This window comes from Trachinotus anak, unplaced genomic scaffold (assembly GCF_046630095.1).
Source record: "Trachinotus anak isolate AG129_WGS33_773 ecotype Australia unplaced genomic scaffold, CSIRO_AGI_Tana_v1 ptg000014l, whole genome shotgun sequence".
Lineage (NCBI taxonomy): Eukaryota > Metazoa > Chordata > Actinopteri > Carangiformes > Carangidae > Trachinotus > Trachinotus anak.
The window spans coordinates 10,064,075-10,293,852 of NW_027273865.1; the positions used below are offsets into that span (position 1 = coordinate 10,064,075).

At 40.7% G+C, this 229,778-nt stretch overlaps 25 protein-coding genes and 3 long non-coding RNA genes across 34 annotated transcripts; 20 read left to right on the plus strand and 8 right to left on the minus strand.

Annotated features, from left to right (window-relative positions):
• The first annotated feature begins 717 nt into the window (after positions 1–717).
• Positions 718–2,508, plus strand: LOC139632330 (uncharacterized). Its single transcript, XR_011693544.1, has 3 exons — positions 718–974; positions 1,059–1,116; positions 2,056–2,508. It is a non-coding gene; the product is annotated as an uncharacterized lncRNA (long non-coding RNA).
• Positions 2,509–3,704: 1,196 nt separating this feature from the next.
• On the plus strand, positions 3,705–5,762 carry LOC139632051 (odorant receptor 131-2-like). Its single transcript, XM_071496786.1, has one exon. The coding sequence runs from the start codon at positions 4,365–4,367 to the stop codon at positions 5,289–5,291; it is 927 nt and encodes a 308-aa protein (XP_071352887.1). The 5' UTR covers positions 3,705–4,364; the 3' UTR covers positions 5,292–5,762.
• Positions 5,763–19,570: 13,808 nt separating this feature from the next.
• LOC139632102 (odorant receptor 131-2-like) lies at positions 19,571–21,700 on the plus strand. Its single transcript, XM_071496860.1, has one exon. The coding sequence runs from the start codon at positions 20,764–20,766 to the stop codon at positions 21,688–21,690; it is 927 nt and encodes a 308-aa protein (XP_071352961.1). The 5' UTR covers positions 19,571–20,763; the 3' UTR covers positions 21,691–21,700.
• Positions 21,701–25,837: 4,137 nt separating this feature from the next.
• Positions 25,838–27,641, plus strand: LOC139632137 (odorant receptor 131-2-like). The gene has a single exon (XM_071496914.1). The coding sequence runs from the start codon at positions 26,098–26,100 to the stop codon at positions 27,022–27,024; it is 927 nt and encodes a 308-aa protein (XP_071353015.1). The 5' UTR covers positions 25,838–26,097; the 3' UTR covers positions 27,025–27,641.
• Positions 27,642–36,968: 9,327 nt separating this feature from the next.
• On the plus strand, positions 36,969–39,497 carry LOC139632019 (odorant receptor 131-2-like). The gene has a single exon (XM_071496735.1). It carries the CDS (start codon positions 38,100–38,102, stop codon positions 39,024–39,026), a length of 927 nt encoding a protein of 308 aa, XP_071352836.1. The 5' UTR covers positions 36,969–38,099; the 3' UTR covers positions 39,027–39,497.
• A 3,815-nt stretch (positions 39,498–43,312) lies between these two features.
• LOC139632417 (uncharacterized) lies at positions 43,313–53,972 on the minus strand. The gene is made up of 7 exons (XM_071497335.1): positions 53,773–53,972; positions 51,027–51,254; positions 50,869–50,945; positions 50,759–50,787; positions 50,249–50,312; positions 49,513–49,716; positions 43,313–43,560 (listed from the first exon to the last, which is right to left on the minus strand). The coding sequence occupies exons 1-7, from the start codon at positions 53,970–53,972 to the stop codon at positions 43,442–43,444; spliced, it is 921 nt and encodes a 306-aa protein (XP_071353436.1). The 3' UTR covers positions 43,313–43,441.
• On the plus strand, positions 51,249–55,535 carry LOC139632193 (odorant receptor 131-2-like). Of its 2 annotated transcripts, none has more exons than XM_071497008.1 (2): positions 51,249–51,722; positions 52,262–55,535. In XM_071497008.1, the coding sequence occupies exon 2, from the start codon at positions 54,570–54,572 to the stop codon at positions 55,494–55,496; it is 927 nt and encodes a 308-aa protein (XP_071353109.1). In that variant the 5' UTR covers positions 51,249–51,722; positions 52,262–54,569; the 3' UTR covers positions 55,497–55,535. The 2 variants fall into 2 exon arrangements, with proteins under 2 accessions (XP_071353109.1, XP_071353110.1); XM_071497009.1 differs by having other exon boundaries at positions 51,249–51,471.
• Positions 55,536–59,903: 4,368 nt separating this feature from the next.
• On the plus strand, positions 59,904–61,447 carry LOC139632134 (odorant receptor 131-2-like). Its single transcript, XM_071496911.1, has one exon. It carries the CDS (start codon positions 59,904–59,906, stop codon positions 60,828–60,830), a length of 927 nt encoding a protein of 308 aa, XP_071353012.1. The 3' UTR covers positions 60,831–61,447.
• Positions 61,448–68,265: 6,818 nt separating this feature from the next.
• On the plus strand, positions 68,266–69,967 carry LOC139632120 (uncharacterized). Its single transcript, XR_011693503.1, has 3 exons — positions 68,266–68,526; positions 68,611–68,668; positions 69,608–69,967. It is a non-coding gene; the product is annotated as an uncharacterized lncRNA (long non-coding RNA).
• Positions 69,968–71,771: 1,804 nt separating this feature from the next.
• LOC139632362 (odorant receptor 131-2-like) lies at positions 71,772–75,848 on the plus strand. Its single transcript, XM_071497272.1, has one exon. The coding sequence runs from the start codon at positions 71,908–71,910 to the stop codon at positions 72,832–72,834; it is 927 nt and encodes a 308-aa protein (XP_071353373.1). The 5' UTR covers positions 71,772–71,907; the 3' UTR covers positions 72,835–75,848.
• On the plus strand, positions 75,844–80,040 carry LOC139632363 (odorant receptor 131-2-like). Its single transcript, XM_071497273.1, has 2 exons — positions 75,844–76,156; positions 76,603–80,040. The coding sequence occupies exon 2, from the start codon at positions 78,165–78,167 to the stop codon at positions 79,071–79,073; it is 909 nt and encodes a 302-aa protein (XP_071353374.1). The 5' UTR covers positions 75,844–76,156; positions 76,603–78,164; the 3' UTR covers positions 79,074–80,040.
• A 1,301-nt stretch (positions 80,041–81,341) lies between these two features.
• On the plus strand, positions 81,342–83,610 carry LOC139632044 (odorant receptor 131-2-like). Its single transcript, XM_071496778.1, has one exon. It carries the CDS (start codon positions 82,272–82,274, stop codon positions 83,178–83,180), a length of 909 nt encoding a protein of 302 aa, XP_071352879.1. The 5' UTR covers positions 81,342–82,271; the 3' UTR covers positions 83,181–83,610.
• A 303-nt stretch (positions 83,611–83,913) lies between these two features.
• Positions 83,914–87,458, plus strand: LOC139632124 (odorant receptor 131-2-like). Its single transcript, XM_071496893.1, has one exon. The coding sequence runs from the start codon at positions 86,379–86,381 to the stop codon at positions 87,309–87,311; it is 933 nt and encodes a 310-aa protein (XP_071352994.1). The 5' UTR covers positions 83,914–86,378; the 3' UTR covers positions 87,312–87,458.
• A 243-nt stretch (positions 87,459–87,701) lies between these two features.
• On the minus strand, positions 87,702–90,425 carry LOC139632125 (diablo IAP-binding mitochondrial protein-like). 2 transcript variants are annotated; one of them, XM_071496895.1, is made up of 6 exons: positions 90,111–90,425; positions 89,685–89,814; positions 89,373–89,498; positions 88,843–88,953; positions 88,590–88,686; positions 87,702–88,369 (listed from the first exon to the last, which is right to left on the minus strand). In XM_071496895.1, the coding sequence occupies exons 1-6, from the start codon at positions 90,242–90,244 to the stop codon at positions 88,164–88,166; spliced, it is 804 nt and encodes a 267-aa protein (XP_071352996.1). In that variant the 5' UTR covers positions 90,245–90,425; the 3' UTR covers positions 87,702–88,163. The 2 variants fall into 2 exon arrangements, with proteins under 2 accessions (XP_071352996.1, XP_071352995.1); XM_071496894.1 differs by having other exon boundaries at positions 89,685–89,817.
• Positions 90,426–97,156: 6,731 nt separating this feature from the next.
• Positions 97,157–99,987, plus strand: or95a1 (odorant receptor, family 95, subfamily A, member 1). Its single transcript, XM_071496892.1, has one exon. The coding sequence runs from the start codon at positions 98,829–98,831 to the stop codon at positions 99,852–99,854; it is 1,026 nt and encodes a 341-aa protein (XP_071352993.1). The 5' UTR covers positions 97,157–98,828; the 3' UTR covers positions 99,855–99,987.
• Positions 99,988–101,859: 1,872 nt separating this feature from the next.
• On the plus strand, positions 101,860–115,174 carry p4ha3 (prolyl 4-hydroxylase, alpha polypeptide III). The gene is made up of 13 exons (XM_071497170.1): positions 101,860–102,183; positions 103,564–103,718; positions 103,837–104,060; positions 107,467–107,616; positions 107,701–107,752; positions 107,902–108,059; positions 109,170–109,346; positions 111,905–111,969; positions 112,146–112,305; positions 112,390–112,452; positions 112,935–113,003; positions 113,956–114,052; positions 114,969–115,174. The coding sequence occupies exons 1-13, from the start codon at positions 101,996–101,998 to the stop codon at positions 115,037–115,039; spliced, it is 1,629 nt and encodes a 542-aa protein (XP_071353271.1). The 5' UTR covers positions 101,860–101,995; the 3' UTR covers positions 115,040–115,174.
• A 2,392-nt stretch (positions 115,175–117,566) lies between these two features.
• c2cd3 (C2 domain containing 3 centriole elongation regulator) lies at positions 117,567–137,025 on the plus strand. 2 transcript variants are annotated; one of them, XM_071496396.1, is made up of 33 exons: positions 117,567–117,832; positions 119,142–119,411; positions 119,496–119,653; positions 120,554–120,732; positions 120,865–121,025; positions 121,114–121,246; positions 121,865–122,017; positions 122,104–122,251; positions 122,382–122,491; positions 122,779–122,982; positions 123,080–123,195; positions 123,318–123,436; positions 123,872–124,003; positions 124,087–124,524; positions 124,644–124,795; positions 125,752–125,995; positions 126,134–126,317; positions 126,412–126,595; positions 127,195–127,367; positions 127,460–127,592; positions 127,864–128,132; positions 128,734–128,814; positions 128,906–129,520; positions 129,610–129,951; positions 130,033–130,171; positions 130,267–130,331; positions 130,419–130,624; positions 130,727–130,857; positions 130,943–131,092; positions 131,183–131,373; positions 132,326–133,088; positions 133,469–133,577; positions 136,763–137,025. In XM_071496396.1, exons 1-33 carry the CDS (start codon positions 117,781–117,783, stop codon positions 136,898–136,900), a joined length of 6,642 nt encoding a protein of 2,213 aa, XP_071352497.1. In that variant the 5' UTR covers positions 117,567–117,780; the 3' UTR covers positions 136,901–137,025. The 2 variants fall into 2 exon arrangements, with proteins under 2 accessions (XP_071352497.1, XP_071352498.1); XM_071496397.1 differs by having other exon boundaries at positions 128,737–128,814.
• A 918-nt stretch (positions 137,026–137,943) lies between these two features.
• LOC139631815 (dicarboxylate carrier UCP2-like) lies at positions 137,944–142,904 on the plus strand. Its single transcript, XM_071496398.1, has 6 exons — positions 137,944–138,535; positions 139,067–139,274; positions 140,637–140,840; positions 141,323–141,424; positions 141,588–141,768; positions 141,880–142,904. The coding sequence occupies exons 1-6, from the start codon at positions 138,410–138,412 to the stop codon at positions 141,992–141,994; spliced, it is 936 nt and encodes a 311-aa protein (XP_071352499.1). The 5' UTR covers positions 137,944–138,409; the 3' UTR covers positions 141,995–142,904.
• Positions 142,905–144,140: 1,236 nt separating this feature from the next.
• LOC139631816 (vacuolar protein sorting-associated protein 37D-like) lies at positions 144,141–146,921 on the minus strand. The gene is made up of 4 exons (XM_071496399.1): positions 146,791–146,921; positions 145,732–145,903; positions 145,542–145,615; positions 144,141–145,290 (listed from the first exon to the last, which is right to left on the minus strand). The coding sequence occupies exons 1-4, from the start codon at positions 146,899–146,901 to the stop codon at positions 144,832–144,834; spliced, it is 816 nt and encodes a 271-aa protein (XP_071352500.1). The 5' UTR covers positions 146,902–146,921; the 3' UTR covers positions 144,141–144,831.
• Positions 146,922–148,159: 1,238 nt separating this feature from the next.
• Positions 148,160–156,679, plus strand: camkk1b (calcium/calmodulin-dependent protein kinase kinase 1, alpha b). Of its 2 annotated transcripts, XM_071497234.1 has the most exons (17): positions 148,160–148,284; positions 149,832–150,152; positions 150,241–150,288; positions 150,418–150,471; positions 150,558–150,609; positions 150,757–150,893; positions 151,471–151,507; positions 151,618–151,639; positions 151,782–151,870; positions 152,365–152,564; positions 152,737–152,790; positions 152,888–152,961; positions 153,183–153,270; positions 153,389–153,517; positions 154,102–154,205; positions 156,149–156,199; positions 156,555–156,679. In XM_071497234.1, exons 2-17 carry the CDS (start codon positions 149,898–149,900, stop codon positions 156,634–156,636), a joined length of 1,476 nt encoding a protein of 491 aa, XP_071353335.1. In that variant the 5' UTR covers positions 148,160–148,284; positions 149,832–149,897; the 3' UTR covers positions 156,637–156,679. The 2 variants fall into 2 exon arrangements, with proteins under 2 accessions (XP_071353335.1, XP_071353336.1); XM_071497235.1 differs by lacking the exon at positions 156,149–156,199.
• Positions 156,680–169,307: 12,628 nt separating this feature from the next.
• On the minus strand, positions 169,308–175,006 carry ywhag2 (3-monooxygenase/tryptophan 5-monooxygenase activation protein, gamma polypeptide 2). Its single transcript, XM_071496555.1, has 2 exons — positions 174,769–175,006; positions 169,308–171,416 (listed from the first exon to the last, which is right to left on the minus strand). The coding sequence occupies exons 1-2, from the start codon at positions 174,853–174,855 to the stop codon at positions 170,760–170,762; spliced, it is 744 nt and encodes a 247-aa protein (XP_071352656.1). The 5' UTR covers positions 174,856–175,006; the 3' UTR covers positions 169,308–170,759.
• A 4,299-nt stretch (positions 175,007–179,305) lies between these two features.
• On the plus strand, positions 179,306–182,605 carry LOC139631901 (RIMS-binding protein 2). The gene is made up of 5 exons (XM_071496557.1): positions 179,306–179,637; positions 180,022–180,178; positions 181,417–181,538; positions 181,621–181,692; positions 181,785–182,605. Exons 1-5 carry the CDS (start codon positions 179,416–179,418, stop codon positions 181,848–181,850), a joined length of 639 nt encoding a protein of 212 aa, XP_071352658.1. The 5' UTR covers positions 179,306–179,415; the 3' UTR covers positions 181,851–182,605.
• A 2,290-nt stretch (positions 182,606–184,895) lies between these two features.
• On the minus strand, positions 184,896–186,946 carry LOC139632218 (uncharacterized). The gene is made up of 3 exons (XR_011693523.1): positions 186,854–186,946; positions 185,828–185,968; positions 184,896–185,336 (listed from the first exon to the last, which is right to left on the minus strand). It is a non-coding gene; the product is annotated as an uncharacterized lncRNA (long non-coding RNA).
• A 20-nt stretch (positions 186,947–186,966) lies between these two features.
• On the plus strand, positions 186,967–192,373 carry LOC139632216 (dehydrogenase/reductase SDR family member 11-like). 2 transcript variants are annotated; one of them, XM_071497037.1, is made up of 7 exons: positions 186,967–187,259; positions 187,802–188,011; positions 188,623–188,717; positions 190,480–190,609; positions 191,488–191,580; positions 191,687–191,752; positions 191,898–192,373. In XM_071497037.1, exons 1-7 carry the CDS (start codon positions 187,128–187,130, stop codon positions 191,937–191,939), a joined length of 768 nt encoding a protein of 255 aa, XP_071353138.1. In that variant the 5' UTR covers positions 186,967–187,127; the 3' UTR covers positions 191,940–192,373. The 2 variants fall into 2 exon arrangements, with proteins under 2 accessions (XP_071353138.1, XP_071353137.1); XM_071497036.1 differs by lacking the exon at positions 186,967–187,259 and adding an exon at positions 187,279–187,410.
• A 5,785-nt stretch (positions 192,374–198,158) lies between these two features.
• On the minus strand, positions 198,159–202,342 carry proca1 (protein interacting with cyclin A1). Its single transcript, XM_071497029.1, has 4 exons — positions 201,519–202,342; positions 201,287–201,419; positions 200,249–200,383; positions 198,159–200,131 (listed from the first exon to the last, which is right to left on the minus strand). The coding sequence occupies exons 1-4, from the start codon at positions 202,045–202,047 to the stop codon at positions 198,406–198,408; spliced, it is 2,523 nt and encodes an 840-aa protein (XP_071353130.1). The 5' UTR covers positions 202,048–202,342; the 3' UTR covers positions 198,159–198,405.
• Positions 202,343–207,561: 5,219 nt separating this feature from the next.
• LOC139632217 (adenine phosphoribosyltransferase) lies at positions 207,562–212,451 on the plus strand. The gene is made up of 5 exons (XM_071497038.1): positions 207,562–207,754; positions 207,931–208,024; positions 208,299–208,445; positions 210,051–210,146; positions 210,248–212,451. The coding sequence occupies exons 1-5, from the start codon at positions 207,632–207,634 to the stop codon at positions 210,388–210,390; spliced, it is 603 nt and encodes a 200-aa protein (XP_071353139.1). The 5' UTR covers positions 207,562–207,631; the 3' UTR covers positions 210,391–212,451.
• rab34a (RAB34, member RAS oncogene family a) lies at positions 210,600–217,358 on the minus strand. 2 transcript variants are annotated; one of them, XM_071497034.1, is made up of 11 exons: positions 217,156–217,358; positions 215,349–215,463; positions 215,180–215,271; positions 215,023–215,088; positions 214,273–214,374; positions 214,121–214,185; positions 213,868–213,919; positions 213,709–213,790; positions 212,053–212,143; positions 211,579–211,686; positions 210,600–211,505 (listed from the first exon to the last, which is right to left on the minus strand). In XM_071497034.1, exons 2-11 carry the CDS (start codon positions 215,421–215,423, stop codon positions 211,438–211,440), a joined length of 801 nt encoding a protein of 266 aa, XP_071353135.1. In that variant the 5' UTR covers positions 215,424–215,463; positions 217,156–217,358; the 3' UTR covers positions 210,600–211,437. The 2 variants fall into 2 exon arrangements, with proteins under 2 accessions (XP_071353135.1, XP_071353134.1); XM_071497033.1 differs by having other exon boundaries at positions 215,023–215,091; positions 217,156–217,356.
• Positions 217,359–219,263: 1,905 nt separating this feature from the next.
• Positions 219,264–226,804, minus strand: tlcd1 (TLC domain containing 1). The gene is made up of 4 exons (XM_071497035.1): positions 226,117–226,804; positions 224,982–225,064; positions 222,650–222,732; positions 219,264–221,509 (listed from the first exon to the last, which is right to left on the minus strand). The coding sequence occupies exons 1-4, from the start codon at positions 226,320–226,322 to the stop codon at positions 221,105–221,107; spliced, it is 777 nt and encodes a 258-aa protein (XP_071353136.1). The 5' UTR covers positions 226,323–226,804; the 3' UTR covers positions 219,264–221,104.
• Between the last annotated feature and the right edge of the window lie 2,974 nt (positions 226,805–229,778).

Genomic DNA, 229,778 nt, shown 5'->3' on the forward strand with positions numbered 1-229,778 from the left:
TTGATTTGCTACTATCTATATTAACTGAAAAGGTATGTTTTAGTCTGGTCTATATTTTCGTGGTCAGTGTAGTACACAGCTGAATTGTTAATTGATCAAACAGCATAATAAATATTTCCTGAAACTAACGGTAAATACATGTGGATTACACAGCAGTCCTGTGATTATAATCAAAATAATGAAAAAAAAAAAGGTGTATGTCTGTAATATCTGTTACCCTGTGTGAAGGATGCTGACAATATGGTCACATGAAAGTTATTGTTTCATAGTGCTATTTCAGGTTATTTGACGTTGTGTTGTGTGAGCTCGTCATGCATAGTCAGTGTGTTAGCTGCAGTAGATTCAGATCAGCATGCTGCCAGGAGCAACAGCAGAGAAGCTGAGTGATGTGCTGGTGTGGAAGGGGTGTGAGAAGTTTGAAACAGAATATCTTTACACAAGTAGAGCAGCTGCTTTCAGGAACAGCTCAGTGTGTATGCTGTGTACATAGCAGGTGAGAGAGAGGGTGAGATGAGGCTGGCAACTGGAGCAGAGAGTTTGCTAGTTAGTTTCCATCTGCGCAAGCATATACGCTGCAATATCATAGCTGATCTCACAACAGTAGAAGCTGAGTCAAGGAAGGCTTAGAAAGCATGCTTTTGCTATAGCTAGTCATTGATTGATTATCATCAATGCACATGTGTAAACCTGTAAGAAAAGCTGCTGTCCTCTCTGCTTGACAAGCCCACAGCCTTTGTCAATGGGACACGATCATGCCCACATAAATAAATATACACATACATACATAGAAGAATAAAGATTTGTTGTAGCAGATTTTGGCTTAAGAGGATCTTTCTGTTAGACCACTTGGTAATCATTCACCAATCACCATAAGGGGACACACTATAAAAAGTGGGTCACTCTCGTGTGCTCTTCCGTTCCTGCTGAGAGCACGCGCCTCGTTTCCGGCGCACCTTGCTTCCGCTTTGCCGCAGGTAGGAGAGAATCTCCATTATTGTTTGCAATTTGGCATGTCCTTGTTGCGAGGCTGCTTATATTGGTTGCTTAAGACTTTATAGATCTCCTGGCTGTTGCTTCCCGTGTGCTGAGCAGTGACCTTTCTGCTGATCGCCGCTGGTAGGTTCCTCCCCAGTTTCATTGTGCCGCAAACTTCCTGCCGGTGGCATTTTACAAACAGTTTGGCTTCAGGTAATGACTGGGGTATCAGACTAGCGCCTGCAGATTCCCTTGTCTTCCTGCGGGTGAGAGCTCACGCTGCCCGATTGGTATGTAGCCTACTCTGACATCAGTTTTCTATTTTATTTATCATTTCGGTTTAATTTGATTTGTATGCATTGTAGGAACTGGCCTGCTGTTGGCGTTCGCAGCCTAATTGGAGCGACAGCTGCTGTCGTGGCGCACACAGCAAGGACGCTGCTGCTTTGCGTCTGGCTGTTTTCCTCTTAGTAGTTTGGCCTGTGATCGTTTAATGTTTTTTTGTGTTTATTTTAACCTGGACCCGTTTTAAGTGTGAATGGTAAGAAATGTGATCGTGAGCAGGATTCTATTTGCGATGTTCTGATTTATTTGTAATTTTGTATCTATGTTTCAGCCTGGTTGTTTATTTTTCTTTCTGTTTGTATTATTTGTGATTTATTATTTGTTCCAGTAATACAGCTGCCATCCAAGCAGCCTTATTCAGGTATGGTTTATGTTGTGTGAGTGCAGTCACACAGCTGTTTATTAACAAATAGTTTTGTGTAGTTGATTTTGTTATACATATGATTTGTAAGGTGGGATTACCCTTTCATTTCACTTTAATTTGTATATCGTTATATATGGTTTAAGTGCTGATTTATTAATTGAGTTGACTATTTACCATTAATTAGTTTCTTGTTTTCTTAAGTTTATTTTCTTTAGTTTACTTTCATTTTTTTTCCCTTGGTTACACCACTGGCAGGAGGCCATTTTGAGAGCTGCTGATAACCAGTGTCCAGGTTTCAGCATTCGGCCACTGAATGGTTTATATTTTAGGTTGGAAGTTGTAATCCCCTAATTATGTTTTGTTTGTTTTAGGAGCTGGGCACCTGTGGTGGTGGGGCCCTCTTTTTGCAGTCTCCCGGTATTGACTTCACTTGTGTGGGTGTGTATGCACGTGTGCTTTCGGGTGACTTCTCCTGGGATCCTTCTTCCGTGGACCTACCCTGCCACTAATAAGCCCCTAAGCTCCAGTTGCTTTCAGTTACCCTGCAACTGAGTGAATTGTGTTTTAATGATCATCCTTATGTTACTAAATTGTTAATAAATATTATTGATGGATGGAACCATGTCTCTGGCCTCCTGAGTATAACGAACCTGTATGCCTTTTTGAAATATCTGGTATCAGTTGAGGGTTCGCAATTCCTTGGGTGAAATTCCCAGGGTGACGTTGTCGGATTACAGTATTTGTTGTAATGTATAAAACCTAGAGGTGTGTGTCCTCCTCCCCCTAGCACTCGCGTCACCACACATACATACATACACAAAAATAAAGTCCCATTGTTACGAAATGGAGATTCTGGTAGTTTACTCCAAATTTGCCTTGTGTCTATTTGGAGCTGACCATTTGACCTATGGTCTGATTGTACATCTCTTCGTTGTGCTAAAAACGGTCTGTTTGTGAAAGAAGTATCCTTTGTCACTGTTTCCTATCAATTTGACAGCTTGATGGTGGGGAGAGTAAGAAAGGTGACATTCTTGGGTCCGTAACTCTACTTGTCCTCTCTATGAACCTCTTTAATGGCTTGTAACTAATGCCAGGCCTGGTATGTCCGTTACATTTCATATTATAGCAATATGAAATACGTTTTTATATCCTTTTTGGAACACTTTGAAACTTTCCCAGGTGTTCAACTCAGCTGATCCTGTTTGTGAGGTATAATTTGACCTGCACAAACTTGTGGTCTCAAGATCAACATGGTGCTTTTTGTGGTAAGGGCAATTTGTTTTTGTTGTGCCATCAGCATTAACCACACAACCATAGGATTAACAATTTATAATTAGGGCCAATGGCACGCATGATGTACGCGTTTCCCAGCAAAAATAGACGAGGAAAAGAACTGTTGATAGTCCTACTGACGCAATACTAGCAACATTCCATAAATTTGACACCTGTCACTATATTTCTACCAAAAAATAAATCAGAAATGAATTTACAATGACAAGAAATCCAACATTCAAGTAGCCTGCTAACTCTATGTAGTAAGCTAGAGCTGACAGTAGCAGTGAGGCAGCAGACACACAGCCGGTGCAGGCAGGACGTCAGTTGGGTTGGCCGACTCAGGGAACAGGCCTGAAATCAGGGCAACTCAGGAATAGGCTCAGGAACAGACGAGACATTGGCTGGGACTTCTAACACGGAACAGACAAGAAGTCAGCAGGGACCCTCAACAAAGGAATAGGGCATTGGTTATGGCACAAGGCAGGCTCTGGGTAGCTTGGCGGCCGAGACTCTGGGTCGCTTGGCATTGTAGGCTCTGTGGCCTTGGGCAGATGAGTCTCAATGGAGCTGGACAGCTGAGTCTCTGTGGGAAAACCCACGCTTCCTACCAGGGGCCCTGACCCCTACATATCTCCAGGCAAATGGTGAGACCCAAACAAAGGGGACTGCTCAAGGTTTTCAGGTTCAGGATCAGATGGGGGCCAGCCGACTCAGGGACAGGAGTAGACAGGAAGCTGGGGTGCAGATTGGAGACAAGCAGGTAGGAGGCGAGCCGACCTGGGCTGAAGGTTTCCCAACAGGGATGCATGCTGGATGCTAGCAGTCCAAGGGCCAGCTGACCGGAGTGCAAGCTGTAGGTTAGCTGACTCAAATCTGAACATTCAGAATTTTAGCAGACTGTGGAATAGACTGTTAGCTAACCAACTGGCTGGAGGCAGATTTTAACCAGTTTAGAGATTGTTTCCCCACATGCCAACCTTGGGGCAGCATCATTGTACATGTACTCCCTAGTACAGGCTGTTTTTCAGGGCCTATACCAGCATACAAGGGATTAAAATAAATCATGACTTCTTGAGGTAACTTCACAGTCTCTGCAGAACTAACAATACATGGCTAATGAGGGGGGCTAACAGTAAGTGACGATGACGACAGTGTAGTGAACAGGGAGTTTCATTTGGTGTTATTTTTTGATGTACTAGTCTTTAAAGTCATCAGACACAGCACTCTCTCAGAAGGCTGCACAGAGCTCAGCAGAAGACACTCATCTTTGGAATAACACGGAGGGTGTGGTGAAGCTCTGTATTCAGAGAAGCTTGACATTCTTCTTTATCGGTTGGTAATAAAAATCTAAATTTCTATTGACAGGTGTATTAGAGACTGATGTGTGTGTTTGCTTAGAAACTAGATGGCAGATAACTACTCACTGGTTGATGGTGAGTCACTGCTTGAAAAGATAAAAAAAGAGGTCATTATTGTGCAGATCCTGGTGATGATTTTTCTCTGCATTGACTTGTTGCTCATCATAACCTTTTTTAAAAAAGAGTGCTTTTACACAACAACACGTTACATCTTATTTGCTGTTACATTGCTGTCAGATAGTGTGTTGTTATTCTTCACTGATATCCTGCTACTCTTCACCTATTTTCGCTTTACCATGCAAGTTTGGTTGTGTATTATTATCTGTGTTTTTATGTTTTTGTGCACTTTACTCACACCAGTTACTCTGACAGCAATGAGCCTGGAGCGCTATGTGGCCATTTGCATGCCCCTGCGCCATGGAGAGTTGTGCTCCACACACAGCACTGTGCACTGTATTCTCATCATCCATGGCATCAGCTTTGTGCCCTGCATTGTTATTTTCACCATGTTCTGTGCAACAGCATTTCTTAGTTTCTATAAACAATATCAGGTTTGTTCATTCGAATTGTTTAGTTTACATGTATGGCAGGATCATGTTAGGTCAGCTGTATATCAGTTCTACTTCTTGGTCATGTTTATGATCATTGTTGTCTCCTACATTAAAATAATGAAAGTGGCCAAAGCTGCATCAGGAGAGGATAAAAAGTCAACATGGAAAGGGCTCAGAACAGTGGTTCTTCATGGTTTCCAGCTGCTGCTGCTTCTCATCCAGCTGTGGTGCCCATTCATAGAGACTTGGCTACTTCAGATTAATTTAAGGTTGTTTTCTCCAATCCGGTACATTAATTACGTAATCTTCTTTCTTGCACCAAGATGTCTGAGTCCTCTTATTTATGGACTTAGAGATGAACTTTTTTCTCAGGCACTGAAAAAATATGCCTTCAGTGGCTTGTGTAAAAGAAATGTTATTTGACTAGACTAAGACTAATTATTTTCTGACAGAAATTCACATTGCAATCATTTATTTAAACTGTAATTTCATTAAAACATATTGGAAATAATTGTGTGTTTGTAAATCACATTCTAAATACTTAAATGGTAATTACTGTATTATTTTGGAACCAAGGCCTTCTTTTCCCATGTTTTTGGGTGTGAATGATTGAAAGGGAAAAATAAAATTGAAATGTTTTGCATATAACTCTGAATAATTGAAGAGTAGCTGTGGGAAGATGCTGGCAAAGGGAAGAGATGGAGGATCAATGGGACAAGCGTTTGTGACTCATTATTCCACAGAATGTGCAAAACGGCCCTTTCTGCAGGCAACTCAGCAATGTTTATTGGGTTACAAAGTGCATTTCCAAGATCTGGGTCTTCATATTGTATAGAGAATTCACCTTTAAGAGCAAGGTTTTTTTTATAGTTCATCTTGCTATTGTTCTAGAGATTCCAGGGTCTTCCGGATGAGTTTTGGGTTTATGCTTACTCACAATAAAAGAACCTGTCAAAACAAACATTAATTGCATGTTTCTACTCTCACAAAATAAATGTGAAAATGTTAATCACAAATTAAAATTTCATGCATGGCCCTGCAGTCCACTGCATTGCCCAGCAGAAACTATCATGACCTTTACATATTGGGTCTCATACAGATTAACATCTTTGGTGCTTCTGTTTCAGTGCTTCCTCCACATGTAACTGGGCCACTTTTATGTTTGTCCTCACTGTGATGGTTGCACGTCCAGACTCCTGGGAACACACAGATACAAAAATGCATTTTGTCAAATTGCTGAAATTGCTAATTTCCAAAAAAAAAAAAAAAATCACCAGAACCGGAACCTGGGGATTCAGATGCACTTCACTAAACATTAGCTGCTCAGGGAGCCACGGTCAAACCACACGAGACAGTTTTCTTGGATGTCATGGAAAACCTGAAGGCCCTCAGTGCCACTGTCACTGTCACAATTCCGACTGAGAGCAAACACTTGGCGACAGTGGCAAGGAAAAACTTCCTTTAAGAGGCACAAACCTCAGGCAGAACAGGGCTCCTGGTGGGTTTGGCTCATTGTGGCTCATTGTTTATTTCTAGTGTAGCTGATAGTATCCAGCTGCCCAATCCCCATTTCCATTTACCATAGCAACGAAATTCGAACCCAGACCCTCAAAGATAGGATAAGACACAGTCTCTGGCAGCGGCGCACCACCAGAGCAAGCAAGGCAAGCAGTGCTTGCCTAGTTAAAGCTAAGAATAGACAGAAATGAGAACAATACTGAAGTTGAAGCAACATTCCTCCTTCTCATATCAGCTTTGTCATATAAAGGATCTGATGCATGCTTGCATTCATCATGTAATTTGCTGCCCACTTGTTGTGGTAGCAGGGTATTGTCCCTGCAACCTAGCTTGCCTTCCACCCGTTGTATCTATTGTTTCTGTCATTTTCGTGGGTGTGACCGTGTCCGGTTGACAAAGGAGCTGGAGCTGGTGCAGGAAGGAGAAAGGTGAAAATGTCCAGGCAGAGAGCAGCAAGATGGAGGAGAAGAATCATGAGATTGGACAGGCCCTGAATTCATGAGAGATTTGATTTGCTACTATCTATATTAACTGAAAAGGTATGTTTTAGTCTGGTCTATATTTTCGTGGTCAGTGTAGTACACAGCTGAATTGTTAATTGATCAAATAGCATAATAAATATTTCCTGAAGCTAATGGTAAATACATGTGGATTACACAGCAGTCCTGTGATTATAATCAAAAATAATGAAAAAAAAATGGTGAATGTCTGTTATATCTGTTACCCTGTGTGAAGGATGCTGACAATATGGTCACATTAAAGTTATTGTTTCATAGTGCTATTTTGGGTTATTTGACGTTGTGTTGTGTGAGCTCGTCATGCATAGTCAGTGTGTTAGCTGCAGTAGATTCAGATCAGCATGCTGCCAGGAGCCGCCAGGAGCAACAGCAGAGAAGCTGAGTGATGTGCTGGTGTGGAAGGGGTCTGCAGAAAAAACATGTTTTACACAATTTTAAAAGACGTCTACCGAAACAATCCAGTATCCATTTCAAATGTACGCTTTCTTTAGAATCTTTTTAGCACTTTATCTCCCTGTCAAAACAAAGTGAAGTTGAACTCTTTCTGACTCACTCAGCTGACCTGTAGCTATGGTGTAATACAATGCATGCCATAGTTGCGCTTGTGCTTAGATATATGGTAGTTCAGTGGTTGAGAAAAATACACTTTACATTTCACAGCAATACTGCTAACTTCTTACTAAAATTGTGCATTAAGCGGCAGCAGCAGCAAATAAATGAGCAAATCCCACTGATTTATCATCTCTGTCCAAGATCCACAGTAAGTTTGAGAAGTTTGAAACAGAATATCTTTACACAAGTAGAGCAGCTGCTTTCAGGAACAGCTCAGTGTGTATGCTGTGTACATAGCGGGTGAGAGAGAGGGTGAGATGAGGCTGGCAACTGGAGCAGAGAGTTTGCTAGTTAGTTTTCATTATACATCTGCGCAAGCATATATGCTGCAATATCATAGCTGATCTCACAACAGTAGAAGCTGAGTCAAGGAAGGCTTGGCAAACATGCTTTTGCTATAGCTAGTCACCCATCAAATATCCCAGGATTATCATCAATGTACATGTGTAAACCTGTAAGAAAAGCTGCTGTCCTCTCTGCTTGACAAGCCCACAGCCTTTGTGAACGGGACACGATCATGCCCACATAAATAAATATACACATACATACATAGAAGAATAAAGATTTGTTGTAGCAGATTTTGGCTTAAGAGGATCTTTCTGTTAGACCACTTGGTAATCATTCACCAATCACCATAAGGGGACACACTATAAAAAGTGGGTCACTCTCGTGTGCTCTTCCGTTCCTGCTGAGAGCACGCGCCTCGTTTCCGGCGCACCTTGCTTCCGCTTTGCCGCAGGTAGGAGAGAATCTCCATTATTGTTTGCAATTTGGCATGTCCTTGTTGCGAGGCTGCTTATATTGGTTGCTTATGACTTTATAGATCTCCTGGCTGTTGCTTCCCGTGTGCTGAGCAGTGACCTTTCTGCTGATCGCCGCTGGTAGGTTCCTCCCCAGTTTCATTGTGCTGCAAACTTCCTGCCGGTGGCATTTTACAAACATTTTCGCTTCAGGTAATGACTGGGGTATCAGACTAGCGCCTGCAGATTCCCTTGTCTTCCTGCGGGTGAGAGCTCACGCTGCCCGATTGGTATGTAGCCTACTCTGACATCAGTTCTCTATTTTATTTATCATTTCGGTTTAATTTGATTTGTATGCATTGTAGGAACTGGCCTGCTGTTGGCGTTCGCAGCCTAATTGGAGCGACAGCTGCTGTCGTGGCGCACACAGCAAGGACGCTGCTGCTTTGCCTCTGGCTGTTTTCCTCTTAGTAGTTTGGCCTGTAATCGTTTAATGTTTTTTTGTGTTTATTTTAACCTGGGCCCATTTTAAGTGTGAATGGTAAGAAATGTGATCGTGAGCAGGATTCTATTTGTGGTGTTCTGATTTATTTGTAATTTTGTATCTACGTTTCAGCCTGGTTGTTTATTTTTCTTTCTGTTTGTATTATTTGTGATTTATTATTTGTTCCAGTAATACAGCTGCCATCCAAGCAGCCTTATTCAGGTATGGTTTATGTTGTGTGAGTGCAGTCACACAGCTGTTTATTAACAAATAGTTTTGTGTAGTTGATTTTGTTATACATATGATTTGTAAGGTGGGATTACCCTTTCATTTCACTTTAATTTGTATATCGTTATATATGGTTTAAGTGCTGATTTATTAATTGAGTTGACTATTTAGCATTAATTAGTTTCTTGTTTTCTTAAGTTTATTTTCTTTAGTTTACTTTCATTTTTTTTTCCTTGGTTACACCACTGGCAGGAGGCCATTTTGAGAGCTGCTGATAACCAGTGTCAAGGTTTCAGCATTCGGCCACTGAATGGTTTATATTTTAGGTTGGAAGTTGTAATCCCCTAATTATGTTTTGTTTGTTTTAGGAGCTGGGCACCTGTGGTGGTGGGGCCCTCTTTTTGCAGTCTCCCGGTATTGACTTCACTTGTGTGGGTGTGTATGTGTGGCGAGTGGAGGGGTGGGAAAGGGTGTACCGACAACGCCACCTGGGGAGTTTCGCCCCAGGAGATAGTTTATGAGATGGATAGATGTTAGATGGTTAAATTTACTATACACATGTGCGTATACCACGGGCAGAGACGTATTTAGAAAAGTAGAAAAATAGTTTATTTTACAACCAATTAAAATATCACTTGAACAATACTGGCTCGTAATTACGTACTGGGGCCACAGAGCAGAATGAACAGGGCTGTGGAGGCTACGGTGGCCCAAAATCAAATCAAGGGGGAGGAATAACTAACCAAAAACACCCGTGACACTGCAAACACACACACCCGCAAGGGGTTCGTGAAGAAAATACCACCACCAGGAATTGGGTCGCCGCCTGGCCCTCCGCACCTGTCCACAAAGACAAGAAAGCAAGTTATAAAACTGGCCTCCCAGTTAATCTGGCCCTTAATTGCTATCTAACACTCTTACACACACACACACACACACTACTTTAAGTAATTAAAAACAACGAAACAAACCATCAAACAAAGGTAAATAATGTTCCTTAAACAACAAACAATCAATAATGTTCAACAAATTAAACAAATGAATACAAAATAAATCTTTTCAAGGTTGATTAATGAACTAAACAGAATCCTTAAAATAGCAATAGGCCCTGACACAAGCTCTGCAAAGAGCCTTAGTACATCGCTTCCCCACAGCTCAGAAGAGCTGAGGAGTCAAAACGGCTTCAGGGAGCCAAAACAGTCAGGGTGGACCAACGCAGCCAAAACAGCAGTGGGTCCAGGAAATGGTGGCTTTAATAGTTTCTGGGCCTCACCAGCAGGGCATTACAGAGCGCCGAGAGGTCTAGGACAACAGAGCAGGACAAAACAATCAGTCGGGAGCAGCATAACAGGCTGAAACGAGAGGCGGACAATGCCGACTTACCACGTGGAGACCGCGCCACAACGCCGACCGGCCCCCAGCAGGGCAGTTCAGCCCCGTGACTCCAGCAGTCCGCCACACTGTAGCAGAAACAGCCATATCACCAAACAGTCAACACGTGAGTGGGAGAGAAAGCAGCAGTGTGCGCCAATCCCCCTTACCCGTGCGCCGAAGGAGAGCGTGCGTCGTTCTGGCGCACGCCAAAGACGCACTGATGCTGGGCACGCTGCACTGCGCTGAAGGGCAGAGAGTGCGTTATTATGGCAAAACGCTGAAGACGCTCTGGTGCCAGCACGCCACACGGCTTCACCACGCCACTCCAGGCTACAGCCACCACCACGGACGAGCGGAACAGGAAGAGAGAGAGTGCGCCAGGTGTACCCAGGCCCCTATATATAAAGGTGCGCTCCCCGCCCACAAATCAGTGCCACAGGGTGACACAGCGCCCCACTGTGAGGAGGAGTAAGCCGTGCTCCGGCCACATCTACCCCCACCTTTTGAATCGTCGACCCGACGATGGACAAAATTTTAGTCAACACCACGGTCTAAACACAGCTGTTTGAGAATTAGACACGGGGTCTCTAGGTCGGTCAGCAGCATGGCCATGAAAGCCAGCCGACCGAGGAAGATGGTGGACATTTGGATGACTGCCAGCCGTAGGACGAGTGGTTCGACGCAAAGAGTGTTGGCTGGTACTGGGCTGGTCAGTTGGAGGTGGGGGAGGAGCTGGCAGTGATGAATCCACATGACCCACAGGTGTTACTGAGCTGGACGCAGCCTGGGGCGGTGTCACAGCCGGGCCAGAAAGAGCATCAGGGTTCACCACAAGCGGTGGCACAGTGGTTGATGGTACGGAGGGTTCAGACACTAGAACCCAAAGGTCACTGCTGGAGGAGTCATCAGCAGAGGCTACCAAAGGAGGCAAGATTGGTGAAGATGGCACCGGAGGCGGAACCACTACAGCCTCAGGATGGACCACCGCCTTCAGCATGTCTCGGTGCACAGTGCGTGTCCTATCCAGGTCATCCACAGGGGCCACGGTGTAGACTGCTCCCTCCCCAGCAGGAGCTCTCACCACTTGGTGGACCACGGAGCTCCAGAGGTCTTGGATCTTATGACGGCCTCTCACACCATGGTCCCTCAAGTACACCAAAGATGACACCCGGACATGTTGGTCGTGTCTCTCTCTGCGTCTGCCAGCTGCAGCCAACAGCCGCCCACGAGCACCCTCAAACGCAACTCGAAGTCTGGCTCGATGTTCAGCAACCCAGTCCTGTACCTCACCAGGCACTGGATCCTGAACACGGCCAAGGAGGAAGTCCACCGGAAGGCGAGGCTCCTGCCCAAACATCAAATAAAACGGTGACTCACCGGTGCTCTGATGTGGCGTAGTGTTATAGCAAAAGAGCACCTGTGGCAAACAAGAAGCCCAGTCCTGTTTCCGGGAAGCTGGCAAGGTACGCAAAAGATTGTGTAGGGTTTGATTAAATCTTTCGCATTGACCATTTCCCGCTGGATGGTAGGGAGTAGTACGGGACTTGGCAACACCGTACAGAGCGCGGAGCTGATAGATCAAAGAGCTCTCAAAACTCCTGCCTTGGTCCGAATGCAGGCGACTTGGGACACCAAACCTGTAGAACCATTCAGAAACCAAGACCTGGGCCACCATTGAGGCCCGTTGGTCCCGGGTGGGAACAGCCACTGTAAATTTACTGAACACATCGGTCAGAACTAAGACATTCTCCAGTCCATTGCGAGAGGGCTTGAGCAACGTAAAGTCGAGGGCCAAGATCTCGTTCGGCCGGGATGCAAGCAAGTGGCCCATATGACTATGTGGGACCTGCCCTGAGTCTTTGGAAACTTGGCAGCGCTCGCACCGCTGGACCCAGTTTTTGACATCCGAAGACATCCCTGGCCAGTAACAACGTTGCCGGACCAACTCAGTGGTCCTCTCTATGCCCTGGTGACCATGCTCCTGATGGAGCTGCTGCAGCGTTTCCTGCTTGAGCACAGCAGGCAAGACCAGTTGAAGAAACTCCTCGCCACCGTCAGGACGAAAGACCCAACGGAAGAGCACGCCATCTTCCTTGACCAGCCGGTCCCATTGGCGCAAAAGTACAATTGCTGGCTGGGAAAGCTGCCGCCTCTCAACTGAGGTGGGAGGGGACCCACGATTCCAAAAAAACAACACTTCCCTCAGCAAAGGATCATCCTCCTGCATACGGTGGAGATCAGATGCAGAGTGGGATGGAAGATTGGAGATCAAAGACTGAATGGCAGACACGACAGGACCTGACTGTGCACTTTGCTGAATGCTGCTGGGGACCACGGTCCCAGGCAAAAATGGAGGAGCAACATGGGGAACAGGCACATACTGTCGTGACAGTGCGTCTGCGTTCCGGTTGCTGCGCCCAGAACGATATTTGATTTCAAGATCGAAGACAGCAAGCTCAGCAGCCCACCTATGCTCTGCAGCTCCCAGTTTGGCGGACTGAAGGTGGCTCAATGGGTTGTTGTCTGTGTACACGACACATTTGTGCCCCAACAAGTACTCCCGGAACTTCTCCGTCACGGCCCACTTGAGCGCAAGAAACTCTAGCTTCATTGAGCTGTAGTTGGACATGTTGCGCTCAGTGGGCCGGAGACCCCGGCTGGCGTAAGCCACCGGCCTCACACCACTGTCCGTCTCCTGCGAAAGGACCGCACCTAGCCCACTGTGGCTGGCATCAGTCTCCAGGATAAAGGGACATGCAAAGTCTGCATAGGCCAGTACTGGGGCGGAGACCAGTTTGGTCTTCAGAGCACTGAAGCTCTCCTCACACTGAGATGTCCACGCAGCCCCCAGTGCCTGGGCTGACCCCTTTCGTGACTTGGTACCAGCAAGATTGGCTACCAGCTGATGCAAGGGCTTGGCCAGCTTGGCAAAGCCATCAACAAAGCGCCGATAGTAGCTAGCGAAACCCAAGAAGGAACGCAACTCTGAGATGTGCTGAGGGCGCTGCCAACTAGCCACAGCCTCAATTTTCTCAGGGTCTGTAGCCACTCCTTGGCTTGAGATGACATGGCCCAAGTATGACACTTGTTGTTGGAAAAACGCGCACTTCTCTGCTTTGGCTTTGAGGCCCTCTCTCTGAAGCCGCCCGAGCACCATTTCCAGCCGTTGCAGATGTTGCTCAACAGAAGATGAAAAGATGATAATGTCGTCGAGGTAAAGCAGCAGGGACTGACCCTGCTGATTGCCGAACATCCGCTGCATCAGCCGCTGGAATGTGCTCGGGGCGTTACTGAGGCCAAAGGGCATCCGGTTGAACTCAAAGAGACCAAAGGGAGTGCAAAAGGCGGTCTTGGAGCGGTCCTGCTCAGCCACTGGCACCTGATTGTACCCGCTGGCCAGATCAAGGGTAGAAAACCAGCGGGCTCCGGAAAGTGCATCCAAGCTTTCCTCGATACGAGGGAGGGATGCGGCGATACCTCTGCCGGACAGGGACATCATCGAGCAGAGGTATATCATGTGAGATGAGATTGGTGCACCCCAAATCTCTCTCACTAGCCGCAAAGACTGAGTCATACCTGTCCAGCAGAGACCTCACGCTAGCCTGTTCCTGCTCAGTTAGGGCCGATAGATCCAATGACCCGATCCGATCGAGAACTGAGGGGGTGGCTGTCTGGGAAGACACCGTAGCCACGGTTGACCCCACCTCAGTAACCCCTGCAGGCAAGCTGACGACCTGAGCAGCATTCAAGACACCAAGATTAGTCCTGGGGTAAAGAAGGACCTCCGCTTCTCCAACGTTCACAACTGGAACACACACAGTACCACGAACAACCTTTACCATGCATGGGGATGCCAACAGCCCAGCTGGCAACCCAGACTCAGGAGGCTCAAAAAGGACACTCTGAGTGGCAAACTGTTCTGAGCAGGTACCAGTGACCAGCTTCATCGTACCCCCGGGTATACGCACCACCCGCTTGCCTCGGACCTTTACGGCACCAGCGAGGCTCGAGATAACCTGGTCTGAAGATTGATGACACTGCTGGAGAGCAGCCACGACCGAGCCGGGCGCCCCTGACACAGAGGGTGACTCAAACAAGGAAGATCCGAACATACCAAAGAGCTCTTGATAACATCTGCGGATTACGTTCATACCCAGGATTCCAGGGACAGAAGATGAAGCTCCAGGGGGGTCTTTCACCACAAGAATCCCACAGCCGGGCACCACCTTGCCACACAGTTCCACATCAAGCTCCAAGTAACCAATGTACGGAATGGCTAGGCCATTAGCTGCACGCAGCTGTAGCCACTGACAGGAGCGAAGGCGGTCATGGCCCCAAGGTTCAAACTGGGCCAAAAAGAGACTTTCAGTAATGGTGGATACCATGGAACCAGTATCCACCAAGCACTCTACACTAATCTCCCCAATAGACACATTAACGTTTGGGCAAGGAGCAATCAGCTCGGTTGCCGCACCTGGCTGTGAGCCTGTGGACTCCCCAACTGAGCTGTGGCTCGGCAGCTCAGCGGGCTTCAGTTTCCCGACTGCTGGACAGAACGAGAAGACGTGACAGTATGTGGGTGAAAAGTAGTGCCAGAGTTAACACGCCTGCGGGGAGGAACCCGCTCACCATCACACTCACGGGCAAAATGGCCAGGTTGTTGACATCTCCTGCAGATGACAGGACCAGAACGGGACACGGGACCCGACGAAGGAGGGGCCTGCAGAGAAGCTACTGTTTTGACAAGCTGGGTCAGCTGCTCCTGCTGACGCTTCAAGAGATCCATCACTGCTCCCAATCCTGGCTCTTGGGGAGTGACCGGAGGGGCTTGATGAAGACGGCTCTGCACTCCATATTGGAGGCCATAAGCTGTTGGCAGCGAAGAGCTGCGACCCCTAGTGCCACCTGGAAGACCTTCCCTCTCCCATCTAATTGCCTCAGTCCGCAGGGCCAACAGGGTGATGGTGGGCTGGCGACGGACTAACTGCTTAAGCTCCCGACGGAGGGAGCAGTCAAGGACATGCTCAATGAACTGATCTCTAAGAAGAACATCAGCATTGGGCACTCCCTCAGGTGCCTGTCGCTCAACCTGTGCCATTAAAGCCATAAGAGCTAATGAGAATTCCTGCAGTGTTTCGCCTTCCTGTTGATGCCGAGAAAAGAAGTCCTGCTGTAGGGTGACATAAGACTGGCTACAACCATAGAACTCCTTTAAGATGGCAAGAATACGAGCTGGATCTCTCTGTTCCTCAGAAGAGCGAAACTTGATCTCTTCCTTCGCCTCTCCCTCTAAATGATCAAAGATGAACAATGCCTGTTCTGCCACAGGAAGGTGCCGAGCACGCACACATGCCTGAACCTCCTCTGTCCACTCAACAATACCTATGCCTGACCTACCATTAAACATAGGACACTTACGGTCTCTCGGAATCACCACCAACCGTTCTGCGACAGCAGCTGTGACACCAGCAGCAGGGGCACGACCACTTGGGCCAGAGGAGGCCGAAGCGGCCCCACCGGAGCCCCCCGGGGAAGCAGCACGCTCCTGACGGAGTCGCTCGTTGTCCGCCTTAAGCTGCGACACCAACTCCCTGAGCTGCTGCATCTCCTCCTCCATGTTGCCTGAAAGAAGCTACTCAAGATAGCATTAAACTCGAACACTGGACTGAACACTGCTGTTTTGGCTCTAATGCTGTGCAAATACTGGCTCTCAGTGAAAACAAAAAAAAGAAAAGAAAATAAATCCAAATGACAAAAAAAATTATACGTCTCTGCCCCTTTAACTGTGGTATCCTGCCGACAACGCCAAGATTGTGGCGAGTGGAGGGGTGGGAAAGGGTGTACCGACAACGCCACCTGGGGAGTTTCGCCCCAGGAGATAGTTTATGAGATGGATAGATGTTAGATGGTTAAATTTACTATACACAGGTCTACACAGGTGCGTATACCACGGGCAGAGACGTATTTAGAAAAGTAGAAAAATAGTTTATTTTACAACCAATTAAAATATCACTTGAACAATACTGGCTCGTAATTATGTACTGGGGCCACAGAGCAGAATGAACAGGGCTGTGGAGGCTACGGTGGCCCAAAATCAAATCAAGGGGGAGGAATAACTAACCAAAAACACCCGTGACACTGCAAACACACACACCTGCAAGGGGTTCGTGAAGAAAATACCACCACCAGGAATTGGGTCGCCGCCTGGCCCTCCGCACCTGTCCACAAAGACAAGAAAGCAAGTTATAAAACTGGCCTCCCAGTTAATCTGGCCCTTAACTGCTATCTAACACTCTTACACACACACACACACACACACACACACACACACACACTAAGTAATTAAAAACAACGAAACAAATCATCAAACAAAGGTAAATAATGTTCCTTAAACAACAAACAATCAATAATGTTCAACAAATTAAACAAATGAATACAAAATAAATCTTTTCAAGGTTGATTAATGAACTAAACAGAATCCTTAAAATAGCAATAGGCCCTGACACAAGCTCTGCAAAGAGCCTTAGTACATCGCTTCCCCACAGCTCAGAAGAGCTGAGGAGTCAAAACGGCTTCAGGGAGCCAAAACAGTCAGGGTGGACCAACGCAGCCAAAACAGCAGTGGGTCCAGGAAATAGTGGCTTTAATAGTTTCTGGGCCTCACCAGCAGGGCAATACAGAGCGCCGAGAGGTCTAGGACAACAGAGCAGGACAAAACAATCAGTCGGGAGCAGCATAACAGGCTGAAACGAGAGGCGGACAACGCCGACTTACCACGTGGAGACCGCGCCACAACGCCGACCGGCCCCCAGCAGGGCAGTTCAGCCCCGTGACTCCAGCAGTCCGCCACACTGTAGCAGAAACAGCCATATCACCAAACAGTCAACACGTGAGTGGGAGAGAAAGCAGCAGTGTGCGCCAATGCCCCTTACCCGTGCGCCGAAGGAGAGCGTGCGTCGTTCTGGCGCACGCCAAAGACGCACTGATGCTGGGCACGCTGCACTGTGCTGAAGGGCAGAGCATGCATTACTATGGCAAAACGCTGAAGACGCTCTGGTGCCAGCACGCCACACAGCTTCACCACGCCACTCCAGGCTACAGCCACCACCACGGACGAGCGGAACAGGAAGAGAGAGAGTGCGCCAGGTGTACCCAGGCCCCTATATATAAAGGTGCGCTCCCCGCCCACAAATCAGTGCCACAGGGTGACACAGCACCCCACTGTGAGGAGGAGTAAGCCGTGCTCCGGCCACATATGCACGTGTGCTTTCGGGTGACTTCTCCTGGGATCCTTCTTCCGTGTACCTACCCTGCCACTAATAAGCTCCTAAGCTCCAGTTGCTTTCAGTTACCCTGCAACTGAGTGAATTGTGTTTGGTATGTAGCCTACTCTGACATCAGTTTTCTATTTTATTTATCATTTCGGTTTAATTTGATTTGTATGCATTGTAGGAACTGGCCTGCTGTTGGCGTTCGCAGCCTAATTGGAGCGACAGCTGCTGTCGTGGCGCACACAGCAAGGACGCTGCTGCTTTGCGTCTGGCTGTTTTCCTCTTAGTAGTTTGGCCTGTAATCGTTTAATGTTTTTTTGTGTTTATTTTAACCTGGGCCCGTTTTAAGTGTGAATGGTAAGAAATGTGATCGTGAGCAGGATTCTATTTGCGATGTTCTGATTTATTTGTAATTTTGTATCTACGTTTCAGCCTGGTTGTTTATTTTTCTTTCTGTTTGTATTATTTGTGATTTATTATTTGTTCCAGTAATACAGCTGCCATCCAAGCAGCCTTATTCAGGTATGGTTTATGTTGTGTGAGTGCAGTCACACAGCTGTTTATTAACAAATAGTTTTGTGTAGTTGATTTTGTTATACATATGATTTGTAAGGTGGGATTACCCTTTCATTTCACTTTAATTTGTATATCGTTATATATGGTTTAAGTGCTGATTTATTAATTGAGTTGACTATTTAGCATTAATTAGTTTCTTGTTTTCTTAAGTTTATTTTCTTTAGTTTACTTTCATTTTTTTTTCCTTGGTTACACCACTGGCAGGAGGCCATTTTGAGAGCTGCTGATAACCAGTGTCAAGGTTTCAGCATTCGGCCACTGAATGGTTTATATTTTAGGTTGGAAGTTGTAATCCCCTAATTATGTTTTGTTTGTTTTAGGAGCTGGGCACCTGTGGTGGTGGGGCCCTCTTTTTGCAGTCTCCCGGTATTGACTTCACTTGTGTGGGTGTGTATGCACGTGTGCTTTCGGGTGACTTCTCCTGGGATCCTTCTTCCGTGGACCTACCCTGCCACTAATAAGCCCCTAAGCTCCAGTTGCTTTCAGTTACCCTGCAGCTGAGTGAATTGTGTTTTAATGATCATCCTTATGTTACTAAATTGTTAATAAATATTATTGATGGATGGAACCATGTCTCTGGCCTCCTGAGTATAATTCCCCTTGGGTGAAATTCCCAGGGTGACGTTGTCGGATTACAGTATTTGTTGTAATGTATAAAACCTAGAGGTGTGTGTCCTCCTCCCCCTAGCACTCGCGTCGCCACACATACATACATACACAAAAATAAAGTCCCATTGTTACGAAATGGAGATTCTGGTAGTTTACTCCAATTTTGCCTTGTGTCTATTTGGAGCTGACCATTTGACCCATGGTCTGATTGTACATCTCTTCGTTGTGCTAAAAACGGTCTGTTTGTGAAAGAAGTATCCTTTGTCACTGTTTCCTATCAATTTGACAGCTTGATGGTGGGGAGAGTAAGAAAGGTGACATTCTTGGGTCCGTAACTCTACTTGTCCTCTCTATGAACCTCTTTAATGGCTTGTAACTAATGCCAGGCCTGGTATGTCCGTTACATTTCATATTATAGCAATATGAAATACGTTTTTATATCCTTTTTGGAACACTTTGAAACTTTCCCAGGTGTTCAACTCAGCTGATCCTGTTTGTGAGGTATAATTTGACCTGCACAAACTTGTGGTCTCAAGATCAACATGGTGCTTTTTGTGGTAAGGGCAATTTGTTTTTGTTGTGCCATCAGCATTAACCACACAACCATAGGATTAACAATTTTATTATTAGGGCCAATGGCACGCATGATGTACGCGTTTCCCAGCAAAAATAGATGAGGAAAAGAACTGTTGATAGTCCTACTGACGCAATACTAGCAACATTCCATAAATTTGACACCTTTCACTATATTTCTACCAAAAAATAAATCAGAAATGAATTTACAATGACAAGAAATCCAACATTCAAGTAGCCTGCTAACTCTATGTAGTAAGCTAGAGCTGACAGTAGCAGTGAGGCAGCAGACACACAGCCGGTGCAGGCAGGACGTCAGTTGGGTTGGCCGACTCAGGGAACAGGCCTGAAATCAGGGCAACTCAGGAATAGGCTCAGGAACAGACGAGACATTGGCCGGGACTTCTAACACGGAACAGACAAGAAGTCAGCAGGGACCCTCAACAAAGGAATAGGGCATTGGTTATGGCACAAGGCAGGCTCTGGGTAGCTTGGCGGCCAAGACTCTGGGTCGCTTGGCATTGTAGGTTCTGTGGCCTTGGGCAGATGAGTCTCAATGGAGCTGGACAGCTGAGACTCTGTGGGAAAACCCACGCTTCCCACCAGGGGCCCTGACCCCTACATATCTCCAGGCAAATGGTGAGACCCAAAGAAAGGGGACTGCTCAAGGTTTTCAGGTTCAGGATCATATGGGGGCTAGCCGGCTCAGGGACAGGAGTAGACAGGAAGCTGGGGTGCAGATTGGAGACAAGCAGGTAGGAGGTGAGCCGACCTGGGCTGAAGGTTTCCCAACAGGGATGCATGCTGGATGCTAGCAGTCCAAGGGCCAGCTGACCGGAGTGCAAGCTGTAGGTTAGCTGACTCAAATCTGAACATTCAGAATTTTAGCAGACTGTGGAATAGACTGTTAGCTAACCAACTGGCTGGAGGCAGATTTTAACCAGTTTAGAGATTGTTTCCCCACATGCCAACCTTGGGGCAGCATCATTGTACATGTACTCCCTAGTACAGGCTGTTTTTCAGGGCCTATACCAGCATACAAGGGATTAAAATAAATCATGACTTCTTGAGGTAACTTCACAGTCTCTGCAGAACGATACATGGCTAATGAGGGGGGCTAACAGTAAGTGACGATGACGACAGTGTAGTGAACAGGGAGTTTCATTTGGTGTTATTTTTTGATGTACTAGTCTTTAAAGTCATCAGACACAGCACTCTCTCAGAAGGCTGCACAGAGCTCAGCAGAAGACACTCATCTTTGGAATAACACGGAGGGTGTGGTGAAGTTCTGTATTCAGAGAAGCTTGACATTCTTCTTAATCGGTTGGTAATAAAAATCTAAATTTCTATTGACAGGTGTATTAGAGATGTGTGTGTTTGCTTAGAAACTAGATGGCAGATAACTACTCACTGGTTGATGGTGAGTCACAGCTTCAAAGGATAAAAAATGAGGTCATTATTGTGCAGATCCTGGTGATGATTTTTCTCTGCATTGACTTGTTGCTCATCATAACCTTTTTTAAAAAAGAGTGCTTTTACACAACAACACGTTACATCTTATTTGCTGTTACATTGCTGTCAGATAGTGTGTTGTTATTCTTCTCTGATATCCTGCTAGTCTTCACCTATTTTCGATTTACCATGCAAGTTTGGTTGTGTATTATTATCTGTGTTTTTATGTTTTTGTTCACTTTACTCACACCAGTTACTCTGACAGCAATGAGCCTGGAGCGCTATGTGGCCATTTGCATGCCCCTGCGCCATGGAGAGTTGTGCTCCACACGCAGCACTGTGCACTGTATTCTCATCATCCATGGCATCAGCTTTGTGCCCTGCATTGTTATTTTCACCATGTTCTGTGCAACAGCATTTCTTAGTTTCTATAAACAATATCAGGTTTGTTCATTCGAATTGTTTAGTTTACATGTATGGCAGGATCATGTTAGGTCAGCTGTATATCAGTTCTACTTCTTGGTCATGTTTATGATCATTGTTGTCTCCTACATTAAAATAATGAAAGTGGCCAAAGCTGCATCAGGAGAGGATAAAAAGTCAACATGGAAAGGGCTCAGAACAGTGGTTCTTCATGGTTTCCAGCTGCTGCTGCTTCTCATCCAGCTGTGGTGCCCATTCATAGAGACTTGGCTACTTCAGATTAATTTAAGGTTGTTTTCTCCAATCCGGTACATTAATTACGTAATCTTCTTTCTTGCACCAAGATGTCTGAGTCCTCTTATTTATGGACTTAGAGATGAACTTTTTTCTCAGGCACTGAAAAAATATGCCTTCAGTGGCTTGTGTAAAAGAAATGTTATTTGACTAGACTAAGACTAATTATTTTCTGAAAGAAATTCACATTGCAATCATTTATTTAAACTGTAATTTCATTAAAACATATTGGAAATAATTGTGTGTTTGTAAATCACATTCTAAATACTTAAATGGTAATTACTGTATTATTTTGGAACCAAGGCCTTATTTTCCCATGTTTTTGGGTGTGAATGATTGAAAGGGAAAAATAAAATTGAAATGTTTTGCATATAACTCTGAATAATTGAAGAGTAGCTGTGGGAAGATGCTGGCAAAGGGAAGAGATGGAGGATCAATGGGACAAGCGTTTGTGACTCATTATTCCACAGAATGTGCAAAACGGCCCTTTCTGCAGGCAACTCAGCAATGTTTATTGGGTTACAAAGTGCATTTCCAAGATCTGGGTCTTCATATTGTATAGAGAATTCACCTTTAAGAGCAAGGTTTTTTTTATAGTTCATCTTGCTATTGTTCTAGAGATTCCAGGGTCTTCCGGATGAGTTTTGGGTTTATGTTTACTCACAATAAAAGAACCTGTCAAAACAAACATTAATTGCATGTTTCTACTCTCACAAAATAAATGTGAAAATGTTAATCACAAATTAAAATTCAAGCATGGCCCTGCAGTCCACTGCATTGCCCAGCAGAAACTATCATGACCTTTACATATTGGGTCTCATACAGATTAACATCTTTGGTGCTTCTGTTTCAGTGCTTCCTCCACATGTAACTGGGCCACGTTTATGTTTGTCCTCACTGTGATGGTTGCACGTCCAGACTCCTGGGAACACACAGATACAAAAATGCATTTTGTCAAATTCCTGAAATTGCTAATTTCCAAAAAAAAAAAAAATCACCAGAACCGGAACCTGGGGATTCAGATGCACTTCACTAAACATTAGCTGCTCAGGGAGCCACGGTCAAACCACACGAGACAGTTTTCTTGGATGTCATGGAAAACCTGAAGGCCCTCAGTGAAGAATATTTTTAGCATTTTGCAATAGCATTGCGTGTGTGCGAGGATTGCAAGGTTATGATGCTTGCTTTTGATAACTATAGGTTGGGGAGTTGCTGAAGTCTCAAAAGGGAGCAGGGTGTTACAGATAGTGAAGCCAAGGATGTGTGGAGGGGTTGTTCTTCAGATGCGGGGTGGACATGCCATGAATAGACTGCATAGGTAGAAGATGAGGATAGAAGTGTGCAAGGACACAGTTAACTGATAGAGGGGAGACAGCCCTGAGGGGAGGGGAGTGTTGTGTCTGTCTCTGTCTTCTCTTCTCTGTTCCACACACAGAAAAATCAGCTGTTGCCAGGCAGGAGTGATGGAGGTCAAATGGAGTCAGATAACCACGAAGGAGGCGCCTGGGCGAAGGCCGGTCGGGCAACAGCCAATGAAGAAGAGTTCAACCTACATTCCTTGCTTTCTTTGTGTAACAATAATAAAAAGACCGGGTTAGGGGAGGTTAGTGTGTCAAACTTTGTGAACTGGCACAGCTGCATGTTGTTGTCAGGGTGAGATAGTTTGGACCCGGAGCTCTGTAACGATCCTCTTTTAATTTTGTGAAAGCTTGTTTAATAAATTAGTGAAAAGAATTCGGAATTTGTCTCCTGCATTAACTTCATCAAACGAATGCGCGAGTTTACTTGAAATGAGAAAAGGCAGTAAACTCAACATCAGTGCCACTGTCACTGTCACAATTCCGACTGAGAGCAAACACTTGGCGACAGTGGCAAGGAAAAACTTCCTTTAAGAGGCACAAACCTCAGGCAGAACAGGGCTCCTGGTGGGTTTGGCTCATTGTGGCTCATTGTTTATTTCTAGTGTAGCTGATAGTATCCAGCTGCCCAATCCCCATTTCCATTTACCATAGCAACGAAATTCGAACCCAGACCCTCAAAGATAGGATAAGACACAGTCTCTGGCAGCGGCGCACCGTCAGAGCAAGCAAGGCAAGCAGTGCTTGCCTAGTTAAAGCTAAGAATAGACAGAAATTAGAACAATACTGAAGTTGAAGCAACATTCCTCCTTCTCATATCAGCTTTGTCATATAAAGGATCTGATGCATGCTTGCATTCATCATGTAATTTGCTGCCCACTTGTTGTGGTAGCAGGGTATTGTCCCTGCAACCTAGCTTGCCTTCCACCCGTTGTATCTATTGTTTCTGTCATTTTCGTGGGTGTGACCGTGTCCGGTTGACAAAGGAGCTGGAGCTGGTGCAGGAAGGAGAAAGGTGAAAATGTCCAGGCAGAGAGCAGCAAGATGGAGGAGAAGAATCATGAGATTGGACAGGCCCTGAATTCATGAGAGATTTGATTTGCTACTATCTATATTAACTGAAAAGGTATGTTTTAGTCTGGTCTATATTTTCGTGGTCAGTGTAGTACACAGCTGAATTGTTAATTGATCAAATAGCATAATAAATATTTCCTGAAGCTAATGGTAAATACATGTGGATTACACAGCAGTCCTGTGATTATAATCAAAAATAATGAAAAAAAAATGGTGAATGTCTGTTATATCTGTTACCCTGTGTGAAGGATGCTGACAATATGGTCACATTAAAGTTATTGTTTCATAGTGCTATTTTGGGTTATTTGACGTTGTGTTGTGTGAGCTCGTCATGCATAGTCAGTGTGTTAGCTGCAGTAGATTCAGATCAGCATGCTGCCAGGAGCCGCCAGGAGCAACAGCAGAGAAGCTGAGTGACGTGCTGGTGTGGAAGGGGTCTGCAGAAAAAACATGTTTTACACAATTTTAAAAGACGTCTACCGAAACAATCCAGTATCCATTTCAAATGTACGCTTCCTTTAGAATCTTTTTAGCACTTTATCTCCCTGTCAAAACAAAGTGAAGTTGAACTCTTTCTGACTCACTCAGCTGACCTGTAGCTATGGTGTAATACAATGCATGCCATAGTTGCGCTTGTGCTTAGATATATGGTAGTTCAGTGGTTGAGAAAAATACACTTTACATTTCACAGCAATACTGCTAACTTCTTACTAAAATTGTGCATTAAGCGTTAAGAGGCAGCAGCAGCAAATAAATGAGCAAATCCCACTGATTTATCATCTCTGTCCAAGATCCACAGTAAGTTTGAGAAGTTTGAAACAGAATATCTTTACACAAGTAGAGCAGCTGCTTTCAGGAACAGCTCAGTGTGTATGCTGTGTACATAGCGGGTGAGAGAGAGGGTGAGATGAGGCTGGCAACTGGAGCAGAGAGTTTGCTAGTTAGTTTTCATTATACATCTGCGCAAGCATATATGCTGCAATATCATAGCTGATCTCACAACAGTAGAAGCTGAGTCAAGGAAGGCTTGGCAAACATGCTTTTGCTATAGCTAGTCACCCATCAAATATCCCAGGATTATCATCAATGTACATGTGTAAACCTGTAAGAAAAGCTGCTGTCCTCTCTGCTTGACAAGCCCACAGCCTTTGTGAACGGGACACGATCATGCCCACATAAATAAATATACGATTATGGCACAAGGCAGGCTCTGGGTAGCTTGGCGGCCGAGACTCTGGGTCGCTTGGCATTGTAGGCTCTGTGGCCTTGGGCAGATGAGTCTCAATGGAGCTGGACAGCTGAGTCTCTGTGGGAAAACCCACGCTTCCTACCAGGGGCCCTGACCCCTACATATCTCCAGGCAAATGGTGAGACCCAAACAAAGGGGACTGCTCAAGGTTTTCAGGTTCAGGATCAGATGGGGGCCAGCCGGCTCAGGGACAGGAGTAGACAGGAGGCTGGGGTGCAGATTGGAGACAAGCAGGTAGGAGGCGAGCCGACCTGGGCTGAAGGTTTCCCAACAGGGATGCATGCTGGATGCTAGCAGTCCAAGGGCCAGCTGACCGGAGTGCAAGCTGTAGGTTAGCTGACTCAAATCTGAACATTCAGAATTTTAGCAGACCGTGGAATAGACTGTTAGCTAACCAACTGGCTGGAGGCAGATTTTAACCAGTTTAGAGATTGTTTCCCCACATGCCAACCTTGGGGCAGCATCATTGTACATGTACTCCCTAGTACAGGCTGTTTTTCAGGGCCTATACCAGCATACAAGGGATTAAAATAAATCATGACTCCTTGAGGTAACTTCACAGTCTCTGCAGAACTAACAATACATGGCTAATGAGGGGGGCTAACAGTAAGTGACGATGACGACAGTGTAGTGAACAGGGAGTTTCATTTGGTGTTATTTTTTGATGTACTAGTCTTTAAGTCATCAGACACAGCACTCTCTCAGAAGGCTGCACAGAGCTCAGCAGAAGACACTCATCTTTGGAATAACATGGAGAGTGTGGTGAACTGCTGTAAGCTTGACATTCTACTTAACCTTTATCGGTTTGCAATGAAAATCAAAATTCCTATTGACAGGTGTATTAGAGACTGCTGTGTGTGTTTGCTTAGGAACTAGATGGCAGATAACTACTCACTGGTTGATGGTGAGTCACAGCTTCGAAAGATCAATGACCAGGTCATTATTGTGCAGATCCTGGTGATGATTTTTCTCTGCATTGACTTGTTGCTCATCATAACCTTTTTTAAAAAAGAGTGCTTTTACACAACAACACGTTACATCTTATTTGCTGTTACATTGCTGTCAGATAGTCTGTTGTTATTCTTCTCTGATATCCTGCTCCTTTTGAGCTATTTTCACTTTACCATGCAAGTTTGGTTGTGTATTATTATCTGTGTTTTTATGTTTTTGTTCACTTTACTCACACCAGTTACTCTGACAGCAATGAGCTTGGAGCGCTATGTGGCCATTTGCATGCCCCTGCGCCATGGAGAGTTGTGCTCCACACGCAGCACTGTGCACTGTATTCTCATCATCCATGGCATCAGCTTTGTGCCCTGCATTGTTATTTTCACCATGTTCTGTGCAACAGCATTTCTTAGTTTCTATAAACAATATCAGGTTTGTTCATTCGAATTGTTTAGTTTACATGTATGGCAGGATCATGTTAGGTCAGCTGTATATCAGTTCTACTTCTTGGTCATGTTTATGATCATTGTTGTCTCCTACATTAAAATAATGAAAGTGGCCAAAGCTGCATCAGGAGAGGATAAAAAGTCAACATGGAAAGGGCTCAGAACAGTGGTTCTTCATGGTTTCCAGCTGCTGCTGCTTCTCATCCAGCTGTGGTGCCCATTCATAGAGACTTGGCTACTTCAGATTAATTTAAGGTTGTTTGTTCTAGTCAGGTATATTAATTACATTATGTTTTATCTTGCACCAAGATGTCTGAGTCCTCTCATTTATGGCCTTAGAGATGAACTTTTTTCTCAGGCACTGAAAAAATATGCCTTCAGTGGCTTGTGTAAAAGAAATGTTATTTGACAAGACTTAGACTAATTATTTTCTGACAGAAATTCACATTGCAATCATTTATTTCAATTGTCATTTAATTAAAACATATTGCAAATAACTGTGTGTGTTCGTAAATCACTTTCTAAATACTTAAATGGTAATTATTGTATTATTTTGGAACCAAGGCCTTCTTTTCTCATACATTTGGGTGTGAATGATTGAAAGGGAAAAAAAAACTGAAATGTTTGCCATTATGTTTGTCCTCACTGTGATAGTTGCATGTGCAGCTCCTGGGAACACACAGATACAAAAATGCATTTTGTCAAATTGCTGAAATTGCTAATTTCCAAAAAGAACAACCAGATCGTCATAAAAGACTTCACTAAACATTAGCCACTCAGGGAACCACGGTCGGAACAACACAAGAGAGTTCTCTTGGATATCATGGAAAACCTGAAGGCCCTCAGTGCCACTGTCACTCAGCTCAACATACAGATAGACCACGTGTTGTGTAATTTTCACTAAAAAGTATCAAGTATTGTAAAAAGTGGTCAAAGCATCATTAAAAATACATCCTGCAATGTATTATGTGATCTAACATGATTAAGATGTATTCTGCACTGCAAAGTATGTGGGAGCAGTCACAACAGAAGTTATCTCAAGGCACTTTCCAATTGGAGGAGATCAAGACCTTCTCTATAAAGTATAGGAAAGAAAGAGAACCAACAATTCCCACCGAGAGCAAGCACTTGGTGACAGTGGCAAGGAAAAACTTCCTTTAAGAGGCGGAAACCTCAGGCAGAACAGGGCTCCTTGTGGGCGGCCATCTGCCTCGATGGAGCTGATGACAGTTTCATTGATGTCACCCTTGCCTCTCAAAGTGGTATTCCCATTCAAGAACTCACCTCTCCTAAGACTATCAATGCCTTCGATTGGAAGACTGCTCTCTAACGTAACTCAGGTAATCACTGTGAAGTAATCCAGCTATTCCTGATTCCCTCTCCTCACACTCCGCTGGTTCTGGGTCAGTCAGGTTTGTTTACTACATAATGTTTTTTCTTGTTTTTTCTTTCATACACTGAAAAGCTATAAAAGAAATATTATTTGACATTTAAATTAAAACCACAGTTGTTACTGCATGCAATTGTTCATCTGTGACAAGCGTGGATGTTAATGTACACTGCAGTCAAACATCTTTAAAAAGGAATTTAATTGAGCTGGAGGAATTGAGGGTTGTTGATACTGACAAGCCCTCCATCTTTTTCCTTATTTGTCCTTTATTATTAGGTCTTTAGGTCTCTGTGGGGGATGAGACCATGTTTCTCCACATGTCACACACACAATAGGTCCCTATTGTAAGGAATGGCTCATTCTTAGTCTGTCTCACCCAAACTGGAAGACACAAAAACCAGTCCTACTAGTTACTGTATATCGTCCACCTGCCCCTTACTCTGTGTTCTTATCTGAGTTCTCAGACTTTTTATCTGAGTTAGTTCTCAGCACAGATAAAGTTATCACGGTGGGTGATTTTAACATTCACGTAGATGTTGAAAGTGACAGCCTGAGTATTGCATTTAATTCATTATTAGACTCAATTGGCTTCTCTCAGCATGTTAATGAACCCACTCACTCTTTTAACCATACCTTTGATCTGGTTCTGACTTATGGGATTGACATCGAATATCTAACAGTTTCTCCCAGAAACCCTCTTTTATCTGACCATTCTCTGTTAACATTTGAGTTTTCAGTCATGGACTACAGAGCATCTGGGGAAAAAAATCTATTACAGCAGGTGTCTCTCTGACAATACCATTAGCAAATTTAAAGAAAGAATCCCATCAGTACTTAGCCCACTGCCATGTATCAATGCAGTAGGGAACAGCTCTCTTAACTTCACATCCACACAGGTTGATGATCTTGTTGACAGTACTGTAGCCTCACTGCGTGCAACTCTAGACACTGTGGCCCCTCTGAGGAAGAAGGTAGTGAGTCAGAGAAGGCTAGCTCCATGGTACAACTCAGAAACACGAGCTTTAAAGCAAAATTCAAGGAAACTAGAAAGAAGGTGGCGTTCTACTAACCTGGATGAATCTCTAAAGGCTTGGAAAGACAGCCTATTGGCGTATAAAAAAAGCCTCCGTAAAGCCAGAACATCCTATTATTCATCATTGATAGAAGAAAACAAGAACAATCCCAGGTTTCTGTTCAGCACTGTAGCCAGGCTGACAGACAGCCACAGCTCTGTTGACCCATCTATACCTTTAGCCCTCAGCTGTAATGACTTTATGAGCTTCTTTACAAATAAAATTGTCTCTGTTAGAGAAAAAATTCACAATCTCCTCCCCACAGCTGGCTCAGATGTACTGTCCAGTTCAGCAGCCTCAGAGTCGACTGTAACTGGCTTATATTTTGACTGTTTCTCTCCTGTACATCTCCCTGAGCTCACTTCAACAGTTTCATCATCTAAACCATCGTCTTGTCTTCTTGACCCCGTTCCAACAAGGTTGTTCAAAGAAGTTTTTCCTTTAATTGACACCTCTATATTAAGTCTGATTAACTTATCTTTATCAACTGGTTATGTACCGCAGGCTTTTAAAGTTGCAGTAATTAAACCTCTACTTAAAAAGCCTACTCTTGATCCTGATGTTTTAGCCAATTATAGACCTACAGTTGTATGAAAAAGTTTGGGCACCCCTTAGGAAAATCATTTTATCAGTTTGTCACTTGCTGAGCTTTTGAAGCAGCAACTTTATTTTAACATATGTTATACCTTATGGAAACAGAAACATCTCAGTAGTGAAATCATTCTCATTGGTCCAACAGAAACATTTTTATGTGTATTTAAACAAAAATAGGCATGTGCATAAATTTGGGTACCCCAAAGAAATAATTCCATTAATATTTAGTAGAGCCTCCTTTTGCTGCAAGAACAGCCTGTAGACGCCTCCTATAGCTACAGACAAGTCCCTGAAGTCTGGCAGGTGGTAGTTTGGCCCATTCCTCCATACAAAACGCCTCCAGTTCAGTCAGGTTTCTTGGTTTCCGTGCGTAAACAGCCTGCTTCAAATCAATCCATACATTTTCAATGATGTTAAGGTCTGGGGACTGGGATGGCCATTCCAGAAGATTGTACTTGTGCTTCTGCATGAATTCCTTGGTGGATTTTGAACAGTGCTTAGGATCATTGTCCTGCTGAAAGATCCAACCCCGGCGTAGCTTCAACTTTGTGACAGATTCTTGAACATTCTTGTCAAGAATCTGCTGATACTGAGAGGAATTCATGTGGCCCTCAACTTTAACAAGGTTTCCAGTCCCTGTGCTAGCCACACAGCCCCATAACATGATGGACCCTCCACCAAATTTCACAGTAGGCAATAAGTTCTTCCCATGGAATTCAGTGTGTTTTTTTCGCCATGCATACCTCATCTTGTTCTGACCAAATAACTCTATCTTAGTCTCATCTGACCACAGTATTTTTTTCCAAAATGCTTCTGGCTTGTCCAGATGTGCTTTTGCATACCTCATGCGACTCTTCTTGTGACAAACACTCAGGAAAGGCTTTTTGCGCATCAGCCTTCCAAAGAGCTTTTCCTGGTGCAAAGTACGCTGGATTGTGGAACGATGAACAACTACACCATCAGTAGCCAGATGTTCTTGTAGTTCTCTGGAGGTGGTCTGTGGCTTGTCTGTGACCATTCTAACCATCCCTTGCCTGTGCCTTTCCACTATTTTTTTTGGCCTACCACATCTTTCCTTCACAAGGACTGTTCTTGTGGCCTTCCATTTCTGCACCACATTTCTGACTGTGGAGACAGACAGTCCAAACCTTCTTGATAATTTCTTGTACCCTTCTCCTAATTCATGATAATGAATTATCTTAGTTTTTTGGTCAGTGGAGAGTTGTTTCGATGCCCCCATGTTGCCACACTCTAAAAAAGAACCTAGGACAAGTGCAACCAGCAATTGCCTCTGTTAAATAGCCTTTTTCATGATTGGTTCCACCTGTCTTTGTAATTGAAGGTCTCACAAGCAAGTCAAAGCAATTCTGTGCTGTAACCTGTCAGCTATAAATCCCTACAGGTCTTGAAATCAATGTGATTAGAAGGGTGCCCAAACTTTTGCACATACCATTTTTTACATTTTAATTTATCATAATAAAACTATGTAATGCTACTCTGACAATTTTGGTCTGGAAAACACTTAAATGTCTACATCTCTGTAGGAAATCAAATCTTGTTGCTGTGATCTTCTTTTATAAAGTTAGAGCAAATTATCATGAAATCTTAGAGGGGTGCCCAAACTTTTTCATACAACTGTATATCCAACCTCCCCTTTATTTCCAAAATCCTTGAGAAGGTTGTTGCAAACCAGTTATGTGATTATTTGCACAGGAATGGCTTGTTTGAAGATTTTCAGTCAGGTTTTAGAGTCCATCATAGCACAGAAACAGCTCTGGTTAAGGTTACCAATGATCTCCTCATAGCTTCAGACAATGGACTTGTCTCTGTACTTGTCCTACTAGATCTTAGTGCCGCATTTGACACCATTGATCATAAGATTTTATTACAGAGACTAGAACATATGGTCGGCATCAAAGGAACCACACTAAGCTGGTTTAAGTCATATCTGTCAGATAGACTCCAGTTTGTTCATGTTAATAATGACTCCTCTATCATCACAGAAGTTAGTCATGGAGTTCCACAAGGTTCTGTGCTAGGACCAATGCTCTTCAGTCTATATATGCTCCCTCTGGGAAACATTATTAGGAGGCGCCAGATGAATTTCCATTGTTACGCAGATGACACCCAGCTGTACTTATCCATGAAGCCAGGTGAGACTAACCAGGTAGCCAAGCTTCAGGTGTGTCTTAAGGACATAATTTCTTACTCTTAAATTCAGACAAAACTGAAGTTATTGTAATTGGCCCAAAACACCTCAGAGATACACTATGTGATAATATACTGACTTTGGATGACATCACCTTGGCCTCCAGTGCTACAGTCAGAAACCTTGGTGTCATTTTTGACCAGGACTTGTCCTTTACTTCACATATAAAGCAAGTCTCTAGGACAGCCTTCTTCCACCTGCGCAATATTGCTAAAATATAGCAGACCCATTCTATGTCTAAAGGATGCTGAAAAACTAGTTCATGCATTTGTTACCTCAAGACTGGACTACTGTAACTCTTTATTGTCAGGATGTCCCAAAAATTCAGTAAAAAGCCTCCAACTGATCCAGAATGCGGCAGCACGAGTACTGACAGGAACTAGGAAACGAGATCACATCTCTCCTGTGTTAGCCTCTCTGCATTGGCTCCCTGTAAACTCTAGAATCGAATTTAAAATCCTCCTCCTCACCTACAAAGCCATTCATGGTCAGGCACCATCGTACCTTGGAGAGCTCATAGTTCCCTATTTTCCCAATAGGACACTTCGCTCTCTAAATGCAGGTCAACTTGTGGTTCCCAGAGTTTGTAAGAGTAGAATGGGGGGCAGAGCCTTCAGCTATCAGGCTCCTCTCCTGTGGAACCAGCTCCCAGTGTGGGTTCAGGAGGCAGACACCCTCTCTACCTTTAAGATCAGGCTTAAAACGGTCTTGTTTAGTAAAGCTTATAGTTAGGGCTGGCTCGGGTATGTCCTGACCCATCCCTTAGTTATGCTGCTATAGAGCTAGACTGCTGGGGGATTCCCATGATTCACTGCGTGCTCTCTCTCTATTTCTGTCTCTCTCCCCCTTTCTCTCTCGATAACTTCATGCCATTAACTTTGTATTTTTTCTCTCCCGTAGTTTGTGCTTCTCCTCTCTCTCCCTCTCTCTGTCCTCATTCTGCAGGTCTCTCTGCCCTGGGAGCGGCAGGACCCAGATCCACCACTACTCATCTTTACTATTAACCACTGTTACCTGTCATTATTATTGATAACACCATTACCGACACAGCTGTTCCTGGTCTCTCTCTCTCTCTCTTCTCTCCCCTCTCCTCCCCCTCCCCCTCTTTCTATCTTCTCCTAAACCCAACCGGTCGAGGCAGACGGCCGCCCACCCCGAGCCCGGTTCTGTTGGAGGTTTCTTCCTGTTAAAAGGGAGTTTTTCCTCCCCCCTGTCGCCAAGCGCTTGCTCTTTGTGGGAACTGTTGGGTTTATTCTGTAACAAAGTAAGGTCTTGACCTTACCCTGTAAAGTGCCTTGAGATAATGTATATTATGATTTGGCACTATACAAATAAAATTGAATTGAATTGAATTGTTTATTTCTAGCATAGCTGATAGTATCCAGCTGCCCAATCCCATTTGGATTTACCATAGCAACAAAATTCGAACCCAGACCCTCAAAGATAGGATAAGACACAGTCTCTGGCAGCAGCGCACCACCAGAGCAAGCAAGGCAAGCAGTACTTGCCTAGTTAAAGCTAAGAATAGACAGAAATTAGAACGATACTGAAGTTGAAACGACATTCCTCCTTCTCATATCAGCTTTGTCATATAAAGGATCTGATGCATGCTTGCATTCATCATGTAATTTACTACCCATTTGTTGTGGCAGCAGGGTATTGTCCCTGCAACCTAGCTTGCCTTCCACCCGTTGTATCTATTGTTTCTTTCATTTTCGTGGGTGTGACCGTGTCCGGTTGACAAAGGAGCTGGAGCAGGAAGGAGAAAGGTGAAAATGTCCAGGCAGAGAGCAGCAAGATGGAGGAGAAGAATCATGAGATTGGACAGGCCCTGAATTCATGAGAGATTTGATTTGCTACTATCTATATTAACTGAAAAGGTATGTTTTAGTCTGGTCTATATTTTCGTGGTCAGTGTAGTACACAGCTGAATTGTTAATTGATCAAACAGCATAATAAATATTTCCTGAAACTAACGGTAAATACATGTGGATTACACAGCAGTCCTGTGATTATAATCAAAATAATGAAAAAAAAAAAGGTGTATGTCTGTAATATCTGTTACCCTGTGTGAAGGATGCTGACAATATGGTCACATGAAAGTTATTGTTTCATAGTGCTATTTCAGGTTATTTGACGTTGTGTTGTGTGAGCTCGTCATGCATAGTCAGTGTGTTAGCTGCAGTAGATTCAGATCAGCATGCTGCCAGGAGCCGCCAGGAGCAACAGCAGAGAAGCTGAGTGATGTGCTGGTGTGGAAGGGGTGTGAGAAGTTTGAAACAGAATATCTTTACACAAGTAGAGCAGCTGCTTTCAGGAACAGCTCAGTGTGTATGCTGTGTACATAGCAGGTGAGAGAGAGGGTGAGATGAGGCTGGCAACTGGAGCAGAGAGTTTGCTAGTTAGTTTCCATCTGCGCAAGCATATACGCTGCAATATCATAGCTGATCTCACAACAGTAGAAGCTGAGTCAAGGAAGGCTTAGAAAGCATGCTTTTGCTATAGCTAGTCATTGATTGATTATCATCAATGCACATGTGTAAACCTGTAAGAAAAGCTGCTGTCCTCTCTGCTTGACAAGCCCACAGCCTTTGTCAATGGGACACGATCATGCCCACATAAATAAATATACACATACATACATAGAAGAATAAAGATTTGTTGTAGCAGATTTTGGCTTAAGAGGATCTTTCTGTTAGACCACTTGGTAATCATTCACCAATCACCATAAGGGGACACACTATAAAAAGTGGGTCACTCTCGTGTGCTCTTCCGTTCCTGCTGAGAGCATGCGCCTCGTTTCCGGCGCACCTTGCTTCCGCTTTGCCGCAGGTAGGAGAGAATCTCCATTATTGTTTGCAATTTGGCATGTCCTTGTTGCGAGGCTGCTTATATTGGTTGCTTAAGACTTTATAGATCTCCTGGCTGTTGCTTCCCGTGTGCTGAGCAGTGACCTTTCTGCTGATCGCCGCTGGTAGGTTCCTCCCCAGTTTCATTGTGCCGCAAACTTCCTGCCGGTGGCATTTTACAAACAGTTTGGCTTCAGGTAATGACTGGGGTATCAGACTAGCGCCTGCAGATTCCCTTGTCTTCCTGCGGGTGAGAGCTCACGCTGCCCGATTGGTATGTAGCCTACTCTGACATCAGTTTTCTATTTTATTTATCATTTCGGTTTAATTTGATTTGTATGCATTGTAGGAACTGGCCTGCTGTTGGCGTTCGCAGCCTAATTGGAGCGACAGCTGCTGTCGTGGCGCACACAGCAAGGACGCTGCTGCTTTGCGTCTGGCTGTTTTCCTCTTAGTAGTTTGGCCTGTGATCGTTTAATGTTTTTTTGTGTTTATTTTAACCTGGACCCGTTTTAAGTGTGAATGGTAAGAAATGTGATCGTGAGCAGGATTCTATTTGCGATGTTCTGATTTATTTGTAATTTTGTATCTATGTTTCAGCCTGGTTGTTTATTTTTCTTTCTGTTTGTATTATTTGTGATTTATTATTTGTTCCAGTAATACAGCTGCCATCCAAGCAGCCTTATTCAGGTATGGTTTATGTTGTGTGAGTGCAGTCACACAGCTGTTTATTAACAAATAGTTTTGTGTAGTTGATTTTGTTATACATATGATTTGTAAGGTGGAATTACCCTTTCATTTCACTTTAATTTGTATATCGTTATATATGGTTTAAGTGCTGATTTATTAATTGAGTTGACTATTTAGCATTAATTAGTTTCTTGTTTTCTTAAGTTTATTTTCTTTAGTTTACTTTCATTTTTTTTCCCTTGGTTACACCACTGGCAGGAGGCCATTTTGAGAGCTGCTGATAACCAGTGTCAAGGTTTCAGCACCACTGAATGGTTTATATTTTAGGTTGGAAGTTGTAATCCCCTAATTATGTTTTGTTTGTTTTAGGAGCTGGTCACCTGTGGTGGTGGGGCCCTCTTTTTGCAGTCTCCCGGTATTGACTTCACTTGTGTGGGTGTGTATGCACGTGTGCTTTCGGGTGACTTCTCCTGGGATCCTTCTTCCGTGGACCTACCCTGCCACTAATAAGCCCCTAAGCTCCAGTTGCTTTCAGTTACCCTGCAACTGAGTGAATTGTGTTTTAATGATCATCCTTATGTTACTAAATTGTTAATAAATATTATTGATGGATGGAACCATGTCTCTGGCCTCCTGAGTATAACGAACCTGTATGCCTTTTTGAAATATCTGGTATCAGTTGAGGGTTCGCAATTCCTTGGGTGAAATTCCCAGGGTGACGTTGTCGGATTACAGTATTTGTTGTAATGTATAAAACCTAGAGGTGTGTGTCCTCCTCCCCCTAGCACTCGCGTCACCACACATACATACATACACAAAAATAAAGTCCCATTGTTACGAAATGGAGATTCTGGTAGTTTACTCCAATTTTGCCTTGTGTCTATTTGGAGCTGACCATTTGACCTATGGTCTGATTGTACATCTCTTCGTTGTGCTAAAAACGGTCTGTTTGTGAAAGAAGTATCCTTTGTCACTGTTTCCTATCAATTTGACAGCTTGATGGTGGGGAGAGTAAGAAAGGTGACATTCTTGGGTCCGTAACTCTACTTGTCCTCTCTATGAACCTCTTTAATGGCTTGTAACTAATGCCAGGCCTGGTATGTCCGTTACATTTCATATTATAGCAATATGAAATACGTTTTTATATCCTTTTTGGAACACTTTGAAACTTTCCCAGGTGTTCAACTCAGCTGATCCTGTTTGTGAGGTATAATTTGACCTGCACAAACTTGTGGTCTCAAGATCAACATGGTGCTTTTTGTGGTAAGGGCAATTTGTTTTTGTTGTGCCATCAGCATTAACCACACAACCATAGGATTAACAATTTTATTATTAGGGCCAATGGCACGCATGATGTACGCGTTTCCCAGCAAAAATAGATGAGGAAAAGAACTGTTGATAGTCCTACTGACGCAATACTAGCAACATTCCATAAATTTGACACCTGTCACTATATTTCTACCAAAAAATAAATCAGAAATGAATTTACAATGACAAGAAATCCAACATTCAAGTAGCCTGCTAACGCTATGTAGTAAGCTAGAGCTGACAGTAGCAGTGAGGCAGCAGACACACAGCCGGTGCAGGCAGGACGTCAGTTGGGTTGGCCGACTCAGGGAACAGGCCTGAAATCAGGGCAACTCAGGAATAGGCTCAGGAACAGACGAGACATTGGCTGGGACTTCTAACACGGAACAGACAAGAAGTCAGCAGGGACCCTCAACAAAGGAATAGGGCATTGGTTATGGCACAAGGCAGGCTCTGGGTAGCTTGGCGGCCGAGACTCTGGGTCGCTTGGCATTGTAGGCTCTGTGGCCTTGGGCAGATGAGTCTCAATGGAGCTGGACAGCTGAGTCTCTGTGGGAAAACCCACGCTTCCTACCAGGGGCCCTGACCCCTACATATCTCCAGGCAAATGGTGAGACCCAAACAAAGGGGACTGCTCAAGGTTTTCAGGTTCAGGATCATATGGGGGCTAGCTGGCTCAGGGACAGGAGTAGACAGGAAGCTGGGGTGCAGATTGGAGACAAGCAGGTAGGAGGCGAGCCGACCTGGGCTGAAGGTTTCCCAACAGGGATGCATGCTGGATGCTAGCAGTCCAAGGGCCAGCTGACCGGAGTGCAAGCTGTAGGTTAGCTGACTCAAATCTGAACATTCAGAATTTTAGCAGACTGTGGAATAGACTGTTAGCTAACCAACTGGCTGGAGGCAGATTTTAACCAGTTTAGAGATTGTTTCCCCACATGCCAACCTTGGGGCAGCATCATTGTACATGTACTCCCTAGTACAGGCTGTTTTTCAGGGCCTATACCAGCATACAAGGGATTAAAATAAATCATGACTTCTTGAGGTAACTTCACAGTCTCTGCAGAACTAACAATACATGGCTAATGAGGGGGGCTAACAGTAAGTGACGATGACGACAGTGTAGTGAACAGGGAGTTTCATTTGGTGTTATTTTTTGATGTACTAGTCTTTAAAGTCATCAGACACAGCACTCTCTCAGAAGGCTGCACAGAGCTCAGCAGAAGACACTCATCTTTGGAATAACACGGAGGGTGTGGTGAAGTTCTGTATTCAGAGAAGCTTGACATTCTTCTTTATCGGTTGGTAATAAAAATCTAAATTTCTATTGACAGGTGTATTAGAGACTGATGTGTGTGTTTGCTTAGAAACTAGATGGCAGATAACTACTCACTGGTTGATGGTGAGTCACTGCTTGAAAAGATAAAAAAAGAGGTCATTATTGTGCAGATCCTGGTGATGATTTTTCTCTGCATTGACTTGTTGCTCATCATAACCTTTTTTAAAAAAGAGTGCTTTTACACAACAACACGTTACATCTTATTTGCTGTTACATTGCTGTCAGATAGTGTGTTGTTATTCTTCACTGATATCCTGCTACTCTTCACCTATTTTCGCTTTACCATGCAAGTTTGGTTGTGTATTATTATCTGTGTTTTTATGTTTTTGTGCACTTTACTCACACCAGTTACTCTGACAGCAATGAGCCTGGAGCGCTATGTGGCCATTTGCATGCCCCTGCGCCATGGAGAGTTGTGCTCCACACGCAGCACTGTGCACTGTATTCTCATCATCCATGGCATCAGCTTTGTGCCCTGCATTGTTATTTTCACCATGTTCTGTGCAACAGCATTTCTTAGTTTCTATAAACAATATCAGGTTTGTTCATTCGAATTGTTTAGTTTACATGTATGGCAGGATCATGTTAGGTCAGCTGTATATCAGTTCTACTTCTTGGTCATGTTTATGATCATTGTTGTCTCCTACATTAAAATAATGAAAGTGGCCAAAGCTGCATCAGGAGAGGATAAAAAGTCAACATGGAAAGGGCTCAGAACAGTGGTTCTTCATGGTTTCCAGCTGCTGCTGCTTCTCATCCAGCTGTGGTGCCCATTCATAGAGACTTGGCTACTTCAGATTAATTTAAGGTTGTTTTCTCCAATCCGGTACATTAATTACGTAATCTTCTTTCTTGCACCAAGATGTCTGAGTCCTCTTATTTATGGACTTAGAGATGAACTTTTTTCTCAGGCACTGAAAAAATATGCCTTCAGTGGCTTGTGTAAAAGAAATGTTATTTGACTAGACTAAGACTAATTATTTTCTGACAGAAATTCACATTGCAATCATTTATTTAAACTGTAATTTCATTAAAACATATTGGAAATAATTGTGTGTTTGTAAATCACATTCTAAATACTTAAATGGTAATTACTGTATTATTTTGGAACCAAGGCCTTCTTTTCCCATGTTTTTGGGTGTGAATGATTGAAAGGGAAAAATAAAATTGAAATGTTTTGCATATAACTCTGAATAATTGAAGAGTAGCTGTGGGAAGATGCTGGCAAAGGGAAGAGATGGAGGATCAATGGGACAAGCGTTTGTGACTCATTATTCCACAGAATGTGCAAAACGGCCCTTTCTGCAGGCAACTCAGCAATGTTTATTGGGTTACAAAGTGCATTTCCAAGATCTGGGTCTTCATATTGTATAGAGAATTCACCTTTAAGAGCAAGGTTTTTTTTATAGTTCATCTTGCTATTGTTCTAGAGATTCCAGGGTCTTCCGGATGAGTTTTGGGTTTATGCTTACTCACAATAAAAGAACCTGTCAAAACAAACATTAATTGCATGTTTCTACTCTCACAAAATAAATGTGAAAATGTTAATCACAAATTAAAATTTCATGCATGGCCCTGCAGTCCACTGCATTGCCCAGCAGAAACTATCATGACCTTTACATATTGGGTCTCATACAGATTAACATCTTTGGTGCTTCTGTTTCAGTGCTTCCTCCACATGTAACTGGGCCACTTTTATGTTTGTCCTCACTGTGATGGTTGCACGTCCAGACTCCTGGGAACACACAGATACAAAAATGCATTTTGTCAAATTGCTGAAATTGCTAATTTCCAAAAAAAAAAAAAAAATCACCAGAACCGGAACCTGGGGATTCAGATGCACTTCACTAAACATTAGCTGCTCAGGGAGCCACGGTCAAACCACACGAGACAGTTTTCTTGGATGTCATGGAAAACCTGAAGGCCCTCAGTGCCACTGTCACTGTCACAATTCCGACTGAGAGCAAACACTTGGCGACAGTGGCAAGGAAAAACTTCCTTTAAGAGGCACAAACCTCAGGCAGAACAGGGCTCCTGGTGGGTTTGGCTCATTGTGGCTCATTGTTTATTTCTAGTGTAGCTGATAGTATCCAGCTGCCCAATCCCCATTTCCATTTACCATAGCAACGAAATTCGAACCCAGACCCTCAAAGATAGGATAAGACACAGTCTCTGGCAGCGGCGCACCACCAGAGCAAGCAAGGCAAGCAGTGCTTGCCTAGTTAAAGCTAAGAATAGACAGAAATGAGAACAATACTGAAGTTGAAGCAACATTCCTCCTTCTCATATCAGCTTTGTCATATAAAGGATCTGATGCATGCTTGCATTCATCATGTAATTTGCTGCCCACTTGTTGTGGTAGCAGGGTATTGTCCCTGCAACCTAGCTTGCCTTCCACCCGTTGTATCTATTGTTTCTGTCATTTTCGTGGGTGTGACCGTGTCCGGTTGACAAAGGAGCTGGAGCTGGTGCAGGAAGGAGAAAGGTGAAAATGTCCAGGCAGAGAGCAGCAAGATGGAGGAGAAGAATCATGAGATTGGACAGGCCCTGAATTCATGAGAGATTTGATTTGCTACTATCTATATTAACTGAAAAGGTATGTTTTAGTCTGGTCTATATTTTCGTGGTCAGTGTAGTACACAGCTGAATTGTTAATTGATCAAATAGCATAATAAATATTTCCTGAAGCTAATGGTAAATACATGTGGATTACACAGCAGTCCTGTGATTATAATCAAAAATAATGAAAAAAAAATGGTGAATGTCTGTTATATCTGTTACCCTGTGTGAAGGATGCTGACAATATGGTCACATTAAAGTTATTGTTTCATAGTGCTATTTTGGGTTATTTGACGTTGTGTTGTGTGAGCTCGTCATGCATAGTCAGTGTGTTAGCTGCAGTAGATTCAGATCAGCATGCTGCCAGGAGCCGCCAGGAGCAACAGCAGAGAAGCTGAGTGATGTGCTGGTGTGGAAGGGGTCTGCAGAAAAAACATGTTTTACACAATTTTAAAAGACGTCTACCGAAACAATCCAGTATCCATTTCAAATGTACGCTTTCTTTAGAATCTTTTTAGCACTTTATCTCCCTGTCAAAACAAAGTGAAGTTGAACTCTTTCTGACTCACTCAGCTGACCTGTAGCTATGGTGTAATACAATGCATGCCATAGTTGCGCTTGTGCTTAGATATATGGTAGTTCAGTGGTTGAGAAAAATACACTTTACATTTCACAGCAATACTGCTAACTTCTTACTAAAATTGTGCATTAAGCGTTAAGAGGCAGCAGCAGCAAATAAATGAGCAAATCCCACTGATTTATCATCTCTGTCCAAGATCCACAGTAAGTTTGAGAAGTTTGAAACAGAATATCTTTACACAAGTAGAGCAGCTGCTTTCAGGAACAGCTCAGTGTGTATGCTGTGTACATAGCGGGTGAGAGAGAGGGTGAGATGAGGCTGGCAACTGGAGCAGAGAGTTTGCTAGTTAGTTTTCATTATACATCTGCGCAAGCATATATGCTGCAATATCATAGCTGATCTCACAACAGTAGAAGCTGAGTCAAGGAAGGCTTGGCAAACATGCTTTTGCTATAGCTAGTCACCCATCAAATATCCCAGGATTATCATCAATGTACATGTGTAAACCTGTAAGAAAAGCTGCTGTCCTCTCTGCTTGACAAGCCCACAGCCTTTGTGAACGGGACACGATCATGCCCACATAAATAAATATACACATACATACATAGAAGAATAAAGATTTGTTGTAGCAGATTTTGGCTTAAGAGGATCTTTCTGTTAGACCACTTGGTAATCATTCACCAATCACCATAAGGGGACACACTATAAAAAGTGGGTCACTCTCGTGTGCTCTTCCGTTCCTGCTGAGAGCATGCGCCTCGTTTCCGGCGCACCTTGCTTCCGCTTTGCCGCAGGTAGGAGAGAATCTCCATTATTGTTTGCAATTTGGCATGTCCTTGTTGCGAGGCTGCTTATATTGGTTGCTTATGACTTTATAGATCTCCTGGCTGTTGCTTCCCGTGTGCTGAGCAGTGACCTTTCTGCTGATCGCCGCTGGTAGGTTCCTCCCCAGTTTCATTGTGCTGCAAACTTCCTGCCGGTGGCATTTTACAAACATTTTCGCTTCAGGTAATGACTGGGGTATCAGACTAGCGCCTGCAGATTCCCTTGTCTTCCTGCGGGTGAGAGCTCACGCTGCCCGATTGGTATGTAGCCTACTCTGACATCAGTTCTCTATTTTATTTATCATTTCGGTTTAATTTGATTTGTATGCATTGTAGGAACTGGCCTGCTGTTGGCGTTCGCAGCCTAATTGGAGCGACAGCTGCTGTCGTGGCTCACACAGCAAGGACGCTGCTGCTTTGCCTCTGGCTGTTTTCCTCTTAGTAGTTTGGCCTGTAATCGTTTAATGTTTTTTTGTGTTTATTTTAACCTGGGCCCATTTTAAGTGTGAATGGTAAGAAATGTGATCGTGAGCAGGATTCTATTTGTGGTGTTCTGATTTATTTGTAATTTTGTATCTACGTTTCAGCCTGGTTGTTTATTTTTCTTTCTGTTTGTATTATTTGTGATTTATTATTTGTTCCAGTAATACAGCTGCCATCCAAGCAGCCTTATTCAGGTATGGTTTATGTTGTGTGAGTGCAGTCACACAGCTGTTTATTAACAAATAGTTTTGTGTAGTTGATTTTGTTATACATATGATTTGTAAGGTGGGATTACCCTTTCATTTCACTTTAATTTGTATATCGTTATATATGGTTTAAGTGCTGATTTATTAATTGAGTTGACTATTTAGCATTAATTAGTTTCTTGTTTTCTTAAGTTTATTTTCTTTAGTTTACTTTCATTTTTTTTTCCTTGGTTACACCACTGGCAGGAGGCCATTTTGAGAGCTGCTGATAACCAGTGTCAAGGTTTCAGCATTCGGCCACTGAATGGTTTATATTTTAGGTTGGAAGTTGTAATCCCCTAATTATGTTTTGTTTGTTTTAGGAGCTGGGCACCTGTGGTGGTGGGGCCCTCTTTTTGCAGTCTCCCGGTATTGACTTCACTTGTGTGGGTGTGTATGTGTGGCGAGTGGAGGGGTGGGAAAGGGTGTACCGACAACGCCACCTGGGGAGTTTCGCCCCAGGAGATAGTTTATGAGATGGATAGATGTTAGATGGTTAAATTTACTATACACAGGTCTACACAGGTGCGTATACCACGGGCAGAGACGTATTTAGAAAAGTAGAAAAATAGTTTATTTTACAACCAATTAAAATATCACTTGAACAATACTGGCTCGTAATTACGTACTGGGGCCACAGAGCAGAATGAACAGGGCTGTGGAGGCTACGGTGGCCCAAAATCAAATCAAGGGGGAGGAATAACTAACCAAAAACACCCGTGACACTGCAAACACACACACCCGCAAGGGGTTCGTGAAGAAAATACCACCACCAGGAATTGGGTCGCCGCCTGGCCCTCCGCACCTGTCCACAAAGACAAGAAAGCAAGTTATAAAACTGGCCTCCCAGTTAATCTGGCCCTTAATTGCTATCTAACACTCTTACACACACACACACACACACTACTTTAAGTAATTAAAAACAACGAAACAAACCATCAAACAAAGGTAAATAATGTTCCTTAAACAACAAACAATCAATAATGTTCAACAAATTAAACAAATGAATACAAAATAAATCTTTTCAAGGTTGATTAATGAACTAAACAGAATCCTTAAAATAGCAATAGGCCCTGACACAAGCTCTGCAAAGAGCCTTAGTACGTCGCTTCCCCACAGCTCAGAAGAGCTGAGGAGTCAAAACGGCTTCAGGGAGCCAAAACAGTCAGGGTGGACCAACGCAGCCAAAACAGCAGTGGGTCCAGGAAATGGTGGCTTTAATAGTTTCTGGGCCTCACCAGCAGGGCATTACAGAGCGCCGAGAGGTCTAGGACAACAGAGCAGGACAAAACAATCAGTCGGGAGCAGCATAACAGGCTGAAACGAGAGGCGGACAATGCCGACTTACCACGTGGAGACCGCGCCACAACGCCGACCGGCCCCCAGCAGGGCAGTTCAGCCCCGTGACTCCAGCAGTCCGCCACACTGTAGCAGAAACAGCCATATCACCAAACAGTCAACACGTGAGTGGGAGAGAAAGCAGCAGTGTGCGCCAATCCCCCTTACCCGTGCGCCGAAGGAGAGCGTGCGTCGTTCTGGCGCACGCCAAAGACGCACTGATGCTGGGCACGCTGCACTGCGCTGAAGGGCAGAGAGTGCGTTATTATGGCAAAACGCTGAAGACGCTCTGGTGCCAGCACGCCACACGGCTTCACCACGCCACTCCAGGCTACAGCCACCACCACGGACGAGCGGAACAGGAAGAGAGAGAGTGCGCCAGGTGTACCCAGGCCCCTATATATAAAGGTGCGCTCCCCGCCCACAAATCAGTGCCACAGGGTGACACAGCGCCCCACTGTGAGGAGGAGTAAGCCGTGCTCCGGCCACATCTACCCCCACCTTTTGAATCGTCGACCCGACGATGGACAAAATTTTAGTCAACACCACGGTCTAAACACAGCTGTTTGAGAATTAGACACGGGGTCTCTAGGTCGGTCAGCAGCATGGCCATGAAAGCCAGCCGACCGAGGAAGATGGTGGACATTTGGATGACTGCCAGCCGTAGGACGAGTGGTTCGACGCAAAGAGTGTTGGCTGGTACTGGGCTGGTCAGTTGGAGGTGGGGGAGGAGCTGGCAGTGATGAATCCACATGACCCACAGGTGTTACTGAGCTGGACGCAGCCTGGGGCGGTGTCACAGCCGGGCCAGAAAGAGCATCAGGGTTCACCACAAGCGGTGGCACAGTGGTTGATGGTACGGAGGGTTCAGACACTAGAACCCAAAGGTCACTGCTGGAGGAGTCATCAGCAGAGGCTACCAAAGGAGGCAAGATTGGTGAAGATGGCACCGGAGGCGGAACCACTACAGCCTCAGGATGGACCACCGCCTTCAGCATGTCTCGGTGCACAGTGCGTGTCCTATCCAGGTCATCCACAGGGGCCACGGTGTAGACTGCTCCCTCCCCAGCAGGAGCTCTCACCACTTGGTGGACCACGGAGCTCCAGAGGTCTTGGATCTTATGACGGCCTCTCACACCATGGTCCCTCAAGTACACCAAAGATGACACCCGGACATGTTGGTCGTGTCTCTCTCTGCGTCTGCCAGCTGCAGCCAACAGCCGCCCACGAGCACCCTCAAACGCAACTCGAAGTCTGGCTCGATGTTCAGCAACCCAGTCCTGTACCTCACCAGGCACTGGATCCTGAACACGGCCAAGGAGGAAGTCCACCGGAAGGCGAGGCTCCTGCCCAAACATCAAATAAAACGGTGACTCACCGGTGCTCTGATGTGGCGTAGTGTTATAGCAAAAGAGCACCTGTGGCAAACAAGAAGCCCAGTCCTGTTTCCGGGAAGCTGGCAAGGTACGCAAAAGATTGTGTAGGGTTTGATTAAATCTTTCGCATTGACCATTTCCCGCTGGATGGTAGGGAGTAGTACGGGACTTGGCAACACCGTACAGAGCGCGGAGCTGATAGATCAAAGAGCTCTCAAAACTCCTGCCTTGGTCCGAATGCAGGCGACTTGGGACACCAAACCTGTAGAACCATTCAGAAACCAAGACCTGGGCCACCATTGAGGCCCGTTGGTCCCGGGTGGGAACAGCCACTGTAAATTTACTGAACACATCGGTCAGAACTAAGACATTCTCCAGTCCATTGCGAGAGGGCTTGAGCAACGTAAAGTCGAGGGCCAAGATCTCGTTCGGCCGGGATGCAAGCAAGTGGCCCATATGACTATGTGGGACCTGCCCTGAGTCTTTGGAAACTTGGCAGCGCTCGCACCGCTGGACCCAGTTTTTGACATCCGAAGACATCCCTGGCCAGTAACAACGTTGCCGGACCAACTCAGTGGTCCTCTCTATGCCCTGGTGACCATGCTCCTGATGGAGCTGCTGCAGCGTTTCCTGCTTGAGCACAGCAGGCAAGACCAGTTGAAGAAACTCCTCGCCACCGTCAGGACGAAAGACCCAACGGAAGAGCACGCCATCTTCCTTGACCAGCCGGTCCCATTGGCGCAAAAGTACAATTGCTGGCTGGGAAAGCTGCCGCCTCTCAACTGAGGTGGGAGGGGACCCACGATTCCAAAAAAACAACACTTCCCTCAGCAAAGGATCATCCTCCTGCATACGGTGGAGATCAGATGCAGAGTGGGATGGAAGATTGGAGATCAAAGACTGAATGGCAGACACGACAGGACCTGACTGTGCACTTTGCTGAATGCTGCTGGGGACCACGGTCCCAGGCAAAAATGGAGGAGCAACATGGGGAACAGGCACATACTGTCGTGACAGTGCGTCTGCGTTCCGGTTGCTGCGCCCAGAACGATATTTGATTTCAAGATCGAAGACAGCAAGCTCAGCAGCCCACCTATGCTCTGCAGCTCCCAGTTTGGCGGACTGAAGGTGGCTCAATGGGTTGTTGTCTGTGTACACGACACATTTGTGCCCCAACAAGTACTCCCGGAACTTCTCCGTCACGGCCCACTTGAGCGCAAGAAACTCTAGCTTCATTGAGCTGTAGTTGGACATGTTGCGCTCAGTGGGCCGGAGACCCCGGCTGGCGTAAGCCACCGGCCTCACACCACTGTCCGTCTCCTGCGAAAGGACCGCACCTAGCCCACTGTGGCTGGCATCAGTCTCCAGGATAAAGGGACATGCAAAGTCTGCATAGGCCAGTACTGGGGCGGAGACCAGTTTGGTCTTCAGAGCACTGAAGCTCTCCTCACACTGAGATGTCCACGCAGCCCCCAGTGCCTGGGCTGACCCCTTTCGTGACTTGGTACCAGCAAGATTGGCTACCAGCTGATGCAAGGGCTTGGCCAGCTTGGCAAAGCCATCAACAAAGCGCCGATAGTAGCTAGCGAAACCCAAGAAGGAACGCAACTCTGAGATGTGCTGAGGGCGCTGCCAACTAGCCACAGCCTCAATTTTCTCAGGGTCTGTAGCCACTCCTTGGCTTGAGATGACATGGCCCAAGTATGACACTTGTTGTTGGAAAAACGCGCACTTCTCTGCTTTGGCTTTGAGGCCCTCTCTCTGAAGCCGCCCGAGCACCATTTCCAGCCGTTGCAGATGTTGCTCAACAGAAGATGAAAAGATGATAATGTCGTCGAGGTAAAGCAGCAGGGACTGACCCTGCTGATTGCCGAACATCCGCTGCATCAGCCGCTGGAATGTGCTCGGGGCGTTACTGAGGCCAAAGGGCATCCGGTTGAACTCAAAGAGACCAAAGGGAGTGCAAAAGGCGGTCTTGGAGCGGTCCTGCTCAGCCACTGGCACCTGATTGTACCCGCTGGCCAGATCAAGGGTAGAAAACCAGCGGGCTCCGGAAAGTGCATCCAAGCGTTCCTCGATACGAGGGAGGGATGCGGCGATACCTCTGCCGGACAGGGACATCATCGAGCAGAGGTATATCATGTGAGATGAGATTGGTGCACCCCAAATCTCTCTCACTAGCCGCAAAGACTGAGTCATACCTGTCCAGCAGAGACCTCACGCTAGCCTGTTCCTGCTCAGTTAGGGCCGATAGATCCAATGACCCGATCCGATCGAGAACTGAGGGGGTGGCTGTCTGGGAAGACACCGTAGCCACGGTTGACCCCACCTCAGTAACCCCTGCAGGCAAGCTGACGACCTGAGCAGCATTCAAGACACCAAGATTAGTCCTGGGGTAAAGAAGGACCTCCGCTTCTCCAACGTTCACAACTGGAACACACACAGTACCACGAACAACCTTTACCATGCATGGGGATGCCAACAGCCCAGCTGGCAACCCAGACTCAGGAGGCTCAAAAAGGACACTCTGAGTGGCAAACTGTTCTGAGCAGGTACCAGTGACCAGCTTCATCGTACCCCCGGGTATACGCACCACCCGCTTGCCTCGGACCTTTACGGCACCAGCGAGGCTCGAGATAACCTGGTCTGAAGATTGATGACACTGCTGGAGAGCAGCCACGACCGAGCCGGGCGCCCCTGACACAGAGGGTGACTCAAACAAGGAAGATCCGAACATACCAAAGAGCTCTTGATAACATCTGCGGATTACGTTCATACCCAGGATTCCAGGGACAGAAGATGAAGCTCCAGGGGGGTCTTTCACCACAAGAATCCCACAGCCGGGCACCACCTTGCCACACAGTTCCACATCAAGCTCCAAGTAACCAATGTACGGAATGGCTAGGCCATTAGCTGCACGCAGCTGTAGCCACTGACAGGAGCGAAGGCGGTCATGGCCCCAAGGTTCAAACTGGGCCAAAAAGAGACTTTCAGTAATGGTGGATACCATGGAACCAGTATCCACCAAGCACTCTACACTAATCTCCCCAATAGACACATTAACGTTTGGGCAAGGAGCAATCAGCTCGGTTGCCGCACCTGGCTGTGAGCCTGTGGACTCCCCAACTGAGCTGTGGCTCGGCAGCTCAGCGGGCTTCAGTTTCCCGACTGCTGGACAGAACGAGAAGACGTGACAGTATGTGGGTGAAAAGTAGTGCCAGAGTTAACACGCCTGCGGGGAGGAACCCGCTCACCATCACACTCACGGGCAAAATGGCCAGGTTGTTGACATCTCCTGCAGATGACAGGACCAGAACGGGACACGGGACCCGACGAAGGAGGGGCCTGCAGAGAAGCTACTGTTTTGACAAGCTGGGTCAGCTGCTCCTGCTGACGCTTCAAGAGATCCATCACTGCTCCCAATCCTGGCTCTTGGGGAGTGACCGGAGGGGCTTGATGAAGACGGCTCTGCACTCCATATTGGAGGCCATAAGCTGTTGGCAGCGAAGAGCTGCGACCCCTAGTGCCACCTGGAAGACCTTCCCTCTCCCATCTAATTGCCTCAGTCCGCAGGGCCAACAGGGTGATGGTGGGCTGGCGACGGACTAACTGCTTAAGCTCCCGACGGAGGGAGCAGTCAAGGACATGCTCAATGAACTGATCTCTAAGAAGAACATCAGCATTGGGCACTCCCTCAGGTGCCTGTCGCTCAACCTGTGCCATTAAAGCCATAAGAGCTAATGAGAATTCCTGCAGTGTTTCGCCTTCCTGTTGATGCCGAGAAAAGAAGTCCTGCTGTAGGGTGACATAAGACTGGCTACAACCATAGAACTCCTTTAAGATGGCAAGAATACGAGCTGGATCTCTCTGTTCCTCAGAAGAGCGAAACTTGATCTCTTCCTTCGCCTCTCCCTCTAAATGATCAAAGATGAACAATGCCTGTTCTGCCACAGGAAGGTGCCGAGCACGCACACATGCCTGAACCTCCTCTGTCCACTCAACAATACCTATGCCTGACCTACCATTAAACATAGGACACTTACGGTCTCTCGGAATCACCACCAACCGTTCTGCGACAGCAGCTGTGACACCAGCAGCAGGGGCACGACCACTTGGGCCAGAGGAGGCCGAAGCGGCCCCACCGGAGCCCCCCGGGGAAGCAGCACGCTCCTGACGGAGTCGCTCGTTGTCCGCCTTAAGCTGCGACACCAACTCCCTGAGCTGCTGCATCTCCTCCTCCATGTTGCCTGAAAGAAGCTACTCAAGATAGCATTAAACTCGAACACTGGACTGAACACTGCTGTTTTGGCTCTAATGCTGTGCAAATACTGGCTCTCAGTGAAAACAAAAAAAAGAAAAGAAAATAAATCCAAATGACAAAAAAAATTATACGTCTCTGCCCCTTTAACTGTGGTATCCTGCCGACAACGCCAAGATTGTGGCGAGTGGAGGGGTGGGAAAGGGTGTACCGACAACGCCACCTGGGGAGTTTCGCCCCAGGAGATAGTTTATGAGATGGATAGATGTTAGATGGTTAAATTTACTATACACAGGTCTACACAGGTGCGTATACCACGGGCAGAGACGTATTTAGAAAAGTAGAAAAATAGTTTATTTTACAACCAATTAAAATATCACTTGAACAATACTGGCTCGTAATTACGTACTGGGGCCACAGAGCAGAATGAACAGGGCTGTGGAGGCTACGGTGGCCCAAAATCAAATCAAGGGGGAGGAATAACTAACCAAAAACACCCGTGACACTGCAAACACACACACCTGCAAGGGGTTCGTGAAGAAAATACCACCACCAGGAATTGGGTCGCCGCCTGGCCCTCCGCACCTGTCCACAAAGACAAGAAAGCAAGTTATAAAACTGGCCTCCCAGTTAATCTGGCCCTTAACTGCTATCTAACACTCTTACACACACACACACACACACACACACACACACACACACTAAGTAATTAAAAACAATGAAACAAACCATCAAACAAAGGTAAATAATGTTCCTTAAACAACAAACAATCAATAATGTTCAACAAACTAAACAAATGAATACAAAATAAATCTTTTCAAGGTTGATTAATGAACTAAACAGAATCCTTAAAATAGCAATAGGCCCTGACACAAGCTCTGCAAAGAGCCTTAGTACATCGCTTCCCCACAGCTCAGAAGAGCTGAGGAGTCAAAACGGCTTCAGGGAGCCAAAACAGTCAGGGTGGACCAACGCAGCCAAAACAGCAGTGGGTCCAGGAAATAGTGGCTTTAATAGTTTCTGGGCCTCACCAGCAGGGCAATACAGAGCGCCGAGAGGTCTAGGACAACAGAGCAGGACAAAACAATCAGTCGGGAGCAGCATAACAGGCTGAAACGAGAGGCGGACAACGCCGACTTACCACGTGGAGACCGCGCCACAACGCCGACCGGCCCCCAGCAGGGCAGTTCAGCCCCGTGACTCCAGCAGTCCGCCACACTGTAGCAGAAACAGCCATATCACCAAACAGTCAACACGTGAGTGGGAGAGAAAGCAGCAGTGTGCGCCAATGCCCCTTACCCGTGCGCCGAAGGAGAGCGTGCGTCGTTCTGGCGCACGCCAAAGACGCACTGATGCTGGGCACGCTGCACTGCGCTGAAGGGCAGAGCATGCGTTACTATGGCAAAACGCTGAAGACGCTCTGGTGCCAGCACGCCACACAGCTTCACCACGCCACTCCAGGCTACAGCCACCACCACGGACGAGCGGAACAGGAAGAGAGAGAGTGCGCCAGGTGTACCCAGGCCCCTATATATAAAGGTGCGCTCCCCGCCCACAAATCAGTGCCACAGGGTGACACAGCACCCCACTGTGAGGAGGAGTAAGCCGTGCTCCGGCCACATATGCACGTGTGCTTTCGGGTGACTTCTCCTGGGATCCTTCTTCCGTGTACCTACCCTGCCACTAATAAGCTCCTAAGCTCCAGTTGCTTTCAGTTACCCTGCAACTGAGTGAATTGTGTTTGGTATGTAGCCTACTCTGACATCAGTTTTCTATTTTATTTATCATTTCGGTTTAATTTGATTTGTATGCATTGTAGGAACTGGCCTGCTGTTGGCGTTCGCAGCCTAATTGGAGCGACAGCTGCTGTCGTGGCGCACACAGCAAGGACGCTGCTGCTTTGCGTCTGGCTGTTTTCCTCTTAGTAGTTTGGCCTGTAATCGTTTAATGTTTTTTTGTGTTTATTTTAACCTGGGCCCGTTTTAAGTGTGAATGGTAAGAAATGTGATCGTGAGCAGGATTCTATTTGCGATGTTCTGATTTATTTGTAATTTTGTATCTACGTTTCAGCCTGGTTGTTTATTTTTCTTTCTGTTTGTATTATTTGTGATTTATTATTTGTTCCAGTAATACAGCTGCCATCCAAGCAGCCTTATTCAGGTATGGTTTATGTTGTGTGAGTGCAGTCACACAGCTGTTTATTAACAAATAGTTTTGTGTAGTTGATTTTGTTATACATATGATTTGTAAGGTGGGATTACCCTTTCATTTCACTTTAATTTGTATATCGTTATATATGGTTTAAGTGCTGATTTATTAATTGAGTTGACTATTTAGCATTAATTAGTTTCTTGTTTTCTTAAGTTTATTTTCTTTAGTTTACTTTCATTTTTTTTCCCTTGCTTACACCACTGGCAGGAGGCCATTTTGAGAGCTGCTGATAACCAGTGTCAAGGTTTCAGCATTCGGCCACTGAATGGTTTATATTTTAGGTTGGAAGTTGTAATCCCCTAATTATGTTTTGTTTGTTTTAGGAGCTGGGCACCTGTGGTGGTGGGGCCCTCTTTTTGCAGTCTCCCGGTATTGACTTCACTTGTGTGGGTGTGTATGCACGTGTGCTTTCGGGTGACTTCTCCTGGGATCCTTCTTCCGTGGACCTACCCTGCCACTAATAAGCCCCTAAGCTCCAGTTGCTTTCAGTTACCCTGCAACTGAGTGAATTGTGTTTTAATGATCATCCTTATGTTACTAAATTGTTAATAAATATTATTGATGGATGGAACCATGTCTCTGGCCTCCTGAGTATAACGAACCTGTATGCCTTTTTGAAATATCTGGTATCAGTTGAGGGTTCGCAATTCCTTGGGTGAAATTCCCAGGGTGACGTTGTCGGATTACAGTATTTGTTGTAATGTATAAAACCTAGAGGTGTGTGTCCTCCTCCCCCTAGCACTCGCGTCACCACACATACATACATACACAAAAATAAAGTCCCATTGTTACGAAATGGAGATTCTGGTAGTTTACTCCAATTTTGCCTGTGTCTATTTGGAGCTGACCATTTGACCCATGGTCTGATTGTACATCTCTTTGTTGTGCTAAAAACCGTCTGTTTGTGAAAGAAGTATCCTTTGTCACTGTTTCCTATCAATTTGACAGCTTGATGGTGGGGAGAGTAAGAAAGGTGACATTCTTGGGTCCGTAACTCTACTTGTCCTCTCTATGAACCTCTTTAATGGCTTGTAACTAATGCCAGGCCTGGTATGTCCGTTACATTTCATATTATAGCAATATGAAATACGTTTTTATATCCTTTTTGGAACACTTTGAAACTTTCCCAGGTGTTCAACTCAGCTGATCCTGTTTGTGAGGTATAATTTGACCTGCACAAACTTGTGGTCTCAAGATCAACATGGTGCTTTTTGTGGTAAGGGCAATTTGTTTTTGTTGTGCCATCAGCATTAACCACACAACCATAGGATTAACAATTTATAATTAGGGCCAATGGCACGCATGATGTACGCGTTTCCCAGCAAAAATAGACGAGGAAAAGAACTGTTGATAGTCCTACTGACGCAATACTAGCAACATTCCATAAATTTGACACCTGTCACTATATTTCTACCAAAAAATAAATCAGAAATGAATTTACAATGACAAGAAATCCAACATTCAAGTAGCCTGCTAACTCTATGTAGTAAGCTAGAGCTGACAGTAGCAGTGAGGCAGCAGACACACAGCCGGTGCAGGCAGGACGTCAGTTGGGTTGGCCGACTCAGGGAACAGGCCTGAAATCAGGGCAACTCAGGAATAGGCTCAGGAACAGACGAGACATTGGCTGGGACTTCTAACACGGAACAGACAAGAAGTCAGCAGGGACCCTCAACAAAGGAATAGGGCATTGGTTATGGCACAAGGCAGGCTCTGGGTAGCTTGGCGGCCGAGACTCTGGGTCGCTTGGCATTGTAGGCTCTGTGGCCTTGGGCAGATGAGTCTCAATGGAGCTGGACAGCTGAGTCTCTGTGGGAAAACCCACGCTTCCTACCAGGGGCCCTGACCCCTACATATCTCCAGGCAAATGGTGAGACCCAAAGAAAGGGGACTGCTCAAGGTTTTCAGGTTCAGGATCATATGGGGGCTAGCCGGCTCAGGGACAGGAGTAGACAGGAAGCTGGGGTGCAGATTGGAGACAAGCAGGTAGGAGGCGAGCCGACCTGGGCTGAAGGTTTCCCAACAGGGATGCATGCTGGATGCTAGCAGTCCAAGGGCCAGCTGACCGGAGTGCAAGCTGTAGGTTAGCTGACTCAAATCTGAACATTCAGAATTTTAGCAGACTGTGGAATAGACTGTTAGCTAACCAACTGGCTGGAGGCAGATTTTAACCAGTTTAGAGATTGTTTCCCCACATGCCAACCTTGGGGCAGCATCATTGTACATGTACTCCCTAGTACAGGCTGTTTTTCAGGGCCTATACCAGCATACAAGGGATTAAAATAAATCATGACTTCTTGAGGTAACTTCACAGTCTCTGCAGAACTAACAATACATGGCTAATGAGGGGGGCTAACAGTAAGTGACGATGACGACAGTGTAGTGAACAGGGAGTTTCATTTGGTGTTATTTTTTGATGTACTAGTCTTTAAAGTCATCAGACACAGCACTCTCTCAGAAGGCTGCACAGAGCTCAGCAGAAGACACTCATCTTTGGAATAACACGGAGGGTGTGGTGAAGTTCTGTATTCAGAGAAGCTTGACATTCTTCTTTATCGGTTGGTAATAAAAATCTAAATTTCTATTGACAGGTGTATTAGAGACTGATGTGTGTGTTTGCTTAGAAACTAGATGGCAGATAACTACTCACTGGTTGATGGTGAGTCACTGCTTCAAAGGATAAAAAATGAGGTCATTATTGTGCAGATCCTGGTGATGATTTTTCTCTGCATTGACTTGTTGCTCATCATAACCTTTTTTAAAAAAGAGTGCTTTTACACAACAACACGTTACATCTTATTTGCTGTTACATTGCTGTCAGATAGTGTGTTGTTATTCTTCTCTGATATCCTGCTCCTTTTGAGCTATTTTCACTTTACCATGCAAGTTTGGTTGTGTATTATTATCTGTGTTTTTATGTTTTTGTGCACTTTACTCACACCAGTTACTCTGACAGCAATGAGCCTGGAGCGCTATGTGGCCATTTGCATGCCCCTGCGCCATGGAGAGTTGTGCTCCACACGCAGCACTGTGCACTGTATTCTCATCATCCATGGCATCAGCTTTGTGCCCTGCATTGTTATTTTCACCATGTTCTGTGCAACAGCATTTCTTAGTTTCTATAAACAATATCAGGTTTGTTCATTCGAATTGTTTAGTTTACATGTATGGCAGGATCATGTTAGGTCAGCTGTATATCAGTTCTACTTCTTGGTCATGTTTATGATCATTGTTGTCTCCTACATTAAAATAATGAAAGTGGCCAAAGTTGCATCAGGAGAGGATAAAAAGTCAACATGGAAAGGGCTCAGAACAGTGGTTCTTCATGGTTTCCAGCTGCTGCTGCTTCTCATCCAGCTGTGGTGCCCATTCATAGAGACTTGGCTACTTCAGATTAATTTAAGGTTGTTTTCTCCAATCCGGTACATTAATTACGTAATCTTCTTTCTTGCACCAAGATGTCTGAGTCCTCTTATTTATGGACTTAGAGATGAACTTTTTTCTCAGGCACTGAAAAAATATGCCTTCAGTGGCTTGTGTAAAAGAAATGTTATTTGACTAGACTAAGACTAATTATTTTCTGACAGAAATTCACATTGCAATAATTTATTTAAACTGTAATTTCATTAAAACATATTGGAAATAATTGTGTGTTTGTAAATCACATTCTAAATACTTAAATGGTAATTACTGTATTATTTTGGAACCAAGGCCTTCTTTTCCCATGTTTTTGGGTCTGAATGATTGAAAGGGAAAAATAAAATTGAAATGTTTTGCATATAACTCTGAATAATTGAAGAGTAGCTGTGGGAAGATGCTGGCAAAGGGAAGAGATGGAGGATCTATGGGACAAGCGTTTGTGACTCATTATTCCACAGAATGTGCAAAACGGCCCTTTCTGCAGGCAACTCAGCAATGTTTATTGGGTTACAAAGTGCATTTCCAAGATCTGGGTCTTCATATTGTATAGAGAATTCACCTTTAAGAGCAAGTTTTTTTTATAGTTCATCTTGCAATTGTTCTATAGATTCCAAGGTCTTCCGGATGAGTTTTGGGTTTATGCTTACTCACAATAAAAGAACCTGTCAAAACAAACATTAATTGCATGTTTCTACTCTCACAAAATAAATGTGAAAATGTTAATCACAAATTAAAATTCAAGCATGGCCCTGCAGTCCACTGCATTGCCCAGCAGAAACTATCATGACCTTTACATATTGGGTCTCATACAGATTAACATCTTTGGTGCTTCTGTTTCAGTGCTTCCTCCACATGTAACTGGGCCACTTTTATGTTTGTCCTCACTGTGATGGTTGCACGTCCAGACTCCTGGGAACACACAGATACAAAAATGCATTTTGTCAAATTGCTGAAATTGCTAATTTCCAAAAAAAAAAAAAAATCACCAGAACCGGAACCTGGGGATTCAGATGCACTTCACTAAACATTAGCTGCTCAGGGAGCCACGGTCAAACCACACGAGACAGTTTTCTTGGATGTCATGGAAAACCTGAAGGCCCTCAGTGAAGAATATTTTTAGCATTTTGCAATAGCATTGCGTGTGTGCAAGGATTGCAAGGTTATGATGCTTGCTTTTGATAACTATAGGTTGGGGAGTTGCTGAAGTCTCAAAAGGGAGCAGGGTGTTACAGATAGTGAAGCCAAGGATGTGTGGAGGGGTTGTTCTTCAGATGCGGGGTGGACATGCCATGAATAGACTGCATAGGTAGAAGATGAGGATAGAAGTGTGCAAGGACACAGTTAACTGATAGAGGGGAGACAGCCCTGAGGGGAGGGGAGTGTTGTGTCTGTCTCTGTCTTCTCTTCTCTGTTCCACACACAGAAAAATCAGCTGTTGCCAGGCAGGAGTGATGGAGGTCAAATGGAGTCAGATAACCACGAAGGAGGCGCCTGGGCGAAGGCCGGTCGGGCAACAGCCAATGAAGAAGAGTTCAACCTACATTCCTTGCTTTCTTTGTGTAACAATAATAAAAAGACCGGGTTAGGGGAGGTTAGTGTGTCAAACTTTGTGAACTGGCACAGCTGCATGTTGTTGTCAGGGTGAGATAGTTTGGACCCGGAGCTCTGTAACGATCCTCTTTTAATTTTGTGAAAGCTTGTTTAATAAATTAGTGAAAAGAATTCGGAATTTGTCTCCTGCATTAACTTCATCAAACGAATGCGCGAGTTTACTTGAAATGAGAAAAGGCAGTAAACTCAACATCAGTGCCACTGTCACTGTCACAATTCCGACTGAGAGCAAACACTTGGCGACAGTGGCAAGGAAAAACTTCCTTTAAGAGGCACAAACCTCAGGCAGAACAGGGCTCCTGGTGGGTTTGGCTCATTGTGGCTCATTGTTTATTTCTAGTGTAGCTGATAGTATCCAGCTGCCCAATCTCCATTTCCATTTACCATAGCAACGAAATTCGAACCCAGACCCTCAAAGATAGGATAAGACACAGTCTCTGGCAGCGGCGCACCGTCAGAGCAAGCAAGGCAAGCAGTGCTTGCCTAGTTAAAGCTAAGAATAGACAGAAATGAGAACAATACTGAAGTTGAAGCAACATTCCTCCTTCTCATATCAGCTTTGTCATATAAAGGATCTGATGCATGCTTGCATTCATCATGTAATTTGCTGCCCACTTGTTGTGGTAGCAGGGTATTGTCCCTGCAACCTAGCTTGCCTTCCACCCGTTGTATCTATTGTTTCTGTCATTTTCGTGGGTGTGACCGTGTCCGGTTGACAAAGGAGCTGGAGCTGGAGCAGGAAGGAGAAAGGTGAAAATGTCCAGGCAGAGAGCAGCAAGATGGAGGAGAAGAATCATGAGATTGGACAGGCCCTGAATTCATGAGAGATTTGATTTGCTACTATCTATATTAACTGAAAAGGTATGTTTTAGTCTGGTCTATATTTTCGTGGTCAGTGTAGTACACAGCTGAATTGTTAATTGATCAAATAGCATAATAAATATTTCCTGAAGCTAATGGTAAATACATGTGGATTACACAGCAGTCCTGTGATTATAATCAAAAATAATGAAAAAAAAATGGTGAATGTCTGTTATATCTGTTACCCTGTGTGAAGGATGCTGACAATATGGTCACATTAAAGTTATTGTTTCATAGTGCTATTTTGGGTTATTTGACGTTGTGTTGTGTGAGCTCGTCATGCATAGTCAGTGTGTTAGCTGCAGTAGATTCAGATCAGCATGCTGCCAGGAGCCACCAGGAGCAACAGAAGAGAAGCTGAGTGACGTGCTGGTGTGGAAGGGATCTGCAGAAAAAACATGTTTTACACAATTTTAAAAGACGTCTACCGAAACAATCCAGTATCCATTTCAAATGTACGCTTCCTTTAGAATCTTTTTAGCACTTTATCTCCCTGTCAAAACAAAGTGAAGTTGAACTCTTTCTGACTCACTCAGCTGACCTGTAGCTATGGTGTAATACAATGCATGCCATAGTTGCGCTTGTGCTTAGATATATGGTAGTTCAGTGGTTGAGAAAAATACACTTTACATTTCACAGCAATACTGCTAACTTCTTACTAAAATTGTGCATTAAGCGTTAAGAGGCAGCAGCAGCAAATAAATGAGCAAATCCCACTGATTTATCATCTCTGTCCAAGATCCACAGTAAGTTTGAGAAGTTTGAAACAGAATATCTTTACACAAGTAGAGCAGCTGCTTTCAGGAACAGCTCAGTGTGTATGCTGTGTACATAGCGGGTGAGAGAGAGGGTGAGATGAGGCTGGCAACTGGAGCAGAGAGTTTGCTAGTTAGTTTTCATTATACATCTGCGCAAGCATATATGCTGCAATATCATAGCTGATCTCACAACAGTAGAAGCTGAGTCAAGGAAGGCTTGGCAAACATGCTTTTGCTATAGCTAGTCACCCATCAAATATCCCAGGATTATCATCAATGTACATGTGTAAACCTGTAAGAAAAGCTGCTGTCCTCTCTGCTTGACAAGCCCACAGCCTTTGTGAACGGGACACGATCATGCCCACATAAATAAATATACGATTATGGCACAAGGCAGGCTCTGGGTAGCTTGGCGGCCGAGACTCTGGGTCGCTTGGCATTGTAGGCTCTGTGGCCTTGGGCAGATGAGTCTCAATGGAGCTGGACAGCTGAGTCTCTGTGGGAAAACCCACGCTTCCTACCAGGGGCCCTGACCCCTACATATCTCCAGACAAATGGTGAGACCCAAACAAAGGGGACTGCTCAAGGTTTTCAGGTTCAGGATCAGATGGGGGCCAGCCGGCTCAGGGACAGGAGTAGACAGGAGGCTGGGGTGCAGATTGGAGACAAGCAGGTAGGAGGCGAGCCGACCTGGGCTGAAGGTTTCCCAACAGGGATGCATGCTGGATGCTAGCAGTCCAAGGGCCAGCTGACCGGAGTGCAAGCTGTAGGTTAGCTGACTCAAATCTGAACATTCAGAATTTTAGCAGACCGTGGAATAGACTGTTAGCTAACCAACTGGCTGGAGGCAGATTTTAACCAGTTTAGAGATTGTTTCCCCACATGCCAACCTTGGGGCAGCATCATTGTACATGTACTCCCTAGTACAGGCTGTTTTTCAGGGCCTATACCAGCATACAAGGGATTAAAATAAATCATGACTCCTTGAGGTAACTTCACAGTCTCTGCAGAACTAACAATACATGGCTAATGAGGGGGGCTAACAGTAAGTGACGATGACGACAGTGTAGTGAACAGGGAGTTTCATTTGGTGTTATTTTTTGATGTACTAGTCTTTAAGTCATCAGACACAGCACTCTCTCAGAAGGCTGCACAGAGCTCAGCAGAAGACACTCATCTTTGGAATAACATGGAGAGTGTGGTGAACTGCTGTAAGCTTGACATTCTACTTAACCTTTATCGGTTTGCAATGAAAATCAAAATTCCTATTGACAGGTGTATTAGAGACTGATGTGTGTGTTTGCTTAGAAACTAGATGGCAGATAACTACTCACTGGTTGATGGTGAGTCACAGCTTCGAAAGATCAATGACCAGGTCATTATTGTGCAGATCCTGGTGATGATTTTTCTCTGCATTGACTTGTTGCTCATCATAACCTTTTTTAAAAAAGAGTGCTTTTACACAACAACACGTTACATCTTATTTGCTGTTACATTGCTGTCAGATAGTCTGTTGTTATTCTTCTCTGATATCCTGCTCCTTTTGAGCTATTTTCACTTTACCATGCAAGTTTGGTTGTGTATTATTATCTGTGTTTTTATGTTTTTGTTCACTTTACTCACACCAGTTACTCTGACAGCAATGAGCTTGGAGCGCTATGTGGCCATTTGCATGCCCCTGCGCCATGGAGAGTTGTGCTCCACACGCAGCACTGTGCACTGTATTCTCATCATCCATGGCATCAGCTTTGTGCCCTGCATTGTTATTTTCACCATGTTCTGTGCAACAGCATTTCTTAGTTTCTATAAACAATATCAGGTTTGTTCATTCGAATTGTTTAGTTTACATGTATGGCAGGATCATGTTAGGTCAGCTGTATATCAGTTCTACTTCTTGGTCATGTTTATGATCATTGTTGTCTCCTACATTAAAATAATGAAAGTGGCCAAAGCTGCATCAGGAGAGGATAAAAAGTCAACATGGAAAGGGCTCAGAACAGTGGTTCTTCATGGTTTCCAGCTGCTGCTGCTTCTCATCCAGCTGTGGTGCCCATTCATAGAGACTTGGCTACTTCAGATTAATTTAAGGTTGTTTGTTCTAGTCAGGTATATTAATTACATTATGTTTTATCTTGCACCAAGATGTCTGAGTCCTCTCATTTATGGCCTTAGAGATGAACTTTTTTCTCAGGCACTGAAAAAATATGCCTTCAGTGGCTTGTGTAAAAGAAATGTTATTTGACAAGACTTAGACTAATTATTTTCTGACAGAAATTCACATTGCAATCATTTATTTCAATTGTCATTTAATTAAAACATATTGCAAATAACTGTGTGTGTTCGTAAATCACTTTCTAAATACTTAAATGGTAATTATTGTATTATTTTGGAACCAAGGCCTTCTTTTCTCATACATTTGGGTGTGAATGATTGAAAGGGAAAAAAAAACTGAAATGTTTGCCATTATGTTTGTCCTCACTGTGATAGTTGCATGTGCAGCTCCTGGGAACACACAGATACAAAAATGCATTTTGTCAAATTGCTGAAATTGCTAATTTCCAAAAAGAACAACCAGATCGTCATAAAAGACTTCACTAAACATTAGCCACTCAGGGAACCACGGTCGGAACAACACAAGAGAGTTCTCTTGGATATCATGGAAAACCTGAAGGCCCTCAGTGCCACTGTCACTCAGCTCAACATACAGATAGACCACGTGTTGTGTAATTTTCACTAAAAAGTATCAAGTATTGTAAAAAGTGGTCAAAGCATCATTAAAAATACATCCTGCAATGTATTATGTGATCTAACATGATTAAGATGTATTCTGCACTGCAAAGTATGTGGGAGCAGTCACAACAGAAGTTATCTCAAGGCACTTTCCAATTGGAGGAGATCAAGACCTTCTCTATAAAGTATAGGAAAGAAAGAGAACCAACAATTCCCACCGAGAGCAAGCACTTGGTGACAGTGGCAAGGAAAAACTTCCTTTAAGAGGCGGAAACCTCAGGCAGAACAGGGCTCCTGGTGGGCGGCCATCTGCCTCGATGGAGCTGATGACAGTTTCATTGATGTCACCCTTGCCTCTCAAAGTGGTATTCCCATTCAAGAACTCACCTCTCCTAAGACTATCAATGCCTTCGATTGGAAGACTGCTCTCTAACGTAACTCAGGTAATCACTGTGAAGTAATCCAGCTATTCCTGATTCCCTCTCCTCACACTCCGCTGGTTCTGGGTCAGTCAGGTTTGTTTACTACATAATGTTTTTTCTTGTTTTTTCTTTCATACACTGAAAAGCTATAAAAGAAATACTATTTGACATTTAAATTAAAACCACAGTTGTTACTGCATGCAATTGTTCATCTGTGACAAGTGTGGATGTTAATGTACACTGCAGTCAAACATCTTTAAGAAGGAATTTAATTGAGCTGGAGGAATTGAGGGTTGTTGATACTGACAAGCCCTCCATCTTTTTCCTTATTTGTCCTTTATTATTAGGTCTTTAGGTCTCTGTGGGGGATGAGACCATGTTTCTCCACATGTCACACACAGGTCCCTATTGTAAGGAATGGCTCATTCTTAGTCTGTCTCACCCAAACTGGAAGACACAAAAACCAGTCCTACTAGTTACTGTATATCGTCCACCTGCCCCTTACTCTGTGTTCTTATCTGAGTTCTCAGACTTTTTATCTGAGTTAGTTCTCAGCACAGATAAAGTTATCATGGTGGGTGATTTTAACATTCACATAGATGTTGAAAGTGACAGCCTGAGTATTGCATTTAATTCATTATTAGACTCAATTGGCTTCTCTCAGCATGTTAATGAACCCACTCACTCTTTTAACCATACCTTTGATCTGGTTCTGACTTATGGGATTGACATCGAATATCTAACAGTTTCTCCCAGAAACCCTCTTTTATCTGACCATTCTCTGTTAACATTTGAGTTTTCAGTCATGGACTACAGAGCATCTGGGGAAAAAATCTATTACAGCAGGTGTCTCTCTGACAATACCATTAGCAAATTTAAAGAAAGAATCCCATCAGTACTTAGCCCACTGCCATGTATCAATGCAGTAGGGAACAGCTCTCTTAACTTCACATCCACACAGGTTGATGATCTTGTTGACAGTACTGTAGCCTCACTGCGTGCAACTCTAGACACTGTGGCCCCTCTGAGGAAGAAGGTAGTGAGTCAGAGAAGGCTAGCTCCATGGTACAACTCAGAAACACGAGCTTTAAAGCAAAATTCAAGGAAACTAGAAAGAAGGTGGCGTTCTACTAACCTGGATGAATCTCTAAAGGCTTGGAAAGACAGCCTATTGGCATATAAAAAAAGCCTCCGTAAAGCCAGAACATCCTATTATTCATCATTGATAGAAGAAAACAAGAACAATCCCAGGTTTCTGTTCAGCACTGTAGCCAGGCTGACAGACAGCCACAGCTCTGTTGACCCATCTATACCTTTAGCCCTCAGCTGTAATGACTTTATGAGCTTCTTTACAAATAAAATTGTCTCTGTTAGAGAAAAAATTCACAATCTCCTCCCCACAGCTGGCTCAGATGTACTGTCCAGTTCAGCAGCCTCAGAGTCGACTGTAACTGGCTTATATTTTGACTGTTTCTCTCCTGTACATCTCCCTGAGCTCACTTCAACAGTTTCATCATCTAAACCATCGTCTTGTCTTCTTGACCCCGTTCCAACAAGGTTGTTCAAAGAAGTTTTTCCTTTAATTGACACCTCTATATTAAGTCTGATTAACTTATCTTTATCAACTGGTTATGTACCGCAGGCTTTTAAAGTTGCAGTAATTAAACCTCTACTTAAAAAGCCTACTCTTGATCCTGATGTTTTAGCCAATTATAGACCTACAGTTGTATGAAAAAGTTTGGGCACCCCTTAGGAAAATCATTTTATCAGTTTGTCACTTGCTGAGCTTTTGAAGCAGCAACTTTATTTTAACATATGTTATACCTTATGGAAACAGAAACATCTCAGTAGTGAAATCATTCTCATTGGTCCAACAGAAACATTTTTATGTGTATTTAAACAAAAATAGGCATGTGCATAAATTTGGGTACCCCAAAGAAATAATTCCATTAATATTTAGTAGAGCCTCCTTTTGCTGCAAGAACAGCCTGTAGACGCCTCCTATAGCTACAGACAAGTCCCTGAAGTCTGGCAGGTGGTAGTTTGGCCCATTCCTCCATACAAAACGCCTCCAGTTCAGTCAGGTTTCTTGGTTTCCGTGCGTAAACAGCCTGCTTCAAATCAATCCATACATTTTCAATGATGTTAAGGTCTGGGGACTGGGATGGCCATTCCAGAAGATTGTACTTGTGCTTCTGCATGAATTCCTTGGTGGATTTTGAACAGTGCTTAGGATCATTGTCCTGCTGAAAGATCCAACCCCGGCGTAGCTTCAACTTTGTGACAGATTCTTGAACATTCTTGTCAAGAATCTGCTGATACTGAGAGGAATTCATGTGGCCCTCAACTTTAACAAGGTTTCCAGTCCCTGTGCTAGCCACACAGCCCCATAACATGATGGACCCTCCACCAAATTTCACAGTAGGCAATAAGTTCTTCCCATGGAATTCAGTGTGTTTTTTTCGCCATGCATACCTCATCTTGTTCTGACCAAATAACTCTATCTTAGTCTCATCTGACCACAGTATTTTTTTCCAAAATGCTTCTGGCTTGTCCAGATGTGCTTTTGCATATCTCATGCGACTCTTCTTGTGACGAACACTCAGGAAAGGCTTTTTGCGCATCAGCCTTCCAAAGAGCTTTTCCTGGTGCAAAGTACGCTGGATTGTGGAACGATGAACAACTACACCATCAGTAGCCAGATGTTCTTGTAGTTCTCTGGAGGTGGTCTGTGGCTTGTCTGTGACCATTCTAACCATCCCTCGCCTGTGCCTTTCCAGTATTTTTTTTGGCCTACCACATCTTTCCTTCACAAGGACTGTTCTTGTGGCCTTCCATTTCTGCACCACATTTCTGACTGTGGAGACAGACAGTCCAAACCTTCTTGATAATTTCTTGTACCCTTCTCCTAATTCATGATAATGAATTATCTTAGTTTTTTGGTCAGTGGAGAGTTGTTTCGATGCCCCCATGTTGCCACACTCTAAAAAAGAACCTAGGACAAGTGCAACCAGCAATTGCCTCTGTTAAATAGCCTTTTTCATGATTGGTTCCACCTGTCTTTGTAATTGAAGGTCTCACAAGCTAGTCAAAGCAATTCTGTGCTGTAACCTGTCAGCTATAAATCCCTACAGGTCTTGAAATCAATGTTAGATTAGAAGGGCATTAGAAGGGTGCCCAAACTTTTGCACATACCATTTTTTACATTTTAATTTATCATAATAAAACTATGTAATGCTATTCTGACAATTTTGGTCTGGAAAACACTTAAATGTCTACATCTCTGTAGGAAATCAAATCTTGTTGCTGTGATCTTCTTTTATAAAGTTAGAGCAAATTATCATGAAATCTTAGAGGGGTGCCCAAACTTTTTCATACAACTGTATATCCAACCTCCCCTTTATTTCCAAAATCCTTGAGAAGGTTGTTGCAAACCAGTTATGTGATTATTTGCACAGGAATGGCTTGTTTGAGGATTTTCAGTCAGGTTTTAGAGTCCATCATAGCACAGAAACAGCTCTGGTTAAGGTTACCAATGATCTCCTCATAGCTTCAGACAATGGACTTGTCTCTGTACTTGTCCTACTAGATCTTAGTGCCGCATTTGACACCATTGATCATAAGATTTTATTACAGAGACTAGAACATATGGTCGGCATCAAAGGAACCACACTAAGCTGGTTTAAGTCATATCTGTCAGATAGACTCCAGTTTGTTCATGTTAATAATGACTCCTCTATCATCACAGAAGTTAGTCATGGAGTTCCACAAGGTTCTGTGCTAGGACCAATGCTCTTCAGTCTATATATGCTCCCTCTGGGAAACATTATTAGGAGGCACCAGATGAATTACCATTGTTACGCAGATGACACCCAGCTGTACTTATCCATGAAGCCAGGTGAGACTAACCAGGTAGCCAAGCTTCAGGTGTGTCTTAAGGACATAATTTCTTACTCTTAAATTCAGACAAAACTGAAGTTATTGTAATTGGCCCAAAACACCTCAGAGATACACTATGTGATAATATACTGACTTTGGATGACATCACCTTGGCCTCCAGTGCTACAGTCAGAAACCTTGGTGTCATTTTTGACCAGGACTTGTCCTTTACCTCACATATAAAGCAAGTCTCTAGGACAGCCTTCTTCCACCTGCGCAATATTGCTAAAATATAGCAGACCCATTCTATGTCTAAAGGATGCTGAAAAACTAGTTCATGCATTTGTTACCTCAAGACTGGACTACTGTAACTCTTTATTGTCAGGATGTCCCAAAAATTCAGTAAAAAGCCTCCAACTGATCCAGAATGCGGCAGCACGAGTACTGACAGGAACTAGGAAACGAGATCACATCTCTCCTGTGTTAGCCTCTCTGCATTGGCTCCCTGTAAACTCTAGAATCGAATTTAAAATCCTCCTCCTCACCTACAAAGCCATTCATGGTCAGGCACCATCGTACCTTGGAGAGCTCATAGTTCCCTATTTTCCCAATAGGACACTTCGCTCTCTAAATGCAGGTCAACTTGTGGTTCCCAGAGTTTGTAAGAGTAGAATGGGGGGCAGAGCCTTCAGCTATCAGGCTCCTCTCCTGTGGAACCAGCTCCCAGTGTGGGTTCAGGAGGCAGACACCCTCTCTACCTTTAAGATCAGGCTTAAAACGGTCTTGTTTAGTAAAGCTTATAGTTAGGGCTGGCTCGGGTATGTCCTGACCCATCCCTTAGTTATGCTGCTATAGAGCTAGACTGCTGGGGGATTCCCATGATTCACTGGGTGCTCTCTCTCTATTTCTGTCTCTCTCCCCCTTTCTCTCTCGATAACTTCATGCCATTAACTTTGTATTTTTTCTCTCCCGTAGTTTGTGCTTCTCCTCTCTCTCCCTCTCTCTGTCCTCATTCTGCAGGTCTCTCTGCCCTGGGAGCGGCAGGACCCAGATCCACCACTACTCATCTTTACTATTAACCACTGTTACCTGTCATTATTATTGATAACACCATTACCGACACAGCTGTTCCTGGTCTCTCTCTCTCTCTCTTCTCTCCCCTCTCCTCCCCCTCCCCCTCTTTCTATCTTCTCCTAAACCCAACCAGTCGAGGCAGACGGCCGCCCACCCCGAGCCCGGTTCTGTTGGAGGTTTCTTCCTGTTAAAAGGGAGTTTTTCCTCCCCCCTGTCGCCAAGCGCTTGCTCTTTGTGGGAACTGTTGGGTTTATTCTGTAACAAAGTAAGGTCTTGACCTTACCCTGTAAAGTGCCTTGAGATAATGTATATTATGATTTGGCGCTATACAAATAAAATTGAATTGAATTCAATTGTTTATTTCTAGCATAGCTGATAGTATCCAGCTGCCCAATCCCATTTGGATTTACCATAGCAACAAAATTCGAACCCAGACCCTCAAAGATAGGATAAGACACAGTCTCTGGCAGCGGCGCACCACCAGAGCAAGCAAGGCAAGCAGTACTTGCCTAGTTAAAGCTAAGAATAGACAGAAATTAGAACGATACTGAAGTTGAAACGACATTCCTCCTTCTCATATCAGCTTTGTCATATAAAGGATCTGATGCATGCTTGCATTCATCATGTAATTTACTACCCATTTGTTGTGGCAGCAGGGTATTGTCCCTGCAACCTAGCTTGCCTTCCACCCGTTGTATCTATTGTTTCTTTCATTTTCGTGGGTGTGACCGTGTCCGGTTGACAAAGGAGCTGGAGCAGGAAGGAGAAAGGTGAAAATGTCCAGGCAGAGAGCAGCAAGATGGAGGAGAAGAATCATGAGATTGGACAGGCCCTGAATTCATGAGAGATTTGATTTGCTACTATCTATATTAACTGAAAAGGTATGTTTTAGTCTGGTCTATATTTTCGTGGTCAGTGTAGTACACAGCTGAATTGTTAATTGATCAAACAGCATAATAAATATTTCCTGAAACTAACGGTAAATACATGTGGATTACACAGCAGTCCTGTGATTATAATCAAAATAATGAAAAAAAAAAAGGTGTATGTCTGTAATATCTGTTACCCTGTGTGAAGGATGCTGACAATATGGTCACATGAAAGTTATTGTTTCATAGTGCTATTTCAGGTTATTTGACGTTGTGTTGTGTGAGCTCGTCATGCATAGTCAGTGTGTTAGCTGCAGTAGATTCAGATCAGCATGCTGCCAGGAGCCGCCAGGAGCAACAGCAGAGAAGCTGAGTGATGTGCTGGTGTGGAAGGGGTGTGAGAAGTTTGAAACAGAATATCTTTACACAAGTAGAGCAGCTGCTTTCAGGAACAGCTCAGTGTGTATGCTGTGTACATAGCAGGTGAGAGAGAGGGTGAGATGAGGCTGGCAACTGGAGCAGAGAGTTTGCTAGTTAGTTTCCATCTGCGCAAGCATATACGCTGCAATATCATAGCTGATCTCACAACAGTAGAAGCTGAGTCAAGGAAGGCTTAGAAAGCATGCTTTTGCTATAGCTAGTCATTGATTGATTATCATCAATGCACATGTGTAAACCTGTAAGAAAAGCTGCTGTCCTCTCTGCTTGACAAGCCCACAGCCTTTGTCAATGGGACACGATCATGCCCACATAAATAAATATACACATACATACATAGAAGAATAAAGATTTGTTGTAGCAGATTTTGGCTTAAGAGGATCTTTCTGTTAGACCACTTGGTAATCATTCACCAATCACCATAAGGGGACACACTATAAAAAGTGGGTCACTCTCGTGTGCTCTTCCGTTCCTGCTGAGAGCACGCGCCTCGTTTCCGGCGCACCTTGCTTCCGCTTTGCCGCAGGTAGGAGAGAATCTCCATTATTGTTTGCAATTTGGCATGTCCTTGTTGCGAGGCTGCTTATATTGGTTGCTTAAGACTTTATAGATCTCCTGGCTGTTGCTTCCCGTGTGCTGAGCAGTGACCTTTCTGCTGATCGCCGCTGGTAGGTTCCTCCCCAGTTTCATTGTGCCGCAAACTTCCTGCCGGTGGCATTTTACAAACAGTTTGGCTTCAGGTAATGACTGGGGTATCAGACTAGCGCCTGCAGATTCCCTTGTCTTCCTGCGGGTGAGAGCTCACGCTGCCCGATTGGTATGTAGCCTACTCTGACATCAGTTTTCTATTTTATTTATCATTTCGGTTTAATTTGATTTGTATGCATTGTAGGAACTGGCCTGCTGTTGGCGTTCGCAGCCTAATTGGAGCGACAGCTGCTGTCGTGGCGCACACAGCAAGGACGCTGCTGCTTTGCCTCTGGCTGTTTTCCTCTTAGTAGTTTGGCCTGTAATCGTTTAATGTTTTTTTGTGTTTATTTTAACCTGGGCCCATTTTAAGTGTGAATGGTAAGAAATGTGATCGTGAGCAGGATTCTATTTGTGGTGTTCTGATTTATTTGTAATTTTGTATCTACGTTTCAGCCTGGTTGTTTATTTTTCTTTCTGTTTGTATTATTTGTGATTTATTATTTGTTCCAGTAATACAGCTGCCATCCAAGCAGCCTTATTCAGGTATGGTTTATGTTGTGTGAGTGCAGTCACACAGCTGTTTATTAACAAATAGTTTTGTGTAGTTGATTTTGTTATACATATGATTTGTAAGGTGGGATTACCCTTTCATTTCACTTTAATTTGTATATCGTTATATATGGTTTAAGTGCTGATTTATTAATTGAGTTGACTATTTAGCATTAATTAGTTTCTTGTTTTCTTAAGTTTATTTTCTTTAGTTTACTTTCATTTTTTTTCCCTTGCTTACACCACTGGCAGGAGGCCATTTTGAGAGCTGCTGATAACCAGTGTCAAGGTTTCAGCATTCGGCCACTGAATGGTTTATATTTTAGGTTGGAAGTTGTAATCCCCTAATTATGTTTTGTTTGTTTTAGGAGCTGGGCACCTGTGGTGGTGGGGCCCTCTTTTTGCAGTCTCCCGGTATTGACTTCACTTGTGTGGGTGTGTATGCACGTGTGCTTTCGGGTGACTTCTCCTGGGATCCTTCTTCCGTGGACCTACCCTGCCACTAATAAGCCCCTAAGCTCCAGTTGCTTTCAGTTACCCTGCAACTGAGTGAATTGTGTTTTAATGATCATCCTTATGTTACTAAATTGTTAATAAATATTATTGATGGATGGAACCATGTCTCTGGCCTCCTGAGTATAACGAACCTGTATGCCTTTTTGAAATATCTGGTATCAGTTGAGGGTTCGCAATTCCTTGGGTGAAATTCCCAGGGTGACGTTGTCGGATTACAGTATTTGTTGTAATGTATAAAACCTAGAAGTGTGTGTCCTCCTCCCCCTAGCACTCGCGTCACCACACATACATACATACACAAAAATAAAGTCCCATTGTTACGAAATGGAGATTCTGGTAGTTTACTCCAATTTTGCCTGTGTCTATTTGGAGCTGACCATTTGACCCATGGTCTGATTGTACATCTCTTTGTTGTGCTAAAAACCGTCTGTTTGTGAAAGAAGTATCCTTTGTCACTGTTTCCTATCAATTTGACAGCTTGATGGTGGGGAGAGTAAGAAAGGTGACATTCTTGGGTCCGTAACTCTACTTGTCCTCTCTATGAACCTCTTTAATGGCTTGTAACTAATGCCAGGCCTGGTATGTCCGTTACATTTCATATTATAGCAATATGAAATACGTTTTTATATCCTTTTTGGAACACTTTGAAACTTTCCCAGGTGTTCAACTCAGCTGATCCTGTTTGTGAGGTATAATTTGACCTGCACAAACTTGTGGTCTCAAGATCAACATGGTGCTTTTTGTGGTAAGGGCAATTTGTTTTTGTTGTGCCATCAGCATTAACCACACAACCATAGGATTAACAATTTATAATTAGGGCCAATGGCACGCATGATGTACGCGTTTCCCAGCAAAAATAGACGAGGAAAAGAACTGTTGATAGTCCTACTGACGCAATACTAGCAACATTCCATAAATTTGACACCTTTCACTATATTTCTACCAAAAAATAAATCAGAAATGAATTTACAATGACAAGAAATCCAACATTCAAGTAGCCTGCTAACTCTATGTAGTAAGCTAGAGCTGACAGTAGCAGTGAGGCAGCAGACACACAGCCGGTGCAGGCAGGACGTCAGTTGGGTTGGCCGACTCAGGGAACAGGCCTGAAATCAGGGCAACTCAGGAATAGGCTCAGGAACAGACGAGACATTGGCTGGGACTTCTAACACGGAACAGACAAGAAGTCAGCAGGGACCCTCAACAAAGGAATAGGGCATTGGTTATGGCACAAGGCAGGCTCTGGGTAGCTTGGCGGCCGAGACTCTGGGTCGCTTGGCATTGTAGGCTCTGTGGCCTTGGGCAGATGAGTCTCAATGGAGCTGGACAGCTGAGTCTCTGTGGGAAAACCCACGCTTCCTACCAGGGGCCCTGACCCCTACATATCTCCAGGCAAATGGTGAGACCCAAACAAAGGGGACTGCTCAAGGTTTTCAGGTTCAGGATCATATGGGGGCTAGCTGGCTCAGGGACAGGAGTAGACAGGAAGCTGGGGTGCAGATTGGAGACAAGCAGGTAGGAGGCGAGCCGACCTGGGCTGAAGGTTTCCCAACAGGGATGCATGCTGGATGCTAGCAGTCCAAGGGCCAGCTGACCGGAGTGCAAGCTGTAGGTTAGCTGACTCAAATCTGAACATTCAGAATTTTAGCAGACTGTGGAATAGACTGTTAGCTAACCAACTGGCTGGAGGCAGATTTTAACCAGTTTAGAGATTGTTTCCCCACATGCCAACCTTGGGGCAGCATCATTGTACATGTACTCCCTAGTACAGGCTGTTTTTCAGGGCCTATACCAGCATACAAGGGATTAAAATAAATCATGACTTCTTGAGGTAACTTCACAGTCTCTGCAGAACGATACATGGCTAATGAGGGGGGCTAACGGTAAGTGACGATGACGACAGTGTAGTGAACAGGGAGTTTCATTTGGTGTTATTTTTTGATGTACTAGTCTTTAAAGTCATCAGACACAGCACTCTCTCAGAAGGCGGCACAGAGCTCAGCAGAAGACACTCATCTTTGGAATAACACGGAGGGTGTGGTGAAGTTCTGTATTCAGAGAAGCTTGACATTCTTCTTAATCGGTTGGTAATAAAAATCTAAATTTCTATTGACAGGTGTATTAGAGATGTGTGTGTTTGCTTAGAAACTAGATGGCAGAGAACTACTCACTGGTTGATGGTGAGTCACTGCTTGAAAGGATAAAAAATGAGGTCATTATTGTGCAGATCCTGGTGATGATTTTTCTCTGCATCAACTTGTTGCTCATCATAACCTTTTTTAAAAAAGAGTGCTTTTACACAACAACACGTTACATCTTATTTGCTGTTACATTGCTGTCAGATAGTCTGTTGTTATTCTTCTCTGATATCCTGCTACTCTTCACCTATTTTCGCTTTACCATGCAAGTTTGGTTGTGTATTATTATCTGTGTTTTTGTGTTTTTGTGCACTTTACTCACACCAGTTACTCTGACAGCAATGAGCCTGGAGCGCTATGTGGCCATTTGCATGCCCCTGCGCCATGGAGAGCTGTGCTCCACACGCAGCACTGTGCACTGTATTCTCATCATCCATGGCATCAGCTTTGTGCCCTGCATTGTTATTTTCACCATGTTCTGTGCAACAGCATTTCTTAGTTTCTATAAACAATATCAGGTTTGTTCATTCGAATTGTTTAGTTTACATGTATGGCAGGATCATGTTAGGTCAGCTGTATATCAGTTCTACTTCTTGGTCATGTTTATGATCATTGTTGTCTCCTACGTTAAAATAATGAAAGTGGCCAAAGCTGCATCAGGAGAGGATAAAAAGTCAACATGGAAAGGGCTCAGAACAGTGGTTCTTCATGGTTTCCAGCTGCTGCTCTGTCTCATCCAGCTGTGGTGTCCATTCATAGAGACTTGGCTACTTCAGATTAATTTAAGGTTGTTTGCTATAGTCAGGTACATTAATTACATATTCTTCTTTCTTGCACCAAGATGTCTGAGTCCTCTTATTTATGGCCTTAGAGATGAACTTTTTTCTCAGGCACTGAAAAAATATGCCTTCAGTGGCTCGTGTAAAAGAAATGTTATTTGACTAGACTAAGACTAATTATTTTCTGACAGAAATTCACATTTCAATAATTTATTTAAACTGTAATTTCATTAAAACATATTGGAAATAATTGTGTGTGTTTGTAAATCCCTTTCTAAATACTTAAATGGTAATTATTGTATTATTTTGGAACCAAGGCCTTCTTTTCCCATGTTTTTGGGTGTGAATGATGGAAAGGGAAAAAAACTGAAATGTTTTGCATATAACTCTGAATGATTGAAGAGTAGCTGTGGGAAAACGCTGACAAACAGATGATGGCTGTGATAAAGGAAGAGATGGAGGACGCATGGGACAAGCGTTTGTGACTCATTATTCCACAGAATGTGCAAAACGGCCCTTTCTGCAGGCAAATCAACAATGTTTAAAGTGCATTTCCAAGATCTGGGTCTTAGTTCATCTTGCTATTGTTCTATAGATTCCAGGGTCTTCCGGATCAGTTTTGGGTTTATGTTTACTCGCAATAAAAGAACCTGTCAAAACAAACATTAATTGTATGTTTCTACTCTCACAACATGAATGTGACAATGTTAATCACAAATTAAAATTCAAGCATGGCCCTGCAGTCCACTGCATTGCCCAGCAGAAACTATCATGACCTTTACATATTGGTCTCATACAAATTAACATCTTTGGTGTTTCTGTTTCAGTGCTTCCTCCACATGTAACTGGGCCACTTTTATGTTTGTCCTCACTGTGATGGTTATACACGCAGCTCCTGGGAACACACAGATACAAAAATGCATTTTTTCAAATTGCTGAAATTGCTAATTTCCAAAAAAAACAATACACCAAATTGTAACAGAACAATCTGAGATTCAGATGCACCTCACTAAACATTAGCCGCTCAGGGAACTACGGTTGGACAACACGAGAGAGTTCTCTTGGATGTCATGGAAAACCTGAAGGCCCTCAGTGCCACTGTCACTCAGCTCAGCGTAAAATGGACCATGTGTTGTTGTGTAATTTTCACTAAAAAGTACCATGTATTGTAAAAAGTGGTCAAAGCATCTTTAAAAATACATCCTGCAATGTATTATGTGATCTAACATGATTAAGATGTATTCTACACTGCAAAGTATATGAAATGTAGAATTATGCACTTATAATACATCAACTATGTTCAAGTTTGAGGAATAGAATTATATGATTAGAAGTTTGTAATAAGATGTAACTTATTTTGAATAAAGTTCATTAAGTCGGAGGACCACTGGAAATATAGGTGTCAGAGGCAGGGAAAGTTTGATACACACCAGCTAAATGGTGAATAAACTCTTGTCTCTCCACCAAGGTTTGAAATCAGTCACCAAATACTCTAGAGTTTAGAATCCTGCATTTTTACTCATGGCTTCTCAGAAAATATGAAAGATGAGTTGGCTTTGATAGATGAAGTCTCTTGAGGCTTTACTTCCCCTTGCCACCAGATTAGACAAACGAATGAGAGAAAGACGTTGAGAGAAAATTAATTGTCTGCAAGCCCTGCATCCAGCTCCCCAGGTCCAATCACCCTTCAAACGGGCTTCACCTGCATCACACTTTCACACTCTCCCCTCAAAAACTCACCCACCAACTCTGGAGAGGAGCCCATGCACTTTGACACGACTCACTCCCGCGGAGAGTCAGGGAAGGTCGCTGCATCTACTGTGGTCAAGGTGGACACGTCGTCTCATCCTGCCCCCAAATGCCAAAAGCTTAGGCTCAACAGAAACTGGAGGAGTTCTGGTGAGCCAACTCAATTCCTCCCCTGCTCGAAGCAGTGCTCATGTGGGAGCAGTCTTCCATCCCTCTCCAATCATTAAATCAAATCACAACAGAAGTTATCTCAAGACACTTTCCAATTGGAGGAGGTCAAGACCTTTTCTATAAAGTATAGGAAAAAAAAGAAATTCACTCTTCCATGTGTCCCTGCTCAAACCAGTCTCATTCAGTCAACCAGTGCTGCTGCATGCTATTGCTGAAGCTTTTACGCCATTACCTGCTCATTACTCACCTGCAGTTAAAAAATGATCAACTCCTAAAACCTCCCGTACAACTGTGTAATTAATCTTGTCCCTGGAGCCTCTCTCCCTACCAGCCACCTTTATGACCTCCCTTGCCCTGAAAGGGAGGCCATGGAGAAATACATTCATGAATCCCTGGCGGCTGGACTCATCCGACCTTCATTATCTCCAGTAGGGGCAGGGTTTTTCTTTGTGAGTAAAAAGGATGGATCCCTGCGGCCCTGCAGAGACTACACCGGCTTAAATAACATTGAAGTAAAGTACCCTCTTCCCCTCATTGATTTCGCTTTTGGTACACTCCATCAAGCCGCCATCTTCTCAAAATTAGACCTTAGAAATGCCTACCATTTAGTGCGAATCAGAGAGGGGGATGAGTGGAAAACAGCTTTCAACACTCTCATCAGTCACTTTGAGTACTGTGTCATGCCATTCGGTCTTACCAATGCCCCAGCAGTTTTTCAGGCCCTGATTAATGATGTTCTGCGAGACATGTTAAACAGGTTCGTTTTTGTGTACCTGGATGACATCCTAATCTTCTCCCGTAACCTGAAAGAACATCAGCAGCAAGTACAGTTAGTTCTCCAGAGACTTCAAAAAACAAATAGTTTGTAAAGGCTGAGATGTTTCACTGGGATTCTGAGAGTTTTATAGGTTACATTGTGGAGAAGCTCTAAACCAGAAACCTGCAAGGAGCTCCGGCGTTTCCTGGGATTTGTCAACTTCTACTGTCGCTTCATCAAGGATTATAGTAAGGTGGCTGCACCCTTAACAAGACTCACATCCATGTCGCTCCCATTCTCCTGGTCCTCTGAAGCTGAGGAGGCTTTTGGAGATTTAAAGACTTTGTTAACCAGTGCTCCTATCCTCATGCACCCTGATCCAACCCTGCAGTGTGAGGTGGAGGTAGATGCCTCAGACACTGGGGTTGGAGCGGTATTGTCTCAAAGGTCACCCCAAGATCAAAAGTTGCATCCATGTGCCTTTTTCTCCCGTCGTCAGTCCCCTGCAGAAAGGAATTATGATGTCTGGAACCAGGAGCTTCTGGTGGTGGTCCTGGCCCTGGAGGAATGGAGGCACTGGCTGGAGGGGCTGAACATCCATTCCTGGTCTTGACAGATTCAATTTTACCCTGACCTACCGGCCGGGCTCTCGGAACAGCAAACCTGACGCCCTGTCCCGTCAAACAGAACGAGAGAAGTTTGGTCCTCCACCCAAACCCATACTGCCAGCCTCCTGTGTCATTGCTGCCACCACCTGGGAAATCGAAATGCTGCTGAAAGAGGCTCAAATCACTCACCGAGATCCAGGTAATGGTCCTCCTAACTGTTTGTTTGTTCCTGTCCCTGTACGTTCCCAGGTACTCCAGTGGGGGCACTCATCAAAGTTAACCTGCCACCCAAGCGTCTTCCAAACCCTCTCCTTCATCAGACAGCGGTTCTGGTGGCCCACCATCTCACGAGATATGAGAGAATTCGTAGCTGCCTGCTCTGTTTGTGCCCAAAGTAAGGTTTCCAATCAGCTACCACTGCTATCACTGGTCTGCCTGCCTCTGGAGGTAACACCTTGAATTTTCCAAGGCTGTGCACTTTGTCTCCCTCTTCAGAAACAGCCACTGGTTCAACATGTGTTCCGCATCCATGGAATTCCCAGCGACATAGTGTTTGACCAGGGGCCTCAATTCACCTCCCTGGTATAACGTTTTATTTCATTTCCTCTGATTACTACTGCTCACCCGTGTTTCTCCCTTCTCCAGGGTTTCTCCTGCTCTAGTGCTGCTGCTTGCCCCTGTTCGGATTGCCTGCACCCTGCCACACAACTCACCTGCCATAGCCATGCTGCACCTCCAACCCAGCCATGCCTGCCTTCTTCATGCTGCAGGACCATTGCGGTCCACATCACTCTCCAGTGGATACCTACTACCATTCCCTTGAGACCACAGATTCCAGCTTCCCTCTTTTCCTGGAGAATATTCTACTTATCCATAATCACAATAAATCTTTATTACACCACAGCAGTTTGTTTGAGTCTGATTCTGCACAGGGGTCCAAACTGAGAACCCACACACCACAGCCCTTCCACAGTCCATATTACAAGTTCCTGAGACCAATATGTCTACAGTCAGTGTTTGTTTGCTACTAGAAATCTTTCAGTTTTCTTGATGACTACAAACTGTCATGTCCAGAGGGTATTTTTAAGGCCCCAGCACCATTTCATTTTGTAAATCTGTTGACTCTTATTTGATGTTATCTGCAAAAGCCCACAGAGACAGAAATTAATTACAGGCTGCAGGACCTGATGTGTTGGTTGTTTGACAGACACACTCTTTCTCTGTCTATTGTTTGTGTGTGTGTGTGTGTGTGTGTGTGTGTGTGTGTGTGTGTGTGTGTGTGTGTATGTATGCGCGCACACGCATGAGAAAGTGTATCAGCTTCATTCTATGGCATTAAAATGGCTGCAGCCTTTTTGTGGCATACAAGGTAACATGTTACACCCCAAGTTACACTATAAGCACAGAATGCCACACTAAACTTACTGTTAAGTTGAATGTCAGAAAGGGAGTATTTTAGGGAGTGAATTTCCCCACTGTGGGACTAATAAAGGCGATCTTATAACATTAACTATGAACTGCCAAATGGGTGTTTAAATTAGGTAAATTTTATTTTGATTTTACTTCATTCTGAATGCAAGGATTCCAATATTATTGGATATTTTGGCTTTTCACCTGTTGTTTGTGAGTATAAACTATGGAGAAACAAGAATGAGAAAATTGAGCATCTGCAATACTTTTTCTGAGCTAAATACTTAATAAATAAAGTAATACAACAATGATCAACATATCATTAATTGTGTCATCTATAGAACATTTACATTTTAAAAAGCAGTACACTCTGTACTTTTTACAATAATACAATGCAACATTAAGTCTACTAAAAAATATTATTATGATTCTTTGAGGTCACTTCACAGTCTCGGAGGCACTATAAATAAACAGCTAATGAGGGGGACGAGCAGTAAATGGTGATGACAACAGTGTCGTCAGCAGTGAGTTTCATTTGGTGTTATTTTTGGATGTTCAGGTCCTTAAAGTCATCAGACACAACCCTCTCTCAGAAGGCTGCACAGCAGAAGACATTCATCTTTGGAATAACCTGGTGGGCTTGGTGAATTGCTGTATTCAGAGAAGCTTAGCATTGGACTTAACTTTTTTCACCTTTTTAACAAAAATCTAATTTTCTATTGACAGGTGCATTAGAGAATGACACTTGATTTGACTTTTGGCAGTGCCTCAAAAACTTGTGTTTGCTTAGAAACTACATGGCAGATAACTACTCAGTTGTTGATGGTGAGTCTCTGCATCGACAGATCAATGACCAGGTCATTATTGTGCAGATCCTGGTGATGATCTTTCTCTCCATCAACATGTTGCTCATCGTAACCTTTTTTAAAAAAGAGTGCTTCTACACAACAACACGTTACATCTTATTTGCTGTTGCATTACTCTCTGACAGCATGATACTATTAGTAACTGATATTTTGCTCATTTTGAGCTATTTTCGCTTCACAATGCAAGTTGGGCTGTGTATCATTCTCTGTTTCATGTTATATCTGTATTATACAGTCACACCATTTACATTGACAGCAATGACCCTGGAGCGCTATGTGGCCATTTGCATGCCCCTGCGTCATGGAGAGCTGTGCTCCCCATGCAATACTATTCACTGCATCCTCATCATTCATGGCCTGAGCTTTATAACCATTTCTATTGTTCTCTCCACTTTTATTGCGTCAGTCTCCCTTAGCTTCTACACACAATTCAAAATATGCTCTATGGAGATATTTTTTGTTCACAGATGGCAGGATCACATTAGGTCAGCTATAAGTCAGTTTTACTTCTTGGTCATGTGCGTCATAATTGTGTTTACCTATGTTAAAATAATGAAAGTGGCCAAAGCTGCATCAGGAGATGATAAAAAGTCAACATGGAAAGGGCTCAGAACAGTGGTTCTTCATGGTTTCCAGCTGCTGCTCTGTCTCATCCAGCTGTGGTGTCCATTTATAGAAAGAGCTGTCCTTCAGATTGATTTCATGTTGTTTGTTCAAGTCAGGTATTTTAATTACATAATGTTTAGTCTAGCTCCAAGATGTCTGAGTCCTCTTGTTTATGGTCTCAGGGATGAAAAGTTTTTTCTTGAACTGAAAAGCTACATCTTTTTCTGCCCCTGACAGTGGCCTTACTTTTCTGTTTTGCTATAGTCATGATTTAGAGGCATGTTTTAACTGTGTTCTGTTTCTGCTAATATTACATTTCTATTTTTATATATCTCCAATCATGAGCATGACTTTGATTACATTGCTATGATGAATACATAATAACAAACTAACCCCACATACAATATAATGTCTGTTGGCAAATTATAAAACTACAGTTTAACCTGGACACTTAAAAAAATTCTTACTCTTGTCTGTTATATACTGTATTTAACAAGTCTTTGCCCTCTAAATACTATTGATCTGTGCAGCTAATAACCAACTTACAAATGTTAATGTCAGGTATGCGTTGAAAGGAGAGTTGTCGTAACAATAAAAGCTTATGGTTATTTGTCACCCTATAATATGAAAGTTGCATCTTGCTTTTTGAATACCCTCAAACTGTGGCCACCTTTTTCCGAAATGTGTGCAAAACAAGCACAAATGCCTGTAAAATATACCTGCTTTGTAATAATTGTGTGCTCTGTTCTTATCAGTCATGTTTCTCACCAACTGAAATTAAATAGCCCTATGTTGTATTTTTATACATCCATCCATTGTCAGCTATACTGGTCAGGATTGTAGGGGGTTAGAGCCTACAGGCCTTTTTCACAACATTTTGACTTGTCACAGTAGAAAAAGCACAGGTTTTACAAATTAATATGAATAAATGCTGCATACATATTTACTGTACATGTCCCATTTCTCTTAGAACCGAGGCATTATTGTTTTTAATTTCATCTGTGCTTTTCCATATACAACATGCAAAAGGCTGGATCCAAATTCACTCTCTATGAACTATATTGTGCACTATATTAACTGGCTGCCATTTTACTGAGCCTGACCTCCTGGGAAATCAAACTCATCAGTCAATAGTGCAAGCAGCTTATTATGACTCATAGTTACGTTCTGCAGTAATTATGACAAGAGTAAAGGGGGAAGACAGGTGAGTACATAGAGCAGTAAAGTCTGCATTAGGAGAAGGTTGGAGTGGATGGAGGATAAATGGACTGTACTGACATTGCACTTTACACCACAAACCCCATTCACACACACATATTCATTCAGCTCACTCACACACAGATGATAAATCAGGGGCAATTAAGGTTTCTACATCTTTCCCATCAACACTTCAACATGGATACTGGAGAATTGGGAATCGAACCACCAACCCTCCAATTAGTCAAAAACCTGCTCAACCTCCAGAGCCACAACATCTATGTTGTGTGGTCCCTCCACAAAACACGGGACTCTTGTTTGAAACAGTGACCAGTCCACAAACTTAACGACATAATTATTTTTGTAACTATGATGACAAAGGTCCAGTACACCTGCCACCAAAGGGACGTTATTTGAGAAGACATGGGTTGTATCAGAGGGTAGGGACAGACAACACATGTGGTTTTTTGAAGAACTCATTTAACATCAGTGTCTGAATTTTGATTGTGAAATTTCCACACTAAATTATAAATGAAAACATAGTGTGTAAGTTGTGCAACTCTAAACCTGTGGATGATGATGCAAAATGATGATCATAACAATAAACTATTCAGACAAAACCAAGAAACTGAGCATCTGTAATGTTGCAAACAGTAGAACTGGATAAGGGTAATATCTAAAATGACTCAATGATGATCAACAGCCTAATTACACAGCAAAATCAAAAGTGTTAGATTTTCAGTGTTAAAGTTGAGAGCTTAATTCAACTACAAGGGAGGTATTGCTAAAAAATAGATGATTGTGATACAGGGAGTCAAATGTCATTGTGAGAACAACTCTACATTGTTGATTTAACAAGATAGCAATGTTACTCCCAAAAGTCTAAGATGTCTGTGTTTGTTTGACAGAGGTGGGAGACTAGCACAGTAGACACAGAGAGAGGTGCCTCTTGCAGTAGTGTACTTTGACTCTCCTTTATGGAAAATACTGAAGGTTTGTCCCAAGAGTTATAATAGATCTGAAAGGTTGCTAACTCTAGTGTCAAAGTAGCTAAGTTGACAACAGTAGAAGCACAAAGATCCTATGTAGCTGTCAAAGCAGTAGGAGCAGATCCATCCAATCGCTTTAACCAATCTGGCTTTAGCCTGAGGTAGCTAATTAACTAACGGACACTGAAATACATAATTAAATGTATAAATAAATAAATGAATTAATATTTAAATGAATAGATAAATAAATAAATATAGACATACAAAAATGAATAAATGTAAAAAAAAAAAGAATTCATTTTTGGTCCCTGTAAAACCCGATAATGTAATAAATCCCCGATAATGTAATAACCCCAATAATGTACTAAAAAATTTCACTTGAGTGGATTGAAAATGTGAAAGTGAAAAAGTGAAATTTTTTATTACATTATTGGGGTTATTACATTATCGGGGATTTATTACATTATCGGGTTCTACAGTCATTCATAGGTTAATGCTGGAAGTATGACAAGTATCTTATTTTACAAACTGCACTTGCTGCACTTCCGTCAGCTTTACTTTCTCTTTGTGTCAGAGCTTTTTGCTGAAAATGTGAAATTAAGCTAACTAAAACCCTGGAAAGTCACAACCTGATCTTTGAGACCAAACATAATATTTTATCAGTTAAGTAATTTAAATATCACAAAAGCATTGGTAAAACAACACCAGAGACAGCTAGCTTATCTAGATTATTTAAATTTTCAGAGGTATGAGTTTGGTCCGGTGAAGCAGGAAATGATTCATAGCATGAAGGGTGGTGAGACTTCAAGCGCAATGTTTAATGTGACTCCATACTCTGATGTGTCAACTACTGAGTGGGTGAGTCTCTATTATTATGACTCTTTGAGGTAATTTCACACTTCTGAGGCACTAACAATAGATATCTAATGAGGGGGACGAGCAGTAAATGGTGATGACAACAGTGTCGTCAGCAGTGAGTTTCATTTGGTGTTATTTTTGGATGTTCAGGTCCTTAAAGTCATCAGACACAACCCTCTCTCAGAAGGCTGCACAGCAGAAGACATTCATCTTTGGAATAACCTGGTGGGCTTGGTGAATTGCTGTATTCAGAGAAGCTTAGCATTGGACTTAACTTTTTTCACCTTTTTAACAAAAATCTAATTTTCTATTGACAGGTGCATTAGAGAATGACACTTGATTTGACTTTTGGCAGTGCCTCAAAAACTTGTGTTTGCTTAGAAACTATATGGCAGATAACTACTCAGTTGTTGGTGGTGAGTCTCTGCATCGACAGATCAATGACCAGGTCATTATTGTGCAGATCCTGGTGATGATCTTTCTCTCCATCAACATGTTGCTCATCGTAACCTTTTTTAAAAAAGAGTGCTTCTACACAACAACACGTTACATCTTATTTGCTGTTGCATTACTCTCTGACAGCATGATACTATTAGTAACTGATATTTTGCTCATTTTGAGCTATTTTCGCTTCACAATGCAAGTTGGGCTGTGTATCATTCTCTGTTTCATGTTATATCTGTATTATACAGTCACACCATTTACATTGACAGCAATGACCCTGGAGCGCTATGTGGCCATTTGCATGCCCCTGCGTCATGGAGAGCTGTGCTCCCCATGCAATACTATTCACTGCATCCTCATCATTCATGGCCTGAGCTTTATAACCATTTCTATTGTTCTCTCCACTTTTATTGCGTCAGTCTCCCTTAGCTTCTACACACAATTCAAAATATGCTCTCTGGAGATATTTTTTGTTCACAGATGGCAGGATCACATTAGGTCAGCTATAAGTCAGTTTTACTTCTTGGTCATGTGCGTCATAATTGTGTTTACCTATGTTAAAATAATGAAAGTGGCCAAAGCTGCATCAGGAGATGATAAAAAGTCAACATGGAAAGGGCTCAGAACAGTGGTTCTTCATGGTTTCCAGCTGCTGCTCTGTCTCATCCAGCTGTGGTGTCCATTTATAGAAAGAGCTGTCCTTCAGATTGATTTCATGTTGTTTGTTCAAGTCAGGTATTTTAATTACATAATGTTTAGTCTAGCTCCAAGATGTCTGAGTCCTCTTGTTTATGGTCTCAGGGATGAAAAGTTTTTTCTTGAACTGAAAAGCTACATCTTTTTCTGCCCCTGACAGTGGCCTTACTTTTCTGTTTTGCTATAGTCATGATTTAGAGGCATGTTTTAACTGTGTTCTGTTTCTGCTAATATTACATTTCTATTTTTATATATCTCCAATCATGAGCATGACTTTGATTACATTGCTATGATGAATACATAATAACAAACTAACCCCACATACAATATAATGTCTGTTGGCAAATTATAAAACTACAGTTTAACCTGGACACTTAAAAAAATTCTTACTCTTGTCTGTTATATACTGTATTTAACAAGTCTTTGCCCTCTAAATACTATTGATCTGTGCAGCTAATAACCAACTTACAAATGTTAATGTCAGGTATGCGTTGAAAGGAGAGTTGTCGTAACAATAAAAGCTTATGGTTATTTGTCACCCTATAATATGAAAGTTGCATCTTGCTTTTTGAATACCCTCAAACTGTGGCCACCTTTTTCCGAAATGTGTGCAAAACAAGCACAAATGCCTGTAAAATATACCTGCTTTGTAATAATTGTGTGCTCTGTTCTTATCAGTCATGTTTCTCACCAACTGAAATTAAATAGCCCTATGTTGTATTTTTATACATCCATCTATTGTCAGCTATACTGGTCAGGATTGTAGGGGGTTAGAGCCTACAGGCCTTTTTCACAACATTTTGACTTGTCACAGTAGAAAAAGCACAGGTTTTACAAATTAATATGAATAAATGCTGCATACATATTTACTGTACATGTCCCATTTCTCTTAGAACCGAGGCATTATTGTTTTTAATTTCATCTGTGCTTTTCCATATACAACATGCAAAAGGCTGGATCCAAATTCACTCTCTATGAACTATATTGTGCACTATATTAACTGGCTGCCATTTTACTGAGCCTGACCTCCTGGGAAATCAAACTCATCAGTCAATAGTGCAAGCAGCTTATTATGACTCATAGTTACGTTCTGCAGTAATTATGACAAGAGTAAAGGGGGAAGACAGGTGAGTACATAGAGCAGTAAAGTCTGCATTAGGAGAAGGTTGGAGTGGATGGAGGATAAATGGACTGTACTGACATTGCACTTTACACCACAAACCCCATTCACACACACATATTCATTCAGCTCACTCACACACAGATGATACATCAGGGGCAATTAAGGTTTCTACATCTTTCCCATCAACACTTCAACATGGATACTGGAGAATTGGGAATCGAACCACCAACCCTCCAATTAGTCAAAAACCTGCTCAACCTCCAGAGCCACAACATCTATGTTGTGTGGTCCCTCCACAAAACACGGGACTCTTGTTTGAAACAGTGACCAGTCCACAAACTTAACGACATAATTATTTTTGTAACTATGATGACAAAGGTCCAGTACACCTGCCACCAAAGGGACGTTATTTGAGAAGACATGGGTTGTATCAGAGGGTAGGGACAGACAACACATGTGGTTTTTTGAAGAACTCATTTAACATCAGTGTCTGAATTTTGATTGTGAAATTTCCACACTAAATTATAAATGAAAACATAGTGTGTAAGTTGTGCAACTCTAAACCTGTGGATGATGATGCAAAATGATGATCATAACAATAAACTATTCAGACAAAACCAAGAAACTGAGCATCTGTAATGTTGCAAACAGTAGAACTGGATAAGGGTAATATCTAAAATGACTCAATGATGATCAACAGCCTAATTACACAGCAAAATCAAAAGTGTTAGATTTTCAGTGTTAAAGTTGAGAGCTTAATTCAACTACAAGGGAGGTATTGCTAAAAAATAGATGATTGTGATACAGGGAGTCAAATGTCATTGTGAGAACAACTCTACATTGTTGATTTAACAAGATAGCAATGTTACTCCCAAAAGTCTAAGATGTCTGTGTTTGTTTGACAGAGGTGGGAGACTAGCACAGTAGACACAGAGAGAGGTGCCTCTTGCAGTAGTGTACTTTGACTCTCCTTTATGGAAAATACTGAAGGTTTGTCCCAAGAGTTATAATAGATCTGAAAGGTTGCTAACTCTAGTGTCAAAGTAGCTAAGTTGACAACAGTAGAAGCACAAAGATCCTATGTAGCTGTCAAAGCAGTAGGAGCAGATCCATCCAATCGCTTTAACCAATCTGGCTTTAGCCTGAGGTAGCTAATTAACTAACGGACACTGAAATACATAATTAAATGTATAAATAAATAAATGAATTAATATTTAAATGAATAGATAAATAAATAAATATAGACATACAAAAATGAATAAATGTAAAAAAAAAAAGAATTCATTTTTGGTCCCTGTAAAACCCGATAATGTAATAAATCCCCGATAATGTAATAACCCCAATAATGTACTAAAAAATTTCACTTGAGTGGATTGAAAATGTGAAAGTGAAAAAGTGAAATTTTTTATTACATTATTGGGGTTATTACATTATCGGGGATTTATTACATTATCGGGTTCTACAGTCATTCATAGGTTAATGCTGGAAGTATGACAAGTATCTTATTTTACAAACTGCACTTGCTGCACTTCCGTCAGCTTTACTTTCTCTTTGTGTCAGAGCTTTTTGCTGAAAATGTGAAATTAAGCTAACTAAAACCCTGGAAAGTCACAACCTGATCTTTGAGACCAAACATAATATTTTATCAGTTAAGTAATTTAAATATCACAAAAGCATTGGTAAAACAACACCAGAGACAGCTAGCTTATCTAGATTATTTAAATTTTCAGAGGTATGAGTTTGGTCCGGTGAAGCAGGAAATGATTCATAGCATGAAGGGTGGTGAGACTTCAAGCGCAATGTTTAATGTGACTCCATACTCTGATGTGTCAACTACTGAGTGGGTGAGTCTCTATTATTATGACTCTTTGAGGTAATTTCACACTTCTGAGGCACTAACAATAGATATCTAATGAGGGGGACGAGCAGTAAATGGTGATGACAACAGTGTCGTCAGCAGTGAGTTTCATTTGGTGTTATTTTTGGATGTTCAGGTCCTTAAAGTCATCAGACACAACCCTCTCTCAGAAGGCTGCACAGCAGAAGACATTCATCTTTGGAATAACCTGGTGGGCTTGGTGAATTGCTGTATTCAGAGAAGCTTAGCATTGGACTTAACTTTTTTCACCTTTTTAACAAAAATCTAATTTTCTATTGACAGGTGCATTAGAGAATGACACTTGATTTGACTTTTGGCAGTGCCTCAAAAACTTGTGTTTGCTTAGAAACTACATGGCAGATAACTACTCAGTTGTTGATGGTGAGTCTCTGCGTCGACAGATCAATGACCAGGTCATTATTGTGCAGATCCTGGTGATGATTTTTCTCTGCATCAACTTGTTGCTCATCGTAACCTTTTTTAAAAAAGAGTGCTTTTACACAACAACACGTTACATCTTATTTGCTGTTACATTGCTGTCGGATAGTGTAATATTATCAATTTCTGATATCCTACTCATCTTGAGCTATTTTCGATTTACCATGCAAGTTTGGCTGTGTATTATTATCTCTGTTGTGACACTTCTGTATCTTACAGTCACACCAGTTACTTTGACAGCAATGACCCTGGAGCGCTATGTGGCCATTTGCATGCCCCTGCGCCATGGAGAGCTGTGCTCCACACGCAGCACTGTGCACTGTATTCTCATCGTCCATGGCATCAGCTCTGTACCCTGCATTGTTATTCTGTCCACCTTCTTTGTATCGGCATCTCTCAGCTTCTACAAACAATATCAGATTTGTTCAGTAGAAATGTTTATTTTTTATGTATGGCAAGATTATATTAGGTCAGCTGTGCAACAATTCTATTTTTTGGTCATGTGCATCATCATTGTTGTCTCCTACGTTAAAATAATGAAAGTGGCCAGAGCTGCATCAGGAGATGATAAAAAGTCGACAAGGAAAGGGCTCAGAACAGTGGTTCTTCATGGTTTTCAGCTGCTGCTCTGTCTCATCCAGCTGTGGTGCCCATTCATAGAGACCTCAATACTCCAGATTAATTTCAGGTTATTTGTAAATGTCAGATACTTTAATTACATTATGTTTTATCTTGCACCAAGATGTTTGAGTCCCCTCATTTATGGTCTCAGAGATGAAATTTTTTTTCAAGCACTCAAACATTATGCCTCCACTGGCTTGTGTAAAAAATGTTTTTTAGCTAGATAGATTAATCATTTTCTCAAAATTCACATTATATTTGATTCATAGAAATTCTGATTTCATTTAAACATACTGGAAATAACGGTGTATGTTCACAATTCACTTTCTGAATAGTAAAAGGGTAACAGAGTTAATTTGTTTATCAAATTTTAAACCAGAATCAAAGCTAATGCTTATTCTTGTTCAACTGAAGGAAGCATAAACTTGTCATATATGTCAAATCTATCTGTATCTGTACATCAAATATTGTTGCCTTTTCACAAGTTATTCGTCATCAGGCAATATTTCAAAGGCTGATGAGATGTGGTTTAAAACTCCATTGTAACCAAAAAATCATATCATGGCAATTTAAGATTACATCATATGGCAACAAACAAGGACCCATCAACATGTATATTAAATTAAATACATATGGATTCATTTTATTTTAAATTGATATGTGAAAAGTGAAGAAACAATCATATAAACAATATTTTTAAAAAGAGTCTTTTGTCTTTGTTACAACAATACATACAATAAATAACATTTTGCTCTATTGTTGAATAAGCCATGCTACCACATAATATACTGCAAAGATTTAATAATAATTTTCCAAAAGCTCTAAAACCATGAAATTCACTTATCAAACACATAGCCTTGAAGAGTCATTTATGAAATCATAAAGAATTACTTTTTAGCAATTTATTTTGTTCCCCTGTCAAAATTTCAATTTCTTTGTCTAAATGCAAACATGCAAACATCTAACAAGCTCAAAATGACAGACAGACATAACGAGGATATAAAATGAAGTGGAGCACAATGAAATCAACAGCACATTGACATGGACTAATTTTTTTCCCCGTTTTCCTGTCTATTCTCTTAGTCCTCTCGTAGATAAGCTTCATGCAGCTCATGCTCTTCACTGCCCTCTAAGGAGGAGTTATATTCAGCCATCCTTTGGATCTCTTCTACTTTAGTCTCGGCAAGCTTTTTATCTGCATCCACTGACAGTTTCCGTGCCTCCTCCACCTGCAGCTGGGCCACTTGTATGTTGGTCCTCACTGCGATGGAAGCATGCTCAGCTCCTGGGAACACACACATACAAAATTGCTGAAAAAGTTCAAACATTCAATGTGGACCTTAAGAAGGCACTCATGTCCAACTACTCAATTTTGTTTCAAATAAAGATTTAAGATATAAATATGAATTGAATCCTTTCATGATACCATCATTATAAATACAGCAGTATTCAGCACTGTATTAAGCCTCAAGAAATCCAACTGCACTCAGGCACATTTTTCTCACCTGAAGTGTATGCTGCCTCAGTCGCCAGTTTACACAAGTTGACAGCATTGATCCAGGATGACTCAAAACGTTTGCATTCATTTAGTCTTTCGTTAACCTGTCAAGTCAATGAGATGAGACAAACTTCATATGATAAATATATCTCTTGAGTTGTTTTGCAAAGTGTAATAATTTTGGTAGGAAAAACTGGATGCTTTAAGTATGTTTAGGTTTGTTTTCAACCACTTTTCAGATCAGATCAATTCAAACTAACCTCTGCACGCTGCCCATTGATTGCCTGCTGGAGCAAATCCACCTCTGCTGGGGTCAGTTTTCCCAATGAGGCCAAATACCGTTTTTGGAGAGCAATGCGTGTGTGCACAGCCTGTTAGCAACAGAGACAGGACAGTCAGTCAGGAACAACACAGAACGTTTAAAATAATAACCTTGCAGTACTTTTTCTTTATCTTGTAGAGTGTCAGTGAAACACGGTTGATGAGACATGATCAGACAAGTGTTAGAGTAGAGAGTAGTATGTTACAGCTCTGAGCAGTTTTTTACTCATGTGACTCCAACCCACAGTCTGGATTTGTAAACTTCTAAACCTTTTATTAAATGTAAAAACATCAACACCCTCTCTGGAGCCAGTGTCATTTCTTAGAGGTTCAAATTATGATGTTTGCACCAGGTCTATGGCCATGTAATGTGAGAATATTTTTCCCAATGATGAATGAAAATCTCAGATTGAGGTTGGCATTGTCATAAGAAAGGGAAAATGGTTCACATAAGATTACAAAAACCTACCTTTGAATATTCTGTGAGGGCATCTATGAGAGCCAAGGTGGTCTGGGAGAGGAAAGTACAAGAACCGTCTGTAACCACTGAGGCTGCTCTTCTGATCAGGGACTCATGGGAGAGGTTTTCCACTTGCTACAAACAGGGGGTAAAACAGGGTAAATTTAGTATTTTAATTTCTTCATTCAGTTTGTGCATGGACAAAATATGAAGAAGAAGAAGAAGAAGCATTTTCTAAAAGACACAAGCAGCACTGCAGTTGCAGTTGACTGGCTAGTGCACATACTGTCTTATATTATCTCTGATAAGAGACTCACCAACCTGTGTAAAAGGGACAGCACAAAGCCCACGGGCAACACTTAAAGATGCTATGCTCATGTGTGCAGTGTTTGTCCATTCCCCTGACTTCTGGACTCCAGGCTTCCTGTTGCTGAATGGGACACCCGCAGAACTGCTGTAGAGACATTAGGCAGGTTATTACAGTCATGACCAATGGTATTTCAGCTTAAAGTTTTGTAACACTGTGAGGTATAATCTTAAAGTGTTAGAATTTTAAGGTTTGAATTTGCCAACCAATCTTTCAGGTACTGTTTAAGAAGTGAAACCTGAAAAAACCTTGTTTTAACACAATGAGAAAAAGATCAATATTTAAGTTGCTGAAGCTTAAGCTCCAATAGGCAGTGCTTGATCTGGACTGTGCTCCAGCTGCATACAATGACATTGCCTTGTCTTCATGTCATAACCAACCTTAGGACACGGATGCAGGCTGCTCCTCTGAGGACACTCTTGCTGGTCTGCAGCAGTGAAATGTCTGCCTGATTTTGTAGAAATCCTCTGGCCGCACGGCTGGCACACACTGAACACTGACGAACAGCTTGCATTTTGCAGATTAAGTAGATCTGCTGCACTAGAAGAAAGTATTTGATATGATCTATGTAAGTTTAAACCAATCTCTAATGACCTAATCAGCCCACTGCTGCCTTGTCTTTTTAAAATCAAAGAAAAAGGTTGTTTCCTGCTAGAAATCTTTCAGTCTGCTCAACGGCTACACACTGTCATGTCCAGTGGGTATTTGTAAGGCCCCAGCAACATTTCATTGCGTAAAAGCATTGATCTGTTGACTCTGCCTGCAAATGTGCGTATTTGGTGTTATCTGCAAAGGCCCACAGAAACAGAACTTACGTGCAGGCTGCAGAATCTGATGTGTTTTGGTTATTTGACCAACACTCTCTCTCTCTATCTCTCTCTCTCTCTGTCTATTGTGTGTGTGCGCATGAGAAAAGGGGACTAGCTGAAGGTCATGATAGAAAAGACCCTATGGAGTAATATAATGTCAACTTTGTTGTCTGCCAGAACTGGTCAAAATTGACTTTTTATCCAGTTTTTCTCATCACAGAAAGATTATATAATTTTTCAGGGTCTCTGTCATTCAGAATTTCAGTCTCACTTTTTAAATTTGGTTTTTAAATGTTTGTGATTCTTGATCATCCCGTTTTATTTCAGTGTAACTAATGTGTAACTTCTGTTACTAATCTAATAATTGCTCCCCTTATATAGTTTTTAAATGCTTCTCAGTCAAAATATTTATAAATGTAACCTTTCACAAATTTAACTAAGGCTTGATGTTGTAACGTCCATACTGAGCAATGTTTAAGCTTACCTAAATGGATCTATGGGTACTGTTGCATGGTCACTAATTACTATACAATTGTACAAGTATTTTTTTACTTTAGACAATAGTTCCATAGATATTAAAAAATAATCAATGCTTTACTGAGTTTGAGTAACAGGCTTGAGTAACAAGAGTATTGCCTTTCTTTGGGTCTGTGTTCTCCAGATTTCAATCCTTCTTAGGTCCTCCATATAATTAATCAGTGTTTTTGCATTTCACATGAGTTATATCAATTTAAGTGGCTCTCTCTAGCACTGGGTCAGGGGCACAGTTAAAACCTCCTCTGATAATATAATGGTCCTCCAAGGCAGATACAGTGAGAAATAGCCTTTTGAAAAATTATCCTTAAAGCATCCTCGTTAGGACCATAGACGTGTATAGGATTTATGTTTCGTGACAAAATATTACCTTGAACAATAATGTACCATTGAGATGGGTCTTAAATAGTTTTTGTGATTTGAAATGGTATTGATTTTTGTATGAGGATTATTACATACCTTGCATAAGTATTTACTATTATATTAAAGGCAAAAATAAAAAAATAATCTCCAAAAAAAAAAAAAACTTAAAAAAAAACACAATAATTTTTATAGTCAAGTTAGTGCATAACTTACGGCCCTCCCTAAGTTTATAAACACACAGGGACTGCCCACACGTAAGATGGCACATTGCAGTACACAGCATTTCAATGAAGGCGACCTGAATTTCTCTCCCAGCCCGATTGTGGAGCCAACACTGGTCTGGCTTTACTGAGATAGAGGGCCCTACGTGCGTCCAAAGGGCTCCAGCTTTACTCTGAACTGGCTTTTCTTCTCCTTCATGCGTAAGTAACTTCATGGGTTGATGGAAATCTTGCGCTTCTTTTTAATGACCAGCTACAGTAGGCATGATAATGATAGCTGCCAGCATTGCTGTTGAGCATATCATGGAAATATGTTGGAGAGGGCTAATGGTTGTGACTGGCTTGCATTTTGGTGGCTCTTGTGTACACAGGGAAACTCTATTCAGTTGTGCTTCTTGAGTGTAGTAACCGCTTTCACCAGGCTTCGTAACATGTTGATGACTGAGAACATGTTTATTTCCATTACCTAGGTGTAAATTTGCTGACCATTTTAAAGAAGAGCAGATGACCCAGCTTCTTGTTTTTGGCAGACACACTGAAAATCTGAAGATGTAAGGTCCGCATTCACCCTGCAGTTGTGTTTTTGCACAGAGTTTAAAAATCATAAGTGTTAGTGTGTCATTCATTCAAACAGTGTGTGCGGTGCCTCAAAGTTTTCTTCCTCACAGCTGCTCTTGTCTTCCTCTGTTCAGCTGCAGTGGCTAATGATGTCCATAACATCTACTGCAGTTCTTTTGTTTACTTCAAGTACTCTGTAAATGTAAAGCAAGTGATGGAGTGACAGAAGGAGATAGCTGCCACAGAAAGTGATAGAGGGTTAGTTCACCCAAATTATAACAGAAGTGATGCAGATAAATTACTTTCTTTACACTTTCTTTTTATTTGGGTTAACTGACCTTTCATTGTGGTTAAAACTGCAGATTTCGAAAGGTAGTTCTGTATTTGTTTTAAGACCGCGTAGAGCAGGGGTTTTGAAAGTGTGGGACAATGAGCCTCCCCTCAGTCAACATAAAAACAACGCCCCACTTAAGCATAAAAATGGTATAATTGGTACATATCCTACACATCTTTACTTTTGAAACCTCTAATTTAAATATTTTAAAGATCTTTACATTTTAAATATCTTTTGAAGACACTTTTTGAACACAGTTTCATATCATACATTATAGAGCCTTTTTGTTCAAACTAAATAATTATTTAACACATCAAAGTAAGTCGGACACCAAATGCAGTCGTCACTGCGCCCATTCACAGTGCTGCTTTTCATATCACTGTCTCAACGTTGTGTGCAAATCCTTTTCATAGCCTATATGCTCTCTGCAAAAACTACATAACTACATAAATTATGTGGCTCTGAGGGGAAAAGAAGGGCTGAGTAAATGAGTGTGCTGTTCACAGCCCTACAAAGAAGTAACGGCACAAACCACAACGCTAGACAGCTTTTATATTATGCCTATATAATGAGAGGTGTGAATAAATCCTCGGTTAATTGTGGAACATTCAAGTGATGAATCGGAAAGACTGTGGCGGACACTGGCTAGTAAGAAAGAGCACTTCTCTGTAGAGCCTCATGTGTCATGAACCACATGAGTGGGCCATATTGTATGTTCAACCTGACTTATCCAAACATTTGAAGCAGATTTTCAGCCAGTGCATTTGAGCATTGTGTGCACACCTATGTAGGCAAGCTTTGCACTGCTTTTTGCCCCAGACTCTGTCTCCTCTCTCACTTCAGGTAGCCTACTAAAAATCAATCCATTTTACCAAATGCATGGCTGAGTTCAGCAAACCAGATAACAAAAAATGTATGGCTGGTGACCAGGCCAGGGATTTTGTCATTTTAGGGGCAAAGCCATTTGGCCTTCGGTGTCACAAAAAAAAACAGATCCTTTCTGCCACATGCCTGGGCTCAAAGGCCACTGAGTAATTTGATGGTTACAACTAAATAACTTGACTTTCTGATGGGAAAAAAACAAGAAAAAAAAAAAACACAAATAACATGAAAAACATGAAAACATGTTTTAAGATGGAGTCCATTGTCATGTATCAATTAAAATGCTTCATATCATCATGTATCAATTTACCAGAATCTATAAATATGTAAATACATTTCATTTCAGAGAAACTTGTCACTTTCACCAGATGAATGCAAGAACAGTCCAAGTGTCAAACTCAAATGAATCATTTTGCACAGTAAAGTTCAAATGTTCAACTCGGTGACATCAGGTCAAACAAGGCAAGCAATGCTTGACCAGTTGAAGCTAAAAACTGACATCAATTTGATTGATACTGATGTGCAAGTAACATTGCTCCCCATGTCTGATGTCAGAACAGGGTTCTGTCCCATAGAGGACTTGATGCCTGTTTGCATTCATCATGCAATTTACTGCCCTCTTGTGGTGGCATTAGGCTATTGTCTCCTGAAGCTAGCTTGACTTCAAGCTTTTGTATCTAAGTATAGTTTCTGACATTTTTGTGGGCGTGACCATGTGCCATTGACAAGGAATGGAGCTTGTCAAGCGGAGAGGACAGCAGCCTTTCTGGGATCATTTATGATATTGCAGCATTATACACATGTGCAGATGTGTGTGGAAACTAAACTTGCACATTAAGTATTAAAAGGCAGCAGTAGCGAGCAAACAAGCAATTTAACAATTTATCACCTCTGTGCAAGATCTGCAGTAAGTTTGAGAAGTTTGAGAGACAATATTGTTACAGGGGTAGTGCAGCTCAGTACGTAGGTTGTGTGCGTAGCGGGTGAGAGAGAGCGCGAGAGAGAGCAGTGATGCTGGTGACCAGAGACTTGACTAGTTAGTTAGAAGTTAGCAGTATAATATATGCACACAACCAATCTAAGCTACAAAGACTGTGGCAATGACGTTTGAGATTTTGACAGACGCATGGGCATAAAGGCCACAGTGGCTGTTGGGCAAACAATTATTCTCGGGGCAACATGGCCAGAGGGAGGGAAGGCACATCGGAACTATTTAATTTGACTTCTCCTGCATCACTGAGAGCTGTGTTCCACATGCAGTGCTATTCATTGCATCCTCATCATTCATGGCCACAGCTTTATAACCATTTCTATTGATCTCTCCACTTTAATTGCCTCAGTATCCCTTAGCTTCCCCACACAATTAAAAACATGCTCTATGGAGCTATTCTTTCTTCACACATGGCAGGATGACATTAGGTCAGCTATAAATCAATTTTACTTCTTGTTCATGTGCAAAATAATGAAAGTGGCCAAAGCTGCATCAGGAGATGATAAAAAGCCAACAAGGAAAGGGCTCAGAACAGTGATTCCTCATGCTGTCCATCTGTTGGTGTGTTTCATCCAGCTGTGGTGCCCATTCACAGAAGGATCTGTCCTTCAGATTTATTTCATATTGTTTGTTCAAGTCAGGTACTTAAACTAATGTTTGGTCTTGCTCCAAAATGTCTTAGTCCTCTCATTTATTGTCTCAGGGATGAAAGGATCTTGTCTTAAACTGAAAACCTACACCTTCTTCAGTTTGCCAAAAAAATCACTGAGACTAGCTTCACTTCTTTTTCTCTATAGTTAAGATTTAAAGATTTAGAGGTGTTCTGTTCCCATATTAGATTTCTATTTTTCTTTACTTCTATACTTCTGGTTATGAGATTGACTGTGATTACATGGCTATAGTGACTAGGCCTATAGGTAGATAAGTTGTGCCAAAGTCCTTTGTGTCTTCGTGTGTGTGTGTGTGTGTGTGTGTGTGTGTGTGTGTGTGTGTGTGTGTTGCACTCTCTAATATACCCATCCTCTCATTTTTTTGTTATTCATGTCACTGAAAATAGCTTAGTTTTACTGACATTTCTCCAGGTCATTTAATATTTCACTAAAATTCTTGTTGCCAAAAGTTTGGCAATAGCATTCATTTTGTCTGATAACCTTCAAGTAAGTTATTTGCTGAGGTGGCATCCACTGGGATTCAGGAGCAGAAAATTTGTTTTGGACACAGATTTTGGACCAATCCCCTGCAGTCCTGATTACTGACGCAAAACTTGCGTAAAAGGGCTGATGAGCCCCTGTGAGCTGCTCCCAGTAGAGTCAACTTGTTTGCCAAACAAATGAAAACTTCAGGTTGCACAATTAGGCTCAGGAGCTTTAAGTTAATAATCAGCTAGTCTGTTAATTGCTAAACAGGGGATATGGGACGTGTTCTCTAATCATGCTCTTGAGATATCACACAGGGCAGTGCTAATTCCAGTGCTGCACACGCAAGTCATTTAAACTAAAGAAACATCTCTTTATGTGTTTCATCATCTCCTTGAAAAACAGTTCTGAAGTTACACCTGCAAGTTATGTTTCTAGTGTGACATCAATAATGTTGTGTAAGTGTGTGACACTGAACATTGTCAGAGAAGTTTAAGCACTGTTTGTACAAAATGCCACTATGTTTGTGTCAGGTCAGTGTTTCAAGGTGTCCGTTTACCTTTTGCACTGTAGTTCACAAACAGCCTTACATTCTACAGCAGCTACAAATGGCTGCAGTATTACACTGTAGATACAGAAATGTGTACAACACATTCCGTATGATTGAAATCATATTAATCCTGGTGGAGCTCTGAGATATAAAAAGAAATTTTAATGTGCTTAACTAAACAGCTATAAAATAAAAAAAAAAAAAAAAAAGTATTTTGCTATTTCTTGATTTCTGATCCAATTTGTAATAAGCGTAAGCATAATTCCAGCAGATGGACAGTACTGATCTTTAAAACTGTTAACAAGATTTACTTTCTCTCCCTTAGATAACATGTGTTCAACCACACAGCCATGTCCTTTAACCCTGACTTAAATCATTACCCCGCACGTGACAGTAACCCATGTTGTTTATGTATCAGAAGTTTATCTTAACCTTAGCCAACATCGCTGACTACATATGTATGAACAGTCTATTGATAATAATTTGAGCAAGTGTATCTTACAGTCTTTTCAATATATTAGATACCGACATAGTACACAGACTTTAACCATGGATTACATCAAATTCATAGTCAGACGGCAGTCTAAATTCATCTGTTGCTAAAAGCTGTCTAGTTCTTGGTGTGAGGTTTAGGATGACTAAATTGCAATGAATCCTGGGGAAGTGGAGAATTTTTCCAAACTGAAAAACATGGCTGCCTGAGCAACTGCATCAAACTGCACCGCTCCTTACACTCCAGTTGGAAACAAAACTAGATTTACCTCCTTGTCGTAGCATGCCTCCTCCAATCCGTCGGAAATATGGTCACAATCTCCCCTTTTTGCATTACATCACTGAATGATGGCCAAAGTGTTTTTGCCGAACATTATGATGTCAGGGTTAAGTTGACCTTTGACCTTTTGGATATAAACTGTCACCACTTCATCATTTTATAACGTCAGACATTTGTGTTAAAATTGTGTCATAAATAGTATATGAATTCTTGAGTTATGGACAAAAACTTGTTTTCACACGATGAACTTTCACTGTAAATTGTGGGATGTATTATATGTATTTTCTTTCAAGACTCATCTTGAAAGAAACTGAGGATTATTGCCAACAGTTCATTCTGCATTAGACAAGACACAGCTGGAAGAACCGACCCAGCTCATATAAAAGTGTCCACTCAGCAAAATCATCTCATCGCAGTGCCAGCGATCAATATGAGAGCTCTCCCTTCCAGCTGGAAAAAGCTCAGCTGAGTGAATGCCCTCAAAAAAAAAATTTTTTTTTAAATGTTGCTGCTACCAATGTGGTTGTCCAGTCTCTCTATCTATCAACTATGAACACTACATCATTCATTTTCACAGTCAAATATGTTCTGGCGTGCAGTGTCTTCATGCATCATATTACATGCAAGGTTATCTTTATTTAAGGAGATTTGCTGCTAGAATTCCACTCATCCTGGCTGCAGTTTATCATACAGGAAAATAATGTGGCTGGCAGAGTAGATTGACTGAATATAGTCTATTGTTTTAGGATAATTGGGGTCCTCCACATACTATTTTAATATCTCTTTATCAAGCACATTTCCGCCAGTAGAGACAAGCAGCTGTTTTCAGCCAACAAGCTCCAATACACTGCTGCTACTTCCTTAACTGCCTAGCAGCAAAGCAAGTTGTTACTGGTTTGGTGATACTTTCTCTGAGTTGGCAGACGATTGAGCGCACCTTCATCAAGAGGACAGAAATGACAAGACTCCAATGAGATGCCAGAGTTGTGCCTGTCAGCTGAGAGTGTAAGTTATCGACTGTTTGCTAACACTTAGCATTAACTGTGCAACCTTCAGCTTTGCTACGGATGTATTCTGCCCCTGAGTGGATGACGCTAGTAATGTACCGACATATTGTACTAAAGCTAAACATTTAGTTCTTGGTATGAAGTATGATATAGTACGGTAGAATCACAGTCACATGGAATGAATTCACTCTGGCAGTGGTGAAAATATTGAGCAAGACTACCCTGTACGTCCTGCATTCAAAATTTTACTTGAGTAAAGTACATTCAACAGCAGACAGTCATTGTATTATGGATATTGTACATTTTTAAATATTTGAGGGCATAAAAAGGTAAATAAGGTTGGAATATAATAGAATAGATGAATCAGATTAAATAAATATTGGATCACTCTTGGAGACATAAGTGATGTATTTAACATTTTTTCATCTGCAGCAATTGTGGTTTTTAATTTGAAATAAAATGGGATTATTAGATTTTTTTTTTTTTAAGATTCCTTCCAGAAATCCTGTTCTACAAGAATATCAGCTCATTAGTCCATCTCCACACTGAAATCTGTTGATAATGGGAAACATGATGCTAATGTATCTCTGGAGGAACAGGGCCTGAGTTGAACATATCAGAGTGAGGTCAAACATGTGATAAGGGGAACAATGCCCCAGGGATGTTGCTATTTGAAGCTACAATATGTGATAAGAAATCTGAGCTCCTCTGACTGATGAGAATATTCTTAGGTGAGTGAAGTGCTCCTTATTTCTAAATGTGGGATGTGTAATACAAACAGTCTGTTTTAAAGACAAAACAATATTTTTTTTTTCTTGCAACGTTGAGGTTTTCTCTTAATTATCAAGTATTTGCTATATTGTTCTTTTATCTGACGGGTAGACATTCAACAAGAGTTGTGTTCTAATTCAAATTCCACTTGGATGTAATATGGACGTTTTATGTATTTATTTTATTTCATTTCTCAGTGTGTATATGGACCTTACATGTTTTTTTTTAACAGGTGTGCTCCAGTGCACAGCTGCAAAATGCAGAACCTGACTGAACTTCCAGCCAATGCAGCATCCTACAAAAGCCTGTCTGTCATCATCAAGGTGTGTGTGGTAATCCCCTTCTTCTGCATCTTCCTGTGCTGCATTGCTGTCATGCTGCACATCTTTGTGTCACACAGGCAGTTCCTGGAGACGACCCGTTACATCCTGTTTGCTTACATGCTGGTCAATGACACCCTCCAGCTATTGTCTTCTGTGCTGCTCTTCCTCTTTGTTATGGGTCAGGTGAAATTTGCTATCGTATACTGTTTTCCTCTGCTGTTCATATCCACTGCTACTTTCCAGAACACACCCTTGATACTGGCCACCATGTCACTGGAGCGTTATGTTGCCATCTTCTATCCTCTGCAGCGCCCAGCCACCTGGCGCTCAGACCGTATCTGGATCATTATTCTGTCTCTCTGGCTCATCAGCTGTATCTTCCCAATCATTGAATATTCTATCGGGGAACGTGATTCTGCTGTGGATGTCTTCTCTACCCCTGTGTTTTGCAAAACCGTTGTTGTCAACTCATCTCCAATTCAGACATTGTTCAAAGCTGCTGCGAGTGTCCTCTTCTTTGCAGTAGTGGCGGTCATCATCCTCTTTACTTATGTGAGAATCCTGCTGGAAACCAGGAAGCTGAGACAGGACAGAGTGTCTGTCAACAAAGCCATGTACACTGTACTGCTCCACGGCTTGCAGCTGTTGCTGTGCATGCTGGCCTTCACTCACCCCATCACTGAAACTCTCATAGTGCTGCACGCTAACTGGCTTCCAGAAGACATTGCCTTTTTTAATTACTTCTGCTTCATCCTGATCCCACGCTTTCTCAGCCCACTCATCTATGGCTTTAGAGATCAGAGCCTCAGGGGCTATATTGGAAAAATATTCCTCTGCTGCTCAAAAAAAGACAAACTCCTAGTCAGAGACTGATTTAGTTTTGACTGAGCTCTCAAACATAATACATAAATGTTGGAGGATGCATTTGTGATGGTTGAACAGGGTCTTTACTACAGGTCATAAAAAGTTTTAAAGGATAACTTCACAATATTTCAAGACTGTCTTTAAATAAAACCCAGGTGCCCATATGACCTTTGGAGCTGTTTTGTGTGTGTTTGTGTTTGTGTTTGTGTGTGTGTGTGTCTGTGTGCGTGTGTGTGTGTGTGTGTGTGTGTGTGTGTGTGTGTGTGTGTGTGTGTTTTCTCCTGTTCATACAGACCATTAAGAAGCCCTTCTTAATGCACTTTCCTTGTAAGTGATGGGGGACAAAATTCACAGTCCCTGCTCTTTCAAAGTTTATCAGAAGCTTCTGTAATACAGTATGAAGCCTCAGCAGTCTGAGTTTGACAGATCAAGGGTATCTTTCAATGTTAGTCTTTTTTTTAAATAAAATTCCCTTGAAGAAATATGGGCACCTGTGTACTGAATTAAGACAGATTTGATAGAATCTATCCTTTAAAAAGCATTGAATAAAATTTCTTCCAAATTAAATAAATGAATAAATAAAGGACTTGGAAGGTATTTAAAAGTCTACAGCAGTAATGTTAGTCATAAAATGTTTTTCTATCTGATTACAGGCCAAACTGAAATGGAAATTGTTTCAACAGATGAATCCTTTCTTGTGGAGTGTCAGTGAAGACATCAGACCTGTAGCAAACACCGCTGTCACCACTGCTGTTACAGTCACTATAAACTCATTATTTCATTATGAGAAAATTTTAACAAAACATTTAATAAATGAATAATTTTTCATAGTTTTATTCATCTTTTCGTTTTATGCAGCTTCTCTTGATCCAGGTCTCATTAACTGAATGAATTGCATCGATAGGAATTGAGTTATATAATGATGGGAAGGAAGTACTGAAATAAATGTGATTTCATAATAGACCACGTCGTCACTGATTTTCCATCACATTTTCATACTTGGGCCAGTATGATCATGCAACAGGTATTACATTGTGTTCTATGTGATATTAAAAACAGTCTTAAAATATCTTAACTTTAACCTGCAGCCACCCTGCTAAACATTTTCCCATCTTCATAAGGGAGATGTCATACTGTTCTAATCTATAGATATATACTTCTCTGCAAATATATACAAGTTACCCGGTTTGATGCTGCTCAAAATGTATATATAATATATATAAATATCCTAATAAATAGTAATACAGAATGTAACTGCAAGCCACTGTCTTCTTCAGGGGGGCAAATATGCTAAGTAAAATTGTGAATGTGTAATTTTCTTTTTTTTTTAATCATAATTGAAGTATGTGTAAAATGAATAACATTTTTTGTATTGTTTTTATGTAATTGCATTGTCAATAAGAGAGAAAAAATACTTAACAAATACCTCTTGAGACCACATAACTGAAATCGTTTTTTTTTTTTTTTTCATTGCACATTTTCTGTGAATTCCTATCACAAGTTAAATCCCTTATGTACTGGTTGTTTTTGGTTGCTGTGCAGCGAATCACATCACACCCTGATGCCACTAGAGGTCTCAGTTGTACAGATGTGTAGAGCTCATTACCACAGTTTGGTTGTTGTACAGAGCTGTAGGCTGCCGGTGACGCTGTGACTCCAAACTTAATATCCAAATGCACTCATAACAGTTTAGAAAGCAAACGGTTCACCTTAGTCACCCACTTCAAAGCATTAAAATGAATACAAATATATATACAATAATGGTGGCATACAAAGTAAAGCCCACCGTGGCATAATTTGTTTGCATGCAGCCAGGCTCATTTAATCAGAAACAGCCTCCACAAACTGGCGCTGGACCCAAACTCTATAACATAAAAGTTTTGTGGATTCCTGTTATTACAGAGGAAATAAACTCATTGATGTGGTTGAATTGAGGCCGGTCAGTGAAAGCTGATCACAGATCTGAGAGGGATCCCCGTGTGGACAGTAGAGACACGTTTGACACAGACAGAGAGGGAGAGAGACAGAGCCAGGGGCAGATCCTGGAGATCCTCAGCGCTGCTGCTGTTGAGGAAAAGTGAGTGGGGTTGGGACACTGCAGCTGCTGTCGATGAAAGGGAACAACCAGAAGTGTATTGTCTGCGCTGGAAATGAATGGTCTTACACGTGTTTACTTTAGCTGGAGCCTCCTGGCTGTAGCTGTGGTCCCCGTGGCCTTGGGGGAAATGTATACGTCGCTGCTGAACGTAAAGCAGGCGATCAGCGTTGAACGGAGGCTGATCGATTACTTGAGAACTTACATTGACCACGAGCTGGAGAGGCTGCGGGACATCAGGCGGTGAGTGACGTGCATGATAATGCGTGATGATCACACTTCAGAGAGATGAGCGCTTTTCCATTTCCATGTGAGCGATGAAATATCTCATTGTTGTCCCCATAGATCTGTGGCTGCACATGCGTGAGGGAGAGCGCTGCAACTCTAATACAGGCTATTTGAGGAGAATGAAAGGGAAAATCCTCTTTAATCCACTGCTCTGTGGTGATGATATCATCCAGTGACCAATTCTGGAGCTGCTCTACACAGTGAATAATAATGGAACACAATTTTTGAGCATGATGATGAGAGCATGTGGAGGTTTTTCTTGGATATGGTCACATTTTCAGACACACAGCAAGGAATCCTGCAGTTACACTTTATACCTCAGTGATTTGATTTCCAGCTCAAGATATTAGCAATTACATCAATGACTTGAATCAATAAATTGTGAAGGGAGAATGGCTGTAGGACGTTCTTTCTCTTGCCCAGAAACTTTTATTATGTATGAAGGTGAATGACTGAGACTTATCAAGTCACCTCCCACCAATTTATGCTCATGATTCAACAGTTTCTGTGTGGAAATAACTGCCACAAGTTTTATGGAGGAGACGTTTTCACCATGAAACCTAAGTCAGGAGCTCAGTTGTGGTTGCTTTTTTGTGGTGTGGGGTTGGAAAAAGAGTCAAGCATCAACTTTACTGATTTGTTTTGACATTATGATAATGGACCATTACCAAGATTCAAGAGTCATTTTTTGTTGTCATTCTTCTAAGTGATCTGTTTTTCTCACAAAATAAAGTAGATAATACAAAAATAAAAAAATAAAAGCAGATAAGAAACCAAACAAAGTGAGTCTAGGAACACACTGTGCTGATGCAGAGTATGCAGAGTTGTTCAAAATTTAAAAAGAATGCAGCTAGTAGTTTAATAGATTAACATATATACATGTGATAAGATGCAGCTTTCCATCCTTCTCTGCTGAAAATCTGGACTATAATTTGATTCAAATTTTTGGGATTGCATCATACTGTGTGATAAGATTTGATGGTGATTTTTTTATTTTTCCAGTTACTTCTGGGTTGGTTGGTTATTTAATTATATGAAAACAGTTTATTTCCATTGTATTGTTTATATTGAGTATATTGAGTAATCAATCGCTCTATTTCCACACTGATGAAGACCCTGTGAGGTTAAAACTGGTGGGTTTTTAAACCAGTATTTAATACAGGGTTTTAATACAATTCTCTTTTTGTTCTGCCCAAAGGACATTTTCTTTTCTATGACCAGTGTTTAGGTCTTCAGGAGCACCTTAAGGTTCCCAGGCCTTACTCGTTGCATGTGAAACTGACTGCTTAGCCTTTTCTGTCTTTTTGTAACCACAGTTTATGTTCTTTCACGCAGCTTTTATGCCAAAGTGTCTGACCTTCACACTGAACTTTACAAAGGCCCGGAGACTGCGATGGCAAACCCTCTGGTGGCATTCACGCTGATCAAGCGGCTTCATTCAGAGTGGCTGAATGTCGTTTACAGTAATGAAGCATTGGAGAACGCACAAGGTTGGCTCATGGCCTTCTTCACAGACACATCTGGTGGTGATAACTAAACACCCCCATTCTTCTCTGTTGTCACCACCAACCCCCTCCCCAGTTCACCTTTTGGCCTTCTCCTGTCCAGCCCTCAGGTCCAGTTACGAGGAAGAAGAGGCCGATCTGCCCAAATTGGAAGACCTCCAGGGGGCCGCCAAGGGGCTGATGAGGCTGCAGGATGTGTATGCTCTCCAAGTTGCGAGCCTTGTGAGGGGTCGTTTCCAGAAAGTCACTAATGGAAAGTCTATTGATATCTTCATGCCTGCAGTCTCTGTCCCACTGTCTGGTGATGACTGCTTTCTGGTTGGAAAGGTACACAATCCATTTTTTTTTCCTTTGTTGATTCACAACATAGTTTTTAACCTATCTCTAATGGTGGTGGAGTACTAAGACCTTTTATTTAAGCAAACATACTGATACAACAATTTAAAAATATGAGATTTCACTACACTACAAAGTAACCCAGCACAATGTACTAAATCTGAATTAAAAGTACTCTTAATGCAGAGTAATGACTCTGTGACTGTTGTATACGGCATGATTAGATTTTTACTGATGCATCAATCTCTAAGTAGCACTTTGATGTTGTACCTGGTCGAGGCGGCGGTAGGTTTAGCTATTTTATATACAGTTACCTTAGTTTAAAAAGAGTCACATTAATTAAATTTTTTAATTTTAATTTTTTTGACATTTCTCTTATCTTTGTTTTTTTGTGAGATATTGAAGAGCCTCACCTTTTGATACTCAAACAGTTATTTAAATGAGACCAACTGAGAAGTTTAGAGGGGAAATCACTCATCCATGCCACTAAAAACAACTCATAGACATTTGAAATGTGACAAGGAGCCCTAAACAGACCCTGCTTTATTTGTGCCAAAAAAAAAGTTGGGAACCACACCACGTTTCATCTTCAACAATGTATTAGATTTTTTAATATCTTGATTTGCAAAGTAATTGTACTGACTGTAGTGAAGTAAAAAGTGCAATTTTCCCTCTCATGATGAGGTAGATGTATGAAGGAACATACTGGAAGCAGTGTAGTACAAGTACTTCAAATGTGTACTTAAGTAAAGACCTTTAGTTGATGTACTTTGCTACTTTCCACCATTGCTTATTTGTCACATCTCCATTTCCTAAAATATAGCAAAGGACATGTGATGTAAGTGTGCTGGGACATCTGTCATCCTTGTGGGTCACTTCTCTGACCAATAATAAGCTACAAGTGCCCATGTAAACAAAAGAAATGGAGAAATGTTGAAAGATGTTGCTTTGAAAATTTCCTTCCCTGTTTAACATCCCAACCCAAAGGTCTGTCAGGCATTGTGTGGTGGGAATCCAAAACATCAGCCTGGAAAAAGTGGAGGTCTTCCCATTGCGTGCCTGGGAATCCATTTCATGTGAAGATGAATATGCTATTCTACAAGTCTGAAAGAAAGAAAAAAAGGTTTCCCCATGGTAGATTCCACTGTTTATGTACAGTGGTGATGTGTAAGGGAAGGGGGCTGTGTGGGAGAGGCATCTTCTTGTATGGAAAAGACATTATCTCATGCAGCAGACGTTAAGTGTTTGGAGTGAGGAGCACAGCTTACTTTCACTTGCACTGAGGCTGAGATTATATATGAGACAATCTGTAAACAGAGATGGTTAGTTCTGGGGTGTTGTCAGTAAAAGAGTTGCCTGCAAATGCTTTTATATGGCTGTTAAACTGCTCTTCCAGTAGGGTGTGTTAACAGAAACTTGTAGCTTGTCACTTTCATTGGAGGAATTTTAAAGCTGTCTGAAGCGCCCCTCAGGCAATGAGAAGATCTGCTGAATATGAACCGTTTTTTAAAGAATTCACTGTTCTTTAGCCCATTGCTGTAGAGACTAACAGCTCCCAAATTAAGGGGTGTAATGCTGTGAAGTGGTCGGTTAGACAAGTCAGTGTGTTTGATTAGCCAAGTGGTGAGTATGTGTGTGTTGGGAGATTAAATGCTACACTGGTATTTTTGTTTGTGTGCTGTCTGGAGGGGTTGTGAATATAATCTGTGATGGGAGGAGCCACATGCCACCCAATTCCCATGTGGGTGCTGTCAGGCCTAGTTAGCACCCACTTAATCAAGTCAAGTCAGGCCCAAAAGGGGTTTGAAACCAGGCGAGGAGCAAAGGAGACTTTAGCCAGTGTTCATGACTGTCTAAATGTAAAAATACTGCTCAAGGTGTTCCTTGATCAACAGACATGTATGTTCATCCTCAGTGTATTTGACTGAGGAGCCAAGAGTACACCACAAAAAGGTTACCGATGATGCAGCAGAACCACAGATGTCAAAATTTTAACTCTACTCATTCCTCTTTTTTTTCAAAAACCTGGGGCCTACAATGCAACTTGACTACCCACAATTCGGTCACAGATTCGGGTGTGTTATGTTAAAAGCAGCTAATGTAGCCTCAGGCTGCGAACCTCAAACAGAGTTGAGGGTTGAGCAACAGAGGTATGGTGAGCTGACCTATTTCTAACTCCACACCCCCAGATTTTTTTATTTTCAAACTTGCAGTCTTCAGAGCAAACTGACGCTGACTAAATTGATGTCAATTCAGGCAATTAATCAGATTTTGTGCAGCTCCCTCTGGAGCCACAAAAGGCTTCATACCTGTACAAGTTTGTCTTTTTACTTACGCAGTGATACTTTTACTTGCAAGCAAAAATGTCAAACATTGGTTCGTGCCAGCTCATCAAATGTGAGAATTTGCAGCTTTTCTTTGTCCTATACAACAGTCAATACAATCAATATCTTTGGGTTTTGAACTGTTGGTCAGTCTAAACAATTCTGGGAGATTGAAATGAGAATTGTTCACTATTTCTTGACATTTTTTAAACTAAATGATTCATCAAAAAACTGAGAAAACAACAAAGAGAATAAGAGATAATGAAAATTATTGTTAGTTACAGCAATATAGTCAATAACACCAAGACATCATATTCCAAATGGGTTAGAAAATGAAGACTTCACTGCTATAGCACTCTCAAAAATAATAATATTATAATAACATGTATAATAATTAATAATAATATTTTTAATAATGATGAAGTGATTGTTACATCACATCTTGTAATTAGATTTAGGTTAAATAAAGCTGATCTCATTAAAAATCTCATTTAATCAGGTATTTTCATTAAGATCTTTTTTGTAAGAGAGCTCTGGGTACAGCAGAGAAATTAAGAACAGCAGCACAGCCAGCGAAAGACAATCACATTCAGAGGCATCAGAAACAAGTACAGCTATCTCTAAAAAGGTCCAAAATTAAAAGGCTTAATTCATCCAATAGGATACTTTCACGAAGTTTTAAAGTTTCATATTTTCTGTGCTGGTTATCCAATGTATTTGACATCACATTTCTGCACTCCTCCCTCCTGCCACCAACTAAAAAATGCCATTTTGGTAATTCAGTTCAATTGAAGTTGAAGTAGCCAAAATGGCTTGGCCCACAGGCAGTCTACATCCAGCATGCCAGGGTGACAAAATTATGCCAGCTGCATGACGTGATAAAACTGGTACAAGAAACTAGTCTATTTCTGACTGCTGATGCCAGCTCAAAACTAGCCTTACTGCTGCTAAGTGGATGTGTTTCTTAAAAACCTCACCATCTCTGGCATACTCTCTGCATGCAACTACTGGTAGATATTTGGGCCTACAGTGTAGACACAAAGTCTCTTAAAATTATTATTTTTTTTACACAGGTGGCCTACGAGCAGGAAGACTACTACCACTCAGTGCAGTGGCTGGAGGAGTCGGTGCGTCTCTTCAGGGGAACAGGAGGCGAGTGGAGCCCTGAGAATGAGGGGACTTTAGGGGATGCTCTGGATCATCTGGCCTTCTCTCACTTTAAAGTAGGGAGAAGGACATTAAAAAAACAACATATTTCTAAGATGATTGATGGTTTGGACTGCTCTAAATTCCTCTCGTTGTTTCAGACAGGAAACGTCTCCTATGCTCTGAGTCTATCTCAGGAGTTACTGCATTACGGTAAATCTTTTGAGTCAAATTGTCCTTTGCTGCTAATCCTTTCTGTGCTGCATAAACAGCCCCTGAAAAACCCTCTTTGCAGGTTGTATTTTTGCCTCAGTGAACAGTGTGACCTCTTCTTTGACTACACAACATTTGTTTCATCTCAGATCCAATGAATGGAAGAGTTTTGCAGAACATTGAGAAATATGAAAAACTGCTGGTTGCTGCTAGTCCACCCAGGGTCAGTGGGTTGAGGAGACCCTCATCCAAACATTTATGGACCAGGGACACTTATGAGAGACTCTGCCAGACCCAAGGCTCTCAGGTATTCATCACAATTAATCATTCTGGACACATGCTGTGTGTGTTAGAAAAATATATAGAAAGGATAAGGGACAAAGGTTTGGGCATCCTACTAAGGCAGTGCTTGATTACCCCATCTAATATGTGCATGTACAGTATGCGCTGCAGGGTTTGTATTTACTTATTGTCACTATTATAAATCAAAATAATGTGTAATTTGCCCAAATCTTTGCATATGTCTGTACTAATATATCCAAATTTTGAGTTATGCCCCTAGATGTGTAATGTTATGGGGTACAACTTAAATGTTGAAAGTGGCTGTGAGAAAATCATAATTATCCTGTGTGTGGTTATATATGGTATTATACAGCAATGTCTGATTATTATTTAAATCAAATTTGGATGATAACAAGAGTCTAAAGCCATGCTGGTTCTTTAAGCTAAATGCTAATGTTGATGTTATTATGTTGGTGGTCACCATCTTAGTTTAGTGTGTTAGCATACTAATATTTGCCAACTAGCACCCAACACAAAGTACAGCTGAGGCTGATGGGAATGTTTTGCAGATATTTGGTCATAAACCCAAGTATTAGACAAATTAGAACTCATATCTGTGGATGGAGTTTGAGGAAAAGTTACGAGACCAACAATATAATTAGGATTCATTTTTCAACATCATGGATTTTGTACCAAATTTCATGGCAAATCATCCAGTTGGTTTTAAGAACTGTAACTAAAAAACTAAAATGTCAATGGTGCAAGAGGAAAAGTCGGAGGATCACCAAAGTCTGTGTAAAAATGATATTTCAGGCTGGACCAAGTGGTGCACTGACCACATCCATAGGGCCACACTGCTAGCATAGCTAAAAAACACCCACACAAAAATAAGAAGTTTTCATTTTCATTTAAACCAAGTCCAAATAGTTAATTAAAGATATGATAAAATTCTCAAGTTTCATACTTTATCCAAAAGTTCATCAAGATCCAGGTTTGTAATGGGAGTTTCCTTGGCCATAAAAAGACTTATTTGGGGATAGAACAATGCTTTGAGTAATTGTTTGTGGTTGAAAAAGGAAAATAGTCCCTGTTTTGAACTTGTTAATGGACTTCAAATGCCTGTTTCTCCTAACAGCCAATGCATTTCAAAAACCCCAGACTATTCTGTGACTATTTCACCAACGACAATCCCTGGCTGCTACTGCTGCCAGTAAAACGTGAAGTGCTGAGCCTGCAGCCATATGTTGTCCTCTACCACAACTTCATCACTGACGCAGAGGCTGAAGATGTCAAGAGGCTTGCCCAGCCAGGAGTAAGTACCAGCGCAGCGCATTTTCATCACAACTTTAGGTGAAAAAAAAAAATACAGTATGTCCAATATGTCAGTTATTCTGATTAAGTCTTCCAGTCTTTCTTGACAACAGCAAAAGTTCAAAAGAGTCTGTTCAGTTTGTTGAAATCAGCAAACAGATGACTCAAGTTCATATTTTGCTACTGCTATGTGAACGCTTTGTACCTTAGTCTCACATTGAAGAATGAGGTATTTTTGAACAGTACCAGGATTACTGTTTTATATTTGTCCACATTTATATTATTTGTTTAGAATATATTGTGTCTTTGTGGCTTCTTGAAAGAAAACTACCAAAACATCTGTTAGGATTGGCTCTGCTGGTATTACTGGTTATCTTAGGATGTTTGCCCACACATTTTTATTTTCCTCTGTCCCAGATGTTTGCTTTCCTGGAACTAAAAGTGTGATCAAATTGGCAGCTTTTGAGCAGGACTATAAAGTTGTCATTTAGCTTGAAGTGTAATTTCAAATGGAGATGTTTATATGGCTTCTATCCTAAATTGGACCTCAACCTTTTTTTTTAATCCACCTTTTATAGACCTACCTTTAGGAAGTCACACAGTACAGTATTTAAAAGTGCAACTACTGTCGTGCCCTGACATGAGCTGTGGATTGGCAGGGACCCAACAATTTTATTTCTGATGAGTGAAATAAGAACACTAGTCACAAGGCGTCACTGGTCATCTACCACATCTTCATTACTGGCACTGTGTCAAATGTTTTCTTGCCCTCTGACTTGAAGGATCTAATATCGTAGCTACAGTATGTATGCACCTGCACCGGAGAGTTTGTGGTGTTTGGACATTTATTCAAGTATTGTAATGAAGTACACTTGTGATTTACTTTTACTTGAGTATTTTCATTTTATGCAACTTTTAGTTCCAAACCTCTACAGGGAGGTTTTACACATTTATCTGACAGTTAGCTCCACCTCCACCGACTACAACAGCAAAAAGGTGCTTACAAGTCAGTGCCTCTGTTGAATTAATAATAAAATAATACTGTGAAACCTATGATAGTATTATGCTTTAAATGGGTCATTATAACGGGTTGTTTTTTCTTTTGATATTTTGAGTAGACGTTACTCATTAAACTTTTCCATAGTAATATAAATTGAAAAGGAAAAAGAATTTGAAGTTGAATTTATCGGATCAGGAGGAATGGTGTCTATCAAAAGGGATTTTTTGTAAATATTACGTTTACATATATTTCCTGATAATGTGCTCTGCTGTATGTCTCCCTGGCTGCTGGGGTCTAAGCCAACCATGTACCTTTTCCTGCTGGAAAGATCCTGGAAAGACCCCATGGAGGAAGAGTTGGTCTACTTCCAAACATTTAGCGCGGCGTAAAGGAATGAGGGATACATTACTGTGAAAACTTGGCAGGGTGTCTCAAACTCTGCAAAATACCCTGCTGGGCTCCTCTGCTAAATATTCAGTCCACTATCACAGCGCTTGGGTATCTATCTAACACAACTATCAAAAATGCAGATTTAATGAAATCGGCTCACAGTGTGCTGACTCGGTTACTTTAGGGAATATTTGGTGGGCTAACTCTACTGCTGCCCTATAGTTTCTGTGAGGTTTTGGCATTCTTAAATGAGTTTTCCATACTTTGCTTGAATAGAAACCCCTGTACTTATTTCATCATTATGTCAGCTTGTGGGTTGATTGAGAACAGGCCCACGGTACAGTATTAGTTTGGAGCAGTGAGTAGCATTTGTTAACTGTGATCATGGCTCACGCTTTGTTCGTGCTGGACCCCAGGGAACCAGCAAGAACACAAGTGTGTTTTAAGTAAACAGATGTGCCTCTGTGTAGATTTTTTGTGATTAACTGATGTGTGAAATAATTAGTTGACTTATTTGTTTTAGTGTTTTACCTCTTTGAAATGGTTTTTGTCAGCACTTTAGAGTTGAATGAAGTAATGTCTCTAGTGGTCAAGGTACCTGGATGTTATCAGGAGTTTGAGCAGCAAAATTGATCAGAAATATTGTGTTTTCTGCATAGAGCATTGTGGTAGCTTATGTAACTGCTGCAAACTGAAAAATGTATGACATGAGCGGAAAGCAGTGTGATGATTTTGCTGTCCAAATAAATTCTAAGAATGGAATACTTGGTCCAAAACATCTGGACTTCTTAAGACCCCCTTCCAGACCCAGACTTTGAGGTCTACTTTGAGACAAAATGAAACTTGAAACTGTTGTCTGTGGAGAAAGTGGTGTATCTGCACATTGGTGAAATTTTTACATCTTTGCGTCCTTTTTTTTTTTTGGTTTTCAGTTGAAAATGATTTACTTTATTATCCAAAGTAAGATGGATTAATTGCAAGTCCATCATCATGGCAGTTTTGGATTTTTCCCTTTTCTGATCTGCTCCCAGTTTTAATTTTGGATATGTCATTGGAGCATATTTTCATGCTATTACTCACACTTTGTCAGGGCTTGCAGCTGGACATCAAAGCTTGGCTCCTGTAACAATCACAAACATAAGATGCTGTTTTCTATCTTTGCTAACAAGCTGAGAAGGTCTGTGGTGGCAGCTGGAGAGAAACAAGCAACAGCAGACTATCGCATCAGCAAGAGGTACAAATTACTTACAATACTGTTACTTGTAACAGTTTGTTGTTTATTATCTGTTATTTAATTCATACGAGCATGTTTAGCGGGCTAGTCTTGGTGCAAATTCAATTTCAAACATTTGCAGGGGTAATAAAAGTATGAAAATGATAGATATTTTTATAAACATGTCTTATTTCTAGTGCATGGCTGAAGGACTCAGCACACTCCGTTGTTGGGAAGCTGGACCAGAGGATCTCCATGCTCACAGGTCTGAACGTGAAGCATCCATATGGCGAGTACCTCCAAGTGGTGAATTATGGCATTGGTGGCCATTATGAACCTCACTTTGACCATGCAACAGTAAGTTGATTGTTTGACCTGTGATTACATTTATAATGATTTACTGCTGCTTTCTAATGTCTGTTTGCATTTTTATGTAACCAGTCACCTTCAAGTCCCGTGTTCAAACTGAAAACTGGGAATCGAGTGGCAACCTTTATGATATATGTGAGTGAATTCTTCTTCTGACCATCTTCTGACACTGCATCACCCAAACAGCAGCCATAGGTTCTTGGGCAGGTTCTTGGTTCCTGATGGCTGATCTGAAGTCTAAATTAAAAACAAAGATGTCAGGCTTGTGCCACGAAAGCTGCAAGACTTTGGAACAGCCTGTCTGAGAAACTCAGACTCGATCTGACCTCACTGCCTAAATTACACTTTTATAGATGTTCTCTCATGCAACAAACGTAAACCAAACTCTATTTTCTGTCTCTGACCTTCATTACAGAGTGGACTTCTGTAATTTTGCCTTTGAATTTCTTATTTGTTCTTTTTTGTATTATTGTCATGAAGAACCCAATGTGAAAATTGGATAGTGATAACAAAAAGAATGGCTTTTTGTAACAGCAGAGTGCAGTAGACAGAGTGGCTTTTCATAACACAGCACATAAACACAAGACACAACTCTGAAGGAATGTCCTTTTCCACAGCTCAGCTCTGTCGAGGCAGGTGGGTCAACAGCTTTCATCTACGCCAACTTCAGTGCTCCTGTCGTGGAGGTAAACACACTGCGAATGTCTCAGATGAACTAAAAGCAGCTTCTTTGGTCCTCATGTCATTTTTGCCTGGAGCTAGATTATTTTCACCTCTCTCACATTCTCTGGTGCAGCTGTCAAAATGCCAAAAGGTCAGATTGAAGCAACATCAGCCATGAGATTTTTTTAACCACAATACTGCTGTTGTATAGTTGAGCCTCAGTGGAAGTTGGAGCTGTTTTTGGGTTGATAAATGAGCTGCAGTGGAAGGTTTAACCTTTCACCTTTCATTTTACTGACATCTCACTTCCTGGCTGTTTATACAGAAAATAAATGAAGCTCATGAACTGATAAATTGACCAATGAAATACTTATTTATACTTGAAATTCTGTCCTGTCTGTTACTAGAGGAATAAAGCTACATTTGTAATCCACAGAAAAATAACCTTGACCCTTGTACCTCTCTATAACTTCATTCTCATTAATCGTTCCTTACCTACTTGTGAGTGCGTGCATATTGTATATCACATGTATATGTGTGTTAGTCTGTGTTAAACATGTGCCTGTCCACTTTGACTCTGTTATTCTGTTTTTTTCATTTCATTTAACTATAGGGCACTGCTATAAAAGAACATTTAAGCTCACCCATGTTACCCTGTAGAAAACAAGGGTTAAGTATTTAATCATTCGATCTATCAGTGAGGTTTTTCTACTTTTTGTTTCTTTTATTATAGTAATCTGAATATTGTTGAGTTTTGGACTGAAACAAAATGAGATAATCACCTTGGGCTTTAGGAAACTGTGATGCATTTTTCACTGCTTTCTGAAATTTTATAGACCAAATGATTCATCAATTAATCAGGAAAATAATTGTGAGATTAATCAATAATGAAAATAGTTGTTGGTTGCAACCTTAGATTAGACCAAACCACTTTTCCAACTCATTTAAAGTGGTTCTTTCTTTTTCGTATCACAGAAAGCCGCCATCTTCTGGTGGAATCTCCACAGAAATGGTCAGGGAGACGTGGACACCCTCCATGCTGGCTGCCCTGTTCTTATTGGGGACAAATGGGGTAAGACTCAGTGGATTCAGGACATGATGTGATGATGCTCTCAAAAGGTGCCAAGAGGTGATGTAAATATGGGAAAAAACAAGTCACGGCAAGTTTTCTTTAAACACATTGAGCTGTTTTTGCATTAATATCATGCTGTTTCCCAGTCTTACTGTACTACAGGAGCAATTGTACAGCAGCAAGGCCACATCTGTGCTGCATTATGCATTTAGATGTTACAGAGTGCAGTTAAGACACTGAGGGCTCATCTTAGAAGCTAAACATCTGTTGCTGGTTGGCTCAGGCCGTCAATATCCCAACGCAGAGGCATGTGCCAGGGACCCAGTTAAACGATCAGACAGATATTAATCATCACAGAGCAGCATTAATGTTATGGGTTTTCTTTACCAGTGGTAGAGGAAGTATTCAGGACTTTGGTAACAGTAACAATACCACAATCTAAAAATACTCTGTTACAAATAAAATTGTACCTAATCAAATGTATGGGATTTTCCAAAAAAGTAAATGAACTTGTTCTGAAGAATTGCTACATGTAAAGTGTATTACAAACTGTTCACACTTGTAGAGAGTTTAATCTGTAACATGCAACATCATATTTAGTGACATGGTAAAAAGTTTTATATGCACACATCTTTATCTGTAGATAAACCAGTGACTATAGCTGTTAAGACTAAAAAGTATTCCCTCTGAAATCTATAAGGATGGAAGTACAGAGTAGTATAAAAGTGAAATACTCAAGTAAACAAATACTTGAGTATACAGTACTTTAGTGAATATACATGGTTAATTTCCACCATTTTACTTTACAAACACAATTAGCAAAAAGGTTTAAAATATGCAAAGGCAGGAAAACTTCAAACAATGTTTTTTCTCTATTAAAATGTAAACAAAGTTTGGATCTGTCTGTATGTTCCAGTGGCAAACAAATGGATCCATGAGTATGGCCAAGAGTTCCAACATCGCTGCAGCCTGAATCCTGAAGAGTGAGAGGGGTGGAGCATTAGCTGGGCCCCTTGGAGTACAAGAGCCAGCCTCTACAATTGAGAGGCACACTTAAAGGCAAAGAGACAGAGGCAGCCAAAAAGTGAACACACAGACAGGGGGGTGAAAGCCTTGAAGGGGCAGTCTGCATCTGTGATTGGAGCCCCAGGCCCCAGGGAGCCTGTAGCATTCAGCGGACACTGCTGGAGTGGACATGGATAGCACAACGCAGAGAGGCGGAGTGGAAGAGGAGTGGGGCAGCTGGCAATCGGCCCCCAGAGGCCAAATGCTGTCTTGCTCCTACTGGCTAGTTTCTGCAGATGGAGAGAGGCCTCTGCCTTTGCACACTGTGCTGGTTTCAGTTAACTGTGCAAGCCTGTTTACCTCCCGCTTGCTTAAAAACGTATATGTTATGCAGCTCTTTTCCTATACTGGGCCCACTAAAGGGTCTGTCATTACAGTCAACACAGCTGAACTTTGTGCAGACTCTCAACACTTTAAAATGTGTAAATGCCAACTTTACAAAGATACTCAGTTTGCCAGGATGGATGTGTATAAACCGATGCATAAGACATCTAGAATTTTCTGGGTTTGAAAATTTGTCACTGTTTGAGTGATAATGCTTCACTGAACTGTTGGCACAAGTAGATGCAAAGCATGTGCTCTACCAGGTAGAAAAAAGTAATTTATAACTTATCTACAGAGATTTTGGTTAAATTTCTTCCATGTTTGGTCATCCCAGACCTCAGGACTGCAGTTCAGACTGGTGCTATGCGTCAAAGGAACCAGTCATTGTGAGTGTGCATGATTATTCCCAGCTGACTGAACGATGTGGTCATCGCTGCCTGTGGGAGACTCTCTAAATTTGATATGATGTAATAAACTTTCTAATGGAACAATTGAGTCAGATCTGTCAGCCTCTTATTGAGCTTCACAGACTGGTCATTAATCATGTTCATCTGCACGCCCAATGATTGTGAACCCGCCTGCTCAAAACTTCATGTCTGAGCTCATACAACCAGCGCTGTCTGCATACCTCTCAGATATCTCAGATATCTGTGTCTAAGTAGGTCATAACCTATCTTAAAACAGAGTGAGATGGGACATACAAAGTATTCAAATTCACTGTATTAGCTCAAGGAAACGCCAGGCCTCTCTATATGTGACTGTTTTTTCCTGCTGCTAGTACTCAGTGAAAGTGAAAAAGAAGGGGAAGGAACAATACCTCTGCTAATACCTTATGTCTTCAGCTCACCACAGTGCATACAAACAGACAGACACTCAACACACACACAGAAAAAATAAGCACAGACCATATACTTGATACATATTGCACATTCCAGGGTATGCACTTAACAGCAGGACTTGATTATTTTCCCTGTGAACTGATGAATAGGAAGACCCTGCTATTCTGAAGCTGTTTCTAACCTCACTGTAGTGACTAATATGAGATTAGTATTATTAAAAACACAGTTTTGTCTACATTTAGACTCAAACATAAAGTATATCAGACCAAAAACCTATTTGTGTACAAAAAGAGTACAGTGTTGTAAAAGGTTTGCAACTACTTTGGCTATATTGATTGAAACATATATTGTACCTACTAGTCAGACTTATATTTTCAGAGGACCATCTTTAAACCTCAAACCACACATTTCCCAAAGTTTCAGAAAGAAATAGCTAATTAGCTGATAACTTGTTATAAAGACATTGAATGGGTGACTGACAGCACAAATGCCCAGCAAAACAGAACAAAATAAGTAAAGCAGAAAGTTCAAGCATAATTTCAAAAAAGAAAGAAAATCATGACACAGTTCTGTCAGTAAGCAGCTTTCCAGCAATAATGGACAGATCAGTGCTTCCCTCTGCTGGTGGTGTTAAAGAAGGCTGCATGGAGTCAGTGAATGAGTGTGATGCTTTTATTGTAACTAATCACGGGTTTCACAAAAGTTTGTTTTGTTTTTATCTGTTTTATTTAATTGGGTGAAACTGAATTTCTCTGCAATGCTGTGTGTGTTATTTTTATTACATAATGTGGGCAAGCCTAACCTAAGCCTAGCCTTTACTCTGTTTTGTTTAATTGCCTAATTACTCTCTTTGTTTTTAGGGCTTAGAATTACACTACATAGGTTATGGTTTAAATAGATAGGGGATACCTGTAAAAATTGGTTCTTTAACCAATGATTATATCATTTGTGTACTGATTAATTGCTATATAATATAAATCTCTATTGTGTTATTAATAGATTTTCATTATATTTGGCTCAAGAGAGTGGTGGAAAGTAACTAAGTACATCGAGTGCATTTTACAGAAGTACTTAAGTACAATTTTAAAGTAGCCTATATAATTGAGTATTTCCATATTTTGTGACTTTTTACTTCTGCTCCAAAACATTTTCCTTCTTACTCCATTGCGTTTAGTCAGTGATGAGAAATTACAAAAAAATTCTACAGAAACGTACCCTTTAACAACAACAAAACAATAAACTCGGTTTCCCAGAATGCCTCTGTGCAGGGCAGCGGCAGCGGAGGCGGGACAAAAGTTATTGGTCGCACTTTGTTGCTCGGAAACAGTTTTGCGCGCTGCCGTTTGTATGTGTGTTCGTGTGTATGTGTGTAGGCTGTGTGAAGCTCAAGTGGCTCTGTTAAACGGATTATTAGTCAGCCGGAGTGATAAAATCATGCCTACTGACGGTTCAGACACTGTTTTGCCTAGGCCGTCGTTCACCACCGGTATTTACTAAGGGATGAAGGGCAGAAAACAGAGAGCGGTCAAAGCTGGAAGCAGCAGAAGGAAAGGTAAACTGAACCGCTGTTAGCTTAGCTAGCCGCAAATGCTAACGTTGTTAAGTAGCTGTCAGTGTCACATAAGCCTCATGTTAGCTCTTTTGGTAAAATTATTCAGAAAATTAGCTTTGGCTCTCTCGGTTTGTGTCGCTGTTTTTGCGTGTGTTGTCAACTTTATTTATGTTCCTTATTTTCAATGCTGTTCGCTGTTGGATTGGAGCAGTTTGTAGTTTTTGCTAAAGGATGCTCATAACCGACGTATAAACTCCTTTTTGTCTTAAAGAAACACTGTTTAAAAGATTACCCTGTCCTAAAGGTCTCTCCCTCATTTTATCTATCTTATTTCTTTTCTTTTACTCCTATATTTTAGAGAGGAATTAATTTTCTGCCAAGGCTGCAAGGATGAAACATACAAAATTCCAAGAGTTATAGCATAATTGTCATTGTCTTTTCAATTGACTTCATTAATAAGGAGACCAAGACATACTTGTCCACATGTGTAATCATGTGGCAGTAATGTTATGAATAGAAGCATGCAGATACAGGTCAGGAGCTTCAGTTAATGTTCACATTAAATATAAGAATAGAGAAAAAACTCTGACTATGAATTTGGCATGATTGTCAGTGCCAGATGGTATGGATCAGTTGGCATAGTGTCACCAAAAGTGGAGATTTGAAGACTGGAAAAATGTTTCCCCAAAGCACAAAAGATTTTTTTAATACAGTTATCTGCAAGACAAGACTGGCCAAATATGCAACTGTATATTTACAGTTTAACTGTTTAGATCATTTTAGAAGATCTAAACATGTGGCACAATCCCTGAAATTTTCAAGCATGTAGCATGAAAAAAAAAAAGAATTACTTGTGGTACTTTGCAATTCTTTTTTTTTCTTTTTTCACTGGTATTTATTAGGGTCATGACCTATTTTAAGCCCTCCATATCACAGAAACTAAAGAAGATACAAGCTGAAAATTTTGCACTGTAGTTGTTAGGTACCATGATATTACTTACATACATTATGAAGTCAATCCAAGATGGTCAGTCAGCAGGCCTCTGTTGATGTGACCTGGAATGACCCTGCTTGATAATGGATGAAACTGCACATTATTGGAACAAATATTCGCAGATATCAGTATGTCACAATATAGAAATTGGAATCAACTTTTATTAACGTGCAGAACAGTACGACTGTTACACTTCAGCAAAACTGCAGCAAATACCACTCTTACCTGTTGCATTATATGGTGACTTTTGATGTCATTATTTACTGTGTATGCCTATTGTCTTGTCTTTGCTGATCCAAAGTAACTCTTTTGCAGTCTGCAGCGATGTGTCCCCCTCCACCAGCCTCCCTCCTCTGGTCGAGGGCCAGCTGAGATGCTTTCTGCGGGTGACAATAAACCGGGTGTTGTGGACAGTTCGTAAGCCTCCGACTGCAACATTCGTCAGGCTTCGCTGGTGGGGAGAGTCATCCAACGGGACACACTTCTTTCCAAGAGATGGATCGCAGCTCTCACAGAAGACCATCAAGACCACAACTCGCTTCGCCATCCGCTGCGGGCCAAAGCAGTTCACCTCGTATCTTACAGGTAACTAAAAAGACTAAGATATGTTAGAGTTGGCTATGCTGCAAACATATATTTTTAAAGTTTATAACTGTCGTTCATGAACAGATATGGGATCATTGGTGCTGGAAGTTCTGACAAAATCGGATCATTTGCCAATTGCACGGGCTCAGGTCGCAGGCATCTCCCATCTCTCTCTGTCAAACCCCATTAGTGGATTTTACACCCTTGTATCTCCAACATCTGAAAAACTGGGGGAGCTACAGGTGAGTGGAAACATGAATTCACGTCAACCAGTAAACTGCTTTTGTGGAACAGCACCTGGTCGTTGCAGTGACTAACTTAATGACTGCTGCATAGATTAAGAGCTCTGTAGTAGTAAGGAAACTCAGTGACCTTAGCTGAGATGAACTCTAGATTCAGTCTCTGTGCTTGTTTCTCAAACTGACACCAATGCTGCTTCATTTATCGGCAAGATAACTATTAAAAATATTACCTAATTAGCAATGTTACATAACAATATTAAACCAGTCTGACATGCTACTCCCCAAGTGTTCACAAGAACTATGTCTCAGCTGCTTTCCCCATCATAGTTTCTCTTTTTTTTCTCTTTTGAAGCCTACTTTTATTTTTTGATGACATTGCTTCAAAGTTAAGTTTAAAGATGAACTGCTTCTTTTCACAGACTGCACTAATCAACTGACTTATTAGCACGTTTTGGTGTTTAGCTTTAAAGGTGGCTCCTCTATTGACCTGCCAGTGTGGCCCCCATGAAAAAAATAGTTAAGACCTGCCTTCTGGCAATTATGTGAGCTGCTGAAGTGCCTTAAGCCAAGACAAAGATTCTCTGCCCGCAGGGATGCTGTTCTGTAGCTAACTGTGACCTTACTGTGTAGTGACAAAGAATATCATAATATTTAACAGCATAAGAACCTCAGACGTTGGATGTATTATGTCTTTGACAACTTCTTAAGCCTCTAAACATTTTTGTATCCATAATGATATCTGTAAAGAGTTTAGGAGGAATTCCGTAATGTTATGACTCATGAGTGTCTGTTATCACCCACGCCTGGTGCTCATCATTTAGAATTGTGGCATTAAAAAGCAAACCATTGAAATCCATCCGTCCACATTTTACCTTTTTTTTTTTTTATTTTCCCCCTCAGGTTTCACTCAGTTTGGAGCCTCTGACTGAAGCCTATGACAGCAGCAGCTCAGGTCCCAACACAGATATCAGTGTTGAAGTACCACAAGTCACCACACTGACTGTGCCCTCACAGCTCAGGTCACTCTCAGCTGGCAGTGGGAAAGAATCAGTTGGGAGCAGCAGTGGAAATACACCAAGGTTTGAAGTAGTTGATGTAATGTCATTGCTGTTCATAATCAAATGACTGTGACTTGTTGTAAGAGCTCACCAGTCTTAAGTTTAAATCTGAGCTTAATGATCTTATTGCATGCATGGTTGTAATATTTTCAGAGGGAAAGACCACTTATATTTCCAAAATGCCCAGAAAGACGAAGGCAAACAAGAGTCGCTTGAGAATCAGATGCCAAAAACAAACACATTTCAGAACAGCCAAACAGCTGTGAATCCAAGTCAGAAGTTTTGTGGACAAACAACCAATGATGTCCTCTCAGGTTGGTGCCAGCATCAGGTGTACTTAAATATAAATGCAAAAATTTGACAGTTTCGGGAACAAATATTTGCCATTTTCTTTCATTTCAGTTATTTTAGAGCGTGGGAATAAGCTTAGAAACGCTATGGTGGTGTCAGCTTTGACATGTGACATGGATTCTGCCCCAGCTCTGAAAGATACCCCACTGCCTCTCCCAAAGGACAACGTCCTACCGGCTCCAAGGTTAGTGTTTGTTACAAAAGTTTGTAACAAAAAAAACAAAAACAAAAAAAACCCCCAATATTTTAATATACTATAACAAGTCAGTTCAAGTCAAGTCTCAAGTCACTTTATTTATATATCGCCAAATCACACAAATCAATACAGAAGTTATCTCATAGACACTTTTCCTATGGAGGGGGACCCCACTCTTTATAATATATATTACAGACCCAACAATCCCCGCCAGAAACCTCTAGAATAATGCAGTGGTTTTCAGAAAGTTTACTGTAATCTTTTTGCCAGGACAACATGGACTATGCTGTATATACTAGGTTTAATTGATTAATTGAGACTGACGCAAACCTGCTGGTGGGAGAATGGTAACAGGTACAAAGAATAAGGAGCTAACTGAAAGTTAAGGCCTAAAGATGAATTTTAAGTTTGGATTTGAAGGCAGGAAGGTTGTTGCAGAGGAAGAAGCTATGCAGCCAGCAGATCGCAGTTTAACTCTCGGGACAGACAGGAACCCTAAATCCTGGGAATGGCAAGCACAAGATTGAATATAAGCTTGAAAGATGGAAAATAAGGTTTAAACTTTATAATGCACAGTTTATAGTACTTTAAATTCTGTCTTTGCAGGCCTTTACCTTCTCCTTCTGGGATGTTTCTTCAAAATATTCTGCATGATGATTCAACTCTCAAACACTCTGATGATGTTGCTGTGGTCTCAGACTGTGGCTTAGACTGTGTTGCTGACATGGACAGCAGAGCTGTGGATCTTCTCCTTGGCAGGTACTTGGGTGTACATTTATTTCCAAATGTGACAGAAAATTAAAGCCTTTTTTGTCTCTAATACTTGTGCTCTTCTTATCTTTTAGCTTAAACACATCTCCTCTTCCCCTCTGGGATGGAGAGGGCTTCTCCCCTAAGTCTCTGTCTGGCCATAGCAGTATTTGTGAGGATAGTGAACTAAATGATCCACAATACGATGAGAGCTTACTGGAAAATTTGTTCTACAAAACCCCTGTAAGTAGAAGATTATCTGATGATTGACAAGGAAAAGCACATACATCATATGCAATATCAGTGTCAGTTTACTTGGTTTGCTTGATTTTCTAGCAGAGGGCTCTTTAAAGTCCTTATTCTCTTCTTGCAGAGGTCAGATGCCAGGCCAGATGACACACAGGCAGAGGGTCAAGGAGCAGTGTCCTTTAGTAAAAAGCAGTCAAATGAGCAGACAAACTCTGCACCCAAGATTATTCAAGGGTAAGAGCTTTTACATGCTTCATAAGCCATCCTGCTTGGAGTTTTTTTTTTTTTCATCCTTACACCGTTTAAAAGTAGCAACTGTTAAAAAAATACAACGACATACATCATTAAAAAAACGACACTGTGCACTTCATATGAAAGTACATGTCTTTACCTTAAGGAATTATGTTAACAGACCAATTGCACAGCATATACAGGATGCACACATATATATAAACTAGATGTAACCATAATACTTTTTGTACATCACAGATAAATATTCACTATATTTTGTATGTTTTCAGTCCAAATTCAGAGCATCAGCGCTCTCCAGATGCTGGTTATATTCTTCCTGGCCTGAGCAAGGAGCAGTTGAATTTGCTGAGTTCGATCAAAGTGGCAAGAGTGACCATCGACTCCCTGACTGTACCTACAGGCAGCACAACCACCACACCCAGAAAGACCTCCATTAAAGGGAAACCTCCTCGACCATTAACCAGCAAGAAATGGTAGGCTAAACATAACATTACATTGATCTCATTTAAAAATATAATTATTATAACTAACAAAAGCCTGGGACATTACCCGTGTTTCTTTTTATTTCAGCACTTACTTTGTTGAGTATGTGTTCCCGATGGCATCCACTTCTAGTCCACATGATCGCGAGAAAGTTGGAGATGGGGAGGTGACCAGAGCTGTTTCCAGTAAAGTAACAAGAGGAGGTATGATGTGCTAGAATTTGCTTTTTTGAAACCCACCTGAGTGAAAAACACTCTTTGTCAGTCTGTGGTACTGGTTTGTGACTGCTTCTGACACACATGTACATTCTTTTTTTGTTTTTAAGCGGTTAAGTTCCTCCAGCAGTCTGTGTTTCCTGTCCACTTCAGCACAGCAGCAGTTAAACAGTGGTGGAAAACTGATCTTATTTTCAAGATTTACTCACGAAGGATTGACCAAAAGAAAGTAAGTAGCTTTGGAGTAAACATATCTCATTTGATTGGTTAAAATGAGTAATAGTATTTAAGGGTGAGTGACTGACTACAGTCTACAGATTAAATTTGGGTCTACTTAAATTTAGTGGTTATAATGTCAGTTGCTGTGGTAATAAATTGTGTTCATCACATGTGTTCAACACATACCTATTACTGCATCAACCTAATATTAATGTCATTTAGCATTTGTGGATATTTACACCCTTTGCTTTCTTTTGCAAAGTATTCATTTAAAGTCTGTTATTATATTTCTGACATGTGATATGCCATTTATCTCTGCTAAAAATGAGACTGCTATTAATGGAATTGTGTTAAATAATGCTTCCATAAATAAATAATTTCATAAATAAATAAAACTCATCACTATATGAACAAATGACCATGTTTTACCTTTTTCTTGTTGCAGCCTGTTCCTGTTGGCAGAGCAGTTCACCCAATGCGTAGTCTGCTGCAGGATAAGCAGCTGAGTCAGTCTGTTGTTTTACCTGTACAGAGCCTGGAAGGAAACAGTGAAATAAAGGAGACTGGACCTCTTGTGGTAATATACTGCTTTTTTCTCCCAGTGATAAATGTTTGCAAGCCCTGACGGTGGTGACATAGAGGTCATATTATTTTTTTCAGGTGTCATTAGAGCTTGCAACAGACAGCAAAGATTTCTCCTCTGGAAAAAGCAAAAACACATCACTCTCACAGGCTGCACCCAGTCCACAGAGAGAGACCAGCTCCAGATCTCAACCTGTTCACACTGGTAGAGAGGAGTTACCTGCTCACTCTTTAGAAGACCCCAGACTAAATGTTTGGAGTCCTCAGAAACCCACTAAAGAACCCACTCGTCATCCCAGCCTGCACACCTCCTCTCATGAATCATGGCAGCAGGTAGAAGAGGACCCTGAGGTCCTGCTGCATACGTTACTCATGGTGCCAGATGGAAAGAACTTCAGCTGTGGGCCTGTGCAGGCTCCAAATGTGTACTTGAACTGTAAACTCTTTTGGTGTGATGAGATGGCAAGATCTGTTGTCAGCTGGGGTCACGCGAACCCTTCTTTCAACTTTGTTCAGGTTAGTCCAGGAGATGGTGTCTTCTAACCATATCCAAAAGTTTAACTAAGCTGCAGCAAAGCAATGTGAATGCAATAGCCCATTGACCCACAAGACCTTTTCTCCTTCCTGTTTGTTAGGTGACTCCTGTGGCCTTAACAACTAAGCTGTTGGAGCGGATGAAGAATAACGTGATGGTAATCGAGGTGTGGCAGAAAACAGGAAGCTTAGGGCAAGATCGACTCCTGGGCCTTGTTAAATTACCTCTTCACCAGTTCTACATGTCATTTAGGTGAGTCAGGGAAAGATGACACATTTTCAGTGAAAAAAAACAAAAAACTTTCTGTCTGAATTTACAGAGACTGGGAATCATCACAAAATATATACATATACATATATATAATATAAAGTTTGCTCGTTCTGACCTCGTGAATGTCAATATTTGTTGTTTTCCCAGTTGACTACTCAAGAAAATAATAAACAGAATGATAATGATGATTATTGTTAGCTACATGAAATACAACTGTGATATCTTAGTTCAGAGCAGACAAAAATTTTACTTTATTGGAATCCTTTACATTCTTTTTTACTCGCCCTCTGGCAGCATAAAACATTTGGGGGTTATTTTAGGTGTAAAGGAGAACAAACCTGGTCTGTTTGAATTTCAATAGAGTGCACAATGAGGTTCCCTTTTTTTATAAAATTATGGCAAATATGCTGTATGGTAACTGGACATTATCTTACATAGACATAGATCTTAATTCAAATATTAATTCAAATGTAGAAGAGTATATGTGGGAAAACAGTGTCGGTTTTGTCCCCCCCCCCCCCCCCCTTTTGGAAACAAGTAGTCAAAAATATTGGATACTTTTACATTTGAACTTTAATTGAGCTTTAAGGATTGTCCTCTGTCATTGGAAGAGTCAGAGAAAGCCTGTTTTTGAAATATTACTGGTTTCATTTATTTTCTTTAGATTAGCTGATTATTTTATCTGTTCTTAATTGACTCGCTGTAATATATTGTCATGTGTTGCATTATGTTTGATATCTTTTGGAAAACTTCATAAAAAACTTGACTTGCAAAAAAAAGGAAAAAAGAAAACAAAAACCAAACATTCCCTCTGGGAGGCGCTGTGGTAGGCCTGCTCCACAGAAAATGTTGTAAATGTCACAACCTGCTATAAACTCTCTTAGTGGGGCTGCATGTGATACCAGTAACCCTCCTCTCTTGTTTTTTATCCCCTCCAGGGATCCAAAGATCACCCATCTTCTTCTCCAGGCACAGTACCCTGTTTTAGGGGTTGACTGCTACATGCCGGTCATTGATGTATTCTCAGGCAGTTGTAAGGGCAACCTCAGGGTTGTTTTGGCTATGGGTGGATCAGAGCAGATAGTTAACCTCCAGCGCACAAGGGATGAAGAATATGACTCTTTGTCTCATCTTGTGAAACCAGTTCATCTTCTTGATTACCAGCCACATTCACAAACAAAGGTCAGTGTTAATAAAGTTGCACCTTTTAATCAGAGCATGTTTCTTTCTTCCTCCAGTGTGTGGGCATGGACAAGAATATACTGTGCTGAAAAGATAACGAGTTCCTTTCACCTCCTTTAACACTTGTTTCTCCCTCAGATGATGTCAGCAAAAGAGGAGGTTATGAGAGAGCATCTGTTTATGATACGAGTGGAGAAGGTAAACGGGCTAACGCCTCTGCAGTCTACAGTGTGGGGTGAAGCTGACTGCTACGTCCAGTACAGTTTCCCCTGTCAGGACGGTGACCCTGCTGCAGCAGTGGACCATAACCCCATAGAGAGTAGTAAGGCAATCTTAGTTTATAAAAATGAACTAAAATCACCCAAGAAGTCTTTTCTTCCATTGCATTATTCTAACCTTTGTATCATTACCAATAGGTGTGAACCTGAAGCTGTTTCGTACCACCACCACTCTCTGTGTGCCTGACCCAGCATTTGGTCACACTGAGACTCATGTACTTCTGGTTCCCGAGGGAGTGCCTGTTCAGAGGTTGCTGCTCAGCTTTCTTTCAAGTCAAGGCTTAAGCAGTGGAGGAGGTGTCCAGTTTGAAGTGTGGTGCAGGTCTGTCGTTGCCAACGTTCTTAACCATCTAAATAAAATTTGAACTTGTAATGACACACTCACAGCTAAAATGTTAATTACAAACGTGACATTTACACCAATATATAACCTCCTAGGGTATAATATGTGTGAATAGTGAGTTATGCCACTGTATTAAAGTGTTGCAAATCATGCAATAGCTATGTTGGGAAACCCACTGCTGCTGAAATGTGCCCCTTAAAAATATATGTTCAACTTTGTTTCCTTGCCTTATTTGCGTGGCCAGACATTTTGTTAATGTCCAGCAGAGCGACTACAACATGTAACACTAAAGAAAAACATCTGCAAAGCAGTTTGTAGTCCAAACATCCACCTTGCTGCATTTCTCACTGTCTTGTAAATGAAAGGATGTAAACATTACACTGTTATTTTAGGTATAAATATACGATAAAGCCTTATAATACACAATTCACCTATTGCATTACTGCTTGAAGCAACACTTAAGTGTCAGTGTTATCAGTTATATAAGTTTGGTTGTAAATTAATAGCTTACAATTTTTAAATATATTAAATATATTATACCTGTTTGTTTAATTTGAATTATTGCTATATCTCTGCAGATATTACTATCCAAATGTCAGAGATCAGCTTGTGGCCAAAGGACTGCTTCCATTGTCCAAGCTGTGTGCCCTGGTCACATTGCAGAGACAACACCCTAATGAGGCCCAAATGTTCTCCCTACCCCTGATTCCCAGGACAGATAGTCCCACAGAGCATCAGCCCCAGCCCTCAGGTATAGGGACATACAGAGCAATGGCATTATAATACTGCATGGACATATATTTGGCATGTGTGATGTTGTGACCCGTCCATTTTGTTTCTCAGGCCTGCTGGATGTTTGCATTCGGTACAAGCACCGCCCCGTGAGTCATGGACGGACTGGCAGAGGAGCTGTCTCTCGTGTTGTGACACTTGTGGTTCAAGTGCAAAGAGCATCAGGTCTGCAGGCAGCAGCAAGGTACATCACTATCATCATGTTCTTTTTTCAGAATGGAAACTATGAAGTATTAAGTATATAATTTTGTCTGGAAAGCTGCTGCTAAAATATCTGTCACAAGCACGACACAAAGTGCTGGAAAGAGACAATGCTGTTAAATTTTCATCTGTAAGTTTTGAGATTGATGAAATTTAGCTCCATTTATTGGTGTCTGATGGCAAGTGTTTCAGCAGTGCAGCAGATATCAAAATTTCACTGCATCAAACTGAAAGTATTTGATCTTGTATTGCAGGGTGTTATCAGAACAAGATGAAAGGTTCAGCTACTTTGTCAGTGTTGGGGTGAACACATATGTCACAGTCCAGCTCTCCTTCTTGCCTGAGAGTGAGAAGAGGTGCACCCGCATAGCTGCCAGGACCTTCTGCCCCGAGTTTGACCACCACATGGAGGTGTCCTGTGATCTGCTGGTTCAGAGAAGCACCGGAGAAACCTGCAGCCTGGTTGAGCAGCTGGAAGAGGCTTCTGCTGTCTTTACTGTTTGGAACCGAGACAGTCGCAAAGGTTAAAGAGAACTTATTATGCCTTAATCAGCATTATTAGAGATTAATGTAAATGTTGAAAATGGTAACATTTAACATGCATAATTTAAATTTTTGACTGCAAGTTTGTTTTTTTATGCTGTCCCTGTTTATATAGACCTGAGACCATCAGTTGATTAATCTCTGGAAAGACAATTTGATGATCAGTTCATTGTTTAGCATGTCATATTTAAAGAAATCCAAATTTACATTGTGTTAAACCTCTGAAATTTTTTTAGTTTTCTTAGTCTTCATGTTCTGTGATGTTTCGAAAAAACAAGCAATTCAAAAAATAATCAGCAAATTATTCGATAATGAAAATAATTGCTAGTTGCTGCCCTGATTTGTATAGGATTCATACAAATGAATATAAGTCTACATAGCTGGAATGTAATAAAGCTGGCACAAGGATGAGTAAGTATTACCTCTGTCTTTGGCATCAAGTTGTTCCAAAATGTATTTTTGAATTTGTTCAGAAGATTTTTTTTATTGAAGCAGTATTTTTTAAAGTTCTTAGCTCCAACTGCCATTATTGGTGTCTATCTGTAATACTCTTAATTTATATTGTGCTAATTTTTCTGTAGCAGCAAATGTTTCCAAGCCTAAAGATGTGGTGTTAGGCACAGTGAAGATACCACTAGCTGATCTCATCAATAAAAGAACAGGTATATTGCACTCTTAATTACTGCTGAACCAAGTCCAATGTCTGATAAACAAAGTTATGATGTTGTGTTTTTTTATTTTCTAAACTTAAAGGTATTTCTGGCTGGTTTGGAGTGTACATCCCTCAGGAAACAAGTTCTTCTCAGCACCAGCATGTCTTGGTCGGGGGTTTAGAGGTCTCTGTCAACTTTGCCCACCACGCAGACAGAGAAAGAGTCATTAAAGCTGCTCAGGGTTTAGGCTGGGTAATGGCCCAGAGTCAGTATGAAATGCAGGATGAGGAAGAATCCTGGGAAGAAAGCATGAAGAAACTCTCGCTAACTATTTCAATGCCTAGAGCGTGGATACCAGTCCACTGTTTGCTTCTGCCAGGCCACAGTGAGCTTCAGCGCTCCACCTATTGCTACTTCAGGTACAAGTTTTATGAACAGGAGGCCTTCTGCTCTCAGATGAAACACCCATCTGTCACAGAGGGTGGGAAGGACAACCAGGCCACAGTAAGTTTTGAAGGAAGTAGAACTGTGGAGCTGAGGAGGACTCAACCTTTAATGTGGTATCTACGAGAGGAGAGGCTGGAGGTGCAGGTGTGGGTTGCCTTCAAGAAGGACAAAACCAGAAGACCCACTGACAAAGACCGGCTGATTGGGTCAACATTTGTTGATCTGTCCTCTCTGGCAAAGAAGCCCAAGCAGAAGATGACTCTCAGTGGTGAGAAATGATTAATTGTGTTATAATTTAACTGATGATAATTTTATGGCTCTATTTCTGTGTATAATCCTGGTTTTGTGATTTCACAGGTGTGTACCCCCTGTTCAGGCGTTCTGCAACAGATCTACTAGGGGCAGCTCTCAGGGTGCACATCACCCTGACGGCAGGTTCTGTCCCCAGGAAGGCATCTGCTGGAGCTGACACTCAGATGGACTCTGACAGCCAGGGGGAGCTCTTATCAGAGGAGGTGGAAACAGCAGATCGACCCCCCTCGCCCACTTCACCCGAAAACTGTACACCAAGCAGAAAAAAGAATAAATCCTCCCGAACCACTCCAGACATCACATCTGTGCAGCATACAGGAATGAGCATGGATGAATCTTTCCCTGTGACTGTCACAGTGGACCGAGCGATGCACCTGAATCTGAAAGGTGAGTCTATGATCCAGGATTTATTTTAAATTTTTTCCTGTCTTTTATGTACATTAAATAAAACATATCCCTCTCTGGCAGGCTGTCCTCTGGCAGAGCGCAGTGAAGGGACACCATGCTGCTATGTTTCATACGTCACCGCTGACTCTGCTGAACCAGTGTCCACAGCTGTCATAGCCAGCACTGACTGCCCTGTCTGGGACCATCAGCATGAGTGCAGGTCAAGTTATATACAACACATTAACTTAGATATTTGAAGATATGTAGACTACATTAAAATTAATATCAGTCTGATGTTTCATTTCAAATTTCCAGACTCTCAAAGCAGCTTCTTGTTGATCCACAACAATCGCTCGTGTTCAAAGTCTGGCACAAAGGAGGTACAGGAGGCAGTGCAGTTCATGATTTGTGTTACATTAATCTGTTTTCATACATTAATTCATTTTTGGGTTATTTTGCTTCCATAGAAATGGAGAGGGTGCTTGGATTTGCCTCTGTAGACCTGTCCCCTTTACTCTGTGGATTCAAGTCAGTGTGTGGTTGGTACAACATCACAGACTTCAGTGGTCAATGTCATGGCCAGCTCAAAGTGTCTGTCACTCCGCTAAAGGGGGTCCAAGACCTCCGAGGACAAAGAAAAACAGTGAATGAAGAAGCTGCCAAAAACTCACCGGTGAGAAATTATTCATACATACAGAATACCTTTCAGAAAAAATATCATCAAACAAGTGTCTAATTCTTAAAGATTAATGAGGATGAATGTGTTTGATTACAGGTTTTATTTCAGGCCCTTCCTCTCAGCTATCACACCACAGCCACTTACAGTAGCTTCCCCTCTCACATCAGCCGCTACCCTGAGCAGAAAATCTCGTCACCTGACCACACGGACAGGATGTTCTCTGAAAGGTTTCTAAAGTACACCTTTTAATTCAATCATTATTTAAAAATGTATCCGCACGCTCTCCACCACTGTATTTATATGTCTGTTCAGGTGCAGTGAGAGTGACCGTCATTTTGAGCACATGGACAAAGTGCGTCTTTACCATCAGAGTCTGCAGGAGCAAACAGCAGCTCACTCTGTCTGCAGCAGCAGCACAGGTGACATCAATCCCTCCAGCTCATTCCTGTTTTCAGCGCTCAGGTATCAGTCCTCACATAGACAGACCAACATCGTTGCTTTGTAGATTATTTAAATTTTTTTTTCATCTGAGCTTTGACTTTGTTTTTACAGGAAAAAACTAAGCGAGCTCGACAACATCCAAAGATATTTCAGTCGTAAACTTTCCACTCCCGCGTTCCCATCTGTCACTGAGCAGGACTGTCCTACCAAACAAGAGGAACAGAGGGAGTCAGATATAGACACAACTCAGCTTCTTCTCAAGTCCAACCAGTTAGTTGGTGAAGTCAACAATATCATTAATGGTGAGCTGCTCATCCATGAAGGGTGTTCACTTAATGTGTTTGAAATTACCAGCTATATGTGTCAAATTCACTGCCATTTTTTCCAACAGTAGTCTTGAATACATCACTTGAGCATTTAGAATTGGTTTGATGGATGTTACGTTTCTTTTCAAAATGGACATTATTACATTTTACCATTTACAGATAATTCTTGGCAGGTAAACTTTACCCAACCTCAGCAGTTGACCCAGAGTTCATTGTGGATACAGTCTGTGTAGCTTGCACACTGCTACCATAAAAGGAGGCATCACTGGTCCTTCTTCAGTCTTCAGTAGGAGGACCAGTGAAGCTGAAATATCAACTAATGGAATCAGGTCAATGCTGCATTGTTGTCACTCAGAAAGTACTCCTGCGACTTATATCAAGTTTTATTATACGTTTGTTTAAGGTTTATTATATGTTTGTTTAAGATTATGAGATTATTCTCATAATCTTCTGATCATTTTCTTGATTAATCAGTTCATTGTTATGTCTACAGCTGCAATGATTAATAGTTTGACAGAAAATTAATTGCTGGTGATGGAATGATCATTTAAGTCATTTGTAAAAATGTCAAAATATTGGTCGTTTCTAGCTTCTCTGTTTGTCCTTGTCTAAATATCTTTGAATTCTGGACTGTTGGAAATTGTAATAAGCATTTTTCACTTTTTACAGTCATTTTATAGTCAAAAAAATTATTGAAAAGATAATCAGCCCTCAATTAAATGTCTTGACAATTGTGAAAAATGCCCCTTATAATTTCTAAGGTGTATTCACATTGCTAGTTTTATCTGACCATCAGTCCAAAACTCAAAGACAAATAACAAAAAAGCATCAAATTCTCATGTAACTGACAAACAAAGATAGTAAAAAAAATCAGAAGCCTGATCTTCTTAGTGGTGTAGCTAAAATCTCCACTGTCCTCCTCACACAGACCTACGAGGAAACCACCTGGAGACGATTCCCTCCAACTCCCAGAGCAGCTCGACAGACTCACCTGTTGGAGAAAGCAACCCGCAAACTATCCCTGAGAGTATCTCCAGTCTACACAGAGCTTCAAATTCTTCCCATGAACATGTGTCTCCTCTACCGTCACCTCTTCCAAAGATGTCTGAGAACCATACATACTCTGAGGCTGAGGAAGAAACACATAGACAAAACTACAAAGTTACTGAGTCCGAGGACGAAAACGAAGAAAGAACAGATGAAGATGAAGATGGAACAGACTGCAGACGGGACGAGGGAACTAATGATGATGAAGAGGAAGATGAAGATTACGAAGAGGTTGTGGTGAAGCCGAGGCATCTAAATGAGGTAACCTCTTTAACAGACAAAACCAGTCCTTGGACCAGCATCCTGTCAGACCCTGACATGGTTGCTTTGGAGAGCCTGGAGGCAGACTTGAGCCAAGACGAGGATGAGAAGAGGCAGATGGCGAATCTGGAAACTCCTGATTCCAGTGGGAAACACGAATGTACAGGACGAGAGGAAAGTGACAGTTTTAATGGATCAGCAGAAGATGCTTCAGACAGAGAGAGAGATGATGAAAGGACAGTACAAGCTTTAGATCAAAGACAAGCAAAAGGGCCTCACAGCCCCAAAAAGGGGTCAGATGATACTAGTCCATCACCCACCATACAGCCCACCACAGATACCCCTGATGCTTCCCTGGATGATCAAGATTCATCGCCCCAATCGTATCCTTAATCGGTATTTATTGATGTGTTTCTGCCTGTCACATTAGTTTTTTTGTTTGTTTTTACTTGGTTCAGTAATGACAAAACTAGTTCAGTGTGTGAATTATCCATGGGGTCACTTCAACCAGAGTTTGTGGTGTATTTTGTTCACCACATTTATATCACTGAGGGTAGGTATACATCCTCCAAAATGACCATACAGTTGAATCAATACCTTGCTAAAAAGTTTTTAACAAAAACTGAACAATTGTAAAAATTGTCTCTGCTTGTAGGTGAGTTTGAAAATGCCTTTTTACCATTTACCAGAGTCTTTGATCTTAACTGGCCTGTATGATGCCAACATGCTTTCTAGAATGTTTTTTTTAACCTTTTACATTAAGCTGTGTCCCTGTGGTGGTCCCTAATTTCTTCCTCCCCTCTCACCAACTGGAGGCATCTATGAGAGCTATAAAATTAGCTCCTTCCTTCTCTCAGCCGTCCGGTGACCCAGTGAGTATTTGTCACCAGCTCTACCTCTGGCATTCACACTCCCTCTCTCACCCCTTTTACTTTTCACTCCTGTCTCACTGGATATCTGAATGTCTTGGTATTATTATAATTTTTGAATTTTATTCATTCCTATTTGAAGAACTCATTACTAGTACTCATTTCTCAGAAAATTTTACCCAGTGCCGTGCAAAATCATTGTGTTATTAATAGATCACATTGCACATGATGCATGCTGAACAGAAGCCAGTCAAGACAGGACAGTGTTGGACAGTGTGTACCGACCTGAGTTCACTGTAATTTAACTCTCATTCGTGCAGTATTGACAGGTTGAGGTCTACCCAGTGTTATATAATCTGACTCAAACAGAACAAGTATGTCAAATAGAAACTGTACACACACCCTTAAAAAGTTCACACAAATAAAGAATATTTTAGTTGTAAACATAAAAATGTGCATCCTGATCTACAAAAACTAAGAGAGAGACCTATTAATGATATTCAAGTTAACTTAAGAGGATCAGATCACAACCCGCCAACAGCCCAACCACTGACCACATCCCTGGAAATACTGAGTTGTCATTCCCAATGAAACGGTTTACAATAAAGTGAGAAATAACAGTGGAATAGATAGATGTTTCTATAGAGTAGTTGAATTGTTTTGGCTTTCCATGTGTCCACTCTGGTTATAAAACAGAGCTTCTAACAAAGAGAGGGAGAGTGAATGACACTAATACTTTACAGCTACATTTCATTTTTTTGCCATTCTGTCAGGATTCCTGTCAGTGCTGATGCTTTTACACTCTTAGACCATCACTGCAGCTCAGGATAACAAGAGGCAACTTTGTTTTCAATAGCAGGTTCAGTGTGCAGATACAAAACAAAAACAAGTCCATTATAGTTACTCAGTCTGAAATATTTAATATTATCAAATTATTTCTAGTGTTTCAACAACCTCTTATTCTAGGTATGCAGTTATGTTATTTACATTCCACCCTGTTGAATATCACTTTCTGCTCACACTATAACTCCCACAGGTATCACTGTTGCATCTTTTTATATTCAATACTTTATTCATGATTCACACAATGTCGCTTGTAATTAGAAACAATAGGCAAAGCTAAACTGATAAGATGGCTAAAACCTGAGTTGACAGAGCCATTTAATAGCCAACCTGGTTATACAGGATCACTCTTAGAATCAGTGAAGTTAGGTAAGCCTGGTGTTCATTGTTCCAACAGCAAACGTATCATCTATCTACCTTTATTTAGTGTCAATGCACTGCTAATGTTTTTCCCTGCCACACTGTCTTTGCTTTAGAACAGAAGTTGACAAAGTACTTTGAACAGTCATAAAATCAAAAGAAGAATGTGTTTGTATTTCATCTGTCACCTTCAGCTGAGTCTATTCAGAGACTCTGCTGTCACATAACTAAAGGTCTACGATGGCTGTTTTGTTGCAAGAACAAAACACTCCCCTCTGCCCTGAATATTAGCCCTGTCCTTAACAGTGAGTCAGGGCTCAGGCATCTGTGCTGATCAAACACTGTTACAAGGTAAAACTACACTAATAACACGTGTTGAAAATAACTGGCATGATGAATCAAACTGCAGGAGGTAATTAGTTTATTGAATTGAACATAAGTATATAAGATATAATCAAATAAAAACATCAGGTCCAAATAAGAATGTTTAAACAATAATAAAAAAATCTGACACATAAATAAATCTCTTAAAGGACATGACCATGGCCCAACATTTAAAGGTAGTATGCAGCATAACTAAGAATCTTGTCTGTTCTATGACGAGGGAAGTTAAATCATTTTTGTTGCACAGAAATTTTACCTGGATGTGTGATGATGTAATAGTAAATGTCTTTCATGTCTCTACTCTTTTATTTAATTTTAAGTAGATATTTGCATACATTTATCAGATTTCAGCTGGATATTGTGTATGTTCTTATGCTGTGATAAATTGTTACACAGCATAAAAACATACACAATATCCAGCTTTATTGTCACGGGCTTTTCACTGGTTAAAAAGAGAAAAAGAATAATAATGATGAAAGTATACAAGTGCCCCACGAGCATGTTGCACAGTAGATTCAGAAAATATTCAAATCTCTTCACTTCTTGCACAGGTAATTGTTACATTTACAATTTAAAATGGATTACATTAAATTTTATTGGCAAATAATTCTACTCTGACGGTAAAAACATGTTTGTTTTTTTTTATTTTATGCAGTTTTTAAAAGCCAGAAACTGAAATAATTTATTTACAGAAATATTCAAGCTCCAACTGATGCAAACTTAGTGTGTGTCCTATTTGCTTTGAGGGTCTTTGAAAAAGTTCTATAACTTGTTGGAGTTCCTCTGTGGCAAATTCTGTGTATCCTGAGTGGGAACAAGTGTTCACGTCAGCTTCTGACCTGTAATTCATGGTCGGAGATATTGGAAATTTCTGGTCTCTGACGATATCTCTGTCATGGTGAAAAGAATTAGATATGTCAACAAACTTTTGGCAGGATGGCTGGAAATGCACCACTGCTGGAAGTTACATCAAAATATAATCCACCATTAACACTTATAAGATTAGTATATTGATGCATCACTATGCATATTCAATGGAACATAAAATGAAACTTTATAGTTTGAAAAACTAAAAGTGTCAGATTTTCGGTTTGTCCATATTCTGGAAAGTAAAAAGCACAGTTACATATAACGCAGTGTGTACCTAGAGTCGTCTGTAATGTGTACGTCAGACAGTTCAGCCGGATGACTTATAGTCAGCTATTTCTGCGTCACACTATTGTTAATGGATCCTGTCTGAAGGAGGGTGTGGAGAGAGCTCGACTAGCCAGGTGTTGCAGCATGAACTGGGGGGTGAATGACTCTGAAGATTGTACACTATCTCTACAGTCTGACACGCCTGACAAGCCTGTTTGACAGTCTTTCCATTAACATGAATGTTTACCCAAAGAAAGTCTTGTGTCCATGTTTTACTGGAGACTCATGTATTACTGTGCTTTATTGTTCTTTGAACAATTTGCCTGCTTGTTTGTGTAGAGTAACGCCTTGTAGGTCTGTCATCTTAGTACACCGTTATTCATTTATTTATTTCAAGTTCTGTATGTTCAGTACAATAGAAAGTATTCTTAGGCAGCTCTTTTTTGTGTTTTTAATCTTTCCAGGGGCTGATCTCACCAGTTCACAGCTTTCCTCATCGCAGAGGTCCTCCACAGCGTCCCAACATGTCACCATCATCCATGAAGAAAGAGACAGAAAGAATAGCAAAAATATTTGCAGCTCACTTTGATGAGAATCGCTAGTATTTGGTGCAAAACATTTCTGATCACATTTTGTCTGCTCAGTGGTTTCAGACTGTGAAAAAAATCATGTAAATTAAATGTAACATTTTGTAATTTTATAAATAAATATTTGCTGTTTTAAACACTGGAAGCCTCTTTTATTTGTTCTGTTGACAGTGTATATGATTTTTTCCTACTAGTGAACCTGTTTCTTGGAACATGCCTCAGGCTATGTCAAGATATACTGCCTGACTGTCTGAACCTGTGCTTCATTTGGCAGATGCACATTTCTGTTTGAAGGCCCAGTAGTTCAGAAATATTTGACACTTTTACATGTTGGAACGTGAATGTATGAATGTTTGTATCTGGGGTTTTTTGTGCTGCACTGCTGTTCAAAAGGCTTCTCAGTTTAATGATATCAGTGGATATAGTGGTAGGTTTAAAATGATGATTTTAAAACAGTACGTATTTAAGGTGTCCTAGGTGCATTTGTGAACAATACAACATTGTATGTTAATTCCATTTATATGGGTTTCTGGTCATATTTGTAAAGAAATTAGGGTTTAGAGCAGAGTAAAACAAGCTCTAAAATAGATGTGTGGAGGCAATGTGCTGTGTTTTCTGATTCTCTTTGGATTTACAGCACCAGTCCAGGAGTCACTTCAGTCAGAAGTCCAAACCTGCACATTGAGGCTTTCAAATACAATATGCTAAAGATGTCCTTCAGCAATTTACTATTGCACTTTCAGGGTACTTGAAAAAGACACCGAAAATGCATAGAAGTCCATGTAGCAGAGGCAGAGACATCCTGACTTTCAGGCCCTAGTATGAATCTTAAAAACAGTGGATTCTGTCATTTCCACAGTGCAACTTGACAGAGCCTTTAGATGGAGAACACTGCTTTTCAACTACACCAAAGCTTTGAACTGAGGGTTTCCATTCAACAACTTGTGGTCCTCAAGCCATCTGAAGACTACAAATTTAATTCTCAGAAGTGGCAAAGCTGAAGTAGCAAATGGCACAAAAGAGTTGTGTGTGTGTGTGTGTGTTTTGTCATCAAAACAAGGTGAAACATGGGCTACTAACCATTACCACTGGCTATTTAAAAGCCTTCTAGCACCACAGCTGTGGATCAACCTGGTTCGCAGGTCGTGTGTGTGGGCGGCGCAGCGGCAGCAGCTCCGTTGAAAAGCAGGTCGCAGAGGAGGCGGATGTCGCTGGTGTAGCGGTCAGGTGTCTGCTGCTGCTGCTGCTGCTGCTGTGGTTATTTGAGGAAGCGAGCTGTCGTGCTGATCTTCTTCGCTTTTATTTTGTTTCTTTGTTTCTTGGCATGATAGTTTCGAGCTTTTTTATGGCGAAAGGCTCAACAAGAGGACTTAGTTTTCCAAAGACAGTCTTTTCATTGCCTGAAACTTGACGCCGGCTGCAGTTGCCTGTCCCCCCTGGATCTGACCCCGGGCTTGATCTAAAGCTGCGCGCGGTGTTTTTGTGGATAAGACTTTGTTGATCCTCAGGGCTTAGTTATTGATCATGGTTGGTGGAGGGACTGCTGATCTGGCCCCTACAGCCACTGTCAAGATCTTTTCAGCTGGAACAGCTGGCTGTGTGGCCGACTTGATCACTTTCCCGCTGGACACAGCCAAAGTCAGACTGCAGGTGAGGATACACTCCTTATTGCCTGGCCATCAGTCTCCCAACCAAACCCCCATGGTATTTCAATTTAAACTATTAAATCACAGTTCTTGTGAATTTAATTCCTCTGCATGATGGTCTAAATAGTGTCAAAACACTTTTCTAGGATATAATTCTCTGCAAAGATACTAAATCCTTTTATTTTCATTTATTTTTTGGGCCAGAATAAACCATAAAAAAAACTCACCATGTGTAATTTATGTGTTATTGTAGAAATACCTTCTCAGGTCATAAAATTCCCCAGATTAATAGACACAAGATGCCCTTGGTGTCCTCAGTGGTATTTACAGTCCTAAGGATTTTTTATGGATGCAACACTTCCAACCCATGAAAAGGAAACAGCTAATAGGCATATAAACTTCATACATGATTTGATTGGATCATAGCAGCCCTAATTCTCCCACCAAGCAGCTGAAAAACTCATCTTAGCTCAAACGGTGTTAAGGAATTTGAGCAATGGAACAAATTTTATTGTTCATTTTATGTATACTCCAGATTCAAGGTGAATCCAGGCCCTCATTGGAGGGCCAGAAGGCGAAATACAGAGGTGTGTTTGGCACCATCTGCACCATGGTGAAAACTGAGGGCCCGAGGAGTCTGTACAGTGGACTGGTGGCAGGGCTGCAGAGACAGATGAGCTTCGCCTCAGTCCGTATCGGCCTGTACGACACCATAAAGCAGGTCTACAGCAGGGGATCAGAAAGTATGTGTCATCACACAGTCGAGCAGTGGAGCCACTGGATTGTGTTTCTGTTGCCATATTCATCTTCCATCAAAACTCCTCTTTGTTTTACAACAGCAGATGTGAAGTGTCTCATAGGATAATGTGCAAATTATTGAGCATACACTTCATTTGTATTTCTGCAACTAATGATTATTTTCATTATCAATTCATCTGCCGGTTAGTTTCTCAGTTAATTGGTTAATTGTTTGGTCTATAAAACATTTGAAAAAAAATATACATAGGCCAAATACTGTACATTTGAGAAGCTTCAACCATCGTGTTTGGATTTTTGATGAAAGCATTTACTTAAACAACAAACTGATTATCAAAATAGTTGCAGATTAATCCTGTGAGTCACTATTTTGTTAATTAAATAATTGTTGCTGCTTTAATAATTACTTATTCTGACCTGCATTTGCAAGCATAAAACAACGTCTAGACAAAATGACAGCCAGGATACCTGAGTGCATGTGTTGCAAGGCAAACTGGGTCATTACAGTATTTTGAATTCATGCCTTTAGTTGCTCCAACAACAGCCAGTTCGGTCAGTTTATACTGAGCTTATTGAAGGAGATCTACGGTTTGAGACTGTTAAAACACTGCCCCCGAATGACAGAACATGTTACCTACACTGTAGAGAAATAGGAAATCCCAAATCAAACAACTTTGTAGAGTCTATAACAGACTATTTCAGTGCACAGAAAGTCTGACATTTGTGTTAAGGCAGAAAGAGCTGCATGTTATGAGCTCATTTTGCAGATAACAACCCCAGGATGTGGTTAACAGGGCAGATTCCTCTGTCAGGGAGCAGATCTGTGTTCACTAAGGCCTTTCCTGGTTCCCGTTCATTACTAAAAAAACAATTAACTTGAACGTTTTTAGCTTGAGAGACTTCTGCTATTCCATTCTGATAACCTGGTTGTTTCCATCCTCACATACAGCACCTCTGCAGATAACAAGTGAAACCAGTCAAACCTGTTTTGAATGATAACAGTGAGAGGGTTCTGCCTGAAGCTTTTTCTTGTCTTTAGTGTCCTCTGTCCTGCTGCAGTCTTATACCGATGATGGATTTTTAAAAATTATACAAATGCTTGAAATGAAGCTTCAGTAGTGATCATAAGTAAAAGATTCCTTTTGAAAATAGACATTTCAAAAGGCTAACTCCACAGCCAGATTTCAACTTTTCTTTCTACTTCATTCATTCCTCTCATGTATCGATTGATAGAGAGATTATATAGATAGATACAAATCTAAAATATAACATGATAGATAATTTAATGAATAAAAGTGCTGTACTCTGTCTGGAAGAGAAGTGTCTAATACGAGTTGCTTGTATGACAGATGCAGGAATCGGGACTCGGCTGCTGGCAGGCTGCACCACAGGGGCGATGGCGGTGTCCTTCGCTCAGCCCACTGATGTGGTCAAAGTCAGGTTCCAGGCTCAGGCCCGCCTGCCTGAGAGCGGCTCCGTGCAGAGATACAACAGCACCATCGATGCCTACAAGACCATTGCCAGAGATGAGGGTGTTAAAGGGCTCTGGAAAGGTACATGAAAACGGAGAAATAAGGACACAAATTTGTAATTGCACTGCATAGTGAGTATTATTGTTGCAAAGTCAGTAATAATATCTAAATGGCTAGCAGCATGGGAGGCAAGGGTTGAACTCTGAAAAAAGGTGTATAGAGATTTTTGTGGCTCCAGAGGGAGCTGTGTGAAGTCTGGAGGTGTGAGCTTACCAAATCTCTGCCACCTGATTCTCATCTCATCTCTGCTGGAGGCTACATTAGCTGCTATTAGCACAGCACACCTAAACCTCACAGCGACCTAGCTGCTGTTAGAGATGCATTGTGGGTATTGTGTCAGGCTTTGATATGGAAGAAAATTCAACAGTATTCTGCTGCATCAAATTTGGATCCGCCTTTTTTTTTGACACTCAATATGATTTATGAGTGCATGTTGGTGGACTATCCATTTAAGGTTCTTCAGGGTGAATTTTATTGTTTAAAATGGTGAACTGTTCTTTCAGGTTGTCTGCCAAACATAGCTCGTAATGCCATCGTAAACTGCTCCGAGCTGGTGACCTATGACATCATCAAAGAACTCATCCTGAAACACAACCTGATGACAGGTGAGATCAGAAGATGAAAATAAGATGAAACAGAATAAAGCAGATGAAACAGTATAGAAATTACAGTGAAGTTACAGCACAGTGCAAGATATGAGAAAACAGTCCCACAGTTTACACAGTCTTCTTGTGGCCCTGGCAAAATCAAATATTTTCTTTTCCACAGACAACATGCCGTGTCACTTCACAGCAGCCTTCGCAGCAGGTTTCTGCACCACAATCGTAGCGTCTCCAGTGGATGTCGTAAAAACACGTTTCATGAACTCAGTGCCCGGGCAGTACAGCGGTGCTATGAACTGTGCCTTAACCATGCTGATTAAAGAGGGGCCCACAGCTTTCTATAAGGGGTATGTACTGCAGCATGTCGGGATCATTACTACAATATTCCTATGTTCAACAGAGAAAAAAAATTTTCATTCATCTTATATCGTTTTTGTTTTTTTGTGGTTTTTTTTTAGATTTATGCCCTCGTTTCTTCGTCTGGGTTCCTGGAACATTGTGATGTTTGTGAGCTATGAGCAGATTAAGAGAGCTGTGATAAGATACCAGCGGTCCTGTGAGTCTCATCTCTGAACCTCTTGGACACCTGTTGTGGCAAATCCAGGACTGCCTGCACAAAGCAGGGCATGCATAAGAGAGACAGTTTGGTTGTGACTACTGCTACTGGTCTGTGCCTATTCTCCCTCAGGGATAAATCTACATCTCGTGACTCCAAACAGAAACTGCAGGGGTGATTGATGTTGATGCTTTGCTAACTTGCAGACGATATTATAGATGTTTTTATTGTTGTTAATAGGCCTTTTTCAGCTCTGAATAGTTCGCCTCAGACTAAGTTTTGAATTGGGCCGAGCTCACTGGTGAACAGACAGGTCGGTCAGGTTTGTATCTTCCAGCATCTGCAGTTCTATATTTTTTCTTCTTGTTCAGTGTGTGGAATACAGTTTACAATGTGAGCACAGACATCGAAGAAAGGCTGATTAAAATGTGTAGTGTGAGCTCACACATCTTACATGATGAATAAAAAATGGCAGTGTCTGCCCAGCTTTACTGGGACACTTGAATGGATCAGAGCCATAGTTAATGTTATGAGTACCACCTGTGTTTTTCCAGCTATGACCAGTTATGAAGTCTGCTGTGAAAAAGACGTATTTACAGAGTGAAATCTATGTGGATGAGGATGCAGGGCCTCCTCCTGTCTTTCAGTGCTTTTCTTTAAGCACGGTAACTTACTGGTTTTCTAAATTGTCTTGTTGGGTTTTTGTATCTACTAATGTCTGCTTTTTTTTTTTGTTTTGTTTTGTTTTTGTTAAGTGACTAATGAATTGTTTTGGATATATTATAAAGATAAGATGAAGCTGTACAGTCTATACTGCCAAAATAATTTTAGGTTTTGCAATGAAAATTATTTTGATCCCAAAAACACCACAAATGTTTTTAATACATATTTCACAAATGAAATAAAGTATGAATGGAATAAACCAAAGATATCCATAAATGTTTTTTGTCTGTTTGAAAGAGCAGATTCAGAAACAAAGGAGGTCAAACAAACACTGACACACATATATACACAGTGAACCACACCCCGCTCTACTACTGAACGCTGTTATAGATACTCTGCTGTACAACCCCCCTTACATGAGACCTTTCAGGCAAACAGCGTGAAGATAAAACACCCCTAACTGTGAGATATGACAGAAAACCAAGTACTTTCAGGCTGGGTTTCTATAACCGTTGTGTTTAGATTAACAATACAGCACAGTACATGTGGCCACATTTTTAGACCATGGTTTAATCTCAGGAAACACTTGATGTATACACTAATTTAATGTTATATAGCTTATGAAATATATTTTACAACATAGGGTGGCTTTGTTGCTGCATTTTAATAACTGTTGTCATTAAATTGTGTGCAACCAAACTCATTAAAAAAAAAGGTCTGCACCTACCTGTGCAAAAATAACCAGATTGCCCACTGAACAATGCAGCGACGTGGAGGTGAATGAGGTGAGAAGCACAAAACAATCAGCTGACAGACAAGAAAATTGCCCAGTTTGAGTCTTGTGGAACAAAAGAGGCTGCTGACAAAGATGTAACTGAAGTCTGTGGTGTAACAGAAGCCTCTGAACATACTCCACCTTGCTAATCATCTCCTGTCGTGCCAGTGAGGTTTCTCCATGGTTGAATTGGTACGGCAAGCTTCTCTGGGCCATATGGCGCCCATGGCTGACCCTAATGAGGTGAATCGATGGGGAGGGAAAAGTCAGAGATACTGAGCAAATGATGAGTTTTACAAGATTACCCTCAGACTTTTAGCAAAAGATGTATGTGTAAATGTGTTCGTGCAAACAGGGGTAACAGTGAGTTTAAAGAGGAAAGAAAAGTGGAGTTAATTGTCCTTTGCCAACCTTGGCAGGAGTCTCTGCACACTAATGATCGGATATATCGAGTGTCGGTGAGCAGTTCAGGTTCGCTGAACCAACAGTGTTCTGCTCAGTATTTTTCCTGACTCAAGGAAGCACAAATGTTCTCACCAGAGATGATGATGTTGGTTTTCTTATACAATCAGCGGTTTACAAGCTATGTTATCTGTGTGGGCGTGTTACCACAGTGATCAGGAAGAACCAGTTCTCTCACTCTCACTCTGAGAAACAAACTAATGAACATCTAGTAAGAGGGGTTTGGTTGAGGAACTCCTTATGTACTCGGCAAAAAACAAAAGCTCAACAGTTATTGATGATACATTTAGCTGGTTCCATTTTGTCATCTTGTGTAGTATATCCTGCAGACGAGTGACCAAATGGACTTTGCAGCAGTTAGGTTTAATCATGGACCAGTTTTCTTTTTGCAGCATACGTCGGAGGGCCAACATTTTCGTTTTAACTTTTTTTTTTTTAATTTTATTTTAAGCTGTTTTTTTTTAGGATTGTAAAACTAATTTCCTATTAGTGAGCATCTTATGTAAAGACTCATGAACATGAATATACTGTAAATGCTCTGTGTTGCATAACTATACTAAATATATAATTGAGAGATTTTCTGCACACAGAATGCTACTGGTGACATATTTATTGGGATTTACAGGAGCCTTGTAGTTATGTTGTAACATCTGGGCCACAGGCCACTATTTGCCGGGCAAATAGCACTGGCATTGAAATTTATTCAGCGCTGCTGCCACAGTGTTACAGTAAATGATAAATATGTTTGTATTTTTTTCTAATGACTAATTGGTCATTTACTCAGAACCTGTCTCTGTTTGGTGTTGGAAGACTTTGGGAAATGTAGAAAATCACTAAAACCAGGCAAGTTTTAAAAAGTATCAGTATTTCCAGATTTGGTCCTAGAGTGGTTTGAACTTCAACAGTCTTTGAACTTTGTTAACCAATACTTGCATCCTGAGACTGGATTAGACCTCACTGTGGTGCCTGTTTATCCCTCCTCTGCTGCACCTTCAGTGGCTGAAGACGGACAGGTGTTGTCGGCCATCTGGGGCCTCGTCCTCGCACTGCTGGCCGAAGGGACTCATCGTAATTGAAGCAAAATGGCAAATGTGGTAGATACTGGGCAGAGTGTCCATGGTCACCAAAGGGCAGGAATGGAGGGTGGCAACAGGAGGGCAAGACCAAAACTGTGGCTAGACTGCAGATGGGGCGGCAGGGATTGTGGATCTGCTCAGGAAAGCCCAATGAAAAATCCTGAGCTTCAGAGTGAATCTCATCGAGTCTTTGTGTTGTTTTCTCTCTATGTTGAATGATTTCCTGGAGTTTCTTCACCAGGATCAACCTGATGTGGTGGAGTTTTCTCGAGCTGAGAAAAGATTCCAAGAAATCCGGCAGCGGCGTTTTCCCCTCTGCAAACCTCTGAAACAGCAGCTGTCAGGATAAATATTTCATTATTTCCAGAAGCTAAATTAGACCTCTCCTTTGCTGACATCTGTTTTCTTAAGTGGGAAAAAAACTAGGTTTTTTTTTTTTTACTTATTTTATCTCTTATCTTTTATCTACTGTGTATTGAGAGCAACTACTATAAGGTAATTGAATATAATGATGTATTGTAACACTATTAAGTTAAGAAAGCACACACCAATATGCTAACTATAGACATTAAAAAAATGCATCCCTACCTCACACTCCTCCTCTGCACGATTTATCATTTTCAGGAGACACGACTGTGCATAATGAACACTGTATTTTTCAGCTACAAATGGGGAGAAAAAACATTTTTCAGCATTTTTTAACTAAATAAAATGACGATGTCAATGCAAATTAAAGACAGCCAGGGTAAAATGCATTAGAATATATTTCAATACTCACCAAGTTGTTCTTGTTTGGCCTGAATGAGGTTTCTAAGTTTCTCCATTTCCTTGTACTTCATTGCAAGCAGCAACCTAGCATCTCTAAATTTCGGTTTTTGGGAAAGACTGACTTTGGCCAATTTTTGATTTGAAATCAGTATCTTCTCTGCAGCCCTCTGCAGGCCCTGAAACTGGAAATGACCACACATAGTTTAACAGAAATTTTCGAATTGTTAGCATGCTAAAATGTTAAAAGCATCTTTCAGTTGCAGCTGTAGCAGGAGACAACATGAAAGCAAATCTGTGTCAGAATGCTTATACACCTGTGAATCGCTGCCCATGTTTCATTTGTTGAGCAGTTGAAATAAATTCTGAATGAAGTGAAACCAAATCACAGTTAATTCTGATTACCAGTCTAGCTATGGACTACACCGGATTTACATTATGGTGACTTCTACAATGGGAAGGAAGTTGATGTTTTTACATTCATTATGACTTAATTTTAAAATATTTGTCATACATATTACATACTGTATAATGTCAATTAATTGTTTTTAAGCATTTTGAAAATGCGGCATAAACTACAAAAACCTCCTATAAAACAGTCTGTCAATCTGTCAATGTAATAAATTCTTTTAGAAAATGTAAATTTCCTCTAAATTTTTTGCAATAAAAAATGCTAAATTTGTTATAATTTAAGCCAAACCCTGCAGAGTGAGTGAAATGTGTTTTTGTGTTGAAGAGTTAAACACATGGGACCCATACAGTTTTTCTACTCATCAATCTCAGTGGACACCCTTTTAAAACATGAACAATTACATGAAGTAATGGTACATAGGTACCAATCTGTACCTGTTTTTACATATATCGTAACATTATTTTAACATATTGTCACATACAGAATATTTACACATACATTTACACAAGTAATATCAAATCATGTTTTACACATATGCCTATATATTATGCTATATTTCCATTTGCTTCCTAGAAAGAATAAGAGGTAATATAATCTCCATGTATACAACTTAATATTATCTAATTTAAAAAATGGAGCCTTTTGTGGTCAGATACTCACCCTCTCACTACATTTGATGAGGTGATTTAATTTGTCTTCATCTTCCAGCAGTTCGCGCAGTTCTCTGGTCCTAAAAACTCCAAACTGAAAAAACTGCTCCAACAGAGACATGGTGACTGTCGTAACTGGGTGCTCTGAGCTTCTTGAAAGTTTGGTACCTGATGCATCCTGCTGGGGTGCAAAGTGAGCTGTTGATGCTGCATTCAGTGACTGTCGGAAAACTCACTTTACTCTCATAGAGAGTAGAGCATTAGGTTTCATATCGTCAGTGTGTTTCTGAGATATGACATCTTTCTGTAGTCATACATAGGACGCTTAGGCTTAGTTTGTGTCTCTTTATGGCAGTTTTTCATCTATTTGTGGTTACTTTTCATCATTTTGTGAACTTGTCAATTATACAATGACAATCAAGTCAAGGTCAAGTTTTTCTAAGCAGTTTTTGCACGAAATATTGTGTTTTCTCACAGAGCTCTAGAGACATACACTGTCACTTCTACTGAGGCTGTGGCTCTGGGGCCCTCTGACCTCTCTGTAATCCATCCATGGTCATAGTCTGTAATCAACTGGTCTTGTGTTATATAATTTCTTCTTTACAGAAGTTGTTTGTTTGTTTATGTGTTATCTTGTACTGTGGACTTCAATTCCAAGGAAATCTGAAACCCTCCAGTGTCTAGAAATAAATGATAACATATTGCAATTTTCTCTTAAATGGATCAAGGAACATCAATATATCAACACACAAAGTCTTTTTGTTTTTAACAATTAAGGTCACAGTTAAAATAAGATAAGATACGATGTACCTTTATTGATCCCTGTTGAGGAAATTCAAATTGACACAGCAGCACAAAAGAGTTTCAGCAGTAGAAAAAAAAGATTTGAAACAGAATCTGAGATAAATATGATAAAATAGAAATACTATATACATTAATAAACAATAGAAATACTATGTACAATACCAATATACAGTGCAATGTAGGCTGTTCTGTACATGTGCAATATAACAATAAATTGTCCCAAGTTTTTGTAGTAAATATACAATATGTGCATGGCAAGTGTCAGGTGCTTTACACCTTTTGATCAACTGAGGACAGATGTACAATGACAGAACTAGTAAACAAGCCATAAGTTGAAAGAAAAAAAAAATGTATAGATATATGCATTTTGTTAAAACCATACATTTTTCAGTGTACAGTCTCTTGGAGCTGTGACCCCTGATGTCCAGCTCTGTCCTGTAAGTGTTTGTCCTGTGTGGATCAGGGAGCCTGGTGGAGACAACACATCCCTACTATGCAGGTGACTCTCAGAATAACTCTGCCTCGGCTATATGTAGCCTCAGTTAATCCTTAAGACGAGCGCTGCCGAGGTCCCTCCCTGCTCGTCAGTGAAAGTCCTGCACTGAGGCCTAGAGGAGCTTCCCCTTCTGAGAGCAGTGAGAGCAGAGGGACAACATGCAGATTAACCTCAACCGCCCTCAACACAGGACACCTCCACTTTGTGAGTACCATCACAATTGACCTCGTATTATATCTCGCACAATATTTTATTTGTGTGTTATTAAAGGGGATTCAGATAACAGGCTTTAGCTGCTGTTTATCATTTTTAATATACCATTTTTTACATCATTGCAAAGGCAGAGATTTTTTTTTTTTTTTTTACAATAGGCCTATGTGTATACACTGTGTCAGTCTTTTGTATTGTTGTAAGTGTTGTGTTGTTTACTTGCCTGTTAAAGCTTTCTACTTTGTTACATAAGAAGCTTTTCAGTTCTCCAGACTGTATTTTAAGCAACAGTGAGTCGTGCTCATGAATGTCATTGTCTTCCCTCATTTCCTGTATTACCCATTCGATGCACTGTGTACAATGTTGTTTAGGAGGCCAGTATGAGAGCCCTTACACCTATGTTGCCTGCTTATACCCGTTGTTTACACCGCGTGTACAAACATTTCCCTCACTGGCCTGTTAGGACAGAGCAGTTTGCACTGTTATCACTGTTATTAGTTGATCGTATTGGATAGTGACATAACTTTAGTCACATCCACCTGACCAGAGGTCTAATTAGACAGTGAAATTGAGAACGCCTGTATGGGCATGCAGTTCCTGTAATTCTTGTAAAATTTTACAGGACTACACCACTAAAGGCTTCACATGTTTTGGCCCATTAACTATTGTTTGTACTTGACTGCCAACCACTGTCTTAAAAGACTAGTGTCCTAATTTTGCACTCTTACACATTGTTGGACTCACAAAGAAACAGTTATAACAAAAAAAAAAAAAATCAAATTCAATGCAGCTGAGCAGCCAGGGCAGTCTTTTTTATTACACGCATTCTTCTTCCTGTTAACTCTTGGCACCTACATTACCCATCATGCAACTCTAACATCCAACAGTTCAGTTCAAGATTTTTTCATTTTCAAACTTGCAGTCTTCAGCCCCAGCTAGTGCTGACTCAGGTGAAATCATGAGGCAGTTTATCAGACGTCCTGCAGGTCCCTCTGGAGCCACAGGAGGCTTCATGCAGTTTTTTTTTTTTTTTTACATTTTTACATTTTCAGTGGTGCCCTCCAAAAGAGTTTGGTGTGTGAAATCAGATTGATTTTGCCTTTAAACATGCCATGCATTTTTATATTGACTCCCTATACTCAAGCCAGACAGTGATTTTCATTCATGCAGTATGGTATAAAGATGTATTTGCAGAGAGTTGAAACTTGCTTGAGAGAGCTATCTTCAAGTCAACATGATATTCAGGATATGAAAGTGAACTGCTACAAAGCATTGCTTCAACAAGAAATGGTGAAAATTCAACTCAAAAGATAAATAATAAGCAAATATGAAATTGGTTTCTTGCATTAAAAAGGTTGATGTTTGCTTCGTGACTCTCACACGTTAGAGTCTTGATTTTGTCTCCACATAAATCTGACAAAAAGAAAACCAGCTTACTCAGGCAAGTTTCAAATCCATGCATACCCAGCTGTATGGGTCTTTACTTGTCAGTGTGTGTGATTTCATGTCCTTCGTGTCATTTCTGCTTCCGCGCCTTTCAGGGCAGTGATGCCTCCTCCGAGCCACCTCTGGGTCATTAACCTGTGAGTGAACGAGGACAAATTATCATGAGTGCCGACACTGTCTTCAGGGCAGACCTGGACTCAGAGCACCATAGCGAGCTGGCCGACTTGGTGGCAGCCATGAACGTGGCCGCCAACCGCATGACCCCGCCTAATGGTTCCAGGTCGGGTGCTCCGAGGACCACCAGCTCTCACAGAGCCCGACTCTCAGACAGGAAGTTCTCTCTGCAGGAGAGAGGGAGCCGCATGGCTCGACAGCCCACCATTGAGACCAAACGTGTGTCCATCACAGATGCTGATGTAAGGAGTCCTGAACAGACAGAGGCATAACTCAACATGCTACTCCTAAGATGTTTCACTGATTGAATTCTCCCTTCAATTTCTGTAGGATTGTGTCCAGCTCAACCAGTATAAGCTGAAGAACGAGATTGGAAAGGTGAGCAATAAACTTGCAATCACCCAATACTCCAGATGACACAGAGGTGGTGAAGATTTAAATAAAGTTATTTACATTGGGTTTTGTTTGTTTGTTTATTTGTTTTTTGTTTGTTTTTTTACACCCCAGGGTTCGTATGGAGTGGTGAAGTTAGCTTATAATGAAGATTCTGAACAGTACTATGTAAGTTGAAGCTCTTAAATTGTGTATTTATGGTCAAAGTATTTACAGTTTGTCCAACCATTATTTGCTCTATCTCATTCATTCAGGCAATGAAAGTTGTTTCAAAGAAAAGGCTGATGAGGCAGTGTGGATTTCTGCGTGAGTGAAAATCTCTATCTCTTATAATGTTTGAAATGTCTAATGTCTAATTCTTTTTGTGATACTATATGTTTTTGTGTGTTTATGTGTTTATGTGTGTGTGTGTGTGTGTGTGTGTGTGTGTGTGTGTGTGTGTATACTTTTCAGGTCGCCTGCCTCTTCAAGGATCAAACTCACAGCAGCAGGATCCGTTCCCTAAAGCCGTGTTGCCTCTGGAGAAAGTGTACAAGGAGATCGCCATCCTGAAGAAACTGGACCATCATAATGTTGTTAAACTGGTGGAGGTGAGTAAACGTGACTCAATTCCATACACAGCTGTTAAAATCTTTAATTTAAATGATTTCCATTGGAAAATTGATTATAGTGCAGTCTGAGGGACCCATGAAAACATTTAGTAAGTCGTTTTCTTTTGTAGTTCTTCTGTAAGCAACAGGATACGGTGATGGGTTGTAGGTAAAACATGGTAAATGCTAAAATTTTATTTTACCGCATTGTCTTTAATATATATGTGGAATATTACAAAAGCAGAGGAATACAATAAAAGAGATGTGAGAAGAAAATGAGAGCTCTTGCAAACGCCTGCAGGCTAACCTGGTTAACACTGGTGAAGCTATACTGGGAATAACATGTTGTCACCACTCTATATAAAATGACAATGATAAAGGGTTAAACTGAGAACTGAGAAGAGCTGTAATCAACCAAAGTAAGTGAAATCATCTGTGCGGGTGTACCATGGGTGTGCAGGGCCTTTACAACCCCCAAAGCACTATCATCATTTTTATTCCTATGGTAGAAATGAATGACTGGATTTATGCAAAAATAGGGCAGAATATGAGAGATCTGAATTGATGTGTCTTGCAGGTGCTTGATGATCCTGATGAAGATGGACTTCATATGGGTAAGGAGCTAATTTATCTGTTATGCAGTTAATGAATTTAGCCCTAATGTATCAATATAATATCAGCACGAAGGGAAGAAGTGATTAAAATCTGATCATTTATCCTCAAGCCTTCGAATTGATGACAAAAGGGTATGTTTTTGTGCATTCATGTGTTTTCTCCAAATCCAAGTAGAGATCAGCCGGACATTTGAAGAGTTGGTAATACCACCATGAGATACATTATAAATATTTTATTGCTTTACTGCCTTTCTCCACCCCACTTGTTGATCAGCCCAGTGATGGAGGTGCCTACAGACGACCCTTTTACAGAGGAGCAGGCTCGCTTTTACTTCAGGGACGTCGTCCTGGGAATAGAATACTGTAAGTTTAGAGTTAGGATTGAATTATAAATATCACACGGTAAAAACAGCATCACTTCACTTTAAGACACCCTATTTGAAAATGTATAAGCACTAACATTATAATGTAGTTGCAAGCAGACAGAAGTGTTTATTCATGTATTTGTCAGCAACTATATCTCCCCCTGCAGACTGGTATATAAACAGATAATGAATGACAATATAAAGAAAAACAGTTGTAATAATATAAAATATGTCTTCAAAGGAGAAGTTATAATAACTGTCAAATGTTAAATGTGTGTATATATATATATATATTAAAAAAAACAGTTGAACTGAAAAATGAGGACTCTGTCTGGTAGAAGATGGCTTGGTGACTGCTTTATTTTGTACAGTTCAAGACATTTTGAAAGGAAACTTCATTGATTTATTTTCTTTGCCATAGGCCTACTATACTGTAACCAAAGTGCAAACTGCTCTAAAACTACTACAGAGCTGATGTCTTGTTTTGTCCAGTGCACTACCACAAGATCATCCACAGAGACATTAAACCCTCCAACCTGCTGCTGGGGGACGACGGTCATGTCAAGATCGCTGACTTTGGTGTGAGCAACGAGTTTGAAGGGACGGATGCCCTCCTTTCAAGCACGGCGGGGACACCGGCCTTCATGGCCCCCGAGATGATGATGGAACATGAGCAGAGCTTCAGCGGAAAGGTGAGACAAAACACAGGCAGTGGTTATCACTGAATTACATATGTTGTTGTTGTGAATCATCACATCAGGTTCTGCTTAATTGTGAGAAATTATCAAGAAATGTTGTCCAACCGCCTACTGAGAGCTTTTTAGGAATGGCACATGCCTGATAATTAGTGTGTTTGTTTACCAGGCATTAGACGTGTGGGCGATGGGAGTCACACTGTACTGTTTTGTCTTTGGGAAGGTAAGCAAGATCACAGCAAAATGTGTGCAGGATAAAAAGCTGGTCCAATATTGAATTTTAACATTTTTATCACTTAATTTTGTTTGTCCTGTTCCAGTGCCCTTTTTATGATGAATACATTGTCTCTCTGCACAACAAAATCAAGAACAAACCTGTGGACTTTCCAGAGATGTAAGCAAACACCTTTTCGATAGCAGAACAGCACAAAAAATAAAATAATGCTTTTAGTTACATGTGTGATTGACAAGTAAAAATATGTCATGCCGCATTTAACCCTCTTATCCTGTGCCAGGATGAAATATGTGCCCACTCCCAGTTTGTTCAACCTTGCAAAAAAGCACATTTATCTGTAAAACTATAAACTGTTTGTTGCCATTTTGCTTTTTTCACAGGCCACTGATTAGTAATGAACTGAAGGAGCTCATTGGACGGATGCTGGATAAAAACCCTGAAACAAGAATCAGCATCCCTGAAATTAAGGTCACAAAGAAAGAAAAATGATTAGATACATCTGATTGATATTATACAAAAGACCATGTGTTCACCACCAATCTCTTAGATTTTCATAATAAAGGTGTTTGTATGTGTGTTGTTCCAGCTACATCCGTGGGTGACAGAGAACGGCTCGAATCCTCTGCCTCTGGAGGAGGAGCACTGCACAGCAGTGGAAGTAACCGAAGAGGAGGTGCAAAACAGCGTCACACTTATCTCCAGTCTTTCTGCTGTGGTGAGTCCAACGACACTCCTTGTGTTGTCATTTAACACTTTAAAAACCACACTGCCCAAATCCAGCTGCTGGTTTGAATATTGCAAAATCTCAGATGCATATTTACATTTACTTCTGTTGTCTTAAAGACATATGACTCAGATTGTTTTTCTCATTCACATCTCAACCATGCACAAAACTCTTGCACTTGAATCTCAACGTATATAGAGCTACTTAAGTTTTGAAAACAACATTTTTAGAAGGAACTGGTGAGGTACTGTTAAAATTTGTCAGGCAGGGCTAAATCAGACATGGAAAGACACAAAGTGGACACAGAGATATCATTTTGCTGATCATGTTGCCTTCAGAGTTGTGATATTGCTATATTTATGTGACACGATTGATGACAGGGACATGAATAATCAATCTGTATAATATTCACTCAACAGTTTGCTGTTGACCAGAAATTGAAATTAATGGGATTTTTAGCAGGATTTTTTTTTTAATATAAATTTGACATTTAAAAGTGGATATTTTGGTGTGGAGACTTAACTGGCAATATGGAAATGACTTTAATGTGAGACTCTCTCTGATGTTCACTGCAGATTCTGGTAAAGTCCATGCTGAGGAAGCGGTCTTTCAGTAATCCCTTTGAGTGTCAGGGCAGACGGGCAGAGAGGTCCATGTCTGCCCCTGGAGGTCTTCTTACGTAAGTAGCCTACTCTGCAAATCCTGCCCGCTCTGCTCTGCCAAACTGCCAGCTCTGCGATTAGGCCTCTGAGAAAACAAAGCAGCGAGCAGATGCTTGGATAAAAATAGATCAGTCAGTTACAAACTTTACATGTAGTCTGTCTCTTTACATATTGAACATATTAAATCTACCATGACATCTAGAACATTAATCTTTGAATACTGACTAGCTCTTGTACTGTGTTTGTTTTGTTTTGGTCTTTATAATAGAGGCACTCAGGCAGATAAAAGCATTTGTCCTCTCCTGATAAGCTAAATGGAGGCCCCTGTGGCAGCAGTAATAATGGCTGCACTGCTTTTGTTTTCCATTAACAAGCCAGTCCTGTCTGGGGGGGTAATTCCACCAGCTAAATCCACCTCCGTGTGTGAAGAGATGTGGAGCTGCAGCTACATCTTCCTCCACACAGACACATGCTACCAGCACTACAGTATATAGCACTGCGGTCCTCCACACACTGAAATCTGTGGAGATGATTAGGCTGTCTGTCCGTCTGACACATGTGATACTGTTTGTTAAATGGTGACACCTAAGACAACAGCAGGCGGGACTGAAAACATGGTGACTATGGGTATGTTGAAATTGTATTTCAGTGCTTCAAAAATAAAGTAGAAGTTATAAATATTTCACATTTTGAAAGGCATAGTTTGGTGCTACAGCTGGCTTGAAGAAGAAGATCAAAATATTGAAATTTGATCTTCTTGGAGGGATGATGTATTGTGGCATATGTGGTCCAGTAATAAAATATTACACTTTCCGCTTAGAGTAGTAGGGACAGTTTAATTAAAGATTAGACTTTGTATTCAAATCTCATCTCTGGTCTGATTTTAACATAAGTTGTACATTGTTCTGTATGGAGACCCAGACTGTTCAGTAAATAAATTAATATGACAATGTGTAATGACGTGAATATGAATAATGTAAAATATTTAATACAACCATAAAAGTGTGTAATAATCAGATATGTTTTGTTTAACTCAGCTCACCATTATTATTATGAAATATACTGTATGCCTCTTTTTACAGTAACAGAGTGCATTGCAAATCTGCTGACATAACTGCAAATTACATAACTAACTCTACCCTGTTTGTCATGAATGACAAAGTTTTGTAATGAAAATAAACAGTAATAAAACAAAGTAATAAAACAGTCATGGTTGAAATAGCATTTCAAATATTGAGCTGAGTTTTTACTATTATTTACTTAATAATCTTTGTAAATTGTTTGATATTACACACTTTGGCTCTCCATATGTTTTACAGAGCAGAAGCACAGTAAAGACACAGGCACATTTGGCCTGATGGGAGCACTATAATAAAAATGACTAAAAATGATTTCCTGGTGGAGCACCGTCATTAAACTTTAAAATTTCAAATGCTGAATCTTAAAGCAATTGACACTTTGAGAAACTTTGTTTATTCACTTTCTTGCTGAACCATACCTGGCTCTGTCCAAAGGCAACAAAATCTGCCTGTCACCACATCTAAAGCTCGCTAATTAACATGCTATATCTTGTTTGTTCAATCTTGTACAATATGTAAAAAAAAATTGTTTCAAATTGTTTTAACCGGCACATGACCGCATATAGCCTATAGTGTTAATCAGTGATCTTTAAAGGTGCTAGTAGGAGTTTTTCACCTTTAAACACAGTGGGGCTAGTGTTTGCCCCTGTCTAGGCTTTATGCCAGGCCAAGATAGCTTCATATTTACTGTGAAAACAGTTAACAATTTTCTCATCTAACTCTCTGCAAAAAAGTGAATAAGCTCATTCCCCCCCCTTGTTCTGACCAGTCCTTTAAACTGCTCCAGTCCTGTTACAGTAAAATCTGTGTTAATCTGTCATTAATTGTGTTGCAAACAGAGTATAAATTCTGGCCCCTTACATTACATCTCCTTCTTGCAGTGGTTCTTGGGGCTTATTGGGGTCTTCGCCTCAGCTTCATCCTTCCTTAAGGTAAATTTTTAAAAAGCATTTAGGTTGAGCTCATATACACTCAACAGTCAGCACAGCTCATCAGTTGTTTGTCCAACCTTAAGAGGATTTAAGAGAGACAAGACAACGCAAAGCTCTCAACCACGAGCTGTACCTAAAATAAATAGGCGCACACACTCTGAGTTGCGTCGTGTTTCTCTTGTGTCCTCTTGAGGTTGATGTGGATAAAAAGTGATGAGCTGTGCTGCGGAGGACATGCACTCTGTGACATTTTTAGTCTAGTGTTACCACCCCACACCTCACCCCTTTTCCTCCTCCATATCAGCAGTCTCGCTTAGTAGCTTCAGCAACATGATCGAACGTTTGTCGCCCACAGGAAAGTCAGCAACGAGGGGAGCAGAGAAGGAGAGTTGGAGGACTTGTATGAAGTCGACGCATTTACAGAGTGTACAGATTAAATTCACATGCATTGACGCAGAATAAATTTTTCTCCTAACTTTTGCTTTTGTGTCATGCTTGCTGTGCTTACATATTTGTCGTTTTTTTTCTTACTTAAGTGCAAATAACAGTACTGTGATATATTGAGTATTAAAAAGATGGCTAGTGCATTAAATACGTAAAATGATAGCAAGTAAGATTAAATTTTTCTCTGTCTGCTCCACTTGGCTATCTAAATTACAGAGGGCATTGTTGAAGGCATATGTTGTTCATTAATGTAATATGATTTATTGTTCTTAAAAATGTAAATATGCCATATAAAGAAGATATTTTTTTTACATTTTCCTACAGCTGTTGGAGATAAAAGAAAAATCTAATTTCAAACAGTGACTTTGAATTATTGCAGAAGCCTTTGATGTTTTTGTCTATTGCTGAAACACTAGATGGCAGCCTTGTGAAAACAAGTGCATTTTTTTCTCTTTGTTTTGTCCTTGGATGCCTCATCATTATTTACCATTCAGTAACAGTCTTTCTGCTTTATTTTCTAAGATGTGTATAGCATTTTACCATTAGTATCATTTAAGTGTTTCTTGAAAATGCTATCTTAATCCATGTATAAATACACACTCCTACATCACCTTCACCATTCTTCTCAAGCCTCCATAAAAGTTTGGTGGCCAAACCAACTATCGAACTTCTCAAAACACACCCTGAAACACTAAAACCGCATTCTGGTTTTCTTTTTTTAAGGCCTCTTTCAGTAACAAATGCACTTTATTATTTGGACCAGTAGAGGGAAGCATTGTGCTGCAAGTAAAGAGATGAGTCATAAACCAGGAGGCCGCCATTAGTTTGAGCCAATGTTAACACTGATAACCTTCACTGCGCTGACAAATCTCTCCTTTACAACTGTAAAAAAAAATGTTCAAAAACAATATCCAAAATTACACTGTTGAATACATTTCCTCATTGTGTTTATGATGAAATTCAGACATATAAACATGACATTGCAGCATATGCTCACATTATTGGACCAACTAATGTTGGACGTAGTTGTATTATACAGCACCATAATGAACGGGTGTGAGTGTACAGCTATGCAGCGAGCTAAACACTGTTTGCAAAAAGGTTTAAGACAGCAGACATGAAACTGTGAAAACAGTACTGAACAGCAAGTTCAGTGACGGTAGTTACAAAGAAAAAGATGTGAATCTATAAACAAGAGTTAGACAATGACAGTAAAAAGGAAACAGGATTCACAGAAGGGAAAAGCTACTTAGTCTCCTTTAGCATTTTTGAGCACTTATGAAGGACAAACTTAGATTTAAGAACATCTGGTTACTTTAGCATCACAAGCTAGAATAACTTCCAAAAGCTGTAGAGGTGCAAAAGACATACTGTATGTTTTATAAATGTAGGTATTACTTTGATTTGTTTCTGTATACATGGAGAAGTGATAAGTGTTTCAGAAAAAGTAGAATTCATAGAATGAGTGGAAATACCTGATTATGCTAACCTAACTAATGTCATTCCCTTATTTATCATTACTCAAATGTTATTGGCACCTCATTTTGTAATTTGAGGTACGCTAAGTCATTGTTGTAAAGTTGCAAAATACAATATATATATATATATATATATATATATATATATATATATATATATATATATATATATACAATATATACAACATTTATCAAATTTCAGGTCAGATTAGTACATCTGTATGTAAAAAGTTATGTGTGTGGCACAGCCTGTTTTAATTTAGTGCTGTGTAAAACTCGTAGTTTGAAGTTACGAACAGCTGGTGCTAATGTGTTGGCAGTAGTTGACAGTTGTTCATGCAAATATCTCTTAATATAAGCTAATATGGCTCCTGAGAAATATAAAAAAAGCTTCATGTTTTTCTTTCACAGGGATAATAATGAATGTGTTATTATTGGTATACAGTATTTGAACATTTATAATAAATCATTCAAAAACTGCCAAATTAAAAAAAGCTAAAGAAACATGTAAACTTGCAACAGAGGTCAATATCCTGCTGAATTATATGGGTAAGATATCAGAGAGATGGGATTCAAATTGGTGCTGTTTCTTGTATCATTTTCTGTGACCCAGCAGAGATTTTGTTCCATGGCAAAGCTGCAATTTAGAAAATGTTTGAATTTTTCATTTACAGCAGAGGGAAAGGTAGATGTATTACTTAAGTAAATGTCAAAGTGTAGATATATTCTGTTACAAGTAAAATTCCTGTATTCAAAATCTTTACTTATGTAAAAGTAGAGTATTAGCATCGATATATATTATATAAATACCAAAAGTAAAAGTACTCAATATACCGTACAACTAATTTCAGAATTATATACATTATATTTGTGTCATAATTACTGATGCTGCTAACTTTAACTACTTTATATACTGGGGTGTAACTTAAGCTATAATAATAATACATCATCATTAATTGTCAAGGATATTTTTGAAATAATTATCTGAATCTGTAAAGTAACCAGTAAATACAGCCATCAGACAAATGTAATGGAGTAAAATGTAGAATAGTTGCCTACAAAATGTAGTGGAGTAGTATTATAAAGTAACAAAAATTAGAAATACTTAAGGCCCTAGTACCAGATATTTTATCCAAATACATCTCAACACGGCTCTCTTCCCTCCTTTGATTGTGCTGCAAAAATAGATGTTACAGTTCAGAGGATGAGGAGGAGGCATGATGCTGCAAAATGTAAAAGTCACTGAGCAAAAGTGTCTCAGATGATCTGACACAATAATACAATATAGAAAAGAAACGGCAACAAGCACCAAGTAGACCAAGATTTTTCATCTTTTTTTTATAGATATTGTGCAGCAGCTGATGAAGAGGATAATAGATCAAATTGTAATGGACATTTTGGTGGAAGTGAAGTTAGCAGAACAGAAGAAGGGTAAAATTATAGAGTTTACTGGTGAACAGCTAATCCAGGCCAATGTAAACGTACTAATGAAAGATTTAGGAGCAAGTGTCTGAAACTGTGGCAGCTCCATAAAATAGAGCATCACATGCCAGTTAAGACAAGCATAAAGACTTAAGAGAGTTTTGGTCCCACCAACTACGAATCAAAATGTGATTGGTTAATTCAGCTGCCACCTTCTAAGCAAAAACACACAGCTGTGGGGGCTTCAGGCCCACTGTTCCAGTTATGAAGTCCTAACCAATGAGTGCTCCAGCTAATTTATTCTCAGACAACAACAACAGCAATAAAAAGAGATTAAATATAACATTTAAAATGCTGATATGTTTGGCCTCTGGAGACGGCCTAGGTGATTTCACACTGCTTTTGTTTATATTGTAAACTGTCCTACATGAAGTGTCTTATAAAATAAAATGGAAAATAAGATAAACTACTCTTGCTAAATGCTAACTATCCAAACTATCATAGAAACAGAATCTCTGTAGCCACTGACTCCAGTGAAGTTCGTGAGATTTAATGTGGTTATCTACCTTTAAATAACACATTTAAAGGTATTTAATGAAAGATGAATTTATTAACCTCATTAGCTGAAATCTACCATCAAACATTGTTTTCCCCTATCAACTGTGCAAACATAAAATGTAACATTAATATCTAAATGTCTTTTGAGGTTTGATGTAAGGTCTGTGACAATGATTAGTATTCAGGATAGATATAATAATACTGTGGTAGGTTATAAAGAGTTTGACTAAGAACCTTCACTGTTCATGCTCTCTGGTTTTGTAAGGCAGTGTAAACGCTGTATTAGCAGATATCTTGTTATCACAGATAAATATCCTGCATTTTGAGGTGGCTTAGCTTGTGAAACACTGCAGCCCCAAAACAAAAAGGTTTAGATTATGAAATACAATGAACTACATAAAATCTCATATTACATTTTCTATATTAGTTTCCCTGTTAATGTGTAAAATTAAATTAGAACAACACTGGAAGATAAAATGGTTGGTAAGACCATTTTTATTCCTGCAGTCAGCCCATTTTTCTGCTTGTTGCAGTTATGTGAAGAACAAGAGGAGGGTTTCTGAGCAAAGATTTCTGTGGAAACTGTTGCCATGCAACAGCACAATACTGCGCTCATACAGAGTAGTAACTTCACTGTATGACTGCTCTTTTTCCTCAGCTCACACTGCCTGAGCAGTAACGCAATGTCATATTCCATTCTATTCTATTCTATGCTATTTCTCTGCATGTCCAAATGCATAATAAGGTCTTTGTTTCTGGGCAACAACTGTAGTGCGATTGTTTCATCGATGGGCAGGGGAAACTTTGCCTCAGCGTCTGGTTCCACACCCAGACTCCCTCAGTTTCCACATCCAGAGCCAGCTGCAGTTCAGCCTCAGATATTTAGCTAAACTGACCCTTGGCTCTCACAGTTAACCCTCCATTCCTGTCACGACGCCACGTTTCACTCCTGTAGCCTCAGCCGGCTCCACGTCACCGTCCCCTCTCTCTCTCCCTCTCCCTCTCTCTCTCGCTTTTCTTGCCTGTTATTCACCACGACTGACCTCACTGACCCGCTGTCAACAGAACTGTACATCCCCCTCCAGGCTACAAAGTGAAGGAAGGCTTTCCTTTTTTCCAGCTCTGTCTTCTTCTTCCCTGCACTGTTAGGAATCCCCTGTGCCCACATACATAGTGACTCACCAGTTCAGACATCAGGCAGACCCACAAACACTGGAAGGTATAATTTGTCAACCAGTTGGCACCTGAGGAACTGTAAAACAAAGCATGACCGGCAAGACACTGTTAAGGTAACAGAATGCACAAACACCTCGTAATGTGAATTCACTAGAAATAAAGAGCAAGAAAGGCATTCAGAACTGCTAAAAATGCTTTTATTAGATCCAGCCTCAACAGATGAATTAAAAACATTTAAGTCATTCAAATAATACCGTTTTATTCTCACTTTCTCAACCTTTTCCTGTGTAAAAACATCCATGACAGGTATGACTATGAGCAGACATGAGAAAAAACATGTCAGCTGGAAAGAAAAAAATCACTTTCTAATACTGACGCAGCTAAATTTAGCACACCATTATAGCTGTTTCACTGTGTGGGGCCTCCTCGCTGCAGACGCCCCCCTGGTCAGTGCTCTGTCAGAGGAGGTCACATAGATAGGTCACCTCCTCTGACAGTGAGCTGACTGTGGAGGATCCTCTGATTGTACAACTATGCAGAGAGGCTTTGGACACTTTATGTCGGGGTCCAGGAAGCCCCTTACACAACATCAGTGACTCTTGATGTTAGAACAGAGCAGGAGGTCTGATTCATGTTTGATGTCGAAAATCTCAACTCATCTAATTTTGTACACCAAGAACAGCATTATTAACATGAACAGCATTATTAACAGCATCATTAGCATTATTAATGGTTTTGTTCATGTCTCTGTATCTAAAACTTGCAAAAGGCAGAGGAAATATTTAGATCCTTTACATCAGTAAAAGTAGGAAAGTCAAATTTTATTTATATTGCTCAATATCACAAAGATGAAAAATTTGCCTCAAGGACTTCAAAATCTGTACAACATTACGACACCACACTGTAAAAATATTCCATTGCAAGTCCTGCACAACAAGGATTGTGTAAACATATAAAGCACATGAAAGATATTTCACATCGCTGTGTCACCATGGGCAGTTAAACGAAAACATTTTCTAAAGCTTTGCAAATTAGTGTCACGCAGGTCTTACAATTAGACTGACCAAATATGATACTGATCTGATTAATTCTCCAGGAGGAGTTAGTTACATTCCAATGCCTGTTAATGACAAAAAAAAGGAGGTCAGAATTCAGTTATTATCAAACAAGAGCTTATTTATTTCTGTGAGACTAAGAAAAGACAGCAAAATTTACCTTTGGGGACCCTTGATCGACAATCATCATTTGATTTACAACACATTTTCACTGTCTGGTTTACACTTGATATACAGGAATGTAATGCATGGTGGCTGTGTCAGGTGGCCTCCTGGCAGTGGCCCCAAAGTGCACAACAGGGTAACGGCCCTGTATTTGCGCACCAAAAATGGTAAGAACAAAACTCACCTAAATTGGCAGGTGGGATGCAAATTCCACACACCACTTACTGACCTCAAGGTGACGCTATAAATATCAAGTTTATGTTTTTCCAATTCTTTTCAATTCTGTTTTAATCTCTCAATTCATCTGCATCTTTTCTCTGTTGGTCTTCTGCTCTAATAGTGTCTAATTTTCCGGCAATTTTAAAAAAATCGAATGTAAATGCGAAAAGTTTATATCTTTGAATCGGCTGGAAGGATTCAAGGGAATTTAGTTCAACCATTCAAAGGTCATTACTGAGTCCATATGTAAAATTTGGTAAATGTTTTGCACATGACATGTTGCTTCAACATGTGTGAAGGTGTGTGTTGCACCTGGTTCCCCAGTGGTACAATAAGTAAGCCCATCTCTGGGGATCCCAAGGTCAGGGTTTCGCAACCCAAGATAATCAAAGTCCTATTACAACAAAAATCAATAGCAATTCAGCAATTCATGCGTATGGTACGGAAATGTTTATGAGCTGCTTGGACGCTGGTAATTACCACTGACATTGATTATTTTCGAGAAAGTAAATTTTCATGTATTCCAAGAAAAACATATCAAATAACAGTTTATATAAATAATGGAGTTTGAGGATAGTTGTGTTATTTTGTCAGGGAATGTGGTGTGACTGTGATTCTCCAGCAATGGGAGGCCCTGAAAAAACACGCAGCAGTGACGCAACTGTGAAACAGGGGGATGGGGGGTGCACTTAATTTTAGACTCACCTTTTACAAAGTTGTGCTCATCACACAAGCCTCTGTAGTTATCAATTGTCCAAATGTCACCTACAGCATGTAAGTTTTGCATAACCAAATTATCCAATGGAAAGACAGCAGTGGTGGATGTTGGAGTCAGAGAGCTTTTCTATCAGATGCAATGTATACTGCAATGTTTTGGGACAACTGCTCCTTAAAATATCCTCTTAAAACCTTCAGCTGAACGTTGTGGCACTTTTTGATAAATAATACAAAGTCTAAATGTAAGCCTGAATAATTCATTATGCTGCAGCCACGCATAACAGCTGTCTTTGTGCCTGAAAGAGTCAGCAGTGCCCTTTGTCTTATCATAACTTAATGCTGTGAGAAAAACAAAACAACACAAAACAAAATGGGACTTTAAGAAAACAGCAGATATCAGAGTTGATTATACGTGTTACCTGCGTAATTCCATGTCATGTCACTGATTAATCAGACTCTTAACTGAAGATATGAACTCCCACGGTCCATACAGAAGCAGATAGATCTCTATAGTGGAGATGCTGTCACATTGATGTCTCTGGTCTACTCACTGTCTACTCACAGGCTGCAGGGAGGCCTATTTATAGATCTGTCTCTGTTCTCTGCGTCTACATTGGTCCCCTCTTTCTTTCCATCTCTCTTTTCTCCCTCTAACGGGTTGATATTTCTGGAGCTGTACAGCTATTATCTTCTTTGCATCTTTGAGGTGCAGATCACGTTGAGTCGGATCATAAACTTTTCAAAATCCGACATGTCTGATCAGTGTGTGTTGTGTGGTGTGGTGTGATGTGCTGTGGTGTGCTGCGTAGAAAATATGGTCTCATCGTGTCTGATCCCAGTGCTGAGTGTTTTATGTTTAACACTTGATTGGTCATGAACTGCCATGTTTCACCTCCAGATTTCCAAAACCTGCAACTCTTTATCCATCCTGTTTTAAAATTAGAGAAGATATTCTTTCAGGAAATGTGTGAAATCAAACTTCAGTTTGCTCTCTTGTTGCTACCATCCTCTGTCCAGTCCATACAGCTGCCACTTTTGCTCCAGAACTACCCACAACAGCCTTGAGGTCTGGTTGATGATGAATCGGTCAGCATTGACTGTGAGAAGTCTGAATCACAGATGTGGTCTGATTAACCTCTCAGGGCCCACCAGGGCTAAAATGTGTTGTTTGGTCCCTATTGATCCTCACTACATTGCAGTTTGAGGCTTGCACAAACCAATCAGGACACTAGAGCTGAAATTCTGAGTTGATTGATTAATTAGTTGATTGATAACTAAAACTAACTGGCAACACTTTCAATAATTGATTTATTGTTTGAATCATTTTTTATTAAAAACTCAGCTTTGACAGTTTCTCAAACAAAAACAGCTGTTAGGGCTTCAAGGAATAATGATGGGCATTTTTCTTTCATCGTCCCTGTTTACTTCTCCTTATCTCACCTTACATCTCTTCCTGTTTTGTCCCTTAATTTCTTCAGACCTGCCGTTTTCCATCCACCCACCAGATGATCATCGACCCAGTCAGTATACGTATATACCTGCCATTTTCACAGGTGCTTTTGTTGTTCTTTACTTGGATTTCCGTGCCTGTTTAAATTGCCCTCTCCAGTTTTTATGCTTGTCTAACTAACCTTCTCATAATCGTTTGTTTTTCATTGTGTGAATAAGAAGAGCCAAAAGATGGATGAAGTAGGACCTCACATGGTTGATATTGTCCTTCAGAGGTGCAAATCCTGTACAAATTTGTGATTCAACTATTTGTGTAGAATGAAATAACAGCCTCTGAGCAGTTGCCTCCTGGTTGTTGATCCAGCTTTGGATCCAGTAGGTTAAACACCTTTTAGTGCAGGAATTTGCAGACAGCAAGAAATACCACATTTAGTTAACAAACTTAACAAAGAAAAATAATAGACTGCATCAAAGCCTATGTGACTTCCTTTTGCCAATAGTCACCTCATGTTTTACAGCTATGCAAGGACTTGAGAAAACAAAACAAGAAATCTGACGTTTAAGCCTAAAATAACCAAGAAAGACGAAAAATAGTCCTTAACAACTGGATTCTTATCGGATTCAAACTAGACTAAAACTCTACAGCCAAGTTAGCAGACATATGAGGCTGTACTGAACACAGGAGTGCTTTGAGCTAAATGCTAATACCACCCAAACATCATGCCAAGGTGATGTTTAGCAGCCAAGTATAATTGTTATTCAGCATCTTAGCTTGTTAAATGTTTGCTAACTAGCTTTAAACATAATGCATCCAATATCTGCCAATATATTTCACTCCAAACCAACACCGTACCAGCTGCTGGCTCTAGAGGAAACATGAGGGAATCATCAGATCAGGAGGCTTCATCCTCTGAATGTCTGTTAAAAATTGTAAATTGTAATCAGTTTAATCAGTTTGCTGAATGATTTCAGTGTGGACCGAGTGATGTTTAAAAAAGTCTACTAAAACCAAGGTAAAGGAAAATAAATAGTTTGACATTTCATAAATTACACCTTAGTTTTCTTACCAATAGTTTCAAGGGGAGATGAACACCACTCTCACATCCAGTATGTATGATAAATACAATGCTTCAGCCAGTGGCTGGTTAGCCTTAGCCTAAAAACTGGAAAATGAGAGGAAAAGCTGGCTCTGTCAAAAGATAACGAAAAGCTCACTAACTTGACATGCTTGACATCTGTTTCAGCTCTACAAAACCCAAAATGTCATTTGTTATTTTCAGAAAGTCACCAAAGGACAGAAACACTGGAGGTGCTGGTAGGTTGATTTTGTTATGGTCAAACCAAACCTGGCTGCTTTCCACTGTTTCCAGTCTTTAAGTGGCTAAGCTAACCAGCTCCTGGCAGTGACTTCTTATTCTGTGAATAAACATGAGAGTGGTATCCATCATCTCCTCTAAGTCTCAGAAAGAAAGCAAGCAAGCATATTTTACAAAATGTCAGACTATTTTTTGAGTCCAGGGCATGTAGACTCTTCATTTTCCCTCTTCGTTTTCCCTTCACTGAATCTGTTATTCTATACCTGACCTAAAAAGAGGAGGGGATGTGTGCACAACTACCCTTCTACAAACTTGAAAGAGCTCATAAAATTCAGAGAGGACAAAAATAACCATACCATCTTCAAGACATACCTGGCTTCCACAGTTTATTTTTGATAGTTTCTTTTATATCATCAGACCTTTGCATCAAGGTGCTGTTGAAAAGTGGCATCACAGTGGCTGTCTACTGATGCTAACGAGTAATTCGATGCAGCGTTCGCCTTTGGGTGACATAATTATGGCTCGATGATCACTTCTGCCTTGTCATCCTGGCCTCCCCTTGGGGAAATAATGCTCCATGTGATGAAAGTGATCAGACAGAGCAGTTATTGTATAAGTGGAATTAATGCATGGCAGGACAATTTTCTGTTTTGTGCATATTCACATAACATAATATTCTCCACGGATGTAGATTACTTCCATTTAATAAACTGGTTTGACTGGATATGCATGCTTAATGTAAACGACATGAATTATCTGTTATTTCATGGTAAATATCTATTTAATTTTTCTTTAATGTGACATGGAAAGTGCTAAATTGAATTTGTTGCTGCTGGAGATTCAATTACATGTCCATGTAGGCCCCAGTATGTCTTGGGATGTGTAATGTCAGCAACATTTACCAATAAAGATGACACCAATGTCCCTGAAAGTGTAGCAGTGCATTAAAACACAGGCTGGAAGATAGGTTGGTGCTGAATCCTAATGCCTCCTGTGCGCTTTGAGCTCTCATTTTTTACAGGATGCAATAGGTGTCTGAGCAGTGCAGCAAGGAGCCAGGCTAATAGTGGGATACTTATTATAGCCCTAGCAACAGGAACAGGATTGGTGGCTGCAGAGAGTGTGCTTGTCAGCTATTGGCTGGCGAGGAGGACTGTTCAAAGCACAGAATTTCATCTCATGAAAGGTTCAGTGCAGCAAGCTGCAGCAAGAGGCTGCAGTCTGAGGGTGGGCGGTCCAGCAGCTTGGCACTTCAGATTATCAATCAGTGTGAGGGGGTGACTCCCAGTTTGAAACACACAGATATGCACAATTAACCAGAGAAACTCGACCTTTAGGCATATAGATACTATGTAAATGTAAATTTAAATTCTCGAAAGATGCAGTTTCTTCTTCCATTGTCCATCATGAGGTGCAGGATTTCATTTTGTTGTAGCGCGTCTCTGCTGTGATAATAAAATCTGTTGTCTTTTGAAGCAACATTCTTTGATCTATGGCCTAATTTAGTTAATGATTAGCAAAGCCGCCTTAAAAAGAGCCTCATTTAAGACATACTGTAGTTGTTGCGTGAGCTGGCAGTGTCTCTGCACTGCAGCTGATACAGACTCCATCTCATACATTCACCCACAGACACTCAACACATACAGTGGTGCAGGCATATACAGTACACACTCAAGCATACCACACACACACACACACACACACCAGTTATGTGACCCACAAAGGGTTACATAAGGTCATATTGACATCCTTTATCAATGTGTGGGCTGTAAAACTCAACAGAAATGTTAAAAATCTGTTCAGTCATGAACTTACAGAATGAAAAGGAATGAGCTGTGGTGTTTCTGGTATGGCTGTAAATGGCTACATTACAGAAAGAAATGAAAATATAGAATAATACAGATAAACAAATAACTTTAATGGGCAACAGATGGCAACCAAAAACTCCTCAGAGCATACAGTTTGTATCCCATTTTCAGCTAACATCCCACCACCACCACCACCACCATTTCCCCACCCTTGCTACTTTCCAGTAGGTCAGCTCTAAAATCTAATTCTTTCCTCAGATCTTGTATTTGTATGTTTTCATGTCACAGAAACAAAGAACAACATCTGAAAAAATGAAAAAATAAAACACAAACCACAGGAAAAAAAAAATAATGCATGTATTATTGGCAATGAGTGAAAGTCTCCTGACAAGCAAAAATATTCAAACAAAAAAAGTGAGAGAAATATTCAGTTTCCACTCGTTGTTACACACATAACTTGTGTAGGATTCAACTCCATTATAATATTTAGGATCTGTGTGAGCAGTTGTGCAGATTGGCATCAGGGTTTCATGCAATTTGTCTGGCGAGCCTTCAAGACCATCAACCTTATACTATGTTAAAAATAAATCAAAGCAGCTGTAACATAGAGTGTGAGCTCATGGAGGCTGACTCATGGTGGTGACACAATTGGCATACGTGAACAAGGGTGTGTGACTGACCTTAAGGCTTTTGGTTTCTCTCTTAAGCCATCACATCTGAAATAAAAAATAAAACTGTCCCCCATAACTGCCATTGATTAGGAAAAATAAACTGCCATCTGTATGAATATATTAATGTAATAATCTATAGAACTAGCAGCATTATGACGATAAATCCATTCAGCAGCTTTCTGTGCTCTTAAGCAGCTTCCTGGTGTCTAAAGTTTGTTCTGAAGACGTGAAGTCTCACATTTTGCTAATCAATAACCAATTCTGGTGAATTGCCTATGCGTTCCCTGTGACTGTATTTGTGCATTGGTGTTGAATATTCATATCTATGTGCTGTACAGAGAGCAGACACATGTAAAAGTGAGGAACCATTGAAGGGAAAATGTTAAATCTTGGACACGTGCTTGCAGAAACTTAAAATACTGGCAGATAAATCCTTTTTGCTGTAAAGGTTAACTTGCAAATGAGGCATATTAAATAATGATACAGGCACAAAAAGAAAGCACAAACTGTACTCAGGGCACAAAACAAAGCATTAAAACGTTTTCTCTACGAAATGGTTTTTCCTTAAAAACAAATTTCTTATGGGTGACGATACAACAATACACTAGACCACCACGGAAATGGTGCATGTATAATTTAGTCATATTTTTTTTATTATCATAGCTATTATTTCGGTTCTTGTGCAACTGCTACATAATGACTCACATTCAAGATATTTTGTCACTCAGGAACAGCTAAAAGGTATAAAAACAAACAAACAAAAAAAATGTATACTGTCAGAAATAAAATATGGTCCATGTTTGTGAATCATAACAGAAACACTGAGCCTGAAAACTTCACCATTATTAAAACTGGATAGCATGACAGAAAAAAGTACTTAAATACTGTTCAAAGAACAAAATATATCATAATCATACTTCAATGTGACAAACACCAGCTGGTAAGATTAAGTGATCACTGGTGGGTTTTTATCTTCCTTTTTTTCTTTCATTAACAAATTAAATACACATATTGCATGTCACTATAGCAACGCCCATTACAGGTCAATTTTTACGATCACCATTTTGGTATAGCAAATCAAAAACCATAACAAAACGAAATAAATTAGAAATTAGAAATCAACATCAGACAAAGCCTGTTTTTCTCAGTCATATGAATACTTAACACCCACAGTATAAGTTAATAAAGTCAAGCTACTGTATATAAATACATCACCAGCATGCACAATATTGAATAATCGATATTATTGTTGTCATCATCTTACACTGAAGAAACAGTATAGTAGGCAAGTGCATTTAATAAAACAAACACAGAAGTAAACCACAAACTCTGAAGCTGCTTTTATTTCATTTTTTTGTCATTTTTTTGTTTTGTTTTGTATTGTTAAGTCTCTGCCTTTAGTAATCTTCACCTCCAAAAGAATCAATGGTTCCAGTGACAAAACAGACTAATCTGTGAGATGCCAAATACACTTTAGACAGAAGGAGGGGAATAAATTTTGTCTAACTAATCCTCATTTTCGCTCCCGTGCAATTTATCCTTTTTTAAATTTGGGGGATTTTATCAGTTTAAAACTTTCTCTTTTCTCGTTGTTGGCTCGAGTTTAACATCCATGGCTTTCGGGGCCCTTTCTCATATGTAGGCTACTACTGGAACCAATGCAAACTAGTTTTGTGAGGCATTCCCATTCAAGCATTTTCTCTCTCAAGTGACTCAAATGCATCTCTATCACGCAAAAACCTAACTAAGCAGCTTATCTTGACAGAACAAGACCAGTTCCTATGCCAGTGTGAGGCTGCCATTTCAATCGAACAACAACCACTTCAGGCTGATTGACTGACATATCAGTGGTTTTGGCAAATGTCAAAGAGAAAATCAAGAAGACGGAGGCCCCTTTCAACTGTATATATATTTCTATATATATTTAAACTAAGATTTAACCTCCACTCTCACCTCTCTTTTGATTCTTTTCTTTTAACACATGGAAAAATAAAGAACTGCTGCTGCGGTAGTTTCATCGGCAAAAGCGGCTGCCAAAGTCCACCGGCCCTTCATATATTTTTTTCGAAGTGTGGTTTCTCTTTAATTGTTGCCCTCCCCTCCCTCGTCATCCTGCTGGTCACTTGTCCACAGTGTCAAGTTGTCTCGGAGCAGCTGCATGATGAGAGTGGAGTCTTTGTAGGAGTCCTCGTTGAGGGTGTCAAGCTCGGCAATGGCATCGTCGAAGGCGGTCTTGGCCAGATGACAGGCCTGCTCTGGGGCATTCTGGATCTCGTAGTAAAACACAGAGTAGTTGAGAGCTAAGCCCAGGCGGATGGGGTGGGTTGGCTGCATGTGCTCCTTGCTGATCTCGTGGGCCTCGTTGTAGGCCTTCTCCGACGACTCCACCACAGTGGCTCTCTTCTCCCCCGTGGCCACCTCTGCCAGGTACCGGTAGTAGTCGCCCTTCATCTTCAGGTAGAACACCTTGCTCTCGTGCTGCGTGTCACTGCAGTTCTTGATCAGGAAGTTGTCCAGGAGGTTGAGCACGTCCTGGCACACAGCCTCCAGCTCCTTCTCAATCTTCTCCCTGTAGGCCCTGACCATCTCAATCTTCTTCTCATTGCCGTCGGCCGAGGTCTTCTGCTCAATGCTGGAGATCACCCTCCAGGAGGAACGGCGGGCCCCAACCACGTTCTTGTAGGCCACAGACAAGAGGTTCCTCTCCTCATTGGACAGGGCCTCATTCAGCTCTGTTACCTGGAAGATGAAAAAACGGAAAATTTACACACCAGTTAAGAGCAAAAGCCATGATTAACAGCATCCAATTGCATTTACATTATAAAAAGAAAATATCATCTGAGAAAAGCTTTATTACTAGAGTTTAAGTCAGTTAGTCAACAGAAAAAGGGAAAAAATTTATTATCTTTCAGTTTTGGACCCAAATAAAGGAAATTTTGATATGTCCCTATGGTTTAGGGGTTAATACGCTGACCCCTGACAGGGTCTGGCTGGGGACCTTTGTTGCATCTCTTGTCCTTGTTTCCTGTCATCTTCCAACTACTGTCTGTGATAGAGACGTAAAAATCCCACGAAAATATATTTGGTCAAAAGGGAAGGTAGTCACCTTGGACTCTGGAAAACTGTTATAGACACTTTCTTACAAACCAAATAATTGATGAAATAATGAAGGAAAGTAAGATGTTGAAAACAGTCATTAGTTGTGGCCCTAATAATTGCAAATCACCATCTTTTCTGTCTTTTTACATGAAAGAATCTGGACTAACAGCACAGTTCACGGCACAGAAAATGAGCAATATTTCACTTGTCATGTGCGATTCCCAGTTTCCATGGCAATCCATTAATTTAGTGCACCAGTAGCTCCAGCTGTCACGTGGACAGCTAATGCTAGTTAGTGAGAAACGATATTCAAGATAGTCGGCGGCAGTTGGGGTTGGGAGGAGGGTTGGGGTGGGGGGTTGGGGTGGGGTGGGGGGGGTGGGATAGGAAAGGGGTGGGCAAATGGAGGGGGGTTGAAAGGAGTGCTGGAGATGGCTAAAATGTTCCTACGAGCAGTTGGGGGCAGCTGCACTGTAAATGAAAACCATCACTGCACAGACGGTTCACGTGTCCCAGTGACCTTCTCTCTGGCTGAAACTGACCTTTTTACCTGTCTAAAAGACCACGCCGTGACATCACTCAGAGCTTGACTGTTAAACTTAGATTTTGACAGGATGGTAGTCCAGTTGTTGTGTTGCTATAAAAAGGCTGAATAACTCAGACTTATTTGATTTGGAAAAGCAACCTTGTGTTGGAACGTGCCTTCTGTCAGATCAATAACTGCACAGGGCCTGAAATATACGGATCAAAATGAAGACATGTGTAGCTTAGTTTTCACACACAACCTTTCATCTTGAGAGTGTTCTTAATCTGAAAATCTCCCTGAGGTGCTAACATTTCTCATTCCTCTGTTTTGACACTCTGCTCAAGCGTCACACAACCGAGTGGACAGAGAGGAGGGCTCAACCTGTAGAGATTTATCTGTCGTCTCAAAACTGTAACACAAATCTAATGATCTATCTATCTATCTATATATATATATACATATACATATATATTTTTTTTTTTTTTTTTTGAAGGAAACAAATAGGACATCAGTCAATATGATGAAGTGATGTTCGGGATTACTACAGTGCCCATTGGATCAGAGTTATGTTGATACATAACAAAAAGAAAATAGCTGAAAATACATCATTGGTTGACACTGGTGAATTGTATATTCTATGGGATGCAATGATTTTAATTATCATACTGACATTAACTACCTAGATCCTCATCTGGGGCAAAAAAAAAAAAAAACTACTTGCAAATCTATAGCTGAAACAATTAGCCCAGCTAAATTGATTAATGAGCAACTAATTTGATAATCATGGTTTTCTTAATCTTCTATAATAGTAAACTAAATATCTCTGGATTTTGGAAAAAAAAATGAAGGTATAAAAAATGAACAAGGAAAATAATCTTGCAGTACCAGCGTATCCATAAAAAGTCTGCCTGAAAAGCTGCATTCAAGGCTGTTAACATGAAAGTAATCTACATATATTTTTCATGAGGGACACAAAGGTGATGGCCTATCGTTTGTCATTTCTGGCTGCAATGGCAAGGGATTCCCTTTGATTAGAGAGTGAGAGTACACACCCCTGCAAAGGGGCCTAGTTTGGACCGCACTGACATGGCAGATTGTTTAAAGGGAAAGGAATCCCTCCCTGAACACACATCATCCCACCTCCTGCAACCAGAAACCCTCGATGACAAACGATCCACTGGGGCTCACTTCATTTCTCCTGAGGAACATAAGACAAAATGTTCCTCATTTAAAGCAAGTATGATGAGTTTGATCTCTATGTGAGCTCACACAGGCCCAGCTAAGACTCCCGGGGTGCTACTGGTGCCAGTATGAGCTGGTGTGACACAGCAATTTTTTTTCAACCCACTGGTGAGTCCAGTTTCCAGAATTTCTTAAGGGGAGGGAGAGAGAGAGAGAGGGGAAAAAAAAGAAGAAGAGGAAAAGCAGATAAAGGCTATGTCCTCAGCACTGTCAAATAGGAGCGGAGAAAGCTCCTGTGAGACAGGCCACACATGTCACCCTCTTTGCATCAGATACTACAGTATTTAATCAGGCTCACTAACCCAAAATGACTTCAAATTTCTGCTGGATTTCGGGAGGAGTCTGCCCGGACACGGAAACAGCACATGCACAGATTGAGACATGAGCAAGTATCTGAGAAGTGAAGCGGTCAAGAGAGGAGAAGACAAAAGGCTACAAAAGGAATCTGATCATGTTGACTCACTGCAATACGACAAAGAATATTCTAGAGAGATTCTGCTGCCTCCTACGTTTGTTTAGAGGAAAGAGCAGTTTAAAGTGTCTTTTTGGAGGGATTTTTATTCATCAGTCATACCTCTAAGTCTCATACAGGGGAAGGAAGAATATGCAGATGCTGATAATGTATATCATTTTAATTAATGTGACAAAGAGGAGAGGAGAGGAGGAGGAGGAGGAGGAGGAAGAGGAGGAGGAGGGGGCAGCAGCAGTTGATAGGCTTTTTCCGAGCAACCTCACATGGCTCCCAGCGGCAGGAGCTCTTATAAATTCGGTATAATGGAGGGAGGGGAGGTGCGGTGTTTAAAGGGAAGAGGGTGGGGGGAAAAAAAAAAAAAAGCAGCAAATGCAACAGAGCAGAGCCATTGTATGAAATGAATTCCTCATGAAGTGAGGGATCAAACTCAGGCCTGTGTGCATTTCATTGTAATATCCCTTCATTGAACGGCACGGCCGACAGAAAGGCACCGCCCAAGGAGCAGAGGATTTGGACTCGACTCGTAAAAAAAAACCGGGCACTGGGCTGTCGATGAACAAGACAATGAACATTTAAAATATTACTTTACTGTGATGCCTGATTGTAGTGCCCGAATATCAAGTGAGACCCCCGCACATTAACAGCCAACGTAATCCAGATTGCGGGTCGAGCCTTTCCACAAACAGAGCAGTGATAAAACATCACTCACACACTAAACAGTCACAATTATGATCTTCTCTGAATGAACTTACCGATTTCATAGCTGCTGCCATATCATCATATCTCTCAGCCTGTTCAGCCAGCCTGGCTTTCTGCACCAGCTGCTCACGATCGACCATTGTTTAGATGATGTTTGGCTGCTTTGTCGAGCTGCTCTGCTTGGGTTTTGCGGATGAAATGATTGATATTTTTCAATCGCAATGCAGTGAAATCTTACGCGAGCCTAACGCTGCAGCTGTTCCCTGCTGTCTGTCTATGCTCCGTGCAGACGGGACACCCTCTCCTCTCCTCTCCTCCCTCCCTCCCTCCCTTCCTCCCTCCCTCCTCCTCCTCCTCCTCCTCACACACTCTCCCTCGGCTGCGTCATCACTCAGAAAGGTGGGTGTCTGTGCCAATGATGTAACTCTCCATACATGGGAACCAGAGGGGACAGGCGTACGGGGACGGTGGGATGCATGGGAGCAGCCCTGGGCTCAGGGTCCTGTGGGAAATGGAGTCCAGTGTGGCTGCATGCTGGAGCCAGGAGCATGCTCAATCTCACTTGTTATAAGGGGGCCAATTTCAAATATACACCCACCGAGCAATTTATTAGTAACGCCATATTAATACTGGGTAGTTCCTCCCTTTGCTCTCAGAACAGCCTCTGTTCTTCATGGCATGGATTCCACAACATCCGCAGGGTTTTAAAGACTCTGGTTCCTGCAGCCATGGCGGCATTATTTATGCAGATTCGTCAGCTCCACATTCATGCTGCCAAAGGTGTTCTGTTGGATTTAGATCTGGTGACTGGGAAGGCCAGTGAAGTACACCTTTCAAGTTCATGACACCATTTTGCTTTGTGACCTTATCATGCTGGAGTAGCCATTAGAGGATATAAACAATCACCACGAAATGACCGAAACCAACAATGCAATATATCTACGTGTATACAAAACCTGATTTATCTTATTCTTCTGTGCCATTAACTCCATTACTGTCCAAAACACACCAGTGAGCCACACTGCCAGTCAGAGTGAGTGTGGGCACTGTAGTTTATTTAGAAACAGCGCCACAGATTAACAATGGTGATCACCTTCACAGCCTGTGGCCTGTGCCTGCAAAGGCCTCTGCACATGTTGGGCAACGTGGTTCCTATAGTAAACAGTCTCCGTATTTTCTTAGCTTTTCAGCATGTACAAAGTTAGCATTAGAAAATGAGTTGCTCTGTATGGGGTTGTGGGAACGTCCAGACCAAATGAGTATCTGCTTTTTGTCTTTGGCTCCCGTGTTATCACTTTATTTTGTCCACCCTGGAGAAAAGGTCTAACACTCTGGGCCAGCGTTTCTGCAATGAACAGCAGCAGCTCATTTCTACACTTGGGTTGGGGTGGGGTTCTTTTACATTTGGGTCATAGAGGTAACCATCAGTTTATCTAATAGATATTAACCACCAATGTTTAGAAATTCATATAAAAAAGATTTTTGACCTGTCTCTCAAGTTGCAACTCTTTTTTCTATCCAAAGATGGCAGGTTTCCATCTTTGTTTTTTGAGATCAGTGTTGTGATCACATGGTAATAACTAGAGAGTATTCCATTTTTTTGGCATCTCAGACCTTTTGCCATCTGGACTGTGGCAGCCATGGCCGGATTAACCTTTGGGGCAAAAGTTTGTTGTTGTACCTCTGTTGAAACCCACTGATCTCCATTGCCCTGTACATGGCAGTTTTTTTTTATTTTCCTGGGCACCAAGAACCAACCAGTGCTTGAGAGATTTTGAGAATCAATTAATCATTTTTTCCTTTTTTTTATTAAGTGATGCCATTCTCACAGATGTCAAAATTTACTAGTTTTGACAGTGAACTCAACAAACTTTTTTTTCCTTTTCACTATTTTCACTATTTTCTGACCTTTTATTAACTTAACAGTCAATCAATTATAGAAGAAAATAATTGCCAGACATTTATATTGAACATAATTGTTGGTTGCAGCCTTACACGTCTCCTATTATGGAATAATATGACCTTGCCTGAGATTTTCTGTGTGTTAATTACTTGACACAGAGAAAAAAATGAAAGCAATTTAGCTTTTAAAAGAAAAAGGTTTAAACAAATGGCCTAAACTAAAAGAAACTAAAGAGAATGGTCACAAGATGGACGACAGATCATAGATGATGTTCTACTTCAGTGGGGCTAATGTGCAACAAATTTTCAATTAGTCAATTGGTTGTTTGCCTTATAATATATATATATATATATATATATATATATATTGCAGTTCAGGGACATCCTATATATATATATATATATACACACACACACACATAGGATGTCCCTGAACTGCAACCTGAGATCACAGTGTTTCCTGTCAAGGTCATAAGTGAGTGAAAGATGTAAAGAGCAAACTCTGCTGGTGAGGCTGAACTTTATTTTATAAACACATTTAAGGCAGTTGATACCATTATCAAGGGCAGTTTTCTTTGTCTTTAAAGATTGCAAACTGCTACATATTGAGGTTTGAACTATTGTTTTTAAGACACGTGAAGACGTCCCTTAGAGCTCTGGGTAACTGGGTAACATCTCATTTTCTTGCATTTAACACATCAAAATTATCTGCATATTAATCCATAATGAAAGGAACCATTTCTCTGCTCTGAGTGTCATTACTTTTTCTTTTGATACTTTAGGTACATTTCTCCAATAATATTTAGGTAAATTTGCCTTAGTAACATTTTCCATACGGGAATTTTACTTTAATGGAGTATTTTTTACAGTGGTACATTTACTAATATTTCCTCCACCACTGATCAAAGGCAGCAGTTTTATATCATATCACCTATGAATTCAGCATGGCACTCATGTCATTTAAATCTTTAAGATTATTTTATCATAGTTATGTGTAGAGTCTTTACCAAAGTAGCAATATGAGCCACCTAACTGAAGACAAGGCTGCTCACAGCTCCCTCTTCTGGACAAAAACGAAAATGAAAGTATCTGAGAACAAGGCATCACGCTGTACAATAAGTTGTGTGAAAGTAAAGTCTTTATTGTTGTGAAAAAGCTTCTGAAACCACAGGAACATCTGCTGAAACCTACAAGAATGAAACCACTTCTCAGGTCAGGAGTTTATGAATGTGTGCTGACCCAGCACAACCACTCAATTCAATTTATTCTTTTGGGGACAATTGTCTGATGCAACTCAATACCCACATCAACAAACATGATGGATAGAAGAAGAAACAAAACCTGTTAATCACAAAACTGAAAACAATCAGAGGGTATCGGCCTCAAGCCGACAAATATAAAAATAAAATAATAATAAGAAAAATAAATAAAATAGTATTGAGACCATGGAAAACGTAAAAATACAGAGGAAATTAAAACCTAATTAACAATTAAAAGGCAACACATGAACTCTACGGTGAACAAAGAGCATGAATGCTAATGCCGTTCATTTCCCTTATGAGTTAAAAAAAAAACATCAGATGTGAAGGCAGAGGGGTGAGGGCATGTAAATCAAAATAACAACTAAAATAAGAATGAATAAAACCAAGTAAACCATCTATGTCTAATCCAAAAACTTGGTCTCAAAGCACATGCAATGCTGTCAGATGTTTCCACCCCCACGGTCCCCAATTTCTACCTTTCTGTTTCTCTCACTAACATTTCTCGCTCTTTCTCTCTCACCCACACACACACACACACACACACACACACACACACACACACACACACACACACACAGAGAGATTCGTCAAACCTTTGTCTTCCTCTGCAGCAGGAGATTATCACCTGCTGACCTGGCCAGAGGTCAAGAGAGGAAGTGCTGATTTTCAGTGACGTGTAAACTGGGTCAAGTCATGGTACATTTTAATGTATTCTCACAGTTATGCTTCAATTTAATTGCTTTCTAAACTCAATCTATTTCTAATGAAGAATGAACAACCCTTTTTTTTTTTTTTTTTTTAGAAAATCAATGGTTCATAACTCTTTTCATTACTTCCATCACTGGGAATAAAACTGATCATTTTTCACTGGATGTTAGGAAAAGAGTGATTTTCCAAACAGTTTTTGCAGACATGTATTTATAATGCACCCTTTAGTAATATTTGAAAGACCCTGGCAAGGCAGAATTACCAACCATGCAAAACAGGTAACTGAAGGGCCCCAAAAGCTACAGGTTCATCTAACTTCACTGGTTTTGGCAAACTGATTAGTTGCAACTGTGTGAAGGTTTTTGTACAACTAAAGGCCCAATGTGCATTATTTGTTAATTATGTCACCCTGTCTTGTGAAGTATATCAAACTCCTTGACCAGTTATATGACCTTGTATTATTTTGTAGTTTATATTGCCCTCATGTGGAGCATTTGAGTAAAATAAAGATGTGTTAAACCTGTTACCAGACACCCCCTTTCTGCACACAAGCCCACAAATAATGTACCCAAAATAAAAAAAATGTTTCTTTTCAACATAGGAGCTTTTTTCAATTTTCTTAAAAACCATTGCTCCCATTACTTTACATAGAGTCTTACAGTGCAACATGTAGGGCTGAGCAAATGGATCTATCCACTTGCTTCAAAGAGGATTACTGTTCCTTCTGCTTAGCTTAGTTACCTCAAATTAGGATAAGGGTAAGGTGAGGTCTGTCTACAGCAGCCATCTGTCTGCCAAGCGGACAGTTGAGTGCTCACGCTGCTGTAAATGGAGACAAGGCTGGAGCTGGATGTTTTGATATACCCAGATGAAGTGAGGATTGCTACTCCAGATGAGCTCGCAGAATGGGAACTTGAGACCGCGAGCCAGGTGTCCATACCCACTGTCCGACTCTTTGTGGCACTTTACCCATACAACCCTGCTGCAATGTCTCCCAACCATGAGACAGCTGCAGAGGAGCTGCCTTTTGTACCAGGACAGATAATCAAGGTAAAAACAATGTAACATCTCTTACACCTTTGTAGTTTCACATACTGTAAAAGTGTCACACTTCAGTGCCTATAGTGTACAGTTTAGTGTCTGGTGCACAGGTATAATATGTGTTTTGGGTTGTATTTCCTCACTGTAACAGCTGAAAGCTTCTTTGAAACAGTACGATGGTGTTTCCTGTTTGTGCTCGATTCAGGCCAGGTGAAAGTGCATGAAGATATGAGCTTTTTTTCTGTTTCCTGTCATGATTTTGAACTGATTGTGATTTGCCTCCTTTTAAATGAACCTGACTACTGCTACAACATGCAAATGCACACACATGCATTTTTTTTCTTTTAAAGCCTAAAATAAAATCACAAAACTATCTGTCTCTGCATTTGTTAGGTGTTTGGAGACAAAGACTCTGATGGTTTCTATCACGGAGAGTCTGGTGGTCTCTCCGGTTTTGTGCCAAGTAACATGGTGGCTGAGATCCCAGTGGATGATGAGTACCTGAAACATGTACTCATGCAGCAGGGATTCCTCCCTGTGGACCACACAGGTATCATCTCTTCTGCAGGACACTGTGCTGTAACACACTGGCAGAACAGCAGTAGTGAGGACGTACCCAGAAAATTTGCTTTGCTAAAAACGGCAATACCACAATCTAAACATACTGTTACAAATAAAAGTCTTGCATTCAAATTCTACTTCACTAAAAGTGCAGACATATTATCAGCAAAAGGTACTTTAAGTATCTGAAGTAAAAGTGGGCCTACTCATTTTGCGTGTTCAATTTCTTGAGTGCACAAGACAATAGTTATTATCTTGTAAAACAACTTCAAAATTATTTTCTCTCTTCAGGAGCTCTCTTGTTGGTTTGTGACAGGACAAGTTACAACTTTATCATTCTTATTGTGTAAATCCCTGCAAGGCTGTAATGTGTAATAATGAATCATATTGCATAAGCTGATCATATTTTTTGTATATAAAATTAAAGTAGCACAAATAAAAGTACAAATAAAATCTCATAAATTCAAAATCCTCAAGTACAAGTATCTAAGAGTGGTGCTACATAAAATGCCTGCATTGAAAATGTTATGTAACTTTGAGAAAGAAATGTTCATGCATACATATGTACAAATGTGCATCCTCCTATCTATCCTATATAAATCATCTGGTTGTTTAATCTGTAAAGCAATCTACATCTGTAAAGTAATAAGTAGGTAAAATAAATGTAGTGGGGTGAGAAGTACAGTGCTTCCCTCTCAAAGTGGAGTGGAAGTATTAAGGGTCATGACATAGCAATACTTAAGTAAAGATAGCTCAGAATTGTACTTGAATAAATGTACTTAGTTACTTTTCACTACTGCAGTCCATGTAGGGTAACATACAAAAGTCAACGCAGAAAAGAAAATACTCTCTCGATCTTCAACTGTTATTGTTGAAAAAGGTACAGAAGTCTCTAGGTGATCGTCTGTGAGAAGCCATTTGCTCTGAGCTGCTGCCTGGTCTGAAATTGTGTAACTGTAGGAAGTTAATAAAGCTTAGAACAGATACTGCAACAAATAAGATGTAAAAGCAATGCAGAAATCTTGTGTGTGTATATCACAGAAGCTACTAAACTGACCACATAATGATTTCTTTTAGTACATTTACTCAAAGGTAGTTGTTATCTCAAGATTGTTAGCTTTTTTTAGCAGGTTTGATGCTTTCACTGACCTATGTGCAAATGATTTTCTATTTAAGCATTAATGTTGTGCGATTCCAAAGGAGTGTTTGTGTATTTTGGGCCTACAGGTATGTCTTTAACGCCAGATGTGAGCGACGTAGCCAGTCTCCCTGAGGATGTGGTTGTTCGACGAATGGTGGCCTTATTTGACTATGATCCATGGGAAAGTTCACCCAACATGGACAGTGAAGTAGGCACTAAGATCATGAGACTTGAGGCTAATCTGATGTTTTAAAATACAATAAAATTGAATTGGACTTTTCCTCTTACAGGTTGAACTTGGCTTTCGTTCAGGAGACATCATATATGTGTTTGGTGACATGGATCAGGATGGATTTTACTATGTAAGTGTCACCTCTACAGTTACAAAAAATGATTACTGCTCAGTTCTTACACTGAATTTTGCACACTAGCTTTACTTTCATCTAAATTTTAGGGGGATCTGCATGGACGACGGGGTTTGGTTCCATCAAACTTCCTGCAGCCACTACCCTGGGATTAGAAAACGCCACGCCAGGATATTTGCTACAAATGCCAACGTTTAGACACAATGAGAAATCATACGTTTTTATAAAAAATTGTTAAACTGACATGTTGTGTCAAATATATATTTTCTATTTTTATATTAGAGTACAGCACTGCACCTGCTTTGAATGGCAAATTTGAGGGTCCACGTAAATAAGCAGCCAATTAAATCAGTATATCCTATATTACTGGTATTTATCAGGATGCTGTAGTGAAAACAGTTCTTGTCATACAATTCTGACTATTCATTTATTGTAAGGAAAATTACAAATCATCATTAGTGAAGAAAAATACAGAAAATTACAATCATATAAAGACAATGTTTAAAATTCTCTTTTTATTCAGCTACATGCACAATAATTTTACCGTATACCGTATATCCATAAATGTATGTATGTACAATATGAACAGACTGTAAGTATTTCACGCATACGTGATGGCAAATGATAGATGTTTTAGCCTTAATAATACACTTATAGTCTCAGTTTTTTGCAGACCAAAGTGTATTAAAATAGTATTTGCCTTATACCTTGTTTATATATTTTCTATAATTGGCTCATAGTCTTTTCATACGGAGTAATTAGGAGAAAATATCTTTTGAGTTTTGCAGTAATTTTTATTTACAAAAATTCACAACAAAGTTTGTATGAAGGAAATTATTAATGATATTATTAATTATGTTATCGATGAAAAAACTGTAAACCAGAAAGTGAAAATAAACTCTTGAATTTGTACAGTGCTTACCTGAGTTCCTTTACATATATATCTCAGCTACTTGTCTGTGTTGATTTATATTCATGCTACGTTTTAAATAAGTTTTTACATTCACCATTATCTTCTCATTTTTTGATGAATGACCACAATACAAAATTAAATGACAAAAGCAGACAGAGAAATTCAACAGGTGTCATGATGGACCTAAAAGTCTTAATCTTTCACACAGTTTGTTGGTTTCTTCTTTTACATTCCTCTGCAGCCAACAGTATACTCATCCATAAAGTAGGAAACACTACACTTTATAGTGAAGTTTAGTAGTGCTTTCTACTTTATGGGTGACAACACTGTACATCAGTAGCTTCTGGTCGCTCCACCGCAAACACTGAAGTCATGATGGGTTGACTAAAGTCAAGTTTTCACAAATTAGGTATGACACAAGAAAACACTAAAACATAATTTTATGAGAGAGAAACATGAAAACAGTTTGCAATCATTTGTACCCACAACATTTGACGAAAATTTTGCTAAAAATATGCTGATATAGGACATTAATGAGACGGAAAGTAGTATTTCCTGTACATTTTAGTGCATTTTGATTGAAAGGATGCAACAGATTAAAGCAGCAATCAATAGATTTTTTAAATAAAGTCTCTCACTGTCAGTGTCTTACCAGTGTCTGGACTCCACAGAAGAAAGAAAACCCAGAAGTGAACGTGATCTTTTTATTAACCCTGTCTGAGCCACGTGGTTAACACAGGAAAAGCTCTAACAGTCACACACTCACACACATGTACACACATACACAAGCTATATATGCAGGGAAGTGTATGCTTATGTGCACATGTTTGTGCATGTACACACACACACATACACACAGTGTGAGAGTATTTGAAATATGAGTATGTGAAATAAAATAAGTAAATACAATAATACTGCTGCAGGTGGTTGTAGGTCCAACTACTTCACGTTCTTTTGATATACATACATATCCTGTATATATATATATATATATATATATATATATATATACAGAAGTGCACATCTAGACTTATAGGAAGTGTACATCTACATCTACATGCACACACAATCACACACACACACATGCAAATTCATAGCCTACGCCCCATTAAGCCCAGTCAGACAGCACAACTGCTGCCAAGTGTGAGCTCATCCCTTTTAAGGGTATACAGTACAGTTATGAGGTGACACCTGCTTTTAAAAAAAGAAGTCAAACACCACAGCAGATTGATATTGATCCATGTAATAATTAATGTGGATGTGCACTACTTCTCTCAGAGCAAAATACCTTTTACCGATGCAGAATTGAGGCGTACTTTTGCTGAAGTAGCAACATAAGGATAAAAGATAAAAGTAAATCAAAGATTTTAGCAGACTTGAGTCTGACTGTTTGAGTAAGCTCATTTTAGAGATGCTTGAGATGTTGAATGTCTGTAAGCAAAGGGAGTATGGAGTAACTCATATGTAAAAACTATGTAAGTCTCCAAAATGTATAGATTACAGGAAGAGCGTCATATCTCATTTATATTTCGGAGAACTGATTCACGCCTGCATATTTCTGACAAGGTGTGGGTGGGGGATGGTGGTGTGAGGCTCTTCCCTATCCCAGCAGCAAATGTGCAATATGCTTGCAACAACAGAAACTTTGCAAATAGAAGAGAGACGGGCTGGTGTCCTTTGTTGTCACGACAACCCAAACCTCAGAGTCACACCAAGAGAAATAAGAGGAAGTGGGGGATGGGTGGTGTGCAAAAACCGAGAAAAGATGTCCTTGTGAGAAACAGAACAAGGCGAAAAGACAAGCAGACAGTAATGCAGAAGATGAAATAAGTCAGGTTGCAAATGCAGGAATTGACAAAAAAGTTAAATTTTCCGTAAGGTATCAGATACTAAAAATATTTTTCATGTCAAGCACATGCACACACACAAAGGTTATATTTTTGTGTGTGTGTTTGTGTGTGTGTGCCTGTGAACCTCTGCAGCAGGCGAGCATGACTGTGCATCCTGCAGATTATCTCAGCACTGTTGCGCTAGAAGCTGTGCTTGCATCAGACATCTATTCCTGTGCAACATGGGATTATATCCAAAGTGATCTCCTCGGGTACTTAAGGTGATATAGATAGCGTCAGGGTGCCAAAAACAAGTGCAGCATCTAATAACACCATTAGGTATTATCCTCCCTGGTCACTGCTTAGGACTAATTGAATTATGTTTTACCCATGATGATTGATCTCACACAGGGAGTCAGTCTTCATCCACTGTGTAATTATTTATTCAAACAAACACTATCATTGAGAGCATTTAAATGAACCATGTTTGAACAGTTATAATTGTCAGATTATAACTGTTCAAACATGTAGCACATCACAAAAAGACACTTTTCCTGTTCTGTCAACTCAAACATCAAATGGTCTCATTACATCATTGCTGCGAGTTTGCAAGCAAGTCTCACAATACGAGATGAAACTTTCCCATGACTTTAAGACAGAAACAAAAAGTCTGAGGGTGCTCACACACAGAACACAACTTTTACCTGAACTTGCTCAGACTTGTTTGGTGCTGCCACTTAGTGGATGTTAGTGGAGGTGACAATGTCAAAAAAGCAGCAGCTGTAGTCTGGAGCGCAGGAAGTTTTCAAAATGATTTGAGAACACGACATTTTAAAGGTGACTATTCTTTATTCTGTACTTGGATCCCCACTGGGTTTCACAGAACGGTTGGAGTCTTCCTGGGTTCATACAATGATAAAAAAAACTTACAGTGACAACAAAAACAACAAATAATAACAACAAAAAGAAAATAAAAGCAATCAAACACCAGTGACTTCATATAATGTGTGTGTATGTGTCTGAGCATGAGTTATTGTGGTCTGTTTAATTATGTACATAAAGGTCATTAATACAGACCATAAAATCTGTATCTAACCAAACTATTTGGCCTGATTCATGCCTGCTCTTGGTAAGAGGGAGGTGGGTCGATGAGGGGTGCACATTTGTAAAAATGTAAAATTTATAAAATATGTCAGACTCAAATTTAAAGTGCTGCTTTTTGGCAATAATAAACTGTATTTTATTAACAGTTACATTATCTATTCAGTGTAATGAGTGAATGCCAATATTGTATTATGAAATAATATCAATAAATAGCTGCTATTTGTATGACATACAATGGTCCCACAGACATGCACCTTGAAAGGAAAAAAAGAAATTACTTACTTACCTAAACTTTGTTTATTTACTGATTGCATAATGTGTAACAAACTCCTGAGGTGAGACGGTGTGTACCAAAGTCTGAAGTCTTTGTTAAGCACAACAGCATGAACAAGTGTGTCATCACTCTGATGATTGGCCAGTGGCTGAGCTGCAAGACGAAAGTACAGTTCAGAGTTCAAATGTCTGCAGCACAGAAAGGAAACATTTCAGTATCACAAACAAATGTACTATGATAACATATCACAACACATAGTATAACAATATTAGCTTTTAGTCTCCCACTCTGTAAATTGTGCTGTATCATACAATATGGTAACTTTGCAATCAAAAGTATTAACACGATTGATTGATCGATATTGTCAGTGAACTTCAAAGCAGTTTATTGTAGAGATCAAAAAAGACAAATTACGGGTGTTAAGATGCTAAATCTAAAACTTCAATATACAATTTGCATTTGACACACCATATGGAACAAAGAAAGAAAATGCTTATGACACTTTTTACCTCATCATAACATCGCACACAGTGCATACAGTGGATTCACACATACAAATGTACTTTTAAATATGCAGTACATTAAATCTTTTGTATTTGACAATCAACAATGGCCATAGACGGCAGTATTTCTTCAAGGGGGCCCCGGGCCAGAGCCTCTCTATGAGTGACTGTTACTATTTCTTGCTTGAATGTCATAGAGTTCACAAAATTACCAGAGACATTAAAATGACTGTAAAGAGACAGAAAATTACATTCAAAGAGATGGAAAATAAAAATTAAAAAAAGGAGAAGAGGAAGAAGAAGAGGAAGAAGAAGAAGAAGAAGAAGAAGAAAGGATGCAAAAGAAGAAAAAAAACGGAGATACACAAACCAATCACAAAAAAAAAAAACTCAAAATGAAAAATGAATATAAACTTATAAAGGAGGTGTGGGGGCCCATTTTCTCATGATCCGTCCATGGATAAAGGTCTAATAAATAAATATAACAGCAGTAAGCGAGAGAGCTTTTCTGTGTTTATTCGTGTGGCTGACTAACTCAAAGTCCGATAGGTGCTTCATAATATTGCCTGCAGATCGAGCTCATCTCCCGAAGTGCGCGGCTTGTGTGAAATCCCACAGTTGATTGTTGTCTTGAATGCAGCGCAGTGACGTTTTGGACCTTCGCCAAATCGACCCGCCTCCACCGTGCAGTGTTCAAGACTACGCGGCTGCAGGAATTGGGCCGTGCAACCAAACTCTTGGTCAGTCTCCTCGTTTCTGTGAGGGCTTTGTATTTGAGGCAGCAGGTTGCCGGTGTGTCGGTGGCTGTGATGGACCGCTGGAGAGGCAGAGTGGCCCTTGTGACCGGAGCCTCGGTCGGGATCGGCGCTGCTGTAGCTGGAGAGCTGGTCCGGAGCGGTATGAAAGTGGTGGGCTGTGCCAGGGACGTCGACAAAATACAGGTTTGCTGTGGAATTAAATGCACTTTGGGGATTAAATAAATAACTATCAGACTTTGGTGCACACCGATGCGATGCCAGCTGTAACTGAGCAAGGCGAAAGAGCTAAATGTCCAATGTCGATGGAAAACCTCGAAGTGAAAGCAGCTGGGAGGTCAGGTGGCTTGTGTGAACAACTAAAAATGCCTCTATTTAACCTATTTAAAGCAGAGCTGCGAGGAGTAGTCACGTAATTGATTTGTTGATTGGCAGAAAAGTAATTTACTATTTTGATAAATGAGAAATTGCTATTTTCAGTTTATAGATTATGAAAATTTTCTGCTTCTCTCTGTTTATATATCTTTAAAAACCCATTATCTGTAGACTGCAGCCCGTTGTTTGAACAAAACAAAACATCTGAAGTTGTCTCCTTGAACTCCTTGAACTCCTTGACAGTATAGACTGAACAATTAATTGAGAGAATGATTTCCAAAATAATTCATTAATATTAATATAATAATCGTTAGATGCAGCCCTATCTGACATCTTTTTGGTTTTGATTTCAGAAACTGGCAGCTGAGTGTCAAACTGCAGGCCACAGTGGTGTCTTGGTGCCTTTCAAGTGTGATTTGAACAACGAGGAGGAGATTCTGTCCATGTTCTCTGCTATCAAAGCGCAGCACAAAGGTGTGGACGTGTGCATCAACAACGCTGGCCTGGCTCACCCAGAGTCGCTGTTAAATGGCCAAACCAGTGGCTGGAAGAACATGCTGGATGTAAGCGCTTAGTTTCTTCATGCCTCCATTCTCATGAACGCGATATCCCACTAATGCCTTGAGGGAATTTCTTCAAATTTGGCACAAACCTTCACTTGGACTCAAGGATGAGCCAGTTCGATTTTGGTGGTGAAAGGTCGAAGGTCAAGGTCACAGTTACCTCACGTTCTTGTGACTGTGATGTATCAGAAACACTTCAGAGCTGTTGTTAATGTTATTAATAACTGGGCTCTTCCTACTATGATGAGTCAAAATGAGTCAAACATGACAGTGTTTCAGGTTAGTAAAGCATCAGTTGATCAGATACATCAACCTCCAAACAAAACAAACCGCACCAATAAGAACATACAGTGAACTGGGCAATAAATTCTTAAGGAAAACACTGGGCACCAATATCAAATAAAAACAGGTAAATATGTCCTACACCTTCAGGCTGACTCATGAATAGGTTTTAAACTCGCTAAACCTAGTTTCCGGGAAATTATGATTGCATTCACAGATGATTATATGTCTGTGTGTAAAGGGAGATTATGTCTAGAGGCCTTTATCTTAAAGTTATTAATGCAAGACATTTTTATGAATTTTTGACTTTTCTGCTTGGTGTCTTTCAGGTGAATGTTCTTGCATTGTCCATTTGCACACGTGAAGCATATCAGTCAATGAAAGAAAGAAATGTTGACGATGGGCACATCATAAACATAAACAGGTACGATGATGGTAGTGCTTGTTAAACTCTCTTGATGTAATAGTTCAAGCCCACAATTAGTTTACAAAAAAGCGTACTGTGGTGGTCCAATGGCAACACCACTCAGTAGGGCTGAGGATTTTTGTAGTCACATTTTTATTACAACAAACAGTTATTTTCATTACTGGTTGATTTGCCAATTATTGTATCTCGATTAATCATTTAGTTCATAAAATGTCAGGAAATGGTTAAAAACAATTGTCCATCACTATCCTGAGGAAATTCAGATTACCTGATCTAGCAACCATGACTCCAAAACCCAAAGATATGCAGTAAGCTATCACACAAGACAAAGAAAAGTTACAAATTGTCTCAATCTAAATGCTACAACTAGGAGATGTTTGATATTTTTGCTAGATAAATTAATCGATTATCAAAATAGTAGCAGATACATTTTTTTAATGAACTATTTGAAAGACGTGCAAAAACTAAACCAAAAACATGAAAAAATTGAAGGTTTAAACATTATGATACACGTTATTTAATTATTTGAAAGTCACAAAGTCACACCAACACTACTGGAGGCAGCATTTTTTTTTTTTTGTCCTATATTAATCTGCATTTGATTTATTTGACAAATGTTGTGTCTAATCATCATCATCGTCGTCTTTTACGCCTCCCATTTCTCTCTCTCTTTTATTCCTCCTATATGAACTGTTTTGAGCTTTTATTCATGAAATTGCGAAATAGCTCGACATTTCGAAATGACATTGAAAGTGGAGTAGAAAACATCTCCAGATCAGCTGCAAAGGTGCTTCATGCAGGTGTTTCGGGGGAAATGAGTTATGGCTTGAAGACTTTTCAGTCGCTAGAAGGGCAGAGTGAGGTCATCCCACTGTCTTCCTATTCTCAGTCCATGTTCCACCTGAATGTAACAGCGAGTTCAGACTAGCCAGAACTGTGGTTCTCAAACTGTGCTGTTACATAATAACATGTAAGGTGTGACTAGTGTGAAAAACATTTGAGAGCCCTCTTCTTCACCAGCCTCTGCCTGTAGGTGAGTCAGTGTCACTTTGACATCCTGACTCACCAGCTGCCATGGCAACAGGTGACTCTTCCTCCACCTCCTCTAGCCCAGCCAGCGCCCCGTTGCCTCCCTTATCCTTTTTGTTTTCGAAAAATCTTCTTATATCCACAGCCTTGGCTCATTAGCTACCACCAGGTGCCAACAACAGCCCTTTAACCGCTCTAACTCTCTCTCTTGCACTCACACAAATTGCGTGCCTGCCAACTAGTGTGAAGATCTGCTGCTTGAATGACACAGAGGACCCAAAACGTATTTCCATCTCTGTTATTTTCAAGGACTTCAATACATGATTGGAGTGACTGGTGAACAGATTCTGGGCTATCTTTTTTTTTTTTTTTCTTATTTTTGTTAAAAAAAAAAAAAAAAAAAAAGTAATAATAATAGGCCTAATAGACAAATAAATCCTTTAGATCCGGGCTGTTTGCAAAATGCCTGTGATTACAATACTTAGAAAATGAATAATATATGTGAAAAAAATCTTTAAAAATTAGAAAAATATAATGAAAAAATCTTTAAAAATTAGAAAAATATAATGAAAAAATCAATCACAAAAAATAGGAAAATATCTGAAAAAGGATCAGTGAAATATCTGAAAATAAACTATCTGATTAATTGATGAACTGTTTTCACATTATATCAGTACAAGCCCTGTCGGTGAACCCTGGTGCTGACCTCATATATCTTCTTCTGTTGCAGTATGAGTGGGCATCGTGTTGTTCAGAGTGCTTACACGCATTTCTACTCTGCCACAAAGTACGCTGTGACGGCCCTGACCGAGGGCCTGAGGCAGGAGCTGCGTGAGGCCAACACCCACATCAGAGCCACAGTAAGACCCCCTCACTGTCTGTATTTAAAAACAATACTTTTTACTCTCCACTTCTTTTGTGAGCTTCTGATTGAAAATGTCTGAACTTGAAAGTTGCTCAATGTTGCGGTGGTGATATGTTGTCAAGACATTGTTGTCGTAGAAACTAAATCTGTGTGCAGTATTCTTTTGAAGAATCGCTGGGAGGAGGCGCTCCCCAGTGTCTTGTCTGTGCAATTCAGTCAGACAAAAAACACTATATGGACACAAACCATAACTATTGACTATTAACTATTAATTATATGAGACAGAACGGCAGAAGGACACACTTTTCAAGAAACTATTTTCCAGGACATTTTCATTGATATAAGGTTCATATGCCAGATGGGGATCACGCCGTAGACTAGCAAGTTCCGCTCTGTGGAAGTAATGATCTACGGCTCTGTAACCAGAGGGCAACAGCTGTTATTGACTAAGTAAATATAGTGCAAACAAACTCAAGCTGGAGTTGGCTTCCAAGTCGCAGTTTCCACTTCAGAAAGTTAAGAGTTGAGGAAAATTAACTAACAACAATATAATACAATATAATGTGGAAAAGCCATTTTCCATTTTTTTTCTACACATGGCTCCCATTCATTAAGTTACGTCACTGATTAACAATGTACAGCAGATACGTACTCTTCACATCACAAACCTGGCAATGGCAGTTATGTCAGTAGAAGAGCTGCCTTACATTTTTCACCACTGCATTCAGCTTTTCCACACCAGTGTGGCATTTCTCTGTGGCCCCTTTTTCTTGCCAGAGACTACATTTACTTTAGTGGAGGCAGTGGAATCAATAACATTTGTTATTTTAGAACTGAAGTTTACTCATTTCTGGTAATGCATTATTTTTCCAGTGTATTTCTCCTGGTGTAGTGGAGACAGAATTTGCTCTGCGGCTCCACAGAAATGATGCTGAAAAAGCTGCTGCTATGTACTCTAAATATGAGGTAAAAATATCATTCCTACATTCCTACAATACTGTTGATCTGATTACTAGATAGTAAAATAAATTATAACGTTCCATAATTATTTCCCTTTTCACTTCTCATGTAGCCTTTGAAAGCAATAGATGTTGCAAACGCCGTTACATACGTCCTAAGTGCCCCTCCCCACGTGCAGGTATGTGAGTTTCTCTTGTGTTTATTTTATTGCTTTCTATAGTGACTTATCACACATGTTTTTGACCTTTTGCTCTTTTACCATTGAAATATCAGTAGTTTACCTATAATGAGATAATGACGCACTCACATATCTTTTCTTTCAGATTGGAGACGTTCAGATGCGACCTGTGGAGCAGTTGATGTAGTGTTGCACCACGTGACGCTGACTTGGTGCACTGACACATTCTTCATCTGACCCTTTTAGGACATTTGTGACACTAAGTACTTTATCTGATCATGGAGTAACTTTCAAAATTAATGCTGTAATTTAGCACTTAAAAAATAAATTGTCTGAATTGACGATTTAATTTATTCCATTTCAGCTTTATTACTACACAGAAGAGTTTTGATTCAAATATTAAGTATATAAAAAATCTATAAAATGTCCGATATCAGTAAAATGCCTAATATTTGTAAAATGTCTTTTTTAAATCTTTAAAAAATATCTGACAGAAAATTAGTAAATTATCCAGAGGATGTTGTTAGAGTTGGACAGTCTACTACATTGATCCGGATTGAAATAACTCAAGAACTATTGTTTTGAGTGATTGCCATTAAAATTTTTACAAACATTCATGGTCTTTAAAGGATGAAGCCTCCTGATTTTGATAATCCTCTGACTTTTCATGTAGCACCATCACCAGGTCAATATTTAGCATTTCTTTACATATGACAGTAATCACATCAAGTTGATGAAATTGAGTAGAAGTAAAAAGTGGCATGAAATGGATAAAACTCATGTATAGTACAAGTAACTCCAAATTGTACTCAAGGCAAGAGAAAATGTTCTTTAGTTACCTAACCCACTGGGCAACAAAATTCGACCAACAGCTCCTCAGACTTTCTCCACTAGAGGTCACAACAAGCATAATTTTGAATACTTTCAGAATAGCAGACAGAGGAAGAAGTATTCAGATCCTTTACTTAAATACAAGTACCGGTGAAAGAATTACATGTAAAAGAAAGAGTGCTCGTTCAGCAGAAAAATAACCCTTTATCCCCTAGTTGGGAACCACTGGATTAAACTGCCTAACTGAATATAAAGTAATTGAAACTGGCTCCATCCCAACTCGCAACAATTGATGCATCAGTATTAAAACCTATGTCTGTCAGTCATAGGAGAGGAGACTTTTTTTTTTACTGCAGAACTACAGTTTCCTGATAATACTTCTGTACCTTTACTTACCTTTACTTTGAAACCCTTGTTTCTCTTCATATTGTCCTCACAAAGATTTTCAGAAATGCAATGATTGTGAAAAAGGGAGTACACTTAATGGACCATTTGTAACATCATGAAGCCAGTAATTCTATATGTGATGTAAAGACTGTATAGGTTGTATAGGTTGTATATATTTAACCTTACTGTTCCTTTGAAATCACCAGCCACTGTTTTAGTGAATAACAGAACGTAGAGGAGGTTCTGCTGAAAGAGAGACCTACTTTCATCTCTTTCTGGTCCTTGCGTGCAGAGAGCTGCCAGGGAAGTCCCTGCTCAGTTTCCAGTCCAGAGGAAAGCCAAGGTTAGCTGGGGACTGCCAACTGCCAGCTACCAACCACAACCCACTGGCTTTCTCATGTTAATGAACATCTAATTACACAGAGCCTACACTTGTATACATATACAACAGTTGGCAAAGCACTTAGCTAAGTGTTTTTGGCCACACACACTGGACATCATAGAGAATCAGCCCTTGTGCCAGACTGCAGCTCTTCACACCCAAACAGAAAATGTGTGTCAGGGAAATGAGGGGAGTCTCTCTATGGTCACCTGCCAGAAATAAAATATAAATTCTGGGCTTATATAGAAGTAGAGAAAGACAAGTTGCTGTCTTGTATTCAGGGGTTTGGACAGAGGGCTGGCCAGGGGTGGTACAGTGCCCCCCTAGCAGAGTCAGAAGGTGAAAGGAGGTCTGCTTTTTAGTATCATGGATGAATTACTGAATAGTTCAAGACTGTAGGAAGTGACTGCTAACATTTCTTTTTGGAGAGTCAATCAGACAACGAAACAACACAACACAATCACAATGAGATGAAAAATGACTCAAATTGACTTAAAAGAGATGAACTGATTGCATAGAGATGCAAACCATCACAAAGATACACAAAATGACAACAAAGAGACACAAAGTGACAACACAAAACTAAATGACCACATAGTTGATGTAAATACATATTCAGATCCAACATATTTTCATTACTTACTATAGAGACAGTGTTCTACATAACCTATATAGTGAAATTGGAGAGCCAGGATTGACTGTATTTCTTGCTTCTTATTTCAGAAACAATGGTTTCTTGTAGAAGAAGCGGAAAATGCACTACCTCATTCATCAGTGCCACATGAGCCAATTTAACCACTGCAGGTTAGTTCCTTTCAATCAATAAATTCTCCTCCATGTTGGTGAATATAATGGATTATTGGATTCTTTATCTAATAGGATACCACAGAGCGCATGTCCTCTCATTACTGTGTCCTCCTCTAAACCATAGATTGTGTGTTCCTTTGTGTGATCTTCTGCCTGACCAGAACAGTCAGCACACTCTCAGATGTTCAAAGCCATCGCCGCAGTAATGAGCCGGGGTCAAAACCCCTAACACGACCCCTGCCCAGTGGGCATCTAATTCACGGGGAGGAGGTACCGGCTGCACCTATCAGCTAGGTTTGTGAAAAAGTTTGCGTTTTTCACCAAATATTTTTTTTTACCATGTGTTTTTTCTTTTTCTAATGAATGATATTGAGTGATATATACACATTTCTGTATCAGAACATTGTTTTCCTCCCACATTAATAATCTCATGACCCCTCAGATTTTTTTTGTATATGAGGAAGATAAAACTCGTTGAATCTCAATGCTGTTTAATGTGATACGTAATGATATTCTTCTGCAGTAGAAGTATGATTTATAAGTACTACTTTCTGCACATTTTATTGATGATACTCATATATTTTAACTTAAGTAGGATTTTAAATGAAGAAGCTTTGTTTGTAATGAGTATTTTTACATTAATTTTACATTGTTATAGTGGTACTTTCACTGCTTTATTTTCACTTAAATTAAAATACCTCATATGCACGTACTCATGCATATAGTGTATATAAACAGTACACATAAGCACATATTACTACATACTTTAATAATAAAAATAAATTATGAAATGGCTCAGTGCATAGTGAACTATTGACTTCCCACGTGTTATTTTCTTATAATTTGAGTTGTTGATGTGTAGACACAAATCTCAGGCCTCCACTGAAATAAATAAATAAACCCATGTAAATTATTTGCACTAATGACAGTGAAAGGACATGGTCACAAATACATGTCAGTATACTCTGGCATGATAAAAAATAAATGTATGTACTTTATGTTCAGCACTCAAAAATTGTCCACCACCCCGCTTGCTGCTCCCAGTATGACACCAAGCTGCTCCCATATCAACCACAGAGCAAAACTGCACCACTCCACCCCTCAGCCCTTTAACGGACCTACATCCCAGTTACAATCACGGTAAACTACCTCCAGAAAGTCCACACTGCACATAAATCACTTAAAGCAAGATTTCCTTAAGCTGAGGACAATATCCAAAGTCAGCTTCCTTTAACTTCATCATAAATAAAAAGCTATTCACACTGACTTTTCCTGCTGCTTTCAGTTCTATGTGTCCTGCAACTTGTCCAAAAGTCTGCCACTAGTCTTCTTAGTGGCAGTAAAAGTCCACACCACCCTGTGCTGGCATCTGCTGCTACACGTCTAATGTTTAGGCAATAGATAGGCCGGCCTCTTCATATAGCTTAAATATTTAGAGCGGCTATGATCAATATTTTTATAATAATGTATCAATGACAATGTGAAAACAATGTGAAAGTGGTCGCATGTCATCATGAACCTTACCACCTGAATCTGCAGCTCCCCTCTGCTTTAGAGAGCTTCATACTGAGTTACAGTTCAATTTTTAGAACTCTGTTATGTAACGCCGTTTTCAGCATAAAAAGTCTGTACACCACCTGCTCAGCACCAAGCAGAAGAAAGACACAGTTAGCAACTAGCTGGTGAACATAGTGGAGCATATTTTCCTCAGGAGGTGGTGGAGACCAAAAACTGAGCGAAGTGGACATTCTCCAGGTGGACAGACATGCACCTCCAAATGAATGATCATGTTGCTCCCTAATGGCTGGATGTGTAACAAGTTTTCCACACCAACTTAAAAGGTGATGAATACTTGTTTCCTCCCCCCAAGGTGAAAAAATTCTGTTATTGCAGGTTTGATCAATGTTTGACTGCACAGCATGAATTTGCCATCATGGGCCCTATGGTTGGACAGAGAGAGCCAAGACAAGGGCAAACATATGTGGATACCAAAACATTACAGCCTTATGTGATTCTTGAACATTTCATTCAAAAACAATGGCTATTAATATGCTGTTAAAGATGCCACTGCTCTTTTGGAAAGGCTTTTCACCAGATTTTGAAACATGGCTGCAGGAATTTACTCCCATTCACCCATAAGAGCATTAGTAAGGTCGGGCACTGATGTTGGCCCAACTTGGAGTCTGTGTTCCAGTTCCTCCCAAAAGTTGTTGGGTGGGGTTGAGATCAGGGCTCTGTGTAGGCCTGTGAAGTTTCCACACAAAACTACAAAAAAACATTTATTTATGCATGTCGCTTTGTGCATGTTGCTTTGTAATGCTGAAGCTGGAAGCACACTGTTGTCTATGATATGACTGTAAACAGCCCTTGACCAAAAGAAAACTAAAAGATAACAGTATGTGTTTATATACTTTTGGACACACAGCCCCCCCCCCCCCCCCCCCCCCCCCCCCCTTACATTTATTTCTCACCCCTTAGGAGGTCCGAACACCACATTAGTTGGTTCAAATGGAATACAGATAGAGAAATTTGAAACTTATTCAGTATTAAGTAGAAATATATTTCTACTTAATACTGAATAAGTTTCTGTTATATTATATTATTATTATATAAATATATATATATTTGTTGTTACCTCTCCCCATTTATCAGTCTGTTTGTTGCTCCTGATGCAACTGCATTAAAATCATGTTTGTTTACTCATCACACACACACACTAGAGAATACATTTGTGAAATTTAAGATCTCTTATAATTAATATAATTGAACACGGTGTGAGCATGACATTGCTGTGGAAGTTCACTAACTATGAGCCTCTGTGTGTGTGTGTGTGTGTGTGTGTGTGTGTGATCTCTATAAGTGTGTTAATCTTTTTTTTTAATTCTCGATTAAATGTGATTTCGACACACAGCTACCCACATGGACACATTGTTGTAAAGTTGTATGAGCATATTGTAAATTGCAGATTCTGTATATCAAAATCTAAATATATTCTGTACATACACATGAAGCCAAAACATTCTCAAAGGACATTAACTTGCAAATGAAATGGAAAATTCCTGTCACTTTCTCCTCCCTCACTGTGAGAAATGGCTTCATCACACTTCGAACTATGTTAGCCACTTCTGCCATTTCAGCATATGATTGTGTCTGAATGCTGAGCTCCTTTGAATGCTTGGGTGTCTTCCAAAAAATCTTGGAACTTGCACATACTTGAAAGTCTGTGCTGTTTTATCGTTCCCACTGTTTGCAAGATTTAGGACATAATCTGATTCTCTGCAGTATATCTGAAAATCTTTCCTCAAAATGCCAAAGTGTATTTAATATGTGTCTAATTTGGACATCTCATCCTTTCAGACTCATCCAGATAAATTCTTCTTATGCAAGCATGTGAGAGTCAGCTGACTTGGAGGATTTCAGCCTCTGCACTGGGTGTTACAACCCTCGTTGGTGGGAGGTGAAAGTATAATGTGCAAAGAGAGCACCTAATCTGTGTGGAGAATGTGACCCTGCCTGAAACCTTACAGGCAGGTGGCAGCTATAAGACCAAAGTCCTCAGTCCCCTAGAACAAAAGAACACAGTACGTAAACTTGCAGCGTTTTCTTGGCATGGTTTCTGTGCACAGTATGCAAAGAAAGGTGCACAGAAATTAAAATCAGGTTAAGCAGGTTATGTGTTAAGCCTCTGAGTTTTAGATCTGAAATGTTAATTAAATGTTTCCAGCTGAGATAACAAGGGCACAATATGATTTTAAGATGATCCTATCTATCCTAGTGAGCAGTCATATCTGAATATGTATCATTTAAAATATCTTCAAAGCTGTTTAAGGGGTGTTGGGTTGGCAGTTTACATGCTAGCTTCATGTTTAATGTGCTTATATGAAAGTAGCATCAACCCTCTGACTCTTGGTAAGAAAAATAATATATTTAATAATAATATTTCCCAAGATGTACAACTTCTTTTTTAAAATAGAAGAAGCGCTGTGAGGTGCACTCATAATCATTCAGAAATTTTATTATAGACATGCAGAATAAAGTATTACAAAACATGATTCTCATATTACAATCAAATATTTTTTCTGTCATTTGCTGTGATTTAAATGTTGAACCTGAAGAACATTATACTGTAAATATATATTATTTAACTCATCATGAAGCAAGTTTATATGATCAAAAGGAGCTAGCCTAGCCTGCTAAGTTGCCTTTTTTTTTTTAAGCCTACGTTGGTACGCTTGCACCACATGGCTCATTGTTGTCTGACTGACAGTGCTGCTTTCCTCCTCTTCTTCCTGGTGAATTGTGCTTTTGCTCTTTCAAGAGATAACTGAATTGGGCTCATGGTGGGAATAGCTGAGGTGGTCATGCAGGGCTTTTCAGATCTCTGCAGACTGAGCTCTTCAGCAGTGGCGACTTTGGATGACGTGGTTGAAAAAGTCATTGGTGTATGTTCAGATTGTTCAGGGATAGAAACTCTGTCACTGAGGGCAGCAGGCAGGGATTTCTTTCTTGGCTTTCTCTGCTGTCTGATTGTCTGCCTGTGTCGTTTTGTATTGATTGTAGTGGCGGCTGTTGTGAAAAGCCTCCATTCACTGTGAGTGTCTGGTTTTTCTGTAGGCCTACTGACTGCCGCAGTGGTTGCAGGACTGTTCAGTGCTCTACTTGTGTCTGGAGTTGTGAGAGTAGGGAACACGTTTTCAGAGCTGTTGCGGTAAAGTGGATTTTCACTTGAAGGAGGCAAAGCTGTTTTCCTCCTTCTCAGTCTTCTCTCTTTTGACCTTTGCTTTTTCAAAACACTAAAGGAAGAGTTCGGAGCTGTAACGTGGATGACTATTTTCCCGCCATAAATGTCCGGCCTGTGTGAAACCTGCCGCTCAGTGGTGGGGACCTGTGTTGCGGTGGGAGCCCCGCTGAGAGGGATCACTTTCAGATTGTCCACAGAGGAATTTTCGTGGGCAACAGACACAATGGGAGAAGCCGTGCTGACTTTCCTCCTTTTTTTCCTCCCCTCTCTGTCTCTTCTCTCCTCTGACCTGTTCCTTTTGATTTTGGGGATTACAATGGGGGTACTGGCTGTGCTGACGACAAGTCGCTTTTCAATGTCGCTCCCAAAGCTTTGTTGCCCGGGCTGATCTATTGGGGTTATGGTATTGATGGAGGGGACAGAAACACTGTTTGAGTTGTCTGTTGTGTTTGTTACAAGCTCCTCAGAAGGTGGAAGAGGAACTTTCCTGCTCTTCTTTCTCCTCCCCTTTCTTAGCCCTCTGGATTTTGCTTTATGTGGGATAACAGTTGTGTTTGTCGATGCATCAGTGTCCAACTCTGCTGGCTTCTTCTGGACTATCATAAATGACGTAATGGAAACAGTTTCTTTGTCCATCAGTGGCTCATCTTTCATGACTTCATTGGAGGGTTCTTCTTTTCCTCCGAGCTCATATTCATTGTCACCGACTCTGTTTGTGTTTCTACTTGACTGTTCGTGTTTGTGCGAGTCACTGATGAAGTTACTCAGGGAAATGACTTCCCCTGCTTTTCTGCCAGAGGGTGAAACTGCAGCTCCATCCTCTGCTTTAACACCTGCCTCTGCTTTCTGCTTTCTTTTCCTCCCCTTTCCTTTTCCTTTTTGCTTTTTAGTGGTTTTCTTCTTTTTTCCTGTGTTCTTCCTCTTCTTCTTCTCTGAGCTTTGCGTCTCATCTTTGTCAGAGTCGGCGGTGGAGCTTTGAGAGGTGGACACAGTGGCGAGGACCTTGATGAAGTCCTCAGCAGCCGTGACAACATTTGTTAGTGAAGGCTCTTCGGGGCCTGACCTGGTAGACTGAGTTGTACTCTCAGGTTTCTCTTCTTCCTCACTTTTCTTGGAATCTTTGTGCTTGGGAGGAGCCAACGTCAGCACATCGATAACGTCAATACCACCATAGTCATATGGAACTGCCTCTTTCAGCACAGCAACGGGGAGCTTCTCATATCGTTTACACCTAAGAGAACAAAAACGAAGGGGGGGAGTTTTTGAGTGTGGTGATTTCAGATAGTATACAGCTCAGTATGCTGCAAAGCTACTTAAAAGTTAAACTCCTGAGTTTGCTCATACTTACAGGCCATACCAGTGCCGCTCTGCACACTGTTCTTCATAGGCAAACTCAAAACAAGGCACACCGATAACATTGAAGAACGCCTGACCAACAACCCGGGAAGATGTGTCATTGACTTTCCTCAGACAGTCTTTCAGCCTGCAGAGAGTGACAGAACAAAATCATTCAAATGCAAAATGCTGATACAGTTTGACCCATAAAAGCAAAGTAACTCAAAAAAAAGTGAGTCATAGAAAAAAAGAAAGAAAAAGAGGCATATTTGCTGCCTTTGACTTGGTGCTCCCTGTTTTCACAGTGCTTTGGAGCTGTTGGATGTATACACGTACAAACACATTTGACCAGTAACATTTGTCAAGATGACTTATAAGCTGCAACTGGGTGGTCGTAAAATAACTTTATTTTAACAAGATCCAGACTCTATTCATACTGATGCATTTTTAATTAATCTTTTGTACTAATTCCCCTTTATATTTAAACTCCCTTTAATTGATGGCCAATGCAAAATGTTACCACACCTCTGGAGACAGTAACATTTTTCAGAATGACAGCTGTTCATTAAATTAGGTCTGAAACTCACTGAATTCAACATTTGACAAGTTCAGTCTTTCATTAATTCTGATCCACTCATTATGTTCATTATACCATTAATCCTCTGAGTCTGTTTTTTTTAAAGTGTGAGGCAAACTACTATTTCATTTTTTATTACCTTCTACAAAGCTATGGTTCGTTTATATGTATCATAATTAAAAGCAGGTTAAGCTGTTGTATCATAATGTTTTCATTTGCTGTCATACTCCAACTGACTTGATTCATACCATTTGCATCCCAGTATATATATATATTAGAAACGTTTAATACTGTATGCAGTTGCCCATTGGCCTCAGCGTTGTTTTTTTTCCCAAGTATCCTAAACACAGAGGTGATTCAACATGTGCCAGCAACAATGCTCTAATTAACACTGAATTGAGTCAATTTGCAAGTAGAAAGTATTTTGGGTCTTACACAGATAAAAAATAAATACAATATTTTTTTTTTACTTACGTATTATCGCAGTCACAATGACAGATGGAGTGCCACTTGAAATTAGTGTAGCCATAATTTGAGGAGAAGGCGTGGATGACATGCGGACAGTGGTCATGAGTGCGGCAGCAACTGTCCGTCTCTGCAAAGTCTCCTGCAAAGAGGAGGTCACAGTTATTAAGCACACACTCATAAACCCACACGAACACAGTTCACTTGATTTACTTAAAAATACTGAGGTCATATAACCTACCCAGCTCGTCATAGTTATCAGCCATGTTACCGGCTCCACACCACAGGGTCCCGGGATACGTAAACCCTCTCTTGGATCTTTTTAAAACCTTGTTCTGCAGCCCAGAGTCATCACTCTCAGCCCTTTTCACCCCGTCGCTGCGCCTCAGTTTAAACTCCCGGCACATCAGTTTGGCTTCATTCATGCGCGCAAAACGCGTCTCCAGCTGCCGCCCGGCCCCGGCTCTCTGCTCTTTCAGCCCCAGCCTGCACTCATGCATGAACGACTTCACCTGCATCTGGTTCACAATGACAGAGCAGTTCACCAGCTTCCCGGAGGGGCTGACGACGGAGCGCACCACCTCGGCTCCGTCTGACACCTGGTAGAGGAAGTTCTCCCCGACCGTTGACATTTTTGCGCAAAAGGTGCCGTTGAACATGGAGAACATCTCTTTGCTCTCCTTCTCTGCGTCCAAAGCGCGGCTCAGGAAGTCTCCTTTGACGAAGTTTCTGTCCAGATAAGACAGAAAGACGAAGAAGACCGACCACATGATGCGGCGAGTGGCACTTTCAGCACCACGCGTGACGGAGACAGCTCCTCGCAGTTTTCCGGCGCCCTCGAGCAGCCCTCCCACTTTTAAGGCGAAGCTCAAGCGGCGCGATTATTAACAGGATAAATGTCAACGCTGGGAGGAGTCCGCTGAATTAACCTCTTTAGATTTTCTATTATGGGCAGTGTGTCTCTATCTATTACACAGAGCGCCAGTGCGCACTGAGAGTTAATATGAGGCTACCCCGCCGGCATGCTTAAACCTACAGAGGGAGAGGAGAGGGTTAATTTGTGGGTGTGTAGCGCCTGAACGTCCAGCAACTTTCGCTGCGGAAGAGAAATGACCGCAAGTTACCTCCCAACCCCCACACCCCCCAGAAAGTGGCGATTTACTTTGGGAACGCGCATGGAGGAGGTTCTGGCTTGCCCCGGCTTTCCATGGTAACAGGCATGGGGTGATTGTGCCAACCCAGGAGATTGGACATCTTTCAAATGCCACAAAACAGGCACTGAATTGGTGATGACCTTAATCACAATGCAGGGACAAAACTCTTTCATTGTGGAATGTGGAGAAAGGTTGGCGCTGTCGCACGCAATCCACAGTGACCGACTGAAAGGCCCACGACGCCGTGGCTGATAGCCCACTGAACTGATGGTCGGATTCACATAAGACTCATTAAAATCATGGATGCATCAGCTGACTGCTTGGCATCCAGGTATCCTGACACGGGCCATCTATCAGTCCTATCAGGCGTAAATGAGTAGGCTACTTGAAGTTGCTTCTAGGTGATGTAGCTTTTACCCTCAGCATCTGTTTTTGTTGTGTGTTATTACAGTATCATTTGTGTTTAATGGATTTCATCATGCTAAAATGTGACAAACCAGCAGTATCTAATGTAAAGTCAAGGTAATTGATCAAATAGTAATTCCCTGTCATATTGCTCCAATTATGATTTTCTCTTCCCTCCTCCAAGGAAGAGGAGTTAGATATCAAATTGTGTTTGTCATTGTGTTTGATTGTGCATCATTGACTCTTACTGATGATAGTTCCAGGTAACAAATGTTCAAAAAGCTCTGAAGCTGGTGAGTACCTCAAATGTCATGAGGTTTCTAATCCTGGACTTCAGTCTTCTTACCTGAAGTCAGGCCTGCCAGGCAGTCTTTGCTTGTTTTTCCCGGAAGGGAAAGATGAGAGTCATCATTTAAAAGATAAACCAAAGCTATATAGCAGGGTCCATTGGTAATGGTACAGCTGTTAATTCTGCAAGAGCACCAATGATTTCCCCCACAAACCAAAAACCCCTGGACATTCCCATACAACATGTGTAAAAGAGCCAATGATTCTGTGGCGGCAAAAAGAGCAACGTGTCAGAACCAGTCCCATTGATGTCTAATTCTTGGTGTTGTATGTGGATATACTATGTGACAAAGTTTGTTTGATTAGCCCTATCCCAGGCTTTAATTCCTAATGTTGGCATATATCTCTGGGAGTACCATTTGTCATAGATATATGACACTATCCATCTTGGACCATTCATGGTCCTTTAAATCCGACCCCTAGTGAACCTGGAGGGCTTTATGAGGTGATCTTACTCTAAAATAAAAGAAAATAATTTATCATTTTTGTTGTTTTGTATTGTAGTTTGGAAATTGATATGTACCGTTCTGGATCTGGATGTGTGGTGTCTGGTAAGCCTATGCACACTGGACACAGTATGCATTACAAAATTCATTCACTCATTAGTGTGCTGTTTAACATGTTTCATGCATTCAATTATTGTAGATCTGTTTCTGATCAATACCTTCTCTGACCTATGTGGGCTTTCATGTGACCTATTTTGACAAATTCTCACTACAATGAACACATTTGAGTTTAGAAAATGATGCACAGCTGTGCATCTATGAACAAGCGACTGTTCCCCAGAGAAAAGAAAAACCTCTTGTCAGGTTTGGTTTCTAATCAGCCCAGTGTTTTGTCACATGGCTGGTCTTACTCAGAGCTGGCGGAGATCCAGCCTATTCAAGGCACTGAAATCGGATTGCTGGAAGGCGGAGAGAAATGATGTAAAATCACCAGACGCAACATTCGACCAGATCTTGAGAGAGGGGGGCAAAAAGTTTCTCATGAATTAAAGTGCTCAATGGAGGAGGGATTTAGAGCAAAGAGAGGCTAATAATCCTGCTGTTCACCAGGAAATATTTGGAGTCAACCCACACCGCACAGTGAAGCAGAAAGGTGACACTTAATGAAATATGTATTGCATTGATTCCTGCTGGGTAAGGCTCCTTTTCTTTGCTCTTGTCTACACACAGGTCAGCAGCTGCAGAACATCACCACCTGGAGGAGCTGAGGAGTCAGTGTGCTTCTTTGAGCTCAGTGCATCAGGCCTGCTGTGTTTGAAAAGTGCAAAATGAATCCTGCAAGTTAGTGAATGCAATTACCTCATCAGTGTAAATGCTTTTAATCTGCATGACACGTGGTACAAGATATGGAGAACACTTTACTTCAAGGATTTATAAGTAGTATGCAAACATTTAATAACTGAAATTGTAAGCAGATGTAAGTGTTTACATGTGTTTAAAGCATTTGATAACAAATTGAATGCCTCCTTTGGGTGCGCATGAGTGGAGGCTGGTGTTTAATCACATAATAAATGACAATATAGTAAAACACAGTTGTAGTATGTGTTCATAGCCTGGCCAGATTAACATTGCATGGGCTCCTGGGAAAAAAAAATGTTAGTTGGGCCCCTATTGACCCATACAGAACATGGCACTTTCATTATTTCCCCAGTCACTCAAAGATGACCAGTGATCTAGAGCAAAAATGATTAGTACATAAATCAATCAGTTGTTTGTGTTTGACAAATTGGCAATTGGCAATGGCAACAAGTTTGATAACCGAGTTAACATTTAAGCCATTTCTAAGCACAAATACCAAAAATTCACTGGTACCAGCCTCTCAAATGTGAGCTAAATTGTGTTTGATCAGCTAGTTATTACTGTGTCTGTGTGGGCTGTAACAGTAGATACATCAGGTAATGGTTGAAATATAATAATATATATATAATATATATAAATTATATAATAATTTCACCTTCATCATCTCGTTTCTTGCTCCTCCAAATGGTGCTGAAATGCAAAGTAAGTCAACATCTCTTGGAATAAAGCCAAAAATGACAAGATGAGGAGCATCCATGTGGGCGTTGTGGGCGTTGTGAGCTCCGTGGGCCTGGAGTTCTGGGGCCTCTCAGCAGTTGCCAACTTTTCCCACTCTGTAGTTGATCCTTGCTTCACAGAAGATGTCATACTTGTTGACAAATACTGTACATTAATAAAAACTTCAAAATGTCCTCATATCTGCAACAACTACATTATAGTGCGTTTATTAAATAAGTATTATATAATTGACAAGTAAAGTTTTTTATATTCTGTTGTAGATAGCCTAAGTCCAATGAAGGTCAGCCCCCCCCCCCAAAAAAAAAAAAATTATTACTGCCCTCCTCAGATCATTTTAGTGGAGCGCTTTGCACAACACAAAGAGCTAAAAGGAGAGCAAATATTGAGCTTACAATCACCAGGTGGACATAAACACAACTCCAAATGAATGCTAATGATGTTCCATGTCTGCTGGGTTTGTAAATAAGCAACTATTTGCCATAAGTTGATAATAGTCCATGTTGTGTTTACAGCTTCTTTACACTGCCCCCAAGTGGACAAAACATTTGTTATTGCAGGTTTAATCATTTCTCCATAAGATAGCCTACTTCAATAACCTTTAAAATCCATGTCAGGAAGCATGTCAACATTCCAGTATAACATCTACTGTAAGTTCATGGGGTTTAAGACACACTTTAATCAAAACTGTGGGAAAGTAGAGTTACTGTTGGCAGAAAAGCGAACACGTAGTCTCGAGCTCAGCTTGAACTCTGTTGCACAAAACTGGGGTGAAATTTCAGATATCAGTTTATTTGATAACAGTAATAATTTTTCCAGTCTGAGAACTCGGAAATATACAGTGAGATTGTAGATTTAGTTTCTCCTGCAGTGAACATGATCGCAACCTGAGCTTATGTAGACACTGGTCCTCTGGTGATCGTAAACATCTGAAGGCAAATGCCTGAAGACAGCAGCTCTGAGCAGCATTTAGACCAACAACCTGAGACGTGGATGAGAGAAAATGTTAACATTTTTACAGGATCTTTAGTCACACCTCATTCAGGCCAGTGTTGATATTCAATTATTTTCAAGTGACCACGGTGTTGGCTTTGTTTTCAGTGCACAGCCTGCACAGATGCAACCAAAGAAACAAGTGACTCATTCTTTAACACCTGTATGTTTAGTTTTTGCTGATTTACAAGCTGATAAAAACACACCGTTAAGTCCTTCCAAACACAACATCAGAGTCAATATGTTGACACGTAACAGATTGCGTTGTGGTAACTGTAGTTTAAATAGGTAATTGTAATTGAAAAAGTATTCATATTCTAAGGACAATTATTGATAAAGTTCTGCTTAAAATCACAATATTTATAAGATTTGATTTATTGTAGTTGCAATGGTGAAAGTTATGCAGCTTAAATTTAAGTTAACGTCACAAAATGTCTTTGCATGTTTCCTGATGATCAGCGTTGAAATGCAACATTGCTCTGTTAAAGAACCTAGAATCTACTGTACCTTCTCAAATACCATTTTTATATGCATGCCAAAGTATTTTCTTTTCTCTAATGTCACCGGTTTAATTTTATTCAATATAAAATGCAACATTCTGAAATGTGCAAATGGAACAAGTTATGCCTGCTTTTACCTTTGTCAAAGTTATCAAACTGTTGTGTGCTAATGTGTTGCAGTTTTTCATTCAATCTGCAATTTGTCCTGTACTAACATACAACAATAATGTCAGTTTGGGAATTAAATACTGTGCCTCCTGTAAGTTTTAAGTCTTTGAAAGATGGAATACACTGGACAAAAGTCAGGAGTGATGCAAAGTGTAAGGATTTGCTGTAGATAAACTAAAATTCTTAGCCCTTATTATTCTTTTCTGCATAATTCTATTTGTTTTGTCTGGAGTTTTTGGAAGAGATGCACAAGCTCTTTCCTTTGAATTCATGTCCAAGTCTAAGTATATGTAAGTAGAAGGATGTTTGTATATATGTAGTTGTCTTCATGTAGATGTCATATATTCTAACAAAATAAATAAAATATAAAAAATATAAATTTTATTTTTTGACTATGCAAACAAATTAATGTAATAATATTGTTTCACCAAAGTATCTCTCACTACCATAAAACAAGAAGGTGCAGGATGAAACAAAAGTAATGAAAAAAGATCCAAACATTTGCACACTTCATAAAGACCTTGACGAGGCTAACACTGGTCATCAAATCATTACTTAACTTCATTTTGAATGTAAAATCCTGCCCTGACTGCAGGGAGAATATGTAACTAAGTTCAGTGTTATTAACAGCCTCTTCCCACCCACCATCCACCCCGCTGGAACCTGATATGGGCAACTCTCTCATTCCTGGTCCAGTTCATTCACCTCAGTTTCTCCCTCTAACAGCTCAGAAAAGAGTTTTTTCAAATGGATGTGTTGGCTGTTCCTGCAGACAGGCATAAAGGATGGTACCTTCCTCTGATGGCCCCCAATACAAAAGGACCAACGTTTGCCTGGCTGGATCCGTCCAGACTGTACTGCAACCAACAGGTATGATGGGAAAAATGATGTTTTCTAATTCCTCAGCAGACTGTTGAGCTGGTGGTACTGTTTCTGCTGTCCTCCCTCTCACTGAACACATTTTAAAGCTCATTTAAAACAGTAGAAATGCACCTGTAGTGTATGTTTATCATATGCAAACTTCGCTTTCTTTGCACTTAATTCAGGCTCTTGCAGACTGTGTCAAAGACCTTCTCAGTCCATTCCACAATGACACCATTGACCTGGTTGCTGGGATAGATGCAATGGGATTCATTCTTGGTAAGAAAACAAACCAATTCCTTTTAACAAGGAAAATAAATGGCAGGTTAAGAGCAGTCGCACTTGGTGTCTCACACTAATTTTATTTTAAGAGGCAGCTCGGGAAACCTGACCCCTCTGACAAAAATAGCCTACTAAATGTAATTTAGATATTTTGACTCCTCTGCACCCTGCCTCGTTGCACATGGCATGACAATGTGTGAAAGCATACTTCCTTGAGTTCAAAGATAATAATTCTGTGAGTGTGCATGAATATTTTTCATGTGTTTTTCAGGGGCGTCAGTTGCCACCACTCTTGGAAAAGGTTTCCTGGCCATCCGTAAGGCAGGACACCTCTGTGTCGCAACCCAAAACCAAAACTACACAGACTACACAGGCAGAGAAAAGAATATGGAAGTAAGACTGGATGTACTAAAACCAGGTTAATCTTCCTTTGCTTTTTACTCTGTAACCATGTCACATATTTCTCTTGATGAATGTTTACCCAGCTGGTAAAGTTTGGACAGCTCAGGGTCGAGAGCTGGGCTAAAAAAAAAACCTTATAAGATAAATAAGACCACATTTGATTTTGACTGCTCAGCTGTTGTGGGTGCTGGCAAGGATACCAGTAAGTTGATGTTGGTTGTAGTTTTTGTGAATATTCAGTCATTTCATGGATTATTTCCATGCAGTGATTACCTGGATCATGATCTGCCACCAAAACTCTACACTGAAAATTGTTTTAGATGTGGTGAGCATGAAAAAGCTGCCATGCACAGCTGTATTTATGTGTCGAAATCAAGAAGAATTTAAATATCTAACTTTAAGATTTGAAGGCGACTTTGACCAGATTATAACATATTTATTTCCAATAAATTAACCAGGGCTTTCACTAATCAATTAATCTGCTATATTTTCAGAATTTGTCCAAGGGATTAAAAAAGTACTTTATCTATCTATCTATCTATCTATATTTTTTCTAAATTTCTTGGTTTGTTTTCAATAAAATATAAGAAAATCACCATTACAATTTTCCACAGCCAAAGTTATGAATTGAAGTCACTTTTTTAATTCAACCAACTGTCTAAAAACACAAAGAAATTCAGTTTACTATCATTTAAGACAAAGAGAAGTAGAAAACCCTCACATCTGAGAAGCTGCCTGGAACCTCCAAGTAGATATTATAACTTAAACATAATTAATTAGCTTTAGGTCAGTTCATTCCTTTTTATATACAGTCTATGGTACATTCCCTGTCACACAGCATCCCCCAGTGTTGGCTGGAGTGAATTACAGTTTAACAAGTGTGCAACTACAAATGAACAGTATTTGCAGTTTGTGAATTAAAAATTCAGCAGCTCTTGCACAAAGATTCAGTCTGCTTGGTATAGCATCTTTGACATCAAATACGCTAAAGGCCAATTTGGAGTTAGACTCTCTTTTTATCATTTTTAATACACCAAAGATTCAAGATCATCTTCATCTTCATCTAGTCCATTGACAGATATCTATATTCCACCATCTTATTTATGCAAACAATTTCTGATATTATTCATATTTTACAATTAATATAAATGTGAAATTTTACAAAAAAATAAAATAAAGTACAACAAATATAAAAATATATATAAATATTAAACCAGTGGTTTCCAATCTATTTGGGTTGTGAATTCAAAATCAGTGTCTTGATTAAAGTCCCTAGGTTAGAAACCACTGGACTAAACTACATGACTACATAACGTTCGCACCATTGCAAAGTTCACACATTCTCAGTTAATCTAAATTTGTCATTGTGTTGTGGCTGTTTTGTCTTGTATTAGCTGTAGCATAATAAATTTTACTTCTCCTTGTTTAAATTATATTCAATATTTTTATTTAGTTAACAATTTATTTTTAAATGTAGTTCATAATAAAATAAGAATTTGTTTTATCTTTATAAAAAAAAGTGTTTACCATGTGAACACTTCAAAAAAAAAAAAAAGAAAAGAAAGAAAAATAGAAAAAAAAACAATAGATGTAAATATGGTTGACACTCTTGGTCTTGCAGGGGTGAGGGTGTTTTTGGTGGACCAATGGATAGAGACCGGAGGAACAATGAAGGCTGCCATCCAGCTGGTGGAGAGACTGGGAGCCACTGTTGTAGGTCAGTCAACAAGTTAACTTTATTATACTGCCATTATATTTTTCATTCATTCATCTTTGAACCTCAGCACTTAAATGTAAATGTCTCACTGTTTCCTGCAGGTGTAGCAGCTGTGGCCATTGAAAACACTGAAGGGGGGAAGTGGATTAAAGAGAATTACAAATTCTCTCACTGCATCCCCGAAGAGCTGCAGAGCCAAATTGATGGGAAATACCTTGATTCATTCAAAAGCTTCGTCAACTGAACGAGTAAAGTAAAATAAGTTCAGTGACAGAGAAAAGGGAAAGAATGAGATGGTCAAGAAATAGTTTTATCTGCATAGACATTTTGTAATTGTTTAAGAAATAGTGAAAACCCTATTTAATATGACTTTTTTTTTAAAAATAACATAAGCTGTGACTTTAACTAAATAATTATTTCTTCACAATACATTTATATTATTTTCAAAACACGTTGATGATATGATCCCTTTTTTAATACCTTTATGACATGTAACACATACCAACAGAAATTTTTAAGACAATAAATGATCAAACATTAATGCAATAAATTTCAGTTTCTGATAAAAAAAAAAAAAAAGATCATTCAAATAATTGATCAATCAGAGTACCAATGAAGAATACACTGCAAGGATGCATTTGCATTACAACAGTGGTTCTCAACCAGTGAGCTGGGACCTCCACGAGGAGTCAAATAATAAATCTGAAGGCTTGAGAGATGATACGCATGATTGTTAACGCAGAATTGCTTCAGACTTTCCTCAAATCTTTGTTGTTGTCATGTGATCTACTGCTTTATCTTACTTTCTGCAGAGAGGTTGGAAACCATGAATCTACAATATTATGAAAGGAGGCAAAGTACCAAGTAAAAACTGTCATTTAAAACGTAGGAATTTAAGGTAAACCAGAGTATTATTGTGATGATAAATATTGATTGCAAAACAAACTACAGTAGCAAAACTGAAGATTTAATTCAAGCCCTAAGTAAAGTAACCATCTAGAGTCATTTTTTGGCATCTCAGCAGAACTAGTCCTTTCTGTGTCACGCTGTAACTCAGGACAAGTTAAACTGAGCAACACCACAAGAATCCACATCCCACGGCGGAAAACTCATTACAGGCCAGGAAAAACTGAACTCAAACATGTCAGAAAGTGAAACTCCAGCGTCCCTCCTCCTGCTCTGACCACAGAACTCCCTCCCATGAGCTGGACAGCAACCACAGTCTTTTTCCACTGAGAAAAATCCTCATTTTCAGTCTGTACCTTTTTACTTTAAACTCCGGCTTCCAGCCTTACTGGCAGCAGTTTGGCTGTTTCTTCTTTGATGTAGTGTACGTATTGTTTGAAGTGCTGTTAATTCCTGAAACAGATACACAGCTGGGCGTTAAACCGTGTGGTTTTCATGGTTACAGAGAGATAGTGGGCATACTCACTGACAACGTCTCCAATTTGCCTCGATCCACTTTTCTCCAACTCGGCAAGAACGTTGGTCTCAAAGGCCAATGATGCAACTCGGAAGAAAAACTCCTTCACGTTTTCCCCTACAGCATGAAAGACATAAAGATCAGTAAAGGACTGTATAAAAACAGAATAGTAATTTTTAAATACAACAAACGCTGTGTCCAGTTTACAGTGAATTTAATTTAGCAAACAGTACCAGTGCATACAAACATGTTTTTGATGTATTTATTTTGATGTATGTTTTGTATTTTTTTCCCCAGAAAGATAATGAGAACATGAAAGGAATTTAAGACCCTCCACTGATTAGACTACCCTGCCTTTGGCAAAAAGAATAATCCCCCTTTCCTGACCCCACTCCCCCAACTAATTATTTTCAAACACTTCATGAGAAAATTGTGCGGTTAGTGGAAGAGATCAATTGACTATATTTAAATCCAAACACTTGCCTGTGAGTGATGAGACAGCCCAGTACTCTGCTCTGATCTCTTGTGCTAGTTTGAGAGCATCTTGTTCGATCTGAGAATACTGAGCAGGAGACTGTCAGAGAAACCAGAGGCAACCAGGTTAGATATGCTGTAACCAAGTTAAACAGAAGGAATATTCATACTAAGGCTGCTGCTAACTATTATTGTCATTATCCATCAATCGAACAATTCTTTTCTTGCTTAATTGATAAATCGTTTGGTCTAAAAAAAAAAAAAAAAAAATGGCAGAATAAGAAAACTAGAATTTGCAGTTGTATGCCTCTGCCACTCAGACTAGTTTCAGGTTCCATCCCTATATATATAAAACATATAAAATTTGTGTAAAACTTTGTAAAACAATGGTGTAAAACTTTGTCATAATTGCTGTGTGAATTCTTTATTCTTAGAGTTATAGCTAAAAGTGTTTGGGTTTTTTTGTGGTCACAGTGACTTTGACCTTTGACCACCAAACTCTAATCAGTTCAACCTTGAGTCCAAGTGAATGTTTATGCCAAATTTGAAGAATTCTCTACTGAAATGCTGAGATATCGTGTTCACAAGAATGGGATGGCCTGCAAACCAGCTAACCAATCAAAAAAGAGCTGCAAACCATCTTACCAACCGAGATAGAGCTACAAATCAACCAACAAATCAGAACACTGCTACAAAATAATTAACTAATCATAATAAAGCTACAAATCAATCAACCATTCAGAATATGGCTATAAATCAACCAACAAATCAAAATACAGCTACAAATCAACTAACCAATCAGAACATGGTTACAAATGAACCAATCAGAGTAAGGCTACCAATCAACCAATCAGAATGAGGCTACCAACCAACCAACCAACCAACCAACCAACCAGAGCACAGCTGAAAAATCAACAGATCAGAATGAAGGTCACCGTAACCTTGATCTCTGGCCACCAAAATCTAATAAATTGGTTCTTGAGTCTAGGTAACCATTTGTACCAAATTTGTAGAAATTCCCTGAAGGCTTTGCTAAGACATCACATTCACAGGGCCAAAACCTTGTTTTGTGAGGTCAGCGTAACCTTGACATTTGAACACTAAAAATTAATCACCTCATCCTTGAGTCCAAGTGAATTTTTAAAGAAATTTGGATGCATAAAAATGCCCATAACAGTGTCCTGCAGCTCAGCTGAGACCTTCAAATCTTGTCTGAACATCATCTAAAACCTGAAAATACTCAACTTGTTCCAGTTATTTCACTGTAAGTGATATAAAGTTGTCGTCAGACAAAACAAGCCTAATAATGATGTTACTGGGCTCTGGGAGATTGTGAAATTGTTGTTCTGTGGTGATGACAAAAAGCATGAGAACAGGAAAAGTCTGAAAAGTTGAAATCACAATGAAGTAAAAGAAAAATTTCCAATATTTCAAAAAGAATTAAAAACAGCTTGAACTAGAAAAGTTCCCACCACTGCTTAATACAGTTACTCATGTCTTATATGCTTTGGGGTCTACTGGAGGATGAAACCACATTCCTGAGGTTTGAGCCTGGGCACAAACGCTCTGTGCTGCTGGCAAGAATCCAAACTATTCACATTTGACTCCAATAAAGACAAAGACATGTTCACAAGCATTGCCCATTTCAAACAGTAAAAGACGTACACTCAGGTCTTTCTTTGTGCCAACGAGGAACAGCTGGACACTGGTGGGGTCATTCTCTTTCAAGGCGTCTTCGAGCCACTGCCTGCGGACAGAAAAACATGAGTTTCAATCCTCCAGCTGTAAGAGTGCAAACAATCTGCTCGTAATAAATACACTTACCTCACATGGCCCAAAGAGGCAACATCATTTACATCAAACACGATGATCACAACTGGAGGAACAGAAAATATCACAATGAAAAAGGTTTTAAGAGTGTTGTTTTAACATGTTAATGACACAAGTTCCAGTTATGTATGCACAGCTTTTTCCTTCCTTGACATTTTGACCTCTGTTAAGGAATGTGTACATGGAGAGAGGACAGTCTTTAATACATTTCTTATTCGTTTACTGTTAAAACACACAAATTTCCTACCCTGGGCTCCTCTGTAATATGTAGAAGCAATGCACTTGAACCTCTCTTGGCCTGCAGTGTCCCACCTGTAATGGAAAGAGTGACTGGTGAGAAACAGTGCATCAGACACAGTTTATTAACTTATGTGTAAGGCTTGCACACAATAGACTTACAGCTGCAGACTGAAAGGAACACCCAACACCTCAAACCGCTCCATCTCAAAGTCAACACCAATCGTTGCCTTGTAGTTCTTATCAAAGGCATCTTTGCAAAATCTGCAAAATAAGACAAGGATTCATCTTGAGGTGCCTCATCCACTTGTAGCGACTAGTGACTACAGCATTACTGAACTGTTTGTGAACTGATTATGTTTAGGTTCTCACTTAAAAAGGTTGAGATTATGTGACCCACAAAAACGTATTTGCTGTTGCTACTTAGTCCACGGTGCAGCAAGCAGAGTCATATCGAGACCAGATAACAAAAACTACAGGCTATTCTCTTGGCAAAATATCCGCATGCAGGTTCATCTTCTAGGTTTGTTACATAAACCCTGTTTGAGTCCCTGAAAAAATGGAATCTACTGCTTTTGATATTAGCACTAGCCACGCCACTAGCCTACCCATGGATATGTTAAAAACCTGAATCTTGATGTAAGTGAGAACATATGTTTTTTTAGTTTTTTTTTTTTTTTTTTTTGGCCTGATAATGGGAAGGCTTTTTAAAAAAATATTCATAATTTTCTCATGAACTGCTGAAAGTATTTGAATGAAAAAGCTTTTTAGTAATCCAATAACAAATTCAGAGGAATGTTCTTTCTTGATGGAGGTAAATGTTCTCTCAGTTTTCTCTTATTTAAGTTATTTATTTCCTAATACTGCACCTCACCCTGCTTTCACCTACTGAGTAGCAGTGTTTGTGCTTACCTATTAATCAGACAGGTTTTCCCCACAGCCAGGTCACCTACAACAATGACCTTAGAGATTTTAAATCTGCTGAGAGGAATAAAAGAAGAAACAATAAGTAAATAAGAGAAGAAAACACCACGTTCTGTATCATCCAGCCTGTGGTTTCTGTGCTCACCCCACAGTGCCGGTGCGCTGCTCCTGGCAGGCAGTCTTCACTTTATTGTTGAAATCGTCTTTAGTGTGGAGAGCTGCCTCTTTCTTGAAATACTGCAAGAGAGGAAGAAGACTTTGTGAGACTGTCGGCTGTTTTATAGATGCAGTGCTTGAATAGTAAATGGATTTACCTGAGGGAGCTGAGCGATGATTCGGTCCCTTCGAACGGGAGGAAGAACACTCATGGCTGAAACTCGGACTGACATGAACAGTCCGGGTAAATATTTAGCACGGGGACGTGGCGTGCTGGACAGACAGAGACGGAGAGCAGCATTAACAATCTGCCATTTTAACTTGCTAAAGATGTTCGAATGTGGTATGTTTTTTGCGCCCGATCACAGGCCTGGCGCTTATTTTTCCTGTTGCTGCTGGGAATAAAATACACAAGATGAAGATTAAAGCTCATAACAAATCTGCATCCACATAAACAAAAATAAAAAAGCCAAATACTCTCTGGAGTTGCTGCTTTTCTCTGTTTTATATCAATTTACATCCCTGTAAATGTAATATTTTGGGGTTTTGAGGTGTTGGTTGGACCAAAGCTTTAGTTGTGGTTTTACTGAATCTTCTGGACATTTTGGGGTGTGTATATAAAGCTGAAAAACTTTGTCAAATAGTGGTTAGTCAATTGACAGAAAAATGAATCTGCAACTACTTTGATAATTTGTCGTTTTCAAAAAAAAAAACATTCCCTAGTTCAAGGCAATTTGAGGATTTTTTTCTTAGAAGCCTTTGGAAACCTCACCTTGAGCTTCCAGCATTTTAACCATATTATCACATTTGACAGACCAAACAATCAATCAAAAAAAAAAAAAGAAAATAATGAGATATTTTTTTGTGGCAGCCTTACATGTATATATCTATATTTGTATTAATTACATTTTGAAATGTTTTTTGTGCTGTTAATGAGTAAAGAACACTCAATCACCACATTTCAGTGAAACACGCAGCATATTGCATTCGGCACAAGTTTCTATTTGACTTGGATTAAATGAGCTCATGTTTTCTTCCTGTGCCATCTTTGTCTCTGATTTTAGATGTTTTATTTCCCCAGGCATCCAGAACCCAGGCTGGATTATCCACTGGGCTGAGCGGCCCTCCCCCGCATCCATCAGCTTCCAGGCCTTGCTCTTGTTGTGGGACCCTGACAACTTTAGTATCTCTTATTCTCATTTTGACTTTTTGGTTGTAAAGTTTAAAGAGTTACTTCACAAGGGAGACCCAGATTACAACTGTAATCAAATGGGCAGAGCAGTAACCTTTTTATTCTGGGTGCATTGTTTTCAGTGTCTAACAGGTTAACATGTACAACATAAAATACAGTGGACGACTGAGAAACTACAACATATTCACACCTAAGAAGCTGGTGCCAGCGGACCTTTGGTGTTTTTGCCTACAAGAATGACTTCAACGATAATTGACGCCAATTGACTAATTGATCAAATAATCATTTCACACATGTAGAGGACTGGTCGGTTTCCGGATGCCTGCGGAACTAATCAGACTAACAACAACTGCAATGTGTTCGCCTTGGGGAACATAGCCTGTACCCACATCTGCCCCCTGTCAGTTACAGTCTGGGGCAGACACCCAAGTCAAACAATACTGTAATGAGAGAAAATGTTAGGTTTACAGCTTGGAGCGACATGACCACACACAGAGCGGCACCAGACAACTGCTGATCGTCTTACTGCGCAGATCGGATTTAACCCCATTGTTCATCCTGGCAAAGAAGTGGAATTTAGTGGATTTGGTTTGAGTCACCATTAAACTGAAACCAGACGACTCTAAGTCTTTTTGTCTATACCCAAACTGCAGGTAAAGTCTTTTTTTTTCCCATCTCGGTAAAGAAACACCACTGTCGCAGTCACATGAATGCGCCGACTAAACTTTTAAGAACCAGCGCGTCTGAGCTGCAGAAGTCTGCGGAGATGTTACCTCGGCGAGACAGGAAGGTCCGCGCAAGTCTCCTCTTCTCTCTCCTCTGCTCCTTACGCCTCGCTTTCCTCGCACAGATGCTTGATATCGTCAAGCAAACCCATCCGACTTCACTGTGGAGTGTCGGAGTGTTGCGTTTGTGGGGAACGGAGCTGAAATTGATCCACGGAAGTTGGGAGGGGAGGGGGGGGGGGGGGGGCAGCAGACTGAGACCCGCTGCTGCTGCTGACTCAGTTCCCTGGATTTTTTTTTTCTTTCCTCCCAGATTTTCTCTGCTCGGCCCCCTGCTGGAGGAAATGAGGAACAATCGGAAATGAGGACGGGGAACAAACCTATCTAGGCTGCAGTATCTAGAGTAAGCCACCTATCTATCTATCTATCTATCTATCTATCTATCTATCTATCTATCTATCTATCTATCTATCTATCTATTTATCTATCTATTTATCTATCTATCTATCTATCTATCTATCTATCTATTTATCTATCTATCTATCTATCTATCTATCTATCTATCTATCTATCTATCTATCCATCTATCTATCTATCTATCTATCTATCTATCTATCTATTTATCTATCTATCTATCTATCTATCTATCTATCTATCTATCTATTTATCTATCTATTTATCTATCTATCTATCTATCTATCTATCTATCTATCTATCTATCTATCTATCTATCCATCTATCTATCTATCTATCTAGAGTTTGATTTTTTGATGGCGTGGCCTGAAACAGTGGTGAAGGACTGGGGGGGTCATCATTCCGTCTCCAAGGCACAAAATGTGTGGGAAGCCTGGATTGGTCCCTGTATAATGTAAATACTCCACCATGTTGGTCCCCACCTGTAAATTGCACATCAGGCACTTAGTGTTGCGATATAACTGACTGAAGTATCAAAAAGAAAGAAACATGTAGGATCGTCCAAACACTGCCAACCCTTGCAGCTAATGTATCATGGACTTTTTCAGTCCATCAGCTCGTTAGATCTTTGGTGACCTCATCAAATGCAAGTAACTAATGTTATTGAAAATATTACGTTTCACCTAGATGATACTAAATGGACATTTGTGCAGCTAATGTTACTGACATTTTATCATGGTGCATTCACTTTAGAATCATTATGTATTCGTTGTTATCTTTTCTTCTGTATTTCTTACGTCGTAGAAGGTTAAATAACTTTAACTTAGTGATGGTGAGATGAAGTACTGATCCAGTCCAGCAGGGTGGTTCAGGGAAAGGTGCATATGTTGATGCTTCCTGTTAACAGAGCGACGCCTACTGGCCAGAATTTAAAATAGGCAAATCCAAACATTTGGATATTACAAAGTTTAAATTTAAGGGGAACATAATTGTATCTTTATTCTAACTGTTGCAGTTTCGTTTCATGTCAGTATTAACTTTATCATGGGCAGAGTTAGCAGCTAATGTTACTTTAACCTTTTTTGTCTCTTGATAGTTGATTGTAGGAGGCCAAACTCAGCAGCTAAAGTTGCTGAAAAGGTTTAGGAAACGTAACGTAGCAGCTACGGTAAAAGTTGTAATTTTGTAACTTTGTGTTTTCTAAGCAGTTTTTCTTGTAGATGAAGTCTCATATCAGCTTTTGCTGAACTTAGGAACATATGTTTACACAAGAAGAACTGTGACCCCTTCAGTGCCCTACTTGAAAAAACCAGTGGTTTCTAACCTTTTTGATTTGTGACTAGTAAAAAGATCCTCAGCTGGGAACCTCCTGTCACCTCTCATCTGTTTGAGTTGTTAGAAATTCCTCCAAAGAGACATTTTCCCTTTTAAACTTCTCAGATGATTTAATGTAATGACTGAAATGTCACAGAAATATTGTCTGTATATAAAGTAGTTAAAATTAGCTCCGCCATGACTTAAGTAGAATTTTGAACACAGGATTTTTACTAGATTATTTTAATTTGGTGAATTGGCATTTTTATGTATGTAAATGATCTGACAAAACAGAATTTGACTATATCTTTACCACAAATCTCTCAGGTGTTAATACGAGTGAGTGTAAAACAAAGAATAAATACATCAAACATTCCCTTATCGGGTGAGTTCATCTTAGAAAAACACACATAAAGCCCATAGCCCTGTGATTTTAATCACTTTTTTAATCCATAGTATCACTCAACAATCCAAAATACAGGGCTCCTAAAAAACAGTTGTCACTTTAATATAAGACACATTACACATTATTGTGGTCATGATCAAATGAATTTAGTGTTAGTTTGTCTCTAAAATCTCTCAGCTTTTACAAATGTACATACAGACATTCTATATTATAGCTACTTTCTTATTGTCCATCATCTTTATCTCTGCTTTGCTCTCATTTGAGAAGGCACTGTGGTAGAGGCACTGTAGCACAGGTCAGACACATCTACACTGTGCCCATGTCTGATCTTCTTGGTGTTGGCTGAAATAGAAAATGAAATGTACTGATCATTAGGTTTTTAAAGTCCACTGATGGTTGGCGATGTGTTCTTGTATCATCCTTTGAAATATATCAAAAAGGAATGCACACTTGAGGACATATTTACAAAATGCTATATCTATTTTTGAGGAAAAGAAGAGGAAGAAGAGACACATCTTCACATGAATTTCATCTTTCATTCATACTTAAAAAAGGGATCTACTCTGTACCGATTATTTCGCAAACAAGCTAATATACGACACACTGTGGGGATATTCTATTACTCCACATCAAGTCCAACTACTTGTGATGCAGTATCAGTAGTGATTGTGCTGCTGCCTGCTCATTATGAAGGGTTTCTCATGGTTCCCTCTTCCTGATGAGCAAAATTATCAGACTATTAATTGGCAGGAAGCTCCAGCTTCAGTTCCACTTGTGTCAAATATCAACAGATTTGATATAAAAACCATACAAGGACCATCAGTTGTCTTGTGTGTTACCAGTTCAGTTGGTCCTTTGCAACATTATGTACCTGCTGAGTCACAAATCCAGCATCTCCTCAGCCAGAAATGGCTTCATCAAGACAAAAGGAGACAACATACTGTGTACACATATTATTAAAATGTAAGTCTTTTGCTGCTAAATTCAAAGTCCAATGTCAGAAAATTCCACTTTTCTGTTCATTCTAACATCCAGAGAAAGAAAACTGGTCGAGATTTAAATGTTCTCTACATAAAAACACTGTACCCCATGCAAATGTTGAAGATATATGGCAACATATAGCTAGGTTGTCAGCTAAGACTGTTTGCAAATGCTAAAATTTCAAAATTTCAAATTTCAAACTTTTTTTTGGGAAATAAACTTCGGTTTCTTGCTGAGAGTTAAATGAGAGAGCTGTTGTATCTGTATCTGTTTTCTAATGCTGCGTTCACAATATATCGGATTTACAGAAATTATCATCTCATTCAAAAAGCTGGTATTCTTCCTGTTTCCAGTCTTCATGTTAAGATAAACTGAACAGCTGCTGGCTATGGCTTCATATTTGCCAAAACAAAAAGGAAAGTGGTATCACTCTTCTCATGTAATGCTTGACAAGAAAGCCACAAATTGTATTTCCCAAAATAATGACCTTTTGCTTTAAGCGTATACTAAAAACAATTTTCAGCAAAAGTGGTAACATCTCAATAGTTTGACAGATGTCACTAGAGAATAACCCATAGGCCTAAATAACCCAGGTTCTAGCTTCAATTAAAGCACTGTTGGTTTGTATTATATTTTAGGACCTAAAGGAGGCTTCACCTTGTTTCACCACTTTTTTTTTTTTTTTTTTTTTTTGAGGGGACGGGGGTTGTGTAGTTGGGTGGGTTGGGTGTGTGTGTGGGGGGGGTGTTGTTCTTTGGCAGTGAGGCACAACAAGGGAACCTGTCATCACAAGGAATGGTCTCGTTTACGGTTTCAAAGACACAAATATGTAAACTCTCACCCTAAATAAAAATATAATATAGTCCCGTAAACCTTCCCCAGTCAATCACTGAGAAACTTTTTGGAGTTGTTGTTATGCATCCCGTTCTGTCCCACATAGCTTTTACTGCGGGGGAAGAAGTCAGCGCGGAGTAGGCGGTAGAAATAAATCAGGATCATAATATTCATCACTATCATGGTGACAAGAAAGTATCCACTGTGGTCCAGCCAGGAGTAATTATCGATGATGTACCAGGTGAGGTAGAATTGGGTGCTCAGACGAAACGTGATGTAGGTGAAGAGGTTGGCGAGTTTGTTGATGTAGTACATGGAGGAGGACTGAGCACCGGCCAGCTTCAGCATCAGCCTCAGGTGCAGAGTGACGCTGTTCACCTCCACAAAGAGAGCGATTACAGCGCCGGCTACATACAGCTGGGTGTAGAGGGCGTACAGGAAACACCAGATCACCTGCGGAGGAGACGGACACAAAGGGAGGAGGAGGTGTTTGCTAAACTCCATTGCTATTTTTTTCCGTCTTTTACCTTGTAAAGCACTAACATTGACAAGTACTACACAAAAATGCTAAGGTTCATCATTATTATTATCTTTATATTAATATTATTATTAATTGAACGATTAATTATTAGGAGTGAATAGGCTTTATTATTGCATATTATTTGCAAATGTGTGGAGTACTACGAAGCTGTATCTCGGATCACCAATCTGAATGCAAATACTCTTTCACCTTACATTTTTCGAGGGACTACAGATGTATAGAAGCCTCTTGGCTAACCCTGGCACATTTACAGCAACATTTATTAATATGAGCTGTTACTGTTAAATAAATAAAAAATAAAATAGAAAAAAAATTACAAATCGCTGATGATAGTCTTGAATTCTAGTGAAGAAGCCAAAGTTTCCAAAGAAAGCAAATAATGTCAGGCTGAAGATGGGAAATGTATACAATGTATACAAAGCAGGCTTGGTTTCATCAACATCACATGGAACAATGTAATACGCAACACATCTGTCATACTGTCAGACACAGGGGAAAAATATGATTTTTCAACTTCAAAGCTACTTTAATGGGAAGTTAATGAAAACTGGATATTTCAAGAACAAGCCCCTGCACAAACAGATACTCTCCGCGATGCAGACAAAATAAGACATGCCTGCCAGATGACCTCATGAGTTGCAATGATCCTCTGCTCAGTGGCACCATGTGCTGCATTCAGCTCAACCCAGGCAGCACAAACAGCTTGTGTTATTTACTTGTAATTACTCCCACTCCCTGGATCAGTATGTTCAGTACTATTCACTAAGAATCAACAACAACATATACAACAAATCTTTAAGCCTTATGTACAACAAAGATGTTTGGCAGGATGAGAGCTTTTTTAAGTCACCACTTTAACTCTTATTTTTCTCCTCTTCTTCTTTCTCAGTCTTTTATACACACATGTGAAACAGGTTACCGGCTCAGATCAACTTCCTTTTCTCGGGCTGATGAGTTAAACATAGTGACTCCGATACCTTATCTGAACCAGAAATGCAACCTTTATGTAGCGAAAGAAAATAACAGACATGGCCACAGGCATGCCGTCTTACCAGTGCATGATGGAGTAAGAATTCCCATGATCCTCTTGCATGTCCTGTCAGGATGATATCACCTGCATCTTGCACAAAGTATCCTGTGAGGAAAGAAAATAAGCCTCTGGTATAAGTCCTGTATGGTTAACGAGCTACAGTTGGTCATGGTTTGCTGTTTGGATTTTCCAGTGCTGATAGTCGAGCTAGTATCAAATAACTGCTGCTAAATCATGACACTCTGGTAGAACAGACATTCAGTGTGTGGGGTGTTAGACCCAGTTTATGGTTAGCTAATGAACATGCAAACAGTAGGCAAATTACACTATTTAAAAAGTCCCATGAGAAATTACTGTGAACGCCTGTGAATTCAAGCACATTTGCTTCTGGAGAGTGGGACAGAAAGTGGATGGAAACAGCCTAATATCAATAAGTGACAACATTGTTTGTTTAATCTGCTTAGTTTTACAGCTGCAAAGTTTTTCTAATATTCAATAATCGGTTACTCATTTTAGTAATCTTTCAAGCAAAACTACCAAACAGTCTGTGGCTCCAGCTTCTGTAATGTAGGATCTGATTCATTTCTTGCATTATACCTGATACGACACATAAAGATACAGCCAGCATGTGGAGAATGACTTTGTTTGCTTTGAGCCCATGTAGCTTTGGCGTCTTTACTTGTATGAAACTATAAAAATATGAATTCATTCAATCATGAACATTTTTTCTAGCTATCTTTCAACTTCGTAAGATTCTTTCACATTGGGTCTTCACGCATAACTTTTTATCTGTTAAAATTACATAAAGTAAAGATGACAGAGAATCTTTTGTTGCGTCCGTGATGTTGCTTCCAGAGCATGAACAGCTGATTAATTGATCAGTCAATCTGCAAATATTTTTTTAATTGATTAAGTCTTTTTTTTAATTCATCCATCTTCTCCTGTCTTTTTCTATTTTATGTCATAGTAAAGTGAAAATGTTTTGAATGTGTGGAGCAGCCCAACTTATAAACTAATTGATTAATTGATAAAACAGATGAATTAATAATAATAATAATTGTTGCTTACAGTCGTAACTGTTCCATCTCACAGCAGTGAGAATGTAATCGATGGACCCGGTACAATCACTGTAAATGTCACATTTCCCGAGGTAGTAAAGCTTGATGGCACTGGCATCACGAACCAGACAGATGTGACTTTTTACACCAGACAAAACTCCACAACGAATGTGTTGTTTTAAAGTTTCACCTCACTCCACTGCACAAGTCTAAGTAATATTAAGTAATTAATCATTAAAATTAGGAATTTCCAATTTAAGAATTGAAATCATTTCCAGCATGTCCAAAACAAAGGCAGCGTTGAACTCACAGGTGGGTTTTCACATGCGTCTTTTCTGTTACCTGATGTTTGCAGCAGCTGACTATTTAAACAAAGTGTCACCAGTTGTTTTGTTTACTTATTCCACAAAACCACCACTAACAGCATGTACCTAAAGACAAACACTTACAAGATAATGTTGAATATTTACATTACATTCAAATTTCTCTTGAGTCACTTGTCATCAATCAGAGGGTCTTTCAGAGAAATGTATAGTCAGTGTTTGCTTGTGGGGGCCAAAATATCTCTCTATTAAACTGTGTACGCCTCATTTAGCTGTAGGTATTCAAGAGTCTTTTGTGCTTCGGTATGACTGGCACACTGTTGCTATGTTAAAGAACATGACCACCTGTGTCTAGTGTGGTTGGCCTCAGTGGAGCTAATAGCTGTTTGTTGTTGTTAGGGCGGATCTCCACAGGTTTGTGTCTCCATGGTGACACAAAGATGCGCATAAGACCCAACCTATGTACATAACAGCTCAACCAGACCACCGAGTCCTTAGGGGATTATCACTGGTGTCCATGGTGATTGAGAGGGAACAACCATTCGTCTGTTCTGAGAATCAGGTGCGAGGGGCGGATCTTATTGTTGTTTCTCTGGAAGGCACAAACTGGAAAAGTGACAGTTTTATGCCCCTGGCTGGGATCATGGGAAGAAGAGGTTCAGTTCAATTCAATCAACACCTCTCCCACATTTCCCTTCAGTGCTCTGCACTAGAGCTGCAATGATAAGTCAATTAATCTATTGACAGAAAATAATCTGCAACTTTTTTGATAGTCAATATTTTTTTTGTCAGTTTTAAAACCAAAATTCCAAACATTTGATTTCAGCTTTTCAAATGTCTTGATTTGAGCATTTTCCTTGTCATACGTGGACTATACGACTGGATGTCTTCATTTAAATCCCAAAACCCAGCTTTGCGGTTGTTGTATTTTACTCTTGAGTGTTCTTTTCTTTTCAATGATGCATTTACTGACCTGCTGAGATGCAGACGAGCAGGTACGACGGAGGGGTGTGGTAAGAGTGGATGTTGCTCAGCGTCTCTGGCCAAACCACCACACTGGAGAGGGATACATGTTATGGATAGATGGATCTGTATTCACCTCACTCAGACAAACATGGGCTCACTCCTGGAGAAAAAAGCCTGACTAAGCAGAGACATTAATATCAGGTATTACAGCTTTTTTTTTACCCCCTGATCAAAAGATATCCCACCTTTTAGTAGCTGTGGGAATGCAGCTTTTAATGTTTTATTTCATTTTACTATTAACTATTTATTTTCTAGTTTCTGTCTGTGTCTGTATATCTAAAAAAATACATTTTTTTCTATTTTCCCTAAATTGGCTCACTATTTTTCCATTATTCTTTGTCACTTCTTGAAGCTCTTGAAGCTGGCAAAAGGGGCACACCTCAAAAAGCAAAGGTTTCTCTGTGTGTCCCCTCCTTGTATAAACACACCACAAGAGAATTATTGTTAATAAGTGACATGTAAAGCTGTGCACTGTTTCACATGTTTCCTTGGTACCACTTTCAGCGCACAAAAACCCTCCTTCTGAATGTGAAGACATGCTTACTTTGCCTCCACAGTGGCTCTCAGTCATTGCTAATTTAATCTGTCACATATTACACACAGTGACAGTAAAGGGAGAGTGCAGACAGCACAAAAAACTGACCTTGGTCCCACTTCTTAACATTAACAGATGAGTCATAAGCATAGTCCCCACCCCAAAAAATAGTTTCTCATAATGCTTTCACAAGAATCGTTCAGCCAGCAGGTTTTTCCAGTTGATTTGTCTGCAGGCTGTAGCTTGAGAAACCCAGAGTACTGGCTGAAAAACTGTGTTTCCTCTGAGCTGCACATGAATTCAACAGTGCAAGCAAACAGCAATGACAGCTTTGTGTGGCTGATACTGTACCCCCCACTTAAAAAATGCCATTGTCTCCCCCGTCCCTCACCCTGCCTGGACATGCCCTTCTTCTCCAGACTGCCACAGACTGTCACTGCTGCACACACACCCCTACACATAAACACATCATGTGGACTGTGAATAGACAATGGTTGTCCCAGTGCTGTGGATGGACGGACAGATAGATGGGTGGTTGGAGACTTACCAGGTCAGGGCCCATGCCCCGGTCAGCAGGGAGTGCACCAGAGAGACGGAGAGGTTCCTCCACTTCCAGGAGTGCAGGTCATCCTGCTTCACCACCTTTGGCACGGGCAGCCTTTGCAGAAGCCGGTGGGCCACCCTGAAAATCAGAGAGCACACCAAAACCGATGGGCCTGGGTGACTCTTCAGCACAGGAAGCAGGGCCTCCATCCTCTCCCCCCTGGCTCTCCCTCTGTCTCTGTCTCTGGGCCCTTCTTCTTATTCTTTTACAGCTACCTCCCTTCGTCCTTTCCCTCTGCTGGCTTTTCCACCCTCCTGTCACCGTCTCTTGGGCGCGGTGATAGACGGATACGCTCGGTATGTGATAGGAGTGTTCTCCAGGACAGGGGTCTTCAGAGAGAGGAGAGGCTGCTGCAGCTGCAGGAGATTATCCTCTGCTGTTTTTTGTTTTTGTTTTTGTTTTTTTTGTTGTTGTTTTTTTTTTTTCCCCAGACCTCCTCTCCTCACGTTTTCAGCCTGAAGAGGAAGGCTTGAAGGGAATTCCCGTGACAGCTCATTCCAGTCCGACGGCGTTTGTCCTCACGCAGCGCCGCGTAACGTTATGTGCCGCGCTCAGCCCGCCTGTCTGTCCGGAGTGAGGGGGAGAGAGGTGGAGAGGGAGCGGGGTGGGTGGTGCCGTCGCTGCTCCCTGTTACCACAAAAAAATAAGGAGGGGCAGTGGCTGCGATCATGTTACGCAAGGAACAAAATCACCTAGCGCGGCTGCTGAAACGTCATTTTGCGCAAAGTGCGTCGAAAAGGACCTGGAGGAAATATGGAACAGCCGCAGCTCAGCTTCTTGTTTGTTTTTGTTACTATAGCGCCACCCGTTCAAGGCCCCTTATCTGGATTTAATTTATATTACCCATAGTAGGCCTGATAATGACATTTCTTTGTATAGCAATTATCCCTAACCTAAGAGTGTGAGTTTCTTCTGTAACTAAAAGGTCGTGGAGGGAAGAAAAAATAAAATTATAATCTACTGACCACAAGTTTGTTTACACTGTTTCAGTGGTGGAAATCGAGTCCTTCACTCAGAGTAACACAATATCCAGGAAGTTAAAATAGCCTATTTCTGTGCAATATACACTAGCCTATGTAAATAAAACTTATATGGGACATGTAAACAGCTATTTTATGTTGTAGCATCTGGAATTCCCAACCTACAAAAAGAAAAAGAAAAAAAGAAAAAACTGCAGCCATAAAAAAAAACAACTGTAGAGGAGTCGAAGTATAAAGTAGCATAATTTAGAAAATTTGTATTACTTTTCCATTTTAATCATGCTGGGTTTAAGCTCTGTGTTGTCTGCACTCTTATTTTTATCAGCTGTGTGGAAAAGTGGGCAGCCATTAAGGATATGGCTCATAATTTGTTTTTCTTCACAGCTGAAGTTTGGCTAAAGTTTCCCCCCTTCTGCTCTGGTATCCCCCATGGGTCAATTACATCGTGTGTTGTTGTCCAGAAGGTCAGGGGCCGTCCTGAAAGCTGATCAGTCCTGTATATAAATAAAATTTAAAAAATAAAATAAAATTGTACATTGTAGACTACAGCTTAGAAATGAGGAGAACAGACGCACAGATTCAGTGACAGAAAACACAGCATCAGACTAGAAATCATCTAATTTAATCTCATGTGTATTTATTTTATTTTATTTTTTTCATTTATTTATTTTTGCATGCTTTATCTCTTTTCTAGTTCACAACATTCAACCATCTTTAGGGATAATAAAGCTCCCCTGGAGCTGTATAATATTTGTGGAAACTTCCTAACCAGTAGCATAAAGGAACTGGCCTCAATACTTTTCAGAATTCTTAAATTGGTAAATTGGTTGTCAATGCACAGTGTGCTGTTACTGTAAATATAGAAATGACTGATAATAAAGGCACATCTTTGTTATGTTTGGAGCATAGCTATTTAGTATGTTAAACAGGCAACCTAACAGTAACGCCCTCCTTCCTTGGCCATAACTCTTTCCATAAACACAGCATAGCTCTCATTCCCCACAGCTGGCCTCTGCAGCCCGGTGAGGAAGAAGGAAAGGGGCCAGCAACAGCTAAGGCCCTGCACACACTTTACCACCTGCACCACACATGTCTGTGTGAAACCGCAACACATGGAGAGTTTACTTTTCTTTAACTGCATAAAGGCTTTCAGTTCATTCACAAATGGTGTATTTCTTTAATCTTACCTGTACTTGTTTATTTTCCCATTCTTATTTATTCATTATTTAAGCATGATTGTCTTCTTTCCCTTGGAATGATGTCTTTTGCTTACACATCACATCTTATCCACAATTACTAATTCATTTCATGTAACAAAATACAGATAAGTTGAAATATTTTCCTTAAATCAAAATGGACACCGCCCGAAAAACTGAATGAATTGTTCATTGCCTGTGCAATTCTGGCCAGGGATCTTTGTTGAATGTCCCTCCTCTTATTTCCTGTTACCTCACAACTCCAAACTGCAAATCACTTTAAGTTGACTTAACTTCCCCTGCTCCCTTAAAAATGTGAGCTAAGTACTGACATATTTAAGTAAGGTTAAATAATTAGTTCACAGTCATTTTTATGAGCTTTGAAAATGTAAAACCAGCAGAGTCAAGTTAACTGAACTTGAGAAAACAAGTTCAAGAAACTTAATATATGAAGCTGAATTAACAACAGTTGAGTAATGCTGACAACATTCATTCACATTTTCATTTGACATCAAGACCTCACAGCTGCTTACAGAGCCGTACCAGTGATTGTACAAAAACAACATGTGACTGATTTATGACAGTTTGTGGAGGGGTAGGGACTGAATTCAACACCAACCTGCGTGGTTCACATTCAGTGTGTTTACATGCACTTAATTAACCAGGTCACTCCGAGAAATCAGGTGAGAGCACATTTACACTATAAATGTTACATGTACCCATTTACAGGAAATCTGCGTGTAACAAAAGTGCAATTACTTCTCTGTCCATCCAGCCTCTTTGCTCTTCACGTTCCTTGTCTGTATTTGTGAACTGATTAGAAACCCAATTACTCACATACTTGGCAGAGAAATCTGTGTTTGTCAAGAGAAATTTTGAAATCAGGTTTCTCTAAACCTCTACCTTGATTACAGAAACCAAGCTTTGTCATTTTTGTGACAGTTAAAAAATCACTTGTAAAATCAAGCTGTACCTCAGTTACTTACTGTAGAAACACACTGATTATTTTCACTATTATGAAAAGAAACAAACATGAGCCATCTTAACATGGATCAAAGACACACAAATAGTTCCCATCATGAAATCATGAAATCATATAGATATACACTGCAGGCTTCAAGCTATTGCTCCAAAGTGTGTTTTCCACCCATAGATATTAAGTACTACAGACTTTATATTATATTAATATTGCTTTATATATCCTTATTTATGGCAAAAATGGGTGAGGCAAAAAGTCAATTTTTTTTAGCATGTTTGTGCCTCTTTAACTTTGGTTCAAGTATCTATTTTACTCATTCAGACTTTTTGGTTATGAAATTTAATCAGTTACCTTCCAAGGAACACCAGGGTTATGACTTTGATAAATCAGGCTACTTTATTTTTGGAGCAAAAAAAGGGGTTATCTGTTCAACTTATCATTTGAATTCAA

Coding starts and splice junctions, on each gene's coding strand:
- LOC139632102 (XM_071496860.1), top strand. CDS start 20,764: ATGGCAGATAACTACTCACTGGTTGATGGTGAGTCACAGCTTCAAAGG.
- c2cd3 (XM_071496396.1), top strand. CDS start 117,781: ATGAAGGGCAGAAAACAGAGAGCGGTCAAAGCTGGAAGCAGCAGAAGG. Junction 122,983..123,079: donor CCATTAACCAGCAAGAAATG/GTAGGCTAAACA, acceptor TTTTTATTTCAG/CACTTACTTTGTTGAGTATG. Junction 126,596..127,194: donor CAGTTTGAAGTGTGGTGCAG/GTCTGTCGTTGC, acceptor ATATCTCTGCAG/ATATTACTATCCAAATGTCA.
- LOC139632125 (XM_071496894.1), bottom strand. CDS start 90,244: ATGCAAGCTGTTCGTCAGTGTTCAGTGTGTGCCAGCCGTGCGGCCAGA. Junction 88,954..89,372: donor CCCTCACAGAATATTCAAAG/GTAGGTTTTTGT, acceptor TGTTGCTAACAG/GCTGTGCACACACGCATTGC. Junction 88,687..88,842: donor TCAATGGGCAGCGTGCAGAG/GTTAGTTTGAAT, acceptor TTGACTTGACAG/GTTAACGAAAGACTAAATGA.
- tlcd1 (XM_071497035.1), bottom strand. CDS start 226,322: ATGGAGGCCCTGCTTCCTGTGCTGAAGAGTCACCCAGGCCCATCGGTT. Junction 225,065..226,116: donor GGGGCATGGGCCCTGACCTG/GTAAGTCTCCAA, acceptor ATCCCTCTCCAG/TGTGGTGGTTTGGCCAGAGA. Junction 221,510..222,649: donor TCTTACTCCATCATGCACTG/GTAAGACGGCAT, acceptor TCTCCTCCGCAG/GTGATCTGGTGTTTCCTGTA.
- LOC139632217 (XM_071497038.1), top strand. CDS start 207,632: ATGGATGTGTTGGCTGTTCCTGCAGACAGGCATAAAGGATGGTACCTT. Junction 208,025..208,298: donor TGCAATGGGATTCATTCTTG/GTAAGAAAACAA, acceptor TGTGTTTTTCAG/GGGCGTCAGTTGCCACCACT. Junction 210,147..210,247: donor ACTGGGAGCCACTGTTGTAG/GTCAGTCAACAA, acceptor TGTTTCCTGCAG/GTGTAGCAGCTGTGGCCATT.
- or95a1 (XM_071496892.1), top strand. CDS start 98,829: ATGTATTTATTTTATTTCATTTCTCAGTGTGTATATGGACCTTACATG.
- camkk1b (XM_071497234.1), top strand. CDS start 149,898: ATGAGTGCCGACACTGTCTTCAGGGCAGACCTGGACTCAGAGCACCAT. Junction 151,508..151,617: donor TGAAGATGGACTTCATATGG/GTAAGGAGCTAA, acceptor TTTATCCTCAAG/CCTTCGAATTGATGACAAAA. Junction 153,271..153,388: donor TCAGCATCCCTGAAATTAAG/GTCACAAAGAAA, acceptor GTGTTGTTCCAG/CTACATCCGTGGGTGACAGA.
- LOC139632134 (XM_071496911.1), top strand. CDS start 59,904: ATGGCAGATAACTACTCACTGGTTGATGGTGAGTCACAGCTTCGAAAG.
- LOC139631815 (XM_071496398.1), top strand. CDS start 138,410: ATGGTTGGTGGAGGGACTGCTGATCTGGCCCCTACAGCCACTGTCAAG. Junction 139,275..140,636: donor CTACAGCAGGGGATCAGAAA/GTATGTGTCATC, acceptor CTTGTATGACAG/ATGCAGGAATCGGGACTCGG. Junction 141,769..141,879: donor CCCACAGCTTTCTATAAGGG/GTATGTACTGCA, acceptor GTTTTTTTTTAG/ATTTATGCCCTCGTTTCTTC.
- rab34a (XM_071497033.1), bottom strand. CDS start 215,423: ATGTCAGTCCGAGTTTCAGCCATGAGTGTTCTTCCTCCCGTTCGAAGG. Junction 213,791..213,867: donor GCCTCTTTGGGCCATGTGAG/GTAAGTGTATTT, acceptor TTCTGTCCGCAG/GCAGTGGCTCGAAGACGCCT. Junction 211,506..211,578: donor GCAAATTGGAGACGTTGTCA/GTGAGTATGCCC, acceptor TATCTGTTTCAG/GAATTAACAGCACTTCAAAC.
- LOC139632137 (XM_071496914.1), top strand. CDS start 26,098: ATGGCAGATAACTACTCACTGGTTGATGGTGAGTCACAGCTTCGAAAG.
- p4ha3 (XM_071497170.1), top strand. CDS start 101,996: ATGAATGGTCTTACACGTGTTTACTTTAGCTGGAGCCTCCTGGCTGTA. Junction 103,719..103,836: donor AGCATTGGAGAACGCACAAG/GTTGGCTCATGG, acceptor TCTCCTGTCCAG/CCCTCAGGTCCAGTTACGAG. Junction 108,060..109,169: donor GCCAGACCCAAGGCTCTCAG/GTATTCATCACA, acceptor TTCTCCTAACAG/CCAATGCATTTCAAAAACCC.
- LOC139632417 (XM_071497335.1), bottom strand. CDS start 53,972: ATGCATCCCTGTTGGGAAACCTTCAGCCCAGGTCGGCTCGCCTCCTAC. Junction 50,313..50,758: donor CGCTCTGTATTGCCCTGCTG/GTGAGGCCCAGA, acceptor CTTTGTGGACAG/GTGCGGAGGGCCAGGCGGCG. Junction 43,561..49,512: donor GGTGGTGATTCCGAGAGACC/GTAAGTGTCCTA, acceptor CTTTGTGGACAG/GTGCGGAGGGCCAGGCGGCG.
- LOC139631816 (XM_071496399.1), bottom strand. CDS start 146,901: ATGTCTCTGTTGGAGCAGTTTTTTCAGTTTGGAGTTTTTAGGACCAGA. Junction 145,904..146,790: donor TCATCAAATGTAGTGAGAGG/GTGAGTATCTGA, acceptor GGTCATTTCCAG/TTTCAGGGCCTGCAGAGGGC. Junction 145,291..145,541: donor GTGCAGAGGAGGAGTGTGAG/GTAGGGATGCAT, acceptor TTATCCTGACAG/CTGCTGTTTCAGAGGTTTGC.
- LOC139632051 (XM_071496786.1), top strand. CDS start 4,365: ATGGCAGATAACTACTCACTGGTTGATGGTGAGTCACTGCTTGAAAAG.
- proca1 (XM_071497029.1), bottom strand. CDS start 202,047: ATGTGGTCGGTCTTCTTCGTCTTTCTGTCTTATCTGGACAGAAACTTC. Junction 200,384..201,286: donor CATTGTGACTGCGATAATAC/GTAAGTAAAAAA, acceptor CACTCTCTGCAG/GCTGAAAGACTGTCTGAGGA. Junction 200,132..200,248: donor GAGCGGCACTGGTATGGCCT/GTAAGTATGAGC, acceptor TTGTTCTCTTAG/GTGTAAACGATATGAGAAGC.
- LOC139632044 (XM_071496778.1), top strand. CDS start 82,272: ATGGCAGATAACTACTCAGTTGTTGGTGGTGAGTCTCTGCATCGACAG.
- LOC139632193 (XM_071497008.1), top strand. CDS start 54,570: ATGGCAGATAACTACTCACTGGTTGATGGTGAGTCACTGCTTCAAAGG.
- LOC139632363 (XM_071497273.1), top strand. CDS start 78,165: ATGGCAGATAACTACTCAGTTGTTGATGGTGAGTCTCTGCATCGACAG.
- LOC139632019 (XM_071496735.1), top strand. CDS start 38,100: ATGGCAGATAACTACTCACTGGTTGATGGTGAGTCACTGCTTGAAAAG.
- ywhag2 (XM_071496555.1), bottom strand. CDS start 174,855: ATGGTCGATCGTGAGCAGCTGGTGCAGAAAGCCAGGCTGGCTGAACAG. Junction 171,417..174,768: donor TGGCAGCAGCTATGAAATCG/GTAAGTTCATTC, acceptor TTCATCTTCCAG/GTAACAGAGCTGAATGAGGC.
- LOC139632124 (XM_071496893.1), top strand. CDS start 86,379: ATGGCAGATAACTACTCAGTTGTTGATGGTGAGTCTCTGCGTCGACAG.
- LOC139632216 (XM_071497037.1), top strand. CDS start 187,128: ATGGACCGCTGGAGAGGCAGAGTGGCCCTTGTGACCGGAGCCTCGGTC. Junction 187,260..187,801: donor GGGACGTCGACAAAATACAG/GTTTGCTGTGGA, acceptor TTTTGATTTCAG/AAACTGGCAGCTGAGTGTCA. Junction 190,610..191,487: donor ACACCCACATCAGAGCCACA/GTAAGACCCCCT, acceptor TTATTTTTCCAG/TGTATTTCTCCTGGTGTAGT.
- LOC139631901 (XM_071496557.1), top strand. CDS start 179,416: ATGGAGACAAGGCTGGAGCTGGATGTTTTGATATACCCAGATGAAGTG. Junction 179,638..180,021: donor TACCAGGACAGATAATCAAG/GTAAAAACAATG, acceptor TGCATTTGTTAG/GTGTTTGGAGACAAAGACTC. Junction 181,539..181,620: donor CACCCAACATGGACAGTGAA/GTAGGCACTAAG, acceptor TTCCTCTTACAG/GTTGAACTTGGCTTTCGTTC.
- LOC139632362 (XM_071497272.1), top strand. CDS start 71,908: ATGGCAGAGAACTACTCACTGGTTGATGGTGAGTCACTGCTTGAAAGG.